Source organism: Athene noctua, chromosome 16, assembly GCF_965140245.1.
Source record: "Athene noctua chromosome 16, bAthNoc1.hap1.1, whole genome shotgun sequence".
NCBI lineage: Eukaryota > Metazoa > Chordata > Aves > Strigiformes > Strigidae > Athene > Athene noctua.
In genome coordinates, this window is record NC_134052.1 from 16470870 (window position 1) to 16738321 (window position 267452).

The window sequence follows — 267452 nt, forward strand, 5'->3', positions numbered from 1 at the left end:
CTGGGGCCACCAGAGTGACCAGGGGGTAGCTGGAAGGTGGCAGCGATGTCCCCCGAGGGCCGTGGGAGCGAGGCGGTGCTGGGCACGTCGTGGGGCCTCACCGAGCTTCCTCCTTCGCTGCCGCCGGTGGCACCTTCTCCTTTCTCAGCGCCGAGGTCTCCCCCGGACAAGGGAAGTGCCTTTGCGGGGGGTTTCCCCTGTACTCGCTACTTTTTGCAGCAAATTTTCCTGCGGGTGTTTCTTGGGGAGCTGGAGAAAGCTGAGCATTTGCATTCGCCCCGGCCGGTGGCTGGCGGAGGCAGCTCCACCCTGGCAGGGCAGCGGGTGGGAGCGGTGACCCGTGGCAGCGGGGGGGGGGCCACGGCCACACCGAGGGACTGGGGGGGACTGTGAGCATCAGTGGTGCCGGGTGGGGACCCCCGAGCTGTGGGGGAGCCCCTCTGTGACGAGGGTCCCGCTCTGCAGAAGATGCCGAGCGGCTCTGCCCCGCCACAGCACCCAAGGCCTGCACCCCCGTCCGGGAAGGGCCTGTCCAGGGACGGGCTGTGAGGCTGCTCCATGGCAGCTGCTCTCGCCTGCCCGGGATTCGCCTCCTGTGACTTTTCTCTGCACTGGGAGATCCCTTTTCCTCCCCAGCACAGCACCATTCACCTTGCTGGGGACCCCGGCACCCCGCGGCTGCCACCCCCTCGGCTCTGCGCCGTGCCGGGCGGGAGCGGGGCAGGAGTGGGGCTTTCACCTCTGTTGCAACGGCTTCACTTCCCCTCCCCCGGCTGCAGGATGGGTTGCGTGAAGTCGAAGGAAGCTGACGTCCAAGAGAAGATGATAAAAACTGACCCTGACCCCGGCCCCAGCCTCCAGCAAGGCCACTACGTGAAGGACCCCACGGCCACCAACAGGAAGGTGAGTGGGAGCCGCCGAGCGAGTTGGGGACACGGGGCTGAGCCGTCACGGGGGGTTCAGCCCCTCCCCATCGCAGGGCAGTGCCCCTGCCCCAGGGCTTGGCCACGGGACGGGAGCACAGAGTCTGGCCAGGGCAGGCGCAGAGCAAAACTGATGGGAATCAAGGAATTATGGAAAAAGAGAGAGAAAAGTCAAGGTGTTTGGAAGGGGCAGAGATGCCGGTGCTGGGCGAGTTGGCGAGTCGGGTGCTGCCTCTCAGGTGCCATCCTGCCCTGCTGTGCTGCTGGGGGCCGGGGCCATGGTGGGGCCGAGACCCCCGTAGGATCTCTGCTACCAGCAGCTTCACACTCTGGTTTGTGTCCTGTTTTCCAGAACAATAATGTCCCCGACATGGCCGTGTCTCTGCCCGAGGATGGTAGGTACAGGGGGGGTGCACCAGGTGGGAGCATGAGGGGGGCGCGTGGCCGGGTCCTCTCCGCCCTGGGTCAAATGCTGCCGGTCCCGGGGGCTCTGGGCATCCTCGAGGGCCAGACGTGGCCGTGGCACCATGGAGATGGAGGCGCTGCCTGGTGTCCTGGCTGCACATGGCGGGGGGGCCGGCACCCCATCCCAGCACGGGAAAGGGGTGCCCAGGGAGCCCCTCGCTGCAGGCTCGGCGGACAGCGTGGTGCTGGCGCTCTACGACTACGAGGCGATGCACTCTGGGGACCTGAGCTTCCAGAAAGGGGAGCGGCTGAAGGTGCTGGAGGAGTAAGTGCTGTGGGCGTCCCCCCACCCTGGGGTCTCCTGAGGGCTTGCTGGTTTGGTTTTTCTCTGGAATTTTCCCCCAGAGGAGCTGGTGGCACCACGGGCCGACCCGGTGCCATTTCTATCACAGGGCAGGGGAGTGGTGGCGAGCGCGGTCGCTGGCGACAGGGCACGAAGGCTTCATCCCCAGCAACTACGTGGCCCGAGCGGACTCGCTGGAGACGGAGGAGTGAGTCCGTCCCTCGGTGGCACACCCCCACCGTGGCTGTCCCCTCTCCTGCCCCGCAGACCCCCACCAGCCCCGGCAGCGTTTTGATTCATTTCTTTCTGCCGCAGCTGGTTTTTCAAGGGCATCAGCCGGAAGGACGCGGAGCGGCAGCTCCTCGGCCCCGGGAACGTGATCGGGTCCTTCATGATACGGGACAGCGAGACCACGCAAGGTCTGGAGGGGTGCCCGGGGGGTGGGCAGCAGCTGCCCTCGCTCACTGGCCGGGGGACTCGGGAGACGCGCCCCCAGCCCGGGGGCTCCGCGGGGCAGGGACTGGGGGTCCCGTGCAAGAGCCCATGTTGGGACGGGGGGGGGACTTGTGCCCCTTCGAGGCTGCTTTTGGTGCTGCGGTCGCAGGCGTCGCTGGGCTCGTGCCTGAGGCCGAGGGGGTGGTGGCAGCACGGGGGGGACAGGGCTGCAGTGGTGGCCGTTAGCGTGGGGTGGCCTGGAGTGACCGGGACGGGGCCCCTGCGTGGGGGCTGGCAGCTCACCCCTCCCCGAACAGGCTGCTACTCGCTGTCGGTGCGGGACGGGGAGGACCTGCAGAGCGGCACGGTGAAGCATTACAAGATCCGGACACTGGATAGCGGCGGCTTCTACATCTCCCCACGCAGCACCTTCGAGACGCTGCAGGAGCTGGTCCAGCACTACAGGGGTGAGCCCCGGGGTGCCCGGCCCCCCCATCCCAGCCGGGCCTTTGTCCCCGAGCCAAGCGGCCGCCGGGTAGCCAGGGACGTGCAGAGGCCGAAGGGCTCCTGCCCGTCACCGCTGGGCTCCCGCTGTGACTCCGGCTGTGACACGCTGCGACTCCCGGACCCGGCACAGTGCCTGGCTCGCTGTGACACGGGTGTCCCCAAATACCCGCGGGGGCCGGGACTCCCCCGCCCCGGACAGGCCGGTGTGGTGGCTGCAGTGACGCTGGGCAGGGCAGAGCGATGCTGGCGGGACCGGGCTGCGATGGCCGGTGTTCCACGTGTTTGCGGTGGGGCACGTGTGGCCGGGATGTGCCCCGTGGCCACAGAGGCTGCTGTGGGCTCCGGTTTGAAGCACGAAGGGCCGGTGGGACAGCCCGGCTGATGGCTCCGGCCGGTCCCCGCAGGGCAGAGCGACGGGCTGTGCCAGAAGCTCAGCCACCCCTGCTGCGTGCCCAAACCCCAGAAACCCTGGGAGAAAGATGCCTGGGAGATCCCTCGGGAATCGCTGAGGCTGGAGAGGAAACTGGGAGCCGGGCAGTTCGGAGAAGTGTGGATGGGTGAGAGCGACAGGGAGGCAGCTGGGAGGAGGGTGAAGGGGATGGTGGAGGAGGAAGGGTGAGGGGTGGGAGAGGAGGTGGAGGGATGGCGGGGTGGGAGAGGCAGGGAGGGAGCGACCTGCGGGAGGGGAGCCCCGAGAAGGGGAGGTGGCCCCAGCCTTAACGCAGGGACTGCTCGGGGCTGGGCGCCTGGGGACAGCCCCGGGCTGCAGGACTGGGTGCTCTGGCTCCACAATCCAGTGCTCCCAGTGCCTGGGCACTGGGCGGCCTGGGAACGGTCAGTTGTGCCGCCCTGCAGCTACCTACAACAAGCACACCAAGGTGGCGGTGAAGACGATGAAGCCGGGCAGCATGTCGGTGGGCGCCTTCCTGGAGGAGGCCAACCTGATGAAGACGCTGCAGCACGACAAGCTGGTGAAGCTGCACGCGGTCGTCACCAAGGAGGAGCCCATCTTCATCATCACCGAGTTCATGGAGAAAGGTGCTGCCCCGCGTCCCTGCGCGGCCGCCGTGGGCCAGGCCGAGCGGCGGTACCCGGGTTCTCCTGCACCCCCGGGCTCGGCCGCCAGCTCTGCACCGGCTCCTGGGACACTGGGAGCGGGGCACTCTGGGGAAGGGTGCTGGGCGGGGGGGACGCAGTGACAGCCCTGGAAGAGGGACGGGGATGGGGGCAGACAAGGAGAGCACCCCGCAAGGCAGGAGGGAGCTGGCAGTGGGGTCTGTCCCTCTGCCCTATCCCCGGGAGCGGGGTGCGGGGGTGCAGGGTTTCCTGACCGAGCCCCCGCGTCGTGCTCGGCTCCCCGGGACCCTGTGCCACCTCCGGCCGAGCCGCCAGCCCCGGCCCCCTCCCTGTCCGCAGGGAGCCTGCTGGATTTCCTGAAGAGCGACGAGGGGAACAAGCAGCCGCTCCCGAAGCTGATCGACTTCTCCGCCCAGGTGAGGAGGGAGCTGACCTTCCCCAGCCCCCCCGCTCCCCCCGAGGAGGGCAAGTGAGGGAATCGAGTTGCCCAAGAGTTTTCCTGGGAGCTGGGCAGTGCCAACCCAGAGCCTGGTCAGAGCAGGCAGACGCGGGGCGCTGGGGACAGAGGGAAGGAGCCGGGAGGTTTCCCTGCGGCGCTGCCCTCGTGCCATCCCCATCCCGCTGCCCGCGCCAGGGCGGGGGTGCGAAAGGAGAGATGGTGGCTTCCTCCCCGGTGGCGCCTTACCTGCAGCACCCAGCCGGCCAGCCCGGAGCTGCACGGGACCCCGGGGGGTTTGGGCCAGGCTGCTCCTCCCGGGGAGCTGGGAAATCTGTGGTTTTTTCCGTGGTTTCTGCGCCGTGGCTGCAGCCCGCGGTGCTGCTGTGCTGTGTGGAAGTCACAGGGGTGAGGGTCGGAGCTTGGTGTCCTGCTCGTGTTTGCACGGTCCCTTCTCCAGGAGGTGCCGGTGCTGGTCGGTTGGCCCCTCTGGGCCCAGAGCCCCCAAAGCTCTCGGTTTCTATCCGTTGCTGAGGTGATTGTTCCCTGCCGACAACACGCTCTGCACGATGGAGGCACATCAGCGAAAGCCCCACAAAACCCCACGGGGCCACCCACCCACCCGTGCCACCCCCCACCAGCTCCGGGGCAGCTCTCACCCCCCCTCGGGCCGTGCCCCCAGCAGGACCCACCCGTGGCCGTGGCAGCGTTCATCTTTGTGGGTTTCTCAGGAAATCCACGGCGCAGTTTGGATGCGTTCAGGGTGCCCGGGAGATTGAGCCGGGCGCGGGTTCTAGAAGGGAGCGTGTTCCGTTACCCCACAGCGATGCCTGCGGGAGTTTGCGGTTCATTAAAACCATCTACCTGCCACAGGGCTGGCACGGGCTGGGGGAGGGCAGCTGCGGAGGCAGGAGGATGCGCTGAAAATCATTTGAGGGATGTTTCAGGAGCAGGTTTTTGAGTGCAGCGAGCGTGCTCTTGTACATCCAGCTTCGTGCGTGCGACCACTGGTGCAACCACTGTCTTGTCCCTGCTGCTTCTGCAGCGTCCCCAGACCCTGGCCGAATTCAGGGACCCTTTAAGCCAAGCTTGGAACCCCGATTAAATAACTCGTAGAGGTACCTGAGCAACAGGAAAGCCAGGATGGGAGCCCAGACCCCAGGGGCTTAGGCCAGGCCGCCGGTTCCTGGAGCCGGCCGCGCCAGGGACCGCTGCTGGGCCGGGGGGTCCCGCAGCCGCCTGCTCCCAGCCAGCTCGGCTCCGCCGCTCGGAGGGACGGCTGGCCGCAGCGCCCGAAGCAAAGGCTGAGGCGCTTCCCTGGGCAGGCAGCAGGCAGGCAGCTAGAGAGCCTGGCACCCGGGCTTGTGCTGGGGCTGAGTCACCACGAGCAAAACTGTGTCTGTGGTCATGGAAATAACCCTTCCGCTCTCGCAGTGCTTATTTACTTCTGTATTCTGTGCAGGGAGCTCTGCCAGCAACCACAGCGTACCCCGGCCTGGCTGGTGGGGGGGTGACGGGGATGGGGAGAGCGTCCCCCCAGCTGCTCCAACCCCTTCCCCTCCCGGGAGTGGGCAGCGTCAAACACGGGATAATTTGGCACAAATCTGGGGGCTGGTCGTGCCCACACCAGGTCATTTCTGCATCGTTACAGCCACTTAGTGCAGAGCTGGGGGGGATCGTGACAGCCAGCTCATCACAAACTATTCTTGGAGACCCCAGGCACCTCCCCCTGCTCCTCGGGAGACCCTCCCCGTGCTTTTCTGTCCCCACCAAGGACGCTGCGATGCTGGCTGACCCACACTGCAGCTATTAAAGTCTCTTTGTCGTTCCCTCGGGACAGAGAGGCAATAGTTTACTCCCTGCTTCTCTCAAGCCGTTGTTGTCGTGTGTGGAGACTGGTCTCCCGCCTCCTCTGCACGGAGGGCGAGTTAGTGCCCTTCACATCTGTTGGCTTTGGGGGAAGCGGTGACACCTTGCCCTGCGGACACCCACAGACACTCGCTCGTGAGCACATCGGCTCCTCCTCACCCGTTCTCACACGTTGGGCTTAAATGGGTCGTGTTGGGCTGGTCACCCAAATGCTGACTCTTCTGCCAGGGTTTCCCTGCACGGAGGGTGGTTCCCACGAGGACAGTCAGTCCCGTCTCCTGCTGTGGCTCAGCCTCTGTTCACCCCTTTCCAAGCACCGGCCAGAAGCAGAAAACCTCTTTCCGTTCCTGGTAACAGTCCCACTGGGGAGGTCGTGTTGTTTCAAAGAGCCTCTTTGCATTTTTCTCTTTCCCCTTTTTTTACAGATTGCAGAAGGAATGGCTTTTATTGAGAAGAGGAACTACATCCACAGAGACCTGAGAGCTGCCAATATTCTGGTGTCGGCAATACTGGTGTGCAAGATCGCAGACTTTGGACTGGCCAGAGTGATTGAAGACAACGAGTACACGGCCCGGGAAGGTGCGGGAGCTGCTGGGGGTCACTGGCCACTTTCTGAGGTGGTGGAGGGCTGTGGGATTCCCTTAGAGCCACTTATCACCGTGTAACCTCGGTGGGAAGGACCCTGGGAGGGATGTGATGTGTAAATGGGCAGAGGAGGGAAGCTCCTCTCATTTGCATCGCCTTGCAAGTTCCTCTTCTGTTTGTTTGCCTCTTGTTCCCCATATTTCACCACCAGTTTCTCAGCATTTGCGATAGAGCTCGTGTTTCCCGTTGGATCTCTTTGTCCAGGTGCCAAGTTTCCCATTAAATGGACTGCACCAGAAGCCATCAACTACGGATCTTTCACTATAAAATCAGACGTCTGGTCCTTTGGGATCCTCCTGACTGAGATCGTTACCTACGGGCGCATCCCATACCCAGGTAAGGAGGTGAAATCCCTCCTCTGCTCTGGTTCCAAAAGATTCTGGGCCCCACCCATGGGATCAGTTTCTCCACAAAGTGGGATCGCTGAAAACAGAGGGAGGGGTGAGAAATATGAATCTCACACCGGGAGCAGAGCTCAAGGGCGGTAGCACGAGGTGTCTGTGAGCCGTGGAGAGGAGCCCAGAGCACCAGACGGTCTCCGAGCAGACAGCATTACTCATTTAGCTTCGTCTGTTCCTCGGACCAGAGCTCACCTAGGATGGGCCATGAGGGAGATTTTCTCCCTGGGAGTCCTCGGTGGACACCAGCAGTTTTCACCGACGTGAAATCCATGCCAATGTGACATGGGCTCCCCCTTCTCAGCTTCCACAAAGCAGAGCTGGGACATCTCACAGGGGAGCCCACAGAATAGGTCCAGGTAGTGACGACTTGGGATGCCTGCTGCTTTGGGGAGAAGGGCAGCCTCTCTGTATACTGCCTCGGGGCTGAGCCTGCAAGGAGGTCCTGAGCTCCTCCAGCTCTGCGGGAAACCAACAGCAGTCAGGGTCTCTAAAAGATCAGGTGTCTCTAAAATAGAAGATCATGTTTTTAATGTGAGAGGATGACTGACTCGCCCCAGGCGTGCTGTGGCCCTGGGGGGGGTATCGGACATCACAGGTTCCTGGCTCACGGGTTTGTGACACAGCACTGACCTGTGGTTTTCTGCTTCCTGCAGATTAAGCGTGTGTGGAAGCAGCACATCGCTTCAGGGCTGATAGCTGGGCCAGGTGTTTTGGGGAAGGCTCAAGCAATCTGTAAATTGTCATAATTAGGAACTGCCCTGTATTTTATACTAACTGTTGCTTTGGTACCTTTTTTCAATGGGAAATTTTTCTGCACAAGTAAATGGTGCCACGGACCAACCATGAAGGATCTGGCGTGGCATAAATGGTTGTTCGGGAGGACCAGTTCTGCCATCACGCTTAGTTTTATTGGAAGGAATGGCTCATTAAAGACTCAGCAGGTGGAGAAGAGTAGCCTTTATTTTTTTAAAATTTATACAAACCGATTCTAATTCCCATTTGATCTGCTCCAGTGGTGTACAGAACAGCATGCTGTGACCAACTCAGTATCTCGGCTGTCCGCATGTTTCCCTAACCAGGGGTAGCATTTCCCCCTTCCCATCCCCTTTAGCCCAGCCTTTTCTTCCTAGTGACGTTGCCCAAAGGGTGGGCTGTTTTGGGTTTGGGTGTTTTTTTGCCTTTTAAAAGAAACCAGCGATAAATCACGAAACGTTCCCCTGTCCTGTTTCTGCAGGGATGTCGAGCGTGGAGGTGATCAGGGCGCTGGAGCGCGGGTACCGGATGCCCCGCACCGAGAACTGCCCCGAGGAGCTCTATGACATTATGCTGAGATGCTGGAAGACCAAACCGGAGGATCGTCCCACCTTCGAGTACATGCAGGGCATTTTGGAGGATTTCTTTACCGCAACAGAGAGGCAGTACCAGCAGCAGCCGTAGCGCAGGGAGCGTGGTGAGGAGAGCGGAACCCGCGCTCTGCCCGCCGTGCCAGCGCCGCGAGCACACGCGCCCTGCTCCGCCCGTCCCGCTGAGCTCTGCCCGCGCACGCCTCCCCGCCAGCCTGGCCCGGGAACCAGAGCCTGCCTGGGCTGGAAGCGGGGCAGGAGGGAGCCACGCTCAGGCCAGACCCCCGGGGCTGCCGGAGGGAGGGAGAAGAGGCGCGGGGCCGTACCTGGTGCCGTTCACACGTGCCCGAGCACCCGCGAGGCGGCTGCTCCCGGAGCGCTGCTGGACGGTGGCTGCCCATGCAGGGAGGCGTGGGGCCGGGCCTCTTTCAGCTACAAAGAAACCCCAGATTATTATATTTTTTAAATCCTTCTAAGATCTTATCATGCCGTTTTGCAGAAGCAGCTTTAGCTGCGCCGGCCTTGGCCAGACGGCCACAGCCCTGGTCCCTGCGTGTCGGGCAATCCCAGTGGATCCCCGCCTGGGCAGGCTGCCATGCAGCTCGTCCTCACCGCAGGATTCTGGTGTCTGAATATCAAGTGTTGCAGGAACACGAGTCTCTCCTCACCCTCCTGGGTTTCCTTCTGAAGTATTTTTCATGGTGCCCCCCCCCCCCCCCCGGAGGGGGTGAGTTTCTGGGAGGCTGTGCCGGCAGGGCGGGCAGGGTACGGACAGACGGAGATGGTGCTTCAGGAGGCAGCCCCTGCACCGATCGCCCCCTCAGCTTGCCCAAGGAGGAGCCCCTCGAGCCCACGGCAGGCCTAAGCCCGGCCCAAGGAGCCCTTTTCCTCCGGGGCAAGGCCCCGCGGCTCCGCTCGCCATGACAGAACCTCTCCGGGCCAGGCCCGGGACTGGCAACAAGCCCAGCGGCCCTCACACACTCATTCATGTTGTTGTTTATTTTTGGTATTTAATGAGGGGTTATTTGGGGAAAAGGAACAAGTAGTACATTTTTTTTTTAGACTGCCCCGTACCTCTTACAGGGGGAACTTCTGGGCCCGCGACTGTTTTCCTCGTACAAGGAGGCAAACACACCGTTGCTTCTATGCTTTTATATCAGCTTTGGAAGCTGCTTTCTGTAATCAATAAAGTATTTATAAACCTCTCGTCTCTTGGCTTTTCCCCACGTTCCCCTGCCCCGGGCCGAGCCGTTCCGGGCCGCCGAGCCCCGCCGCCTCCTGGCCCGCACCTGACATGGCGCCCGCGGCGTCGTGCCCGCCCTCTGCGCGAAGGCCGCTGCCCTTAGCAAAGATGGCGGCAGGGCCGCCCCCTCCCTGGCCGGCCCCGCAGCGCCGGGGACCCGCTGGGGAGCGGAGCGGCGGCCGCCGGCCCGGCAGCAGGGCTGGGCTGGGCTGGGCGCGGCCCCGGCGCCGCCTGCACCGGCATCGCGGAGCTCCGCCGCCCGGCCCGGTGCCGGCGCGCCGAGGCCGCGGTCGCCATGGCGATGAGCCCCGCAGCCAACCGGGCGCCGCTTCCGCTGACGTCCGTCCCGACACGTGGATCCAAGATGGCGGCGTCGGCGGCGATGGTGAGTGCGGCGGCCCCGGCGGCCGGCGGGGCCCGGCCCGGCGTCTCCCCCCGCCTCCTCCTCGGCCTCGGCCGGGCCCGGCCGGCGCGGGCAGGCGGCGCGGCCCGGGGGGGCGGCCCCGGCGCGGGGCGCGGGGCGGGGGCTCCGGGTCGGGCCTGCACCGCGCTGGGAGGGACGCGGCGCCCGGGCCGCAGCCCCGCCGGCCTCCGCGCCTCCCCTCGCTCCGTCCCCGCGGGCTGCGCCGGCCCCTGCCCGGGGAAGGCTCCCCGGTTCCTACCGGCGCCTCGTAGCCGTCCTGCGTCTCCCCAGGGGCGCCCCCGGGGCCCGGGCGGTGGCGGGCCGTGTCACCGGAGGAGGGCAGGGCAGCGCCGGGGCCGCCGCTCGGTGCCCGCGGGCCCAGGGGTGCGGGACGGGTCCCTGCCCTCCCGCCAGCCCCGCGCTCCCTCGGTGGAAAAACCGGCTCCGTTTCCAGGGCTCACGGCGTTGTCTGGGCGGGAGGGACGCGGGGCCGGGCCGGGGGGCTCTGCCGGGGGGCACGGCCGCGGCCTGAGCGGAGACTTGGGGCGCTCTCGGTTGTAGGGAGCACCGGCCGGCCGTTCCTCCCCGGGCCGCTCTCTCGCGGGGGAGCGTTGGCCTGACCCGGGCGCTTGCACCGGGGGAAGGGGCTGCCGCCTCGCGTGCGGTTTTGGCGAGGCTTGGGCAGCCGTTCCCTGCCGCTGCCCCTGCCCGCGGCTCGGCCGCTCGGTGCTCCGAGCGAGTTTACTCCCTGAAGCCTCGGCCAGCGGAGGATGTTTCTGGTGGGACTTTGCTAAGGCAGGCGGGCACCGGTGCCGCCTCACGGCAGAGGAAACGAGCTGCCTGAGGTCTAGTAGTAGAAAAATGGATTTTCCTCCTTGCTTTCAAAGAAGGGTATTTCCTTGATAATGTGTTGCAAGAATAGGTGCATGAATAAATGATGTGTGCTGAATCAAAGGTCGCTGTTGGCCAGGGTAGGGGATGTGAGGTGACTCATGAGGCGTAAAGATTGTTACGGACTGGAAGGGCGATTGGAAGAGCAGAGGATTTAATTTATTTTACTTTGAGCATCTTCATACTCTGCTGGCCTTCCCCCAGGCAGGGAGGAGGGAGTGTCTGAGCTGGCTTTGCGAGCTGAAGATGGTCCTACTGGGAATTTCCTTGTAGCCTTCTCTTTTCTGAAGGGCAGAGGAGACTGCTAGCAGCTCTCCCGGTGTCAAAGGAGCTCTCTGAAATCAATGTGAATGCAGCACTTGTCTCCCTTTGAAAGGCTTTCAGCGACTCCTCTGAGTGCAGGGGTGAGCTGGGCAGAGATGCAATAAAGATGAGCTTGTCCAAACAGTCGACAAGAATATCTAAGGAGGCAGCCCCTGAAAAAGGGGGGTGAGTGTCAGGCTGGCACCTCGGAGGGGGGACAGAGCAGGTACCCTTAGCACTGTGTACGTCCTGTTACTGTGCCCGAGGGTACAATAAGTGTTACATGTGGCAGCGAGCTTCAGCTTGCTCTGTTACACGTGGATTGTATTTTTTCCTGCCACAAAGTAGTGGGTTGTGTCTTTCTTCCCTTTCTGTCACCATATGAAAGAGTTCTGGAAAGCGGAACAGGGTATTGGAGCTTTGTGATCCAGCTGGACAAATGGCTCTGCATAGGTTGTGTTTCCCCTGTTTTCCTTCGAAACTGTCATTGAAAGTTAAAAGCTCTTGATTATGGCTGTTTGTCCATCTTGCTCTTCTCTGCAGAAAAGAAACGGGACAATGTCCATCATCTCATTCATCTGATACCATCGCTGCCTCTTCCTCCTTCCACTGCCTCCCTTTGAGCAAATACTGTGTTGTGGTCTTAAGTTCTTTATGTGGATTATGAAACTGTAAGACCTGAATCAGCCCCCGTGTGGTACCAGCCCCGTTAAAATGCTTGAACTTGCTGCTGCTCGAAGGTTTCTTCAAGTTGCCAGTCCGTAGAAAACATTTGCAGGGATGGCTTGGATGCGAACAGCCCAGCCACAGGCCCGCTGGGTTTCCGTTAGAGCATGCTGGCAGAGTGCCACAGGGAAAAACTGCTTGTTGGCTCCGGTTTCCCCCTTCCCATAAATAAATGTCGGGGTTCAGGCCCTGGCAGTGGCAGCTTCAGGGGCCACAAGCTGCAGGGAGACACACGTGTGTGTGTGGTCGGGGCATAAATCCACGTAGTGGGGTCTCCTCACGCGGGGTCAGGCTGGGATTCAGCCGGACAATTCCTCTGCTTCGGCAGCGTGTTTTGTAAACCCGTTGTGAATTCGCAGAAAACGGCAATATTGTTGAAGCCTTTCTAAATGAGATAAATCAGAGAAACTGTGTCCTGGAATTGTTTGCTAATACCAAATCTAGTGATAATTATCCAGAAGTACCTCCTCCGGGAGGGTTTCTGTGTGTCCCGTTACAGGAAATACCGTTAGAATGGCTGCAAGGAAGGTTTGAGTTAATTTATTCTTACAGCTAAGTGCTTCATTCTAAAGTTAATTACAGGAATAGATTTTCAAGATCTTTCAAGAGAGCTCCCGCAGACCTCGGGGTAGTTGCCGTTGCCCGTCGGGGACGGGTGTGCTGCTGGGGAGAGCGGTGGGTGCCGCTGCTCGGGGGGTGGTTCATGTGGCTGTGCTGCCTGCGCCCTGCCTGCGCCCTGCCTGCGCCCTGCCTGCGCCCTGCCTGCGCCCTGCCTGCGCCCTGCCTGCGCCCTGCCTGCGCCCTGCCTGCGCCCTGCCTGCGCCCTGCCTGCGGTTCCCGGTGTGATGCTCTGCCTCATGCCATGATTTCCCCAGGCTGCTTTTTGCCGGTGCGAGAGGGAGATCTGAGTGTGACTTCTGGCAGGGTCCTGTGTGCGGAAGGAATGTAGTGACGTTTTGAAACAGATTTTATCTTTGCTGAGAGAGCGAGGTTTGCTTTCCTTCAGCAGGCTCTCCGCCTGTGATAGAGCCCTCCAGTGTGAGCGATGCTTCTCACCCGGCGCGGTGATTTGGGGGACAGGGGCTGATTGTGCTCCTGCAGTTAGTTCTCTCATTTAGGTCGTATTCTCCTAAGAAAGGGTCTCTTGTAAGTGTGTCTGCATGTAGTAAAATAATAAAGCTTAGTCAATCCAAATTATTCTTGTCTGCGTGCAGCTGGGTTTTTCTTGATCTGGAGTTGTGCATATTTGTTGTGCTACTTGTTGCTTCATTGTACGATTTTCTGGCACCTCAGATGCGAGACTGTCATCTGAGAGATTTCTGCGTGCCTGCGATTTGAAATGTAAACACTTGGTAAAGGCCCCAAAGGCGGGCGCTCCTGTCTGCTGGGCGTCCGGGGGTTTGTGACTCCACTAAAGCAGAGCCCCGTCAGGTGGTTTGACCTTGTGCTGGAGATAGCGTAGCTTGTGGGCATGTCCCAGAGGAGCCGATGGCCTGGCCAGGCCCGTGAGTTGTGCAGGGGCCTTCGTTGGGACAAGGTGAGGCGCGTCTGTCAGTACGGGAGCAAAGATCCTGATGAGAAAGGCTCCAGGCTTCAGCCTGCACGTGAGCTGCAGGAACCTGCGCTGGGCATTTCCTTCAGATTTGGCTTCCAAAGCTCCCCCACCTGTTGCGTAGCAGCGTTCCCATTTCTTGCTACCAAATGTTTTTTCCTGGCAAGACTTTCCACAGTCCCCCTCTTGTCTCTTCTGTTGCCTGGTGCTGCCTGAGTCATCGTCATCTATATGCAAAGAGCCTGATTTCTGTCAAAGGTGTCATCAAGAATTTCATCTCCTACATGCCTGTGTGTCTCCTGAGCGCCTTCCAAAGTTCTGTCCTTATCTTGTCATCTTGCACGCTCTTCAGGGCGAGGGTTTACCCGGCGCGGTTTGGGTTTTTGTTAAGTAACGTTGTGTGTCTGTGCGTGTCTGGCACCTCAGTGACGATCGCAGCCAGATAATTGCTCCAGGTCGCTGGCTGCTGGAGAGCGCGATGGAGGGCAAGAGTGTTTCCTTCAGTGCTTCACCTGCCCGGGAGACCTTTTCCTGCTCGGTCACAGAGTCACAGAGCGCTCTTACGAGATCAGAGCAGGCAACATTTAGCACAGAAGACAAGCCCCATATTGTTTCAGGGTAGAGCAGTATTGAAGTCCAAGTGATTTTTAGGAGGGTGCTTTCCAGAGGAGGCTTTCTGCCCCCTCTAACTGCATCGAGCTGTGCTTAGAATGGATCTCAAGATCTCCCTCGTAAGCGAAACAGATATATCTGATAATTTAGTATTAACGTGTTTTATGTAGCTGCCTAGAATTTGCATCTTAAATACATTTTAGATTTTAACACCCCCCCCAATATTCATGACTTTTTTCCATCCTGCTTGGTGCCAGTAGTACTGGATGCTCTATTGATCCTTGCTGGTGCCTGGGCCAAACGTACCTTAGTGGCCCCAGAATAAGGCAAAAGGAAGGTGAGGAAGAGGAAGGGCTTGTGGGGGCAATAAACACAGATCATCTGCCCCCGGCCCTGATCTGATGGTTGCTGGGAGGGCAGTGCTGAACCCCAGGCCCTGCTGAGCCGGAGCAGGCCCCAGGCTGGGGGTGGCTCGTTCCAGTCCCAGCCCAGCTCACTTGTCGGGCTCTTTCCTCTGCCTTCCCCTTCGGTATTTGGCTCCTGCCCCTGCACGTAGCGGGACAGTCGGGAGCTGACGGAGCCCGGCTCTGCCTGCCCTGCGAGGACACGCGGGGGAAGGCAGCAGTTGGGGTTGTTATGGCTGCAGCATTAGCTCAAGAGTTGTCCCAGACCAGACTCTGCTTTTTTTGTGTGTGGTTTTCCAGTGGTGCTGCACACGCGGGGAGTTTAGGAGAACGGGCTGAAGCTCGTAACACAGTGAGATTATTCTGGAATTGATGCTCTAATCCAGCCAAGCCGCTGGTGTTTAATTCTCTCTAAAGCTTGGTTTTCCCACACCTTCCTGCTTGTGCTGGGCTGGGTTACCCGCGGAAGGACCAGAGCCCGTTCAGGGCTTGGCTGCTGGTGTACGGGGTCTGGTTCGTGTCGGAGCCCCCGTGGAAGTGACTGACCTTCCAGCCTGACCCGTCTCCCCACTCCCTGAAAAAAGGACATCGATTTTTTTGCCGTGTTACTGAGCTGTGCGGTGGCCCGGAGGGGTGAGGAGGGAAGATTGAATAGGCGGGAGCAGGGATGTGCCACCCCTTGGGATGAGGCGAGCGCCTGGTTTGGTGTCACTTGCCCTGCACAGCTCCTCCCCCGCCGGCAGTGGCCCCCGAGCGTCCCTCTTCTCTGGTATCCACGGCGTTTTTAACACTGGGGTGTTGGATGGCTGGGAGTAGAGAAGTCAGATGGCAGCCTGCTAGACGAAGCACGTTACGGATCAGAAGTGCAATTTTTTCTGGTTGGGCAAAGCCAATGTTTTCTTCATTGCGGGTGAAGAGACAGAGACTCACAGAGTGTAAAGTGACTTGATGAGAGTCACAAAACAAAGTCAAAAATGGCTTTTTGGAATTTAATTTGTGTTGAATTGCCTGACTGTGCGGCCTTTCTAACGTCTGGGGTGAACACTTTCAGTCGTGTGGCCCCTCGCTAATGCTGTTCCCGTGTTTCTGTTGTATTTTAATGTTTCTTCTCCTTTTTGCAGGAAAGGCTAAGATATATGCTGGTCTTGCTGTTGTTGCTGCACAGTACAGACTCTTTCTATGTACCTGGTGTGGCTCCTATCAACTTCCACCACAATGATCCTGTAGAAATAAAGGTAGGATGGGCTTGGATGGAGCTGTTGGTCTGCTTGGGGTTTTGTGTGGTTTGTTTTTTCCCTTCTTGGTATCACAGCAGCAAAGTGGGACTAGAGAGTCAAATGTGGGGTTCCTGTTACTAAAATTTGGGGGGCAGATATCTTTTTCACAATATTCCTGTAGGGTGTTGGGGATAAGCAGCCCTCAAGTGGTCACTGTCATCATCTTACCCTGCCGTTCCCAACATGATTCTCTTTCTTGCTTCTTAAATCTTCGACCAAGTTCCTTCAGCGGTTGCACCAACGTCCTCGAGATGTTGGTCTGTTTGGGCAAAGGGCTCTCTTTCTCACTGTAGCTTTGAAGTGAATTTAATCAGAGATTTTTCTCCAGCGTTATGCTGACTCTCATGGTGGGCCTTTCGGTGGTAGGTGAGTGGCAGAATAAAGAAATGGTTTGAATCTGATCTTTCCCATTTTCTCACCAGTTTGCTCCCGTTGTGTCTTCAAGTCAAGTGAAATCCGTGATAAACCCCTTGGAGTCAGTTTGGTGCAGACATTTGTCCTTGAGCGTTGCAGATCTTACAACGCAGGCTTGCTGAGAGCTGTTCCTGTGCAGCATTGCTGGTAGTGAGTGATGGAACTGCTTCACCCCTACAGGGGGAAGCTGGACTTTGTTTCCGGACATCAGCAGTTTATGGCCCATTTCATTTATTTTTCTAAAGCTGTGGCCTCTGTCTCAGCAAAATCCAGCACCCTTGAGGATGCTGAGGCTGGCTGCTCCCACATGAAGCACAACACAGTCCTCTCGTTGGCCACAGGCTGCCAGACACAGGCTATTTTTAAGCAAATGAGACTTGCCTGTGGCTACAGTAAGCTTCCCAGAAGAAGGGGGTATTGGAACGGCTGTTCTCAGAGGGCTTTCGAGAGCCCACTGCTCCCTCAAGTGATAAGGCAAGTCAGCGTGTTTGCCAGTGCTCTTCCAATAAACGACCCTGGCTGATTACAAAACACTTCTGGCTTTCGGAGCAGCTGTGGCCTTGGCTGTCGCGGTACGTCGCTGCGCTTCCCTTGTGCCTGTGATTCGTGGGAGCTCCACAAGTGTTTGGGTTTTGTCACCGTCCCTTGTGGTCCCGATCAGAGGGCTCTGGCTTTCCTTACAGAGATGAAAATTGCTGAACTCTTCGTATCACTAGAGACCAGAGCTCTAGGTCCAGTGTGACGTGAATTTGGTTTTGAGGAAGTAACTGCAGTCTTCTCTGAAATGTGGTTCTTGAACCTCTTTTGAGCTCTTTGTTGTTTTTTAGGGCTCCACTGAGTCATAAATTGTGAAACCAATCCACTGTGCTGCTTTCTTCAAGTGTTTCTCAGTTTGTGAACGAATTGCTACTAAATGGTAGTGTAGAGGAGCTGGAGCTCTTCCAGGAACATATGTGTCTCTTTTTTTGTTTGTTGTTTTTTTTGGTTTTGTTTTTTTAATTCAACAATTTCCAAAAGTGAGCGTTATGGGAGGTGCCCCTGAAGTAAGCTTCAGCTCCTGGCTGATGTTGAGAGGATAGGAAACTGTCTGAGTTCTTTCCTGGGGATAATCCTTCCCTTGTTCCTCCAGGCTGTGAAGCTGACCAGCTCACGAACCCAGCTACCATACGAGTACTACTCGCTGCCCTTCTGCCAGCCCACCAAGATAACGTACAAGGCTGAGAATCTCGGTACGTATCCGCTGAGCAGCGTTCCCCAGCGGCACGGGGGCGCTGCTCGGGACCTGCCCGAGGGTACGTTTACAGGAGTTAAAAGCAATTGCAAGTGTCTCTAGTAAAGTGGTTGTGAGCGCTTGCTTCCTCCAATTTATATGCTGTTTGCAAACCAGGATGCCCAGATACTGGAAGGAGGAAGCCCCTTACCCGAAGGAGGGCATGTACACTGCTTCCTAAGTAGCCCTCGATACTTCCAGCAAAAGAGCTGAACTGCCCTTCAGTCTCATCCTGGCGTCTGTGGTCCCAGAGGAGACTGGCTGTGGCCCTGCCAGCTGCCCAGCGTGCTGCCAACCCGGGATCAGTGCCGAGAAGCCCAGCAGCCTTCAACCCCGCCCTTCTTTTCCTGTTTTCTAGGTGAGGTTCTTCGGGGGGACCGAATTGTAAATACACCTTTCCAGGTTTCCATGAACATGGAGAAGAAATGTGAAGTTCTGTGCAACTTGCCCAACAAGCCCGTCACTCTGACAGTGGAGCAGAGCAAACTGATCGCCGAGCGCATCCGGGAAGATTACTATGTCCACCTGTGAGTCAGCTGGAGCGTGGGTTCGTGTCAGCGGGGATTCGGTGTTGTGGGCATATTTGATGTGAAATCTGTGTTTTCAGCATTGCTGATAACCTCCCTGTGGCAACACGGCTGGAGTTTTATTCCAATCGTGAGGAAGAGGAGAAGAAGAAGGAGAAGGACGTGCAGTTCGAGCATGGATACAGGCTTGGGTTTATGGACGGTAACAAGGTAGAGAATCTGGGTGCTGTCCGAGGGGTGCCCAGAGATCGGGGTGTCTGTCAGGGGGAGTTAGGAGTCCACCAGGGAATATCAGAATTGGGAATATCAGAATTGGGAGTGCAACCAGAAGGTTTTTTTAGAGTGGAAATAGGAGAGAGCGTTCTTGTTGGAAGAAGGGGGTGGGTGCTGAGCTGCTGGTGCGATCGTCAGGAGTTCTGGCTGCGTCCAGCGAGTCAGACTCAGGCAGCGGTGTCCCCTCGGGGCAAAGGCAGCGTGCCCCAAAGGCTGGCTGATCTCTGATGCTCTTGGAGCATCTCGCGTTTGGGGGGAAAAAAAAAAAAAGTCAAGTGTTTATTGGAGGCAAAGCTGCTTTAGTTTGCCAGTGGAAACTTTGTGTATTCCTGCAGACACGGCCCGTGGCTGCGTGCCCCAGGACGGGCTCTTTGCCTTGGCAGGCCTGTGTTTGCCAGGCTCGGGTGTTCTGCTGCTCGCTGCAGCCAGAGCTCCGGGGGGTGAGGGAACCCGCGGCGCCAGCTCGGCCTCGCGGCACCTTGTTCTGTAGTAGGTGATGTAAGAGCAAGGCACGAGCGTAGGGCGCTGTGGGGCCCCCGGAGTCGGGGTCACACACGTCTGCCTGGTAGGAAAAGCAGGTGGGAAACTCGGGGTTGCGGCTGCTGAGATCCTTCCAACCTCAGTCTGGTGATTCCGCTGACGTCACGGTGGAGATGTGAGATATAATGATGATTTTCAAGGCCAGAAATAGACAGAAGCATTATCCCTGATGCCTGGAGTGGTTGAGGTGTTGTTGCCTTTTCAACATCTCTGTGCTCTCCTCTTGTTCTCGTAGCCCTGGACAGTGTTAGCCTGGTCTTGCTCTGTAGCACGATGCGTCTGGGAACAGTTGGAGTCTTCAGTTCTCCGCACCGAAGCTGCTTTCTGCAGTTGTTGCTTCTGAACTTTGCCTGTTCCTCCCCTGGGGCACTAACGTTTTATTTAATGTCGATCTGTTTTAGTTCTACCTGCACAACCACCTCTCCTTCATCCTTTACTACCACAGAGAGGATGTGGAAGAGAACCAGGAGCCCACCTACAGGGTTGTGCGCTTTGAAGTGATTCCCCAGAGTATTAAACTAGAAGGTGAGAGACTCTTCGGGAGGGGAGCGAAAGAGAAGAACCTCTTGTAGGCCCAAGAGTCGAGTGCCACTGACGGATCAGGGGGGCAGTTGTTGCTTCTGGTACAGTCTCGGGACACAGAAATGAGAGAGGGTCTAAATTATAAGAACAATAAACCCCTCTGTTATTAAAGAATTACCAACAGCAGAGAGAGATCTTTGAAATGTGATCCGTGGGAAATGAATTCATATAAAAACATCTGAGTTTGAGGTTTGGGAGTTGGATTTTTTTGGCGCTGTGTCATCTAGCATGAAGTATGGGTGGCACCTGGGGCTCAGATCTTCCCCGCTGGGACACTGCTGGCTCGTCCAGGGACCCACAGGGTGTTTGAAACTGGTCTAGGGGGACTGAATTTTGAAAATTATGGTTAGGGGGAAAACACTTCTACCTCAGTGAGCCCAGTGTGAAACAGGTGTCTTGAAGGGCCGCTGCTCAGCGCGTGGGTCATCCCGCGCAGCGCTCCCCTGGCGGCAGCAGGCTCTGCTGGAGAGCTCTGGTTTCTCAGCGTATCGTGGGGAACAGAGGATTCACTCACAGCTTAGGACCTCGGCTTCAGCCTCTGACTTTTACCCTTCCGGATAAGGAAAACCCTATGCGTAGCTTTGCTTAAAGCTTGTTAATGGTGCTCCACTTCTGATCAGAATAACAGTTTTGCAAACTGCAGAGCTGGGTCAGAAAGGAAGGAGTGCTTCCCCTGGGGTACTGGGAGTAGGTGCAGGCCGGTGCCTCGCGGGTACGTGGGGCCGGGGTGATGGGTGGGAGAGGGGGTGCCAGGGAAGGGCTGACCAAGCCTGTGCCGTGTTTTCCCTTACAGATTTGAAGGCTGATGAGAAGAGTATGTGCACCCTGCCTGAAGCCACGGGCTCTGCCCCGCAGGAAATCGATCCTTCAAAAGAGAACCAGCTGCTCTTCACCTACTCTGTGCACTGGGAGGTGAGGGAGCGGCGGGAGGCTGGTGGGCAGCGCTGCCCCCCTGGCTGGCGGCTGGTGCTCCACCTGTCTGTCACAGCGGTGGTGTGGAAGCCACTGGGAATGTGCTGGTGTGAAAGGAACTTTCCTGTTCTTTCAGGAAAGTGACATTAAATGGGCTTCGCGCTGGGACACCTACCTGACCATGAGCGACGTGCAGATTCATTGGTTTTCGATCATTAACTCGGTTGTGGTCGTCTTTTTCCTTTCAGGTGAGTGAGATGTGTGGGGTGGGGAAGGGCTTTGCCATTCATCTGCGGGGAACTTCCTTTGTGCCTCGGCTGGAGGCGGCTCGAGGAGGGCGAGGCCATGTCTGAACCCGATCGGAAGGGGCAGGAGACAAACACCGGCCCATAAAACCCTCGTGGGTCACCAGTCACCTGCTGCTCTCTGAGTGGGGTATCTGGGGGGGTAGCATGTGGTTAATGCACATCTTGAATGTCCATATTTAAGGAAAAACAACCACAGGAAAGCCAGAGTGCCCCGTTCCTGCTGGAATTCTGCCTCCCCCACTGCCTGGGGGTTTGTTTCTGTCTTTGCTGGGCGCTGGGGAGGTGCCTGATGACACAAGGCCCCCGCTCCGAGCCAGAGCTGGGTGCTGGTGGGAGCTGTGTGGCCGCGGAGCACCAGGGCAGCAGCCTCTGAGTTCAACCACGTTTGTGCTTGTCTGCAGGTATCCTCAGCATGATCATCATCCGGACCCTCCGGAAGGACATTGCCAACTACAACAAGGAGGATGACATCGTATGTGTGTGCTGTGGCGCTGGGGGCAGCGAGGGAGGGAAGCACCGACGAGGAGGGATTTGTTGGAAGACGTGGATTGTCTCTTTCCTCGCCCCTGTTTTGTTTTGAGCCCCAAAGATTGGGGGGGGGGCAGTTCTGTCGTGCTGTCACGACACCTTTGCCTCTGTACCGCGGCAGGTTGCCGGTTCAGATGTCCAGCCCCAAGTAAGGACTGCAGGCAGCTCCATAAATGTGGGCCCTGGCACTGGCAGTGCAGGTCTGGGCTGGTTTAAGCCCAAGAGGGAAGAAGTTTAACCAGAGTGATAAAATCCTGTAGAAGAGCTGGATGTGGGGAAATGAACCTCCGGGGCTGGCTGTGGTAGGGTGTTCGTTCCCACCATTAGACTGTGTCCAAATGCCTCCTTTTCCTGTTGTTGCTGCAGGAAGATACTATGGAGGAATCTGGTTGGAAACTTGTGCATGGAGACGTCTTCCGGCCGCCGCAGTATCCTATGATCCTCAGCTCTCTCCTGGGTTCTGGAATTCAGCTCTTCTGTATGATCCTGATTGTGATCTGTGAGTGGCACCTGTCACGGGGGGCGGCTGTGACGCACAAGGCCGCTTCCTCCGCGGGGCTGGGCGAGGGGCCGGGGCTGTGCTCGGCCCGCCGGGGTTTCTAGGTCGCGTTTCCCAGCTGAAGGCATCGTTTTGTGGTTTTATTTCCTGTCACCCACATACGAGCTCTGGACTCGTACCGCGGGCTGAGGGACCTGGGCACGTGTGCGCTTTGCCTTCTGAGCGGGGCTGAGCCTAAAGCCTGGCCTGTAGCTTGAGCTCAGGGCTGGGCCTTCCTCCGGCCAGCGCCGGGGGCTGAGGGTGCCTGAGGCTGGGGAGGAGACGCGGGCTGTGCCGGGGGCGGCCGGGGGCTGTGTCTGGGCCCCTGCTCCCGCGGCCGGTGAGCCCACGGGCCTCAGGGCTGCCGCTCTCTCCTCCCCTCCCTCCGCAGTCGTGGCGATGCTGGGGATGCTGTCGCCTTCCAGCCGGGGCGCGCTGATGACCACCGCCTGCTTTCTCTTCATGTTCATGGGGTAGGTGCCTCCCGCTGCCCTCCCCTCCCCTCCCCGACAACAGAAGCTGATTTTCTTTGTCTTGCCCTGTTTCTGTCCAGGGTTTTTGGTGGATTCTTTGCTGGCCGCTTATACCGGACTCTGAAAGGGCATCGATGGAAGAAGGGAGCCTTTTGTGTGAGTTCTGTGCCCTTACCCAGCCGTGCTGGTGGCTGTGGACAAGCTTCACGTGGGTTTGTGGGTAGCAGGACGCAGCCTGGCTGTGCTGTGGGCGTTTGGGGGGGGATTGAACCCTCACAGCTCCACGCAAGAGGGCAAACACCACAGCACGTACTACAGCACAGCCAGAGCCTTGTCCGGGACCCTCCCCGCAGCCCCCCCGCTCTGCTGGGGCTGCAGCAAAAGGGACGTTTTCTCCACGTGGGCCTTGTCCCGTGTGACTCGTGGAAGAGAAACGTCTGGCTGATGAGCCACGTCTTTCCTCCTAACCCGTGTTGCTCTTGCAGACAGCTACCCTGTACCCGGGCGTCGTCTTTGGGATCTGCTTCGTCCTGAACTGTTTCATCTGGGGGAAGCACTCCTCCGGAGCGGTGGGTACCTTCACCTTGGTGTCTGCCAGGTGGGAGCGGGGTGAGGGGCTGCCGGGGACTTGCTTCCTTCCACGGGGTCCCTCTGCCCGGGGGTGCCCGTGGGCTGGCCGCCGCGTTGTGCCGGGCGGGGACCGCGCTCTCGGGGCAGACGTGCTGCCCGCCTGACCCCGGCCCCTGGCCGTGTGATTCCAGGTGCCTTTCCCCACCATGGTGGCCTTGCTCTGCATGTGGTTCGGGATCTCCTTGCCCTTGGTCTACCTGGGTTACTACTTCGGGTTTCGCAAGCAGCCGTATGACAATCCCGTACGGACAAACCAGATTCCCAGGCAGATCCCGGAGCAGAGGTGGTATATGAATAAATTTGTTGGGTGAGTTGATGAGTGTCTGGGGAATACGGTGAGTCCAGCCCCCTCCCCTCGCTCTCCCTGGGCCGCTGAGCATCCCCTGCTGGTCTCCGGACGCAGACAGCAGATGCGTTTCCTTGAGTAACGCGATACCGGGGACAGTAGTGACGATTTTATAAGCACCAGCCACACCAGATCAGAAGGGGCACGTGCTCAGCAGCGGCTGGGCCGTTGACTGTGTGACGTTTATTCTGGTTAATCGGGAGCTGTAGAGCTGCTGGGAGCGCTCTGTGTGGTTGCAGGGGACTTGTAATGGCCAGACACTTAGATTGTGCTGCTTATCGTCTCTCTTTCTCGCTCTGCAGGATTCTCATGGCTGGTATCCTGCCTTTTGGAGCTATGTTCATCGAACTGTTCTTCATTTTCAGTGTAAGTATTTAACCCGCTTCGCTCCCAAACAGGATTCCTCTCGTGCTAAAGCTTCTGAAGGGGAGGGGGTCCCGCTGGAGCAGGCTCCTCTTGCTGTCCTGGCTGCAGGGGCTGGCAGGTGCCCTCCGGGCCAGTCGGGGCTGTCTCCAGAGCCTGTGGCTCTCGTCAGGCCGTCCCCTTGCTGAGGGCACCTGGAGGTGTCTCGGGGACACTCCCTGGCAATTTGGGGGGTAAAGGTGAAAACCTGCTGTAAGGTGATGTCAGGGAGGGGTCCTGCTCTCCAGGCGTTCCCTGAGCCATCCCAGCTGCCGCCCGTTTATCACCTTCTATGGATGGGGAGGAATTTCCTGGGGGGGTGAACAAGTTACCTCTGAGCTGTCTTGGGGCACCTTTTAGCAACCTGATTCCTCTGGAGTTGTGAAATGCATCAGATCTGTGGTTTCATCTACATGAGGCTGAGGGGCTCCTCGATTTCCCTCAGATCAGCTGCTAGAACTTACTCTCACCTTCGCCGATCGATCACAGTAGGACGGACACAAATTTCTGCTGCGTCTTTGTTTCAGGCGATCTGGGAGAACCAGTTCTATTACCTTTTCGGTTTTCTGTTCCTGGTGTTTATAATCCTGGTGGTATCCTGCTCCCAAATCAGCATCGTCATGGTGTACTTCCAGCTTTGTGCTGAGGTGAGATTCCTGCATTGTAGTTTCGGTAGCTCAGGGGCTTTGCTCCTGGAGAACCCCAGGCTGGGTTAGTGCTGCTGCTCAGCAGAGATCTCGGGTGGCCCGGCCTCCCCAGCGCGGTTGCTCCTGACACCTCCTGACTTCAAAAAGAATTGAAGCTCCTTGATTCTGCGCTGGGCCGGGAACTGTGGGTTCACACCAGCAATTCTGCTGGGAGCAGGGTATTTGGAGCTGACATCTCTTCCCAGAGAAACCCTTTGATTCCATCCCCACACAAAACAAAACGGGGGGTCAGAGGTGAGCTGTGTTCTCCGGCAGCAGGTGCTGTGGTACTGACCTGCCTTTGCTTCACCGTCAGCTCCTCATCCTCTGCGTCTGGAAACATTCCTGTGACAGAGCAGTTCCCCAGCCCCAAGCTGTGGTTTTCCTTTAAAGGGAAATGGCTGGTGCTGTCCCTGTCCCAGAAGGGTCACGGCATCCCGGAGACAGCGGCACAGGAGGAAGCAGCCTGTGGGGTAACAGGGTTTTTTTCCCCGGCAGGATTACCGCTGGTGGTGGAGGACCTTCTTGGTGTCCGGAGGATCCGCCTTCTACGTGCTCATCTACGCCATCTTCTACTTTGTGAACAAGGTATTGTTGCTCCTCCAGTGTGGAAGTGCCGCCTCTCTAGAGGAGGTCGTTGTGTTTGGGATGGGAAGCGGCGGCGCCGCCTGCTCCGAGCATGTTCCTGTCCGGCCCCGGGCAGCTCCTCAGCTCCCCCGAGGGCAGGACAAGCCCTGGAGCGGGGCCCTGTGCCCTCACACCCCCCCCGAGGGCAGGACAGGCCCTGGAGCGGGGCCCTGTGCCCTCACCCCCCCCCCCCCCGAGGGCATCGTGCGTCACCGAGGGGGTTTCCTGGCCCAGGCTCGGGCCGCCCGGGAGCTCACTCCTGTTACCCCCGTACTTCATTCTGCTCGTTTCTCCTCTTCTGTTTCAGCTGGATATTGTCGAGTTCATTCCCTCCTTACTGTACTTTGGCTACACCGCCCTGATGGTCTTGTCCTTCTGGCTCCTCACTGGCACCATTGGCTTCTATGCAGCCTACATGTTTGTCCGGAAGATCTACGCCGCCGTGAAAATAGACTGAAGGTGCAGCCACCCAGCAGCGAGTTGACGCCTCGGAGCGTGTGTCCACCCGGGAGCCGAGGGCACGGCTTCTCCCAACTCTTGAGGAAACAAAATCCAGTGGGAGAGTGACAAGAGAAATAAATAACTGCTCATTTTGGAATGTAACTTTGGCACAGTGTACATGGATTCTGGGCTACTTCTGGGGGGAAAAGGGGTCTGTAGATACCTTACATTTTAACTTTATTATCCTGTTCCATATTTGAGGGAGTTTTTTAGCAGAGAAATATCCCTCTGTATAAGTAAACCCCCTTTTTGCTAATTCATCCTCTTTTTTTTTTTTATGTTGATGACAAATGGATTTGAGACAGCAGTGGAAACACTGGTGAAAACGTTTTCTTCCAGCCCCTGGGGTGCTCTAGGATTCAGGGAGACTCTTCAGACAAACACCAGACGGTTTCTTTCCTGCCTTCACGTCTGCACGGAAGAGGGAGCTTGACTATGGCGAGATAAGGGAGCCCCGAGGCCCCCCAGCGCCCGCCCGGCCCGCTCCGCCCCTGCCTGGGTTACCGTTGGGCGGAGGTGCCGCTCCCAGCCTGGGAAGTGCCATTTCACCCGCGAGCGCCTGAGAACTGTGACCCCGGCCCCGCTTCTCCTCCCCCCCGGGGACTGGGGGGGCGACTCCGCGCGGGCGGCGGCAGGACGCGACGGGCTGGTGGAAGCCACGTGCTGGTGCTCCAAGGCCGGACTGGAGGGACGTGTGAGGTAACGGCGAAGGTTCGTCCTGTCGACAGCTCCGCTCCAGCCGCGTGAGGAAACGGGGCCGGTGTCCTCCCGGGAGCGTCCCGCCCCGCGCAGGGAGGGCGGCGCCACCCTAGTGCCAAGCGAGCTGATGCAGTATTGGGCCCGGGGACAGGGGTGGCCCCGAGGAGCTCGCCCGTTGCCGGGAGCGGGCTGCCTGGCTCCCTGCCCGCTGCTCTCCGCCCGCTGCTCTCCGCCGCCGCCTCCTCCTCTTGGATTCTCTACCTCCAGGGAACAGAAGAAGCGTGTGCCCCTTGAGCTGTATTTTGTTCTCCACAAAACAGTCCAAGTCCTCCACGATAGCTGACGTGGGTTCTTCTGCAGCAGGATCCTCTTTTTCTGTGGCTTGATGCTTTGAATCAGTCCGTGGGAAGCTCTTTTAAAAAGAGGTTAAATTTTTTTTTTTTTTTTTTTTTTTGGTCACTTAGGTGATAATTTACCAGTAAAAAGGTTCCACGCTACAGTGAAGGCTCCCTCCATCCCCAGACTAGCCAGATTCAGTCAGGGCTACAGGGGAGAGGTGTTTGTTTTGTTGGTTTTTTTAGTGAGATCTATGAAAATTTTGCTTTTCCTTCTCACTGTAGGAAGCGGTATGGTCAGCCACAGGTGACACCGTTCCAATCCAGAACTGTCCAAAGCCCTCCCTGTTACCAGCACTGACATGCACCCTTGGAGGGTTTGGGGCTTTTTTTTAACCCCAATTGTCATAAGTTTCCACCAGGTCCACACAAGGACCCGTGTCTTGCTGCCGCCGTGCCCCTGCGGGGAGCTGGTGGCCCGGCCCCCTGGCACTGACCCTTCCGGCCTTGCCCGGCAGCTCCGGCCGCCCCTCGTGCCAAAGCCTGGTCAGGCAGGAACCAAGGACGGGAAAAGGGAGCAGGGGACGCACGCGCCAGCTGGGCCGTGGAGTCCTGTGTCAGTTCTGATTTGAGATCCCTCTCTGAGATTTTGGTTGATTTTTCTTCTTTTATTTTCTGCCCCTGCCCCAGTGGAGAGGCTCAGCCAGCATTGATCTCTCTCCCCTCCCTAAAGTGTTTTCTCTGTAATTTTTAATTAATGTATGTATTCTCTGTGTCCTGTTGTAAATAAATCTGCCATTGTCCTGTTGTCCTGCTCTCCTGGCTTCTCCTAAGCCACCTCTTGGGATTTTTTTCAGAATGTTCGACCCGCGTGGTCTTTGATGTGTGGCTGTGGTCAGACGCCGAGCTTGGCCTCCACTGCGGTTTCCTTTGTAACATTTTCCTCCTGGCACGCTGGACCGAGCAGTCCCTTTCCCCCTGCGTGGCACGTCCCGTGCGCTGCCGTACGCTGGAATTAAACCGCCGCCGGCCGAGGCGCTTGGTCTGTCCCCGTTCTGCTCCCGTGGGGTGAGGACGCTTCAGCAGCTCGTCTCGTGTGTGGGATAGGTTGTGTGGCTGGCTGGAGCAGCAGGACTGTTGACGGTGGATGGGCTGCGAGGGCCGGGCGAGCACGTGGTGCTTTAGAGCAAGAGGTGAGAGTAAATGAAGGGAGCGGAGCTGCCCTTGCCTTTGAGGAGCAGTTTGGAGGCCGTTGGTGCTGTGAAAGCTGGACCTTCCTCGCTGCGTCCCCGGTGTTTCTGCTGGGGGGTTCGTGGCAGGAGAGCAGCGAGTGGGGGTTGATGCGGAGGGAGGGAGGGAGGGGGGATGGCGAATTTCCCTCTCCCGGGGAGTTTTGCCCAGCAGAGCGGTGGGGGTGCACAGCCGCGGCTGGTGAGGGGTGACAGGGCTGCCAGTGTTGGGGGCTGCTGAGTGTCTGTGACCCTGAGCAGCTGCCGAGCCCAGAGCAGGTAAATAATTAAGTCAGAAATCATGGGAAGAGTCCCTTCTCCCTTAAAAGAGGCAAAGGCAGGCACAAGCCGTGCTGCCCTCGAGGCTCTGAGGCGGTTCCTCTGCCCCCGGAGAGCGCAGCTGAGGAAAGGGCACGTTTCGCTGGGGACGAAAACTAGAAAAGTATCTGAGTGCTGAAAAGGGTTCTCAGCTTTTAAACTCCTTCCAAAAAGAAATTCCCGGGAGGGCAGGACGCTCTTCACCCTTTTTTGTCTCTGTCTCGCTTCTGGGACCGGTCATAGCTGAAGCTTTGAGGTTTGGGGCCAGTTCTGGTGCCTCTGGGCCGGGCACAGGCTGGAAGGGCCGAGCGGGTTGTTCTCGGCTGAAACCTCCCACACGGGCCGGTAATTCCGGTGGAACCAAGTGACCAGAACTTTCTGTCCAACAGACATTGTTCTCCTTGGCCAGAGAGTGGTATCAGCTGTCGCTCCAGCCCCAGCAGGCTGCTGTGTCTTTTTTTTTTTTTTTTTAAATTTTTTTCTGTCGGGTCTAATTCTTTGCTAGAAAGAAACTTAAAAGCCTGCGTGGGTTCGTGTAGGGAACTGGGTCCTTGACTTGCCTTATGCTTCTGTTTTTGCTTAAAAACAAACAACCTAAAAACCCCATTTCCCTGCAAGATGACACCAGGGACAGATAATTCAAATGCTTTTAATAAACAACTTCATTATAAAAAAAATGCTTTCAATTTCAGCTTGATTTTGCAAGACAATGAAAGAGTTAATTTTAGTGATGAACTGTACATTTCCTAATGGCACTTAATATCTTCACAGTTTAGAAACCTTGTTTACCACCCCCAAAATACCCCATTAAAAGAGGGTTATTCACTGCGTGTAAAAGTGCTAGAAAGATTGTTTTTAGAAAAACAGTCGAGCGTTGACAATGGGAAGCTTCTGGCTTCGGCCGCAGGAAGGGAGGTCAGGCCCCGGCGCGGCCCAGACCCAGCACAAAGGGAGAGGCTGGGGATTGCCCCCCCGGCGCCTCTCCCCCGCCGGCCCCGGGGCTGCGGAGCCCAGACCCTGCCCCTGTGACCGGCGGGGCTTTGCTGGCCCCGGTGCAGCCCCTGGGAGCTCTGCCCGGGCCGGGGTCGCGGCGCGGGGGCTGCAGAGGCCGCCCAGTAGCTTTTCCTCCAGCAGCAGTTTTGAAGCTCTGGCAACCCCCCTCGAGGGGGCCAGCTCCGCTCCCTCCTCAGTAGCCGCGTTTAAGGAAAATACCGGCACTGGCGTTCCACAACCACCTTTCAAAAAGGAGCTTCTGGGTATTGGGGATCACTAGGGGGCTGAAGCGAGAAGCGAGGTTCAGGACAGAAGTTCTGGGCTCTGCCCACGCGCAGGCTCGGGCTCTGCTGGCGAGTTCCACCAGAAGCTTCTGTGTTACCGGCAAGTGCCAGACACTGGCCCGCGGGCGATCGGGGCGCTGGGCGGGCGCGGGACTGGCTCCCCCGCCGAGGCCGAGCAGCTCCGCGCGGTCGCTGTGCGTGAAACGCCGGGAAGGCAGGAGCAGAGCGCTGCTGGAACGGGGGCGGTTGGTCTTTAACAAGACACTGTAACGCTGAGGATTTTTCCCCTAACTGAAAACAGAGAGCTGACCTATTCAATAGTAATTTAAAAAAAAAACAACGGGTTCCACGTTCCCTGCTCTTCACCTTTTGCGATGCCTTTGACCCTCCCTGTCGCTGTGATCTCCCGCCGCAGCGCAGCCGCCTCCACATCCCGCGTCCTCACGGGCGCTGCGCTGCCGGCACCGCAGCGAGGAAAACGCTTCCGTCCCCCCCACGCGCTCACCTGGGCACGTAAGGAATAAAATGTGCTTCTGGCAGGCAGGCGAGGCGAGTCCCTGGGATGGGTCTGTCAGAAGCAGAAGGTGCTCTCCCTTCGGGGCAGCGCTCTCTGATCACCACCTGGTTTTGCTCGGCCCGTTCCGGCGCTCCGTGGCGTAACGTGGGGCGACTGCTCCGGGCGCTGAGGAAGCGCTTGGAGGAAAAGCGCTCGGAAGGGCTGAAACGCGTGGGGGGATTCTGCAGGACCCTGGTTATGCAGCAGGATGAAACGAGGACGTCAGGGGTGGGGGGACAGCGCGGGGGGAGCCCCATGGGGTGTGCAGTGACCGGGAGGAGCCCACGGAGACGCGCTGGGGGGGACGGGACGTGGCGGCCCTGGAAGGGAGGTGGGGCGGGGCGGCAGCGCCTTTCCCTGAGCAGCTTTCAGCTGGGGAGGATTGTGCTGCTGCGGGGCCGGTCTGGGGAAACAGGCACAGAAAGGGTGAGCGGGGCCGGGGTGACCCCAGTCCTGGCCCAGCACAACCCAACGGCCTGCTCTGAGCGGGCAGGACCATCATCAGAGCTTCAGAGGCGACTCCCGCCTCTGCGAACTGGGCCAAATACAAGAAATAAGTTATGAATGAGAAGCAAATTTTGGTTGAAGATGGAAACCCGTAAAGTTTTAATGAAGTGGTTCTGTTCGAGCCGTTCATCCGCCTCACTCTGGTGGCAGAATATCTGCAAGGCTTGGGCAGGCAATTAACTAAAAATAGGCACCCGAGGGAGAATTCAGTGAGCCTGAGTAACCAGGATTAGAGAGGATAAGCAAGAAGGTAGGGTGATGGGGAGAGCATCTTTGAAGATTTCTTTGTAAAAAATTTAATTGTAGGCAGCAGAAAATGCCTCTGCAGGGCTATTCTTTCCCGATAGCAAAGGTGATGCAATGGTAGAGAAAGGAAATGGGGATTTTTCAGTGAACTGCAGGAAATCTTCCAAGCAGCTGCTATTCACCTGTCAGCAAGGAAGGAATTAAAGAACAAAGAGCTGAGCTCCCAACAAAAGTACTGAAATCCTCAATCTACCAGAGGGGAAAAAAAGGGATTCCCATTGAAGTGACAACATTTTTCAGGGCTGAGGCTAAAGAGCAGGCACTATTGTGAGAGGGCTGAAGAGGGTCTGTCAGAGCGCTGCCCGTGGGTGCTCCGTCAACGAGAGCCAGTGGGAGCAAACGCAAGTGAACGTGTTGTGCCTTCATACAAAAGGATTCTGAGGGAGCCGTAATCCCACGGGGAGAAAGATCTCCAGATTTTCACACAGCTCCAGAATTGTGAGCCTGGGAAGGACTGACTAGGTGAGTTAACCCTCTGCTGCCACGAAATGGCTCATCTTGTGTATTTTCTAACAAGCCAGCTGGAATCATTCTGGTTCCCAGTGGGCCGTTACGTCCTCGCCCTGCGGAGGGGCCGGGTGTGAGTGGTAAGGGCAGGCACGCCCGTCCCGCCCTTTCACAGACCTGAGCTCCGCATTGTGTGTCTTAGTTCTCCGCACTGTTCCTACTGAACACCCCCCACGCTTTAAAATATTCCTTAACCAAACCCTCCTGACCAGTCACTGGCTGTAGTTGCCCCTCTCAGGCCCAGCCCGACGCCACCGTGCCGACACAGCTGTGCCTGGAGTGAGACACCCCAGCGGGGCGGCTCACAGGACAAAACCCTTCATTTGGGCCTTCCAAGGCCCTCCGTGGGGCTAGCGTGAGGCTTCTCCTGGCTCAAGGTTTGTTCCAGGTGACTTCCACCGGTTCCGACGGGCTCACCCTCTGAGCTCTCCCGCTTCCGTGCAGCTGGCGCTGTGTCTCAGACCTCCGCGGGGTGCAGCCCAGCCGAATCCCTCGCCTGTGTTCACCCAGCCTCTGCGAAACTACTGCTTCAGAAATTCCTCCCCTCCATCGGTATTTTGTGCCTCCCAGGGCGGCTGCACGTGTCTCCGTGTCCCGGCTGACTCGCAGCACTCTCCTGTACCTGGGTGACGGCCAAAGCTGCCCCGTGGGTGACGTCACGCTCGGACACCGGTGCTGTGGGTCCGTCTCACATCCACCATCCTCCCTCGCAGGCTCCGTTCCCGACCTTAAGAACGAACTCAGGAGAGAAAGTAGCACATTGACTTGAAAATCCCTAACCTTGACTTAAAAAAAAAAAACCAACAAAAAACCAAACCAAACCCTTTCTGGGACGAAACTTTGTTTTTCCATCACCTAACTAGTGTCGTGGCTGCCGCTCCCTCACCCCACGGTCCTGCCCACACGCCGGAAGGTTTGCCAGGCCCTGCTGCAGCAATCTCCTCGCCGGGTGGCGAGTTCAAGGCTGTTTTACCTGCAGGCGCGTCGGCAGGAGCTCGTCTCAGCTGACTTCCACCAAGTCTCGTAACAGCCCGGTACTCCCCAACAAACTCAGACTCCCCAGGGGTGCAGCTTAGACGCTCAAAGTCTTTTTTTCTTATGAACAGCTGACAGTTGTTCACTAGCTTCAGGAAACAATTTGTTTTGTGAACGCCACACTTTGTATTTCGCACGGAAGTAGCCTCGTTAGTTTTAGATCGGCTGACAGAAGACCTGCAGGTTATAAACTGTTGTGGATCGGGAGGTTTGAGCCCATTCTGCAGCGCAAACACCCGGCCTGGGCTCAGCGTGCGCCTCGGGACAGCTCCCGGGGCTGGGTCAGACTCTCCTCTCACCGACACGGGTTATTGCGATTCTGCTTGTTGGAAGAGCTGCGGAAAGCAAATCACACGTGCAAATCATAGCAAAATGAATTCCGTTTATTCTTTGACAGACTACTGGTAGGAAAAAGATGCCTGGCTCTAAGTTTAGCTACTGCTGCTAAAGGAATTCCAGTGATGACATCTGTTCAGAGTACAATGCAGGCAAAAAGCAGGAAAGCTGAATGTTCTGAAACGGGAGGAGGTGTGTGATGGCACTGCACAAACCTGATAATCCTCACATGCAGTAAGAGATCAGCTCCGACCATTTATTTCTCAAAAAAAAAAAAAAAAAAAAAATCCTCTCAACTGAAGACAGGGATAAGGCTTGCATAAAATTGATAACAGTGTGAAACTTTTAATTTGCAAAGAGAAAAGCAATAGAAGACAGGCCTGAGGTATTCAATGACGGTAAACAGAAGACTAGCTGAAATGCCCTATTTACCTTTTCTATGTTAGAGAACAAGAAGGCACTCGTTGAACTTCGAAAGGCAACATCTTACAGTGGAGAAAAGGAAGTACTGCATTTAACTCGGGGAGATCATTGCCACAGGATATTGCTGAGGTAAATAAATCTTATATTACATTTTGATACAAAAGTATTATTTGCAGCATTGCTGGCTAACCTAAAACAACTGATCTATGTTTTGGAGAATCAATGGATCACTAAACAGTCATTCTGGGAAGAATTACTAAGCTAAATTAAAAATAAAATTCTCGAGTAAAACGGAAAGGGGGACAAGCCTATGAACAAAGGAGGCAGGGCCGCCGCCGCGCGCCGGGACCACGGCTCAGCAGAGCAGCCTGCGCTGACGGCAGTGGATGCACTGTGGGGAGAGGAGGGAGGACAGCATCTGGCTTCGCTGACGGAGCTGAGATAACAGAGTAGAGGTAGATTTTGCATTTCCTAGATTTACGGAGAACAATATTGACAGATTTCCTGGTTGACACCGGCCCGCTCCACGCTGAGCTATGAGGCCCTGGGTGTCTGCATTCACCGAGGCGCACCAACGCCAGCGAGACCGCCCGCCGCCCGTTACCATCTGCGGGGCAAGTGCCCGGGACCAGGGAGCAGGAGAGGACCCAGGCGCTAAAGGACATCAGGAGCTGGCGGCCACCCCCAGCGTGACCCTTCTGCCCTCAGCGGGGAGACAGGCCGTGGAAGAACTGAAGAGGTGGGGCAGGAGGCCCTTGCTGGACCAGGGCTGGAACTCCAGGAGGCAAGGCTCGAGAACAAAAAGGCCAGTGGAACCAAATCCTCAGTGGAAGGGGGACTGCAGGCCCAAACCCTCAGCGTCCGTTAGAACTTTAGTGTTGGGGAAAATGCTTCCGATACACCGACAGTGTACATGAAGCCGGGGCCAATTTTTCTGCCCAATCCCTGGATGGCATCACCCCAGGACTAAGGTAAATATCTCTCTCTCTTGAGACTGCTGCATGGATAAGCCAAAAGGGCACTGATCTCACCGGACTGTTGTGGTAAAAACCCCTCGAACCTCGTACTCTGCTCCTCATCTCAAGGGAACCTCCGGAGCGGGCCCCGCAGCCTGTCTCCAGCCTGGCCTTTCCTCATGCTTTGGTTTCCAGACGAGGTGCGCGACCTGTTTGCCTGGGGGGGGATGTTTAAAACAAACGGGGCTCCATCCGTCCATCCATCCATTCACCACAAAACAAGCCAAGCCCGGAGAGCTGCCCCGTGCCCCCGCCGCGTGGAGAGCCAGAGAGAAGACGCGGGAAGCTGCTGCCGACAGTGGCAGAGGCTGAAGTGGTCCAAGCAGTGTATTTCCCCATGGGGGAAGAACATGACAAGTGAAGAGAAATCAGTGCAACCTGACTTCGTTGTGTAAACAGTGTTCTAGCTACACCAGACATAAACCCAGTGTATTCTGGTGCCTCCTACTTTCATCATGGCGGAAACAGATTTGCGTTGTGTAAACAATGTTCACTGTAATGAGTTTAACCTAACAGCTCCGCAAAGAAGACTGAGGTGACATCTCTGAATTCGTTATGTAAACGGTCTCGTGGCTTAACACTGATGTGGAGTAAGCTGCGTTCCGTGGAGGAAGCTGTTAGGTGCTGGGATGAGAGGTAGCGGGGAAGGGCAGCCTCCCCCCTGTTGGCTTCATACAGAGCGGATATCCTGACTTCTCCTCCTTCTCCGTGTGGAGGTGTTGGCTGTTCTGCCAGAATTGCAGTGTGATAACATGAAATGGAAGCTGGACTCTTCAAAAGTTTAGCCCAAGATGAAAGAGTCTCAACTCCTTCTCAGGGACAGTCCCTTCCCCAAGAGGAACATAGCTCCAGGATCTCAGGGAAGGTCAGTGCTAAGCGCGGCTCCTGATTCACAGATTAAAAATTAGATAAAATATATCCAGTCTATTAGCTGAAATCTTTTTGCTGTACAGGACTGGGACTTGCACAGGGGTATCTGCTGTTCCAGTCTACAAGTGCTCCCTCCAGAGATCAGAAACCTCCTGTCTGAAACAGCTTTGCAAAGCTTTCGCACCCCAAAGGGAAGGAAGAGTTGTGCGTTTTTAAGGCTCTCCACAAAAGGGTGACTGAAAGATCTGCTCTCCAGTGCTATTTTCAGCTTATTGGAATGCCTGGTGGAAACGTGGCAGTGTGGTTGTGCTCAAGCTGGAGGTGAAGACAGGGGGCAATGAATGAAGGGGCCCAAAGTTCAGCGAGGCCCCAGCTCCAGGAGATTCTTGAGGTTGATGTTGCAAAGTGGTAAGCAGTGGCTGCGTCTCCCCCTGCGAGTAGCCCATGACCAATCCCCCCGATGATACGGGTGGATTGCAAGGAGGAAGGTTTAGGGGGAGGAAGCCAAGAAGATGAGAAAAGTCCATGTTAGCAGCACAGAGAGCCTCTGAAAGGTTAGCAGGGCTCTTGGGAAGCAAAGGCTCATCCAGGGGGGGTGGCTGGGGCGAAGAGGACTGAGGCTCACCAGACGAGAGAGACAGGCTGCCAGGGAAGTCTGACAGAAAGCTGTCCACCTCTACTTTGGGTAGTTTCTCAGGCAAATATGAGGTAGATCCAAGCTGATACTTTGGAGGAGGTTGTGGTGGGGAGGAGATGGGAGAAGAAGACTCCAGAGGATAGCTCATTCCCATGGGAAGAGAATTAGGAACTAAAGAGTGGGGCATCCCTGAGCTTGGCATGGTTTGGAGATGTGTGCTGTACATGCCCACCGGCAACACGCCAGGGAAGCTCTTACCACCTATCATGTCTCTGGATGCCATACACAGGACGGGACTCAGCTCTTCTTTCACTGCCACAGACGAGCTGCAGCTTAGGAGACCCAGCATGTCAACCGGCTCCGTCTTAATCTTCAGCAGTTCCTGGGAGTGGCTTTTCTTCATGTGCCTGGTCAGATGATCTTTCCGCCCAAACCTCTGCGCGCAGTACTGGCACAAGAAGTCCTTCCGCCCCGTGTGCACCACCAAGTGCCTCCGCACGTCCTTGCGGGTGTAGAAGCGCCTGTCGCAGTGGTCACACGGGTGTTTCTTCTCCTTCGCTCCACCAGAAGCCCGTCGAGAATGAGCTTTGAGGTGCTCCAGCAGCACTTGGGTGCTCTCAAAGGTCTGCAGACACACCTTGCAGCTGAGATCCCCGCTGGCGGCCGCGTGCATGGCCAGGTGACGCCTGAAGCCCAGTTTCGTGTTGTAGTTCTTGCCGCACTCCGGACAGTGCAGGGCCTCCTTGTTGGGGTCGTGGGTCTGGAGGTGGTTGCGAAGGTGATCCTTGCGGTGGAACATCTTCTCGCAGTACATACACTGGTGAGGCTTCTGAGCAGAGTGCGTGGCCATGTGCCTTTTGGGAGAAAAGCAGGAACGTTATAGACCAGCGGCCAAACGTAGAACACACGCTACTTTTTCAATATTTTCCTTGTGTTCTACGTTTCATGCCACAAAACCCCCAGACGGGATCTCACCGCCACGGGAGTGCTGCCCTGACACCGACCCCAGGTACGGAGCCCGGCTCAGCAGTGCCCGTCCTCCCCAGCACCCACCACCTCCACACAGGAATACTTGAGTCAGCTGCTCAGCTCCTGTCCTCTCTGCTGAGGCTGTCAGAGGGGAAATGACAAAGAAAACCTTGGCAGTTTCTGACAAAAACCGCTCATCTGCTGGCGAGACGGCGTCACTTCATCGGGAGGCAGCAGGCTGGGGCAGTGTCTGCTGACAGCCACCGTGGACTGATTTCACCCCGGTGTCTTACACTCTCTGGCACTGTGGTTCATCTAGTTTCAAGTTCCTACCGATCAGTTTAATTATTCTACGCTGCATTTCAGTGCATAAACGGGAACTCTACTTATTCATGCTTAGAACAACAGCTGCCACAGAAATATTCCTGTGATTAAAGTTAGAGCTTATGAAATGCGAATGCTGTTCTTGGTTTTCATTTTGTTTTTTAATCTGTGAACTTCACTTTCTGCTTCGATTTCCTCCTCAGTGAAACACAAAACAGCTAGAGCTCAGGATAAAGTATTATCTGAGGCTGTCTGGAGATAAAGCATTATCTGAGGTTCTCTGGAAGGTGCTTAGAGAGATGCCAAGTATGGTAACGTCTGGGACTCGACTGCTTTTCAAGGTAACAGGGGCATTTCCCCTCCTCCACCTTCTCAGAAATTCAAGCAAAAAAAACATGAGGGAGGGGTTTTCCCCCTCTTCTGGCAGCGGCACTCAGCAGTTACCTACCTATAGAGCTTGTACTTAGAAGCAAAGGCTTTGCCACAGTGCAGCTGAGGGCAGTTGTAGGGTTTCTGCTCAGTGTGAGAAAGCGTGTGAGTTCTCAGCTTGTCCACATTAGTGAAGGAAGTCTCCGATATTTCACATTGGCATTTTCCCTGACTTTCAGTCTCTTCACCTCTCGGTCTGGGGACTAATTTCCAGCCTGTCTCTTCCTCCTCCTGCTTTGCATCTTGAATCCAGTTGGGAACACTGGGAAAAAATGCCGTCATGGCAGGTCTAGTAGAACATGGCCATGTCAAGCAGAACTCGAGCCTGCAGGCGTCTTGCCGTGATGTTGTCCTGGTGCCGTTTTCTGTTGGAACCCTCTGTGAGCAAACTGCTTTAGCAGCAACTCATCTTCACCTGCAAGCACACAAGGGTTGGGGTTACGATGCTGCATCTTTCACCCGTGCACACGAACACGTGTGAGCGTTCAGCAAGGGTTATAAACGCGTGAAGATGCGTGTTCACGGACATGGGCAACTCCCAGCTCCAGAATGTTTTGTTCTTTTCTCCCTTAACCCCTGTTACCTGAACAAAATCATGTTAAACTTTTTCTGAATTACATTTTTGTAACTATTAAGAGCCAGCGTTACCTGTTACATGCATTTTTTCCCGAAATATTGCAGGTAGGAGTCTCTTTGTAGCTCTAAATACCTCACCTTTCCCCGTGGGTTTTGTGGATCTCTCCTCATCCCCTTTTTTCACGTTCTTCACAGTCTATTCTCACTTGCTCTTGATCTTTGCTCACACGAAATTCCCTTCTAGAGCTTCTCAGCAAAACTAAGGTGCTCTTCTATTTTTTCATCCACTCTGCCACCAACCTGGTGCACAAGCAAGGCCATCTCCCAGCAAACCAGTCTGAGTTACCACACATGGGTCAACGGGGCTGGGGAGGAAAACCTGCCCTTATCGGCAGCGTTGCACCTTTTTCAGGAAGGCAACAGACGCTGCTTCTCTTCAGGGTGTGATTAGTCACAGCATTTTCACTTTTCTACTGTGGGGCAGATTCTGCTTCTCTGGATTATTAAGTTTTCTACAGTAATGAGCAATTTTTATCTTTTTTTTTTTCTCCTTTTACACTCTCATCCATTGGTAAATGGAAGTTCAGACTATTTTCTGTTCAACAAAACATACCTCCTGTACGCTCTGCTGGCTTTCACGCTGATGAAAATCTCCATTAATCTCTCTTAGCAGGCTGTTCTTGAGTTGTGTTTGTCCTGGTGGTAAAATACTGCATTTTTACATGGTTCTACCACCACCTAAACTGGTAAATGGTTAGCTGAACTAAACACCTCAGAAAAGATCTCTTGCACTGAATTTAGCTGCCTGAGAAACTCTTCTTAAAATAGCATCAAACCCTCAAGCTCTTTCTCACTCCATGATTGCTTCAGAGGGAGGAACTTCCTGCCTGCACATCAACACGAGTGCCAGTTGTGGGCAGGATGTGCAACTACGAGGGAACTAACCCACCCCCATTAAGAAAGTGCACCCCTGAACGTTATGAATAGCTGAAATAACAAGAACTGTAACTACAGCATCACTCACAATCCCAGGAATGGTTCCCTCAGGATGGAAAACACCAGGAAGTGGGATGACTCCGAGAAAATGTGTCAACGTGAGGTTTGGAAACGTCCATCAAGAACAGAATTCAGTTTTGTGCAGGCTGAATCTACTCGGCCAGAGCAGAACAATAAAGGACTAGAACTGCTGAGGTGCCACTTTGGCACAAACCAGCGTGACCTGACGGCTGCTCCCACCCCTCGGGGTGCAGGAGCCCAGCTCAGAGCACTCTGCAGGTGTCTGAGACCCTGAATATTTCACCTCTGCACCAGAGGTGTGACAGAAAAGATAAATGTTCTCTACCTCCTGCCTCAGAGCTGGGCACACGTTCCAGGAGCCTCTGCTGCTTGCGCTGGGTAGTTGCTGCTTTCCCTATGAACCAGCTCAGCCATCTGTACCAGTTTCAGAACTACCTGAAAGAAGACACAGTTTGAATTTGCTCTCTTTAATTGTAAGGCACATAACTACCACCTTCAGAGCAGGAACCCAAACACAAATGAGTTGAGATACGGTAATCTCTGTGATTGTAAAATTTCATCAGCTTTCCTTTAAAACTGTAAGGGTCTAGCAAGAAAAAGGGCTCGATCTGGTCTGTTTCTAAGTCTAAATGCACATCCTAGGACACTGACAGCCGTGGAATAAGAAAGAAAAACCAAGATGAGGGTCTTGCATAGTATCAGTGAAACCCAGAAGCCACAGAAGGTTAACAGCATAATTCGTGCTTGGCTAGAAAACCCTCTGCACAACCTAGATATTTACATTTTTTCAAAAACTCGATTAGTTTTCTTAGTCACATTTCTACAAAGAACATTTCCAATGTGCTCCCTGTTCACTCTAAGTCTGTAGCCACCAGAGAGAAAGAGTCACTGCTGTGTCGAAACGCTCCACCTACACCTGTTCGGAGAACATCCTGTACCTCACAGTGCTTGTACCTGCACTGGGAAACCTGGTTATCTTAGAAAGTTCTGTACTAGTCCTGGAAAAAAATATGTCTAGCCTATGCAGCTCTAGAAATCTCAGATAAGTCGGTTACAGAAAACTCCCCTCACCGGATGAATCTTCCTCTGCCGCAGTTCTGCAGAGGTTAAGAAGCTGGTGAGGGGAACAAAGAGCTGGCAAAAAATACAATCCACCTGTGAGCTGCATTCCCACTGGCTGCCAATTTATATGAAATATTTCATTACTCCAGTCATCAGGTTTGTGCAAATTCAAGCTAGAAGAGCTCATACTGTACACTATCTAAGAGATTCTGGCCACAGAAAACAATGAAGTATGTCTGAGGTGGTACATGGTACAAAAAAAGCTCTCAGGCTTCACAAAAAGTCCCTGGGATAGAGTCTGAAACCTGCTTTGACAGTCTGTCCCACTGTTTAATGCTTCTCAAGGTGTGGTTCAAAGTATCACTAGAGCATTTCTGCAGTTTCTGCCCCTCCAAGTCACTCCTGTGACACGGAGCACTGTTCCTCAACTGTGTGGGAAAACCTTGTGACCCAGGCTGGAAACCAGATCAGGGAGCTGCCCAGGTTAAAAATAATCCGGAAAAAAGAAAAAAGGAGCCTGGATGAGTTCTCTGACTGGCCCAAGAGCAGAGCTGTGCTGATCTGGTGGCAGCGGGGCCGCCGCAGCAGCGGGCGGCAGGGACACGGGCCCTGGCAGGCTGCCCAGCCAGCCCCGGGATTGTGGAGCTGCCGTTTCTCTTTTCTAAAGGGCCTCTCTCGTGTCTGATCTGTATCTGCCTGTCCTTGGCTTCCACCTGCTCAGTCCCCCGTGCCTTTGCTGAGGAGCTGCTCCAGCACTGTCACTTCTCTTCCCGCAGGGACAGAGAAGTTGGCCCCGGGACTCCAGCGTCCCCTCGGTCCTCACCTCCCGCCTCCGCCCCGGCCCGGCTGTTTTACAGCTGCACAGTGCGTGGCTGGAGGGACTTACCCAGCTGAAGAGTAACTTCTTTTTAAATTTTTCCTCCCCCACCCAGATCAGTCCCCCACTCAGGTCTGCTAAGCTATTTTAAGTTGTCAAAGCTTAAACTCGCTCAAGCGGAAGGTGCCAACGACATGGCAGAAAGCAGAAGCCTGAACCCAGGGCGGGCGCTCGGCCCCGGGCCGGTGTCGTTTCTCCAACCCTCTGCAGCGACCCCGGCCGCGGCGTCAGGCCCGGCACCGGCCCGGCGGGGCCACGCGTGCCTTCAGTGACCTTCCTACACGACAACCAGTGACCAGAGCACCTCAAACCGCCGCAGCCACGTCCTCGGAGCAGGTCTTTCAAAGCCCCGCACAGCATAACAAAACCGCAGCCCACGTTACAGTGCTCTAACCAAGCCCAGCTCTGGCCGCGGGCTGCAAGGCTCTGCTTCTGGACCTCTGATCCCTTTACAACTTTTCTACATCCTCTGCCGTTTTCCAATATCGGCTTCTTAATTACAAAGCAGGAAAAGCGGATACCAAACCTAGATGCACAGCACCGGCCTTGCCAATGCCACACCTGGATGTAAACATCACCTGCCTACACATCCTGCATTGACCCTTTTTTTCCTACAGTTGCAAACACCAACTCGTGTGTCATTCCCTGCTTTCCCCTATCAAAATCATTCTTTTCTTGCAGCGAGTGACTTTGGCTGTTTCTAGATATGTCGGTTTTTACATCCAAACAGGCTCATTTTTCTAGTTGAGCTGTTCAAGCCTCAGTATCAATTTCCTCCCACCTGATCACTTACAGAATTTTGAAAAACTCTGCATAAAGTTTGCATTTACTTTTAAAGCCCAGGAAAAAGCTGCCGCCCCTTTCCCATAGGATGTAACCAGCCACACCATCCCCGCAGGATGATTTTCCCACCTGACCGAGCTCCTTTCACCCTCTACCTCCCTGACATGACAACAGACTTGGAATTTGAAAGCCCAAACCCCCTCCCTGCACCACCGGGAAAGCTCCAAACGCCAACATGGCTCCGGGATGATTTATTTACGCTACAAAAACCCGCTCTTTTCACTCGCTCAACCCCGAAGGGGCTGCAGAGCCCCCAGGACAGAGCGCGGCCGTGTTGGTTGCAACCAGCGGGGCTACCGGGGGAAAGGGGGGGGGGGGGGGTGCCTCGAGTCCGGGGCAACTCGGGGCCCCCCCGACAGCTTCTCCGGTTGCACCAGGAGGGAAACGGACCCAGGGACGGTTCCGTGGGGCAGCCGGGCCGGTGCCAGGGGGAGCACACGTGCCGCCCCCCCTCCCCGTTACCATGGCGCAGCCCTGAGGGGAGGGAGGGGGAGAGGCGGGCCCGGCCTACGCCCCCCCCCCTCCTGCTGCGGCTTCTCCTCCTCCTCCTCCTCACACGCCCCCCCTCTCCCCTGAGGGGACCCCGCCGCCGAGGGGAGGGGGCCGCCGTGACGCCGCCCCTCGCCCCCCTTCCCCCCCCGCACTCACCCCGTTCCCCCGGGCCCCGCCAGGCGCGGCTCCGGCCCAGGCCCCGGCGGCCCCATTGTGCGGGGCATTGTGGGAGTGACGTCGCCCTCCCGCTTCCGCCTCGATGGTGGCCGCTTCCCGCTAGAGCGGCCGTTCCGCCGGGCCCCGGGGCATGCCGGGACGGGGCCGCCTCTCGTTGGCCTCCGCCGAGCCGCCATGGCGGCGCCGCCGGTCCTCGTCCTCCTCCTCTTCGTCCTCCTCTCCCTCCTGCTGCTGGGGGGCGGCGCGGCGCCCGCCTGGGACGCGGCCGGTTACCTGCTCTACTGTCCCTGCATGGGTGAGGCCCTCCCGCCGCCGAGCCCCCGGCGGAGCCGCCGGCGGAGGCCCCGGCTGAGGCCCCGCTCTCGCCCCCTCTCGCAGGCCGGTTCGGGAACCAGGCCGAGCACTTCCTGGGAGCCCTGGCCTTCGCCCGCGCCCTCAACCGGACCCTGGCCGTGCCGCCGTGGATCGAGTACCGCCACCACCGCCCGCCCTACACCAACGTGAGCCCGGGGAGGGGAAGCGGGGAGGGGGCGGCGGGCGCGGCTGGGGCCTCTCCCCGGGGGAGGCGGAGGGGTGAGGTGCGGGCGCCGGGGCCGCGAGTGAGGCGGTTCCTGTCGTCCCCAGCTGCACGTTCCCTACACGGAGCACTTCAGGCTGGAGCCGCTCCTGCGGTACCACCGCGTGATCGCCTTGGAGGACTTCATGGAGGAGCTGGCGCCCGTCCACTGGCCTCCTGGCAAGCGAGTGGCTTACTGCTTCGAAGCGGCGGCTCAGAGAAGCGCTGACAAAAGCACTTGTCCCATGAAGGTGAGTTCCCGCCGCATCCCCGGGGGCGCGGTTTAGTTGTGCTGCTGTTCCAGAGGGAATGCCCGGCTCATTCAGGCCGCCATTGATTGGCAAATTCAGGAGTTACGGCCCCAAGTCAGCCTGTGGGGCCTTTCCTTTCGCCTTACTGGTGTGGCTGGCTGCGCCTTCATGCTTTTCTTTGTCAGCAAACGTTTGGGGTTCAGGAGGATTTTCTGCGTAAGTAGGTTTTGCCACTCCAGACTCGGCTGTGACTGTAAGGAGAGCAGACTTGTAACAACCAGGCTTACAGGGCTCAGCCCGTTTCACACCTGGGGTGCAGTTGTCTGCCTGGCTTCAAAGCAACCTCGTAAATACAAGTTTGAGACCTGTGGTGTTCTTGTTCTTTTAACACAGGCTTTGCATTAGCTCTCAGTTAACTTTGATGTGTTTCACTCTTTCTTTAATGTGCTTTGCTTTCTTCAATGTGGAGCTGAATGTGACAGACGGGCTGTTGCGTTCAGTCTGCTTTCCTCCTGTAACAAAAGCTCTTCGGCTTTGCACCCCGGGATCTTGCTAGGTCTGTCTTTCAGGCTATGCCTGTTCACTGAATGAATGTTCCTCTTTCCTTTGCAGGATGGAAATCCATTTGGTCCCTTCTGGGATCAGTTCCAAGTGAATTTTGATAAGTCTGAGCTCTTCAAGGGAATCTCCTTCAGTTCTGCCTACAAGGACCATTGGGTCCAAAGGTAGCGAGAAGATGGAAAAGTGCTGGCAAGCCACTATGGAATAACTCACCAAACCAGTTGTGCTGGTCACTGTCTAAAGCTTTTGCTTTTGGGGGGGAGAGACTGAAGTGACTAGTTAACCATATAACTAAAAATCTTAATGTTTTTTCCATTAAATATTCACTGAGCATGCTCTTCTGTGGGCAGTATTAGGTGTGAGCTCCCTTAGGCTGATTGATTTCTGAGCCAGTAACATTTAATTACAGTATTTATTGATTACATGTGTAATTATTCTTCAAAATAACCTTGGTTCTCAGTTGCTGATCATGAACTGTATTTTGCTGGTTACCTCGTGTTTTCAGAGCCCCTTTAGTTGTATCAGTAAGTTTGACAGAATTGCTCTAGTCTGGGGTGAGAATGTAAGTTATTATTGCTTGGTAGCTCATCGTTATGTGTATGAGATTCTTACCTTTTGTCTGTCAGATAACGCTGATTCATTTGTTACCAGGGCTGAGGTAAAATGCAGTACCTGAGTTTTGCTTCAATGTTCTGTCACATGGCAAAAGGTTTAGGATTCGTGTTGGGCAAATTTGGAGCGATAGATACTGAGTATTTCTGGGTGTTCATAGTTTCCGTTCTAAGCTTCACAAAACTCATGCTCAGTAGTTCTTGCAAGATGATGCCTGCCCGGTTACGTCATGTTTTGGTCTGCTGTTTTTTTTCCCATAGATTTCCACCCTCTGAGCACCCTGTGCTCGCCTTACCTGGAGCTCCAGCCCAGTTCCCAGTCTTAGAGGAGCACCGACCCCTCCATAAGTACATCGTGTGGTCTGATGAGATGGTGAAGAAAGGAGAAGCCTACATTCATTCTCTGCTGGTCAGGCCCTACGTAGGAATTCATCTGAGGATCGGCTCAGACTGGGTATGGCTCTGTGTGGGGCTGGCTGCTGTAGCCCCTGTGGTGGCCGTTGGCTGGTGGCTGATGCCCCGTGCAAGGAGCTGCCCGAGAGGAGCCGTGCTGGGGCGAGAGCCCGACCCCGGCGGCGCTCGGCACCTCGCGGGGTTAGCACTGCCGCTGGGATTCCCCTTTCAAACAGGGTGTGACGGGGGGGATGTGGTGGTGTTTCCTCCCAGTGTTGACATTCAAATGCGATATTTCCTCTTGTTTTTCTTCCAACAGAAAAACGCCTGCAATATGTTGAAGGACGGGACGGCCGGGCCACACTTCATGGCTTCCCCTCAGTGCGTGGGCTACGACCGAAGCGCTGCGGTCCCTCTCACCATGGAGATGTGCCTGCCAGACCTCAGAGAGATCAAACGCGCTCTCAAGCTCTGGGTGAAAAAGACAGAAGCTAAATCTGTTTATATCGCTACCGATTCTGAGCCCTACACGACGGAAATACAGCAGTTCTTCCAGGGAAAGGTAAGGCTTTCAGAAACCCGTGCTGGCAGGAGTGCTTTAATAAAAACCTTCCTTGGATTCTGGCCCCTTGCTGCCACGGACGGCAGCCAGGCAGTTGTGTAATACCTTATTCACAGACACATTGGCATCTCAAAGTTGTTATTGCTAGGAGCAAAATTTATGATACTGTAGAACTCTTCCTTTCCTAGAAGTTGAAGAGCGTTATCCTTCATGGTAGTAAATTTCTCCTTGAAGAAGACTTCAGTGAAATAAACCTGAGGGATTTTCAAAACTGTTTTGACATTTATCTATTCGTTAATGAGTTCTAGGGCGACTTAAGACAGAATCTGCTCTTTGTTGTATATTCCCATTTCTAATATTAAGCCAAGGCATTTGGATTGTAATAAGATTCATTTGCTTCCCTCCTTTCCTGCAGATCAAGGTTGTCAGCTTGCAGCCAGAAGTGCCTCAGATCGATCTCTATGTTCTCGGCCAGTCCGATCACTTTATCGGGAACTGTGTCTCCTCGTTTACTGCCTTTGTGAAAAGAGAGCGGGACGTGCATGGAAAACCCTCTTCGTTTTTTGGCATGGACCACCCACCGAGATTGCGGGATGAATTCTGACCAAAGTTCTCAGGGCTCTGAGCTCGGTACCTGCCGGGGGACGGCTTGGGGCTGACGGCGTTCCCCTGCGTGCAGAGCGCGCTGCCGGGCTGCCGCAGCCCTCTCACTCCTCACAGTCGTTTCTAGACTGTTCTATCTGACTTCTCCTGTATTTCCAGCGTGAGGTCAGACAGAAAAGAAACTCTAAATCATGTAGTTTATAGGAAACTATAAACTATGTATAGTTTTTAAGATGTAGTTGATAGAGTTCTCCGTTCTCACTATTTGGGGTTCACCAGCAATCGTGATGAAGCAGCTGCTCAGATTTCCTCTTGTCCGTATTTTTTTTTCCCCGTTAAGTTTAAATTTTACATGGAGATGTGGTGAAGCTTCTTGCCCAAAATTGACCATAAGTTCTTTTTCAGTGCAGAGTATTGTCAGGAATGTCACAGTCCCTGGAAAGGGAGTGCAAGGTAAAACTCAGCTCCGGGTTTTATCGAGAACCGCTGCTGCCTTACTAGAGCCACGTCACCTCAGTGCCTCGGTTTCCATTCCCCCCCGAAAGATTTCATACCTGCTTTGGTGTCCTGCAGCATCTGGGTCTCTTCAGCGGCGCTCAGGAAGCGCAGCAGGGGCATGTTTTAGTGCAGCAGCTGCTTCTTCAGCCTCTTCGAACTGGGGAGAAGCTGTTTGCAGGGACACAGGCGGGAGATCGTCTGTAGCCAGTCGAGAGTTGGAGATGTAGGGCTTGTAGCTTTGTAGCTGTTGCTGTCAGGTGGAGGTCTGTGGTAGAAATGAAACTGGTTTTGAGCTAAGACTTTTAAAGTAGCTGTAGTGGGGTTGGTGTACGTCTCACCTAGCTCTGTGGTAATGGTTTCTGTCTTTTGTACGTTGCAAAATGATCCCTCTGACAGCAGAACCCTTGTCAGGGGGCGGCAGTTCCCAGGGGAAGATAATTCTGGGAATTGCTTCCTGATGGTGAAACAGCCCCCAAACCCTTCATTTGGCCCAGTACCGTTTAGTGCTGGGAACACTGATAATCCCGATGGGGTGAGACGCAGCTTGACCAATGCCTTTTGGTGCTCCTGTGACTGATTTGTCCAAAGACCAGGTACAGAATTTACTGTTTTTTAAAAATGAGGCTGAGGTGGGTCTGTGGGACCAGGGCTGGCTGCCTGTGGCGCTCTCGGAGCGTTTACAGGGGTTTAGCTCTAAATGTCTTGATTTTTGGTGGTGGGTTTTCTCCTTGGAAATGTTCCTGAGCTTTCAAGGAGTTTGAAGGCGCAAGGGAGTGAGCCAAAGAGGGCTAAAATCGGAAGGTACCGCAAGTGTCAGGGCGGCAAAGGCTCCTCTCTTGTTTCCTCGGTGCTGGCTTCCAGAGATTACAGGAGTTGGTGGTTTCTGGGCGCCTGCCCGCGCTTTGCCCAGCTTAGGCATCCTGGCTCATGCCCTCAGGGCTGCCTCGTTATGGGGAGGACAGCGTATTAAGATTTTTTTTTTTCCTAAAAAAAGATATTTTTTTGTAATAATAAAAACCTGATTTTGTATTCACTGGCATTGCACCGCCCTTCCTTCCTCCGCGCTGCGCGGGGAGCGGGTGAGGCCGAGCAGCCCCGCAGCGCCCCCCACGCTCCTGCTGCGGCGAGAAACGGGGCTCTGGGGAGAGCGAGGTTCCCCCGGGCCGGGCCGGGCCGGCGGGCGGCGGCCCCTTTGTCCCGGCTCCATCCGGGCCCCGCCGGGGTGGGGGGGGGGGGGCGGCGCCGGTCGCTACGGAAATGGCGGCGTGGGGGCGGGCGCGCGCGTTGCCAAGGAAGTGCGTCACGGCGGGGGCGGGGCCGCGCCGCCGCTTCCGGTGCCGCGGGAGGAGGCGGCCGCGCGGCTCCATGGTGACGGCGCAGGTGAGTCCGGCCCGGCCCCGCCACCCGCGCCTGTGCGGCCCGGGGCTCGCCCCGAGGGGCCGCCGCGGCCCGGGGCGCTCACCCCAGGCCGGGTTCGCCGGTACCCGCCGCCCCGCCGGTGTGTGACGGCCCCGGGCCCCCGCTGCCCGTGTGGCAGCCCACGCGTGGGCCGCGGCCTCGCCCGCCGCGTGTCGGGGGCTGCCGGGGGCGAGGCCGCGGGCGGGGGGCCCCGTTTGGGTGGGTGTCGCCGTGCGGGCGGGTCTCGATCCCCCCCCCGCACCCCACCCCGTCTCTGCACCCCCCACGGACGCGGCCCGTTGTCCCTCGAGCCCCTTTGCTGCTGGGCCCCGTGTCGCAGCTGCGAGGGCGGTGGGTGTCGCGTGGGTCAATCCCGGGGTCCCCGGCTGGAGCGGGGCTGCCGTTCCCCGCCGCCTCCCCGCGGGACGCCGCGCTGAAGCAGGGGGAGGTGGCCACGGGCAGTCGGTGAAATCGGGGCGCGCGGCTGAGGGGGGCTCGGGGGTGTCCTGATGGGCCGGGAGGTGAGAACACCGAGAGGGACGGCTGGCCGAGGGACGAGCGAGACGCAGGAGGTTAAGCCAAGACGTTCGGAAGCCACAAATATTTGGAAGATTTGAACTGCGAGAAAGCGACGGCGTTGGCTTTAAGCGGTACCTGGGGCTGGGCGGGGGGAAGGGTTTGGGCGGTGTACCAAGAAAACCTGCCCGAGATCTTTAAACTCAGGCCAGGGAGCGGAGAGGCCTCAGGCCTTCAGCTGGCCAGCGGGTAGGTGCGAGGTGGCCGGGGGAGCGCGGTCAGGCCCCAACGCCCGGGCGTTTCTGAGGAGCGGCGCTCACTTCAGCGTATACCGAGGTTGTGGCCTCGCTTGTTTTTTCAGTTACAACCTTGTGTTGCCCAAAATAAACACAAATGCTCAGATTTCTGCCCGCCCTCCCCTCTTGGTTCATCTGGAGCCCACTTTCAAGTGTGTTTGTCTCAACCTTGGCCTTGATCCTTAGGGGCCTGGCCCAGTCGCTTTAGGCTGAACTAATTGCATGAACGAGCCCCCCCGAGCAGTGGCCAGTGGCCTTCCCAGCTCTTGTGGCCATCCCTGCCCTGCTCCGGGCAGCTCAGCCGTTGCTGTGAGGTTTCTAGGGAATGACAATGCTGGCAACTCATTGGTTTTATGTTTCAGTTACGCACTGGGGTAAGTCTGAGAAGAAACGTCATTTTTGATGCTTTCAGTAAACTTCACAGCAGTAGCTAAAATAATCGGAGATGATTCGTGATAGTTTGTTATGAAATAGCCCAAATCAGGGGTAACAGAAGTTATTTGTGACTGTAAAAAGAGACTTGTAAGTGAAACGGGGAAAGGTGTGAAAAGATTATCAAGCTCACGTTGATGAGATATACCCAGAGGAACAGCAAATATGCAATACAGTTTCTGTTCAGCGTGTGCCTCTGCCAAAGCTGCCGCAGGGGACACGCTGGGTATTTCACTTCTGACTTCCCGGTGAGCGTGTGGATGGCGATGTATACTCTTGTAAAAAAAAAAATAAAAAATAAATCTATGTGAAGATTAACTTAATTCTGATCATTTACTGTTAGTCACAGTTGCTTACAAAAGTGGTACTACTCATCAAAGCAGTATTTTAGATATTAATTATATAAAGTCAAGGCTTTGCTTTTCAGACTTCATACCTCATTTAAGTATTTGCCAATGTCAACATTCATGGTTACTGCAGATAAATGAAGCAGCAGTTGTTACCTGAGCTTGTCCAAAAAAAAAAGTTGGCTTTTGTGAACTTGAACTACAGGAATAGCTGTGGTGGATACGGAAGGAGAACCGTGTGTTTGTATAGCTAACTACTCATGATGAGCAGAGCAAGAGCTGCTTCTTGTGATTCTGCAAGCCTTGTCCCCGTTTCACATATCCTTCCTCTGTTGGTATTTGGAATGCATGTTCTGTGGGTCAGACAGTAAGGTTGTCTTTACCTCCTAATTGACGACTCCAAATAAACGTTTTTATTCAGCAGTGATCCAGAATTCCTGTAGCAGTTTGAATTCACAGTGCAGGCTGTAAGTGCTGCTTCTGGGTGATTGTCCAGTTTGGTCAATTCAAGGCACGTTCCCCATCTTCCTCCTGGTAGCCCCCACGTGCTTTCGCAGGAATAGTGAGGAGCAAGGAGTTTCCCTTCACAAAACCAAGGAAATTCCAAAGGCCGTATTGAGGTTTCCGTACAATTCTTAATTATTTTTACTTGTTATTCTTTGTGGTGCGGATTGACAGTCAGGATTTTGGCCTAGAAATGTTGTGCTTCCTTTCTCAGCCCTCTAGCTCTGCTCCTGAGGTTCTCTGTCCCCTTATTTGAGAAGCTCTCCCGAGACATCCAATTACTGAATAAAAAACAATTAGATAAAATCCGTGGGTTGCTGCAGATCCAGCTGGTAGTGGAACAGCCAGAATGTCCTGAGGAGGCCAGACTGAACGTGTGCCAGCACTACCTGGGGCTCCCAGCCTGCATTAGTTTTACATTTAGTTCCAGTTGGCAGAAGGATCTCAGAGCTTTTCCTGAAAGATACTTTGGGGAAAAAAAAGCTTGTTAGAGATCACACAACACCCCAGAAGCTGTGCCATTTTGATCTTCCATGGAAGGCTGTCGCTTTAGCAGCAGCACAGTCTTTTTGTTTTGAATGGCAGCTCATTGTGCTAACGGGGATGCAACAGAGAGTTGCCCCCTCTCTACCCAGTCATGAAGGACTCGGGTCTGTGGACTGGGTTTATGAGTTTAGACTGATGCTGAGTCTTGTAAACCTGGTTCAGTTGGAGCACCAGAGCAGGAGCATGGGGTGTGTTTCAGCAGGTTAGTGTGCTTGGGCAGAGCCGGCTTTTATGGGAACTCCTGATAAAAGTATATTGCCAAAAGAAAAAAATAATAGCATAGATCTGTGTGACAGGTGTGCTTGAAATATCTAAAACAAGTACAAGTGCCTGCAGTAAAAGCAGAAGCGCGAGTTCCAGCTGAGGAGGATGCTCCTGTCCGCTGGCAGGATCCTTTCGCAGAGGGCAGTTGTGTTACAGACAGAGGAGGGTCGGCTCGAAGGACTGAGTGCTTTATGATATTTTGATAAGGAGTGATATGGAAGGAGCTTAAACTCACCCTCAGAAGCCTGAGAAGGGCAAATCCTGGCACACCCTGATGTCCTGTGGCTGCTTGAGCATCAGGCGAGGCGTAAGGTGGATTACTGCACCTCTGTCACTCTCCTTGCCCTCCCTGCCCAAGGCGCCTGGGGAGTGCTGCTCTCTGGTTTAGGTGTGCTGGTGATACTTGGGCAGAAAGTACAAATGCAGCGGTCAGCGTGGAGTGGGCAGTTTGGAAGTGGAACAGAAAGACGTTTTGACATAGGTTTTAAACCTTCAGTGGCAGGACGGTCCTGATGACACATCACACGTGAGGGGATTCTAGTATGAATGTCTCAAAAATATGAGAAGTTTTCATCAGTGCATAGGAGGTGTAAGAAGAGTCAACTCTGAAAATACGGTACTGAGAATTTACAATCTCTCTTGAATTTCGGTAGGTGGGTGAAGCTCTTATTCCAATCACCTAAGAGATTCCTTTTCAAAAGCCTGAGCAATACGGAGAGAACAAGCCCGTGCTGGATTTTCCAAGTGTGAGATTTAAAACAAAAAGCCTGACTGCAAAGGGAATCAATGGCAAAGTGTTATACGCTTTTCATAGTTTAAAAAGCATTATCGCTATTTTTAAGGGTCAGGAAAAGGATCTCTGCCAACTGTGATTTGATGAGGATGTTTTGCAGCAGAGCTTGTGGAGATGATACCATTTGATGGACGGGTTTGGTTAGATAACACCGTCTCAGTTCAGGCCTTTTTAAAGTTTTCATGTTGTACGTTATTTCTGTTCTTCAAAATCCCTCGCAACTTAATGCTAAGTGCTGCTCGAATAGATGAGCCGAATCTTTGGCTTTGTGCAAAATTGTCACCTGCAGAAAACTTCCTTCAGATATTGCTCCTTTGTTTCTGTTCTAGGTTTCTAGCACGGGATCATCCACCGATCGCATCGCGCCAGCCACAGGCCCGCTGCCATGTCTAAGTTAAAGAGCTCTGAGTCGGTGAGGGTGGTGGTGCGGTGCCGGCCGATGAACAGCAAAGAGAAGACGGCTTCGTATGAAAAAGTTGTTAACGTGGATGTCAAGTTAGGGCAGGTCTCGGTGAAGAATCCGCGGGGAACATCTCATGAACTGCCTAAAACTTTCACCTTCGATGCTGTGTATGACTGGAATTCCAAGCAGGTTGAACTCTACGATGAGACCTTCAGGCCTCTCGTGGACTCTGTCCTGCAAGGATTTAACGGGACAATCTTTGCGTATGGGCAGACTGGGACAGGGAAAACGTACACGATGGAAGGGGTGCGTGGCGATCCTGAAAAACGAGGGGTCATCCCCAACTCCTTCGATCACATCTTCACCCACATCTCTAGATCTCAGAATCAGCAATACCTAGTTAGAGCTTCTTATCTGGAAATATACCAGGAAGAAATCAGAGACTTGTTATCAAAGGATCAGTCCAAGCGGCTGGAGTTAAAGGAGAGACCAGACACTGGTGTCTATGTCAAGGATTTGTCCTCCTTTGTCACGAAAAGCGTCAAAGAGATAGAGCACGTCATGAACGTGGGAAACCAAAATCGCTCCGTTGGTGCCACCAACATGAACGAACACAGCTCTCGGTCTCATGCCATTTTTGTGATCACTATCGAATGCAGCGAGTTAGGACTCGACGGAGAGAATCACATCCGTGTTGGGAAACTCAACCTGGTGGACCTTGCGGGCAGCGAGCGGCAAGCCAAGACTGGAGCGCAGGGGGAAAGGTTAAAGGAGGCCACTAAAATCAATCTCTCTCTTTCGGCTTTGGGCAACGTTATCTCTGCCCTCGTAGACGGCAAAAGCACACATATTCCGTACCGGGACTCGAAGCTGACCAGGTTACTTCAAGACTCATTAGGTGGCAATGCCAAAACTGTGATGGTGGCCAACATAGGCCCCGCCTCTTACAACGTAGAGGAGACTCTGACAACGCTGCGATACGCCAATCGTGCCAAAAACATCAAGAACAAGCCGCGAGTGAATGAGGATCCTAAGGATGCTCTGCTACGAGAATTCCAGGAAGAGATCGCTCGGCTCAAGGCCCAGCTGGAAAAACGGTCTATTGGCAAAAGAAAGAGGAGGGAAAGGAGGAGAGATGGTGGGGAAGAGGAGGAGGATACTGAAGAGGGTGAGGATGAAGGAGATGACAAAGATGACTATTGGAGGGAGCAACAAGAAAAGCTGGAGATTGAGAAGAAAGCTATAGTTGAGGATCACAGCTTGGTAGCAGAAGAAAAGATGAGACTGCTGAAAGAGAAAGAGAAGAAAATGGAGGACCTGAGGCGAGAGAAGGAAGCAACGGAAATGCTGAGTGCTAAAATCAAGGTAGAATTCTTCCTTGTCGTGCTTTTTGAAAGCAACTTATTCAGGCTGTGGGGAGAAAAGAGGGTTTCCCAGTTTGGAAGGTTATATCACAGGAAGTTTCCAGGATAGTGATTTGTGTTTAGATTGGAAGATTTTTGAAATAAACTATTTCTAGACAAAAGTTGAAATCTCCAGCATTAATTACATATTTCAATATTCATGAGCTGTTGCATTGTTCTTATGTGCTGATCTTGTAGGATCTTAAGCAATCAGCACAATAAAATGTGATGATACATCTTCTCACAAGCTGTGGCACAAAGAAGCGCTTCATTCTGTCACAGATCATTAACAAGTTTTGTACGGGAGAGCACACGTCTCGGTTCTTCAGCTTTGCCACACGTTACAGCAATGCGTAATTCTAAACATTATTCCCCCAGCTTTATAGGAATTTTAAGAAATAGTAGTTCTTGTAGCAGCTGACTTGAAAGAGAAGGTTAAATAAGGGAGCTGCCCCGAAGAAGCTGTATCCATGTGACAGAAAAGTTACACTCTGTTCTCACTGAGAGAAACTTGACCTTGGTTTTCCCTTTCAGGCGATGGAAAGCAAGCTTCTGGTGGGAGGGAAAAATATTGTGGATCACACAAATGAACAGCAGAAGATCCTGGAGCAGAAACGACAGGAAATTGCAGAACAGGTACGAGGAAGAACATTTGCTATTTTCCATAAAAAGCCTAGCTGCACAACTTTTGTAAAACATTGTGTCAGGAGAAACTGTAAGAAGATTTGCCCAGGGTTAAACCTAAAATTGGTTTAATGGCAACCATTAATCTCAAAAGACGGGGGAAGAGCTTGTGTGCTATTTGTCATTGTAGGAAATACATAAAGAAGATTTATAATAATTTTCACATTAAAGATTTATGTCCTATCTTGACTGGAGCTGTCTGTAAGTGAAGAAAGAATTGGAAAACCTCAGAGAGTGACAGTTCAGCCATTAGCTCAAGGGAGGGATGTTTACTGTGTGATAGAAGTTTATTTTCCATTGTGTATCTTGGTGATTCTGGAAGTGTGATGACTAGTATGAACGGATAAAAAAAAATAAATAAACATGACATTTGATTCCTTTTGAGCACTTATTCATGCTATCTGGTTTTAGTAGCAAAATAAGGACAGGGAAGAGTTAATGCTTCTGGTATTTCTGAGGCAAGAGATAGGAAGAACTAGAAGGTAAAGCAAAAGCCCTGGAACCCAGGGAAGTAAAAACATCCTGAGTGTTGGTTTCACGTACGTCAGCCTGGAGGTGACAGTGTAATTGTGGTCTTTAATGTTGTACATCACCTTCTTCAGAAACGTCGGGAGCGGGAGATCCAGCAACAGATGGAAAGTCGGGATGAGGAGACACTAGAGCTGAAGGAGACCTACAGCTCTCTTCAGCAAGAGGTGGACATAAAGACCAAAAAGCTCAAAAAGGTAAAACGAAAATGATTCCATGTCTAGGAATAAAATCGACTTGTGTATGGAAGCGCAGGGAACATTGGCAAGTTATGACTTTGGCTCTTGTGGTCTGCTCCAGTTATTTTCCAAGCTGCAAGCTGTGAAGGCAGAGATCCATGATCTCCAGGAAGAGCACATCAAGGAGCGCCAGGAACTGGAGCAGACCCAGAATGAGCTTACCAGGGAGCTCAAGCTAAAGTGAGTCCCCTCAGCTCGCTGCCTGCTGTTAATGTAACAGAGATGGTTTCTTTGGGTGGGGAGCGGAGGGACTGCATTGCACGTGCTTGTGGAACGAGATTTAAACGTGAAAAAACTCAAATGTTCCTCCTTTTCCAGGGCTGTATTAAGTCAGTGGGAGAGGAGCAGTGGAGAAAGTCATCTGCTACTTACATTTCTTGTGTATTTCTCATTTTTGCGGTTGCATGTAGGCACCTGATTATTGAAAATTTTATTCCTTTGGAAGAAAAGAATAAGATCATGAACAGATCATTCTTTGATGAAGAGGAAGACCAGTGGAAGCTGCATCCCATAACCCGTCTGGAGTGAGTGTACTTCTCATCTTTTCTTGAGATGGAATTGTAAGTCACGGAAAACCCTCTGGCTGTCAGGAACAAGGAACCCCAAAAGAGGGATTGAATTGGGCATTTCGACTGGCCTTCTGGAGTTTGTAGCTTTTTGCTGCACAATAATCATAACAAAAAAAAAGTTATTTCTCTTAGTAGGTTGAATAAAATCAGAATACGCAGTTAGGAGAGTTCTTGGAAGATAAGGATTTTTCTTCTTGATGAGCCCAATAATTATAGGTAAATGGTATGTAATATAATTAAAATAGTAGTAAATTCCTATCATTTATTTTTTGGTTTAGATAGTAAAGCCCTCAAAATAATAATAATTATTGTTGTTGTTATTATTATTATTTGAGCTGTGGCCAGATCTGCCTCTCTGCATATTAGGTTCTCCACAGCAGATTTAGGAAGCTGGCTGCAGCTGAGTGCAGCTGCGGTCTGTGTAGTGAAAACACGTAGAAATCCTCCCCTTTGAGCAGGGAGCAGGTGGGGTAAGTGTCCTCCCTTGTCTCTGACTGTGGAAAGCTCTTCCTGCAAACGCAGCCTCGGTGGTTTCTGCTCTCTTGAAACATATTTCTGCGTGGAATTTGCAGATGTTTTCGCTCATGAACTCTGAGAGGAGTCTTTGGGTTTGGTTTATAATAGAGTGAGTATCTATTTGTCTCTAGTAACCAGCAGATGATGAAGAGACCGGTCTCTGCTGTGGGATACAAAAGGCCGCTGAGCCAACACGCCAGGACGTCCATGATGATTCGTCCAGAGGCCCGGTACAGGGTAAGCCCAGAGGCGGTTGGTTACAGCCCTCAGGTGTTCCCCTCCTGATCCGGGCAACGCAGCGTTCAGAGCATTGATAGTTCTTCTGCGGGATGTTCATTTTTACAGTGTCCTCCGTACGTTTATAACGTAATTCAGAATAAGCTTCTGGAGGGAAAAGAAACAATTTGTATGAAAACATGCAGACGTTGATTCTGCTTTTGCTGTCTCAGGCAGAGAACATCGTGTTACTGGAGCTTGACATGCCCAGCCGGACGACGAGAGACTACGAAGGTCCAGCCATTGCTCCCAAAGTTCAGGCGGCTCTAGAAGCAGCTCTGCAGGATGAGGATGAGATACAGGTGGACGCTTCAACCTTCGAGAGCACTTCAAATAAAAAATCAAAACCCAGGTGAGTTGGACTTTTAGGCAGCAGAGTAGCCGACAGCAGAGGTGCGAGTAGAGCCGCTGTCTGCCGGCACTTCTTGTCAGTGAAGTTAAGGTGAGCTTGGCTGTAAAGCAGAGAAAGGAACACAGGACAGAAGAAAAAGCTGAGACTAGTTAGAGAGTAAAGCCAGTAAAAAAAAAGAGCTTTTGGAAGATTAATTTTGATGAGTAACAGGCAACATTGTTGGGGCTTTTTGTTTATTTTTTCATTTTTACTTCTTCAGGCCCAAAACTGGAAGGAAATCAGGGGGACCCTCTTCAGCAGGCACCCATAGTTCTCAGCTCTACCCACAGTCCCGAGGGCTGGTTCCAAAGTAAAACCAGCAGATCCTCTCCAGGGCGCCAACAGCCTTTGCCTTCTGAGAGCAGAGACAAGTAGAAACCTGCAGAGAGCTCCCGGCCAGCCTCCAGCCCCTCTCCCCTGGAGATGGCCTCTTTGCTCTTTAACTGACTTGTGCCAGTCCAGGTGCACTGAGCCACGGGAAGATAACGTGCTTGCAATTCAGCATTTGGCCTCTGTGGGAAACAGATTTTAGTTAGGAAATCAGAAATGCATGAGGTACGTTAAAGTGTATTAGAAGCAATGGGAAGCATGGGGATCACCTCACAGCACCGCCGCCTCTCCTTCTGCACTCGCCCTTCTGCTGCACTGAGCTTTTTCTGCTGTTGGGCAATAAGAAGACAGAGTTGAAAGTCATCTCAACGGAACCACCGCTCCAGAGCTCCATAGTGAGGACCAAATGAGGGTAAAAAGCAGAGGATCTGTTCAAACTTGACTAGGTGCATAGTTTTTCCTCGTCCTGCTTGAGACACTGGCGGCATCATTTGGGGTCAGGCAGCTGGCGTGACCGGGCAGGACGGCAGCACGGCCTCACCGCCCGGGAGCTGGGCTCCCCTTGGAGCGGGAGGACAGAAAAGGGGCCTCGAAAGCAACTCTGCGCTCCCGAGAAAGGAGGCGGTGTAGGAACTGAAGTCCCTTCCTTGTTTACAGGCCTAAGTAAGAGCTCCTCTAACCTGACCTCCTACAGACCTCACCCCCACCACCGGGAACCACCTTCTCAAAGATCCGACCCACGCCCCCGCGCCAGCTCCGCAGCTTGCTGCCTCCCTCCTGCCTCCGCCTTCGCCCCTGGCCTTTGGCAGCAGTGGCCGTCAGAAGCCCTTTGCTGCGGGGTGCTGGACGGCCGTTTCCTCCCGTCTCCCGCTGCTCCCGGGAGACGCAGGCTCCTGGCAGGCTGCCGGGCTGGCTCCGCTCCCGCCGTCAGCGCCGGGGCTGCCGGGGGCGCGCGCTTCCGTCCCTTCCCGTGGTGTCCGAGGAGGTTCAGCGTTCCGTACCTACGCTGGCGGCTTTCCCAGCCCCCGCAGAGCCCGCTGGGAGTGGAAGCACATGGAACCGAGCCTGGGTAACGGAACTGGTTGGTAATTCCAGGGGTTTTACTTTGAAAACAAGGGAGGAAGAACTCCTGCTTTTTGACGGTCTCTTTGCAAAGCTGCCCTAGGACTGAGGCTCCGGTAACGCCGCGGGCTCCCGTGGCAGGGCAGGGGGAGGTGGAACTGCCACGCTAAGGACAGAGTAAGGTGTCCCTGTCTAGTGTCTCACAGCCCATTCATAAGTTTTAGTTCACTGTATATCGAGACGTGGGATGTTACTTTTTCTGGTTGCCGTTGGCTGTCATCCTGTGAATGTTTTTACCTATTTCCTCTCCCTCACTGACGACTTCCTCCAGCCTGACATGTGTGAGTGTCTGAGGACTTACCTGGTTTTAGAAATGCTCTGAGGTGTGGACTCTGCCCTGTGAAGTGTCCGCTGAGTGACCTCGCCCAGGCCCCAGAGCTCCGTCCTCTCCAGCCCCCACGCGCAGAAGGAGCCCAAGGCCGTGCAGCTCACCCCGGCATCCTGCGGGCACGGTGCCCCGGTGAGCCGCCTCCCCCCTGGGCCCGCTGAAACCCCAGCTCGGCTGCTTGGATCCGTGGAGTGCTCCTCTGGACCACAAGAGTAATATATATATACGCATACATGCATATATACATATATATGTATTAGTTTTGGTGGAGGAAAGAGGAGTTCGCTTGTAATTGAGAGAGCGGGCATCTGACAACTTCCTTCCAACCTGAACATGGAAACTTGGCATCATCTTCCTTTTTACAAAGCACTGTTTGTGCACAGGGAGCCTTTTAATTGGCTCTTGTTGCATATTCTAACGTCACCCTCTCTTCCCTCTCCTTCCTCTTTCTCTCTAGCACATAATCTTCTGTATTTGGACATTTTAAAAGATGATTGTGTGGTGTAAGTGCTCAGAGAACTGAAATGAAACAAGGGGAGGGGGTCTAAAATCTGAAATAGCAACAAGATACGTAACCACGTCTGTGTACATACCTACGTTACCCGTATGTTTTCTGTGAATAAGGCATACACAGACCCCTCTGTGTCTGCACATACGCACACTCTTCCCTGGTCGCTGCTGTTCCGTAGGGAATTCTCTGTTAAACTCGTGTGCTGGAAACTTCCCCCTGTGGCAGGACTGGTACAGTGGAAATGGCCACACAAACCCCGACTGTTCTCGTCTTAGTGTTGATAAGCTAGCTGGTTAATATGTCAGAAAGGCTCTGCTTTTAATTCTGTAGAAATTCATTAGCAAGGTGAAAGAAATTCAGTAGGGTGGAAAAAGAATAAAACTGCGTATTTAGTCCTTGTATTTAAATTGGAGCTGTGGTTGGAGATTTGGTTAGTGTGTTCAGGAGCAATCGCGGATTGTTACTGTTGGAGTCTCACTCCGATGGACTTACCCTCGCCCAGATACTCAGTGGCACTGATATTAAGATAAAATACATTGTCTTAAGCTGTACAAAACGTACTGAGCTCTGGGTTGAAATTTTTAAGGAACATTCCTGCCGAGTTTGCCCCTCTCTGGTGTTATCTGAACCATCTGGGCTTCCTGCAGGTGAATGGCCAAAGGAAATCCAGCCGGCTCCTGAAGAGGCCCTCGGGCAGCGTGCGCCCTCGTAGTTTCTTCGTGGCAATGTTTAACATCCTTCTCATCTCTGCTCTGCTCTGTATAATGGCATCTTTTTTTACAAAAACTGACGTGGAGCAGAAGTCGGCCCTCGGTTCTGGGAGCAAGCACTGCCTGACACCACGGGGGCAGAGGAATTAAAGCACTTTCTGAAAATCCTTAACATAGGTCTGGCGCCTTTTTAAAAATATTTGCATGCTGCTTGAATCTTCTAAACCCCATCCCCCCTCTGTCACAGCATCTCGGGCCACGCTGATGCGTTATAGAGATCAGACTCGTGTCGAGTGTCCTTGTAGGTGGTGTAAGCCTGCCTTCCCTGAACAGGGTGCTTGCCAGGTGCCGGCGAGACACCTGCAAACTGGGATCTGTCCTGCTAACTGGGATCTGGTTAACACACGCCAGGCTGTCATCACTCCCGTGCCGCTCCCGTGCATCTGTTTCTGCTGCATTAAAACACAAATTGGAAAAGTTAACCTGCCAAAGCCATCATCGGATGCGGAGAAGGAAATGAAATGAGAACGCTGGTCCTGTGCGCTGCACCATGCAGGGGGGGGTTTAAGCTCTCTGGGGTCCAGGCACTTCCTACCCCCTTCAGGCCCCTCTTTGGTTTTGAGGCGAAGTGCCCAGGCGCTCCCCGCGGGCACCGCGGCCGCGGGAGAACTCGCAGCTCCCCTGGAGATTCACCCATCTCCGCCTTCTCCTAGGTGGTCTGTAGACAAAGAACCTGTCAATAGTTCTGTCCATAGTTTTACAGCTTATATTTATTTGTATCATTTCTTTTGTCTAGGAATGTAAAGTGATCCTAAAATACAACGTCTAATAAAGTCAATGAGATTTATTGCATCTATCAAAACGAGCCTGGTTTTCATTCCTGATTTCTAAGTAACGGCAGCGTTTAGCAACTTCATGTTTGACGGCACCTTTTCTTTTTCTTCAAGAAAAAAAAAAAAAAAAGGCCTCTGGGTGAACTAAATTATTATTAAGCGGTAAAATGTAACCAGGAGCAGCAGCGCCGCCTGGCACATGGCACCTCAGGGACCTGCCCGGGGCCCCCGGCCGGGCCTGCACCCCTCGGTGCTTCTCGCTAGAGGGAAGCAACGAGAGCTGCGTCGGTAACGGAGGCGCGGAAGGACCCCGCCGGCAAGCGGGGGCGACTGAAGTAATTCCCACCACCGACCTCGCTCCTGAAACGCGAGTAGCCGGAGCCCTCAGCCGGGGAGCAGCGAGAAGCCGCGACGGGGGCCGACATCTTCACGCCTCAGCCGCGAACCCCCCGCCTCGGCTTTCCGGAGCCCGCTCGGCCAAGCCTGAGGCCGCCCAGGCCCGGGCGGTGCCGCCGCTCCCGCCGCGGCCCGGGGGAAGCAGCCCGGCGGCCATGAGGCGCGGGCGGGGCCGGCGGGCGCTCCCGGCATGCCGCGCGGCGCGGGCGGGGCGCGCCGGGAGCTGTAGTCCGCCGGCGGGGGCGGGGCCACGGCGGGGCCGGCGGCGGGAACTACAACTCCCGGCAGGCTTTGCGGTTTGTTTTCCTTCAAACCCGGCTCCGCCCCTTCGGTCGCGGCGCGCGGGGGCCCGTCGTGTCCCGCCGCGGCCACCGTCGCTGAGCCCCGCCCCCTCCCCCCCTGCTCCCGGCCCTTTGACCCCGTTGTTATGTCGGGCCCGAGCCGCCGCCGCCGCTGCCGCCGCCTCCTCCTCCTCTTCCTCCTCCTCCTCCTCCTCCCGTAACGCCCGGAGCCGCCCCCGCTTCGTGCCCCGCCCGCCCCGCCCCGCGCGCCCGCCGCCCGCCCGCCCGCGCGCGCCCGCCCCGCCCCCGCCGCCCGCCCGCCCGTCCTCGCGCCTAACGGTCCGCGCCCGCCGCGCCGCCGCCCCGCGCGGGAGGAGGATGAAGGAGATGAAGCAGCGGAGGAAGAAGGAGCGCACGTGGGCCGAGGCCGCCCGCCTGGTGAGGCGGGAGGAGGGGGGGGGGGCACCGCCCCGCCGCGACGGGCCTGGGGCGGGCCCCGGGGAGGAGGCGCGGGGGCTCCGCCGGGCCCCGAGGGGCCTCCCCCGCCCGGGGGCTCCGTTCGCCCCCGGCTCCGGCCCCTCCTCGAGTAACGGGGTCGGCGGCGCCGCCTGCGGCGGGGTTGGGGGGGGGGTGCGGGGGGGGGGCGCTGCGCCCCGGTGGGGCGAAGCCGCGGGGGTCGGGTCTGGCGGGGCGGGGGGTGGTGCCGGCGGCGCTTCCCGCGGCCGGGCGCCTCCGGGCTGCCGCGGCCGGTGTCTCCTCCCCGGTTGTTTTCCTTCCCGAGCCGGGTGGGCAGGAGAACCCCCAGCGCGGGGCGGGGGGGGGGGGACACGCCCGGGGCGCAGCGGGGGCGGCCCCCGGCCCGCCGAGGGGGCTCCGGGACGAGCTGCCCGTCGCCCGGGGGTCCCCGCGGCCACCGGCTCCTCCCGCCAGGCCGCGGCGCGGGGCCCGGGACGGTGCCGTCCCGCAGCGGGTCGGGATTTGCTGTCCCGGTTGCTGCCCGCAGCCGGCACGGGCGGGGCTGGGGCCGCTCTCGCGGGGGGGGGGCCGGCTCGTTCTCTTCCGTTTCAGATGACTTCAGGCTCGGAGGGAGGAACCGGAGCCTGGGGAGAGAGGCCTGGCCTGAACTCTGGGCAGTAGCTGCAGTCAAAAGTTTCTGGTTGAAATCCCCGAGGCTGCGGGTTTCTCCCGTGCCCGGCAGCGCCCAGCCCGCGGGCGGTGTGAGCGGCGGTGCTGAGCCCCGGGGCCGGCGCCGCTGCGGGCGGACGGGACGGCCTCACGTGGGGTTTTAGGAGACGTAGCTACGGGTATGGCTTTAGGTTTTTTGTCTTGGAGAATTTGCTTGTTGAAGGCTTAAAACTCCCAAACCCGGGTCTGCTCCGATGGCGTTTGCGTAGGCCCGGGGGGACGCCGCTGTTGTTTGACCCCCGCGATGGGAGAAGGGTGATTTCCCTCCGTGAAGCGTTGAAGCCGTTTCTGTCTCGATGCCCATTTACAAACTAGGCAATACGAAAAGAAACATGAACTCCAGCCCCTTTGAGGCAGTGAGCGTGAACAAGTCAGAAGCTTTGGTTAAGGGGGGCATCTGGAGGGGTTTAGGGTTGTTGCTCGGCTCAGCGTGTGGCGGCCACCGCTGCTGCGCTGCCTGGAAGGAGCTCGGTCTCCTTGGCCCCTGCCCAGGGGCTGCTCGCTCCCGGTGACGCGGTGACACCGGTACAGGAGTGCCACTGCGTGGAGCACGGGATGATCCGACAGCCCTGGGCGCATCCCTGGGCTTGCCTCCCCGTAGCCCTGTTGCCCTCGACTCGCGAGGAGACGGTTGTACTCGCTGCGTAGAGCATGGACGTCTGTAGGGACGGATTTTTCAGGGCTTGAGGGTGTTTTGTTTCCTTGTTTTTCCTTTGGTGTGTGTGTTTATGTAGTTTTTGCCTGGCCAGGTTATGCATTGGAGCACATAAACATTCAGGAGGAACAGTGGGGGTGAGTCCAGCTGAGACTCGTGTCTGGTATTGAGGATGTTCAGGAAAGGTCTTGGTGCTCCTTCTGAGTAAGATTTCTTTGGCTATCAGAGTGTTTTCTTACTGCTTGCCAGGAGGAAACCTAATCAGACAAGCATCTATCATCCAGCAACTTGCATAATCTTTTGTGTGTAAATTATAATACTTTAGACCCGCATGACTGCGCTTCACCAACTGGAGAAGGGCATAAACCAGCCGCTGTGGGACCTCGCTGCAGGGGCCGGGTGGGCCGGCGCTTCCTCCTGCGTTTCTCTTTGAGGTGCCAGGGACGCTTCCCTGACCTCGGGGCAGAGGCAGTGCTAGGTGACCTTCACAAAGTCACCTCGTTCAAATGGCCTGAGCTCTAACAGGTGGGAAAAAAAAAAAAAAAAAATCGGTATTTATAGGCTGCCCGCAGCAGCACCTGAGACAGTGACTCTGAAGCAGTCTCTTGATCCACCTCCTCACCCTCACGTGATGGGAAGGGGGGTATCTTTGCACAGTTCCTCTCGCCTGTCTTTTGGCCAGAACCTCGGGCACAGCGGGTGCAGGAGATGTCTAAGCCTCGACAGCATCTTAGAGCCATTGATGAACCAGAAATAGAACCATCTCCTACTAGATTATCCACTTAGAGACCTGCAGTTGCGTAGCTGCGCTTCCAGCTTGCAGGACCGATTGTAAATCCACTAAAAATAGATCTTTATTTAACACTAGTCTTACACATGCACCCTGTCAAAATGCTTTTAATTTTCCTTTTTGATGCACACTATTGTATTTTGTATTCCTCTCTGAGAATCAGACGCAAAGGTGCTTTTCAGCGGTGCTGCTCCTACAGAGCTGATACTATACATGTTCCATAAAATAAGCCGTTAAAGGTTCGTTTGAACACCCAGAGCCACAGGACTATTCAACAAGTGCTGTCAGAGATAGATGTCTAGTAAATTAATTGGGGGAGTGATGTAAACCTCCATAATTGGGGGCATAGGGATCCTTCGCTAATCAGTATTATAAATAGTGGAGGGGAAGACTTTTTTTCTTTTTCAGTTGAGCTCCTGATGGAAGGTTGGGGCGCTGGCAGGGTCAGGGTGGAGAGGGGTGCGGTGCCGGTGCTGGAGACGGGGCTCTGGTGGCTGAGGCTGCAGGATCTTCTCTCCCCCAGTTCTTCCATTAAGCAGTCTGTACACTTAATATAGCTGCTGATTGGAAATTGTTCCCCTGAGCGTAGATTCTTTTATCTTTATGTAAATGATTGTTCATGCTCAGTTTTAGGCTGTGTATTTTGCTTGCTTTGTCTGTCACTTGAGAGAGGTTTTATAAGCTGTGAAGAATTTACTTATTTTTCAGAACAGGCATGTTCCATTTTGTGGCTCTCGCGCTCAGCTCGGGAGCGATGTGTTTCCCCTTGTCAGCTCTCTGCTCCCTCTGAGTGACGGGGGGTGACAGTGCACGAGGAAGGCACGGAAACGTCGTAACCTGGGGAGGGTTTTTGATTAGCAGAGAAAAAAGTGTGATGGAGCTGTATTGACTCAGAATTAAAATTGTTTACTCTCTCTGAATATGGCTTATCACTTTCTTTGATCCTTTCTTTAAACTCTTTGTGTTTTTCTTTGTGTTTTGTCTCAGGTTACGTAGTTCTCAAATTTCCGTCCCCTACCAGGTTAGCACCACCGATGCTTCTGATCTTCAGGCATCTGAAAAAGAGATGGATATGATTTCAGAAATTCTTTTTATCACAAAATACAGTTGAAGTGCAGAACTACCGTGTGATGGGTTGGGTTTTCCCTTTACTTGCCGAGGTTGGAGATGGTACAGAGATGCAAATGGTGCCCTGCGCAACATTTTTAATTTTTAAAATGTCCTGTTCACGCGACTCCGAAAGGCAGAGGGTGGGTTTGCGCCGTGCCACGGTGCTGCAGCGGCTCAGTTCTGGATGCGGCTGACGGCAGCGGGGCGTTTGGGTTCCTCCACGGCCTTTGCACACAAGTCAGTCTGAAAGGCGGCCGCGGGCCGGCAAATGAGATCAGGGTCGCGGGTTGTTGTGGCCGTGACGTTAGGGGAATTCAGACCACAGTTATGATCAAAAAGTTCCCAAGTGAATACCTGTCGCTGCTCTTCTTGGAGGTTTTCAGGCCACGTCCTGCGCCTGCCCCGCAGTCTCTCGCCCGACGGGGCCCAGAGGCCCGTTGGGCTCCTTGGAGCAGCGCTGGTGCTGCCGCGGAGGGGCTGCCGGGTGCTCCCCGCCCCAAAGAAACATCGTGGTTAACATCTACTGCAGCTTAGTTTTGTTCGTTGTTTCCTGTTTGTGTGGGTAATCTTATCCACAGAAATGTCCAGTCCTCTTTTGGAATCCTTGAGTTCTTGCTTCTAGACATTTTGGAGCAGTAAGTTCCACAGGCTTAAAAAAAAATGGTAATAACCTCTTTAGTTCTTCGCATGTAAGTGGCAATTCTCCATACAATATATGAAAGGATGAGTTGTTATTTATTGTATTGCCTCCTTAATATCTGCTTTTACTCATTTTCTTTCAAAGGCAAACAGCCCAACTCTTTTTAGTGTCTCTAGCCATCATTTTTTTCCACATCCTTTGCTGTTATTGTTGTCCTTTTCTGAATTCTGTCCTTCTCTGACAAGAATTCTGACTCTTGCCCGTGGTACCCTTCTTGAGATGGAGCGAAGATGAAATGAATGCAGTAATCCAAGGCAGGTACGCTATTGAATTATATAGTTGTACAGTAATACCTTTATTGGCAGAAAAATGCTGGATGCTTTATTGAGAGGCAGGAAGGTGTATGGCAGGGAGAACGCTTTACGCCATCGAAGGTCACTCACCTCTGTACAGTTTTGAAGGTTGTTTGTGGCAGCAGCTTGGTCTAATGTATATTAGAGTCTGTGGTAAAGCTTCCACTGGTTTCATGCTGTGGGGTCAAGGCCAAATTCTGCTGCTTTTTCTCTCCTTCATCTTTGTATTTCAGTTAATTAGGGACCAGATTAAGGTAAGCCTTTTGTGGTGCTTACCATGATCTAATCTTGAGGTAGCCTGAAATTTTTAGCATGTATCTTTATCAGATGAATAAAATTTTAAGAGGCACATTGTTGGATCTGAACCGCAGCTTATGGAGTAGTTCTGTGAATGCACAAGCAAATTCTGTAATGACACGTGGTCTTTCTGTCTTTTCAGGTGCTGGAAAATTACTCTGATGCTCCTATGACCCCAAAACAGATTCTGCAGGTCATAGAGGCTGAAGGACTAAAGGAAATGAGGTTAGTATTGATGATCTTGTCTAAAACCTAGTGTGGAGCATGGGGGAGGCTGCGTGTGAAGGCTTGTGTTCCTTTGTGCGGTTCTGCCTCATCTCCAGCCCACTTACCTTCTTCCTTTTTTCTCTTCCAAGCATGGTAATTTCAGGTGACAGTATAGACATTTATATACAGGTTGTAGGGTTTTTTTCTTTGACAATAACTGGAAGCCGTTCTTGGATTTTTTAATAACATTCAGAGTCCCCTTCATCCATCTAGTGTAAAATAAATGCCTATTGCAGGTCAGACTCCTGCGTGTGTTGTACTTACCACTTACTTGTATGGTTCTCTCGTAAGTAGCTCCCAGTAGTCTCTGCTATTGTGACTCTAGTTTGAGAACAGTTTTAAGTTTTGTCCCCTCTGATGCTTCATTTCTAGAGCAGACGTGATGTTTTAGGATACTCAGAAAAGCCCTCTTTATATTACTGTACTGGCTTCTGCTCAGATTTTCGAGCACCGCGCTAGCGCAGCTCACACCCTTGTGGTTCTTGACGTTGTACGGGGGAGACTTCCCCCTCAGCGGGGGTTTCATATGGGAAAGAACCTGATAGGAGCCTCGGAAATGACAGGAGTGGGAGTCTGTTCTCCTTGGTTAAGTTCCTGTGAACTTCCATCTGTTTCTGTGACAGTAGTAGAAGAGAAATACAGAGTGTCTGTCAGATCAAAGCAAGCAGGTAACCGTGATAGTCCAGATGCCTCAGTGCTGCGTGGCAAAAAAAGGAAGTTGGGCTACCAGAGGCAGAAAAATCAGTGTCTTTCGGCTGCTGCCCTTTGACTGACTTCTGGGGAACCCAGATGCGTGGACTGTTTCTCATCTTGCTTCCCCCCACCTCGATTCTGGGCTGTTTTCCACGGTGCTGTTGGCGTTTCCTGAACCTGTACCTTACCCAGCTACAGAGGTAAACTGATTTCTTCCAGGACCAAACAACTTGAGATTTTAGCTTCTTTCTGCTCTTTATTTGTGCCTGAAATCAGGAAGCAGCTGGGATGGTTTGAATAGTGAAGATTGGTGATGTGTACAGAGGTGTCTCGCGTAGGAGTTGCCATAGTTTGGAGAGGGACGATGCCGGCGTGTGTGGCTGCATCGATGTCGGGGCTGTTAGAACCCACCTGCCACTGGCGGGCCTGGCCCAGGGGACCTTCTCTGGTCCAGCTATGGGTGGTGGTTTCACAGCTCTGAGCGGAATTCAGCGGGCTTTTAATGAGGCCCTGCGTACAGCTTCGTTCTAATCAATACTCTGCACCTTTCTTGCATCAGGCCTATTACGTAAGCAGGTAGCTGAAGATCTGCGTGTCCTCTGCTAAAGGGAATAGCAGGTCTCTTCTCACACACACAAATTATCTTGGTGCTCTCCCAGTTTTGACGAGTGACCTGTTACGGTGCGTAACTGAAGCCCAGGCTTTGGAGAGTGTGTCAAGGTAAATCCCACAGCGCTGAATTGTTCCTTTAAAGGTCGGTGGTTTTCCCTTGGGATATCTGCTTTTTCCTTCCCCGGTCGTTAATTCTCAGCTTTAAGAAAGGACTGTTTTCCTCGGAGCGTAATTGTTCGCAGAATAAAGGCAGTGATCCTGCTGAGCTAAATATGCTGCTTGTATAGAAGCCCTTCCTGAAACTCCATTTCCTGAAGGAAATAGCTCGGTGGCTCGGGAGGTTTTTCCCTTTGAGCCGATCCTGAGCCGGCGCTCCCTGGGCTGGGGGTCACGCTGTCTGCTGGGAGGGCCCTGTTCCTTACTGGTCCCACTGGTGCTCGAGCCAGGACACTTGGGCCCAGCACCATGGCTGAGTTCTAGCTCCTAGGAGAGTTAATTGTTTGCTTTTTTTCTCAGTTTGGGGAAAACTCTTTATTTTGCCGTTCTAAGGAAGCGTGCTCCGTGGCTGGGTAGCGGGCTTGAGGCATCTGTTGAACACAGAAGGGAAAACACTGTCTAACAGGACAGAAGGCTGGAAATTTTTTTCATAGTATCTAAAAGTGATACAGGGTAATTTTGTCAGTTGCCAGGGCTTGTGAAGAAATGTCCAAAAAAACAAACGCATTCAGGGTGGAAACAGAAATTATTCTATGTTTTCGATTTGAGCATGACTTTCTCTGAAATATTTTGTCTCGGTCCAGTTTTCAGTTTCACTTTTAGTAGTAAGGAAGTCGATACTGCTTTAATGTCTCTTCCAGGTAACTTTCTGCCTGTACGTGTGTGACTTATTGGAAAACATGAAATTACGTGGCACAGAAGTTCCGTCGGTGTGAGCGTGGGACGGTTGCGTTAACCAGGGAGTTACGTAGGACTTGACAAATCAGTGCATCAGACCTCCTGTGTGTAACTCTGCTAGTGCGGGTCTGTCTGCGGCGTGTCAGGGGAGACATTCCAGAAAAGCCTGTGTACAATTTATGCTGGTTTTGTTTACATCTTTCTACTGCTGAGTAAGTCTGGGGTTTTTCTGTAAAATCAGTCCAACTCTCAAAGTTCCAAGCAGAGAAAGGGAGGAAGCTGGTACTAAAAGTTAGGAACGTCTAAAAATGGCTGAGAATAACTTTAAAATTGGTGTAACTTTTCCTGGCTCCTGCCGATTGCTTTGCTGTGGTGTGTTGTGCACGTCAAAAAGCACAAGGGTAATGCTGTTGTGGCTGAAGTGCCCACCCCGTAAAGTTAATGAGCATCATCTCTGCCCTCGCTCGGCTAAATAATGCCCACTTAAACACATGCTGATAAGGCCATTTCTTAACACTTGCTGTTTTCTTCCTTTCTCTGTTTCAGTGGCACTTCTCCCCTCGCCTGCCTCAACGCCATGCTCCATTCCAACTCACGGGGAGGCGACGGACTCTTTTACAAACTGCCCGGACGCATCAGCCTCTTCACACTCAAGGTAAGTAAGTGCCCAGTTCCTGCTCTCAGCCGGGGGCCGAGGCGCGAGTTCTGCTTCTTACCCACAGCTGAGTGTTAAACTGTCACCGAGCGTCGCGCCAGCTGGATGGGCTGCATGTGAGAGAGCGTCTGGAATTCATCAGTTCGTTAGAGCTTGTCCCTTTCAGCTATATTCAGCCATACATGACAAGTTCCTTTTTAAAAAACCTTATTATTTCTTGAATTGCACAAGCAAGATAAGTCCCCTCGCTCCAGTACTTGGTGTCTGACCCAGGTGGCTGCTTATCGAAGCAGTCCTGTGTGCACCTCCTCTGCCAGGCACGAGGGAACACAGCCACCCAGTAGATTAAACTGGTCCCAGAGCTTGTAGCTACAAGTAAAATCTTGATAGGAAAACGTATATTCATTCTTGCGGTGGTTTGTTTTGCATTCCGCTGCGTTCTGTGTATTTTTAGTGTCACCATTTTTCTCAGATCTTGAGCTCTCTGGAATGTGTTTTATTGTCCCACGTTGAAAATGTTTCTGGTTTCAGGCTTTTCTTTTGCGTTGTTTTGTACTGTTGGTTTCCTGATAAATACCTGTTGTCTATCAAGCTGATATCTCAGCTGTTTCATTGGTATCTTTTTTTTTTTCCTGCTGTCAGAAAATTTTATTGAATTGACATATTTTGCTGAAAACAGATGAAATGGCTTTGATTATACAAGTGGTAAATCATCTCCTAAGCTTACTGTCTTAGTCTGATGCTGCCTGTTCTTTCACAGAAAGAATGAGATATTTTTCTTTATTAGAAATTGCTTGCTTGCAGAAAAAATGTGAGAAATTGCTAACCTTACCTGCTTTGGATGTGTTCGAGTTGTCTAGGAGGCGTCTGTGAGGTGTGCTAATAGTGTACATGACTTCTCTTCCGCTGCGAGCCCAAATACACTTGAAAATAACTTTCTGCATCAAGGATTAAAATAGGGAAGATAAAATTTTAAAAACTTATATCCGCTAAACCGTCAGTTCCCGTTGGTTTGAGGCGTAGTGGCTGGGGGGGAGGCCTGTGGCCATCGGCTTCTGTTTGCCCCTTTAGAAGGACGCCCTGCAGTGGTCTCGGACTCTCTCAGTGCCAGAAGGGGAGGAGCTGGAGGATACAGCAGACGCGGAAAGCTGCGAGTCCAATGAAGCCAGCACTGTGAGTGGTGATAACGATGGTAAGTGTCTGATGACGTTCAGCTCGAACTATAGGATCTACTTCCGTGTCTGACCGAGCGCCCGTCTCTTTCAGTGTCTCTTGATGAAACCTCCTCTAATGCCTCGTGTTCCACGGAATCTCAGAGCAAGGGACCTGCTGCTGCCAGGGAGAGCTACAGAGCCGCCTCCCAGGTAGGAGAAAGTGGGACTAACGGAGCCTCTCGGGGAGCTGTGGTTCCTGTGCTGTAGTTGGGTGGGTGGGACTGGGACTGGGTGTGCCCGGGTGCCTCCGAGGGGTTGTGGGGGGTTTGCAGCGTGGGGAGGGCTCATGTACAGGAGGGTAATTCTGAATTCTCTGCTATTCGTAAAGGTAACGGCACCTGAAGGGCCACTTAGGAGCAAGGTGGCTCTTGAAACTGAGGAACATGCTGCCTAGAAGATGATTTTACCCCTCTGTGACGTTTTTGTTCTTTTTGCTTTGTTTTTGGTCTCTTCCTGGACTGCAGACAACCAAACAAAAGAAGAAGACTGGTGTAATGCTGCCACGTGTTGTCTTAACACCACTGAAAGTAAATGGGGCACACATGGAGTCTGCCTCCGGTGAGCGCCGCTTGCGTTGGGGTGGGTTCTGAATGACTGCACGAGCTTTTAATCAGGAGTCCCTGGTTATCTACAAGCTCAAGGATTCCTTTAATGGTTTCTGAGAGCACATGTGCCTGCAGAGATGTGTGTGTGTTTAACTCCATCAGTTGGTAGCTGAGCAATACCCTGTAACGGGGGATCTGTTGTTAGCCGGTGATTCTTGTATGTTAAACCACTCTCCAAGTTGGGCTTCAGCTGTTCTCTGCCCGTTTTTTATGAAATTTTTACCTTTAGGCTTCACAGGAAGGCACGCTGACGGGGAGAGCAGCAGCACATCCAGCAGCAGCAGCAGCTCCCTGGCCCTGTGCAAAGCCACCTTGCGCAGTAGAACAGAAATAAACAGGGATCCTCCGCAGCTTCTGAGGGGGATCCGAAAGCCCGCAGCTGGTAGGTGCTTCTGCTGGGTTGGAGGGATAGTTGGCTGTGAAAGCAGTGCTGAGGCCTGTGTGTGTCTGAGGAAGGACGCCAGGGTTCTCTTCCTTTGGAAGGGCCTGTGACCATCCTGAGCCTCGCGAGCCAGACTTCCTCCCCGGACATTAGCGAGATAATTGTTTAAAAGTGTGCCTGGTCAGGAATTGTACCTGAATATGGCACAAGTGTGACCTTGTGTCAAAATTCCAGATGCACATTTATTAATTAGTGTGTTTGAGACCCTGTCTTCATACTTGAATGCTGCAGTCTCCTCTCACAGATCTTGCTTCTTTCGCTGTTGTAGTTTGAGATTACCCGTTCGAGATCGACGCAGTTTGAGATTCTTGCCCCTAATGAAATACTTGCACACAACAGTGTTTATTTTATTTGCCTGTCCTTAAACAACAGGGCAGATGAAACGAAACAGGGGTGAGGATATTGACTTTGAGACGCCCGGTTCCATTCTTGTCAACACAAACCTGCGAGCTCTGATCAACTCCAGAACCTTTAACGCGCTCCCCTCGCACTTCCAGCAGCAGCTCCTTTACCTCCTTCCAGAAGTCGACAGACAGGTACGAGGGCGCAGCCCTCGGGTGTCCCCGCTCGCTGCCTTGCCCCGGGGGTGCAGGGCGGCCGGAGCAGACACGTTTTCTGTTGGTCCCTCAGGTTGGGGCTGACGGGCTGATGCGTCTCAGCGGCAGCGCCCTCAATAACGAGTTCTTCACCCACGCTGCGCAGAGCTGGAGGGAGCGACTGGCTGACGGTGAGGAGGTTTGCTTTGCTAGGTGGCTGGAGAACAGCTACTCATTTTATGGGATTTTTTTGCTTTTTTTACAGTTAACCAGGCATTTCAACCAACTTTGCAGTATATCTGGTTATGCTGGCCCCAACCTTTTTTTTTTTTCTTCTTTTAAATCAAAGATGTGTTTTCCTTTGGTGACCTTCAGAACAAAGTGGTGGAGGTGTAAAGCAGTGCCAGACTTGACTTTCCTTAAATGGCAGCCTGTGTCTGGTAAAACATGATTTATTTTTTTTCAGACTTGCTTGAGGCTGTGTGACCGTTACTCTAAAAGAGTTGCAGGCAGCATGTGCATCCGTAGCAGGGTGATAACAGAAAATGTGTCCTTTGTATACACAGCTACTGTACCGTTAAACACAAAAGCTTGTATTTGCAGAATCAGTGTTGTTTGGAACTGAATTTCAGTCTCTTGCTTCCACGTAGGTGAATTCACCCATGAGATGCAAGTTCGAATCCGGCAGGAGATGGAAAAGGAGAAGAGAGTGGAGCAATGGAAAGAGAAGTTCTTTGAGGACTACTATGGACAAAAGTGAGAAATTTTACCTCATCTGTCCCGGTTTATCTGTCTTTATGCAGGTGGCAGAGCGTGTTTCTGCTTGCAGATGCCTGAGATGCAGCGGAAACTCCTTGACAAATACAGGTGGTGGGGTGAATCGTTCGGGCTCTTGCTCCAGGGAAATCCTTAGTGGAACTGGCCGGGCCACAGCAGAGTTTTTGTAGCCTATTTTGTTTCCAAGACAAGTTAATATTACTTGTTTTCCATCACAAATCTTTCCATTTTCTTATTTTTCTCATTCCCTGTGACGATAATGTGGGATAGCAGGTGGGGAGGTTACCTCACTGCAGACTGACTTCATGAGGTTTTGATGAGTCTCTGCTTTGGCCGTTGCTGTGTGCAGTGATACAGAGCACAGCTATAAGGAAAAGAGGAAAAGTTTAAATTAGGATGGGCTTTAGCTTTTAGCTAGTTTTTATGTTTGCCTCATAGGTTGGGCTTGACCCAAGAGGAATCCCAGGAGCAGAATTTGGTGCAAGAAGATGCCGAGAACAGGACGGGGCTGTCTGTGAAGGGAGAGGCGAGGCTGGCGCGCGGCCCCGCGGCGCGGCAGAGGGACGGGCACTTCAAAAAACGCTCCCGGGCCGACCTGCGCTGCAGGGCCAGGAGGAGCCTCTACAAACTGCGCGAGCCCGAGCAAACCGAGGCGGCCAGAGAGGCTGCCTCTGTGGGGCCAGACTCCTCTCTTCATAAAGAGACAAAGCCCGAGATAGACCTGAAGAAGGATGACCTGACCAGCCCTGCGGCTGCGGTACTGAAGGCAGAGAGTTCAGAACTGCACCTCTCTCCAGAGACTTCCAAGTTACACAGTAAATCGGAAGATCTGCCGCTGGCAGCTGCAAACAGAATTCCCAGTTTGCCCCAGGAGAACTCTGCTCGGGAGGCCAAGGACCAGAAGAGGAAATGCTTTGAGGAGGCTGCCTCTGCGTCCTTCCCCGAAAAGAAGCCCCGGCTTGAAGATCGTCAGTCCTTTCGTAACACAATTGAAAGTGTTCACCCAGAAAAGCCACAGCCTACTAAAGAGGAGCCAAAAGTCCCACCCATCCGGGTAGGAAAGAGAATTATAGCTGCTTGGTATCTCACGGCTGTTGTGCTCAGCAGTATCAAAACATTTTAATAATGTCCAGTGTTGTCATCTTAAGAGAAGAGGCGGAAGGGTTTCAGTGGTAGAGCTGGCTAAATGCCCCTGACTGCCACACTGTACTTATTTAGGCAGGCGAAGCATGGAAAATCATCCCAAGGTCTTTGCACAAGAGTGCGGGGTAACCTTGACTTTGTTAGTTTGCGTTTCTGTGGATACAGAAATGGCTTTTCCTGAAACTAACTGACTTGTTGCAAAAGTGACCTTCAAATTGTGTTCTTTATCCTGCGTAGTTTCTCGGTTCCTTTCCTTTTGGGCAGAATCTCAGCATTCCTTCTGACTTTTCCCGTTTTGACTAGAGGTATCCAGCTTGTTAGTGTCAGGGTAGTCGTCCTGATGTGAAGGAGACTGGTTTGGTTTCAGAAATCACTTATTTGCTTCTGGTAAAAGTGTTGATAGGAACTGAACTTCGCATATCGCCAGGCAGGGGCATCAGCAGAGGTTATGGGGAACATGTCACTGCTCTGCCAAAATTGGGTTTTAAGTTGGAATTTTAAAATTTTTGTTGAATCCTTGTGATGGATCAGATGCTAGTAAAATGCATTTCACTGTCTGAAAATGGTCAAGTGTTAGAACTAACGGCTTTTCCCTTTCTTTCAGATTCAACTTTCACGTATTAAACCACCCTGGGTGGTTAAAGGTCAGCCCGCTTACCAGATATGCCCCAGGATCATCCCCAGCACGGAGCCCTCCGGCCGGGGCAGGGCTGGGGCCAGGACTCTCGCAGACATTAAAGCCCGCGCTCTGCAAGCCCGAGCCCAGCGAGAAGCCGCTGCAGCCGCCATCGGGGGCGGGGGTGGCCCAGGCGGGGGGAGAGGCCCCGACGAAGGAGGTGGTGGGGGAGAACCCGGCGGCCGCTCCGAGCGCAGGAGATCAAAGAGAACTCGTGGAAAGCGTTCGTCAGATCTACAGCGAGCACAACTACTGTCGCCTGCCCATCTGAGCGCGGCGGAGGCGAACCCCAGGGGGGCTGCTCCGGGGGATGCCACCAATTCCTTCCTCTCCTCAAGACAAGATCCCTTTTTCTCGAAGAGCGAGGGAGGCGGCGACCGGGAGCGGGCTGCGGGCAGCAGCTCAGGGGGGGCTCGGCCCGGCGGCCGCTCCCCCAGGAGGCAGCTGTGTGACGCTTTGACTGGGCCGTCCCTAGGCAGTGCAACCCCGGAGAGGCAGGAGGAAAGCCCCGAGCAGCTCCTCTGTCACCCAAGGACCGAAACCCGGCCTTGTGCTGCGTCACAGGAGAGGCAGAGCCCGAAGCTGAAGCGCGCGGTTCCTCCGGTGAACGGTCTGTCGTGTTCTCGGGGGCAGGGAGCTGCGCTCAGCCCGGCGGGAGACGGGCCCGTGTCAGAGCCCAGAGCTGGCCGTGCTCCCGCCCTGCAGCTGGATTGTCATTCTGACCTGAAGGAAAACTCCTCGAGTTGTCCTGCTCTGCTGCCAGAACTGCCATCGGGTGGTGAGGAGTGCCACGAGCCAGACACGGTATCTAGGTTTAGATTTAACGGCTCCGAAATGTTGGTGGAGAAACGTGTCGCTGCGAGCGATCGCCCCGAAGGGGGGACTGCGGGGGGGGGCGCAGCCCCTGCGCCGGGCGACTTCGCGCGTCTGCAGGCGGAGAGAGGGAGTGGTGGCAGAGTGAGCAGTGAGGAACGGGGCGCGGAGCCTCTGGGGAAACCCTCCTCACACGCTGACTTCAGCTCTCAGAACAGGGTGGGTACCCCTGAAAAACCGCGGCTGCGGGAGCGGTGCCCCAGAGCAGAAGCAGAAAGCGCCCGTGCGCCGCTGGGGGAGGCTCAGGAGTTCACGGCGAAGGGAGACGACGAAATCCGGAGCACGCACAGTGAAACAACAGACACTGCTTCAGACCTGGAAGCTGACAAGAATGGGGGGATGGATGGATGCTGTGGAAGCGTCACCTGCAGGGAGGCGGCTGGGAAAGGCTCCCCCTGTCCCAGCAGCACTGAGAGATGCGATGGGATTAGATCCAAAGCAGCCGGGGAACGGGATGGTCCGGCCTGTGCCGTGGATTTCCCTGCGGGCGCAGCGATGAGCCCCCCGCCTCCGCCTCAGAGGTGGGGACCGGCTGCAGCCCTGCCCCAGACAGCCGAGCGGCCCGCGGGTTCTGCTCGGCCCGTAGCCTCTGGAGAAACCCCCAACCCTTTGGTGATGCAGCTGCTGAAGGGGAACCTTCCGCTGGAAGAAGTTCTCCCGGTACCTCACGCCAACATCAAGCTGGAAATCGTGCAGGCGCCGTCAGAAAGCCTCTCCCTGCAAGTGGAGAGAGGTAGCGGTTGCTGTTTTGGCAAAGAATCTTCTCCAGCTGTAGCGATGAAGACGAGCGCCCAAAGCAGGAGCGATGACTTCCCCTCGGTGAGATCTTCCGTGGACCCCCAGGAAAGGGAGCGTGGGTCCGGGGGGGCGTTGCCGAGCACAGAGGATGCGGAGGATCGATCTATTCCAGAAAAACATTCCAAAGGTGGCTCGACTTTAAGCTGCCAAGACCAACTGGCCAATGTGGCAAGTGCCTCTCAGAAGCCTGAAGATACGGGCCCTCGGGAAAGAACATTTTCTTCCTGTAGCTTTGAGGAGCAAAAGGAGTTGTCCACGGTCCATCGGGTGCCTCAGCACAACCCCTCGACAAGCGTCATCACAAGCAAAAGTCCAGAGAAGTTGAATGTCTCTGTGGAGCCTCAGTTTTTATCTCCAGCTGTAACTTCTCTTGGTCTGAACCAGACAGAAGGTGCATCGGTCAATAAAAATTACGTTGGCGTCCAAGGCAAAAAACTCTTTGGCTCTGGTTTTCCTTGCAACCCCGCTGTGAGACCGCATCACGCCAGGGCTTTGGATCAAGTTCCAGCGGCGGGAGCCTCGTCCCCCAGCAAACAGGTTCCCCTGAGCAAGGGCTGTGCAGCGGGAGGAGGAGCGGCCCCGCGCGAGGGCTGGGCCCCGAAGCAGCACCCCGGCGCCCCGGGAGAGGGGAGGAACGAGAACGCCCTGGCGGGGGACAGCCCGGGCAAGAGCAACGCGGAGAACCAGAAGGACGCGGCCCAAAGCCCCGCGGAGCGTTTGCGCAGAGTCCCGCTGGTCATGGACTTGCCGTTTTTTAAGTTTTCAAGGGAACCGGGCAAAGGACACAATCACCCTCTGGAGCCTTCTTCCATACCCTCTCAGCTCAATATCAAGCAAGCATTTTATGGGAAGCTTTCTAAGCTGCAGCTTAATTCCACCAGCTTTAATTATTCATCCAACACTCCAGCTTTTCCCAGAAGTCTGGCTGGAAGCATGATGCAGCTCACCCACAAAGCGAACTTTGCTGCAAACCGTAACACGTCCCTCTCGGTGCAGATGTTTGCCGACAGCGGCCGCGTTGACGAGATCTCCTTCAAGTGCTCGTGCAGCCTCAAAGCCATGATCATGTGTAAAGGCTGCGGGGCCTTCTGTCACGATGACTGTATAGGACCCTCTAAGCTTTGTGTATTGTGCCTTGTGGTGAGATAATAAATTATGGCCATGGGACAAACTGTATATTCAGTGTGTGTATTTTGATAACGACTGATCCTAAAGACCTGTACACAAAATACTATTCTGTTTATAGTAGAAACGCTATTTCACTTTGTTTTGGTGAGGAAAGTTGACTTGCCTTCCCACTGAAAGCGACAGTGCAGGACCCTTTCTCGCCCGCGGTCACGCTCCCGTCTCGATGGGCTGCGCCCCCCCCGGCGACCCTCCTGCTGCCCTGGGAATCCGGATCCTGCCCCGGGGCCGGCGCCTGAGCCCGCGGCCCTTCGCTGTGGACCCTCGCTGGAGGAAACGCGCACCCGAGGACCTGGACGGGGCGTTTCTGTGCTGGGGCTGCGCTGGGTGAGGCCCCACAGTCTTCCACTCTCCCCTCCTGCCGCCTCCCGCCCTGCTTCGCGTGGGGAGCGCCGGGACCCGCCGCGCAGGGACGCTGCCGCACGGGGCGGGGGGCCCAGCAGAGCCTGGCGCCCCGGAACCCCCCCGGGGGGCGGCTCAGAGCCGAGCGCAGCTGCCCCCGCGGAGCCCGACGGAGGACGCAAGAAAAAGAGGGGGGGAAAAAAAAAAAGATAAGCAGCAGGTGCCAAGCGCCGGCCTTCCGCTGGCGCGCGGGAAGACGTGCGGCCCCGGGACCTGCCCGGCTGGACTCTGGGACCAGCTGACGCCGCGGCCCCTCCCGGCCGCCTTCCACGGACGCGGGAGAGCTCGGAGGCTCCCAGCGGGTCCTGGCTGCGGGCAGGGCCCTCCCCGGCACAGCGGCAGCGTCTGACCCTTGCAGGCGTCCAGCTGTGCATCTGTGTGACCATCAGCTAACATTTACAGCAGTGTTTTTATCTTTTTTTTTTAATATTTTCATTCTTGGATGTATAAAGTGAATTATTTGACTCCTGTAAGTATCCTCTATGCATCTGTTTGATCATGTATTTATATGTTGTACACAGTACTGGCCAACTCTGTAAATGGATGGAATGTACATAGAACATAAAAGGTTCTTTCTTTTTTTGGTTCTTTTTTCCCTTGGATTTTCAGGCTCTACAGCAGTATTGCATTAAAGTGGTGTTAGTTATTAATCTGCATCTGTAGTCAGAGCCACTGTATTCTGTCCTACCTAACGTGAGGCTCGACGTGCAACGGTGTCCGGGTTCTGGCAGCTCCCTCTGCCCGTGGACTCTGCCTGGGGCCGTGCCGAGGCCACTGGACTCCCCGCTCGCTCCCGAGCTGCCGCCGGGGCTGGAGTGGAGCTGCCGGAGGGGGAACGTCCTCGTGCGTCCGGAGAGAGAAAACGTGACTCTCTTCCTCTTTGGAGCAATTGCTGATCCAGAAGGAATTGCTTCAGTGAGGGGAGAAGTCAGCCCCTTCTGTTTAAGCAGGCAGCAGCAAGAATTGTAGGGGGTTTATTTTTATTTTTTCTTCTTGTCCCTTTTCTAGCTCTGTCCTACCTCCCTTGACCATGCACTTTGGTGTTTTTAAACCGTGCAAGTCCCAATTTGAGATGCCTGAGGGACGCAACAAGCGTAGTCTCTGAACTGGTTTGTCCTTAATGCATCCGACAGCCTCACGTTGTGGGACGGGGAGGGACCAACGCGCCTCAGCGCGCGGACCCCGGCACGGACGGACGGACGGACTGCGGGGCTGGTGCTGGCGGAGCGGAGGTGGGAAACCTGCTTACCAAAGATGGGGAGCGGAGCTGGGGCCTGGCTCTGCCTCCTCCGGGGCCACGGGAGTGTACGGTGGAAGTGGTCTGGTGTGCAGAGCCCTCGGGGGGGGCCTGCCCGTGTATGTCCCTTGTGGTATTGGAAAAATAAACACTGTAAAACCTGCATCTGTGGTTCCAATCCTCTTTTTCTGAAATCGCCCTCTGTGCTCGGGCAATATTGCTTTTCCTTTCCTCTCTTATAACCGAGTGCTCAGAGCTCTGCTCAGGTGATGAAGGGGGGGGCTGCGTTGCTGTCTCGCCTTCATTAAATCGGTTTTTATACCCTCGCAGGTAACCGAAGAGGGGGCACCTGCTGCAGACACGGGGTGCGGCTCTTGGGAAACGTACCCCGAGGGCTCTGAAAGCAGCAGCGCGGCCGCGGGAGCCCCCCGCAGCGTCAGGGGCGATGCCTGCGGGCAGCAGCCCCGGGGCGGCTCTTGCCGGTGCTGTTACGCGGCTTTTATGTGACTCAACCCTTGGGTAAAAGGGTCGGAAAATGTTTTCTAAAGGGCATAACGCCGTGATTCCAGTTACGCTGTTTATTGGGGCTACCTGTAAACCTCGTTGATGCGTCCTTTCTCTTTCCTAGGTAGTAAGAAAAGAAGAATGTGAATTATGTTACGTGTCTGGGTTCTGGGCTCGGCGATCTCACCGACGGGGCTGTGGGAGCGTTTGGATCCGTACGGTGGTTGAATCTCTGACTCCCTCGCGGTCCGCAGGGCTCCGGTGTGGCGGAGCCGCCGCCACGGGGCCCCGTTCTCCCCGTTCCTCCGGGTCACTGGCGCTGGGGACTGGTGGGTGTGAGCCGGTTTCTTCGGTCTCGCTTTAAAAATCGCGGTGAGAAGGGGGACAGAGCCGAGCGTTGCTGCGCTTGAGCGCAAAGGCAGCTCTGTCCCGGGTGTGGGAGAAGGTTTATGGTTGAGTCTGCATCGCTCCTGCTGGGGGTCGGGATTTCCCTGCACGTGACCATCGGTCCTGGCTGGGACCTGTCAGGGACCTGCTGACCTCAGGCGACCCGCGCGCCGCCGGCACGAGGCACGGCTCTGCTGCACCAGCTTTTGTGGGGTTTGGTAGTTTGTTGATGTTCTCCTGACTCTGGCAGGTTTTTTCTGCCAGCACAGGTGCAGTGAAAGATGCCCAGATAATGTAAATACGCTAAAAATAAGTAACACAGAGGATGAATTGAGTTGTTAATTAAGTAACTTCAAAAGCGCCAAATAACGGATACCACGTTTTCTATTTTAGTGGTGTGGTGGAAAGTTTCCTATTGTATCGGTGTGGTGGTGGATGATGTTGGAGTTAGTTACCTCTAGAGTAGGGGAGCTTGGAGGTTTCAAGAGTAAAACCCCATTAACATCAGAATTTCACACCGAGCAACTACAACGGGGTTGTTTTCTCTGTGATATTTATCTGGTAAATAACAGATTTTCTCTCTCGCAGCCTGTCTGCTGGTCGGGTCGGGCTCTGCGGCGCCCGGGCCAGGGCCAGAGGGATGGTCCAAGCCAGCCAAGAGCCCCGCGCCCGTGTTGCTGCCGAACCGCGGCGGGTGCTGCCCGCGCTGCGGGGGGGTCGCACGCGGGGGGTGTTCACACGCGGGTGTGACCGATCCCGCGGCACGCGGCCGTCTCCTTCCCCCGCCTCAAATCCGGGAGCAAAACTGACCCAGCGGCTTGATGTTATTAAACCCGCGGGCGCGGGGGAGGCGCTCCGCCTGCGTGTGCCACAGGACCCGCGTGTCACCTCCGGGCGCCGCACGTGGGCTCCTGGCTACGGGTCGGGTCGGGATGTGCCGCCCCGGGAGACCCTTTACAGGCGCAAACGTTCAGGGGGGTCCTTTCGGCCACCGCTCAGGGACGTGGGGAGGGGCGTCCCCCACCCCGCTGCCGCCAGACCGAAGGCAACGGCTTCCACCACAGCTGCAAACCCAGCTGACCTGTCCTGCCGAGGGTCAGCCAGGCACTGAGGCAAATCAGGAGATTTTCATCTACACAGTGCTTTGAGATAAACATTTTATGGATGCAAAGATTTATTATACTTAGTGAATAAAGCTGATAACGAAAAATCAGTATTTTTCCATGAGGGAGAGGGAGAACTTTCCACAAACTTCAATGAAAACTCCATTATTCTTTTTTTCTTTTTTTTTTTTTTTTTCACAAAAAACAGACACTTCACAAAATTAATTTTGTCAAAATATAAGTTAAGCATAAAATTTGTGACCAGCCCCACTCGTGAGTGCTAACGCTGCTCTCTATGGTACCCGCAGCTGTCTGTTAAGGAATGGAAAGCACAGCTTAGGTCAACAGTTTTGAAAGACTTTTTTTTTTTTTTTTTTCTTTGAACACCTCAATTTGGATCCCGCTTTGGTGAGCAGTGGCGCTGAGCTCTGGCAGCGCGTGGGCCGGGGAGCAGACGCGGGCTGGCGGCGGGCGAGGGGCAGCGCCCGGGGCCAGCAGCACCCAGCGGTGCTCGACAGTGGAGGAGAAAGCCCTTCTTGTTATACAGTGTTTATTAAGTAGATTCAGTCTTATATATGATATACAGATTCGAAAGGAAAAAAAAAAAAAAAAAAGGATTCCACATACTTATGAAATCAGTGCATTTAGCAAGTAATACCATGGAGATAACAGCTTGATTAACAGCTCATTGGTCTTTGTTAAGTGAGGGGAACAGGGAGTTGGCCTGTGCTAATCATTCCACAAACAGAACAGAATTAAGTTGCATCACATATATAATAGACACACATTCTAAGAATTAAAATATTAAGCCACATTTACTGGAAAAATCCACAGTATATAACACAAATAACTCTTATCAAGCTCGTTGAGGAGGAAGTGCTCATCTGCTTAAGAGCCACATTAAGTTGCATAGGTGCCTATCTGCAAAAATATCATTTCAAAATGAATCAATTGATTAAGCAATAAAGTGTCACCTTAAAAGCTGGATTAAGTGCCATATGCTTTCTCTCTGATCCCCGGGAAAGCGCCGGCTTCCCAAAGAGCCAACTCCTGCCTCGATTCGGAGCCCCCCGCCTCCCGGGGGACCACGCTCCCACCCTCCCCACAAGCCGCTTGCACCAGGCCGGTTCACCACGGCCCCGTCAGGCTGATGGGTGCCTCCCCGCTCGCTTCCTTGCAAACCCCCTTGGCCCGAGCGCTCCCCTGCGCTGGTCGAGCCCTACACTGAGCTGGGCAGCATCCCCCCCCCGGCCTGGGAGGGCAGGAGGAGGAGGATGGTGAACCGGCAGCACGGGGCGGCTCTGCCTGTTGGAGTTCTGGTGCCCCAGTTAAGTGACCTCCGGATCAGCTTCGGGTCAAACTGCGGCCGATCCGTACATCGGCTACTGGAAAAAAAAAAGAGAAAAAAAAAAAAGAAAAAAAAATACAATAGCTTGTGCAAACCCCAAAATTGCTTAAAGGGCGTTTCAATTTTGTGGGGGTCTTCCTTAGGGCAGGTGCGTGTGTCAGTGGGTGAGTGAAGCTGTGGCTTGGTTAAGCAGACGAACTGGGTGAGGTGCATCTTCCTCTTCAACAGCAGGTCTTGCAGAACAGACAGGGGCCGGGAGATCTGTACATGTAAACAGTACACTTTCACTGAGTCCAAAATTAGGAGCAAAAATACAAAGGTTCACATTGGTCTTAGGTAGATACAGGCGAAGAACTGAGCTGTACAGCTCCGAAACAACCAAACAAAAGTTTCTAAAGCACCACTAAATTATATAAAAATCAGACCATGGACGGATTGTAGTTGGTATTCTGGTGAAATACTATGCTACCTTGTAAAAAGTTTTACAAAAAATTACAAATCAAAAGTATATTAACCCTCTGAGTTCAAAGCAGCATTTTTTTTTTTTTTTTTTTTTTTTCATGAACTGGTACTAAATCCGACGGCCACTCGTGGGAGGGAAGTGGCCCTTTGGATCGGGGAGGTACAAGTTACGTCTGCTCGCGATCCCGGGAACGCTCTCCCATGTAGAAACACCGTCATGGGAACCGCACATCCAGGGCAGGATGGTTGTGTTTAAAATTAAATTAAATTAAATTAAAAAACAAAAATCTATTTTCTCGACCAGTGATTAGCTTTTCTTAAACAAAACCAAGAACATCCAGACCATCTGCTAACCCAGCATTCTCCTTCCACCTCTCAGAAATATCTGCAAAGCCGGTGTATTCTGCTCCTGCTCGTGCCTTCTCGTTGAGAACCCGGACTAGCGATTCCTGACCCCGTCCTGCCTAGGGAGAGCGCAGGGATGTGGCTGTGAAACAGTCCCGGAGCACAGAAGAGCCGCAACTGAGCACGGATCAGCTGAAGAGCACTGAGATGTCTGCGGAGCTCGCTCCAAAGAAACGATAAAGCTGTGGCTCAGCAAAAAAAAAAAAAAAAAAAAGAAAAGAAAAAAAAAAAGAAAAAAAAAAAGATCCCTGACAGAAATTCATAGTCAATCCCATTTGCTTCATAACTTGTCACAGATGTGGCTGTCACCGGGGCTTTGGGAATCTGAGTCTGTACCATTCGGCTGCAAGTTATGAACATCAGGCCAGGGGAGACTGTTGGGAACCTTCCTGTGCCACCATGAGCCTCATCTGTCTTCTACAGCAGTTTAACAAAGTGTAAGAGCTACTAAACTTCAATACATGCTAAGACAAGTTCAAAGGTGATCTGGTAACAACAGCTAAAACTTGTATAAATAAAACTCTAAACGAACTGTAGCTGATGGCGATCTGTCCGTAAGCCCCTGGGTCACCTCTTTTTCAGTAAACTGGATGGCAAAGTTATGGCTAAAACGTTCTCGATGGCCTCTGACGGGAGGGAGGCACCGACTCGGGTGGGATGTCGCAGAGAGAGAATTCCGGGACAGCGATTGTCTCTGCCTCTCCTTCCTTAACGTTAAGACTTTCACAAATGGCTGCGGTTACATATTTTGCCAAAGGTTTGTTACTTCATGGTATTCACACAAAAATAAATATTTACATAAATTCCAAGTATGGGAGGATGCGGTGGACAAACCAAGCAGGCTTGTGAAGTGCTGGGGAAAGCGTGAGTCTGAACCCTGGCCTGGGGGGGCTGGTGTCCCGGGCTGGGCCCCCCCCCCCCCCCTCCCCAACACTCTCCTGCCTGCCGCGGGCAGGGGGGGTCGGGGCGCTGGGCCCAGGCGCCGCGACGCTCCCGGGTCCAGCATCGGCTCGGGTCTAACAGCCACCACCTCATCTCTGCACGGACACCCCGCCGGCGCCCGCCGGCCAGGGGCTGGGTCCCTTTTCTCCAGACGCTACGGAAGGTTTCGGGGTTGGGGAAAACAGTCAATGCAACGGTTCATCCCGTGTGCTGCCGGGCCAGGCAAGCCTGTCCTCCGGAGCCGGTGGCTTTCGCTGTGCTAAGAGCAGGGTGGAGGTTTTGCTTCTCTTCCAGTGTGTGTGTGTTGGGTACGGTCGGGTGTAAACGCGACGGAGACGAACCGCCCGGGTCCGCTCCCGGGGGGGGGGACGGACCGGCCGCTGCCTCCTCTGACAGCTCCAGCCCCCGCCCGCGGCGTCAGCCCCCACCGAGCCTCCGTCCGCCTGCTCAGAGCGGCCCAAAAAGAAGAAACCAGCTGGTTCCAAAGAGAGAAAGCATCTACCTTGGAAAGGAGCGTAGCGGGGTGACCCCCGCGGCGCTGGCGTGGGGGCGCGGGGCCCCGTTGCATTGCTGGGGGCAGCTCGGCAGCGCCCGAGCGCAGTCCCTGGGTTTAGCAGCACTGGTAGTAGGTATTGCACTGAGCAAAACGAAGTGCATTATTGGGGGGGGGTGGGGGGTGGTCACGGGGCAGAATGGTCATCGGACTACGGTTTTTCCACACTTTGGGAATTGTGGGCTTGTTCCAGGACTGCGCGGAGGCTCCTGGGCCCTGGAGGGGGACTCTGCCAGTTGTGCTGCTGAGTGGGGCCCGTCTCCATCTTCCGCCGAGCAGCCAGCGCCGGGCCCTGCCGGCAGCCCCGGCCTGGGGGTTTGGTTTTACTACGGCCCTGCGGCTCCTCAGCGGTTTCTCCTCCTGGTGCCACCCCCGGGCTGGGTTCAGACGCTCTGGAGCCAGCGGCAGCGGGACCCTGGCGGACCCGCTGGATCTGCCGGGTGGGCTCCAGCCCCCGCGGCCGCCGCACTCGCCGGCCCCAGCACCGGCTCAGCCAGTCCTGGAAGAAGCCCACAATGGAGTGTGAGGTAGAGTACGGATGGTGACCGCAAGACAGTGTTTCTCTGGTATTTCCTTCCTTCCTTCTCTTATCTGCAATGACTGAAATGAGTGCGAGATGTCCTTCTAGCCGGAGGTCTGCCGAGCTTGCTGAGTCTCTGCGGGAGGTTTAGACCCCACTGCTGCTACAGGGCCGCTTAGCACGAAGGTCTAAGCAGGACACGTGCTTGCTCCGCTGGTCGGCTGCCACCTACGCTCACGGAGGCTGAGCAGCCTCCAAGTCTAGGGCTGGATGGCAAACTTGCTCCCTGCGGGACAAGGGCTCCCCAGAGAAACAGGCAGAGCTGCCTGGCAATTAGTAGTGTAGTGATATGGAATGTGTTATTTCACAGGAATAAATTCCTTCTGATCAGACAGACAAAAAACTGGCAATCTGTACAAACTCAAAAGAATCCATTTTCAGAAAAATAAATTACTAAGGGGAGAGGAGGGTCCATTTCTCAATAAATATGTGATTCAGCTCACCTAAGACTTGGAAATTATCTGGGGACAGGAATCTAACATTTGGGTCCACAAAGGTTATTCTAAATACATCTGCAGCCCCAAACCTCCCCAGGCTCCCTTCTGCCCTTCAAAGTCCCACATCCTTCCAAGCCGCAGGTTTGGCTTCTGGTCGGCCGGACGCACGGGTGTTGGTACGGTTCAAAAACGTGTCCTTGTGCCTGAAGTCCCAGGTGCTTGGAGTGTAAAAGAAAAACAGGTCTTTTGGATTCCACCTTCTAAAACTACATGTACCCGCCGCTTCACAGGAGGACGATGGTGGTCCTGAGCAGGACACCGCTGGGAGCCTCTTTCTAGCAGGTATAAATTGTCTTCTCGACAGAGGAGCGATGCAGACACAGGGAGTCAGTTCTGCTGTAAAATGAGGTTTTCCAGTTCGTCTGCGGATCGAAGCAGAAACGCCGCCGACTCTCGGTAGCCGGCGATGAGCTGCCGCACTGCGCTGATCTCCGTGGGGCTGAGCTGGGCAGCCTGCATTCCCCTGCTGGTGCTGTTGGAGGGGGCCGTGCTGGAGGCCCCACCTTTCATGCTGAGATCGGTCGGACCTGCCGAGGGAAAGCGAGAGGGAAGCTCAGGCAGAGGGGCCTTGCCCAGGGCCGTCCTGCTCCTGCCACGGCGAAATCCCCAGCGGGAGCCAGCAGGAAGGTCCCTGCAAAGAGCGGTGCCCCTGAACACGGAAAAAGCCAGCGCAGGCAAGTCGCTGCCTCTGCAACAGCCACACGGAAAGAGATTTGAGGGTCAACGTGACAAAAACCCCGTCCCGGAGCCTGGCCCAGCCGCTCTGCGAAGGGAGAGTCTGGGGCTGCGCTCTGCCAGGAGCTAAACCAGCGCCCGAGGGAACCGGCCCCACCACAAACATCTCCCAGGGTCTGCCTTTCCCTCTGCACAGGGTGCGTGTCCCCGGTTCAGGGCTGGGGAACCCCCCGGGCCCGTGGCCAGCCCTGCCCTGCCGGTTCGTGCTCGGCTGCGGATCAACGCCGGAGGGGGGCAAACGCTCTCCCTAGGCTGCACATTTCTGTGGCTCAGTCCATAAATGAAATGAAATCCTGCAAAATTTATGATCTGCCCGGCAGGCAGGGATAATTTTCTCTCCTAAGGCTGTCTCTGCTCCACCTCTACCGCACGCAAGCGGCTTCTGGCCACCTGCGTGTGTCCCCTCTGCAGAACAGGGCACGCCCCTGCCCCAGCTCCCAACCCCCCCGTGTCGCTACAGATCTTAAACCTGCAAAAAGTCAGGAAATTATCGAGGCCCAGGAAACTGCCAGCCACTGCTCCGCGTCCACAACCAGGCATGTGCAGCCCGTTCGGGTGAAAAACTGCAGGAGGAAAGCTGGTACGGAGCTTGGAGCGACGCGGGGGCGAAGCTGGACTGAGCTTTGCGCTGGACTAAGAGAAGCCAGACAAGGTGTGAGAAGCACACACGCAGGTAGAAATGGGCAGGAAAGCTGTGCGCTGAGATGTGGCAGCAGCAAAGAGGAGGCAGGCGAGGCTGCAGCCTGGGGGTAAGGAGAAAGAGAAGACACTGAACTCATTAATCCCCTGCGGCTGCTGGAGCCGTGGGTGAGGCTGGGGAAAGGCTTCAGGGGGGCCGAGCTCTGCCGGGTGGCCCGAGGTGGCCGCGGGACACGCAGGAAGGTGGAACCAGGGCGGGAGAGTCGAGCAGGACCCGACGGGGAGCGAGGAGGCCCAGGAGTGGGAGGGAGGAGGAGGAGGAGGAGGAGGAGGAGGAGGAGGAGGAGGAGGAGGAGGAGGCAGCTCTCCTGCGAAAGCAATTTCACTGGGCAGAAAAGGCAGCAGTAAACGGAGCCCGTTTCCCGGCTCAGCAAGGGAAACCCCCTTGGGTGGGGGATGGAGGAGACGCTTGCAGGCAGCAAAGTGCCGCCGGTTCCTGCTCACGGGGAGGGGGAGGCCCAGCGCCTCGCAGCGCCACGGCTGCACGCTCCTGCCTCGGGTGGAGCGGGCAAGAGCTTGGGCAAAGGGGAAGAAATAAATGTGAAGTAGAGGTTTAAAAATCCATCAGAAAGAAGCAAGGTGCTGCCGTGTGCCCGACCGCTGCTCCGGAGGGGAACCACGGCCACCTCGGGGGCTGCCGGGATTAGGGCTCGGCAGCTGGAGGCTGGGGCGGGATCTTTATTCAGGGTTAAGAAGCATTAGGAAGGGATGATAAGAGTTAATCCCAGACAGGCATCTCTCAGGGCTCCGGAAATCACATCCTTCCAAATCCTCACTCCCCTCGGGGTGGGCAGGGGCAGGGCAGGAGCCCAGGGAGCGCTGGGGCAAGTGAAGGCAACCTGGAGATTGCCGAAGGACTGGCTGAGGACCAGCGTGGGCTCCAGCCTCTCCTGCCACCACTGCGGGAGGGCAAAGCTGGGGGGCTGCTGCCCCTTTGCCCCATCCCCAGCTCCCTCGCCTGGGTGCCAGGGAGTCACCAGGTACCCCAGGGCCTCCCCCCGTGCCCAGCTTGGCCCCAGCTACTCCGCTCCGGCCACTCCAGCCCTGCCTGTTGTCCCCTTCCACCTTCCCGCTCTGCAGCCTCAGCCCTGTTCTCTCAGCTGCCTCTCCCCCGCGGCCCCCAGCCCCTCTCTGCCCTCCCGAGCTGCGGCAGGAGCCGGCTGTGCCCTGGGTGCTGCCGCGGAGCCCCCAAACTTCTCCAGCCCCGACCCCGTCCCTGTCTCCGAGCGGCCGGCGCAGGCTGGGAAGGGAACAGCTCATACCAGCACTGAGATCAGGGCAGCGATAGGCGCCCGCTCCTGTTAATAATTAATAGCTTGTACAGATTCTCTTTTTTTTTAAGTGACACTCCTTCCCTCCACCAGTGCCACCTAGACCGTCCTTCCAAGTTCAGTTCAACAATTAACCGCCCGCTGACGAGGGGAGCTCAGCAGCCGGGCAGAGCCCTCCGCTGGCAGCAGGGAAGCCCACGACGCGCTGCACGGGCACGGTGATGGCTGCGTGGGCTCCCCCCCCGTGGCCCCGGTGCAGCGTGTGGCCACTTACCGTTACTGTGGTTGCCCGTCTGGAGCGAGGCGGGTGGCTGCAGGCTGCCCCCCAGGGACCCGTAGCCACGGTAGCTGTAGTTCAGGCTTCCATTGATGTAGACCGGGTCTTGGGAGTAAGATGAAGCTGGCAGTGAGTAGGAGGAGTGGGTGATGGCTGTGGAGTCTCTGGAGTGCTGCTTGTCTAGAGCGATCGGCTCGTCCTGCACGGGGGAAACACGGACTTACTCCAGCGAGGAGCCCAGCCGTGCTCCGCCTGGTGTCCCGCGGCTGCAGCGTGTCCAGCCCGAACCAGCGTCCCCATCCCCGCCGGCCTGCGTCTCAGAACACACCACGGGGACCCGTCCTGCAGCCCTCTGACTTGTAGGAAGACTTTTAAAAACGCTTCGCCAAACTGCTCAGAACCGTCTCTCCTTCTCCCCGCCCGCCGCAGGACGCCCCGGCCCTCGCCCGCCCTCACCCGCCGTACCTGGGAGGTCTGGTAGATCTCCAGCCGCATCCTCTTGGCCGCTTTCCGCGTTTCGCTCTCGCAGGCGGCGGCCAGGATGTTCTCTGCCATGGCCGAGGTCAGGTGCGGCGGCGTGGGCCTGGTCTGCAGGGACAGAAGCAGAGAAGAGGCTCTCAGGGGGGTCCCCGGGAGCGGTGGCGGGCGGCGGGGCGGCGGGGCGGCCGCTCACCATCTCCATCCCGTTCTTCTTCATGCGGCGGCAGGACTTGAGGTAGGTGCGGATGCGCTTGCGCGCCCGCTCCTGGAACTCGGGGAACTGCCGGCTGCAGGACTCGATGATGGCCTGGATCTTCTCCTTGGGCTGCTTGGAGATGGGAACCATCCGGTCCAGGTTCTCATCCACGAAAAGGCGCACGAACATCTGCAAAGGAGAAGAGAGACGGTGGGACGCCGAGACGGGAGGTGGGTGGGCTCAGCCTCCCTCGGAGCCCTCCTTACATTGAAGGCTTTTAGCCTCTCCGGGTCCATCCCCTCCGAGTCATTTATCTTATCGTTGTCCTCGTGGTCGTCGTGGTCATCATCATCCTCGTCGGCCGTGGGGGCCCTGCCCACGGTCAGGTCCTCGGGGCAGCCGCTCACCTCTGTCTTGATGGAGTCGTAGCTGCCGGAGCTGTACGGAGGGGACTGAGAGGAGACGGGGGTTACCACGAGCAGCCCTGACCTGCCCACCCCTGCCCAGGGCGCGAGGAAAGAGCCTTTCCCCTCAGCTCCCTGCTCCTGGCCCCCATCCCGATGCCCCCCTGCAACCCGGGGAGGTGAACCCGCCGCCAGGCTCCCCCGAGCTCCTGCCTGCTCGGGGCAAGGGGGAGATGTGGTGGCCTCATGGAGCCTGTGATGGCCACAAGTGCAGGCAACGTGGCTCCGGCCCAGCGGCTCTCCCAGACCACCCCCCCCTCTGCCCGCCGCTGGCTCGGCCCTTGGGCCAGCCTCTGCCGAGCAGCCGCGGCCCCGAGGCCGGAGCAGTGGCGGCGGGCGAGCGCGGTGCTCACCCGTCTGTCCCTCCCTGCCAGGGAAACGCTCCCGGCGCTGCTGCCCCTGCCCCGAGATTTCCTGGCGCAGGGACAGGAGCCGCATCCCGGCCCGGCCTCGGCTGCCTCACACGGGGTTGTCCCCGCTGTGCCGTGTCCCATGCCCGGTCCCGGCAGCCCCGGCAGCCCGGGCCGTACCTCGGCCGTGGTCTTCACGGCGTACTTGACCCTGCTGCGCAGCCCGTCGGCGCTGCAGCTGTCCGACTGGTAGGAAGGGGTGACGTGGGCAGGCGCCAGCTTGTCGCAGAGGTTGATGGGCTGGTCGTCGGCGGAGGCCGTGAAGTCCATGGGGGCCGCGGTGCCATTGCCGTTCATCTCGGGGAAGGCGCTGTCGCCCTGCGTGCTGCTGGAGGTGGAGGGGTTCAGGGTGGAGGAGCCATTCCCGCTGCAGCTCTCTGACGAGGAGTCATCTGCAAGGGAGAAGGACGGACGGTCACCCCCGAGGTGCCCGCCGCCGCGCCAGCTGCCCCAGCCCGCCTGCGGGGCTGCTCCGGGCTCACCGGGCGGGCGAGGTGCCATCGGTGCCGTCGGTGCCGCCGGGAGCCAGGGGGGCACAGCCGCGCTGCGGGCCCTGGGACGCGGCCGCTGGCGGTACAGCCGCGGGCGCCCACCGTGGCAGGGCCATTGTCACACGGCTCCGCTCTGGACGCCGCTGTGCCCCGCACCCCGGCCACCCATCCCTCTGGGAGGGGACGGTCCCCGATGCCTCCGCCCTGGGCCGCAGTGCCTGGGCTTGAATAAGAACTTTGGAATTTGGTCCTTTTCGGTCTCTGTTTGCATTGCAGGGAGGAGAAAGGGGCACTGCCTCTCCCCGCCGGGTCCCTCGCCTCCCGGCGCGGTCCTCCCGGCCCAGTTTGGGGCTGGGTGCGGTGGGAGGGGACGAGCCGAGTGCTGGGGCGTGGGGACGGCACATGAGGACGGGCGTGCTTGGGCGGGAACACCCCGAGCCCGTGCCGCCGGGAGGCCGCGGTAGGAGCAGTGTCTGCAGGGGCCGCAGGGATGTCCCTCCCGTCCCGCTCAAAGCCCAGGTGACCTCCGACACCCGACATGGACACTCCTGCTGCCCCGTTTCCACGTCTCCATGGCAGCTGCGTGGCCACCTCTTTCCCACAGAGCCCGTGGCTCAGGCTTGGTCTTGGTTATACTCGCACCCCCAGGTCTGGCCCTGTCCCCCCACCCGGCTCCCACCACGCCGCCCTCCCAAGAACCGCCCGGCCGCAGCGGAGCCCGGCCCTGCCCGTGCCCAGCCCTGCCTGCCCCTGGCCAAAGCGCCCGGCCTCCAGGGCCAGGCACGACGTTTTCGAACTGCTCAGCCCGTTTCCCCTTCCCTCCCCCTCGCTGCAGTAAATCCTTTATTTCATTAGGTGCCTCCGCGAGAGGGAAAGGGCGAAGCACGTGGGGAGCCGCTTCCTGCGCGAGCGTGCGCCGGGCGGCGAACAAAGAAGCTGCCGGCAGCGAGGAGCAGATGGCGGGGCCCGCGCCCGGCCCGCGCCACGCAGGACAATGGGCTCGGGCTGGGGGGCGGCCCCGGCCCCGCGCCGGCGGCTCCTGGGTGCCAGGGCCAAAGGTGCGCGGGCGCGGGGTGGTGGGACGGTGCCAGGCTGCTGCCACCCACCCTCCTCCTCCTCCTCCTGCCACTGGCACCCGCGGGAAACTTTAACGAGAGGCTCAGCGAGCGCTCCCGTGACCCCGCAGCAGCCCGGGACTTTGTATCCCTTAAAATAAACAGATTTGAGGACACTTGGGCATCCAGAGCGACCCCGGGGCCGGCCGGGGCTGCCGCCGCGTGTCCCCAGCCACCCCACCGCAGGCGCCAGCGCTGGCTGCCGGGCCTCACGAGGCTGCTCCTGGCCCCGCAAGCCCCTAAATTACAAGGTCCCCACCCGAGCTCCCCGCTCAGCAGAGCTCCCTCCCCCTCCTTTCCCTTGCGCTGATCCACTTATTCGTCTGAGCGATGGCCAGAGCTGACCTAATCCCCGGGGTGGTGTTTATGTGCCGGGTGCTCCAGGCCGGTGGCCGGCGTCACCCTCCAGCACGGGGCTGGCTCCAGGCAGAAGCCCTTGGGCCGGAGGAGCGCTGGGGAGAGCGGGGCTCCGGGGGGGCTCAGCAGGCAGCACTACCCTGGGGGACCCTCCGAGCTGCCCCCAGGCCTGGCTCTGCTCTCCTGTCCCCGCGCCGCAGCCTGGATGCAGCTCTGCCGTGATGCCGAGGGGCTCTGCCCCTCCTGCCCCCCACACCCCGTCCCAGGGAACCGGGGGCTGCCGCTCTCGGGTCCCCCACGGGTTTTGCTCTCCAGGACCGCTCCTCGGGGCCCGGCTCGGCAGGTGGCTGGGGCATGGCGGAGGCCGCGGGATGGCGGCGGTCCCTCCCTCCCCCTGCTCTGCTCTCTGCGCCAGGCGAGACGGGGCTCCCAGAGGGAGGCTCCAGCCTCATCCAGAGATGCCTCTCAGAAGGATTAAGGAGAATTATTCCCGTGCGCGGAGGCACGAGCCGCACGCCAGGCCCCACCGCCAGCCCAGGCCCAGCCGCAGTGACAGCAGCGTGCCACAGGGCCAGCGGGCACCCGGGCCGCAGGCCAACGGCAGGGACCTTCCTGCTGGCAACCTGGGGCGGCAAGTGGCCCCCGGCATGGCAGCCTGCAGAGACCTGGGGCTGGGGACCCTGCATGCCACGAAACCCCCACCAGGCAAAGGGCAGCACGAGAGGCATCTCCTGGGAGAAGGCTGTGCAGGTGCCCTGAGCATCCCAGCCTGCCCCGGACACCCCCAATGTGCCCCAAACATCCCCAACCTGCACTGGGCACCTCCCAACCTGCTCTGAGCATCGCCAACCTCCCCTGAGCACCCCCACGCCACCCTGGGCACCCCGCTCTGCCCTCGCCCATCTACCTCCAGCCTCCCTGCGGTCCCCAGCTCCGTCCCCAGCTCGGTCCCCAGGCCCTGCAGTTCCCACCCCCATCGGCAGTGCCAGTCCCACACCGGCTGCTCACACCGGGCAGGATCCTGGGGGTGAGGTCTGAACTCCCCCCCACAACTGCTCAGTGTCTTGGGTTTTCTTTTGTGTTGCACAAAATGCACTGAGCAGCTGCAAATTAGGTTTCTACCCGGCTCTGCTGCAATGACAAACCTTGGGTTTGCTACAGCCAAAACCTACTGAAAACAAAGCAGAAGGTGCCCCCAGGAACCTGTCCAGGTGGCATAAGAAAATGAAATGGGAATCGAACGTTAAGGGACCAGCATCTACTAAAAGAACAATTTCGTTTACACCGAGGATGAATGTAAGTAAATAACGAGGTCTGTAAACCCACTAGCTACAGATAATTTTCTTATTTTTACAGGTTATGCTCTCCCAGAAGCTCTGCATATAAAGCGGTGGATTAATCTCAGTCTTGTGAGTAGAGAAACAGCCACAAATTCAGGTCGCCGAGGTCCTTGGGTCTGAAAGGGAACGGCCTCAGCCAGCTTAAAAACGCAGTTGGGCTCGGGAGGGAGCACCGCAAGGTCCTGGTGGGCGTGGAAGGGACGTGCTGGGGACAGGGACAGGGATGGTGCCACCCCTCCGGCAGCTTCCCCGGGGCATCTCCAGCCCTGAGCCACGGCTGGGGCACCCCGCAGCCAAGCGGGACCTGGGCGAGAGGGAGCAGGAGCCCTCCCGTGGGTGCCGGGACTGGGTTTAGGCTCCTGCTGTGCTGACGGTGGGGCCATGTTGGCTGCGCTCTCAGAGAATCACGTTTTGGTAAAACCCCCCAAACTTGTGAGCTCGGAGAGGTTTCCTGCGGGCTCCCAGAACACGTGTAAGGAGCAGGGCTCCGGCAGCAGCAGGCGAGCAAGGCCAGGCTGCGCAGCCATGAATATATTCATTATCAACCAGCACGAGCCTGGTGAGCTCCCTGCTCGCGGCTGGAGCTTGGCTGCACGAGGAGCCCCTCTAATGAGGATAATTGGGAGCCCCCCTGCTCCACCCCCGCGCCCTAATTGAAGCAGATGGAACTGTAAAAACAATGTCACTTCTAACTGGTTTGATCTTTCGGTTGGAAAACGGAATATTTCATTCTCCGGTTTAATCCCCTGGAGTCAGGGCTCCCCGGGCTGGGGGTGGAGGAACCCCCAGCGCTGCGCGGGGGACGCCGAGCTCAGCGGGGGCTGCCCGGCCCCGAGGCCCCCGGAGCGCTGCCCTCCTCGGCCCCGCGGCGGGGGCCAGGCTGCGGCCGGGCGACCCATGAGCCTGGCGAGGAGGCCACGGGGAAACGGCCTCGTGCCTCTGCCGCGGCCTCGGCACCTCCCCGGCGGTGCCCAGCCCGGAGAGCGAGAGGCAAAATGGCTTCTTGGGCCGTGGGGCTGGGGGAGGAGGCGATCAGTCACTTATTAAATGAATTAATCAGGGCTCAGCGTTTTCATTTTGAAGAGGCTGCTGGATTATCCTTGATTTCTGTGGCGCTGGATTTGCGGAGATCAGGAGGGGAAGGGGCGATTTCCAACACCTGCTCCCTGGGAGCTTTTACGGCGGGGAAGTGGTTGGGTTTAACATCTCTGTCGGCGAAGGCCACCGCACCGCTCTCCAAAGGCAGAGTTAAAGATGAATGGGGCAAATTGTTCCTCCTCCTGTCACATCTCCAGAGCGGAGACAAAACCTCTTTTGACTCAGAAAACAATGAGCTTATGTAAGAGCCAGCGGCCCACGGAAACCTCGCCGCGGCCCCGCACCGCGCAGCAGGCCGGGGGGTGCCCAGCCCTGCCCTCGCCCCGCCGCAGCGCGACCCGCGGCCGGCACTGGCACGGCCCTCTCCCGGGCACCGCAGCCACCACCGCGGCCCACCAGTGGCCCTCGGTCCCCGGTGGCCCGCCACGGAGCCAGCTCTGCCTGCGCGGGCTGCCCACGGCCGGCGGGGCGATGCCAGAGGCTGCTGCTGCCGCCCGGGACTCCCCATCGCTGCCGGGAGGGCCCGGCCCAGGAGCGGCTGCCAGGAGGGCGCGGAGCATCCCACCGCACCCGGTGGAACAGCGGCCAGCAAGATGAAAAGTGCCATAAATTATTCACTCACAAAAGAGACAAGAAGGGGGAAGCAGGGGAGGAGGAAAGCCTGCGAGGAAGGGATACTTAACACAAATTAGAGACTGAGTGGGAGCGGGGGCCCCGCGGGGGGCCAGGGCTGGGCGGCAGCGACGCCTTCATTAGACTCAAGTGACCGGTGCCCCGGGGGTCCTGCACCCACGGGTCCTGCACCCATGACCAGGTGGTGAGCGGCAAGAGAGGCGTCCGCCCCGCACCGCTCGCAGGGCCGGAGCACGAAGCCCGTGTTCTCCAGGTCCTGCCCGGCTGATTGCCTCCGAGACGCCTGAGAAAGAGAAAAGAAAATGTCGCTGGGGCCAGGGAGCGGTGGGGCTGGCCAGTGTCCAGTTAAGGAGCTCTATTTCCTGCCTTCCTTCGTTAACGAAGCCGTTACGACCCGGACAAAGTGTCCACCCTCTGCGCTCCCTCCCCAGGTCCCTGCCTTCGACCAGAGCCCTTGACGAGCCAGACATCTGGCCCGGACGGACACAATGCGCGTCCGCGGGCGAGCTCGGCCGGACAAGGCAGCGCTGTGCGGCAGCTCCCCCTCCCTCGCCATGAAAGGTGCCCCCCGGTGCCGTCTCCCCCCGGCTCCGCTGCCCAGCCCGAGGGAGCTGCTCCCTCCGGCACCGGGACCTCCCCACCACGGACATTTTCCCAGGCGCCGAGGCTCGGAAAGCAGCCTTGCCACCAACACGCTCTCTCGCTCAGTTTTCCCTTCTCCTCCTGACCCCCGTCCCTCCCCGTGCTGCCTCTCCGGCCACCTCGCGGCTCCAGGGAGGCTTGAGCCCGGAGCCAGCCCTGGCCCACGGCGGGGAAGGAGGAGGTGGCACAGCCCAAGGCTCTCCTTGTGCCACAGCCACCCGGATCCTGCTGCAGGGAGGGGACACGCCACAGCCCCGCGCCGCCCGGCACTGCCTCTCCCCACGCCAAACAAACGGGTTTGGTGGCTTCAGGCAGGATTTGTGCCGAGCTGGTGCTGAGCTGGTGCCTCCAGCACAGACCTGCCCACCCCCAGCCCCTCGGGCAGGACAGAGCAGGGGCCGTCCCCACACCAGTGGGCTCTGCACCCCTCCCAGGAGTTCACCCCGCAGTCCCCGCTCACCCTTCAGCTGGGGGGCTCAAGGTGGGGAGGAAGGTGGGGGCACGGGCAGCCCCACCCACCCCAAAACTCTGCTCCCTGCACCAGCGGGATGAACCCACCGACTCGGCAGCACCCACACCAGCCCCAGGGGAGCCCCGAGCCGAGGTCAGGGCGAAGCCACCGCAGTGTCCCTGTAGCCGTGCAGGACAGCACTTCAAAGGACACCGAAAGGCGGGTGTTTACGGGGGTTTATGGGTGTTTACGGGGGTTTACGGGGGTTTAGGGGGTTTATCACCGACGAGGAGCAGACAGGCTCCTGGAAGAGGTGACAGGAACGGAGCCACCAGCCCCGACTGCTCAGGCAGGGCAGGGACACGCTTGCTGACTTTTGCCGCAGGGACAGCCCAGTGTGGGGACACCCAGGGACACAGGAGGTAGATGCCTAAGGAAAGGAAGATGAGGCCACAGCGAGCTGCTGCAAAGCCTGGATGCTGGTCCCAGTCTTGCTCTGAGCTACGACTTCTGGGAAGGGGAAATCCAACACTGGTGCAAAAAGTCCTGAAAACAGGATTTTGCAGCCTGGGAAAAACTGGGGGCTCAGGGCTCACAGACCACCTTGGGCGGCCACATCCGCTGGGCCTTCCCTGGGGCTGGCAAGGAGGAAGCCCTGGAGGGGAACAGGGACCCTGCTCGGGGCAGCGAGGACGGTGCCATCGTCCCCCGCGAGGGCACCAACCATCGGGGAGGTGCTGATGTGGAACGGGGTGTCACGGCTGCCCTGGTGGGGGGTCCCGCGGGCAGGACGGGGCCTCGCTGGGCAGGATCGGGTCTGGCTTCTGGTCTGCGCTTGCCGGGAGGGCTCCTCCTCCCCAGCCAGCGCTCTGCGAGGTGGGGACATCGGGGAACCCAGGGACACTGGCACGTCGTGGGCATCTCAGCCAATAACGGCGGCGTGACCCGGAGCTGCGGGACGCCTGTGCCGCACCAGGAGAGAGACGCTGTGCTGGGGACGGCGCGGAGCCAGGGCAGGGTGTCCCCAGGACCAACGTCCCCCATCTGGTCCCGGAATAACTGCCTGCACGGCCTCGAGGTCCCTCCCTGGAGCCCTCCCAAGCGATGTCCCCAACACCCAGGAGCTGTCCCAGCCAGCTGCCCCCAGGGATGCCCCCAGGAGCATGTGCCTTCCCAGCTAAGCAGGTTAAGAAAGTCCTTTCGCCAAGGTCTGGATTAGCCACTGCTGCTCCAGGCAGAACGGGCTCAGCGGGGACACTGCCAGTCAAGTGAGGACGGCACACAGGGACCGCAGCAGGAAGGGGACCTGTCCCAGCACGGTGCCACGAAGCAACCCCCAGGCCCCCCACGCCGGGAAAGCAGATCTTACGCCCAGGAGCTCTCCCTGCTCTTCAGGAAGCCCAGGCAGGATGGGCTGAGGAGCAGCAACCCCCACCCGTGGGCTGCTCCGGGGCGATGGAGCGGGAGGTCTGGCCAGGGACGAGGCAAGATGTGTCCTATTAGCGGGCAGGACGGAGGCGTCTTCTCCAGCAGTGGAAGCGTTTTGTCACGTCACATACATGGGGGTTCAGGGGTCTGCCTCCTGCTTTCTCTCCTTGCCAGCAGGCCACAGCACCCCCGCTGCACCCTCACCACGCCAAAACAGGAGGTTCTGTAACGCTGCGCTCGCCTGGGGGTGCAGGCGGGCTCTGGAGATGGACAGACTCCAGCTCAGATTGCTGCAGCAACACAAGGCCAGGTGCCAGGACCTGCGCTCGGCTGGGAGCGGGCACAGGACACCTTCAGGGACAGTGGCGGGCGCAGGGGACAGCGAGACGACGCAGCATTCAGGGTCACTCTGCTCCGAGCGCGCTGGCTCCCGCAGACGCGTCCCTCCAGGATGTCCTGCACAATAGCTCCGCTTCAGCAGCAAAGAGTTTGTGTTGATCTTGCTGTCGCTTTGGGTAGCCGACGGCTTCCTGCGGGCACGTACGCTGTGAGCAACATCCGACGGGGAAGGGATGTTGCAGGGAGCTTCAGGTTTTCCGTGCCGGGGCCCGCAGGATGAGTAACAAAGGGAAATGGAAGGAGCGTGCTCCGAGCTGGCCGGCGCGTCCCGCCTGCGCCGCCAACCCAGCGGGAGCCCCGACACCCTCCCGACGGTGCCGCCTCTGTCCCTCACCCCACAAAGTCCTCCGGTCCCGTCTGTTGTCCCTGCCGCCCCAAGGGCTGGCGCTGGTTGCAGCCTGGCTATACTGGGCCAAGGCTTCCGGGCATGGAGACAAAGGAAGGTGTTGCCTTTCGTTCCAGCTGCTTTTTAGCTCTCCGAAAATCCAGCAGATACCTGCGTATCAAAGCGTGGGACGGTGGCTCCCCCACTCTCCGGGTTTCATACCACTCTGCTCCCACGCCACAGGAGAGGAGCTGCTTCTCCCACGCCCCCGACAGACCTGGAGTTGGTGCTTCAGGACTTTAAACAAGACTTTTTAAACAAGACTTTTTTTTAACAAGCGTGTCAGACGATACTGCTCTCCTACTAGGCAACTCTTCATTAAAACTTTATACTTTAGGAAGCCTTTCACAGGAGACACACTCCAAGCATCCCACCCGTCGGACGGTGGCAGGCAGGAGCGATTTAGTAACTCCACAGGATTTCCAGAGGGAGGAGAGTACCGAGTCCTCAACAAGCTCCTGACCGAAGGAGGCGGCGTGTGACCAGACCCCTCTGCAGCGCCAGGACGCTCGGAGCTGAGCCCAGCCTGGCCGCAGGGGAGGCGCGGGGCTGCATCTCCCACAGCTATGGAGAAGGCTGGGGCTCTGCGGGGCTCTGCGGGGCTCTGCGGGGCACGGTCGATGTGGATAACTAGCCTGTTTTGGCTTGGAGTACTTGGAGCAGAGCCCTTGGGCTGCCCCTGCGCAGGGCACCTCGGCCCGCGGGGCTCCGAGGAGCGCGCAGTTCACACGGGCTGGTTACTCACAGTTAGATGATTTCCTTAGGAAAGTCTTGCTTGTGCATAGCCTTAGCAAGCCAGCGTGAACCCAGTAAAACATGTTTGCTTCCAAAAAAAAAGAGCTTTCAAGGGTCAAGAGAAGAGGGAACCGAAGGGCGCTCGACACTTTGATTCACGTGCATTCCCTTCCCCGCACCAGTGATCTGCCTTTCCTCCCGCAACGTGCTCCCCGCCTGCTCCAAGCTCCGCTCCTCCAACTGCCCGCGGCCCTCCTGGGTCACCCAGGTCCCTCCATCGTCCTTTTCCCTCGTGCTTCAGTCCTGGGTGGGAGCCTTGGTTTGGCAGAGGGACTGACACCAGCCCTTCCACCCTGGTGGCACTAGCCTCTATTTCAGAGCTCCAACACAGGGCACGGACACTCGCGGCAGTGACAAAACCTCTCTTCAGTCCCATGAACTGCCCCCTGAACCACGAGAGCCTGATGGAAATCCCAGTCCCTGGCTGCTTCTCGATGGGTCTCGTTAGTAACCTGATTGCCCCTCGACTCCATCGCTTCTGACCTGCCCAAGCCTACCTGGTGTAGCCTTCTGCTGACCCCGGGGACAGCCTGCGACATTTCCCTCACAAAGGGAAGCGGCTATTTGTGCTTTGCTGCTCAGCACCAAACCTCACAAAGAAATTAAAGGAGCCGAGAAGGGCCCCAAAGAGGACACCTGCTTCTGAAGAAAAATCGGACTCATTTCCTAAGAGGGCAGAGAGAGAGGGAGAGGATTTAGCTTTAGTGAGAACATCTTGATTTGCCTAAATACGTGAGTCCCTTATTAAATGACTGTCCCGTTGAATGATAGTGTTCAGCAAACGGATCAAAACCGTGTCACTCTGGATGGTAAATGAGACTTGGGAATTCAGTGGTGAGGCCACAAGCCTGAAATGTCCCGACAGGAGAGGGACAACGTTCCAGGGGTACGGAGAGACCCGGCCAGGCCACAGGTAGAGGCAGCACTCGCTCAGGGCCGAGGCTGCAGCTGGGCCTCTGACGGGAGCAGCTCTGTCACCCCGAAACCCCCCTCCCCTCCTGCCGGCGGCACAGCCCTGCTGCCGGCCCCGAGGAGCAGGGGTGTCGCTGCCCGTCCCGCCGGCCGGGGACGCGGGGCAGCGCCGGCGGGTTTCACACCCTCCCCGAGGCTGCCCGACTGCGGGGCTGGTGCTAGTTAGTTAAAACCAGCAAGTTCTCAAACCGGCAGATCTGCAATAGAAACTCAAGTGCCACAACGCGCTGGACTGAAGAGAGCAGCGTCCCTGCTGTCCCTGCCCTGGCCACACAAGCAGCTCAAAGCCACCCCAGGGAGACCTGCCAGCACAAAAGCCCTTTCTTTCCCCCGGGGTGGTTTTCCAGTCCCCTTTCTTAAAGCAGCACCGACCCAGGGCAGGTCCTCCCGCAGCTCCTGCGCTCCCTCCCCGCGCTCGCAGCAGCGGCCGGGCTGAGGACAACGAGGGATTCAACCCCTTGAGCAAAAGCCAGTAACAGTCCAACCACCAAAACCTTCCAAGCATCACGGAGATGAACTCTGACCTGGACTCATACTTCTACCATTTATTTACTCGCTCTTTTATTTTAAACTACCATGTTTCACAGAAGTAACACACCACCTCTCTTCACCAAACACTTCCTCCCACCCAGCCCCTGCGTGCTGCCTTCCAAGCACCTGCCCTGAGCGAGGGGACACTCACGTCCACCCCGCGCTCCCGCCACTGTTGGCTACTGCGGATATCACACATTTCTGCCCGGGGGATCCGAGACGCCATCTCAGGTGCAGCTTTCCAAGCACAGAAAGCTGCGACCTGTATCACAAAGCCTTGGCACCCCTCCTGCGGCGGGGCAGCCCGCGGTTCAGGGCTCTCCTTGTCACACCCGGGGAACTACAACCTGGTGCCTTAGGGGAGGGTTTGGTCCCCTCTTTCTGGAGGAGCTGGGAGCCAGGTCCCCACACAAGGACCATCTGCTCCGAGCTGGAGAGGGCCCTGGCTGAGCAGAGACCCAGAGGCTAAACGGGAAGGCCTGGGAGACGGCGCTGCTTCAGAGCCTGTGCTGACATGAAATCCATCCTCCAGGTGGGACACCTGATCAGAAGGGACTGGTTAATGTTTAATAAGGCACAAAAACATCCTGTGGCAGAGGCGCAGAGCGGTTCCCGCCCGCTGGGGCACTCACCGTCCTCGTGGCCGTGCAGGTTCTGCGGGCTGCGCATGCTCTCGTCCTGGCTGGGGCTCAGGCTGGAGTTCAGGTGCTGGTCAGCTGAGATCCATGTGGAGTCGTTCATATCAAAGTCCTCGCTGCTCACCGACGTCTCATCCTGGAGGCAAGCAGGAAAGGGTTAACTCGCTGAGCTATTTTCCTCCCTCCTTTCACTGGCTTTTACATCTCCTCACCGCACTCCTTCCTAAAACCCATCAGTGGGCAGCTCCTGCCCCCGGGAAGGTTCGTGGCCCCTCGGCGCTGGCCGAGGCCAGGCGGGCGGCCCTTCCCCGGGCGCTGCTTCCTGCCTGAAGACGTGCCTGAGCAATGGCACTGTCTCTAATTGAGGACAATTAGAAAGAGCTCGCATCCTGTAGGAGCGGATGGCTGAGCCCTGGAGTTTTACCCTTTAATCTCCATCCACCCAGCATGTTTCTGGTGAGGCAGCGGCGTGCGGGAGCTGAGGACGGGTGAGACTCCATCGAAACGGCTCCGTGAAACGCCTCAGACTTTTTTTAGATCAAATCATCTGCTGCCCCGGGAATCACCAGAGGTCTGGGAGCGGCCGGTGGGGCCGATCTGGAGAGCGGCACCAATTCCCAGAGACCTGCTCTGCCCGATGCTGCAGGAGGCTCCTGGAGCCCCGAGGGACAGCTCCTGAGCCCTCGCCAAGGGATATTGCTGGATTTTCCCTCCTACCCTGATCCAGAATGACCACACACACCTTGGGCAGGGGCGAGGTCCCCGGCGAGGGAAGGACACCCCAGCCCAGGGAGCCCGGCCAGCCGCCTGCTCCCCGGCAGCATAGATGACATTCCTCTCTCCCACTCCTGCAGCTGAAAGGACATTTTCTCTCTCCCTCTCTCTCCCTTCTCGCTAACCTTTGCAGTACTTCGAGACACAGCCCTTGGATCGCTTCCAGCGCCGGAAAGGTCAGCCACAGGATTTCAAAACCATCATCATAAAGGCAGCACTGAGATCCTGAATGAGAGGAGGGGCTGCGGGACCTCCCCGGGCTGAACTCCCCGAACACACAGCTCAGGAGGAAGCAGATACGTGTTCCCGTATGAGCACGGTCCTGCTGGTGATCCCTTTATCTGCCTTCCTCTCCCCACTCCCCTCCCAAAGCGAGGGGCCGAGTCCGCATCCAGAGCCCTGGGGTGCAGGGGAACACCGAAAATGTTTCCAGAACCGCTTTCAACCGCGCTTGCCTTTGATTGAAACATTTCAAAGGCTTGTAAACTCCGCTCTTTTTTTTTTTTCCCTCCCCCTGGTCCTGAGATAAAATACAATCCCCGCTCCCTTTCCGTGTAAGAAGCAATTGGCAAGCGCCCCTCCAACCTACGCCTGCGCTTCATAAAAACTGCCCTGTCTGGCCGCCGCTGGCTGACAGTTTTTATTGTGAACAAACAAATGTCTTTCAAGACAGGTTTGTGCTTTTCCTCCCCGCTCCTCGTCCCTGTAGACACATCTGCTGGCGCGGGGCTCTGCCCGCCCCCAGCCCGCTCCCTCCATGTGCCTCCCGGGGAGTTTCCTGGAATTTACAGCTTGTGAAACCCCGCTCGCACCAAGGGACGGACGGACGGGGCTCAGCAGCCCCATGCACGCCTGCCAAGGGAGCGGGGACCCCCCGACCCCCTGCCCTGCCAGCCAGGTGCCCCCTGCAGCCCCCCTGTGCCCAGGTCGAGCAGAGCAGGAGAGGTGGGAGGCAGGGGGGAGGCAGGGGGGAGGCAGGGGGGAGGCACAGCGTCCCCCGGCTCGGCACAGCACCGCTGCCGCGCCAGCCGCAAAGCAATCCTGCCTCTCCAGAAACTCCATCTTGTACGTACAGGAACAGAACGGCAAAGGTCTCCCTGTTGCAAACTATAAATAGTCTCTTTATTGTAAGCATTTGCAGGGAGGCAGCCACCCTAATATCTGGCCTTCTTCACCGGGCTTACTCAAGATTACTGTCAGAGCTTAAGACACAAACGCAAATGCCAAGGTCCTTGCTGCCCACAGCCTCTCACCTGTGCGGCGAGGAGGAGGAGGAGGAGGAGGAGCCCTGGGAGCAACCCAGGATATTTTCGGAAAGCGCCTGGCGCAGGCACGGCGCCCGCGGGGCCCGGCTGAGGAGGGCGCCCGGCCCCGACGCCCCAAGCGCAGCCCGGGAGGCACCGTGTGCTCCGGGCACTCCCGCGGCGAGAAGCGGGGACGGGAAGGATGCCCCAGTGCACGTGCTACGTAAAGCGCTTTACCAATGTGTGCAATGCTCGCGAGGTGCAAAAACATTCGCCTGTTATTAGAAATACTCCAGGTATCAAACCAGAAACCGATACGCTATAAACGACTCAAGTCAAACAAAACGTCGCGCGTTCACCAGTCCAGCCCCAGCAGGAAGAGCAGGACCTTGCCAGGCAGCCCCGGCCCCGCCGTCACCCGCTGCTTTCCAGCCTGAGTTTTCTGCCTTCCAGCACTAACACCCTTGGCCAAAACACCAAGGGGACCAACTTCCCAGCGGCACACGGCTCCCACAGCACAGCCCACCCCATGGGAACGCGCAGCCGATGGCGCAGGCAGCGTCGGGGGAACCTTCCCCAGCAGCAGGAACGGCTGATGCCGGCGGCGGGAGCTGCTGAGAGCTCTGCCCCCGGCGCGGTGCCCGGGAGCTCCTCGCACCTTTGTGCCCCTTCCCTAAAGCGACAGAAAGGCCCCAGCCTCGAGGGTGGCTCTGGCACCCTCCGCCGAGTCCCTCGCTGGGACACCAAGGCCACCAGCAAGCTCCCTCCTCCTCGGGAAACCCCTGCGAGGCCGAGGGCTGAGCGTTGTGACCTCCCTGTGCTGTCCATCGGTGCCAGTGGCAACTGCTGGTGCTGACCCCTCACGCCAGGGACAATCCCAGGGCCGAGAGGCCCCGGCAGCAGCGCCCGGAGCACCGGCTGCCCAGCCACGGCCTGGGAGCGGCCCCGTTTCAGTCGGCTGGAGCTGAGGGGCAGCAGCACAGCACAAACCCCGGCGCCAAAACGTGGGACACCACAGCAGGGTCGAAGTTTCTGGCTGGGTGGGCAGCTCTGAATTCTTCCTGGATGCCGATAACCTGGCTGAAGGCTGAGCCTCCAGGCGGGCTCAGCGTCCAGCCAAACAAGGAAGCGTTTCTCAACAGCGGCAACAGCTACGACTCGGAGCAATACGGTAAATCTAATCTACCCTTCCACCCTCTTTTGGCTTGCAAGTCAGGCAGCTCATTCTTTTTCCTCTCTGGGTTCTCAGGAGAATTCTCTCTGCTAATTTCTTCTTTCCTGTAAACAAACTTCAAATGAAACTTTCATTAGAAAACAGAATGCAATCCATTACCAGCGCCTGTCTCAGGACCGGCCGCCTTTTCCCCAGTTCCACGCCACCCGTGGCACCGATGGCAGTGACAGTGGCTGCCCCAAGCAGCCAGCCCAGAGCTGAGCCCCAGCCCCGCTGCTGCCGCCCTCCTCCTTCCTGCCCTTCCCGGCTCTCCGGAGAGATCTCCTCACCCCGCAGTAAAGTCCCATCGCTTTGTTTCCAACGTTCAAGGGATTGAGCGATCAAGGGTCAGGCGACGTGCGTGCAGCTCCTCTTCTGCAAGGGGAAGTTGGATCCTGCTGGTGCATTCACAAGCCACACCCAAACATCGGAGCTGGGCTCCTGGCACCGCGCGGGGTTTGGAAAACAACATCCTTGCTCCTCTCCTTATCTACAGTCCGACATTCACAGCTGCTCGGCAGACACTCGCAGCCAATGTTTTCTAGGCGGCAAAGGCAGACACTCACACGTGCAGGACACACTCGGCATTTCTGTCCCACTTTCCATTCACCGATCTTCGAGCACGGCGCGTGCACGCATCTGCTGAGCCTCTCAACTTCCCTCGAGTTTGAAAAGTATTCTTCCTCTTCTAGAGCTGGAAAGCCTGGGCACTGACAGCCGCCGCGGCTGGCCCAAGAACACAGCGAGTCGCTGGCAGATCCAGGAACACAACCGAGACCTCCGGGCTGTGGGGCTTGAACTGCTGGAGAGCGTTTCTGCCCCGGCGGCTCTGCGTCCTGGAGAACAACCTCCCCTAGCGCTGCGGGCCGGAGCGGGGCAGGGGGCAGCTACTCTTATAACCGTTATCTCGTAAATATATGCAAGGCTATCAGTAACCTGCTTATTTTACAGCCAGGCTCGGTTTCTCGGGGACTGCCTGGCAAGTCTCTCTCCAGTCATTTACATGCTGTGCCTCACGCTTAATATTCCAGGCTCCCAGTCTCAGGACGGTTTATTTTCTCTCTTTGAGTCCTTTCATTTTAAAACGTGTCCTTTCACGCCACAGCCTGCTGTCCCGATGGGATTTCCTTCCGCGGAGCAGGAACCGAGGCTGTGTGCCGTGCAACCTCCCCAGCGCACAGCCCCGCTCAGCTTCAGCACGGCTTCAGAAGCAGCCGTGTTTTTAGAGTCAACAAAAGGCAACGCGTGACTGCCAGCCCCCGGAGCCGCTCCAGCGCCGTGCCAGCCCCCACCTGCCCGCCACGGCAGCCCCCAGACCCCCAGACCCGGCGGAGGCGCAGCACCTCCGGGGGACACGCTCTCCGAAAGGCAACATCGGCTCCGACTCAGCCACTGTTTAAACCCGGCCCTCTGAGCATGCCAAGAAGGTATTGAACCAGATTTGACCCTAACTTAACCAGTTCAGCGCAGAGAAAGGTTTCCTAACGGCGGATGAAACACCCCGGGTCAAAGATTGATAGTGCAGGCACCAGCACGGTGGTGGCCACCGCTGGAGCCCCGCAGCCTGGACGCAGAGGGGTGTAGGCTGGCGGCGGTGGCAGCGAGCTGTGACTGCGCTGCCTACTCGTGTGTGCAATTCACACACCAAACAGAACATCCCCAGCGCTCTTTGTCAGGCCACTTACGGCCTTATTTACTGCAATTTCTGCCCATTTCTACGGGACGCGGCAAAACCGAGTATTTGCTAGTTCCCCAAAACCGGGCGAGAGAGTCCATTTAACAGGCAAAGGGCAAATGGAAGAGGAAAGGAAGCTCGTTGCCTCCTCCCCCCTCTACCTCCCCTGAGAGCTCCTCTTCGGGGGACCCCCCCGGGTCGGTCCCAGGGCCCCGAAGCCGAGGGGGGCTGCGCGGGGGGTGGCCCCGCAGCCCCGTGTTCCTGCTGTTGGGCGGGAAGGTGCTGAACGTGGGGGACACACGCACCCCCCTCGTGTCCCCCACCCCACCCCGGCGCCCTGCAGCCGCCTCCCCAGCACCTGAACTTGCTCCCCCAGCCGGGCAGAGATTTGCTTTTCCAGGCGAGGCAGGGACGGTGCCTCGACACCCCCAAACCGCGCGGTGCGGGCGGACACTTTGCCACCGGGAAGCGGGTGTCGCGGGGGGGAGGCGGGGAGAAGGGGGATGTCGGGGGGGACCCCGACTCTGGAGGTGGGAGCCGAGCGGAGCAGCCCGCAGCCGGGGGGTCCCCCCCAGCCCCGGTGGGACGCGGTTCCCACGCCGTGTGTCCCCGCAGCAGCGAGGGACCGGGAACCGGGCGAGCGTTCCCCGTCCCGCCCCCCGGTAAATAAATACACCCGCGATGGAGCCCGTGCGTGGAGCCGGGGCTGGCGCACGGGGCTCAGCGTGGATTGACACGTAAGTAGGGCTTTACCTCCAGGGAGGCGGCTATTTCCAGCGCGATCCCCGCCCGGGGCCGGGGCCGGGGCCGCGGCGATGGCGGCGGGGCCGGTGCCCGGGAATTGATGGGGCCGGAGCGCTCCCGCCGCCGCCGCCTCCTCCCACTTTCTTCTGCGCTTTTGTGCTCTTCCGGGGAAGGGGGAGCCGCGCCGGGCGGGGGGGGAAGGACGCGCCAACCTGCCCCCCCGCCCCAACACCCCCCCCAGGCACTGGCCAACCGGGCGGGCACCCCGCAACTTCCCGGGGAAACGGGGCGGCGCGGCCGCTCCCCCCGGAGTTGGGGCAGGGCTCCGCCCCGCCCCCCCTTCCCCGCAGCACCGCGACCGCGTGGAGCCCCCACGCCCCGCGCATCCCCCCGAAACACCCCCCACACCCCCCCCCGGGGCTGGAGCCCCCCCCGCGGGTTGGGGGGGGGGGGGGGGCACCTACCTGGAGCGGGGCCTGGGGCCTCCCGGCCTGCGCCAGCCCGGCGGCGCGGCGGGGAGCGGGGCGGAGGGCCGGAGGGCCGGAGGGCCGGCGGGGGGGGCCCGGGCTGGCGGCGCTCCGGAGAGGCTGACAACCAGCTGCTGCCCGGGGAGAGGGGCCGGCGCTGCGGAGCGCGTCACTCCCGGCTCCCGGGGGGGGGAGGCGGAGGGGGGCGAGCGGGGCCCGGCCGCGGGCGGAGGGGGCGGGGGAAGGGGGAGCGGGGCCGCCGGGGAAAGGGGGGGGGGGGGGGGCGGGAGCACCGGGCGGGGGGCGCGGGGAGCCGCGCCTGGAAGAGCACATTGTGGAGGGGCCGGGGAGGGCCCTTCCTCCGGGAGGAAGAGACAATGTCCAGGGCCGGGAGCCTGCTGGAGAGCCGCGGGAATGCACGGCCGGCGGCTCGGCTCGGCGCGGCCCGGGGGCTGCACCCCCCCGCGCATCCTCCGCTCCGCACGGCCCGGGGGGGCGCGACCCATCCGGGCACCCCCGGCCGGGCACGGCCCGGGGGGGCTCCAGCCCATCCGGGGATCCCCCGCCTGGGCACGGCTCGGCACAGCACGGGGAAGGGGGGGGGGCTGCACCCTGCCCGGGGACCCCCCGGCTGGGCCCGGCCTGGGGACCCCCCCCGGCCCGCCCGGGGACCCCCACCTCCGCCCCGGGAGCTCCGTGTCCGCAGCAGCGAGCCCCGGGGGCGCGGTGGGCGCCGCGCAGCCCCCGTCGCCGCGCCGGGGGGGTGCCGCGGTGCCCAGGCCCGGCGCTGCCTCCTCCGCCGAATCCTTTTGTTTCAGCCGCTTCTCCCCGTCGCGCCCGGGGAGCGGGAGCGGACCCCGCGCTGCCGGCACCGGCACCGGCACCGGCAGCGCTCGACGCCGCAGCCTCCGCCCGAGCCTCGGAGCCCGGGCAGTGTCACGCCGGGGGCTCCTCGGCGCGGGGGGCTGCCCCCCGAGCTCGGCCGTGCCCCTGCGCAGCCCCGCGCCGGGCACCGTGCCCCAGGTCGCGGGGGGGGGCGACGGGGCCACCGCGCCCTGTCCCCGCGTCCCCGGGTCGGTGACCTCCCGCCCGGGCTGGGGATCGCCAGGCACCGGCACCAGCATCTCGGCATCCCCCTCCCCGGCCCAGCTCTCGCCGTTTAACGGTGATGAAGGAAATTTTCACAAAATCAACCGAGTGGAACGGATTCGGCGGCGGAGCCTGCGGTAGGCCGGTGCCAGAGCCGAGGATGGGAAGTGCCACATTGGTGTTTATGGCTTGTTAGTGCGGATGTCCAATTATGATGTTTTCTGCTCCAGCCTTAACCGCTTCCCTGCCGGGGGGAGCGCGGGAGGAGGGGCGGCGCGGGAAGATCCGGGGCTGGAGGTGGAAAGGGGCATCGCTCGGCCCCACCTTCCCACCTCCTCCGGGCCCATCTCCGGAGCCGGAGGCTGAGGGGCGAGAGCGGAGCCCGGGGGCCTCCTCTGCTCCCACAGGAAGCGGCCGGCCGGGAGGGCAGCGGGCTGCGAGCCCCCCGCCGCCGGGCCTGCTCTGCACTCACTTCCAGCCCAATGGCTGCTGCTCCTCCCTGAAGCTAAAATAAAATCCTGACCATTTAAGGTGAACAGGAGACTTGCTGTGGACCTCGGTGGAGCGGGCTCTTAACCCCTTCCCACGGCCGGGCTTTGTTTGCTCCCTGCGCTCCCTTCGGCTTCGAGCTCCACCGGCTTAAAGCCACCGAGGAGACGCATCCCCTGGCGCGAGGCGGGGACCCGAGCCCGCCGGGTGCCGGTCTGAAGCCCAGTCCCTGTTCTGTGCCGCCTCACCATGTGGACGCTCTTATTTTATACTAAGTGCCTTTGTGTGGGTTAGGTTAATCCACTTTGGAAATGGATTAACCTAAATTTCACATCAGCAAACTTAAGGGTTGCACAGCCGCGTCCACACAGGGCGCGCGGGAGGAACGGCAGCGCAGCCATCGCTGCTGGGCCGGAGCTTCTCCCCGAGCAGGGGAGGGCCCTGACCCCAGGGGGGTCACCGCTGTTACAAGTGGGGTCACGAGCCCAACAGAAATGCAATTGTTTGTGCCAGCGCTCGGGGTCACGGGGCTGGCAGAAGTGGGGCTCATCGGCGGGAGAGGGGCTGCCTCCAGAAAGAGCCGGGGGAGCTCTGGGGAGGGGCACACCAAGCTCCCTCCTAGGGGGAGTGTTTCGGATTTAAATTATCTAGGGGGAAATAACTGGAAATTAGAGAACTGGTAATAATAATTTATCAAGTTGTCAGGAACGGGGGTAAGTGCCTTAGGAGATTACATGTTAAAAACCCCACACCATAATAAACCAGTACTACTGTTATTATTATTATATATATATATAATACCCATCAAATATATTATTTATAAGCTGCGTCCTTCCCTCTCTCCTCGCAACGTGTTCATTACTTCTGGTCCCTGCAAAGCCCTTCACGGGGACACGGATCTGCCCGTGCAGCAAACCTGGGCTCCCGGTGAGGCTGCGCTGGCCGGACGGGTCCCGCCGGGTGCCGCCGGCCCCCAGACGAGCCGTGCCCGGGCTGTAACGGCCCCGCGGGGCGCAGCCCGCCCGCCCGCCTGCCAGGCACTGACGCGTCCAAGGGCATCGCTAACGACGCCCTGACCTCATCTGTCGTAATTTCCTAAGGCAAGGCTCCGCAAGAATACCAGAGCTGCTGTCAAACCCAGGAATAAACTACATTTAAGGCACCGTAGGAGCTTAATTGAATAGTTGTGTTGTGAAGGAGTGTGGGCACGGTGATCTAGTGGTGAGAGCAGGGGACTGCAGGATCCGGCCATCATGCCGGAGGAGCCACTGACTCATGGGCGACCTTGTGCGAGTCACTTGATGTTCTTGTGCCTCTGAAAAGTAGGTTAAATAACAAATGGGACCTCCTGCGTTGGGTCCTCCGTGACCATCAAACCCTGCTGGGTAATGAGCATTAAAATGCGAATCTCTCGGGGGCAAGGCCAGGAAGGGAAGGGGGGCGGGAGGGGCGGCGCTGCGCAGGAGCTGCCGAAGGAGGGCCCCAGCACATGGCACGGGGGGATACGCCGCTTTCATCAACAACGGATTTCAACTTATCTGCCACCCAGAGCAGAGTCAGGGAAAAAAGGAGAGTGAAGATTTGGGAAACTTTATTATAGACCAGATTTGTTGTGGGCTGAGGGCTCTATTCCCACTGCATCTCGGTCGCTCCTTCTGTAAAAGCAGCAGTTGTGAGAATCTGGCACACGCATGAATAAAAGGGATTTTTTTTTTTTTCCCCAGGAGCCAAGACCAAGAGATGGAAAGGAAACGAAGCTCTCGGGGTACACCAGTCACTGCCAAGTAAAGGAGCAGGAAAGGAGGCGTTTCTGCGGCGGGAATTTGCCTCCCTCCGGAGTACAGGGAATGGGCGTTGGGGTCAGTCACGCTCAAACACCCCCTAACCCCGCTGCCCCAAGCCTGAGCCCGCGGCACCGGCGGGAACGTCCGCGTTGTGTTACACGCCGAGGGCGACCCTCACAGCTTCCCTCTCGGCCACCCGACTCACAATGGGGTCACCTTAAGCAGAACCACCACTAAGCCCATTTTGGGGCATTCTCAAGCCATGCCGCGTGTTTCAGAATCCATCTTGGTCAGTAAAACGGACTCCTCGGAGGTACACCCCCCCTGGGCGCCCACCAGGCTCAGGACGGGGGTCTGAGGAGTCTGTGCAAGCAGGCAAGGGGCGAGCCTGCCCGCACGGGTTTAACAGCAGCGGAAACAAAAGCAAGTACGCGATTCAAGGTTAAAAAGCTGAACCACACAGCTTCATCTTCTATAATAACGGAAATCATTAATAATAGTTCGCGCTCTCAAAGTAGTTGCCATCCAAGCTCCTGAAGAGCTTTATTAGTGAGTGAGACCTCAGAAGTCTCTCCAAGGTATTATCCCCTTTTTAAAGGGAGAAGGCAATTAAGAAACGGCCATTTGTGTGACTTGATCAAAGTCAACACACAGCGTGTCAGCACTCGAGCTTGGGAGACGATGTGGAGAACCTCACTGTGCGACGCTTGCCACGGTCCAGGATAAACTTAACGGGATCCATGACACTATTCCACGGGTGTTAAACGTGTTCGTCAACCTGCGGTACAGGCCTTTACATCTCCCCCGGGAATGTTTCCTGGGGCCGCTTTACAGGACCTGGACCCAAGCTTTGTTTCCAGTCTGAGCAGGCCTCTGATGCCGGTCCCTGCACAGGGAATGGGCAGCATCTCTCCTCACCGACTACAGGAGGTACTTGGAAGAAACGGTGAAGTAAGGAAGGATAATGTGGCTTCTGGCCCCACTCAGTTCCCAGAAACAGGCTAAAGCAGCTCGGCTTTGGGAGGCTGCTCGGACCGCGGCGCTGGAGAGCACACACGGGGGGTAGGTGTGTGCCGTGGAGGGCCCAGCTCCCCGAGAGGGAGACAAACCTCTAAACATCCCCCAGCCACTCTCCAGGACCTTGGTGGAGCTGCACAACATCACGGGGAAGGGAAGAGGGAGTGGGGAAGGGACCAGCTTCCCTCCACCGCTGCACAGCTGCCGGGGAGGAAAACGGAGCAGGCGCCTGCGGTGGGTAAATGCACCCGAGCAGTTCAGGACGGATTGTGCCCAGCATCACTGGAATCGGGCAATGCCACTTCCTTTAAACAAACGCCTCCTTTTGTACAGAAAATAACGTGATTTTCACCCAGGCTGCGAAGAGTCGGGGCCTTGGCATCACACCTCATTTGAAGACGAAAGCTGCAGTGGTGGGATTTATCCCAGGCAGCCCAAGTCGGGGTCTCAAGTTGTGTGTTTGCGCTGAGCGTGGCGTGGGACAGCTCACCTGTAACGCAGCTACGGCGGGAGAAATACTGAAAGGTCCACGCAACGGGAAATAAAAGTCCTTAAGTTTTTGCTAGCTGGGAACGTCAGAGTTAATGCCAATAACAAAAATGCGTTGACCTTCGCTGAAAGCAAACCATTCACACGAGCCTGAAACCAAGCTAAATGGTTTGATCATCTGACCTCCCGCATCTCGCATCTCGTGAGCCATTAAGGCCAAGGATGAGTTTTGCTAAAACTATCTTTGCCAGTAAGGAAGGCTGTTCCGCTGGCCGGACCTGCCTCCCCGGCTCTGGCCTGGCCGAAGTCTCTCTCATTTAGGACAGGATTTCAGTTCACCAGGCAGAGCTCGCTCCCGCCAGCAGAAGCTGCAGCTCCACCGGAGCCACGAGCCAGCCCCAGCGCCCAGATCAGATCCGCACGGCAACAGCCACGGTCCCGGCGCCTCGCTCCGTCAGCCACAACTCCCCTTTCCTCTGTGTTTGAGGGTGCATTTAGGAAACCTCTCTAGTGCTCTAAAAAATTAACGTCAGGCAACAAAGATCTTCCCAAGCCAAGGAAAGGCCTCTTGAATGAGAGTTATCTCATCAAGTTGATTTAGAGCTATTTATTCCTGGAGATCTTTAACACCCTCTTTAATGGACTGGGAAGTACCTTATCATCCTCATGTGATGCAAACGCATCATCCCACTTCCTTCCAAATACTGACTGCGTGCTTCTGCCCTCTCTGCACGTCTGTGAACACACAGAGTGTTTCTTTGGGATCCCTTCCCTAAGCACTCCAGCAGATAAATCCAGGCCCCGGATCTCACACAGCAGCTGCCAGCTCTGCCAGATTTGGTTCTCGTCTCGGAACTACGTGAAATGAGAAGTCTGCAATTCTCACGAGCGAACTCTCAAGACTGAAAACGAAAATCTAGCGTGCCCTCTTCTGCAGCTGCTTGCTCCCCTCCCTGGCTCCCCTGTGCCAGATCTGCACCCCCAGGACCCGCCTGGAGATGGATCTGAAGCAGAAGGAAGCAAGGGAGCTGCCAGGGGAAGATGCATCTTAGCTGTTCTGGTAATAGCGGGGCCTTCTGAGACACTGAAGTGAGCAAACACAATTATGTGCGGACCGGGGAGAAGTCAGAGTGGAAGGAGGAGAACTTAATGCTGCAAACCAGCCTCTGGTCACGAGGCTCCGGGAGCTCCCAAATCCTGCAGAGGAGGCTCGATCCTCACCGGCATTAGAGGAACCCTGTGCACCCGTGGGCTTTGAACCCCTGCGTCCCCCCTCCAGGATCGCCCCGTTTGGGTTAAAGCAGTGCTCGCAATCGCGTTTTGAAAACCACTTCACATCCACGCGCTGTCACACGTTCCAGGTTTACAGGAAAATTACTGGAGGGATGGAGTGTGTGATGGTGCAGGACAAGGCTCCGTCCCTCTCAAACACAAGTCAGCGTAGCAAAGCCATAGCAACAAGAAAAGCACTCGTGTTATTTCCCATCCAAGAGCAGCTCCTGCCATTCACTGATTGCATGACCTTCTGTCAGCAGTCATTTGAAGCAACCTTTGAAAATGTTTCTGTATCATTTGAACCTGGTTACTCGGCCCTGGACCGTGTCTGCCAAGGTAGCAGCAACATCTCCAGAACAAGAGAACGAGCCTGGCATGTCAGTGCTGGGATTTGTGCTTTTAAAATCTTCATATTTCACCAGCCACCAGCGGAAATCATGCCCAACAGTGTGGCATGAAAAATAAATCCAAGGCTGAGTTTGAATAAGACAGAAAAGATTGTCTGGAAAATGACTGCAATGAACTCAAAATAAGCAATCATTTTAAAATGTTAATATTTAGCATCTGAAAATGAGGTGGAAGGATCATTACAGATAAATATCGAGTATCTTCTTTTCATTCCTTTCTTCTGCTAGATTGGGAAGGTCAGAAGTTCAGAGATGCTTTAATGCCTCAGTAGATACCCTGAAACGTGGCTAATGTGGCGCTCTGGGGAAAGGGTGAGGGGCCTGATTTTTCTCAGACATGTGAGAATTGGCATAAAAGGGGAGTGAAGGAAGACTCACGCCCCTGAAGCTCCTGCATGTTCTAGCACACCCAATTTAAGCAACATGGGTCACAGTTGTTTTCCGTCATGCCAGAATAAATGTACTGACTCCAAGAAACATATTGAAATACATGCTGCAGGAACTCTTCATTTGGTGAGCAACCATGTAAAGAGCTCCTCTCCTGACTGTGTTTTGTCCCTAAGCGGAGATAAAATGCTTTCTCTAAGGTTCTCCTGGTTGTGCTTCCTTCTGGAGACACTGCTGCCCTCATACCGACGTGCTCAGCAGCACTAATACATTACAGTTACATGCACATTTTTTTTCCTGAATAATGAAGTTAAAAGGCCACTTTGGCATAAATTCATTCATTGTTACCCCAAGTGTGGCAAGTTCCTCCTGGTGCTGCTGCACACAACTAATTGCTTTGGCAAAAGCCAAGTCAAACACAAGCCCGTTGCTTAATTTATCTCTGTTACCCCCAGCAAGGGTTAGGGAGGGCGGGGCAACAAGGGGGCTCGGCAGCAAAGCTGAGCTAGAGAGGAACCAATATTGTTTTGAAAACGGTGTCACGTAAAACCCACGCGGTTCCTGTTTGCAAACTTTACAAACAGGTTGTATTTTCTTCCTGTTTTGCATTTGTAGCAAAGTCAGAATGATTTCTATCATCTTTAGAGGACTTTTGCAGTTTATACACACCTGGGACCCCAAGAGCTGCAAGTCCCTAAGGCCAAAGCTCCCTGCCTGGGCGGAGGGAGAGCAGCAGCCCCTCAGCCCACGCTCCACAACCACTGCCAGGACCCTCCAGGGAAAAGGGCGGTACTGTCCTGGTTCCAGTGCAGAGTAGGAAGAAGGAAAAAAATAGCAGGGGAAAGCTTGGTGGAGGGAACTAAAGCTTGGTGTTGATACTATTACAGACGTTTTCTTCAGAGACTCCGGCGTCAGCAGCCCCCACTCGCGTCCCCGGGGGAACCGGGCACCCCACACCTCGGGCCGGCCGGCGCCCGCGTCCGCCGGAGTCTCTCCCCCGGGTCCATCCTCTCCAGGTCTGGTGGAAAGCTTTAACGCTTCAGAAGTCTGAGCAGTAAGACTGATCTTTTGTTACTCTGCTCTCAGGAATCAGTTTCGGTAACACGCTGAACGGCAAATTTTACTTCTTCCAAATATTTTTTTCCCTTGGCTGCTACAGCTTGAAAAGCTTAGAAAGCTGCACTGCAACATACTGATGAGAGCTCAGGAAAAGAAAAACTTTAGAGGCAGGGAATAACATCAAGCCGTTTGATTTATGATCTAAACCAACAACTGCTGGTTGCCTCAGCTGGTCCCTTTTTTGTTCCCACATGACACACGCCTCTATTCCGATCCCAGCGAGCTTCAAGCGGACTCGTGTCAGCAGCACGTTGTATCTACCCTGCCAGTGATAGTTCCTGGGTGAACTCTAAACCAGAATTCTGGGTATAAACTTCTCAAATCCCAAAGTGACCAACCAAAGTTCTCAAAACAAGCATCCCTACACGTGCAGCTTCAAAACTCAAGATTTAAGTACTAAAGCCCGCCAGATTTGGGGGTGGTTTTTATTATGGAAATAAAATCAAACTGCAAGTCCAGTTTTCTACGTGTAGAAACAGGGTACAGGAGTTTAATGAAGCTTCGTAACACATTCTCTCAAACAGAGCTCTGGAGCCAAGAGGAATTGGGGGGAAATGCAGAAATGGTAACTAGACAAACCTCTCGGACCGTCCTGGTGCATACAGCGACCTTAACTCCAAAGAACCCCCCAGATGCTGAGGAGCACGGTTGGCCTTCACGGCCCGCTGAGCCCGTGACCCTGGTGAGGAGCAGGAGGGTCGTCAGCGGCACGGACGGGGCAGGGTGGCAACCTCAGCGGGGCCTTGCACCGAGCCCCAGCAAACACTTTGCACAAGCCAGAGGCCGTTGGAATATGTTTTGACGCTCTTTATCCAAAAGTGGTCCTGAAGCAGCCATCAGATGCCACAAAGCGGCGTGTCCATCCACTCCATATGCCCAGCCCAGCCCAGCCCAGTTCAGCCCAGCTCAGTTCAGCCCAGCCCAGCCCAGTTCAGCCCAGCCCAGCTGTCCTCCAGAGACATCCATAGTTCGACCACTCGACCTGGCACATCACGGCCCTTCAGGTTTCAAAAGCTGTAACGTAACCTACTGCACACAAAACCTTAAACCCACTCCAGTGTCGGACATATGCAAGGGAACAAAGCTCCAGAGCACAGAGGTGCTTGCTGTCAGGTGCCATTTTGTCTGCCAGCAGGAAGGTTTCACTGCCGAAGCGGTGGAGCTCGGTATCTCTGCAGCTCCTGACAGCAAAGCCACAGCTGGCGCTTTACACCCTGGCACTGGGTGCTCTCGCCAACGTCCCCTTAGGGTGCCACTAGATAAAAGCACCTGTTGGGCACAACCGCGCGGCTCAAGCTATCAGCAATGTTTTCCACCACCATACAATGCAAACTCGTTCACTTCTTGCAACTGGCAGTAACGTATGAGACCAGATTCAGGTTTCAGTGTGCTGGAAAAAAAATCCAGCACTGGCTTCCAGTGCAGATTGTGGGGAGCAAGTAAAACATACTTTTCTTTTTATAGACTGTTTCCATGGTGCACAGAGGTTCCCATAGCTAATTCTGCAGCTGCAGAACTTCAGAAAACTGCACAGCCTGGGTATAATCCTGTGGCAGCCTGCCCCATCCATTCCCAAATCAAAATCCAGTGGCTTAACACTCTCATCAGCCAACTGAGCCTTCTCCCACGCCGACACCAGAGCAGAGCGGCTGCGGTTGGACTTCCCCAAGCTGCCGACCAGTCTGAGAGCACTGGAGCAACCGGAGCGAGGCCTGGGTTTCAGAGACTGTCTGCTAAAGCTCCCAGGCAATTAGGAAGAGGTAAAGAAATAAATTCCTATTTGCCATATTTATTTTTAAGACCATTTCTTAGAGGACCTGTGCAGCTAAAGAACAAGCAGACCGGTCTAAGCAATAACTGCGTCGCTCCATCTCCGCTGACACGACTCTCAGCAGCCCCGTTCGCTTTCTCTGAGCCAGCAGGTCAGAGCCACGCTGCCCGCCCGCCCGCCAGGCACCAGCACTCCCGGACTCGGTCAGAGCCCGGGCCTGCCCTGCCTGGGCAAACCGGTCACTCCCAAAAGCATCCTCCAGAAATCCAGGTGCCAAGCACAGCACAAACCCGCCCTGCGCCCGAAGCGCGACTCACCTGCTCCTGTGAGTTCATCACCCGCAGCTTCATCTGCTTCAGGTAAGTAGAGGTGAGGGGCATGTTGTAGTCAATGATCCCAGAAACCAAAGAGGAAGGTGGTTCGCTCTCTGGAGAACAGAGGGAAAACTTTATTGAGATACAGGGATGTGGAAGCACAAACCTGTGATGTGTCCTCATAATCATTAAACATATGTATTTAGAAGCACTTCCAATCCCCAGCGAGAGCTGGTGCCCGCTGAGCTAAGGTTCCTAGAAGAACACGACCCCACCAAGAACATAATTACAGAACAGATGTTGTTTAGCAAAAAAAAAAAAAAAAAAAGCATGGCTGTCACCTGCCGAAAAGACTACACATAATACATAATTTTTCAGTCTACCAAACTAGAACGTAGCAGAGGGAGAAACCGAGTCTTGCCGATGCCTCAGAAGCACTTCCACGCCGATGGGATTTATGCAGAGGTTGATGAACAAGAATATATTTGCAGCTCGCTTTAGCACTGCAAAGTCTTGCCAATTTTGCTGGGATTCCCTCAGGTAGGAGTTAACATTAAGGCAACTTATTAAGTATCTCTATCTGGTGATGAAGATTATTTTTAACACCCTCATTAAAACACAAACTTAATTGTAAAGATCTTTAATTTAAATTGTTCCTGTTGATTCCTCTGGCTGCATCACACTGAGCTCTAGAGATCACTCTACATTCAGACCGCTCCTGCAGATCGTTTTGTCTAGCCAGACCAGAAGAGTCCCCAGAAAGCAAATTCTCAATGATTTTTTCTGAATTCTCAAAGATTTGTCAGCTCTGCCATCATCAGCGTGGAGCCTGCGAGCTCTCCACGCAGGAGACAAAGGCCTCTAGAATTCCCTGTTCTAACACTGAACTTACAGGCTCGTGCAACGGGTTTGTTCGAGAGGAAAGTTGCCCTTTCCCACAGGGACGGCTGCTGCCTCAAAGGAAGATTTCTTTGCCCTCAGTACAGGCAGATGCAAGTGTGGAGAATTAATCCAGCCTTCCAGCTCACTCTGGAGGGACCTGTGGTGTCTACTGGAAAGGGAGCTTAAGCAACACTGGACAGGGCAGAGGGATTTCCAGGAGCTGAAGGTGAACGGATGGGGGCAGGTTTCCATCCCTGTCTCTGAATCTCCCTGGCTGGCTTGCATTTTCTGGGGTCAGTGGTTTCACAGGCACCTCTGACACAGCCCCTTGAAAAAGAGCCTTCACAAAATGTTTTACAGCACCTTAGAAAACCCATCAACCCAAACATAATGGCCCTGCTTTTCAGAAACGCTGAATATCAAAAAAATCCCAGGGAAACTCAGCAGACCTGCAGGCGCTTCACACCTCTGGAAACACCGCATCTATCGTGTCTGATTACGAAATGACCCGACCCAAAAACTGTAACTGACTTCAGCATCACACAGGTCTTTGCAGGTCTCCTGTATCAAGACACCAACAGGAGATACGAAGCTTCTTCTCCAGGCCCACCTGATCCCGCCCCGGGCAGGTGAAGCATCCCGTGCGGATGCGGGGCAGGCGGGCAGAGCTCCTCAGGCCATCAGTGCTCAGCAGCTCGCTCGCACAGGGGCGTGCAAAGATTTTAGGAACCTTGTAAACTAATCCCTCCCTTCTCTCACAGCCGCATGTCGGTGGACTCTGTCGTGCTTCGACCTACAGATTCATTACGAGCACTTCCACGTCTCTATAGAACAGGCACTCCGAATAACCCATCATTCTACTGTTCAGGGAGGTCACTTTGTGATGAAAAGATGCGAAAATCCCAGTGCAAGGGGAGCTTCTCGCAGTGGTCAAAGGGGAAATGGCTCCCAGGAACAAAATCTGCCACCTACCCAGGCTGGTGGGGGTCATCAGTATTTAAGTAGAGTTCAGGAAAACATTTGCTAACAAAAGAGCTGCTCTCTCCCTGAAGCCCAGGCATGGGGAGGCGAGTCCTTCGGGCCTCTGAGGATGAGGTGTTGCTCTCCCGCCAGCCCCCACGCTGCAGCAATGAACGAGGCTCAGCAGAAGCAGCATCCTCGCATGGGCAGGACGAGGGAGGTGGAGGGTCTCCAGTGCTTAGATTCTGCCTGAAACTATCCTGATGTAAATCTGGAATAATCCCATTAGCAGCCACAAATTTACTGTGAATTTGTGCAACTGCAAGAGATAAGAGCTTGAGCCTAGGAAACCAAAACCTTTTTTTTCTTTTTTAAGCTAACTGGAAAAGAAAGAAAACCTTTGTTTTAAAAGGCCTGGGGGACTCCATGGGAACAATCCTCATATCCTACGTCACAAGAGGGGGCTACTGGAATCCTTCAGCTCATTTTTCAGAAACTTATCTATATTACATGCCCCATGTGTTGGGCGTAGAGACGGAACAGGCAGAATGGTTTAAAGTAAAACGGTTTCGAGCCTAATTCCACACTTGTATAACTCCACTGGAATTAGTCCTAATTTAATAACAGTGTAAAGAGATCACAGCGAAGTCCACTGATGTTCAGAGTTTCCCATGAGCGAGACAATTTGCTTTTATGAATTCTGTGGGTGCCCTGCAGGGTTTGATGTCAGATATGTTTAATTAGGGGTTTTTGTGATCACAAATGAAATGTGTTGAGATTTGCCTGATGGACAAGCGGAGGGGGAAGAGACGGGAACGACTCGAATTTTTTCATGGTACTGAGTTAAACTTTACCTATGTATGCCTGTATGTGTGTACACCTAGGTGATTCTTCTATGACCCCGATGTTTTTTCAAGTGATTTGCTCCTGATAAATTTCTGAATATGTATTAGTGAAATCAGACACTCCTCCCCAGTAAAAGTGACCTTATCTAATCTACTCTATGCATTTTCACAGGTACTAAGTCACTATTTAGGTCCTGTTCAGAGCAGAAAGCACATCTCTCCTTCCATTCCTGGCGGGTAAGAAGCAGGACTTTTTACCTGTGGGAACCTTTGTTTTCCTGTTTGAATTCAGAGAACTGCAAAGGGCGAAAGCTTTATGAAAGTAACTGATATTAATTTATAAACTTGTTCAGGAGATGCAGGGAGGGTGGGTGGGCAGGGGGGGAGTCCCTGAAGGAACAATGACCCTTTTCATCAGCTGCCTCCCGAAAGGGGATGCCGAGGGGCGGACAGCTCGGTTAGGACAGCTCCCTTAGAGCCAGGCCTTCAGCAGAGTCCTGGTTTGGGTCAAGCCTACAGGCGACATCCTTGTGGGCCTGACTCATCCCGTCGCCCTTCCCGTCCTCGAGCCGCTCTCCAGCCCTGCCTGGGAGTGCCACTGGTGATGGATGCGGCGCAATCACTGTAAAGGTCACGTTCGCTCCCAGCGAGGCCAAAGGCCAAAACTTCTCTTGACCTAATTGGCAAGAGGGATCGGGCCCTCAGCCGGCGGAGCGGGAAGTGCTGCGGTAATGGAGCTTAGGCTAATAAATGTCACAGGGGATTATTTGGGAGAGTTTCTAAAAAATGTAACGAGTACAAAGCATTTCAGTCACTGGCTTTGGATAGCTGGCACACATAATCCACTTAAACGGAACCTCGGGGCTGTCCGTAGCTCTGCTCCTAGCAGTAAACAGTCAGAAATCGGTATTTAATACTAGAAATTTTGTATTGTTGGGTCCTTTGTTCATTTAATTCTACTCCTCTGCTTGATAAGCGCTGCCAAACGAGCCTGTTTGCCTTAATAGTTTTGAAAGAGTCTAACCCTCTGCAATTTGCTCGGGTTTTTTTTTAAATAAGTCATTTTGTCGGATGAAACCTCCCAGAGTCAGTCTGATGCTTTGCACTTGATCGTGAAAACAAGTTTGTAATTCAGAAGAAAACCCACACAAACGTCAACTTTAACCATTCCCTCTGGAAGAAAACCTGGTCCCATCTTACACACCGCTTATATCTTTTAGGCCTAGGAGCTGCAGATTGGTTCTGTTTACAAAAGAACCCCAATGAGCTAATCACCACAATGGCCACACTAATTGCTTGTATACACAGGCATAACGGAACTCTGATTACTAAAACCCTTTGTTATCAAAAATAGGATCATGATGTGCATATCTATTAAGGACTGTACATTACTTCTTCATCAGAAATTTCAGTTATCCAGACCTATTCAGTGTCCTTCATTACAAAATTAATAGTTTAAAGGAAAAACTTTAGATCCTGTTTTCTCAGAAATTGAAGTTTCCATCCACAGATGATTGCAGGTGGATTGCAGATAGATCTGCAATATTTTTGACCCCAGGTTTGTGAGGGTGCACGGGGGAAGCTCGGAAAGCAAGCTAGACTGCTTCTGCTCTCTAAGCTGAAATCAGGGACAGGCAAACCAGATTTCTGCGATTCTTTCATCTTGGCTATAAAAGTGCATGAAAAATAACACAGGTTAGGAAAACCATTAGGTTAAGAAGTAGCTCATCGACGGGGCAGTATCCTGACAGCTATCAGTGCTGCCGCGCTGGGACGAAACGCTGCGTCAGCTCTGCTGGCAGCATTCATCTGCCTTTACCTTTGGGCTCCAGTCCGTTGGAGTTGAAATGCATCCTCTTCTGGCACTCGGTGCAGCTCATCAGGAACCTGGTCACGGCTTCTCTCGGGAGAAAAGCATAGGTCTCTGCAATCTGGGGAGACAACGAGAGGCTGTATGTCCTGGGGAGGGGGGCTGGCTAAGGGAGAGGCGGGCGGAGGGCGCGGGAGGCCACCGCCATGCCCCAGCTCGCGGCTCGGCCCAGCACCAACACCAAGGGCTCGCAGCGCCGCCGCCTTCCCCACAGCCAGGCCCCGGGATCCCCCGCTCCCTCCCTCTGGAGCAAGTGTTGGCGGAGGAACATTTTGGGAGTGTAACTGGTGTGTCAGGGAGGCACCGAGGCGCGACCCAACAGACCTCTGGCCTCCTCTCCTTCCCAGAAACTCCCTTCTGTTCCCCCTTGGAGCCTGGGAAGAGCGACACTACGAACGTGGAAGAATCAGATGAGAAAGTCAACTCTCGTCAGCTCTGTTTGCATTGTTAATTACCATCACACCAGTAACCTGAAGAATCCATTAATCTCTTGTAAGGGCAGGTCACTTTTTCCCACAATGACAATCAATAATAGTTAATAATACTTCGCACTTCTGTGACATATTTTATCCAGGGAATTGAAAACATTTTTACAAACAGTAATGAATTAAGTCTCCCGAACCTTTGTGGGATATTTGTGTTTTACAGCTGAGGAAAAGCTAAGGATGAATACTCAAAACTCGAATGCTTGAAGTTAAACACTATCTTCAGAACTAAGCACCCACAGAAGGTGCCTGGCTATCACAGAGTCCTACTACTCCAATTAATCCCTGCCAGCAGCGATTTACAGTATTTCTCAAGATCAAGACTAGGTTACTTAGAGGAGGAATGAGGCAATTTTAATGCAGGTTTCTTTAAGGCCATAAGAGACCATCAGACCAGGGAGTCTGACCTTCTGTGTAGCCCAAGTCAGGGAACTTCACTCAGGTTCTCCTGCAGCCCAGTAGCCCGTGGTTTGCCTAAAACATCTTCCAGGAAGACATCTGGTCTTAATTGGAGGCATTAAGAGGTGGAGAGCCCACCTCTTACTTCGGGGTTGGTTCCTACGGTTAATCACCCATCCTGTTTGGTCTAAGCGACTTGTCCTAGCACGGCGGTTCCCAAACCAGGGGCCGTGACCCCAGCAGGGGTCACAGCACTTACAAGTGGGGTCATAAAGCAGACAGAAATTCGATTGTTTGTGCCAGTCCTCGGGGCTGCGAGCCCGGCAGAAGTGGGGCTCGGAACGGGAAGCAGGGCTGCAACCAGACACCTCGCCAGCGAGGGCTGGCGACAGGGGCCGAGCCGGGAGGGCAGCAGGGACGTCCCAGTCCCGCTCCTCTGGCCAGCGGGCATCACCCTCCCACCTTATTTTGTTGACAAAAATTAAAAATACCTAAATTCCAAGCATTTTCTACTCGACAGGAAGGGGTGATGCCTAAGCCTGGAATATAAGACCGCTCCGGCAGCAGCGCGATGGGGCAGAGGGCAGAGGGTTTGCTCGCTCATGGCTGAAGCAGCCCCGTGACCCGACGTTGCGGCGGGAGGGAAAGACTTTGGTCTCCACTGAGCGGCAGCAGAGCCCGAGGTTTTACACAGGCTGATGCCAGATGGGTGGAAAGTTCAGGCAGGGACCTTGTCCCAGCCGCTCAAATGGAGGATGCAGCGCCTGGTCCTCGTGGGATTCGCCTTCCACAGCCCCACCGCGCTCTGCTGTGCCTGAGCAGAGGCCCGGCCCAGCCCCTGCCTCCGGGCGGTGTTTACCAGGGCGCAGGCACTAGGGACTCCCACAGAAACCCCGAAATTAGGGCCCTGCAAATTGCTGCTGGCAAACGCGGTTTTGTGGCGCAGGCAGGGCGCTGCCCTTCGCGCTGCCCGCGGGGCTGAGCCCCAGCTTCCCTGCTGCTTCTGCTCCAGCAAGCCCACAGTCTCTGCTGCAAACGTTCAGCTAATTTTAGTGATACAGTTGTTACTTCTCAGCTGATTTGATGCTCTGCAGAGCAGACAGCTTCCCTGATGAGTTATCTCCCATCCAAACTCCCTTTCTGATTGCCTCCCTCCGGAGGTCATGGACAAGGGCAAACTCTCCAGTGCCTCTAATCAGAAACGGTGGGGAGAGGGAGAGGGACATCAGGGGACACCAAAGCCTCCCGAGCTGCGCCCCCAGCAGCGTCCCTTCGTGCCCCCAGCCGCGGCGCGGGGTACACGAGGCAGCGTTTCACCTTCCAGACCTGGCTGCAAAGGCGCTGCGGGGAGACAGGGCAGGAGCGAGGGCAGCCAGCCCAGGCAGCAGCGTCCTGCCAGGTCAGGAGGGGATAGAGGCTGCTGATGTGATGATCTCAGCTCAAGAGGGAGACGGCGGGGTGGAGCGTGAAGCTCTGACTGCTGCGAGCAGGCCTGGGAAAACAGACGGATCCAGCCTGCTCCCCCGGGGCTGCGCAGGGCACAGATTAGTCCTCCAGAGAGCTGAATTGAAGGAATTAGGGGAGAGCCAGAGTGGTCTGCTGGGGAAATGAGCGTAAAGTCTTTGAATTGTGGTCGTGCTGGTGGGGCTGCCCCCTCCCTGGACTAGGAAGAGGTCACCTGCCCCCGGCCGGGGAGGGTCAGTGTGTGCCCCGGCCCCGGGCGGTGCCGCGGGGGCTGGCGTGGAGCGCGGGGGGCACGGAGCGATGCCCCCAGCTCTGCGTCCAGCGCCCTGCACAGCCCCGGGGGGCTCCCCCCATGGGGCTGCAGGGCCCCGCCGGCCGCGCCAGCGCAGGCAGCGTGCATGGACCCAAGGACGTACGCAGGCAGGACAGGCAGGACAGGCAGGACAGGCTCCACCCCTGAGCCGGCTCTGGCAGCACAGCCAGCCCTGCATAATCTCAGGCATCATCGCAGAGACCAGGGCAGCCTGCACAGACCTCCCCGGGATGATGTATGCACCAGAGACACGAGCTGCCAGCTTCTGTCTCTAAGCGACCTGGTCCTTGAGGTTGTGGGATTCAAGGGAGTAGCTCGGTTTTGGACAGTAAATTCAGCTCTTCTTGTAAAAGGAGAGCCCAAACGTTTGCATCGAAGGGCTGTGCAGAGTCAGGAGAAACAGCAAGCTCCCTGGAGAAGCACACTTCAAGCTAAATTATTCCTGACCTAACTAGAGTGGTTTCAGGATGGCTAGAGCTGGTTCTCAGCATCCGTGGTGCACCTGACGAGGCTCAGCTCAGTGCCTGCCTCCATTTTGTAAGGCAGGAAGCCCGGCCACGGGCTGCTGAGAGCATCCCCCCAGCCGGGCTCTGGCCGGGCCCCAGTCCCCTTTCTGCCTGCTCCTGCCCTTCGAGGCCCGCGTGAGACATTTTCCTCTGGCCGAGGGAGACGGGGAGGCAGATGGCAGAGAGCAGGGTGTGCAGGGGCCTGGGCAAACATCCCCTCGCCCATCAGTAATACCGTGCATTTCTCTTTTTTCCTTTTTTCTCCCCCCAGACGTGTAGAGTTGCCTTTGTGTGATTCACTGGGTCTCTCGGAGCAGCCGTACCGCTGTGCTGCCGCTGCAGCCCTGTTTCCCATCTCCCGAGCACAGCTGCTCTGCTTTGAAACGGCTCCTTTCTCACGCCTCCCCGCACAGGCAAACAGGACTCTCCTTCGCCTCTGCCTCCCGCCAGCGGCTCTGCTTCTACCTACCCCTTGTGCCCGTCCCCGCGGGGCGCCCGCTCCCAGGCCCCTCTGCCCCTTCGCTCCCGTCCCCTCGCTGCCCAGGGCACGCGGAGGGGGGCTCTCACCGCTCGGTAGGTTTTCTTCTGCCCGGCATGTTTGGGTGCTTTGCCCGGCTCCGACGAGCTCTCCACATGCATCGAGTATATGATGTCAAAGAAATCTTCCACCACAGCCACACGTTTCAGAGAGATGCCCTCGGGCTCCGACAGTCCATCTGCCCCCTACAACAGTGCAGGCAAGTTGAGTTAGTGTCAGGGATGGGTGACAGGGGTGATGAGATGGGCCCGGGGCTAGTGCGGTTGGAGGGGGCAGAGTAGCCCGGGGCTGCCTTGGGCGCGGGGGGATGTGGGGGATAAATTAAACAGTGCTCCAGGGAGGATCCTGCTGTAGCCAGGGCAGTGGCGGCTGCTGCTGTGGTGCTGCTAAAGCTGCCAGTGAAATCGGGCCAGGAACAAAAACAAGGGAAGAGTCCAGAGTGGAGTCACAACCAATCAAGAAATTAAATTTTCATAATTTGAGATGATTTTGCTCAGCGGGGAACGGGAAGGGGAAGCTCTTTGGACCTGCACATGGTACTAAACCGTCCTGGGGAGCCCTCCGATGTGGGGCACCCGCGCTGGCCGCAGTCCCCGCGGACACGGATCAGCTGGCAGGACAAGGTTTCACTGCGATGCCAGGATACAGCCCCTAAAGGAAGGAGACAGAATCGCCCTCCTTCCCTGCACTGACCTTTCCAAGGCACCCTCCCTCTCCCGCATACGCAGAGCAGCTGAGCGCTGGCAGCAGCAGCGCAGCTCTTTGTGTGCTCGGGTGTGCTGGAGAGCAGGAGGCAGTAATTCTGCCACACGGCAGTGGTGACAGACTGGTGGGAGTGGGAAGTGTGGGGAGCGGGGCTCCTCCGAGCCGACTGGCACCAACGGTGTCAGCTCACACTGGCAGGGTGTGCCGCGGGAAGGGGAGGCAGCCTCGGTACCGGCAGCTGCTAACGGCGCTCCGGCACAAAGCACCAGAGCGGGGATGGCTAGCGCGAGGCAGCCGGTGGCTACTGTAATGGCTGTGGGTACCGAAAAAGGGCCAGGCTCTGGGAGGTCGCTGAGCTTGCTCCTTGAAAAAATGCCATTGTTGCACAGACAGATGCATCTATACAAAAAAAATATATTTTATATATCCATATAGATAGAGCCCACGTCCCTCTGAGGTCTGCTTTCCAACGAGGTACGCATGGACACCGTCCAGCTGGTGCACGCCCGGCTGCTGAGCAGCAACCTGCCCATCTCAAGGACCTGCAAACTCTCTTTTTCATGTGCATTCGCCCATCTGTGAGGGCGGCAGAGGCTGGCAGAGGTCTGCAGGCAAAGGGAACACCCAATCCCCTAACCTTCTCGTCGTTGTTGTTACCGGTGGTTGGGCTCTGGGTATCTTATATGGTCTATAGATTGAATAAACGCTGTTCTTAAACCACCAGTCAAGGGACTCTCAAAAATCAATCATTTAGAGGGACCGCCTTCTGCTAACGACTGCCCAGCGTCTCGGGGAAGCAGCCTTCCCCTGTAACGTGCTGCCTATTAAAGTTGGCTCCTCAGCCCAGTTTCGGAACGGAGAATTGTCTGTGCTGGGCACGGGCTGCAGTGGGCCGGGTCGGTGTGTCCACCCGGGACACGGGCACGAGGATTTCCCAACACAAACCACCCTCCCCGGGGAGCCCCGAGCCGTACAGAAAGGTGGCTGTAACAAAGAGAATATTGAGAGCGAACACAAGGGGCAGGGTGGCAGTGCTGCCGTGGTGGGGGTCGGGAAACTTCGCCCGGGGGAGTGTCTTTGAGGAATATAGATCTAATTTCTTCTGTCACCGTTCGGAGAGTTTGACTTTAATCGAGGGCATGGGTATTCCCCTGCCAAGGAGGAGCGGGCATTAGGAGGCTTCCTACTGACCAATAATCCTCCGAGCAGGGTTGAAACGAGGATAATTACAGAAACAGGACAAAGGAAAATGCATCGGGAGAAACGCACAGTCAGATGCAACAAGCAGAGCCCTCAAAATCAAGGTTGCAATCAACCCCCGACGCAAATCACCATTTCCAGAGCCATCCCAAGCAGCTAACACCCTCCTCCCTGTGCGGCCAGCGGCCCCCTATTCCCCCCTCGGTTTCAGAACGACTGCAGTTAAGGTAACCTCGGGGTCTGGGCATCACTACAGCCTCTCTGCTCATCCAGCGCCGCCTTCCTCTCCGCCCCGGCTGCCTGCCAGATGCCGGAGCTGCCTCCTGACATCCCGTTCCCTGCAGCGACCCTCCCCGGGCTCCTCGCGTCTCTCCATCCCCTCGCCAGCCTTGTGACTCCTCTCCCCGTGATGATTATTTAGCTCTCAGAGGCAGGTGAGATGCAGTATCAAAGCCACTGGATGTAAGAAGCTGTATCAAGTCGGTGCTTCTAGAATTCCAGAGGTTTATCTCTGGTCATATCACCAAAGGTTGACCTCGGATTTCGGAGGACACATGCACTCGAGTCCACCTCTCGGAGGGGCCCACGCCCCTCTGGCTCCTCCTTGCACACCCGGTGTTGCTCACGAGTATTCAAGGCATGAGTCAGAGCCCATAATATCTCAGAACGGCTTAAAAACCCTTCGGTTTAAACGGCAATAAAAATCACTTGGGAAGAAGGATGGGAATAAAGGATGCTTTTACCTCTTCCCGCTGTTGGGGCTTTATCAGAAGTCACCTGCCCTCGAAAGGAGCAGATCTCAGCAGCAAAGCTCAGCCTTGACAGAAGCGCCTGGAAGCAGGGCGGCATCTCGGGTGCCGAGGAGAGGAAGTCCCTTTGCCACCTCCCAGGAATCCTCCTTTTCCCTACATTCGCCCAGCACCAGCTTCTCTCCCGCCGTTCCCAGCCTCTCCTCCCTTTCCGTCCCCGCAGGTCTCCCCGCTTCTCTCCTCTCCTCTCCCCTCTCTCCTCTCGCCCCCAGGCCTCCCCGCGGGTCTCCCTCCTCCCCAGTGCCCTTTGTCTTCCCCAGCCCCTCGGCCCGCCGCCCTCCGCCGGCTCCAGCCCGGCGCCTCCGTCCCTCCCGCGCCTCCTCCGCGGCCCCTGCCCCGGCTCGACGACCTTGGCCGCCCGCGGCTCCCGCACTTCCCTCTCACCCCACCACCGCCCGCTCTCGGCCCGCCGGCCTCTATTTATAGCCCCGCGCCGGGGACCGGCGGCTTTGGGCCGGGGCGGCCTCACGGCCCCGCCACCAGCGGCCGGCGAAGAGCAACGGGGAGGCGACCGCCATTTCAAGGCGGGGAGGATGTCCCGGGCAGCGCTGCCACACGCCTGGGGACCGGCCATGGCGCTGCCAAGCGCTCGCCCTGCCCCGGCATCTTTGTTCTCGGCAGCCGCCCTCGCCCTGCCCGGCCCGGGCCCGGCCCGCCGCCTGCCCCCGCTGCCCGCCCTCCGCGCGGGGCCGGCCCGGCGGGGACATCTGCCGCTGCGGCGGGGGGGCGGCGGGGGGGCGGCCCGGCCCGGGCTGAGGCCCGGCGGCAGGTAGCGGGGTAACCATGGCAACCGGCGGGGCCGCGCGCTGCCGGCGGTAAATCCGCTCCCCCGGGCCGGGCCGGCCGGGGCCGCCGCCGCCTCCTCACGCCCAACCGGCACCGAGCGGCCCCGGGCAGGGCCCCCCCCCCCCCCCCCCCCCCCCGGCCCCCGCGCTGCGGGCAGGGCCCCGGCACACCCGGCCCTTGCCCGCGGGCACCGGGCTCCGGCCGCCCGCCGAGCCCCGGGGCGGGCCCCGGCCGCCCTGCCCGCCGCGCCCCCCCCCGGCAGCGCGGCCGGGGCCCCCCCGCAGCCCCCGGCGCTGCCCCCACCACGGCCGCGGCCTCCCCTCAGCTCCGGCTCCCCCGGCCGGGGCTCCACAGGCCCCGCCGCCCTTCCCCGGCTGCGCGGCCCGTGGGGAAAACCGCCCCGGCGGGAGGGCCCGGCAGCGGGACCGCGGCCCTCACCCCCCAACCGGGCGGTGGCTTTTTTTTTCCTCAGCGCGGGGGCAGCAGGTCGGAGGCCGGCAGCTGCCACCCGATCCCCTCGGCGCTGCCCCGCCGTGACCTCCACCCCGAGCCCCGGGGAGCTGCCGCGGCCCCGGGCGAAACCAGACTCCCAGGCCGGGGCAGCTCGGCGGAGAGGCCACGGGACGAGCAGCGGGTGCCGCGCACCGGGCTCCCCGCTCCCCCCCCGCCGCTCCCCACCGCGGACTCTCCGTTTGGGGGGATTTCGGCCCATCTGCCAGGCAGGGAGCCAGCTCGCCCCCCCCCCGGTGCTCCCAGCCCCTCTTACACCCACTGGGGTGGGCACTGCTGGGGGACCCGCTGCCGGCCCCGCCTGGGCTCAGCGGCCCGGGGGGTCCTGGCCCAGCGCCGGCACCGGCGGGCAGGGGCGAGCTCTGCCCCTGCGGCGGGGCTGGCAGCGGCCCGGGGCGCGGGGAGCTGCCCCCGCTGCGCCGCTCCACGGGGAAGGATCCCTCTGCGGAGGGGGGGGCGCTGGGGGCGTCGGGCAGGGGGTGCTGGAGCAGGAGCGGGATGGGAGGGAGCGCCGACTGCTTCCCCATCTGCTGCCTTCGGCGGCTGATAACACGCTGCCCCGGCCTTGGCGCGAGGGGCTGATACCACCCGAACTCAGCTTCCTGTGAGTCAAAGGCGCTTCCTGCCGCAGAGCCCGGCCTGGTAATGGCTGCGCTCTGCTCTCTGTCCAGGAGCAGACCCTCTGCCCGGAGCAGACCCTCTGCCCGGGATCAGACCCTCTGTCCGGGATCAGACCCTCTGCCCGGGAGCAGACCCTCTGCCCGGAGCAGACCCTCTGTCCGGGATCAGACCCTCTGTCTGGGATCAGACCCTCTGCCCGGGATCAGACCCTCTGCCCGGGAGCAGACCCTCTGCCCGGGATCAGACCCTCTGCCCGGGAGCAGACCCTCTGCCCGGAGCAGACCCTCTGTCCGGGATCAGACCCTCTGTCCGGGATCAGACCCTCTGTCTGGGAGCAGACCCTCTGCCCGGGATCAGACCCTCTGCCCGGGAGCAGACCCTCTGCCCGTGCCGCTCCTCGCGCTGCCCACACGTATCTCCCAACCACAGCATCTCCCCTACCCCCAGCGCAGGGTCTCTGGGCATCTTAAACTCGAACTTCCCGCCCCATCTGGAAGGGCTGCTAGGACCCTCATCCCCGGGACACCCAAAAGGGAGGTGGGGGCTGGCTGCATCGAGCTGCCCCTCAACACAGAGGCAGCATCGTTCTGCTCGCCGCCAGCAGCGGGGCACGGCCACCGTCCCCCAGCTGCACCAGGATCGCGGTTCCCCAGCCCCACGGCGCGACCGGGAGTTCCCCAGCCCCGCTGGGGTTCCCCAGCCCCGATGTCTCGGCGGCAATCAGCCATCCCTCGCCCTGACCGTAAACCCTTGACGGGTCCCTCTGCTGCACGCGCAAAGCTGCCGCCACGTACCTGTTCTGAGATTAGCAAACTTGGGTTTGTGTTCGATCTGAGCTGCTCTTTTCTCTTTAAAGTGCCTTTCTAACTTCCTACACGTTGTGTTTTGTTCTAAGGAAATTTTTGTTCTCCTGAAAGAAATTACCAGCTGTAACGGGGAGCGAACGTGCACAGGAGAAAGCAGTTGGACAGAAACTGCGACATGCAGCAAAGCATGAAATCCTGCAGTGCCATCAGAGACGTCCCCATCAGGTGCTTCAGAGGTGGTACCTCGAGTCCATCTCCCCGGGCAGCCCACCGCCTCCCGCTGCCTCCGGGGGTACCTCCCCGGCACCGGGGTACCACGGGCAGACGGAGCGGCGGGCGCCGAGCACAGCCCACCTCTGCAATTACTCCTTCTGCACAGGCTTCAGCACCGAAACAGACGTTTTATTTCAATATGGACTCTTACAACTTTTGATCAAGAAACTGTTCTTGGTACTTCTCATCTCTAGGAAGTCAGCCCTTGATTGGCTTCTATATTTAGACTTCTCCAGGGCTTTAGGAAGTTCACTCCTCATGGTATTTAGGTGTAGGATGAAAGCAGCTTTTGCGGGGGATATGTTAAACCACAGCAGGCTCCCTCTGCTAATGCTGCGAGGAGAAAGAGGAGCTAGATTCCTCGAACTTCCCTCTTCCTCTTGTCCCTCATGCCACGGGCACAGTGTGTGCCTTAGAAGCAGGCACTGGGGAAATGCTAGGCTGAGAACAATATCAGCTGGATCACTCGTAATAAAAAGAACCCATCAGAAGAATATGGGAAAAGCCTTCACTTACAGGTTTTGCTCTTTTTTCTCCTGGAAATATTTTGCTGGGAAATTTTTTCTGATCATTTCTGGTTGAAAAATGAGGGAGAAGCGCTTGCTAAAACGTTGATGATGTTTCTCTGCACTAAGCATTTCTGTGTCGCTTTGCACGAACCACCCAGCACACCCGAAGCCCCATCCTGCACTCACAGCTACAGCCCTACTTACTGCAGTAAAACCAGCCCCGGCTCTGCGGCTGAGCTGAGCGTGGCTCCCGCCCGGGAGCGCATTTCTCCGGGGGAAACCCAGCCACAAAGGACGAGCCGTTTGCCCAAAGCTCCGCGCTGACCCGGGCCAGGAGCCGGCGGACCGGCGGGCCTGAGGCCCCGGCCACCAGCCTGCGCCGGGTGCATTTCGCATTGTTTCTCTACCCAGAACTGTACACAATACTTTTCTTTTTTTTTTGCAAAGTAAATACTTCCTTGTAAGGGGGAGCCGGGCGCGTGATTTTTAGACGGCAAACAAAGCTGAGGTGTGCGTCTTTCATCGGGGGACGGGAGCCTCTTACGCGCGAGCTGCTCTTTCAGCAGCCGCAGCTGAGCCATGGAGATGGGTCCAGGCCTTTGCTCTGACCTTGGCTTATTTCTCTGCCGGCTCCCAGGCCTGGGAATGAAAACACGGCGGCCTGGGAGGGGCGAGCCTGGCAACGGCAGCCCTGCCTCCGGCTGCCGAGAGGGCCAGGTGGGCTGCGGGCTCGGCTGCGGGCGCCGCGCCGGGGGGTGCCAGGGAGGGGGGGGGTGGCTGCACCCCCGGGGAGCCGGGCTGCCCCCCATCCCCGGCCTGCCGCCCATCCCCGGCCTGCCCCCCGTCCCCGGCCTGACCCCCATCCCCGGCCTGCCCCCCATCCCGGGGCTGCCCGGAGGTGGGAGGAGAGGCCCGGCGGGCAGCCAGCCTTGCTCAGATGCCAGCTCAGAGGCTTGAGGACATTTCGCACCACGCAGGAGAGCGGAGCGGGGAAGCCGGAGGCGCAGCCGGAGCCGGCACGCAGAGGTAAGCCCAGCTTACGCCCCAACTACCGCGAGCCTGCGCCCGCCCGCCCGGGGCCAGCGGGGAGCCAGCACGGCCCTGCCTGCGCCGTGCCGCTGCGGGCAGGGCTACGGCGGGCGAGCGGGTCTGTGCCAAAGGTAACAAACACCGGGCGCCGCGGAGCAGCCCGAGGTGCTGCCGGAGCACCGATTCTCTTGGGTTTGGTGAGAAGGGCTGCAGAGCACCCGCCTGGCCTGCCCGGGAAATCGCTCCCCGGGGCCACGCTCTTCCCAGCCACCGACCGGGCACCACCGCGCTGCCGGGCCCTGCGGCGTGGCTCAGCAACGGGGAAGATACCACGGACATTCTTATTTGGGGATGACTATAACGTCGCGGTATATCTTACTATTCTGAAACAGGCAGAGTTAAAATGTGAGCTTGGCATTTTTTTTAATAAATCTGCAAGGACGGGTAGGAATTTCTTAATGTCATTTGGATCTTAAGTGATTTGGGGAGCCATGCTACCAGGGTGGAAAAAAGGGGGGAAAATGGTAAACTGCATTTATATTTAGAAAAGCGTCTATGTTCCACAGCATCCTGAAAGCAATCTAAAACTAGAAGTCTAAAAAATATTGAAAATATCTAGCTGTAACACAAACTCAGAACACGTTTAGAGCTGGCTCTGCCTTGAAGTAACTTATCGCTGTGAGCAATCTCCACAGCACCGGGGCACTAATCTAAGAGAGATCACCACTAAAGCAAAATCTTCCAAGTTGGAGGGGGACAAGGCGCTGTAACAAGTGACGAGGTTACCTGTCACAGCAAGGTGACCCCTCTCTCCCTGGGCACAGTCCCAGCAGCGTTAGGGCAGCCGGGTGGCATCATCACAGGGAGGACGCGGTGATGTCAAAATGAAACCCAAGGAGGAGGAGGCACAGAGCAGCAGCAGCAGCAGTTCAGCTCATCAGTGGCAAGCAAAATTATGTAAAATAAGTTACAAACGATGCGACGGTGCTTCAAGGTCAGGGCGGGCTGAGGCTGAGCCCAGGCTGCACGGCGTCCCGGCGCCAGCTCCCCCGCCCTGGCCGCTGAGGGCACGCGGGCCGCGGTCGGAGGCTCCCACGGGATGAGCAGGACGGGCCTTTAGGAACACGCCGACAGCTCAGGAGCCGCCCGGGGGGGCTCAGGCGTCCGCACGCCCTCCCCTCGCAACGCCCAGCCTCCCGCCAGGTAAGGGCACTGCAGGACTCCAGCCGTGCTGTGCCCGGCGGCTTCAGCCCAGCCTGACCGCGACGCCGGCGCCTGGAAACGCCGATTTCCCGCTTCACCCCCCAGGACCAGCCCGGCGCTGCCCCCCGAGCGCACGCGGGGTTCAGCACTCTGCGCCTCGAACGCGGGCCGTGCCGAACCGTGCCGGTCACGCCGGACTCCATCGGCCCCTCTCCCAACACAGGAGCCCAGCAACACACACGGCAGCTGCCCGCGGTGGGAGCAGGCGCTCGTGACTGTTCTGGGCTGCGCGCGCGGTGCTGCAAGGGTGGGGGGTGCTAAACAGGGACCGGGGGGCACAGGGGAGAGGTGATGATGGAAATCTCTTGGGTCTCTCCCTGCGTTCAGGTAAACCCTCTCTGTCTTCTGGCTTGTTTCCACACTAGGGGTGGACCCCAACTCTTCCAGAAGCTGAGCTCTGACTGGTAAATAACGCCCGGGAAGGATTCCCCGTTAACCTGCGACCACCAAGTGGATTTCTCTGAGCTCCTGACTGAGGCTACACGTAAGGGGAGCAGAAGTCAAGCATGTTGTTTAACGCTCCGTCACGGTGATCCATCCACAGAGACGCCTCTCCCGGGTCCGACACGGGCCAGCAACGTCCCGTCACATCTGGTCTAACTGCCACATCTCCGCGGGCGGGACACACGGAGCTGCCTCACATCTGGGTCCCCCCGGTTTTCTGTGAGTCTGTGTCTCTGAACAGGGATGCTACTGGGAGCAGGAGAAAGGGAGGGCAAACCAAATGGGGCAGGGAAGCCAGACAATTAATAAAACCTGCCCTCTGTGTGAGGAATAAATTGGCAGCTGACAGGTTATAATCTGTGCAAGCAGGATCTTCGCAGGAGAGGTGAAGGCTCCATTGGGGGCCAATTGGATGGTTAATTAGGAGGACAAAGCAGAGGATTCGTGAAAATGTTTATGAAACAGTGCTTGGCAAGGGAGCCTCTGAGAAACGCTCACCAGAGAGGAGTTGCTTTTGGTTAGGAGGAGGAAACACGAGGGTGAAACAGCAGAACCGAGCACCGAGAGAGAAAATAACGATGCAGATGTCCGTAAAAGGGACGGGGATTCCCAAGTGCGGTGCAGAGGAGTTCGGGGAAGGACCCTATGACATCTAATTTTTCTAGAAATGCATGGGCTGTGTCCTCCCTCTTCCTCCTCCCTCTCCTGGTCCCCACCCCTGTGACCAAAAAAGCCGGGGCAGTGCAGAGCAGCCTCTCGAGGTGGCTGGCAGGCAGCCGCCGCAGCCAGCCAATCCGCGCGGCGTTCCCCGTGCAGAGAAGGGCACGAGGAAAGCAATTAAACCGAAGCTTTGATTAGGACTCACAGATGACTGCTTGTGTTAGAAATGCCTGAGCTTCTTTAAGCGTCTTGGCGGTGGCTGGAGCCGGCCTGATCCCCCATCCCCTCCTCGGCGCGCTGCTGCTGCTGCAGCGGGAGCGTGACTGATGCTCTCTGTCCCACACACGGCTCCGAGAGCTCAGAGGTAGGAACCAGTTGCTAAGAGACAGGACTGTACTTTCCAGCCCACATCCAGACCTTTGTCACCAGCTCAAGGGCTTTCTGCTGGATCAAAACGCCCGGCGCAGGTGAGCGGGAACGGGCAGGGCTCCCCCGGCCCGGCGCAGCCGCCGGGCCCCGACGCCCAGGCTGGCGATGGGGACGACAAACCCGAAAGCGTCCCCAAGGGACCAGCTGCCCTGGGCCGGCTGCTCGTCCCAGTGCCGTGAGACGGCAAACTGGGGCGCCCTGTCGGTAACTGGGCGCCAGCGCCGACGGTCTTGTGGCAACCCAAGCCAGGAGGTTTTGGGTGTCTCGGCGGCGTGGATGAGTGGATGACTCGGGGTTTGCTTTGAGATCCTTCAGACGCAGGCCAAGCCAGGAGCCCCAAACTTTATCCTCCTTTTTTCCAGAGGGTGCATGATGAGTCTGAATTTATTTTTAGCCCAAAGACTCCCCGTGACATGGACCCATCACCGTATCTGGCAAGCGGAAAGCCCAAACTGAGCCACAGAGACGGAGTTACCCCGACTTGCCCAGGACACCCCCCTCCCTCTCGGCGAGGAACGGCTCCACCTGAGCCCCGGCACCGCCCCTGCCCGTGTGTCGGGGGGAAACGGGTCCGAGGCAGAGCGAGGACAGAGAGGAGCCAGTCTCAGCCCCTCGGTTTCCCGACCGGGGTTCCGTGAAGGACCCTGCACCTCGGGGGTGAGACACAACCGGCCCCCGCTCAGCTTCCAGCGGCCGCTGCCTTAATCACAGACATGCAGGAAAGAAACTGTTACACCAAAGCTCTGCTCTCCCCCTCTGCTCCCATACACACGCACATAGTCTGCAGCCATCTCTCCGCCAGTAAACTGCTACTCTTTGGCACCAGCCATAAAAGCAGAAGTCAGCACCATTCCAACAACGACAATGATTTTGGCCAACAGGCACCTGCCCTCGCTACAATCAGCTAATTAAACCAGACGCTGAAACTCAGTGGTGGCTTTGGCCCACCGTGATGCAATTCTTCAGAGGTAGGCACAGCTGATGTGGGATCAGGGGAAGGTAATTGCTAATTCCCGCTAAAGAAAGGGATATGAATCTGCACTCCTCTGTCACGGCAATGCAGACAAGGTCTTGTGAAGCCAGAGCACCCGCCCGGGCCGGGTGAACGGACACCCCATCGATGCTCCTCCACGCCTCTGGGCTTTCCCTGCCATTTGTTTCTCCACAGCGTTAAGTTCACAGACTGCTCACGTCAGGCCCAAGGTAACAGCAAAACCAAGACTGAAATGATATTAGCAGGAGATTGTTGCTGAGGACGGTCTGGACAAAGAGACTCTTGAGAAAGTTCTCGCTGGACGGAGCGTGGCCACCTCTCCGGGGCCCCGCTGTCCTCCTCGGTCAGCGGCCGAGCGCCCCGGCCTGCCCGTGGTCAGAGCAAGTCGGAGCCATCGCCCCGAGAGCTCCTCGGTGACTCGGGGCCCCGAGGGCTTGGACCCCTCTTCCTTTGCCAAGGTGGGACGTACCCCGAAGAGCCGGAACGGCACCTCATCAGACCTGTGTTTCCTTCCATTTTAGCTTCGTTTAACACGGCCCTGCAGCGCTGTGCTTTGTTTCTTTGCTTCCTTACCTTCTTCAGAGCGACACCCACCAAGAACCACAAATCTGAAAGCGATCGTGGGGTGAGGGAGATAACTTCTGGGTGAAAGTTATCCGAAAACTGCTGTTCCTCTCGGATCAGCGATGCCGTTGATGCTTCTGGAATCACACAGGATGCACATGTAGATGGCAGCGAGATTATTCTTCCAGGCACTGTTCAGTCAGACACGCACCAGGGGGCTGGGGCCGGGGGGAGCCGTGGGGTGCGGGCCCTTTGCTGATGCGGGCCCAGGTCTCACAAGCACCGGTGGCCAAAGCCAGTCCCCGAGGCTTGAGGCTGTCTGGGGACGGCGGCATCCCCCGCTGGAGCTGCGCCGCGTGTGCCACACCGCAGCACGAACAACCACGCTGGGGCTGCCTCATGATCAGCCTGGGAGTCTTGGCAGAAGAAAAGCAGGGACTGAATTAGATGCTGCTTTCCCCCCTTATCCCTAGAAGCGGCTTCAGCAGGCTGTCCCGGAGGGGTGGGAGTGGGCAGGAGCTGGAAACGGGCTCTGCTGCCAAATCCTCTGCTCCTGGCTCGGCGAGGAACTCCATCCTGTCAGCCTGCGTAAGTGCAGGTCCTCAGAGCTCTTTAAATTCACCTTGCAAAGGTACTGGAGGCTTTTGCTGCTGCCTGGCGAGCTTGTGCCAGCTCCCAGGCCCAGAGGACTGGGTATCGCTGCCGTGACTCTCGCCACGAGCGGAAGTAAAATCTGCGACTGACGTTGTGCAAACTTGGAGCTGAGTCTGGAAGGGATGTTGACGTGGGAGATTTTCTCTGGGCTGGGTTGGATGGGACCTGAGTGCACATTTAAATGTAAACCTGCCATCGGCTCAGCTCCTTGGAGAAGCCAGCGCTGCCCCGCCTGCCCGGGGTTGGCTGTTTCACAGCAGGTGAAGGCTCTAAGTAAGGCTTGTGCTATACAAGTAATAGACGATTTCTCAGATAATACCCTCAGGCCCATTTGCCTTGTCTAAGGCTCTTCTGAATGGTCTTGATTTATTATTTTTTTTTTATCACTTGAAGCCCACAGAAAGTCTAAGTGGTTATTCACATAGTGAAAACCTTCTGTTGACTAACGTTCTTAGAGGTTATAGATGTGCAGCTTTTTGGGGCACTGAATATGGCCATTGAAGGGTACTTGTACCAGGAAAAATGTGCCCTCTATTAGCAGTTGGAGCAGCATCTTTCCGACATGCCCGGCTCTCAGCTCCGGCGTTCTGCCTCTGTGCTGTGCTGTCCCAAGGCCTGGCACCGCGGCTCTGCCATCACAGCGCTCCCCGTCCCTGCAGCTAAACCCTGGTGAGGGGTAGGCTGGGCGGTGAGATCTACCCGCTGCCCCATGTGATGCTCTTCCTGCTGGCGGTGAAAGGCCTCCATCCATTTTGCGTTTTGGTCTCATCGATTCCCTTCAGAGCTCTGCCCTGCTACAGCACCTTTCCTCGCGTGGGCTTCGCCAGGCACTGCTGTGAAATAATTTCCAACATCCAGCTCCGGGGGAGCCAGCAGAGGTGAACTGGTGAACTGTGACCCACCCGCACGGGTGTCCTCAGCCTTTCAGTAACGCCCACAAGAACCCCAGAACCTCGCGTCGGCTCCGCGGGGGACAGGGGCTGAGCAGGAAAGCAAACTCCGAGGTGGGCAGCGTGGCAGAGCCCACCCGGGCCGCGGGGCTCTGCGCGGTGCCCAGAGGGCTGGGCTGGCGCCCGGCGGCCCCGGCCTCCTCCCGCAGAGCCCCGGCCAGGAGCCCCAGCTCTGGCGCCATGGGCTGCCAGCGCGGGTCTGTCCCAGGAGCCCGGGCACCGCCCCGGAGCCGCCACGCGCTCCCGCCGCGCACGGCGACGTACAGCTCTGGCGTAGGGAGCGTGCCCACCCCCTCCCGCAGCTAACGCCCCAACCGAAGTCCGAGGCTACCCCCGGCCCCCCCGCACACGCGGCTGCCACAGCCGGAGGCAGCTGCATCGCCGGCCGCCACCGAGCGCTGCCCGTTCCCTGCGCCCCGTCTCCACGTTTGTACGAGAACGACTGTCTAAATGACGCTAAATGCTTCGGACAAGAGGGACACGAGACCATAATGAACCGCATCTTAGCACCTTGTCACGAACAAATCCTCCCACGATTCTGAGCAAAGCCGGGGAGAGGGGACCGTGTTGCGCATCCAGCACCGGGGCTCGGGCCGGTCTGCGCAGAACGAGGTGTTTTACCCCTGAGTGTGCGTTGCCACGGGAAGGGCAGATCTGGGCACTCTGGGCTGTTTCCATTGTCTGCGCTGCAGTAGCACACAAAGATACCCTCCTCCTCCTCCTCAGTACAGCCTAAACGCGTTTTTTCCCAACTCCCTGCCCTAAAGGATGCGGCATCCAGCCCGTAGGTGAAGGGGGCTGTCAGACAAGTGTCCTCCGCTGCTAAACCTCACGTGTTTATCTGCGTCGGGTTTTTTTAATTGTATGTGTTAAACGTCCAGCATCCTCGGGACGTTCATCTGGGAAAAAGAAATCTGAACAGTCTCCGTGCCAGACATCCGTCCGCACTGCTGTTCCTATTCCCAGTGCATTCTTTGAGAAGACCACCATCTGCTCTGACCACCACCTAAGGCAGATGCCCCCTTCTCAGCGCACAGTCCCAGCTCTCAAGCCACCCAAATCTGATTAGGCCTGTTCTGATGAGAGGCCTGGAGGAGGGCAAGGGAAAGTTGCTCGGGAGAGAAAATAATAACCACATGTTAATTATGTTTTCGCTACAGATGCACAGAAAATACACAAACCAGCTCAGGATGCGCAAGTCGAAAGGAACAGCTCTACCGGGTTGCTGCTGGGGGGGTTATTATTCTGGGGGTTTGGGTTTTTTGTTTTTTTTTTTTTTTCCCCAGAGGAGGAGTGGCCCCAGCCCTGTCAGGGGAAGGAGAGATCATATCCCCACTGCTGCCCTCTACGCGCTCTCCACCACCTCTCCTCTAGCTTTCGCTCCCGGTCCCTCGGATTTCCCGTAGCGACCCGCAGATCCAGCAGAGAGCGGCGCGCAGCCCCCCGCCTCCCCCCGCCGCGCCCGGGCCGGGGGGGTTTGCCCGTCTCTCCAGCCGTGGGACGTCCCGAGCTCGCTGCCTCCCCGGCAGCTGCGCTGCGGAGGGACGAGCGGGCAGGACGAGCCCTGTCGGGTTGCCGGGGAGCACAGGCAGGAGAAAGCAGCCGAAACGCCGCTCCAGCAGCGTTTGGGAAAAGCAGCCGAACGGGCGTTAAACCCGAATACACGCTTCACCGTCGGGCAAAAGGCTCGTGTCGGCTTTGTGAATTATTTGACTGCACGCGTGAGAGAAATGAAATACACCCACGAACCCAGCCCAAACCACCGGGGGACGAGGGGAGCGCTGAATTATCGGGAGCTGCAGAAAATCCCCGTCGAGTTATCTCTAAATTCGAGAGCAGCTCCAGGCAAACCCAAAAGGCAGCAACCGCATCCCTCTGAAACGGGGCACGGACGGGATTCCCGGCAGAGAGGGGCACGGGGGGGCTGGGCAGGGCCGGGACAGAGGGGCCAGGAGGTGACAACCCCCGCAGCCCCCGCGCCGGCGGCGTTCGGGGAGCGCGATGACGGGTCTTCCCCACACCAGGGGCTCTGTAAAGCCCCCCCCCAGCCCCGGGCGCTGGGAAATAAGCACTAGTGCCCCTTGGAAAATTCATCCATCCCCCGAGGACGTGGCCTGCGTTTTTGTTTGTGGGTTTAGGGGGGCCGGGGTGTTATCTCCTATCCGTAGCCTGTGGGGACTCTGCCACGGGAGATGCGGGGGCCTAGACACGCTCCGGGCTGAAACTTCATCTGTGCAGAAGCCCTTTGGGAATACGCGGGCTTGCGCCGGCCTCGCCGAGCCGCTGACCCTGGGGACTCCCTCCCGGACAAAGGGGAGGGGGCGTCTAGCGAGCAGCAGGGTCGAGGGAGTCTGGCTCGGCCTCTCTGGGGTACCATGACTCTGCAGCATTTGGAAGATGTGGGATAGAGTCGCCGGAGAGGACCCGGGGGGAGCGCTGCGTCTGCGGCCGGGGGGACTGCTCCTAATCCGCCCTCGGCAGGGGCTCTTGGGGGTCGGAGGGGGAGCGGGAGAGGAGGGCTGCGAAGAGGTCTCAAAAAAAAAAAAAAAAAAAAAAAATCGCAAAGAATTTTTTTTTGGGGCATGGCATGGGGGAGGGGGGCCACAAGGGGAGAAAGAAAGGCGCCTCTGAGCACCACGAAGGGAAAGGGAGAAATAATGACCCTTCCCCCTCCCCCCAATAATAAGGCAGACCAGATGGGAGGTAAATAGTGCGTTTAGAAGCATTTGCCACAGATGGGCTGCCCTCAATGGAAGCATCCTCCAGCCACATCAATGCTGGAGTCTGTGTGTGCACAGAAAACACTGCACCCTTTAGAGCAGCGGCAGCAGCAGCAGCAGCAGCGGGGAGAGGAGGGGAGGGACGGGGCGGGGGGGGGGGGGGGGCGAGGGAAAAAAAAAAAAAATAAAAAAAAAAAAAATCCCTCCCGGAGCCCTTCTGTGCCCACCGGCCCGGAGCGGACCCCGGCGGGGCAACGGGCCGGCCCCCCCCCCCCCCTCCCCCCCCCCCGTCCCCCCGGGGCAGCGGGGCCGGGGCAGCGCCCGGCGCAGCGCTGCGCGCAGGGCCGCGAAAGTTGCGCGTTTCCCTGCGCGCCGGGGAGCGGGGCGCGCTCGGGACGGGAACAATGGGGCGGCGGGGCAGCCCCGGGCGGGGGGGCGGCGGGCAGGGAGGGGGCAGGGAGGAGGGAGGCGGCCGGTGCGCCCCGCGCCGCCGGCCCGGCGGGGCGCCGAACAATGAGGCTCCGGCGGGGGAGTTTCCCGGGACGGCGGCCCGCGGGGAGCGGGGGGGGGAGCTGCCCTAATCCGGGCTCTGCCGCTGCCCGCACCCCCCCTTCCCCGGGGCACCGGCTGCGGCGGCCGCGCCGGGGCGGGCAGCACGGCGGGACGCCGGGGCCGGGCTCCGCTCCGCTCGGTGCGGCGGGCAGGGCGCGGCGGAGGGGAGGGGGCAGGGGCGGGGGGGGGCGGGGGGTGCCGGCGCCCCCTCCCCGCCGCTCTCTGCCCTTGACTGCAGCCCTGTCCCCGGCCGTGGGGCGGATGGGAAATGCCGGGCGAACGTGATCGGACGGGGCGGGGGGGGGGGGCGGGGGGGGGCCCGCACCGGGCGGCGGCGCGGCCCGCCCCCCCCCCCCCCCCCACGCCACCCCCCTCGGGGGCAGGTGCACGGCGGCGGCGGGGGGCACCGCGGCTCCCACAGCCCTCCCCCCCCGGGGACGCACCGGATGGGACGGGGGCGAGGGGAGGGGGGCCGGGGGGGGGCGGCGGAAGGTGCGAGGCTCCGGGCGGGCGCCTCTCCCCATCCGCATCCCGGGCGGGCCGGGGCGGCGGGTGCCCCGGGAAGCGGCGGGGGCTGCGGGAGCGGCCGGGCCCCGCGTCGCGCCCCGCATGGGGCATGCGCGCTCCCGGCGGCCGGCGGCGCGGCGGGGCTGGGCCGCCCGGTGCTGACGGGACAGGGCCGGCGCGGCGGTGGCGGGGGACAGCGGGGCCCCGGGGGGGTGCCCGCCCCCGCCCCGGGCAACGGTTCCCGACCCCCCCACCGCCCCCCCCACACCTCCCACCGCCCCCCCACCCCCCCCCACCCCCCCCCGGGGAGGACAGACAGACACGGACAGGCAGGCAAGACAGACAGACACAGAGCCCCCGGGGCACGGAGCGCACTAACCGTTCCCGTTTTCACCGGCACATAAACCACCACTTGACCCATCTTCGTCGCCTCCCTGGTGCCGTTTCCCAGGCGGAAGCCCTTGGACCGGACCCAGAACTGGAACTTGCCTTTCTCCCCCCCGCCGGAGCCGCCGCCGGAGCCGGATCCCCCCTGCAGCACCTCGGCGATGCGCTGGTACTTGCTCCGGGTCACCGTCTTGGTTTTGGCCGAATCCCCGTAGGTACGGAGGCACCAGTCCCGGAACTGCCGCCCCAGCTCGCTGTCCCCGGGGCGGCTCCCCCGCAGCAGCAACGGCGGCTTCGGCATCGCCCGGTCGGCGGCGGCGGCGGCGGCGAAGAAGAAGAAGGAGGAGGAGGAGGAGGAGGAGGCACCCGGCCCCGGCGCCCTGTCCCGGAGGGGGCGGCCCGGGACGGGCCGTCGAGGCGGGATGGAACGGGGAGGGAGGGGTGAGGGGTAGGGAAAGGGGAAAGGGGAAAGAGGGGAGGGGGTGGGGGGGGGTGTTTGTGTGTGTGGCCGCGGCAGGAGGAGGATGAGGGTTGAAGGGTTGGGGTGAGGGGGGGGGGGGGGAGAGGGAGGAAGGGGGAGAGTGGGGGGGCTCGGACAGCGAACCGGGCGGAGGGAGGCACCGGCGGTGGCGGCGGCAGCAGCAGCCGCTCCTGTCACAGGATCACAGGCGGCTCCGGCTCGGCCCCCCCCCCCCCCCCCCCCCTCCCTCTCTCTTCTTCTCCTCTCTCCCTCCCTCCGCCCGCCCGTCCCTGCCTCCTCCGCCCTCCCCCGGCCGCCTCCTCCTCCTCTCAGCGGGATCCCACCTGTTAGAGCCGCCGCTACCGCCGGGCCCCCCCCCCCCGCGCCCCCCAACATCTCCCCCCCCCTCCCCGCAGCGCAGCCGGTGGGATGCGCTTGGCCACCCTCCCCCCCCCCCCCAACTCCACCCCCTCCCCGCTCCCCGGCCCGAACGGGCCGGGGAGCGGGGAGGGGGTGAAGTGGGGGGGGGGGGTGTGGGGGGGGGGGGGGGCCGAGACGTTTTGGGGGCGTTTTGGGGGGCGCGGGTCCAGGTGCCGGTCCCAGACAAAGGGCCGGCGGGGCGCACGTGTGCGGCGGGACGGGCCCGGGGGGGGGTGTGTGTGTGGGGGGGGGGGAGATTGGAGAAGAACGTAGGAGGGGGGGGGGGGGGGGGGCGGGCACCTGCCGATCCGCCGCAGAACCGGGGAGGAGCCGCGGGGGGGGGGGGGGAATCCGGTTGTCCCGCCGGATCGGTCTGAAAAGCAACGGGACGGAGCGGGGAGGGGGGGGTGGGATCGCTCCCTTTTATTTATTTTTTTTTTTTTATCCCCCCCCCCCCTCCTCCTCCTCCTCCGCATCTCCATTCCGCCTCCTCCATCGTTGTCCCGCCGGACCGGGAGAACCGCACCCGGCCCCGGGGCAACCGCGATCGTGGCAGCCCCGGAGCGGGAGACAAAGGCCGGACCCCGGCCCCCCCCGCAGCCCCCCCCTCCGCCTCTCCGCGCCGGTTCCCCGGGCAGAGCATCCTCCCGGTGGTGGTGGTGGGGGGGGTTTGGGGGGGCCACGGTCCCGCTTCTCCATCCCCGCGGGGTCTCTGGGCGGGGTGGGCGGTCACCGGGGGAGGCGGCAGCTGTGGCTCGGTGTGTGTGTGTGTCCCCGCAGCCACACGCGTGTGCGCCCCCCGGGCCGTCCCTGGGTGCCACACGTGCCCCGGCGGTGCCACACGTGTGCCCTCGGCCCGTCCGTCAAGGCCACGCGTGTGGTCGCTGTCTGCCCGTGCCACACGCGTGCTCCTGCCCCGTCCGGCGGCGCCGTGTGTGTGCTCCGTGCCCGCCCGGCAGGGCCACGCGTGTGTTTCTGCTCTGTCCGTCAATGCCACGCGTGTGTTCCCTGTCCACCAGTGCCGCGTGTGCTCCCAGTCTGTCCATCGATGCCACACACGTGCTCTTGGTCTGTCCTCTGGTGCCACATGGGTGCTCCTGATCTGTCCGTCTGTGCCACACGTGTGCTCTGTGCCCACTGAGCAGTGCCACGCGTGTGCTCCTTGTGTGTCCACTGATGTCACACGTGCGCCCTGTCTGTTCACCAGAGCCACACGTGCTCCATGACCACCCAGCAGTGCCACACGCGTGTTTGTGCCCACCCAGCAGTGCCACACCTCTGTCTGTGCCCACCCAGCAGTCACACGTGTGTCTGTGCCCACCCTGCAGTGCCACGCGTGTGTCTGTGCCCATCCTGCAGTGCCACATGTGTCTGTGCCCACCCAGCAGTGCCACACGTGTGTTTGTACCCACCCAGCAGTGCCACACGTGTGTCTGTGTCCACCCTGCAGTGCCACACACATGTTTGTGCCCACCCAGCAGTGCCACACCTCTGTCTGTGCCCACCCAGCAGTGCCACGCGTGTGTCTGTGCACATCCTGCAGTGCCACACATGTCTGTGTCCACCCTGCAGTGCCACGCGTGTGTCTGTGCCCACCCAGCAGTGCCACACGTGTGTTTGTACCCACCCAGCAGTGCCACACGTGTGTCTGTGTCCACCCTGCAGTGCCACACACATGTTTGTGCCCACCCAGCAGTGCCACACCTCTGTCTGTGCCCACCCAGCAGTGCCACGCGTGTGTCTGTGCCCATCCTGCAGTGCCACACATGTCTGTGTCCACCCTGCAGTGCCACGCGTGTGTCTGTGCCCACCCAGCAGTGCCACACGTGTCTGTGCCCACCCAGCAGTGCCACGCGTGTGTCTGTGCCCACCCAGCAGTGCCACGCGTGTGTCTGTGCCCAGCCAGCAGTGCCACACGTGTCTGTGCCCACCCTGCAGTGCCACACGCGTGTCTGTGCCCAGCCAGCAGTGCCACGCGTGTGTCTGTGCCCAGCCAGCAGTGCCACACGTGTCTGTGCCCACCCAGCAGTGCCACACGTGTGCTCCGCTCCGGCCGTGGCGCGCGCCGAGGGCTGCCTGCGCTGCCACCCGCGGCAGGGCCGGTGTGAGGACGTCGGAGCAGGAGCCGGGAGCCTGTGGGAACCTGGAAGAGGAATTTGATGCGTCAGGGAGTTGTCGGAGGCCGGTGCTGAGGTGCCGGCGCGGTGGCGGCCGAGCCAGCCGGCGCTGAGCCGCCCGCCGGCGGGGAGGTGAGGGCACCTCGCTGCCCCTCGCCCCTGCAGCCGCCCTGTGCCCCTGGCCAGCTCCCCGGGGTGGGCGCTGGGTGCTGCCGGGGCTGAGCCGGGGTCAGCTGTGCTGGGGGGGGCGGTGAGGACAGGGCATGGCAGAGACGCCGGAGCCTTGGAATTAATTCCTGCCCTATGCCACTGAAAGTCCTGTTGACCTGTGCTACCCCGCCGCGCCTCTGGACACCTCTCCGAAAAATTCCCAGTGCCACCATCCAGTTTGCACTGGGCCCAGCGTGGTGCTGGTGGAGAGGGACCTGTGGAGGGCACGAGGTCTTCCCTGGGTCGGGTTTTCTGCCCAAAGGCTCGTCCTACAGGATGCCTACAGGAGCTGGCTGGCGCGCTGCAGTATTTTTGCTGACCACTAAAGAGAAGATGGACATCCATCCTTCCGAGCCTCCGTCAGCCACGGCAGCGCGGCCTGCTCGGGGACCGCTGCCAGGGCGGCCGGGGATGGAAATGGCAGAGAAGAGACGGAGCCTCGGCACGGGGGGGCTCAGCTCCGAGCCCGCCGCAGCCCGTGGGCATCCCACCCGCACGGCACCAAGCAGCCACCGGCTGAGCCGCGCGTCCTGGGGCGGCCGGGGGGGGGTCCTGGGAGAACTCCGTGGGGAGGAGGAGGTGTGGTGGCCGCTGGCGGTCCAGGCTCCGCGCCGGAGTCCCGCTGCTCTGCAGGAGATGCTGAGCGAGGAGGAGGGTAAAAGGCCACTCGGTTCTGGCTCTAAGCCGGGGGCGGTGCTGCCGCCTTCACCTCCCGGCTGAGGGATCGCCGAGTTCCCACCTTGCAGCCAAGGGGAGAGGGAACGTCCTCTGGCACCACCGTAGCCATGGACAGAAGTCTCCAACCTCAGCCCACCCGTTGGAACCTGCGGTAGGAGGTTGTGTGTCCACTGAACACAGATATTTTCACACGGACGGCACCCGTTTCCGTTTTATCGCTGCCGAATCACGAGCGTTGGCTCCGTCAGCCCACAGCGGAGTGAGAAGCGTTCTGTTTTCCGTACCCATTAACAGACACCCCTCCTTGGCATGAACGACACTCTGCTGAGTAAGACACCGGTGGAAGGGCCCGAGTCTGTCCCGGGGAGGAAAAGGAACCGGTGGGGGGGCTCAGGGAGGAGTGAGGGGCCACATGTGGTGGTCGGGCGCTCCCAGTCTCCCCACTTTGCAGGGCAGGCACGTCCCTGGCCAGGGCTGAGCCAGTCGTGTGTGGAGGGCACGGCTGGCGGGAGGGGGGGACTTCAGCGCTCTTGTCCCTCCAGCGACCGTCCTGTGTAGAAAATTGCTGGAAGCTGCAGTATTTCAGTGAGTGGCCTTGGCCGGGCGCAGAGCGCTCGCTGGGCGCCGGGGCTTTGCGTCCCCGTCCTCTGGCTGCGGGGAGCCGTGTCCCGCCGGCCGGCCCTGGGACGGGGTCTCTCGCCTGTCTCCCACCTGGTTTGGTTTGTCGGTAGTTGGTTAAATGTCTCGTCTGCTCTTTGACGTGAGTACGGAACCTGCCTGGCGTCTCTCGGGGGGTTTGGGGGCCCGCCTGGAAGGCGACACAGGGGGCCGCTCTGCAGAGCACGGGCAGGAGTTTCCCCAGTTTGGGAGGGGGAGGCCCCCCAAACCGAGACCCGCCAGCCTCCGAGCAAGGACGTGGGGAGAGCGCTCCCGCAGAGCGGGTCAGGCACTGGGTCCAACCCAGCAGGGATTCAGCAAGGGTTTAACTCGCAGGCTCATGACACGGCAGATTCCCACGCGCGACGGTGAGGCCGCTCTTCTCCTTAAAGACGGGGAAAAAAAGCGGAGGTGTTTGGTGGCACCTGGACCTTAAAGTGTCAGGTTGGGGTGACAGAGGTACTGGGTGTTCAGCACGGGGTGTCTGCTCCAGGCTTCTTCACAGACAAGCACGTGGTAACTCCAGTTTCACTGCTATTTATAAATAAAAGTTGCTCGTAGTAACTTCCAACAAATACAAACCAGACATTAGTTCTCTTTGTCGCATTTTTTCAGGCAGGGGTACTCCCGACCCTGGACTATTGTAACGGCTCGTGATTATTCTGTCACGTACATAAAGCCAAGGAATTAGCGATCATAATATCTAAAAAATGCGTAATTAGGAATACGGGGTGGCTCAGCTGGGGCGGGAGCTGAAGAGGGAAGGCGGCGGCGCCTCTGATGCGCGGTGAGTGTCCGGGGAAGGTGCGTGGTGTGTGCGTAGAGGTCCCTCCTCAAGGTACAAGAGAAAGGGATGATCGACAGAAGTCTGAGTCATCCACACTGCTAAAACCAGATAATTTTGACCCGGCTGATAGCTAAGCGGTGGAATTTATCACCGCGGAGAGTGTTTGTGTATGCAGAAGGGCCGGGTGCCTGCTGAGAGGAGAAACACCTGGGAAGGTACAAGACTTGAGAAGGAGAAGGGCGAGATAAGCACTCGGGCTTTAGGGGTAAGTCTGAAACTGGTGGTCAGGAGTGAGGAAGATGCTTCCCCTAAGGATATCTCCTTCCCCGTTTTTTCGCCTGGAAAGGTCTGGTGCTTGCCAGGGCGGGGGCAGCCCAGCGCTCGGGGGGGACCGGCTCGGCGCTCCCTGGGCCTCCCGCAGCCGCCGGGCGCAGCAGGACAGCGGTCGGTCCTCGCCACGGGCGCGGCGAGCTCTCAGCCCCGGCCCCGGGCCTGGGCTCCGGGCTCCCGCTGCCGGGGGATCAGGGCGGTGGGCGAGCTGGGGGGCAGCGGTGGCCTCCGCCAGCCGGGCGGGACCCTGCCGGGGACTCTCTGACCCACCCCGAGAGCGGCTGCCTGCGGATGGGGGGTGGCACCGGTGGGCACTCCCCAGCCCTCACCCCCGACCCCCCCCAGTTACATTTACAGCTCCGTGGGAAAGCGATAAGGGGAAAGCCCCGTCTCCTCGGAGCTGCTCTAAATACCGTTTATCAGCCGGACGCGAGGCAGCCCAGCACCACCCGCAGCCTCGCGCGGGGGAGGCAGCAGCACGTTGCCCCCAGGTCCCAGCTGGAGAAGGCCCCGTGCCAGCGGGTGCCCTGCACCCTCCCCGCTCCGCTGGGTTTGCTGCTCGGCATCTGGAGTCACACTCGAGTCGGAGCCAGACGGGAACCGTTTGCCAAACACCCCTGGGTGCTGCTGGTGGGATGAGAGCGGCCGGCAGCGGGGTGGGCACGGGGCAACTGGACCCACAGCGGACGTAGCCGGTACCGAGCGGCACGGAGTGAGCTCCGGAATTAACAGCCGTCAGGTCTGTGGGCAGCAGGGACCTTCCTCGGGGAAGGGCAGAAGACGTCGAGGTACTTACAGGATCACCGCGGGCGAGCGTTTGGCCTTTTGTCTGAGGCGTTCACCTACCCAAGGCTGGACGAGAGAGCTGTGACCCCCCGACCGGAGAGCTGTGACCCCCCAACGGCACCCCCGTGACCCACTGACAAGAGAGGTGTGACCCCCCAACAGGATGCTGACAAGAAAAAGGGGAACGATCCCCAGTTGTCTCAGGAGAGTCATTTCGAGAGAGGTACCGAGATGTATAAGGGCTCGGAGACGCTCCGGGCTGCTCGCTGGTTCTGGTTCGCCCTGTTGAGAGAACGAAGCCTGAAAGTAGCGCTGAGAGTTTGCTGGGGTGGTCGGGGGAAAGGGGAGCGTCTCCCAGGGATGACTCGGCTCATTGATCTCAGCAAAATGAACGCGGAGAGAAGACCTGTTTGTGGGCAGTCCGGAGAGAGACACCCCGGGGGGGGGGACGCGGACTAAACCCCAGCACCGCCTTGGCACAAGAACACGCAGGAATAAACAGGCTGTGTCAGCCCGTGCTTAAAACGGGGAGATGCTGGAGCCACTGGTCTCTCCAGGAGCGATCGCAGGGGAGAACTGGGGAGGACCCGGCGGCTGCGAGAGCGGAGCCGCCTCAGCTGTGGGTGACGGGCGCTGGGCACCGGCTGCGGCCCCTTCGGGGTCTCTGTCCCCGCAGTCAGGAAGCGGTTTTAATTCTCCCGTAGTTTTGGCTAACTCTGAACCTAAACAATGAGATTCTTCCACGTAGAATTATTCTTGACTTTAATCAAAACCTAATTTAGATCCAGGTCAGATAATAAGTCAAACAGCTAAGGGCAGTCAGCAAAGAGCCTGGGCTGCTCCCGGAGCCGGTGGCATTGCTGCCGTGTCACAGCACAAAACACTGCCGTGGCCTCCGCGCGGGAAGGGCCTGGGGCCGGCGGCGCCGAGGGGCCGGAGCCACAGGGCGAGCGGGGGTTTGTGGATGTAACAGACATTTTTCCCACCTTCTTCTTCTGTCTCCAGCGTGGCCTCGGAGGGCCGGGAACCAAACCACGTGGACGCTCCGTTGATGTGCTCGGGGGAAAAAACCGCAGAAGGGGCGCAGCAGCCTGAGCGCTGCGGTGGGGCCCGAAATACCCACCAGCTGCCGGGGCTGTGTGGGAGCCCGGGCCAGGAACAGCCGGGGAGCTGCAGATCAGGGCTGAGCTCCATTTCCAGAGCTGCGTGGGGAAGTCTGATGGCACCTGCCCACATCCTCTGCGACTGCACATGATGCCACATCTCCCTCAGTTTCAAGATCAGCAAATTTACCCTTCTCTGCTTTTTTCCTTCAGGAGAGAGAAGGAAAAAAACCAACTGGGAGACCACAGATTTCCAGGGTAGGCTGTGCTAACGCGGTGCAAGCTGTCACCAGGCGAGCCTGGAGGAGACGGGGTGCCCTCTGCAAGCTGGAGTCCTCATTGTCTGCGTGGCAGAGGACAAGCAGGGAAGTAATATGAACCAAAATTAGTTTTGCAGTTTGGGAAGTGAAACTGTGTTCCTGTGACCTCTCACACCTGTGCTTATGTGCAGGGCAGTGGGTTGTCCTGCTCTGCCAGCGAGAGGAGAGGGTTATCTCCTTTCCTCCAGGTAACCCCCCCTCTGCGGGGGCTCTCCTTCCCCGGCCCAGCGGCCTCCTTTGGAACCCTCGCCCTGGGTGCTCTCCGGCAGCATCTGCAGCTGCAAACAGCTGGACGGGGCTTTCCCATGAGCCCGTTTACATTGCTGTGAGGGCAGGGGGTGCTCCGGGCTCTGTGGAACCCCCGCTGCCTCTGCGGGACCTCTGGGCACGGCTGGCAGGAGGGGAGAGTCCTGGGCAGGGTGGGCAGCTCCCGGCCTCTCGGGGTGAAGGGAGCTGCGAGGTGGGGTCTGGCCTTTAGCTCAAAACATTTAAATGCCAGTGCTGGAAGGCACGGCTGGCCGGCGGGGAAGGGAGGAGGCAGCAGAGACCTCACGCCTGGGGAGGGCTGCCTGCTCGTCCGGGCCCCCGGGGAGAACCTGGGCTTAAATTTTCAGTGTGGTGGTGGGCACGAGGGCCCTCGTGAGGGTATTTCTGGGTGGGATTTAATGGACTCAGGCTGAACCCTGGAAACCCATGTGCAGCAGGGTAACGAAACGCCGACTGTTCTTCAGCTGCATCCCACCTCTGAATACTTTAAGTGCTTGGACGCAGCTGTTGGCTGCCCCGGAGGCCAGGCCGGGTGCTCGCCCGTCCCCAGCCCTGCCCGGCCGGGTGCCCAGGGTGCTCCGTTGCTGTGTGGGTGCTGGCTGCAGAGCGCGTGCTGCTCGGGGCTGCCTCTGAACAGGTGCCCCGGTGCCGTTGGTCCCCAAAGACTCGTTACCGGCCGAGCTGGGGAGCCTGGCCCGCAGCATCGCCCCGGGAGGCGCCGAGCACCAGCAGGGCTCCTCACCCGTAACGGGGCGAGAGGCAGAGCCCGGCCGCCAGCCTGCGGGATGCTGCTGCTTTCCCTCAACTTTCTGTGTCAGGCAGTGGCCGAGGGAGCCCTGGGGCTGTTTCTGTTGATTTTATCTGGGAGGTGCGTGGTTGGGCGTTTGCCTGATTTCCTAGAATTTTCTAGGGGATGTTGAGGGCTGGTCTGGTCCCAGAATAAAGCGGGTTCTGTGTCGCCGTGGGGCTGAACGGGTTAATTTTTGTGCTTCTCTCCCCAGCTCGCTGCGGACTCTGGCTGGGACAGAACATCTGTCTGTTGCTATGGCTGCGGTACACTTGAAGGGGATGACTGGATAATTATTGCAAACATCCATCCTGCCCGATGCGCTCCCGGACCCTCCGTGCCCAAACGCGGGGGAGCGGCCGCCGTTGGGAGCCCAACTTGTCACGGGGACCCTACCTCGGGATGGCGCGTTGGCAGCACCTTTTCATTTGCATAATTAATGAGGCCGCGGCTGCAGGGCTCCTGGGAAATCCGACGCAGAGCAGCAGCGATGAAATGGCACAGAGGGCTCCAGCCCTCGCCGTGGCTCCTTAGAGCTCTGCTCGCTGATAACGCCCCGCTTTGGAGCTACCGGGGAGTTGTTCTATTAATTTACCACCCACTTCTCTCTGAACAGATTGCTCCGGGCCCGATCCTGCCATCTCTCCTGCCAGGCGCAGGCCCCGGGCCTGCCCGCGGCCGCGCAGGATGCGGCGATGGGGCACCCGCCCCCCCCCCCCGGGCCGCCCGCAGAGCTCGGGGGGCCTGGGGAGCTGCAACCCCCCCGGGTGGTGCCGTGGACCCGCGGCTTCCCCGGCTCCTCGCCGCTGGGGAGGCTGCGTGGCCGCTGCCTGGGTCCTGCTCCGCCGCCGCCCGCAGCCCGGTGACCCGCTGGGTCAGACCCGGCGCGTCGCTCGCCCCTGCGCCATCCTGCGCCGCCACCGGCCCCCGGGGACGGGCACCGCGGAGGGGAAGGGGGGGTGGTTGCTCCTCGCCGGTGGATCCCGCTGACAGGCACCGCCTGGTGATCCAGCCGGGACCCCCGGCCTCGCCTGGCGGCCGCGTGTGCCCCCCCAGCAGCGCCCGTCCCAGAGGCCGGGGGGTGCCCGAACCCCGTAACTCCCCGGCAGCTCCTTCCCCTGCCCCCAGGAGTCAGGCCGCCTTTAGCCTGTGCCGCGACACCCACGTCCCCTTTGTTCCTGGTGTGGCTGCTGTTCCTTTGCCTACTGGTGTTTAACCCTGCCCTGGCTCTAACCCTGGGGGTGTTCAAAAATCCAGACCCCGTGTCCTGTGGATTGTCCCTGTTTCAGCAAGTTCCCACTTCTGAATTAATAGAGCAAAAAATAATGCAGAAATCCCCCTTCTGACCAGACACTGCTGCGCTCTGCCTAACTATGAACGTCAATGCATCCATTGTACATTTTTTTTCTGTTTATCAACACGTGGTGGGGTAGGAAGCCCAAGTGGAGCTGGGACCACGATGGGCTCAGACCTCCGCAGCCGCCGGCCGACAAACAGCATCGCAGCCGGGACCCTCCGCCGGGACCGTCTTCGCCCCACAGAAGCCCAGGTAGGCTGCGCGGGACCGGGCTGCCCCTCGCTTTTCCCGTTATCTACAACTGGCCACAAATAATGAGATTTTCCTGCGGCGCTTTGCATCTGCCCGGCAGCCCCCCACGAGCACCGGTTGGTCCCCAGGGGCTGACACCTTGCTGGGGCCGGTGGCAGGTGGGGCCAGGGCAGGGCAGTGGGACTGTCACAGGCAGTGCTGCTGCTTTAAACCCGGGACGATGGTGGCAGGAGAACCCTGGGCTACTCCCAGGTCCTGTTTGATCCTTATCATCCCTACATTTTTGTGTATGATTCAATAAACTCCTTTGCTTGCACAACTGTTATTCTCATCAGCATGACTCAGGTGCAAATGATCTGCTCACATTAGCAAGTGATAGAGTTGAGCCCCGTGGCTACAAAACCTTCAAGAGATCCTAATTTTGATTCAGTTGGCCTGGAGAGCAGAGCCGACCAGAGGGAATGGGCCGAATGGGGGCGGCAGGGCGGGTGGGCCCAGCAAAGGGGGCTCCCAGGCACGGCAGAAGGTCCGTTAGGGTTTGGGGGGCTCCCAGAGCCCCTCTTCCCGCAGGAGCTCATCACATCCAGCCCCTGAGGGAGTGCTGGGATCTCTGTCCCGGGTCGGGCCCTGGCGGGGGAGCCAGGGCGCGCAGGGTGCTGGGGGGATGCGTGGCTGCCCCCGGGGCTGGGTGCAGGGTGCAAGGGCACCCCTGGGGGCCCGGCTCTGCCCCGAGGTGCCTCACGTCTGGGCGCTGCTGGAGGTGACTTTGAAAACACGACGGGGCACCCACCGGGAGCTGCAGGGCTCCGGGAGCGTGTCCAGGCAGGATTGCTGTGGCCGGCAGAAGCTCGATGCCGCTTTCTGCTCGCAGGAGGGTCCCGATCCGGGGTCCCAGGGCTGTGGGGAAGCTTCTCCTCCAGCCGCAGGGCTGGGGGGGCTTTAGGGGACAAGCTGCCTGCGGGTTCAGGCCCTGTGGGGGATGCTGGGGAAGGGGCAGCAGGACGTGCAGTGTCCCTGGCAGGGCGCGGGGCGTTATCTCCTGCCAGCGGTGGGTCCGGTGTCCCCAGCCCAGCCCTCGGAGGAAGGAGGGCTCTCGGGGACAGCTTTGGTCCCCGTGCTGCCCAAGGCTGCAGGCAGGGAGGAGGGCAAGCGAGTCGCTGCAGAGCCGCGGCTGAGCTGCAGAGCCGTGCCCGGCAGCGGGGGAGCGGGGCAGCGGCTGCGGGGGGAGGAGGGGGGGCAGAGCTCCCCCAAGGCCACTCCTGGCCGGCAGCTCGAGATGGGGACAGGCGTGGGGATGGAGGTTTGCCATCTCCCCTACCTCCTGGGCTTGGCCCCATTTCCAGCGTGTCTTGGCACCATATGGCGCTTTGCTTTATTTGTTCTGCGGCGACTTGGGAAGGAGGGCAGCGCTTCATTGTCTGGCAGAGGAGGTGGGACGCAGGCACAGGAACATGCCCGTGTCCCCGGGGATCACCGCCGGAGCCAGGCGCTCCGCGCCGCGCCGAGCTGCGGGTCGGTGTCCTCGCCCCTCCGCCCCGGAGGGGCTCCCGGAGATTCACCCACCCGCGAGCCCCGGAGCCGAACCGGCGCCGCGTGTGCAGGAGCATCCCGGTGCGGAGCGTGACCGACCCGCCCCGGGACGCTGCCTGGTGGGAGGAAAACGTGGCAGCGCTGCTCCTGACTCATCAGAGCCCAGGCAGCGATTCTGCGACAGCGATGCCGGGCTTGCCCAGCACCAAAAAGTGACAGCGCGCTCCACCCACCCGGGCTTGCGGGGAGCAGGAGCCGTCTCCGCACGCCCGCTGGCTGGAGGAGCCGCTGTCCCACGCACGTCTCCCCGTCCTGCTCCGTGACACCCCGAACCTCAGCCCCCAGCCCCCCCCCGCGCTCCCGTCCCTCCCCTCCGCTGCGGGGCCCAGCGCGGCCCCATCCCGCTCCAGCCGGGGAGGGAGGATGAAAAGCCGCCTCAGAGCCGCGGAGGCCCAGCCCCGCCAGATTTGCATATTTTTTTCCTGGCCCCTAAGCCAGGCGTTTCTCGGGGGAAGCGAATGCGTCGGCTTCTGTCCCCAAGGGTGCTGCGTGCTGGGGCAGCACCGCCGCGCGTGGAGGGGCCGCGGGCCCGGCCCCCCCCGGCCCGGCCCTGCCTGCACCCGCGAAAAGCTGCTTTCTGGGGGGGTCAGAATCGACGGGCTTCAATGCTGCTGACCTGGGAGCAGATCCTGCCCCTCTTCGCTCGCAGGAGGAGCCCTGCAGGCGGCCGGGCCGCAGCCGCCTGCACATTTTTATTTTTTTCCACTAGAATTTCCAGCCTGTCCCTCCTATAATTTAGTCGCATGAAAAGGCGCCGCGCGGGGAGGGGGGAGAGGATGGGGAAACTTGCAAAGTCAGCCCTGGAGAGGGAATCCGGGTCGGGAAGCGTTACAAAGGGAGCGGGGGGGGGGTGGCCCCGGTGGCTCCCAGGCGCGGTTGCCTTGTGCCGGCCCCCCAGGAGCTCGCCCAGCGCAACGCGCGGCTCTTGCTCTCCCCGCGGCCCCCTCGCTCCGCTCTTTGGCGCTGCGGGCCCCGGCGGGGGCAGCCCCGGCGCCGTTGCCATGGCCGCAGCACCGGGGGACAATCCCCGCCCCGGAGCATCCCGCTCCCGCCCGCCCCGGGCTCCCCCGGCCCCGGGAACCGTCCGGGAACCGCCCGGGAGCGGCTCCGGCTCCTCCGCGGCAAAAGCCGCAGCGTGGATTTTACACGCAGGGATCAGACGGGGCTGTGCTCGCCGCTGCCAGCGCCCGCGGGAGGAGGAGGAGGAGGAGGAGGAGGAGGAGAGCGGGGCAGCTCCGGGCTGGGCGGCAGCCAGCGGCCCCGGGGGGGCCGGGAGGGGCGGCGGGCAGGTAGGGCGGGCAGCGCCGCGGCCCCGGAGCTACGGGCGGGAGGTGCCCGGCGGGGGTTGGGGGGGCTGGAGGCGGGGGGGGGGGCCGGTGCCGCCGCCCCTCCCCGGGGAGCGGGGGAGGGAGGGGGGGGCCCGGCGGAGCGGAGCGCAGCTGATCCCCGGGCTCAGCCCGCAGCTGATCCGCCACCCACCGCCCGCGCCCCCCCCGGCTGCCGCAGCGTGGGCAGCCGCGGTCCCGCGTGTCCCCGCCGGCACCGCACGGCCCGGTGGCCCCGGGGATGGGGGGGGGACCCGGGCCAGCAGCTCCCCGCCGCGGGGGGGGGCGGAGATTGAGGGCAGCAGGACGGGGCCCGGTGCCCCGCGCAGGGCGGGGCTGCCGGGGGGAAGCGCCCGGTCCCCGCCCGCTGCCGGAGCCGGGGGGGGCAGCGGAGGGGTGGGGGGGAAGAGGTGGTGGGGGCACTGCCCGCTGTCTGGGGACAAGCCCGGGCTGCGGGGACGGTGCAAATCCCGAGCCGTGACACGGGGGCGGGGGGGGCAGCCCCACGGTCCTGCCCCACGGGGGTTTGGCCCTTGCCCGTGGGAGCCGCCCGTGCCGCATCCCACGGCTGCGGGGCCGGGGTGGCCGCAGGGCCATCGCTCGCCCTGGGCCGCAGCGGTCGTGGCCTCAGCGGTGCCCCCGGGCCGGGGCCCGTCGCTCCCGCTGCGGCCGAGCCACGCGCCCCGAGTTGGCGTCTCCGAGGGACGAGGCCGCCATCGCCGCGCTCCTCTGCTCTCCCAGCGGAAGGACATCCCCCCCGGCAGCACCTCACAGAAACGCTCGGTGGGGTCAGCGCCTCCGCCGGCGCCGGGCAGGGGGTCGGGGACCCACGCCGGGGTGTCGGGTGGGATGGTGGGTGCAGCCCCCCCGGCGTGGCGGGCGGCCCGGCGCGCGAGCTGGCCGTCCCTTGGGCCTCATCAGCGCCCTGTTGACAAATCCTTTCACTGACGAGCGAGCGGAGCGGGACGGAGCCCGGCCTGAGGCTTCCCAGCACCCGCCCCGCGACCGCTGTGTCCTCGCTGGGGCGCGCTGGGGTTCCAGTCACTGGGATCCCACAAGGTACCACCTGCCCGAGCCGGGGGTGGGCTGGTGAGCACCCCTCAGGTGCCCCCACAACCCCAGCACCCCCATTCCCACCCTGCAGGGCTCACCCACCCAGCTGGGGAAGGCACCGCGGACACCCCCACCCTCCTCTTCTCCCCAGGGCTGAAAATCCCGTCGGTCCCCGCACCCGGAGCGCAGCCGCGCGGCCCAGCAGCGTCCCGGCGCTCTGGCATCGCTCCCGCAGCCCAGCGGGCCACGGGGCTGCACCCACCGAGCAGGTGGCACCGCAGGGTGCTGGTGGCAGGGGACGACCTGCTGCCCCCCAGCCCGGCTGGCAGCGGGGAGCTGAACCCCAGCCCTTCAGGGGGGGCCCGGGGACGGTTGGTTGCAGAAGAGCAGCTACAAGGGCAGATTCTGCTCCAGGCAGCGCTGGGGGAGCGGCGCCGGGATGAGCAGCAATAACAGCTCCACCAGCCCTTTGTGTCGCTCCGTGTTTAGGCGACGCTGTCACAGGGCAGTGGATCCTCCGTTTGGGGGGGTTTGTGCCCCCAGCTCACGGGAGTCCTTCGGGGAGGAGGGTGATAGATAAAAGCTAAGCCAGCTGCAGGAGGGAGAAGCGTTAACGGGGGAGCCGGTGGTGGGAGGGATTGGGGACGCCTGGGCTGGGACAGGAGGCTGAAAGGCAGCTGAAAACGGGGGCACGTCCTGGCGGGGAGCAGCCTCGGAGGGGCCGGGGCCGGTGGCCGAGCAGGAGGCGCCGTGGGCTGGGCGGCTGCGGTGAGTGAGCTGCGGTTACAGCACCATTATTCCAGCCACCCGTTTCTAACACCCTCGGCGAGGCGGGAGCGCGATGTGCTCCAAGAAAACGCGATCGCCGGGTCCTGCCCCTTGGCCCGCTGCTCGCTGCCTCGCGCAGATGGAGCTGGCAGGAGCTTCGCTGCCTGGAGGGCGAGCGAGATGGCGGCGGGGGAGGCAGGACTCGTCCTTGCGGGCGAGGGGGAGAGCAGAGGCAGCCCCTGGGCTGGCTGCAGCGTCCGCCCTCCCTGCCGCGGCCCTGCCCCAGCTTTTTCCTCCTTCCCTGAGGTGGAAGGAGCGATGGGCTCGTCACCTGCCAGGGATGGAGGCGGAACCTGGAGCTGCTCTTGCCGGGGGTGCTGCACCCACACCCACCTTCCCCCGACGCTCCGGGGCTGGCGTGAGCTCCGGGCTTGGCCTGGCTTCCCCCCCCGCCCCGATCCCCCTGCTCCCGGCTGTAAGGTTGGTTTCTAGGCAGAGCCTTAAAACCGACACGCACACAAGTACTAAAAAAAGCATAATTTTATTCAATAACTGCATTGTGTGCTCAGAATTCACTTGTATGTAAGACGGATCAAGTAGAAAAGCTGGGGAGAAGGCGGCTGCTCCCCCTCACTTTACCCTGCTCCGGCAGCGCTCGGCACCTGCAGCCCGGGGGGGCCCTGTGGGCCTCGTGTCCCCCCACACAGCGGGACCTCGGCCAGGCTCTGCCCGACCCCGGGGGTCCCCCGCTCTGCACCAAGGGTGGCTGCAAAGGGTCTGGGGTCCCGTGGGCCCCCCGGCCGCCCCCTTGTCCCCCACCCCAGCTCCCTCCCTGCGGCCTGGCCCTGAGGGGCTGCTCACAGCGGGGGCCGGGCACCCGCCGTGTCCCACATAGACAGTGCCTCAGTAACTTCTATGTGTGTACACACACACACACACACACACACACATATATATATATACACACACACACACAGCCAGTTCCTCAGTAGTGGAAGCTAAAAATACCAGCCTGCCTGGCTGGGTAACCAGATGCCGCGAGGTGGCCCCCAGCGACGCCGTGTTTCTCCCTATTATTTTTATTAATCTGCGCTTAGCAAAGCCAACCCAGCGGGGGAAGCGCCCTGGCACATCGGGGGGCGCGTGGGGTGGGACGGGGCCGCTCAGCACCGTCCCCGGGGGACGGCGGGGAATGGGCACGGTCGGTTTTCAGTTTTATTGCATTTTGAATAAATCTGGAAACGGAGGCGGGGTGGGGGTGCTGCTGTGACATGGCTCCTGCCCCCCCCCCCGGCCTGGGGCAGCAGGTGCTGGTTGAGCGGGGGCAGCTCCGAGGGGGCTCAGGGCAGGATGGCTCAGCCCTGAGGGGTCTGGGGGTGCCACTCGGCTCGGGGGGGGGCCCAGGGTGGCTTCAGGGCTCTTGGCTGGGAAAGTGCTGGTGGGGACTGCGGGTGAGATGATGCTGGTGGGGAGGGGCGGGAGGAGGGGGGGTCCTGCCTGCCGGGAGCGGGGCGGGGAGGGATGGGGCAGGGGAGGGAGGGATGCTCGGGGGTGGCAGATGGAGGGAGAGAAGCGGAATGGGGGATGGAGAGATCTGGGGGGATGGAGAGAGGGATCCGAGAGGATGAAGGGAGGGAGAGAGGGAGAGATCCGTGGGATGGAGGGATGCAGGGAGGGACCTGAAAGGATGGAGGGAGGGCTCCGGGGGGAGGGAAGGATGCAGGGACGGGTCTGGGGGGGATGGAGAGATCTGGGGGAGGGAGGGAGGGATCCCTGGGGAGGGAGGGAGGGATCCCGGGGGGATGCAGGGAGGGATCCTGGGGGAGGGTGGGCGGGAGGCGGCGATGGCTGCGGGGCGCGATGCCGGGGGTTCGGGGGATGCGCGGCCGGGCGCTGCGCGGTGCTCGGGCTCCCCCTGGTGCTCCGCGGGCGCGGCGCGGCGGGGGCGGGGCGGGGGGGCAGCGCCGGCTCCCCGCGGTGCCGGGACCCCGCCAAGGGAAGGGCCCTTGACCTTGTTTGCGGGTCCCAAATTTTCACGTAGAAACACGAACGGTGCCGCGGTCCGTCCCACCCGCTGAAACAAAACCGAGGGGAGGATTCGGGCTCGGGTGGCGGTGGGGACACGCCCGGTCCTTCCCGGGGCTGGTGCTGCCCCGGGGCTCAGCGCCGCTGTCCTGGGGGGGGGGTGCTGTGGTGCGGGGGCTCCTCGCCTGGTGGTCTGCAGCCGCCGGTGGCCAGAGACCGAGATACTCGCCAGGGCTGGGGCGGTGTCAGCAGCACAAGGGTTAACGCCGCTTTCCCTCTCTCCATGGCGAGCTCGGTGCCCGGTCCGGGAGAACCTCCTTGCGGCTGCGGCAGATGCCCCCGGGACAGGGCAGCCCAGTAACATGGAGCTGGGCGCTGCGGGGAGCGCTGGGACGGGGCAGCGGAGCCGCCTGGGTGGGGGCTGCTGGGGGGCTCCCCCCGCCACGCTCCCCCGCCACGCTCCGGGCCGTCGTGGCGGCCTGGCCCGGGCTGTCGGGCACAGGGCGGGTTTGTCACGGCGGGCCCGGTGCTGGTGACGAAGCTGTGTCTGCCCGGGAGCAGCTGGGCTGGCGCCCACATCGCCCTGAGCGCCCAGCCCCGGCCCCGCCGCCGGCCCTGGGGGAGCCCAGCGATCCCCCCCGCTCTGCCGTGGCTCAGATGGGCTGGCGGGCTCCCACCGTCCTTCTCGGGCCAGTCCTGGCGCCAGCGCCCGGGAATTGTTTGCTGCCTGCGCTGTTGTGCCACAGGCCGTTTCTGGTGGCCACCTCCCGGTGCTGCGGGAGAAGATGGGTTCCTTATGCCTGAGCATTCATTCGCGCTGCTGAGCGACAGCCTGCGGTCTGGCTGAGCAACCCCAATTGTTCCCAGTGTGCCTGGACAAAGAAGTGCCTAGAGAGATGGCAAGGCTGCGGAGGACATGCTAGGAATATTTCCATTGCCTTGGACGCCACTGGTTTGTTTTTTTCTCCCCGCTCCTGCAAGAATGGGAGGCAGCGGCTCAGCTTCACGGGCAGGGGGGGATGCGGCCCGGCCTGGCCCGAGCAGGGTGGGTGCAGCCTGTCCCAGACCAGGCTGAGGGCTCATTCCCGGGGAGCGTGTCCTCAGCCGACTGAGGGTCTCCCCCCACCCAGCATGGGGAGCCCAGGCAGCCCCATGGCCCCCCTGTGGGTCCCTGTCCCCAGGGACTCACGTGGCACCGCAGGGCGGTGGCACCATCCTGGGGCCTCCTGTGTGCTCAGGACTGCTGTCCTCAGGCAGACAAAGCCAGCTGGGGAGTTTGCAGCTGGGGTTTTTGCTGGGTGCGGCATCACCCCAAAACCTGGAGGAACTGGGGAGGGGATCGGCACAGGGTGAGGAGGGGCAGGACTGGCTCCATCAGCCACGCTGCTCCGTGCGGGGTTAACGCCATCATGGAGGCAATGCCTTTTCCTTTCCTCCTTTTTTGCTTCCTTTCCTTTCCCCCTTTTTTGCTTCCTTTCCCCATTTTTTCCTTTTCCCCCACTGCAAGCTGCAGGCTTTGCTCGGCGCTGGGCTGAGCTCCAGGCTGCTGTGAGGGCTGTTGCCTGCTGGTTCTTCTCCCCAGCTCCTCTCACCTGCTGTGGCTCATTTCCAGCTGTTGACCAACCCCGAGATTTTTTTGCCCTATTTTGCAAGCAGGAAAGCTGGGGCAGGGACGAAGACCGAGCTTTCAGAGCCCTGGGCATGGAGCGGCTCTCCGCGCGGCCTGTGAACGCGGTGGGGGGGTTCCCGCGGGGGCTCTGCCGCTTCCCACGCGACCTGCTCAAGGTCGGGCAGAGCCGGCAGCGAGTCCCGGTTCCTTCCTTCCCCGCGGCCCGCGGGCTCGCAGGCGGGAGCGGGAGCGGAAGCGGAGCCTGTGTCTGCTCTGCTACCTCTGAGCAGGGGGAGGGCGGCCGGAGCCGCAGAGGCTTTTGTTCTCGGGGCTCGGGGGGCTCCCGCACACGTGAAGGGAGCGGCATCGTCCGGTGGGGAGAAGATGCCGCCTCCTCCACAAACACCGTGGCTCCCTCGGTCATCGCCATCCGCCAGGGCTGAGGGTCAGAGCAGCGCTGAGCCGGGCCGTGACAGACCCCGGCTGCCCCGGCGCGGCCTTGCGGGAGGTGCAGGGGTGACGGGGGGGTGCCCGGGAGCGCGGGACCGTCGCAGCCTGGCTGCTGGGGACCATGCCGCCATCTCCCCCGGGCTCGGGAGGGACTGCCCGCCACCCCGGGGCACAGTGACGGGGTCCCCGCTGCGGCAGGCGGGGCTGCACGAGCGTCTGAGCGTGCAGGGGGTGACCGTGCTGCGGCTTCAGTGCGGCTGAGCCACCCCTGCCCGCGCGTCCCCCACGGCCACCCCCACAGCAGGGCCCTGGGTGGGAACGGGGCGGGGGGGCCGCGGCACGGAAATGGGCCGAGAAAGCCCTCGGGGAGGCCAACGGCTGCCGGAGTACAGTTAGCTTCACCCCAAGCTGGCAAGAGGCCCCTGTTTCCCCTGCGCCCGCTGTCCCGCCGAGATTAGCTCTCGGCTGGCTGGGCTTGACGGGCAGCCGGAAGAGGCCGAGCAGCGCGGGGCCGCCCGGAAACCGGGGCAAACTGGGGCAAACTGGGGCAAACTGGGGCAAACCGGGCACGGCAGCAGCCCCTTCCCTCCCAGTGGCAGCTCAGTCCCTGCTCGACCCTCCCCGCGGCCGTGCCGGGCTGCGCTCGCCGAGTCCCCGCGCGGGGGCCCGGGTGTTCGCCGCCACCCCGTGTGCTGGCGGCCAGGCGGGGGCCCACGCTGTGCCCCAACGGTGGGGCTGTCGTGCTGCGCTTCCCGGCGCCCTGCTCACCCCGATTCGGGGCTGCCGGCTCGGCTCACGCCCGGCCAAGTGCCTGGGATGAAGGGGCTCTCCCGGGGTGCTGGGGAGCGCTGGTGGCGGCACGGAGGTCACGGCACCGCGGAGCAGCGCAGAGGTGACCCCCACGCTTGGGGTCAGCGGGCCCAGAGCGGCCGAATCCCAACCGGGCAGGGGGAGGAGCGCGGGGGGGTGGCGGATTCCTGACCCACAGCTGGGCCTGGCATCTGCACCGGCACCGCCGCCGATCCACCTCCCGCCGTCACTGGATGGGGTTGAGCGGTGCCGCCCGGGCACCGGGAGGGCGAGGAGGGATGATGGGAACAGGCAGCAGAAAACGTGAAGAAAAAAAAAAAATTCCTTTTGTCTTGAGACAGCAGCCCTTCGGACCTTCTCCTCCTCCCTGAAATAGTTTTTCCTGCCACCTAAAAGGAGATGGAATATTTTGCAGGGCATTATTTCAGAGGACTTTTATTATTAAAAAAAATTTTGTACCATAATCATGGGACACAGCTTGAAATGCTGGTGAATGGTCTGATATGTGGGAAAATAAACATGCAAATACCGTCCCCAGGTTTGCCAGCAGGATCCCCCCGTTTCCCAAACGCTCGGCTCAGGCTGTTCCCGTCACTGGTCCCAGTGGCCCACGCGGGGCCGCGGGGAAACGCCGCTGCTCCGGGGGGGCTCCGCGGCGCCTTTCTCGCAGGAACCGTCTTTCTGCGCCCGGGTTTGACCGAAGCAGACGCTGGCGCAGGGACCCGCGGTGCTGCCGGGTGCCCCAGGACAGCGAGTGCCCCCAAGTGTGGGCTGGGAACGGAGAAAATCTCACCGGTACCTTCCCCGGTGCCTGCGCTGTGACCGAGTGTGTCGGGGAAGCCCCGGGGTGGTTTTACCCCTGTGCACGGGGGCAGATGTTTAAGGTTGACGATCCTCTGCCCCCGAGACACTTTTCCATCGTGCAGCACGACGGGGAAGTTTGTAACTGACCCATTTCTTAACAGGAGAGAAGCGAGAGGCTGGGGAGCGATTCACCGGGTTAGATGCTCTCCTCACCCCCCCCTTGTCCTCTCTGCTTCGTTCCTCCAAGTTTGAAAATGACTCTTTGCTGCTGTTTCTCTTTTTCTCACAAAATCGAGTTCTGATACAAATGGAGCAGGATGGCAATGGGTTTATTTCTTTGTTATTTTAATACAAGTATCCACATACTTCTGACCAAAATTTCTCATAATAGTATACAAAAAAAAAGATGAGTGGACTTGTAGCTGCTCCCTAACGTTTGCCAAGGTTTTGGGTTGTGAAGGATTGATGGGTCCTGGGCCGTGACACCGCTCGCTGCGCAGCCTTCGCTTATCAGGGTGTCAGAGCAGATCTGCAGCCCACGAGGAGAGAGGAAACACCCCGGGCAGATGTCGGTTCAGGCCCCCGCGCTTTCAGCTGAAGCTTTCCAGACTGGTTTTGACCCGTTCCATTTCATGCAGAAAACTGTAGAACTGGGGCAAAGTTAACTCTGCAGAAAAAAAATAAAAGGAGGCATCAAGTTTTGGATGTCAGGTTACGCTTCCAAGACGGGGGGAACCGTTCTGGTGCTACGTTCTGGCCGGGGGCAGCTGGCTGGGCCCTGGGGGGTCCGTGTCAGGATCCTCCCAGCAGCAACTGGCGCCTGGGGATCGGTTCCTTCCTTCACCTGCCATGTCACCAGCCGAGGGTGCGGACCCGGAGAGGTCCCTGCCAGCACAAAGCTCCCCCACCTCCACCAACACCCGGGAATTTCGCCTACTCGAACGCTCGCTGCTTCTCCAGAACTCACCTATATACACGTTTTCCATTTGGCTCCCTTTTTTAATCACCAGCTTCAGCTTGGGGAAAGAAAAAGCAGAGGCATTTTAATTCAGAGCTGTGTTCTGAGCCCCACGGAAAGGCCACGCGCAGGGGTCCGCTGGGAGCGCTGGCGGAGCTCTGGGGGAGCGCAGCAGTCCGTACAGCCTCCACATTCCCCCTCCCTCCCCACGACAGCGTGACCTTCGCTAGCTTGAGCCTTTTGAAGAGCTTTTCCGAGCGGGCCACACTTCTGTGACCCACAATGTGTCGAGAAGAGAAGCCGACAGCAGCGTGTCCGCTGGCGGCCGTGCCGGGAGGCCGCGGCAGACGCGCGGCTGCAGAGCTCGTCCCTGCCAGGCCCAGCTCCCCCCCAGCCCCTGGCGCTTCCCACGCGCCTGGTCGCAGCCTCTTCCTCAACCACGCACCAACCTCAACCCTCTGATGCAGGAGATTTACCTGTAAGAAGATACTCCCCACTTTTTCCAGTTCACTGCTCCCAGCAGTCACTGTGAGTCGGAAAGGAGAGAAGGCAGATAATTCGTTAGCCAAACTGTGACATAAGAAGTTATTTAGCTGAGGGCTGCTGCTGGATTTCCAAACCCGTTATGTTTTAGCTCTATTACCTCCAAACTTCCACTCCATATCTACCAGCTGGTTAATCATCAGCGTCTGACCAACAGCCAGGCGCGTCAGGGTGGGGGAATTCACCTTCCACTGCAAGAGCAACAAACACACGAGCGATCAGTTCTCCCTGTTACCTGCGATTTCAACGCCCGTCAGAAACGAGGCAGACTGGTGACAGAAGCCCAAAGCAGAGGCGTGCAAAGGGGCAAACCCATGCGGTCGGGAGGGCCTTCAAAGATGTTTGGGTCCTGCTAGGATTTCCATCTGCTTGTCACTTCTGTAAATGAAACTCACCGTTTTTGTTTTAACCCCGGTTCAGTGTAACAATATCTGTGCAAAAAGCCATGTGTTCGTGTAACTGCATGACCTCGGGGCTCACAGCATGCAAAGCAGGAAAACGATCAAGTGAAAGCCACCCAGAACACGGGAATCCCAAAAGCCATGAGGCAGAGGCCACAGCAAACCAGAAGTATCATTAGATACTCGGTTATCCGAGGACCTTCAGTTCAAAATTCTGAGCTGGTTTTGAAGAAAATACCCAGAGTGCTGACACGTCTCAGTAGCGCAGCAGGGATTTACAAGTTCCCGCTCAAAGACTGTCATTTTGTTAGCTTAGAAACAAGCAAAAAGATATTAATACCTGTTCTGCAAAATAACTGGCTTTCTCTTCACTGAGGCCTGTGGGAGAAACTGAGATTACTATATGTGATAAATATTCATTATCTTTTATTTAGTGAAAGTCAGGTGACCTACCTAGAGCAATAAAATCTGCTCTGACTTGCTCGGAAGACAAATTCCTCTTCAGGGCACCTGAATAAACAACGCAAGGAAGAAAAAAATCACTTTTTACTGAGTCAAGCCAGTCTTTACCGAGTCAAATAAATGCAGGGATGGAGACTCTGCGATAGGAAGCCTCTGTTCCTGGGCTGTGTTTTGAAACAAACCACAGCTCCTCGAGATAGGAAACGCAGCCGTGCCTGCCGGTACCTCTGCGGATGCCCAGCGCTTTAAAAGTCCGGGCGCTGGGAGTGCCGGGAGAGCGGGCGAGATTTCAGTGCGGGTATCCATGGGAACAGCAGCAGCGGTTGTGTTTTGAAGTTGCTGCTTTCTCTCCTATAGAAGCTTGGCTTGTTAAAGGAGAACTGTTAAGGCTGGCAGGCTACTAATTTGACCTACCTGCTGTGTTTTGGATTATGGGTGTGAACGTGTGCGTATAACACTTTCCCCTGCTGCGCCTGCCTCCTTTGTTCTGGGGCACAGGCAGCACATGGAAGTTTACAAGGATTCTGTTCTCTGAACCAAGAGCAGGAATCTCATAAATTCAGAGATTGCCAGTCCCACGTGGCTCCCTGTCTGTGGCGCGCACAGGCCAAGCTCTCTGCCGGGATCTGTGCGGGTGCTGCCTGTGGCACCCCGGAGCTGAGAAAAGGTACAGCAGGACTGGAGCCAGCACACGCAAACAGGGACACCGAGACTGAGCGCACCTGGGCCAGAGTCAGGAAGGGAGAAAACCCCGATTCCACGTTAAATACTCCCAAGAGATTCCACATTAAATACCCCCAAGACAGTTGTAGGAAAAGAAATTATTCAGCGCTGCTCCTGGATAGAAGAAATGGCTCGAAGCAGCAGAACGAGTTTAGGCCGAATGCAGGGAACAGTTGTGCACGGCTTCACTGCTGTGAAGGGAGCCGTGGGGAACCCAGGACTGGAGGGCAATAGCAAGGGGCTGTTAATAACGAGAACGATCAACGGGATGAACGTGCAGTGGAGGTGTTTGATGCATTAACATGTCAAACAGCTGCCACAGCAGCAGAGTAATCTCATAAAGTGCTGGAATCTGGGGTATTCAGGGGGAATCCCCCTGCCCCTCTTCCCCACTCTTTATGAATGACAAACCACTGGACACGTGTTTCCCCAAAACAAGACTGAAGGACAGATGTCTCCTTTACGTGGCCTAGAGCTGCCCCAGCTCCCAGCCCACCCTAGAGGTGCGCACACACTGTCTTATCGGTCTCCGACAGCACTTGTCCTTGCCGGGATTACAGTACCGGGTCACTCGGATGCAGCTCCTACACAGACTCAGTGCCAACACAAGGCTGGCAAAATGGATTTACAGGTACAAGTTAAACCAAGCACTGTCCCAGGGCTGTGCTTGCACTTAATCCACGGCGAGTTTAGTTAAGCCTGTGAGACGTGTGTGCAGGCAGGGTATAAAGAATACAAGGCCCAAGTCGGCAAACAGGGATATTTCAACAGGAGAATTTTTTGATTCTTAAGTGTTAATCCACGTATTGTTGCACTCAGCGTGCAAAGCGAGTGCACCACAGTTCTGAAGACACACTTTAGCCACATGCAGGAATGGACCCAACTGTTGGGCCTCAGGGCAGCACATGCAGATGTATCACTTACCATTAGGCACCAGAAGAATACTTTTGACAATGTTTTTCAGGGGGCCCAAGCTGATTTTATTCATGGTGGCGAAGTCTGAGAGCTGAGTCATAAACCTCTCTACCTGCTCAAGAGAAAGAGCAGGGACACAATCGTACCTCTGCACGTTTCTCACCGGAGAGCTGCATTCACACCCTCCTCCTGGGCGCCTGCGCAGGCCGTACCTCCTTGGGCTCCGTTAGAAAGCGGAAGAGCACTTCGGTCAGCGCCGAGAATTGCTGTGAAGGAACAGGAACAGTGTTACGGCGTCGGGCATCAGCACGCTTCATTTCCCAGCACCTCGGCCCCCCCCCCTCCCCGACTTGGTGGCGACGCCGCGCCCTGACGCAGCTCCACCTGCGTCCAGAGTTTGCTGGGAAGGTATCCCCGTCCTCGGCATCACCAGGTGCCTCGGGATGGGAGAGCCTCCGGGAAGCTTTTCAGAGACTCTCAAAGGGTTTGTGCAGCTGGTAGCTGGCACTGCAGAGGGCTTGTGTGACTCGTGGCTCCTTGGAAGCTGCTCCTCTACCCTGCGTAATCCAAAAACCGCGGGTGGGAAAAGATGCGAACGTCTACTCTAATGTTTCACAAATCCCGTGGGGTAACCAGACTAACCGAGGAAAGGAAAGGAACTGGCTAAAGGTCTCGTTGCTGCCTTCAGAGGGTGCAGCTGGCAGGGCTGGAGGTGCCCGTAGGGCAGAGCACCCCCCGCTCCCTCTGCCCGCACCAGCGCTGGCACGGGCGCAGGCCGTCACCTTCTGCAGGAGCTCGTCCTGTCCCGGTGTAACGGGGACGGCACCGGGCAGGTCCCCACGGTTCTGGGAAGCTGCGCTAAAAGCGCCTCAGCTCTGCCCTAACTTCAGCCCAAGCTGAACCAGGTTGTGCGACACGGCTGGACACGGGGTGTCGGCGACCGGGACAGAGGGTGGGGGCAGCGCCCACGGCCCGGACGCTGTGCAGCCCACCGGGAAAAACCAGTGTTCGACAGGGCCCTGCAGCCCCCCGGCACGACGGGCGCCCCTTGCGAGGGACCCCGCGCCCTGGGAAACGCGAAACGGCTCGCCCGGCCCCGGACACCACAAACCATGTGGGTTCGTTCAAAACGTGAATCACTCCGGGGGGGGCTGAGACCCAGCGGGGACCCCGGCACTGGGGCCGGGAGGCCTGACTGGGCCCGGGCGCCCCGTGGGGCCGGTCCCGGGGCCGCTGTGAGGGTGTGGGGTCTGCTGGGGCCGCTCCGGAGCCCCGGGGCCTGCCGAGCCCCCCGGGCCCGGTACCGGCGCCGCTCCGGAGCCTGCGGGGCCCCACCGGGCCCGGTACCGGCGTGCTCCGGAGCAGCGGGGCCGGCGGGCCCGGCACCCCGGGCGGCGGCGGGCCCTGTGCGGCTGCGGCTGCCTGGGGCCGGCGGCGCCGCGGGCTCCCGGGCCGGGGCTGCCCCGCGGCCGCGCCCCGCCCTCCCCCGGCCCACCTGGGCGCTGAGCTGGTTGAGGTTGTTCATGTCGCCGCTCACCGCCTCCGGCACCGGGTCGCGGGTGAAGTTGAGCAGCCCCATGGCGGCCGCCGCGGCTCCGCCCGCCCCGCCCGGCCCCGGCGCGGCGCCCGCCTCAGCCTGAGCATTGGCGGCCGCACTTTCCGCAGCGCCGCCGTCCCGCAGCCCCCGGGCCCGCAGCGGCGGCGGGGGGCGGCCGAGGGCACCCGGTGGGGCTCCCGCCGCCCTCCGGCCCCCGCCGCAGCCCCGGGCGGCCGCTGGCTGGTGGCCGCTGGCTGGTGGCCGGCGGGGCCGGGGGCCGGCAGGCTGGGTGGCCGGCAGGCCGGTGTGCCCGGTCGCCCAGCCCGGGGCGCGGTGCCACAGGCCCCGTGGCCGCCGCAGGCAGGCGGGGGAGCGGGGCCAGGTTCACCTCCCAGCACAGATAGTTTGGATGCGGAGGTTTGGGCCAGCCTCCTGCTTTCCCACCGAAACCCGGGGGGTAGAAGCCCCAGATCCGAGCTGCAGCGCGGGTGTGTCTGCGGTTGTGCCAACAGTGTTTACTCTTCACTCCTCCGAGATCCCGAGACGGGATCCACGCGTTTAACGCCACGCGTTGACCCCTTCCATGGCGCCGGCTCGCTGGCGGAGCCTGAAGCGCGGGCGGCCGCGGGAGAGCAGCGGGTCCCTCGCTGAGCCCAGCCTTGAACTCCGCCCGGGGCAGAGCTCTGGCTGGCAGCTCAGCAGGGTCAGTTGGTTTGCTCTACAAAAACACCAAGTAAACCGTTTAAAAACCGTAGTTCACAGGAAAAAACTTTTTTTCTTTTCCCCCCGAAAATCCCACTTGGGACCCGACTCGGGTGTGATTTTGCCCCTTGAGCTGCTGCCCCCAGCGCTGCCCGCGGCTGAGCCTGGCCCAGGCGCAGGGTGCCGGCGATGGGTGGCCCAGGGCCGAGCAGCCCACGGGCAGAAAGCGGCTGGGTGTCGGAGGGGTCAGGGTTTTGCGGGAGGTTCGACCCGATTCTCGCCATAACCCCGGAGCGGGAGGTCTCGATTCCGAGACCTGTAGGGAGGCAGGTGAGCGGGCACATCCCCTGCTCGCCCCGTTACACCGGCTTGTTTCTGTCTGTGCCTGGGACGGAGGCCTTGGCCCAGGAAATACTAACAGGGGATGTATTCCAGAGGACGAAGGGGCTGATCCCATCCCTGAAGACTCCCTTGCCTTATCGGTGTGAACGTGTGTGATCCCTTTTATCCGGGAAGGTGTTCGCTGGCTGCCTGGGTGGACAGCCCAGCACATCAAAACCTTTGTGGAAGGTAAAACTGTGGCAGCCCACAAGGGTTGTGTTCTATTATTGACACTTTCAGTTGCAAATGAGAGCGTAGGAAATTTTATAGTGCCTTTCATTGTGAAGGTATCCCAGTAGTGGTTTATAAACAAGGAGTTAAGCACCAAAGTACCACTAATGATGAGGAGTTAAAAGGTATTTACTGGTGGTCTGGCTGGAAATAGCATTCATGCTTCCTTTTCTCCTTCCTCTACCTCCTAGCCCAGCTGGGAGATTTTCTCTTCCACATACACAGCTTGGAACCGTACCTCGATTAAATGGGATTGTTGAGGTAAAAAAGTTGCATGTGGAGGTGCCTGCGGGATTTGATCCTAAATATTTAGGACGCTTTAAAACAAGGCGCAGATCCTTCACGTTGGAACAACTTGTCAGGCTCTGTGGTGAACCGGCCGCATCGGCCTGTTTAAAACCACAGGATATGCTTCTGTCTAAAAAATAGTTAATCTGAACTAAAACTCATTCGGGGAGATGTATGGATTGGGTAGCACGGGGTGCCAGTGTGTGTGAACACAACATTCCTCTGGCTTTAAAATGCTGCGTACAGCCTTATGTAAATTTTCCTAAGTGTCAGTTAATAATCGCAGTTAATTACAGCACATTTTCATAACCACCAAAGTTCATTCATCTGTATTGTGTGGCTGAAAAACTGAAACAAGGAAAGAGGCAATTTTCCGTCTGCTTTGTACGCCGGGATTAGCCATTCAGGAGCAGCCTGTGACTGATCTTTACTTCCCCGTGTCTTTCTAGGGTGATGCTTTAGGAACTAATTAAGGATGGTCCGGGTGCACGCGTGTGTGCTTGTGCGAGCATGCAGGAGCTACGGCGGGAGGGAGAAGCCAACGTGGTTAAATGATTTCTCAGGCAGCAAACCAAATTCTTGGGGAAAGTTGAGTGACAAGATCCAAGCAGAAGAGTCTGAGTTGAGATACGTGCTCACAACATCCTGCTCAGACAATCCCCAGGAAATGGGGCAGTCCCACCTCCTGGGACGCTGGTCGGGCTGCAGCGTGGCACCCTGGTGCCACCAACCCCGTATGGCCTTGGCCCTGCCAGCGCTCATTGTTGAAAGAGATTTGTTTCAATAAAAGAGAAGGTTTCAGGGTGAGGTCTGGATTAGTTACAGGGGTGCCGGGCGGCGGGTGGGCCCCAGGCAGAGCCCCCAGGGCTGCCCCTGCCCCATGGGTGCCTCTGGAGGCCATTCTCATGCAGAACAGGCCTGATGGACTCATCAGAGCTGAGGACAGCAGTTCAGTTACAGGTAGCAAAAGGCAATGGGGGAGGGAACGCACAGAGGCGAATCGGGTCTAAAAGTGCTGCACTCCAAAGTGAACCAGAGGATGAGTGGGCCCTGCCTCAGATGTGTTTTGCAGCTTCGTTCCACCTGTCAGACTTGAAAAACTTCCTCAGCACTTGGAGAGTGTTACCTGGGGAAGGGTCCTTACATATTCTCGAGAGATCAAATCCTGGGGTGTCACCGTCCTGTTTTCTGACGCCACTTTCTATCCAAAGTTCTCCAAGCCCTGTGCAGCCTCAGAGCACCTTTCCCGAAGCGGGGCAGCGCTGCCTGCACTTGCTGGCCTGAGAAAGGCCCAGAAAAGGTAAAAGTGTGTGAAGGAGCCGAGGGTAAACCTCAGAGGCCTTTCACCCTGGCTGGTGCGGAGCCCACCCGCTTTCTGTGTGCTCTGCAGTGCCCGAGGCCTGGGGAAAACATCTCCCTACAGGGGCTGAGGGTGCTGCAGCTCCTCCCGCTTGCTGGGCTGGTGGAGGTTGCCCAGAGGAAACTTTGGAGGGGTTAGTGCTGCTCCCAGGGGAGCCTGATACAGATGAGATCTTTGTGACCAGGATTTCAGTTTCTCCTGCAGTTTGATGCCCCTTCCTCTGCCCCATCACGCTCTGCACTGTTTGCTCCCAGGCAAACGTTGCTACAGGAGTAAATTATTGCAAATGTTGCGTGCAAAGGTTGCGGCGGAGCTGGGAGCACCACGGCCGGGCTCTGGTACGCTCCTGCCTCGCGGCCGCAGGCAAAACCCTTCCCCTGCCGGCTCCCTGGTGGGCAGAGAGGAGAATCCCTCACCCCGAGAGAAGGAAAAGCTCTGGACCCGGAGCAGAGGGGGGTCTGCTGGCAGCCGCCCCCGGGGAGCAGCGTTTCTCCCGATAAAAGTACAGGAGGGTGGTTTGGGGAGGCCTCGTCACTTCAGATTAGGCTGTAGCAGGCGTATCCTGTTTTCTAGGAAAAAGAGGATTTCGTGGCCAGCTTTGTTAGAGAGGCATTGAAGATTTTTCTTTGTGTGCCTGTGCGTTTGAAGTTTACAGGCGGGTAGCTGCAGACTTTCTAGATGTTCTGGGTGCACAGATGACACTTATTTTTAACCTTATTTTTATTAGAGGTTTGTATCATGTGGTCCTGCCCAGCCCACAGGAAGGGCTAGAAACTTCATGTAGGAGGGATAACACTTCCTATCTCGGTGTAAACAGCAATTCCCCCCAGATGGGAGAAGCCAGCCCAGCCGTAGGGGAGCCTGGAGGCTCTATTCCCACATGTGGCGGCAGGATGAGGCCTTCCCACGGCAGGAACAGACCTTGCTTGCAGTAGCCAGAGCCCTGACACCACGCTGCGGGGTGACACAGCTCTGCCCTGGGTTCGGGAGAGCTTCTCTGGGGACCAGTGGCCGGTCACTGGGAGCTGTGATGGAGCGGCACTGGTGGAACTGGTGGAACTAGTGGAGAGGCTGGTGGTCAGCACGGGGCTGGGGCGAGGGCTCCAGCCACGGAGCTGCCGGTGGAAGAGGAGGACACATCCCGCAGGACGTGCTCCGGTGGGGTCCTGCAGTGAAAATGGTTGTTACTGGGGGCGGGGGAAGCGCCGCTGTGCCGCGGGCCGTGTGTCCACCGACACGGGAAACCCCGAAGCCTGAACTCGGCAGGAACGTCTCTGCCGGCTTCAGCGAAAGGAAAAGTTCCTCCTGCTCCCTGCCCCAGGGTCGCTGGAGGAGCTTGCAGCTGTCTGGGGTGATTTAATGGGGCTGGCGCTTCTCCCCGCCTGCTAGAAGACTAAACAAGCACTTAGCCATAACTGGGGGCTGGGAATGTGGGACCCACAGATCCAGAGGTGACAAGGTTGCGCTGCTGGCGGCTGGAGGTAGTGACACGTGTTTGCTCCGTCGCTTTATTTGTCCAGGATCTCCAGGCGTGCTGCTTCTGTAACACGGAGCCGGTCCTGAGTCACACACTTGGGTGCAAAACAAGAGACGGCGGGTGATCAGAGCCAGAGCAGAGCTCCGGGCAGGGAACGGCGTTGGTTTGCCTGGCCAGGGTGGCAGAGGAGAGGTTTAGGAAGAAATTTAAAGTGGGGCAGTGGGGTGGACGGAGGGGAGCTGGGCCTGGTGCCACAACCTGGGGACACTGCGGAGAAGGCAAGGGCTGAGCAGCCTACGGTGGAGGGTTCGGGGTTGGGGGTGCTGAGTTGTGCGCGGAGGGGCTGGCACCCTCCCTGGGAAGCGTCGCAGGGGGAGATGAGGATGAGGAGTCACTTCTGATGGGAGTGGGTGCGGCCCGTCCCGACCGTTGTGGTGGTGGCAGAGAGCGGCTCTTCCAGCTGCTGGGCTGCTGGCGCCGTGGGTTTGAAACGCTGGCGGGGCGAGGCCAGTGGCTGGGAACCGGCTCCTGCTGAAATGCCCCTTTGCAGGGGCCCCGGGCAGCCCGGCTGCGCCCCGGCCGAGCCCCAGCGGCGCGGGGGGGGACGTGTCCATGGCACGGCCTGCGCCAGGGGGTGGAGAGGGACCCCCCACCTCTCCCCAGCCACTGCTCCCGGCTCAGGTCAGCCCTGGCCACGGTTCCCAGCGCCTCGTGGCTGCTCCGGTGATGGGGTGGGGGAGCTTTGTCCCCACGGGCACGTCCCAGTCCCCCAGCCCGTCCCAGTCCCACCAACCCTCCGTGCTGGGGAGCCTCGGGGCTGCCGGGGTGCGGGGCCGGGCAGAGGCTGCCGGCTGCAGGCGGGAAGGGCAGAGCCCAGCGCGGGGTCCCAGAAATGTCTGGCAGGAGCCTAAATATAAAATCCTCTTTAGAGGTACCTTTTTCCTCCGTGAGATGACACACAGACTCTCTTGACTGTTAAGAAATAAACTCGCAGCATCTCTCTGGTTGTGTGTGGTGGAGTTAGGGAAAAGGATTGGGGTTTGGCTCATAATCTGCCCAGAGCTGCTTTGTTTGGTACCAGGCCTTTCTCAGAAGGACTGTGCACAGGCCTGCGCTCCCGAATTAAATGATAACTGAGGGGAAGAGAGAGAAAGAGGGCGTTTCAGCCAGGCGGGAGATTGATGGCAGGTCAGCGGGGCCAACAGAGGCAGGAAGGTTTTCGTAGAAAGGGAGAGGAGCCCAGGGATGCGTGGAGCAAGGGCTAATTCCACCCTAACAGCACCCTAGAAACTCTCCAGGCACAACCCGGAGAAGCATCTCGCTTTCCCAAATCTGGAAAACCAAACGGGAGTAACATCTCTTTGCTTGATTTTAATCGGCCGAGTTTCAAATTAGCTTTAGATTTATGCAGTGTGTGTTTATTTGAACCGTAATCTCCGGTGTTCCCCAAGGTTTATCCAGACCAGATTTCTGGGATTTTTTTGCACGGGCAGCCACATTTATCACGCGCTGCGTTTCGTGGGGACAGAGGGGTGGTCTGGGGGAACCTGCTGTACAGGCCTGGGGCTGGTCCAGGCGCTTCCCGCAGGGTTCGGATGCTTTGGCTGACTCATTCGTTTTCCCTCGTGGCCTTGAAAACTTATTTCTATCTCACCGAGACAATCATATTCCTTCTTCTTACTGTTCCACAGTTTTCTGCTGGATCTAGAAGTAATAGCGAGCGAGCAGAGATTATACCCCACGTGGACTCTGGATGCTTTGTCTTGGGCAGGAGAGGCACAGAGTGTTTTCCTCGTCCCCAGCACAGCCCCGGCGAGTGTCTCCGTACGGGAAAGGGAAAGAACAAACAAACAAAAACTGACTGTAAAACTTGGGGGGGCTTTGTCTGCCCACGCCGTGCTGCGCGGGGCACGGTGCCGCTGGAAAGCTGCTGGGCAGGGGGGTGTCTCGGTGGGGCGAGGGCTCTGCCCCATCCCGGGGTGCCCCTTCTCCCCCGGGGGGGGCTCCTCTGCCGCCGGGGCTGAGCTCCGGGGGGGGGCTCCGAGGGCCGAGCCCCGCAGGGATGCTGAACCCCGGGGGGATGCCGGGCACTGGGGGCGACGCCGGGACGCCGGTGGGTACCCGGGGGTGGGGACCGCCGGGAGGGTGAGGGACAACGCGGGGGGGGGATTGTGGAGCCCCGGGAGGGGGATGCTGAGCCCCGGGGAGGGGATGCGGGGCACCGGGGGGGGCGATGCGGGGTCCTGGGCGATGCAGAGCGGTGGGGGGGGGGTTCTGGGGCGCCGGGGCTGCGGGGGCTGCCCGGGGTGGGGGGTGCGGGGCACTGGAGGAATGCGGAGCTGGGGGGGGTACCGGGGCGCCGGGAGCGGCGGATGGGGGGGATGCGGAGCCGCGGGGGGTGCGGGCCCCAGGGCAGCGCAGAGCCCCGGGGGATGCGGGCCCGGGGGGGGGTCGGGCGGGTGCGGACCCCGCGGTCCCCTCCCCTCCCCCGCCGTGGGGCGGCGGGGGCGGCGGCGGCGGCGGAGGAGGAGGGGCTGCCCAGCACGGGCAGGGTTAAAGCGCCATGTAACCGGAGCGCGGGGCTGTCGGGGGCCGGCCGGGGCGCGGGCGGTGGCGAGCGGCGGCGCGTCCCCGTTGGACGGCGCGTCCCGCCGCGGCGCAGGTGAGCGCGGGGCCGGGACCGGGCACCGGGCGGGGGGGGGGGGCCGGGAGGGCGGGGGGGGTCGGGGCCGGGCCCGGGGCGGCGGTGCATCCTCGTGGGCGGCTTTGTTGTGCGCGGTGGCGGCGGCGGGGGACAATGGGGCGGGCGGGGACGCGGCACCGGGAGCGCCCCGGCCGGTCCCCGCGGCCGGTTCCCGGGGACTCGCGTTGCTCCGCCCCGGGGGCTCGGGGAAGGGGGCGCCGGGCCCCGCCGCCACTTGTTGCCGGCGCTCGGCCCCCGGGAGGGTTTCGGGGGGGGGCTCGGTGCTCCCCCGGCCCCGGGCCGGGCTCCCGCCCGGTCCCGCCCGTCCCTCCGGCTCCCGTCGGAACTTGCGGAGTTTCCCGCGGAGGCGCCGCGGCCGCGGCCCCCGGGGGCGCGTCCCGGGGCTGTCACGGCGGGGCCGGGATGGGTGTTGGGGACCCCCCCAGCGCCCCGCCGGTGCCAGGACGGGCCGGTGCCGCGGGGCAGAAGCCGAGCCTGGGGCCGCGGCGGGAGCACTACCAACCCCGGGAGCCCCGGGGCTGCCGTCGGTGAAGCAGCAAGTGATGGCTTCGGGGCGGGGAGGGTCCGTGGCGGGTTTGGGGTTACCCTGCTCGTGGCTCGGCGGGCCCCGGGCAGCACCGCCCCCCCCAAAGGCAGGGGGGCACGGGGAGGGCTTCCGGGCGCCCGGGATGCGGCGGCAGCGCTGCCGGGGCCGAACACCTTTGTTTTCGGTTCTCGGGGCAGGGATCTGTCAGCGCATCTTGAGGGTTTTTTTCTTTTTTTTTTTCTCTGTTCGCAGGAAAGCAGCTCCCGGCCGGCGCCTCGGGCGCGAAGGCTCCCCGGGGCTGGGGGGGGGCGGCCGGAGCCGGGGCGCGCTCAGCTGCCGGGCACCGGCCCCGACGGCAGGTACCGCCCCGGGGGCAGCGGGGGGGCCCGGGGGCAGCTCTGCCGGCGTCCTTCTCCTCCCCAGCCCGGGGAGAAGCTGCGGGGGGGTGGGAGGGGGGGGCGGGTTGTAGGGGGAGAGCATCGGAGACAGAGAATTGAACTCCGGGGTGGCCGCAGCGGGGGGCACAAGGACCGGGAGACCGGGGGAGGGGGCAGCGGGTGGGCACCTGGGGCGAGCGCTGGTCCCAGGGCGAGCAGTGATGCTGCACCCACCCCCCGGCGGGAGGGGCCGGGGGAGGGAGCGAGGAGGCTCAGAACCTCGCAGCAGGACTTGGCCGTTGTGCCTCTGCCTCCAGGTGACTAATTTTGAGTGAAACGAGGGGCAAGGAGCCGGGGTGCCCCAGCCCCCCGTCCTGGGGAGGGCTGGGGGCTTGAGCCCTGCTGTACGGGCCCGGGGGGGAGAAGGGGACAGCGAGGTGTCGCGGTCATCTCTTCACATCCTCTCGCGCAGGGGGAAGATGAAGCAGTGACCGCTGCGGAGCCAGGACCCGCCGCCGCTGAGCGAGACCCACCTGCGCGACGGCGGAGCCCCCGCAGCCCCCAGCCCTGCCCGCAGGCAGCACCGGGCCGGGCCCCCGCTCCTGCCCGCCGGGCCCGTCCCTGGGCGGGGGGCTCGGAGGGCCGGCGGGGCTCCCCTCGGCGGGACGCGGCCGGGATGAGCATGGTAAAGAGCCTAGAGCGGCTGGAGCAGCGGCTGGCTGTGATGGTGGCTGCCCAGGAGACTTCTCGGGCCTGGTCTTCACGGGGAGAGGAGGGGCCGGTTTGTTTTTTGTTTCTTTTCTTTCAACCGGGCTTTGCTGAAAGGCAGCGGGCGCCGTGCTGGAGCCTGGGGGTGGCCGCCGAGGGCTGCTGCGGGGGAGCGGAGCGGGGCAGGGGGGGCAGGAGAGGAAACGGGGGGAAAATGGAGGGAAGTGCCGGAGCGCGGGAGCGCGGCGAGAGCCGGAGAGGGGCCAGGCACAGGAAACGGGCAGGGGAGGGGAGAGCCTGCCCTTCTTAATGAGCAGATCTGCCAACACGGGCTCCCTTTCTTACTGAACTGCCAACCCAGCAACTCTTTTTCTTCCCAGGATTAGAGGGAAATGTTCGGTTTGGGGCGAGTTAAAGGCCATTTCTGTGCGCGATGGCCCAGAGCCCTCCGCAGGAGCCAGCCTGGAGGGAGCGAGCCCCGGCCATTGGGGTCCTTTATTTCTTTTTGTTATTCAAACAGGGCTTGGGTGATGGCTGCCATCCCAGCCATCACGGAAAAGCTTCCCTCCAGCCTTTTGATATGCATGTGCCCCTGTCTGGAGGCAAAGTCCGGCTGTCTCCCCTGCCATCTCTCCACCTACTGGGAACACGCACCTGATAAGGCCCGGCCTGTTTTCTCAAGAAGGAAAACTGCAGCCGGGCCGAGCCAGGCTGGGGGAGCAGCCCTGGCCCGGGGGGCAGCGGGGTCCGCAGCCACGGCCCTGCCCGACGCCCCGCAGGTGAGCGCAGCCGCTCGGCCCGCTCGGGGCCGGCCGGCGAGCGCGGCCGGGCAGGGACCGGGAAGTCTCTCTAAGCAGTTAACGCCGTGACACGGTCTTTAACCAGTTTGGCAAACCTTAAAGAAACTGGTATTGCAAAACTAGGGCGGGATCCGGAGTCGGCGGGTTCATTGTCTCGGTGGGGTATCGCTGCGGGGCACGTCCTGGTCACCAGGCAGTGCCGGGGCTGCCGCTAGTGCCAGTCTCTTGGGGAGCTTTGAGCAGCGGAGCTGGAATTCTGCATTATTTTCTTTTTCGTGGGTTCTTGTGCGAAGCGCACGGCTGCAGTGCATGCCTGTATGTTTGCCGTGCGTTAAGCAATGCAAACACTGCGGTGCTGTTTTTCTCCTCCTCCCGTGAGACAGAACATGTGAGGGGAGTGCTCTGGTTCTTATTATTTTCGTAATGCCCTGTGTGCACATGTTGGTGTGCATTTCTGCGAGGGGAGGCGAGGACAAAGAGCCGAGCCTTCCTCCCAGGCAGGACGCGGGGAGGCTTGTGAGGACGGTGGCTCCTGCGGGAGACCCTCGGGCGCCGGCGGGCAGGACGGTCCCAGGCGTGCGGCTCCCCTGGGTGCCAGAGGCAGGAGGACGCATGGCGATGGCAGCCCCGCGTCTTGGGGGAAGCGAGACTTTAACCAGCTTTGCAGTTTGGGCGGGTGGGATGTGCCCCGTCCCGCTGGCGTGTCGGGCTGGTGCCGGGCTGTCCTTGGGTGATCTCGGGTGGTGCTGGCGGGGAAGCGCAGGGAGCGAGCGGTGCCTGTGCTCCTGCGTATGCGCCGCTTGCACCCCGTGGGGCAAACCAAACAGACCGTGCTTACACCAGTGCCTGCGGCCGGCCCCCTGCGCCAGCGGAGCTGGGCCATGCGGGTCCCCGGCTCTGCCAGGGAGCAGTTCCACCCAAAGCGATCTCTTTTTTTTTTTTTTTCCCGCTTTATAATTGGAACAAAGATGGTGTCGGAGCACGTGGCAAAGCTCAGCCTGGCACATCGGGTGCTCAGTCCTGGCTCTGTGTCCTTGGGAGGGGGGGGCAGGACCTGGCTGTTGTGTTCCCCTCCCCTGGGTCCCCTCCCCGGCTCAGGGCTGGCCAGGACTCGCTCGCCCCATTGCCTGCCGTGGGCTGGCCGAGCCATTCTGAGGTGCAAGTTTGAACCTCCTGGGCTTGGGCTGAGGCTCCCGGACAAGCTCCTGACAAAGGACCAAAGGCAAAGGTCCTCCTGGGGGGGGTGGGAGGTGGCCGTGCCTGCTCCTGCCCTCCCTGGGTCTCAACAGCCTCATGCTGCCCCACCTCCCCGTCCCCAGCCTCTCCTCTGGGTCACCCGCATGCCCAGAGAGCAGCGGGTCCCCTCACACCTGGCTGGGTGGGTTCCCAAGTGAGAGTCACTGTTTTTTTGGGGTGAGATTTTCTGTTTTCTGTGGCAGCGTCGCTGCTGGAGGTGACTGCTGCTGTTCTGCAGCATCGCAGCTGGGGAAGGGGGAACAGGCTCTGGAGGAGCTGGACTTGGCTGTGCTGTGCCGGGATGTCTGTGGGCGTCCGTGGGGCTGGTGGGTGTCTGTGGGGCCGGGGGGCGTCCGTGGAGCTGGCATGTGGGACTGGCTGCCCGGGCCGGGGGCAGCCCAGCGAGTCTGGGCAGCTCCCAGGAATTGTTGGCCGGGTCTGGGAGCAGATGTGCTGCAGCACTGGGATTTCTGCACACAGCCGTAGGGGTTTCCGCAGCTTTAGACCCCCTCCGGTGCCATTCCTCTGCTCCTCGCTCCTGTTGTGTCTGCGGGGGGAGGCAGGATGGCACCCGGGGGCTCTGTCTGCAGAGGTGGGTGCTGGGCACCTGCGTTCCTTCGTGTTTGGAGGCTACCAGGGTTTTAACGCAGCCCTCGGCATCCGAAACATCAAACCCCGACTGGTCTTTGTTTGCCAGAGTTGCTGACAGATGATCTCAAAGCAGAAATCTCAATTGTTAGGGAAGCAGTTGGAGGCAATGTGGGGCGAGAGCAGCGGGGCTGGAGCCCGGGGTCTCTTTGGGGCTGGGGGGCGCGGGTTGCTTTTGCTTCCTGACAGGTCCTTGGGTGAGTAAAGCTCTGCTTGCTCCTCAGCTGGTGGAGCCGAGTGACGTGTTCCTGAAATGACTCTGCTGGCGAAGGGGCAAGTTGCAGCACAGATCCATAGCCCAGCAATGAGGCAGCTTCGTTAGCGTAGTCCCGGGCACCTCTGGGAGAGCCCCGGGGGGTTCCACTTCCAAAAACAGGATCCAGGGAGGGCACCCGAGGAAGGGCAGAGGCAAGGTGTCCCCTCCTCTTCTGGGGGGACGCTCCCCGGGCTTTATCTGCACAGCAGCAGCTGCCGGGGTGGGGGGCCGTGTCCCCGTCCCCCAGGGCAGGGGGTGGTGCTGCTTTGCTCTGGGGTGGGGGAGCCAAGGCTGGGGTGGGGGAGCAGGAGTTTTCTGTCTTTGAGGGAGTTTACTCACTGCAGGCACCAGGACTTTGCCCCCCATGGCGAGCTGTCGGCCGTGTCCTGCTGCTGCTGTAACAGCCCACCCAGTGCAGGCTGTACTGGGTGTACTGGGTGCGTTGGGCAGCCAGAGCACAGCCCGAGGGGGTGGGATGGCCCCTGGTGTCTGCAGGGTGGCTGTGAAGGGCAGGTCCCCTCTGGACAGGGTCCCGAGCGGTGGCTGGGACCACCAGCCTGGGCTGGGCAGCACCGAGCCCCGGAGCGTTCCGTGGGGCTGGAGAAAAGCCCCTGGTGCTTCCCCGAGGACACGATGGCTGGAGCTGGTGGATCCTCGGGGCCACCACGTTTGTGGGGAGGTTTTGTCCAGGTGCCCGTTAGCTCCCGGTACCATTCGAGATGCGTCTCTGGTCAGAGCCCTCTGCTAAGGGCGAGAAGTTGGGGCTGGCTTGAAGAGCTTACGCTGCCCGCTTTGCCTTCCTGGGGCTTTCTGCACGGCTCAGTCTCTTTTCCACTCTGGCTTCTACAGGCGACCATGAAAAAGGAGAAGAGCCACGGCCGGGATGAGGCAGACTGCAGGGCAGAGCTGATCCTCATCAACGGGGACTGCGCCGATCCCGCCAGCGACGCCCCCACCCTGGCTCTGGAGGCCAGTGGGAAGCCCAGTGCTCCAGGTGGGGCTCGTGCCCGGGATGCGCCGGGAATCGCGGGGCGGGGGGGCTGCAGCATCGCGGCCGTGCCCGGGCTCCCTCCGACTCCGCTTCCCGGGGCACGTCCAGGCCACGGCGACAGAGGCGGTTGTGGAAAAGGGGGTGGTGGCTCTGCCCCTTGGTGGTTGAACCCCCTGGGAGAGCCCCCACTGGCCCGAGGGGGTGCAGCACAGCTCCTGGGGTCGTGGGCCACAAATCCCACCTCTCGGGTTCACGAGGTCCTGCTTTAACTCCTGCTGAACAGCCCTGAACAGCGGGAGTAGGGATTCCCTACACCGCTGAGCTTTCAGGACCAAAAGGACATAAGAAGGTCCCAGCACTTGCTGTTGGGGTCCCTCCCAGTTTTGGGGGCGGGTGGGAGATCTGGGACTGGTGATGTTGGCAGCCTCGGGGGACACCCCCTTGTCTTCCTGCTCCCGGCCACGGTTCTCCCAAGATGAGATTTTGGTCCCTTCAAACCTCCCCTCGCCGCTGGGGCGGCCGGTGGAGCCTGAGCTTGTCCCTGCGCAGACACCGGGGGCCTGGGGCTGCCGGCCCTGAAGAGCAGCAAGCGGGTGGGCGAGGGAGAAATCTCCAAGGAGGAGCTGGACTGGGCGATCGCCGAGGCGCAGGAGGTGGGTGCTGCCCGCGGGCGTTGAGGGCTGTCTGCAGATGCAATGTTCATCCGCAAGCGTCGTGTTTGTTTTCATTTTTAAATTCCTGGTTTACGTGACGTCGGGAGGGCGTGTGCGTGGTGCAGCGATGCCCGCTGCGGGTGGCAGCTCTACTCCGATATTTTCTTTAAGAACTCTTGGCCGTACTGATGGACCCCGAGGCGCCTCGTGTCTCCCCATCTCAGGCTGGCCCACTCTTAGCTGCTTTGGGGCTGGATCCCCATATTCTCCCCCCCCTTTTGTTGATTAGGTTGACAAACCCTCAGGGTCTGGAAGCGCTTTTTGAACTTGTGGCTGTATTGTTTTGACTTTGAAATAAAACCCTGAGGTTGGAGATCTGCCTGTGATGGGGCAGCTTCCAAAAGAAAGAGCCATAAATCCAACTGGGGCGAAAAATTCTGCTTCCCCCACCTCTCTTGGGTTCGGGGACTCTTCACTTGCAGAATCTCATTTCGTTTTGAAACTGCTATGCCGGGTGCAGGAAACCTGCCTGGGTTAGACCCTGTGAACTGCGGCTGCTGAAACCGCAGGGGAAGGGCTGCCCTGGGTCCCCCGCGGGGCCGGGCTGTGGGGGAGCACGCCCCCACCTGCGTGACAGCACCCACCTGTGTGTCCGTGGGGTGCTGTGCCCGCGCTGGCCGCTCCGCCAGGGCCCGTGGCTCTCCCGGTGGCCAGTTCTCCCGGCTGCTGCAGGCAGGAGGGTGCAGGAGGGAACAGTCGAGGGTGCTGGAAACAAAAAGTTGATGTGATCAGCTGGTGGTGGGTCCCTGCCCCCTGAGCAGGGTGCTGGGGGCGCAGCAGTGGGTGCTCAGCGTGGCTCTGCAGCCCAGCAGAGATGCCAGGAGGGGCACGGTCACGCCGAGGGGCTCAGGCCGAGGTGCCTCCCGCAGCCGGGCCGCGCTCCGCTTGCTTCCCCCGGGAGCGCGGGTGCCCCCGTCCCCACCTCCGTGCAGCAGCACCTCTCTGTTTGGTTGCAGGTGCGGCCCCGGGGCAGCGCCGGGTGGGAGAGCAGCCTCAGACAGAAGCCCCCCGTCCGCCTCATCTTCCAGGCAGGGCAGACCCGGCACGAGATGAAGGTGAAGGAAACCAACAGTGTGGAGACTCTGCGGGACCTGCCAACTCCCCTGCGGGTGAGGGTCTGTGTGGGGCTTCCCTGGGGCTTCCCCGCGGCTCCAGAGACCTGCCGTGCCCTGGCCGAGTGGCTTCGGACGTGGCTCTGTGCCTCAGTTTCCCCTGTGAGGTGGGGGATTGTGCGCTGTTGCTTGCCCCTGCTATGAAGTGGGTGCTTTGAACACCCTGAGCTGAGCTGGGGAGAGAAGGGAAGAGAGGAACCGGTGCACCCTTTTCTGTGTGGTTTGCAAGTAAAATCTGTGCAGTTCTCTCTCAGATGCCCCAGTGTCTCTGCGCTGCTCCCTGGCTCCCCCTCTCCAACCCCCCGAGGGGCTGGGGGTGCCGTGGGACAGGTCTCTGCTCCCCCTGGCCCCTCTCCCCACCCTCCTGCCGCGCTCACGCTCCTCTCCCTCCCGGCGCAGAGCTCCAGACGGCGCCTGGCCACCTCTGTCCCCATAACCACCATCGACCTGACGGAGGAGGACTCGCGGGACTCGCTGCAGAGCAGCAGCACGCTCTCGGGCAGCAGCTCCCAGGAGGGGCAGAACGGCTCCGCCGACCTGGGGCCCGAGGAGCCTGAGAGCAGGGATGCGGGGACGGCGCTGGAGTACCAGGTACAGGGGGGCCAAACTCTGCCCCTGCACCGAGATCCTGCACCCGGGGCGGGGATGAACCTCCCTGGCTTGTCCCAGTCCCTCTGGAGACCTCGCTGCTGCTTCTCCCTCCTCCTCCTCCTCCCTGCCTGCCCTTCCCTGCATGTCTGGGTGCGACAGGGTGTCCGTCGGGCAGCGGGGTGGGTGCAGGGACCAGCCCTGCCCGCGCTGCGTGTGGGGCTGCAGAGCCCCCCCGAGCCCCCGCGCCGCGTGCGTGGCACACGCCGGGCTGGCAGCCGGGCCCTGCCCCGCCGAGACAGGCAGTTGCATGTGCAGAAAATGTTTCTGTTGGGGGATGCTGGAGAGAAATGGAGCTGCAGAGAGTGATTCAGTTGCCTGCGGGCGTCAGGGCAGGGCCCGAGACTTGCAGGAGCTGGGCAATTGCATCTTGCTGCATAATTAGGTGCCTAATTGTGGAACAAAGCTGGGAAGGAAGGATCTGCAGGAGGAGGGGACTGCTCCTGCGTGGAGCCTCTCTGGGCACAGCGCTGTGCCGACATGGCCCCGTCAGGCTGCTGCCCTTGCCATGGTCATGCCAAAATTCCCAGCTCTTCTTTCTCCCTCTTTCTGCTCTGCCCTGTTTCTTGCTCTCCCCCGTGGGCACAAGCAGGAGGTGGGTGCCCTCTCCCTGGGGTGCAGGCAGAGGAGCTGAGCTGTGAACCCCGTGAAGGGGCTTCCTCGTGCCACGGAGCAGCCTCATCTGTTTGGGGAGCAGCCTCGGTGCAAAGTCCTCCCTGCAGCAGGCAGGACACGTGGCATCCCCCACCCTGCTTCCCGCGTCCCTCGGCCTGGGCCGTGGCTCGGCAGCAGCACGCGGTGACCCGGCCTCTCCCGCACAGACGTGGCTGTGGTGGGCGAGGGGGGCAGGAGATCTGCGCCCCCGGTGCTGCTGCCCGCCCGCCTGCCTTGCCCGTTGCTGTCGCCGGGGCCGCTGCGAGCCCTTCTGCCTGGCTGAGCTGCCGGATTGTGTGTGCGGGCAGGAAAGGGCGTCGCGGTGTTTGCAGAGACCCCGGGAGCGCGGGCAGGAGCGGGCAGGCACGGGGCGCTGGTGCCGGGAGGGCTGTGCAGGACGCAGCACGCGCTGCGCCGTGTGCCAGCGCCGGGCCTGGCGTGGGGCTGGCAGAGCTCAGACCCTCCCCGAGCTGGGGGCCGGGAGCTGCGCTGCTGGTTTGTGCAGGGAGGGGGGGGTCTGAGTTTTGCATTTGCGTTTGCTCCAGCAAGTGACACACGTGGCAGAGCAGCTCTGGGGGGGCACCCCGGGGCCGTTCCCCCGTGCAGGTAAAATGGGGGGGTTGGTCTGTGCATTTTGGCTGATCTGCGTTGTCCTCTTGCTTTCAGGATGGGAAGGACTTTGGAATCGGGGAGCTCGTCTGGGGAAAAATCAAAGGTTTCTCCTGGTGGCCTGCGATCGTCGTCTCCTACAGAGCCACAGCCAAACGCCAGGCCGTCTCGGGCATGCGGTGGGTGCAGTGGTTCGGAGACGGGAAGTTCTCTGAGGTAAGGCCCCTGCCTGCCCCTGCCTGCCCCTGCCTGTGCCTGCCTTTGCCCAGGCTGAACCCCCCCCCGCACACTGCTGCCGTCTGTCCATCCCTGGGGCTGCCCCCGGGGTGTGCGTGTGCCCGGCCGCAGCCCCCCGGCGCAGGGACCCTGGTTCTGGCCTGCTCTGCTGCGTGCAGCTACTGATGGGCCACCGTAGGGCCACCATAGGCTAGTGACAGGAGCCAGCAACGGGGATGTCTGCCCGGCCCCTTCACAAGGTTTTGCCCAAGCCCTGGTCTCCAGGGCTGTGCCCATGGCTCCCTGCCTGGTCAGGGGTCCCCTCCCAGAGCCCCGTCACCCCTCGGCCGCCCCACGCCTGCCCTGGGCTGCAGGCAGGAGGGAGGGAAGCGCCGTGCCAGTTGCCCATGCGGGCTGTGCCGTGCCGGCAGAGCTGCGGTGCCAGCAGAGGGTGCAAAACTCCCGTCCTAGTCGCGAGTGCAGCAGAGCTGACGCTGGGATTCCTCGCGCGGCTGCACAGGCCAGACAAAGCCCCGGCAGCGCCGCACGGCTGCGGCGCGGGAGCCGTGCTGGGAGCTGCTGTGCCGGGGCGCTCGGTGCCGCGGGGTCTCGGTGCCCACCCTGCCCTGCCCACCGGTGCTAAGCTTCTGTCCCTCTGTGCCAGGTTTCTGCAGACAAGCTGGTGGGACTGATGGCCTTTAGGCAGCATTTCAATTCTTCCACGTTCAATAAGCTGGTCTCCTACCGACGAGCCATATACCATGCCCTGGAGGTAACGGGGGCAGAGCTGGGGCTGGATGGCCGAGGGGCTGGGCTGGGGGGGCAGCGGGACGCAGGGAGGGACGGGCTGAGCCAAGGAAACACTTGGCTGGGGCAGGAGGAGATGCCCCAGCCAGGCGTCTGCTCAGCCCTGGCACCTGCAGAGCTCAGGCAGCGTGTGAGGGGGTGCTCGGGGCTCTGCCCCTGCACATTGCTCTGCTCTGCATCGGGGGGTGGCTCTGGGTAACCCCATGAATCACCTTGAGAGCCATCAGTGAGGGAGCTCCTGCCACAGCCCGGAATTAATCATTTTCCCCCATCTGCTGGGGTGGTGTGGACAGATGTCTGTAGGAAGCTCCTCCTTTCTCTGCTGGGACTATTTCCAAGTGCAGCCATGGGGCCAAACTCTGCTTATCCCGGGGAATTCAGGAGTAACTGCTGCTGCTCCAGAAACCCTGGGACCAGGCTCCGACGTGTGGGGTCTTGCTGTGTCCTTCTGCCAGGAGGTGTCCCTGGGCTGGAGTCCCTGGCTGGAGTCCCTGGGCTGGTGCCGGCTGCCCTTTCAGTTGGGGCTGGCACTGAGCACCCCGTGAGTCTGATCCCCATCCAGGGGATGCGTCACGCTCCGGGTTACGGTGCTGCAAACCCACAGGCACCTCTGCTGCCTTTTCTTTGCTTTTCCCGTGGTTTGCCGGGGAGCTGGGGCCGGGCTGTTCCTGCTCCCAGCTCGGCTGGGGCTGGTGGAGCACAGATGGGCTCGCTGCGGGGAGGGCAGGCGCAGAGCACGGCCGAGGGCGCTCCCAGTGCCGGAATCCGGCAGCTGCCGCTGTGCCAGGGACGCCGAGCGCTGCGCAGTGTGTGTGGGGTGGGGAGGGGGCCTGGGCCCGCGGCCGGGGCAGGCCCATGGGCTGTGCACGCTGCAGCCCGGCTGCTCCCTGGCCGGGGATCAGCCCCCATCACCCTGGCCCGTGCCCCTGGCCCACGCTGGCCCTCCTCTCTCGGCAGGTTGCCCGCAGCCGGTCGGGGAAGACGTTTAACGCCACTCCCGGGGAGTCCCTGGAGGAGCAGCTGAAGCCCATGATCGACTGGGCGCTCACCGGCTTCAAACCTCTGGGCATGAAGGGGCTGCGGCCGCCCAAAGCCTCAGGTGAGGCAGTGGCCTGAGCTGGGCCCGGGGCTGAGCCTGCTCGCCCTCTGCCCTGGCCACGCTGGCCTGGCCCCGAGGTGGCCCTGGGGCTCCTCACCGGGGTCCCTCCCGCAGCAGCATTGCAAAAAGCCAGAGTAAAGGCCCCTCAGAGCCATGGCTGCTGGAAGCGGGTGACCTGGAGCCTCAAGCCATGCGTGTGGGGAGCACGGACGGTCGTGGGGGGCTCTGCTCTTGGCTGGGGTGGGCCCTGGCCCCTGGTGCTCTGGGGAGCTCCCAGGGCTGGAGGCTCGTGCCCAGGGAGCTGCCTTTCCCTTACAGAGAGCGGGACGCTGAGGAGCGGGACAGAGGAGGTGCTGTCCCTCGAGAAGTTTCCCCCCACCAAGAGGCTGAAGACCAACCCCTGCAACAACAGCAAGGAGCAGCGAGTGGAGGAGGACCAGACCCGGGGTAATGGGCGGCGAGAGCTGGGGAGTGGCCTGGCCCGGGCTGTGCATCCTGAAAACCACCAGGAAACCTTCCTGGGAAAGGGCTCAGCTCTTCCCCGGGAGCCACGAGCTTTGGTTTCCAAAGGTGGAAGCTTTTGTGGTCGCGTGTTCCTCACTTGTGCCTTGCAAGACGCCAGCAAACCCCACTGCAAGATGTGGTGCCGCAAGCTGGGGCCATTCAGTGCTCAGCTTGGAAATGATCCCTGTGTTGCTGCTTTGAGCTCTAGTTCTAACATCTCTAGCAGTGAAGGGACGTGTGTTCTACGCTAAAATTTCTAATTTGCCCATGGCCTGCCTTCTCTGCGCGAGGCACAGCAGAGCTGTAGCAGTTTTAATGCAAGAAATAAGGCATCTGTAATAAGAGTGTGTTTAAAGTTTGTTGCATAAGGAATGATAAATCTCTCTTTTTCGTTTTATACAGCGCAAATGGTTTCCGAAGTTACGCACAACAGCGGGAGTCTCGAAGGTAACCGTCTGCCCCGTCTCTTGGGAAGGGGCACGGGGCGAGGCGGGTGCTTGCCGGCAGCACGCGGGAAGGATCGTGGGTCCCTTTCTACCCACCGCGTGTAGCGGGGGCAGGTGCTGTGGCTGCAGGTTGCTGGGCCTCCCTCTGTGTTGAGGGCAGCAGAGTGCCCGGGGGTCCCTGCCCGCGGTGAGCGGGGCTCTCTCTGCCCCACAGACAGCTGTTTGTCCTGCGGGAGGAGAAACCCGGCCACCTTCCACCCGCTGTTCGAGGGGGGGCTCTGCCAGACGTGCAGGGTAAGTGCTGCTGAGCGGGGCCGGGGGCCGGAGGGACAGGAGGGGTGGCTGTGCCAGACCCTGGCCGTGCCCTGTCCCCCGGCCTCTTCTCTGCCCTGGAAGCACCGGGGATGTGCATCAGCGTGCACCCGGGGTGGAGCCAAGCCGCGTTCTCTCTTCGCCCTCTGAGCACGGCTCCTGATCCTCTGTCCTTCTCCCGGTGTCCTTCCGCTAGGATAGATTCCTGGAGTTCTTCTACATGTACGACGAAGACGGGTACCAGTCCTACTGCACCGTCTGCTGCGAAGGCAAGGAGCTGCTGCTCTGCAGCAACGCCAGCTGCTGCAGGTGGGTCCTGTCTGCTCCTCCGTCCGAGCCCCCCACATCGCTCCTGGGGGGCCGCAGGGAAGCGGGGTCGTGCATGGGCCTGGGCCAGGGTGCTGTGCTGGTCCCCACGTCCTGGCCCAGGGACGAGTTGGGCTTCACCTCAGTAAGCTCTGGGGAGGATGGCAGGAGCCTCACCCACGCCTGGGTCACCAGCTTGTGTTAGCAGCCCTAAAAACTGGGCTTCTGCCTGGAAAAACATCCTGCAAAACACAAAGTGGGGGCTCCCGTGCGCAGCCGGGGAGACTCCAGGAGATGCTGGGCTGGCCCAGAGAGGTTTCTGGAGGTGACAGGCATGAGCTGTTGTGGTTTGGGCAGGTGCTTCTGCGTGGAGTGTCTGGAAGTGCTGGTGGGGCGAGGGACATCGGCCAAGGCCAAAGAGCAGGAGCCCTGGAACTGCTACATGTGCCAGCCCCAGAGGAGCTACGGGGTGCTGCAGCGCCGGCAGGACTGGAACACCCGCCTGCAGGACTTCTTCACCAGCGACAAGGGGCAGGAATACGTAAGGGCTGCGGGCAGGAGAGCCCAGCGCCGGGCTGCGGGCAGAGCTGCCGAGGGCAGGGCCAGCCGCCCAGAGCTGCTCAGCCCTCTGCCTTGGTGTCACTCCCCCCCCCGTCCCCAGGGGTGCTGGGCTCTTGGCCCCGCAGATAGAACATGGAATCGTTCAGGTTGGGAAAGACCTTTAAGATCGAGTCCAGCCATTAACCCAGCACGGCCCGGTCACGTTAAACCATGTCCCTAATGCCACATCTACATGTCTTAAACCCATCCAGGGACGGGGGCTCACAGTGCTCCTCTGGCGGTGGGGGGTGATGCCGGTAGGGCCAAGGTGTGGCCTTGTAGAGCATCGCAGCGCTGCCCAGAGCCGGGCCCTCATCCCTGCCCTTTCGTTGCAGGCTGCGCCCAAAATCTACCCAGCGGTCCCGCCGGCGAAGAGGAGACCTATTCGGGTGCTCTCCCTATTCGATGGCATCACCACAGGTGAGGGGCTGGGAGAGCACCCTCCTGGGGTCAGTGGCTTCACGGCCTCAAGCCTGGCTCTGAAAGCTTGGTGGGGAGAAGGGGATGAGGGGCAGGGGCTCCCCTTCCTGCTGGACAGGGCTGTGGAGGAGGGAGGGCATGGGATGGGAATTGTGCTCACAGAGGTTCCTGCTGCACCGAGGGCTGTCTCGGGTGGCTGGTTCCTCCCAGTGAAGTGGGAGCTGTGGGAGTGCTGGTGGCCTGGCCTCGGGTGAAGCGCCTGAGGGCACCTCGGCTCTGGAGTTCGGCTTTCTGGGAGCAAACCTGCCTGGAGGAGCGGGTCAGGTTTGCTCATCCAGAAGTTCTGTGTGACTGCACCCACCTAGGACATGCAAGAGTGGCCACATCGAGCTTCTGTGCTGACGAAGGAGACTGGGAGCCTAAAGAGAGCAGCGCGGCCTCAGCCCTCTGTCCCTTGGCAGGGTACCTGGTGCTGAAGGACTTGGGCATCCAAGTGGAGAAGTACATCGCTTCCGAGATCTGCGAAGACCCCCTTGCCGTGGGCACCATGCGGCACGAGGGCAACATCACCTACGTGCACGACGTCCGGAACATAACCAAGAGAAACGTGAGCGCCACTTCTGCGGGGTGCCGTGGCCGTGCGGGTCCCACCTGGGACGGGCTCGGCCCCTGCCCTGCTCTGGAGACCCCCCCTCCCTCGCCTGGCATCTCCTAACCGGGTCTGTCTTTGCTCTAGATCGAGGAATGGGGTCCCTTTGACCTGGTGATCGGTGGCAGCCCCTGTAACGACCTCTCCCTCATCAATCCGGCCAGGAAGGGTCTGTATGGTAAAGCCGTTGCCTCTGCAGGGCCGCGTGCCCCCGGGGCGCTCCTGGGGTGCGGAGCCACCCTAAGCGAAGTGGTTCAGCCCCCGTCTGCTCCCCTCAGAGCTGCAAATTGTGGGGTGGCACCTGCAAAGCACAGGTGTCCCCATGCCAGCTGCAGTGGGGAGAGCAGCCAGGCCCCCCCGACCCGTCCCCCCGTGTGCCGGGGCTGGTCCCAACCTGCCACTCCGGCTTTTTCTCCCTCGCAGAAGGAACCGGGAGGATGTTCTTTGAATTCTACCACCTGCTCAACTACGCCCGTCCCAAGGCGGGAGAGGAGCGTCCCTTCTTCTGGATGTTTGAGAACGTGGTGGCCATGAGGGTCAACGACAAGAGGGACATTTCTCGGTTTCTGGAGGTGGGGATTGCTGCCAGCGTCGGGGGGGCCTCGGGGCGGGAGGCGCTTGCTGGGCCATGCAGGGGGTGCTGAGGGTCTGGCTGGGGTTTCCTACGGCCCCGACGCTGGGAAACCCCCAGCCTGGTGCTCACGCCAGGAATCGAGTTGTTAGTCTTGGCTCTGGACGCCCTCTGGCTTGGAGCAGGTTCACCCTGAGCACTGGTTCTCTGGGGCAGGATTTTGCCAGCCTTGCAGAAAGCATCTGTTCTGAGCAATGCCTGTTATTTCTAGGGAGAGGGAGGTCAGGGACTGGAAAGAATTTTTAACTCTGTGTTAGTCAAGACGGGCTGTGGGCCAGCAGGGACTCCCGTGGGCCAAAGTCCCATCAGAGGCTGATGGTCCTGATCCTGGCCCAGAAAAATCAGCGCTGAAGCATACTGTGCTATTAGCTGCTGGCCGTGGCTATGGTGTGGGAGCCCACGTAGCCAACCGGACCGTGCTCTGGTGTGGAACAAGGGTCTGTCTGGGCTACGTCCTCGGGAGGATTTGCTGAAGGCGTCCAGTCCCTGCAGGGCAGCGGAGACGGGCTGTCCTTGCAGGAGGCTGAGCCCACACCTCCTCTAACTTTTATTTTTCCCCCTCTCGTGCCCTGCAGTGTAACCCAGTTATGATCGACGCTATCAAGATATCAGCTGCCCACCGAGCACGCTACTTCTGGGGCAACCTTCCCGGGATGAACAGGTAAATCCTTTCCCGTTTTGAATCTCTCGCTGTAGTTTTGTTTTGTTTCGTGGTGCTTGTGTTGTTCTTTCCTCCTTGGCCCTAAGCCCAGCTCCTGGGAGCTGAAGAGCTGCAGCTCCCGTTGGGTGCGTTTTCCCGGCGGGGGTGTGCACAATGATAATGCACTTGCTAATGAGCAGCAGTGAGACTGTGGGAAAAGTGAAAGTGTAGCAGCATCCCCTGCCCTGGACCTGAAGCCCGTGGAGGGACGAACAGCATGGCTTGTGCCAGGTGCTGCGTGGTGTCTCTGGCTTGGGGACATGCTGGCCTTTAAGACCCCAAGTGCTGTGGGGGTGCTGTGTGGCAGCCCCGGGCCCCCGTTTGCTGGAGATGAACCCGAGCAGCCCGGTGCAGCGGAGCGGGGAAGCTCACGCTACCGGTGGGTGGCTGCTGCTGCCACGGCAGAGCACGACTGTGCTCCTCCAAAGTTGTGTTTGTGCCTCATAGCAGCCCCAATTCATGGCAAAACACAACAGAAGGACCTTGAGTAGTAGAGCGACATCCAGTTACTAGCAGTCCTGCACACCAAACACTCCGAGCAGCAAAAACTGGAGTTTTTGCACAGTGAATGCCTCGACCAGTAAACACAGACTAGGCTTAAATATTTTCTCTTGTTTATATTTAAATTACCGGTATTTGTTGGAGTTAAAACTAATTAAAGCTGAGCTAGGGGCATGTAGGTATTTGACAGTGAAAGAGCAGTTGCCCAGCCTTGGTCGCGTCAGAGGTGCCGTTTGAAATGGCACTTGAACTTGCTGCTGCCCTGGGCAGAGCAGGAGCGGCCGCCTCGCCTCTGCCTGCTCTGAGGCCTGCGGGCGGAAAGCCATGGGTGCTCGCTTGCTGGGAAAGGAAACTGGGGAGCTGGTGGGGAGCACCGAGCCCAGGCTGCGGGGAGCTTCTGCTGAACGAGACTAAAACCCAGGCTGGGGCTCGAGGGGGCCCCGGGCTGGCTGCGGGGGTGGGACGGGGGATGCTGCGTCCTGGCCACGGCCGGTGGGCGCCGGGGCAGCCCCCCAGCCTCACCCACCCCCTGCCTCTGCTTCGCAGGATCTTCGGGTTCCCCCTCCACTACACGGACGTCTCCAACGTGGGCCGTGGGGCTCGCCAGAAGCTGCTGGGGAGGTCGTGGAGCATCCCCGTCATCCAGCACCTCTTCTCCCCGCTCAAGGATTACTTTGCCTGTGAATAGCAAGCCGAGCGTCCCTCGTCTCTCTGGTAAAGATGCACAGCTCCGCGGCCGTGGCGGGAGAGGGACGGGCACGGCCGCCGGACTCTGCCACGGCACCATCCCTCCCCAGCCTCGAGCTGCGGGAGGCAGCCTGGCCCTGCAGGCAGAGCTGAGGAAATGTCTTTAACCAAAGAACCTGGCAGGGTAACTTCTCTTTCAAGGGACTAACGGCAGTGATACGTAGAAAATGATGGACAAAAGAGCTTTAATTACTCAGCGCAGGGTGCTCTATGCATAACTGATGAGACGGGAAGTCTCCTCCGGAGCGTGAAATACTCCGTTTCAGCCTAGAGCTGGAAAGTCACAACTTGCTGAGCAGTAAGTGTGGAGGCAGCTGCCGGGATGCTGCAGGCAAACTTGAACTATAGCGAATTACTGCTTTTCCTAAACAAACAAAACCTCTCTTGAAGCAACTGCCAAAAATTCCCAAACTGTAGCAGCAGGTGTAAGGGACCCTGGTCAGGTTACATACACTGAACATGCAGGATACAGAAACCAAATCTTTTTTTATTTTTAAGACTTTTTTTGATAAACTTTAATTTTGTTGTTTAACGTCTGTTGCTGCTTTAAGGCATTACATAAGAATGTGGAGATTCCTAGACCTGAATGTAGCTGAAACTGAACTGTGAGGTGATAGAATTACTTTTCTAGCTAGAACTAAAGAAATATTGTTTTATATGTTTGGCTGTAGTTTACAAATATTCACTACTTCCTTTTTTAAAGCATCTAAAAGTTTTCCTTACATTTTAAAATCCTGCTGAGTGGTTTGAATGCTGACACAGTTATCAGAGCAGGGAGGATTTGGGCTCCAGTGTCCATAAAGGAAAATGTTCTCTGAGCATTCATTCCCAGATGAATGTGGTGCACCAGCAGGAAGGATAGTGTAGTGGTCAATGTCGTCTTCAAAATGCAGCCCCCAGATGTCACATCCGATGTCACGAACCCGAGCAGTATTGGCAGTGTGTCAGCTGTGGGGCAGGGACGATCCCCCCGCGCCCGGCGGCGCTGGGGTGGGGGACGCGGGGCAGGGGCAGGTCCTGGGGGTCTGTGGGCAGGGGCTGACCCTCCTTCCCTGGTGCCCGTCTCCCCCGGCACGGCTCTGCGGAGCTGGGACGCTGCTGGTACTTGTTATGTGCCCAGCCCCAGCCCAACAGCGCCCTGGGGGGGCTCCTGGGGCTGCACCCCCAAACCAGGAGCTCCTGCGGCCACCACCATGCTCGCTTTTAATTGCCCTCCTGCTCCTGAACTTTGCCGGAGTGATTATCTCGCTCTTCATAATGTCCTGGGTGCGCGGCAGAGCCCGTCCCTCTCTGCCAGGTTTTCGTAGCCGCGGGGCTGCTGTCCCGGACGGCGTCTCCCAGGGACTCCTGACTCCAATGCACATTTCAATGCACTGAAACAACTCATGACGTCCCCACCTTGGTCCCTCTGTCCTCCCCTACAGCCTGTCTCCTGGGCCTGGCAGAGTCCTGGGGTGCCTTCTCAAAATCAGGCACGTGCAGACCGTGGTTTGGTGTCGGGCCAACCCTTCACCCGCTGCCCGGGGTGTTGTACAGCACCGGTGGGCAACGAGAGCTTCTCTCCCAGCTCCTTCTACCTCTCTGACACGCGGGGACCCCCTTGCACCCCTGCCACGGCAGGTGGAGGACCGCAGCCTCCCCTGAGGAGGGAGCCTCCCATTTCCCACTCTTGTGTGCAGCTTTCCTCCCCGCGCCCCTCCCTAGGCTCCAAGGACCGACTTCCCCCGGTCTCCAGCCCAAGGCTGCGCTCAGGAACGGGCAGCGGGGGAAGCCCAGGTAGTTTAAAGGCATTTTTTTCCCTTGGTCCTGCCCGGAGGTGACTCTAAATTCTTTCCAGAGGAGTTTGTTCTCAGTGACATAGTTCAGAAAACGCTGGAGAAGGCCAAGCGCTCTCCTCCGCGTCACCCCTGGCATGTGGGACACGCTGGGGGACACGTCGCACCCTCTCGCCACCCGTCACCAGCCCCGTGGGTGCTGGAGGTGTTGGGGAGCTCAGCGCCCTCCGGCCGTGCTGCCCCTGCCCCTGCCAGCCCCGAGCCCGGACCGTGTCACAACACCAATTCCTCTGCCCAGCCCCGGAGCCCGACGCGGGGCCGGGGGGGGACGGTCGTCCTCTGCCCTGGGGTCCCTCCTGGGTTTTATTTTTCCAAACTGGGCTGAGCCGTAACCTCCCCCCGCCCCGTGGCATCTCTGATTTCATACTCCAGATCTCACATCCCTTCCTATCTGATCAAAAGGAAAATATAGACGGGGAAAAAAAAAGGACTTGTGGAAAGTAAACAAAGATAAAAGAGGAATGAGAATTGTCTTGGCATTAAGCTTATTTGACATGGATTGTAGTAGACAAGTCTTCCTTGAAATATTTTTCCCTGTAAGAGCTGCCTTTTTATTACGTGTTTATAAAAATGTTGTAAGGAGAGGTAGATTTCGGAAATGCCTTTTTAATACTTTTTAAAGGTTTCTAACTCTCCCTGGTGCTATTTTTTTTTTTTTTTTTTTTTTTTTAGGTTAAGGATTTTTGATGTTGGAAGTCTTGCGGGTTTTTATACAGTCTTTTGAAAATAAAAAGTTTTTGAACACATTTCATATGCTTTTTTTTTATCAGGAGAGCGAAAACACACAAAACTGCCTCGTCCACGCAGCCTGACTATTTTGGCGGGGGGGGGGGAAGAAAGTGGGATCCGTGTCAACAGTTTGCCATTTATCGCCGTCTAATTAAAACCAGTATTTCTGTATGGCTGGACAGTCCGTGCTGGGCGGATTCGGGGGGCGGAGGAGCGGCCCGGGGAGCGGGGGGCAGCCCCCAGGGGCCGGGCCCGCGGCGGCCTGAGGCGGCGCCGCCATGGCGGGTCCTCGCGCCGGGGCCGCCAGCGGGCACGCGGGATCCCGCGGGCGTGGGCGGGGCTTAGCGCCCCTTCCAATCGCGGGCGAGGTGGGGCGGGGCCTCGCCGTAGCAACGCGGCGGGTTTTCCCGCCCCCTAGCAACCGCCTCCCCGCCCCCGCGCGCTGTGCCCAGTCCCGGGCCGGGGAGCGGCGCTCGCGGCCGCCGCCGTGACGTGCGCGTGACGCAAGCGCGTAGCGTGCGGGTGACGTGACCCCGGGCAGGCGGGCGGGGCCGGTTTGAACGCGGAGGAGACGGGGCGAGAGCGGGGCAGGTAACGGGCCGCGCCGCGGCGGTGAGGCGGCGGCGGGGCGGCGGGCGCCGGGCGGGGCGGCGGGCCGCGGCCCGCGGAGCGGCCGGGCCGGGCGGGGCGAGGCGGGCGGGCTGGCGCCCGGCGGGCCGTGAGGAGACCGGCGTGAGGCCTGCAGGGCCCGGCCGCGCCTCTCCGCGGGCGCGGGGCCCCGGCGGGAGGCGGCGGAGCGGAGCGGAGCGCCCGCTGTGGTGGGGAGGGGGTGGAAGGTTCGGCGGCGGCGGCGGGGGAGGGGGGCCGGCCCTGCCCGGCGGCAGCTGCACCGGGGCTCCGCGGCCGGGCGGCGAGCGCGGCGGCTCCGCTTTGTGCCGGCGGGGCTGGGCGGGGACCGGCCGCTTGGTGTTTCTCTCTGGAGAGATACCGTGGTCGACCAGGAAGTATTTCTGCCCTGCTCGGTTGGCGTGGAGGAGAGGGATGAATGACTTGCCGCAGCCGTGATTCCTTTCATCTGAGTTTCCGTGTGAGTGCCTTGGTAGCAATTTTTCTTCAAAAAACCCGAAGCCGTGGCCTTTACGGTTACGATGAAGTAGGGTCCTCCCAGCTGTTGGCAGCAGACAGCTTCACCGCGTCTCCTGCGCATCGTGTTATGCTCGGCTGTTGTGTGGTGAGTTCAGGCTCAGAAGGAACCGCCTCCGCTGCAGCCTGGCGAGCCGTGAAAACGTGCAGCATTAACGTTTGTGGTACTTGGGCCTCTGGTTCTGTCTTTCAGAAAATGGCAGTTAATGTGTATTCTACTTCAGTGACCAGCGATAACTTGAGCCGACATGACATGCTCGCGTGGATCAATGAGTCTCTGCAGCTGACGCTGACCAAGATCGAACAGCTCTGCTCAGGTGAGGGGGGTCCGGCCTTGGTGTGCACCCCGGTTCTGTAGAGGTACAGCTGCTCCGTCCGAACCGTCTGCGCTGGCCCTCTGTGCCCACTGTTGGCTCAGTTCCTGGTATGAGCAGATTCACAGCCGCTGTTATAATCTGACTGTGGTTAGAGTTTTATTGAAATGGTGGTTAATAATGTAAGTACAATGAAAGGGCATATTCTTCTGACTCACTGCAGGATAGGTGCAGTAAGAAGGAATGAGTGTTAATGTGAAAAAAAGGCTCTTAGGAGAGGGTGTTTTCCAATGAGGAATTAAGCATTAATCTTGATGCATAGAGTAAGTCTTACGAGTGTAGCAACCAGCATAAATAAATATGATTTTTTTTTATGGGAGAGGACTGCTTGGAGATTGGGGAGGCTGGGCAGAAGGAGCTGCTTGGGGAAGGCGAGCTGGTGACTCGGGTTCACCTTCAGGGCTTTCCGAGTCCGCGTGGTAGAGGCGCACGTCGGGCCGGGTCACCCCAGCTGACTCCGGCTTGAGCCGACTTTAGCAGAGCTGAGTCTCAGATGGAGTCGTGGACAGAAAAGGAGAAGTGATTGTGGTACCGAAATGGAGTCAAGTGTCATCATGGGGAGGCGCGTGTGTGTGGGAGGAGGCTTGTAGCAACGACTGAAAGATAATAGTCTGTGTATGGAGTAAGAGCTGAAAAAACCTCAAGTAAGTAAAAGATGGTGATTTGGATAACTGCAACAGGCAGGTGAAAGGGACTTGGCGAAAAGTGGAAGTGCAGCTCGTGCAGTGAGTTTGAGATAAGGTGTAGCTCACAGAATGAGAGGTGTGGAAATTGGAGGTGGAATAAAAGGAGGAATAAATTTAAAATAAATTTAAATTATGAAAGAAATGTTGACAAAGATTACAGAGGAGTAGGGGGCTTAGAGCAGACATCTGACAGGTATTTGCAGTGGCTTTTGTGGAGTGAGATGATGGAGGAAAAACTGTAAGGATGAACTAAAGATCTACGACCCCAGAAGTAAGGGAGATGATACGCACTGTCTGCTTTCAGAGAGGTTAAAAAAACTTGTGTGCAGCGTTGATTTATACCGCTGAGAAGTTTTGCTTAGGGTTGCTGTGAGTCTTGAACGCTGCAAGAGCTCTGTCTCGAGGAGCGAGGGTAATTAGTGCTGGCTCTGCAGACTTGCAGCTCACCTGTTTTCAGGAAAAGGCTGGGAGCTGTTGATGTGGTATGTGCTGAGTAACGTCCCTTTCCTGTGTCTGCAGAAACGCTTCGTGCCTCTGCAGGTATGGAGGTGGCTTCGCTGTCGTGTGAAGACGGGAGTTTCCAGGCTTGCTGTGCCACCCTTGGCAAGGGCAGTAGCGACAGCAGCACTTTGAGGTTGCATAAATGCACAAAAAACAACCTTTGGCTTATGCTCTGGCCTCTGTTTTTTTAATCCCGATTATTGCTCAGACTATCAATAGTTAGCAAAACCCTGATTTCTGGCAAGTCAATCTGGTTTTGAGTTGAGCCTTGGAGTTCCTCAGCAAGTGAACTGAAAGACAGTGGGGATCAAGCAGCAAGATTTTTTAATTTTTTTTTTAAATTTGCTCTGGTGGATGAGCAGCAGTCTTCTAGTAGCCGGTGAAAGTGGGAGCCCCAAAAGACCTGCAGAATACCTTGGTAGAAAGTGAGCACTGCAGCACTTTGCTGCCTGTGGTCGAGATGAAAGGGTAGGTTAGTGTGACACCGTGATGTGGTACTTCTTGGCCTTTGGGAGCTCGCAAAGGCTTGTCGTGGTGCTGTTTGTTTTGCTCTCTGGGTGCCCTGCGTTGATATTGGTAGGGGGGACGGTGCTCAGAACACTGCGGCTGTATTTTCGGTGGCACACAGTTGCAGATCATCGCTGCGGAGTGAGGATGAAATAGTTTAAAAGTGTCTCTTTTCGTTGAGGGTGTATATTCTCCAAAAGCTAGGTTTTTTGGAGGTGATTGTCTGCTCTTTGTGGCTGAACTGAATCTTTCTTTTGCTCTTATTACAGTAAGAGCTGAACTGAAGGACATGAAGGATTTAAAATTAATAGAAACACTGTCTTATTTCAGTTCTTTGATTAAGGCTTGATTTAAATATAATCCAGCTTAATTGGGCCTCTTACCTTTGAGGGCACCTTGAGCTGTGTATAGGTTCTGTTCATAGTAAGTAAATGTGTCATTATTTTAATAATGATTAAATACGATGTTTAGAATAATTATTTTTCTAGTTAGTTCTGTTAATGTTAAGAGATTACATGCCTGCTAGACACAGGTAACATCTCAGATCTGTACTGATATCTGTGAAGAACAGAAAGTTAAATTACTCACTGGAATTTTTTTTCTTTTAAAATTACGGGGACGGGATTGCTCTTTTCGTAAGAGTTCAAGTCATGAGACCAGAAGTTTGGTTCTGCAGCTCGCTTAAGCTTATTTACAGCCATGCTGCACCAAAAAATGGGAGACTGAAGGTTCCTGTTTTCCTGCTCTTGTTGCCTTTAAGGGACTGTGTAGCTGAGGAGTGAGTCAGGTCCGTTTGCTGATCTGACTGAAGAGTAACTTCCACAGGCTGCCGAGCTGCCTCAATTCACCCTGGGTGCTGTATTTTTCTTTTGGCAGGTGCTGCTTACTGTCAGTTTATGGACATGCTCTTCCCAGGTTCTGTAGCACTCAAGAAAGTGAAGTTTCAAGCAAAATTGGAACATGAGTACATTCAAAACTTCAAGGTTCTACAAGCAGGTTTTAAACGAATGGGCGTCGACAAAGTAAGCTGGGTTGTAACTGATTCTCTGTGCTCCTACTCTCAAAGTCGATGGAACATACTTTCAAATTGAGAGCTGAATAAATCTAGGAATAGGGTCTGCTTTCGGTTTGTAAATCTGAGAAGTTTTGGTTTTGGTTTGCGCTGGGGTCCTCGCTGGATTTAGGACACTGTCTGCTTTACTCCAGCTAAGGTTAGGTTTTCTTTTCTTGCACTTTGTGATTAATTTTTCCATTTTAATTCTGTGAAACCTATGTAGCACAGGCTAACTTTGAAATTTCTGTGAGAGAAGGTTTACTTGACCTTCCTATTTGAACCACCTTCGTACCAGGAATGTTCCCATAATCTACTGGTATGAGGATTTTATGTTCCTCTTTACGAGCAGGTAGAATCGTTTAGGTTGGGGAAGACCTTTAAGATCGAGTCCAACAATTCACCCAGCGCTGCCAAGTCACGTTAAACCGTGTCCCTAAGTGCCACATCTACATGTCTTTTAGATACGTCCAGGTACTAGAATGGGTAATTTTAAGCTAGTGAAAAGGAGATCTGTGAAAAAACCTTTTCAGATCGAACGTTGGTTATGCTTATGGAAGGTTTATCCGTGTCGTTACTGACAGCACGTTTGGGGCGGTGCACAACACTTCTGTGTTTAAGGTTGTTCCTGCCTTTAAGAAGGTTCTGTGTTGGCCAGCAGCGTCGGCACGCCCCTGGGGGAGGTAACCTGGGGGGGTCGGGAACCAGAGGGCCAGTCGGGCTCCCAAATGCCCAACGATCACGTGAGAGCTCCTGGCCCTGCCAGGGCGCGGGCTCTCGGCTCACCGCACAAGACTTCGCAGTTTGCTGCATCTTTTCAGTAATCTTCAGTTATACTCCTCGTTCCGGAGCCACTGTAATTGTACTCGACTAAAAAGGAGCTGCTCGGGGCTCGTGGCAGTTGTGTGTGTTACTCTGTGCAACCGGCCAGCAGTTCCGACGGGTGGCAGCTGGCCCTGGGGGAGCCAGCTCTGGATTTACCGGGGGAAGATTTGTGTTGGAGCTTGGTGTGGCAGAAACTCTGCCGCAGAGTTATTTAAGATCATTTGGACCCTCACAGTGAATGTGTGACTTGTTTTAAATTCCGATGATTAGCAGAAATCCTACTATTTGACATAGTTATGTTCAAGGAGAGTTTTCTCTAGACTGGATGAAGAATTACATTTGCATATCTTCCAAATGCACTGATTTAAAAACTTTATATCAAAAGAGAGAGGGAGGTTCTTTACCCTTAATATGAGTTTGACTTTTTTTTTTTTTCCCCCCCTCCAGATAATTCCCGTGGACAAACTAGTGAAAGGAAAATTTCAGGACAACTTTGAATTTGTTCAGTGGTTCAAAAAATTTTTTGATGCAAACTATGATGGGAAGGAGTATGATCCTGTTGCTGCTCGACAAGGCCAAGAGACAGTAGCACCAAACCTTGTTGCTCCAGTTGTGAACAAACCCAAGAAATCTCTCAGTTCTAGCAGTGCAGGTAGAGACAATAGTTAAAAGATTATCTAGTTCATTAAAAACTCTGGGGAAAATAAGACTGAGTTGCTATTTAAAATTAGTGTATGAAATTATAGTATCTTGCATCTTGTTTCAGAGGTGCTAGGCTTCAAACACAGAGTCGTCCTGTAGCACCCGGTTATCTGGGGGCTACAGAAAGAACAGTCTTCTCTCAAAAGAGAAAATGGGAAGGATTGATGCCGACACGTGCCAGAAAAAAAGGACGTGTCATATGGAGTCAAGAAAAAGGAAGGAACTTTGACATGCCTGAGCATATTTGGAAGGGGGATAGTACCTTTATAGGAGGGAGAAAGATGTTCTGCGAGGAACTAACACGGAGTTAATCTTGCAGCTCCGCAGAGGCCCATGGTTACACAGAGGACTGCAGCAACTCCAAAAGCTGGTTCTGGAATGGTCAAAAAGACTGCGGGGGACGAGGAGTCCGCAGGATTGATTGAGCAGGTGTGTCACCGAAACGGCCCCGTGTGCCGACCTGTGCTTTGTAGGTTTGTGTGCAGAATTGGGGTTGGGTTTTTTTTTCAGTAGTAGCATGAAATGACTGGGTCAGGCAGATGGAAGAAAACGATCTGAATCTAGTAAACTCATTTAAAGCCCTTTAATGGGAAGCCTTCATAGAATGGTCTTGCTGTCCTGGCAGGAGCGAAGCCCCTCCTGCAGCACACGAGTACCCGGCGCTGCAGCCTCGGGTGTGCCTGTCACACATAGCATTGTTTTTAAGTATTCCCACAGCTGCGTGGCAGCTCTCGCAGCATTCCAGCCGAGCTGTGAGCAGCTGCTGCTCCCCCGAAATGCTGCATGGGACACAAGTAAAGCTGCCGTCGGCGTGAGAGCTGTCTTGGAAGAATGTGTGAGTGAGGAAGGCTGCAGGCGGGCAGTGTGTTACCGACTTCATGTCGTAAGCCTTTAGAATTTCCAGGTGGTGTTGCATGTGTTGGACTGGGTGTTTGTTGTGGCAATAACATTACAATCTGAGAAACAGACCTTTTCCTCCTCTCGCAGTCCCCCTTCCCCCCATCTTGGTTCCTTCTGAAGTGCTTTGCATACCGAGAACTTTGGGCACCCTGCCTTTTGAATGGATGCTGCTGAATTCTCTCTTTGGTGGATAAATTATTGTTGATGCCCTTTGGCAGATCAACGTATTGAAACTTACTGTTGAAGATCTGGAGAAGGAGAGAGACTTCTACTTTGGCAAATTGAGGAACATTGAATTGATCTGCCAGGAGAATGAAGGGGAGAATGATCCAGTGTTGCAGAGGATTGTGGAAATTCTTTATGCCACAGATGTAAGTGATCTGGTATAAATTGTGTTGCATAGTTCCTCCCTCTCCTTGTAATTGGAAGCTGGTTTGATTTCCAGGGCTCCCTCTATTTCTTCCTTTTTTTTTTTTTTTTTTCTTTAGGTTTATAGTCTAGCTTTTTCCTGTAATAAAGGAACAGATAACATAATTATAGTCAGGCAGCAAACAAGGTTAGCCTTTTATGAAGAGTATGTAACAAATAGATCAAACATGAGGAAAATAACTCTTCTGGTAATATATCTTGACACTGTAAATGGTGACTTAAGGGTATCTATCCTAAGTAAGGCTTAAAAAAAAAAAAAAAGGCGTACAGAGTAGCCAGGAACTGGTTTGACATCAGATGTTCATTAAAGCACTTGTTTTATTCCCCTTCAGGAAGGCTTTGTGATACCTGACGAAGGAGCACCGCAGGAGGAACAAGAAGAGTATTAACAGACCACATACTGTACCAGCAGAGCAGCAACATCAGAATTCTTTGCCCCAGATCATGTGCTTAACTGTAAAATACTCCACTTTATTCTTAGAGGACTCACTGGTTTCTTTTCATAAGCAAAAAAAGTACCTCTTCTTAAAGTGCACTTTGCGGAAGTTTCACTTTTACAGTGGGTTTGAGTTAGGAGCTCTTTCTCACTTTGTAGCAGAGCAGTATTCACATCGCGGTGGTATATTTAGGGAGCAAGAGGCTGAATATTTGGAACTTGTTGCAGAATGGTTTGCTGGTAAAACACTGGTTTGTGGGAAGACTCTTCGTATCTAAGGTGGTGTGTAGTAGAGAAATTAAAGACTCTGACTCACAGAAAGATTGAGTTAATGTGAAGTTGCAGCACAGAAATTATAATAAAATGCCTTAAGAGTATTTAAAATATGCTTCCATATGCCAAATTGAAGTAATGTGACAGGAGATTTTATGTGCTTCGTAGTGGGGTAGACGTTTGTTTAACTCCATTCACTGCTGTCTGAGAGGCCTTGCGTGGCAATCTCGCTGTCAGCAAGTGCTCAAAAGGGGCTATTAAAACAAAACTCCATTCCTGTGTAAAGCTGCTTACTAAGTGATTAGTTCTCGATGAAATAGGCCTTAACGTTGCCTGTCACAAGATTAGAGGGAGTATGAACAGCTGAGACACATAAATTACCTTGAAGAGTGCTAAAGCCTTTTCTGTGGCATTGTGGCTAATGACTTTGCCAAAATGTACTGTGTTTTCTGTAAGAAAAACAAACAAACAAAAAAAAAAGCAAAGAGCATCCAGTCTTACTGCCGAAAATGTTCTTCAGGAGTAATTTTCCTTCCTGGCTCTTGTTTCTATTTGTCCCATTTCTTTTTCTTTTTGTTGGTATACTTTTTGGTCTCTCACTGGTTCTTTTCCCTTTCCCATGCCAAGGAATGCTGGTCAAATCCAATAGTTGTAACAGGACTTGCACTGTGCAACTATCTTAGAATGAAAGTGAATTGAGCACGTGAGGAGGATGATTTTTTTCTTTCCCCCCCCCCCTTTTCAAACCAGGGCATATCGAATAATAATAATTGCCAGTTCAGTAGTCTTCTGGGGTAAAAACTAAAAGATGCTGGCTAACAGAGCTAATGTTATTGCAGAAAATACAGTACTGAGACTAACTTAAATATTAATATTTAAAGTACTTTCCTTAACTGTCCTTTTTTGCTCTCATGCCCCTCATTACTGTTGTGTTTGGCAAGATCCTGCAAGACTTCTGATCCCCCTTCACTACTGAGATTGATCAGTCCTGTTGTGCTTGTATTCATTTGTTTCTGGTGGTAGCTTGTCCTAAAATGTGTGTAGGAGAGCATTTTATGGTAATTGTTGTGTAGTGCATGAATCTTTGTGAAAATCAGAGAAAAACCCAAATTCAGTGAATGCCAAAAATGCAAGTATCTAACCATTGTTTAAAACTGCAGTGGTGCTATTTCTCTTGTGGCCTTTTAGACTTTTGTTGCCCTAAAACTCCATTTTATTGAGAAACCATATTTGACTTGGATTTTTCTTGACAGGGTTTTTCTATTTTAAGCAGTTTCTAAATAAAGTTCTGTATTTCAAGAGTGTCCTGTCTACTGGAGTCTCTCATGCTTTCAGACCCGATTAGGCAAAGCTAAAGCTGCTGGTAGTGTTCGTGGTGAAGCTTGCAGGACCTGGAGTCTCAGCTTCCCTTCTCCTAGTCATAGTTACTGCGAACTTGGGCAGCAGTGATGGTGAAACTTTTGTTTGGAGTGTGCTGGGGGAAGCCGTTGCTTGAGTGTGGGGGTTTTTTAAAATCGTTTTTTTTCCCCTCCCACAAATGGGTGAAAGGGGAGTGTATTGTTGGCTTCCTCCCTCTGAGGGTGTGAGATGGGGCTGTGTGTCAGGAGTGCTCTCACGTGACTTCTAAGTGTGTTGAAAGCGTTTAAAAACTGCTAAACCCCTGGTTACTAGTTACTAACAAAGGAGATGTGAACTGCCTCTTGTCACCAGGCTCTCTGAGCAGACTGACTGAGCTTAGCTGATCTGTTTGGTTTGAAGTGCGTTTCGCGGACGGGCTGAAACGTTACTGAGCTGCCGCAGGCGTGGGCACAGAGCAGCATCTTCAGAGCCGAGCTAGTGTGAGGGATCTGACCTTGGAATTGGAAGTGTCCCCTGCAGGGCTTCTCTCCCGAGCTGGAGAACAAACACCCCCTGCCCCGCGGGCTCTGGGGGTGCCTCGTTCTCCAGAACAGGCACCGCTGGGGCTGCCGAGCCATGGGGGGCTGCAGGGGGGCAGCCGTAGAACGGAGGTGTTGATGCACATAAAATCTTCTTTACCATTACTTGCTTGGAGGTCGGAAGCATATTTTTTTCGACTCTAAATATTCCATTATTCCAGCAACTCAAAGCAGAAGGTGGCAACAGTATGTGGCTGAATTTGAAGGGGACTTGGGTGTCTGCTCTTTGCAGCCCCCCCCCGCGCGCTGGGACCTGGTTGCTTCAGGGCTCCTTGGAGCAGGATTGTGGGGGGGGTCTGCAGCGCCCAGGCGGTGGGGTGGGCTGCGCTGGGTTTGGTCTCTGTTAGCCCAGGCAGTAAGCGGCCTTTTATGTGAAGAGGATGAGTCAGAGAGACTGCTAGTGGCCTGGCGGGACTGTTGGATCTGTGGACGTGCATTGTAAAACTACATTGAGACTGCAGTGCTGTCAGTCTGACGCTGCTAACGTTTCCGATTGCTTGCACCACTCCTTTGCTACCAAGACGAGTTACAAATAGAGTGGGGACAAACTTATGTAGTCACCTTATGACTACGTTACACAGATCTTGGTGTAATGTGGTTTTTTTTTTTTTTTTTTAATGTCCTTTTTGGGGAGAAAACAACAATCAGCCCAACTCAAACCCATAGACTTAACGTAGCTCCTCTGTTACACTGGTACAGTATATGCTGTGGAATATGAAATGCTCACCTGCGGAACAATTCCGAGAGCACCAGACCTTTCCTAGTATCTTAGTTCTGTCAGATATTTGAGAAACGACCAGAATGGAAGAAGCAAAAGCTCACATCTCCTTTCTGTACCAACATGTCTTACTTGCAGGTAGACTTGTGGATGGTTTTTTTAACTTTTATTGTTGAATTTTTTAAAAATTCCTGGTTTGCATTGACAATTCTTACTGTAACTGTTAAAAGCCTTCAAATAAAGGCCGAGAACTGACTTGCTGTTGTATCCTATTGCTGTTCAATGTGGCTGCTTGAGCGCTCGGTAATCTCGTAGTCTGGTCGAATGTCTGTTCACAGGAACAGGTCTGTCCTGCAGGAGCGGGTGTTTTTCTCTCTTAAAACATCCTTCCAAGGATCAGGCTGGAATCTGCTGCTCACAAGAGAAAGGTATTTTTTGCAAATCAGTGTGGAAACCGAGTGAGGTCTGTAGAGCAGCTCTGCAGACCCTGCAGAGGGGTCTATGAGGGGGCTCACGTGTGGGCTGTTACTGCAGGGGCTGAGAACAACCCAGGGCACTGGCAGAGGAAAAGGAACGTGCCCCTGTCGGCAGGACAGCTAAAAAATGTACTGATCTTTTAATGCAGAGAGAGGAAGGAGAGACGGAGTCATTGCAGATCCACTTGAGGTTATTCGGAGTATGAAATTGCACGCGGTCGGGACGAGTGGGCAGTGCTGTAGCTGATGATGCTTAGAACACAGGCAGCAAAAGTGCAACCGCGGTTTTGCTGGAAGACTCCGGTAAGTAACATCTCCTGGGGTGAGGTTTTGTGTCTGTGACTGTCAGTTCCTCCCAGAAACGGTGTTTGGAGAGTTAACGGGCCTGGAATCAGAGGAAGGAAGGGGGTTAAACAGATGGGGCTGGAGAACGTGAAAGGTGTGGAAGTAGAAATTAGAGAAGGTTGTGGTTAGAAAGGAACAAGGTAAATGCAGAGGGATAATATAATGAGTGGTACAGATAATACTTGAAAGGAATCGGATGTGTGAGAAACGCTTAAGGAAGGAAAAGTGCAATACTCTGGCTAAAGGGAATAATGGGCGCACAAACAGCGGACAGGGAAATAGGTGGTTCGGGAGCGGTCCTGCAGAGAAGGAGCTAGTTTTGACACAAAGTCCAACCAAAGAAATGGAAAACAACGGGGGTTTCTTTGTTGACTAATACCTGTTAAACTGAAGGATCAGGCTATGGAAGAAAATGGTATTTTTGAGGATATGTGTGCTTACACTGTCACAAAGACAGACAATCTGTTATCTCCCAAGAAAACGATTTCTTTTTAATAGCAAATGAACAAAGTTAAATTTACCTCTTGAAATTTTCTAAGACCAAAAGGAAAGCTCCCAGAAGGCAATCCCAGCTTTGAAGAGGCAATGCCAGCTGGCTGGCTTTTTGAACTGTGGCCTTTAAATAACACATATATTTAACAGATTGATACCTAATGCTATGTATAAGTATTTATTACAACAATATATAAATATTTAATATGACGATAAAATATAATAATACTAAAACTATATATAAATATGTAGAGTGTGTGCATATATATTAAAAAAAAAATCTTTGGCTGACCTGTCAGAACTGTAGGAGACATGAACTGGTGTTGGTTTTAAGTCTGAGAGACGTTTTGCAGACATTTTCCTCTTGAAAATAATTTCATAAAATGGTTGTCTGTCAATCTTGTCCTGGTGCTCTGACTCTGACTTTGTCCCCAGGGGGTGCGCAAGGATGAATGGACATTCAGGAGGCATTAAATCTCGTGGGACGGCGTGGAGATAAATCTCGACGTACTCAAAGATCCGCAGATTGGTGTTGATGAAGTGAGGAGCGGATGAGGTTAAAACGAGGGGGCAGCGGAGGTGGGTCCGTTTTCAAAACATGCCTACAAACCCATATTTAATCTTGGCTTTTCTCTCAGAGGAGGGCTTCCTGGAAGAGGGAGGAGGGAAGGGGTGGGGGCGTTTGACAGCAGCGCTCGGGGTGAAGCTCCACAGCAGCCCCACGTCCAGGCAGAGAGAGGTGAGGAGGCGGCGCGGCCCCCCCGGGAGCTGCCCCCTGCGACTGGGGGGTGCGCAGGGACCTGGGGACAGGTGAAACGTGTTGCTGCAGGGTGAGTAGCACCACGAGAAGTGACAACCATCTTCCTCTGACGCCGTGCTGGAAGAGGGGGCGCAAAGAACTGCTGGTGGGAGCTGGTTTCCTTCTTTCTCAGATAAGGCTGCTCTTTCTGAACCTCCCCCGAAATCCCAGTCACAGTGGATCCTGATTAAATACTTGGATGGATGTGAAGAGCTTAAGAGCTCTCAGTTTCCTCGTATGTAATAAAGGAATGAGAGATCTTCGCTCTTACTGCTGTATTATTGTTAGCTCAGGTCATGTGGGCTGGGAGGTTCAGCGCGTGGGTGATTAGTGTGTGCAGGGCTTGGTACTGCTATGGCTACCCTGATAGTATTATCTGAGCTGGCTAATCTTAAACCAGCTCGCCTGCGAGCTGCAGTCACGGCGTTGTCATGGCCAGTGTGGTCCTAAGGGTGCTTCCATTCATTTCACATCTCAGGGTAGACACGAGCTGCTCTTGTTTAATGATCTCTTTGTCCTCAAAACCAGCACAAGGTAAATGAGCAGCCATGATGCAGGTGACTAGAAAAAAACAACTCAAAAAACCCCCAAAATGAAACACCAACCAAAACCCCCAAATCCCTGCGTCCTCCGGCTCTGTTAAAACATAATTTGGACGGGCTTGATGAAATGGCTGCACTAGGCCACTCGTTGCTCACAAGATTATTTGAAACTTCTGATCCCTGCTTTGGGTATTTTACCTTGCTTTGGGTTTTTATGGTTATAAGTTCACAAAAAACGTACCGAGATGAGTGGATGGGGTAAGCCCTGCCAGCCAAACCTCCAGGAGGGGGGGATGCACTTGGGGCCCTCGGAGCTGGGGAGAAAAGTTTTCTTCTGTGCTAGAAGTTTCCTGCAGTGCTCTTTGATCCGAAGTACGTGTGTGCAGTTACCTTTGAGGCTGCTCCGAGCAGAAAACATCCGTGTTTACATAATCCTTCTGCAGGGAGGGTTTGTTTTCCGTGCTGGATGGGCTGTTTGGAGGCTTTGCTCGTTTGTCCCTGTTGCTCTCGGGGCCGCTGAGCCCCCTCCAGCCCGATCATCTCCTGTTGGCTGCACCACAGCTGTGAATTGGAACCTGCACAGCTAAGGATGGGTTGAAATTCGTCACAAAGCCTTATCAAAATTGAGGTTTACCTTGCATTATCCTGAATTTCTCTCAGCTAGCTCTGCTCTGACGGGCTAGTCTCTCCAAAGCGTGCTTGCCCGAGCAGGTGTTGGCTCGGTGACCTCGGGAGGTAAAGCTTTTCAAACAGAGGCTGTTCCTTCCAGCTCTAGCCAGTGTGTCAGAAACAGTAACCCTGTCAGAGTCCTCCAGCGCCTTTGCTGTACTGCAACTCCCGCCTTTCTGCAGGAAGGAATGACAAGATTCTGGATGCCATAAAAAGTCCGGGCAGTCCATTCTTGAATCGGGCTGGTTTTCAGCCTAGGAGACTTTCAGACAGAGGTCAAAGATGCCTTTTGGAGAAGTGGAAGATACTATTTCTGATCACTTACAGTAAACAACAAACTGGCTGGGAAACATCTCTTGAAATATTTGCTGAAAAGAGTTTCTTCACCTCCTAATTTATGAGACGCTTTTTATGAAAAATGTGCCTTCACCTCCTCCTTCAAACATTCAATATTTAAAGGTAATAACATTCATGCTAGCGATGCCTAACAGTAAGGCAAGATAACAGCTGCAACCTGTGGTTCCCTTCTGATCGATTTAGGGAAGTTTTGATTAGTGAGTGGTGTTCACAACACCGTTTTCAGAGTTAGATAGTTCGGTCTGTGGGCAGAACCGCTGCAGCTGCCCGTGCAAAGCAGAAGGCAGCAGATCTAAATGGCCAATTTAAAGATAGCTGCCCACCGTACCTGTCTGGGTGCGTAATGGCTCTGAGCTCGCACCATTTAGGCTTCCCATAACTGCATTCGCTGATTTGGAACCTGTAGGAAAGTGCTGCAGGGTTCTTTTTGGGTTCACCTTTGATACGATGCTATTACAGCATGTCATCTTTATGATCTTTTTGTCTCGGTTATGAATTATCTGGTTGAGTTTAGGTCTCAATTTGCAATACTTGTTTTCACAGGTGTGAATGAGTTCTGCATGGCAATGAAGGAAATTATAGATAATGCTAACAATGAAGACATTGATGACATTGACTGTGATGCTTCATAGCCTAGGTAATGACACTGTCCTCTGCCATGAAGGATGAGGGCTAAGGAATAGTAGTTGCAAAAGTAATTTCCTGATATATTAAAAAAAAAAAAAAAGAATGAACATCATTTGTTATTGGTGGTAGGGAAGTGTTTATTTTCATAGCTATCTTCCATAATTCGTGCTCTGTCAACACCACAGAACCTCAGATAATTAATTCTACTCTCCCTTTGATACTGTGCAAATGAAGTCGCTGTCTTGCAGGAGGAGTACCTGGACTATGTGCTGCCCAGAGGCAGAAGCGAGGATGCCACGCTGAAAGCAAATCACACCCGCTCCCCGGAATGCCCAAGGAAGCCATCTGACTGTAAGGTATTTTTGAGGTGCAATCCTGTGTTAAGAGCTGCTTGTATTTGTCTTCCACGTAAATGGTTCTCTTGTGCTGCTGTGAGAAACGTCTGTGACTTAAGTGTTCATTTTTTCATCAAATAGAAAACATGAGCACCCTCCCTGATGAAATTGGCTTAATAAGCCAGTCCCTTATTTAAGAACAGTGTCTAGTATAAAGTAATAGATTTGGTGATAAATGACTCCTTTAAATGGGTTCTCTTTTGGGTTTAATCAGTCTGGTCTGTCTATTGTATGTAAAACCATGAATTGAGTAGATTGTGCCTGTTACAGAGGCAAACCAGGACATAAGATATGACAGCTATTCTCTGTCACGGGTTTTAGATTTACAAAGGTAAAATGGCCTATTTAGGAAGATTAAAAGAACTGAGGTTAATCTAACCTAGAGAGAAGGCTACACTGAGGTTAGAGGAGGAGACTTACGTCTTTGTATGCACAAGAGGCTGTTGCAAAAAAAAAAGTCTGGCCATGTCCACGGTGAAACAAACTCACGGAATTAAATTCCGTATAAGACAAATAATTTTCTTCCTTTCTACTAGTAAAGGCAGGGCAGTAGTAGAGCGTGACTTTAAGGGGAGTGCAGCACCCTGACAAACGTTTAGCTGGACGTAAGGGTCCTGACTCCACTGCAGGCGGGCGTTGGATTGGATCCCCCCTGCTCGGAGGGCCCTTCTATGATATTTCCGTTGTTGATTCTATGATTCAAAACCCAAGTGGTTCGGATTCTTCAGGGATTGTGGAGGCCTTCAGTAAGGTGAAATATGAACTTCTTGTGCATGCTTGCCTCTTCATCAGCACACAACATCCCCTCTCCTACTTCACTCCCATCATTTTCTTTTGCGTTGCAACTCTCCTCCCGAGAGCGCCCACGGGGCGAAACCCTTGCAGGTGACTCAGAGTTAGCAGCTGTGGGTGCTGAGAAAGGAGAGGAAGAAGCAGGGTGGTCGAAGCGTGCGTGAATTTATGGTTGAAGATGTCTGCAGGAAATGCTTTCCTTTGTATCGGCATTGATGTCCTGAAGACACTTTAGGAAGTGTAAGAGGGAAAACAAACAATTTTTCACATAAGGGAATATTTTTCATTAATTTCCCAGGAGGGTCTGTTTTAAACAAAGCATCTAGTCTCAGCTTAAGTTACTGCCTGCTAAGTCAACTGTTCTAGGCCAAGCCCAAGGTAACAAATCGAGGTTGAATTCTGGAGAGGAGCAGTTAGACCCTTGATTCCTGTTTCTCTCCATTTTGTCACTAGTGAGCTTTAAGCTCATACTGTTTGTAGGATTTTTCTTGAACTCTTTGTTTTTCTCTAAAGGTTATTGTGGAATAAAAAACGTTTGACTTGCAGCTCTTTTGGGATGGAGCTCATCCAAGAGCAGAGGCACGAGGAAGCCTGTTTATCGCTGAGAGTGACAGTGACGTTTAGAGGGGCAGATGGTGACACCCTTTTGCCTGAATTCTGAAAACAGCCTGTTTCTTCTCTGCAGCTTGGCTAGGTTAAGCGAGGACTACATCAAAAGACGTGGGTCTGAGCAATGCCAGCTTGCTAGGATCTGCTGGTGAAACTATTGGCAGATATTTACATAAATTACTACCTGTTCTGGGGCTGTGCACAATGACATTTCCTTGCAAGTCAAAAGAACTTTCCCTTTGTCAGCTGGCTGGTGATTTTTGTCTTTGAGGATGTTACCAGCACATCTAGTGCTGCGTGTGCCTGTGGGTCGCTGTCAGAAGGGCCATGGGTGCCTTTGGTTAAAAGCGGGCGAAGCCACGGTGCCATCAGCGTGTCATTACCCTGGGTCATGGGATCTCTCTCTGCAGCCCTGGCACCAAATTCTTTGATATCAGTGACAACAAATGCGACGAGATCTTTTGCCCCGTCGAACGGGACAGCTGTGACACGGCCTTAGATTACTGGTGGGATGCTTCCCTGCAACAGGACTTCGGATCAGAGGTTTGTGCCTCCCTTCTGTGAAAGGGGTCCCTGAGGGGGGAGAAGAACCGAGGACCGTGCTCGTGGGCTCCGGTTGCATTCCCTGGGGTGTGAAACGAAGCTCCTGTTTCTGGGCTCTGCTCCTGACACTTGGGGACGATTCTGCTCGGGGCTGGGGGTGGGAGCTTTTGCTTTCGGCTGGTGGGGCCTGAGCTCCGCACTGACCGTGTAGCAGTGTCGGGGTGGCTGCTGTGTGCCATGTGGTCACGGTGGCAAATTCCAGGTAATCGCTGATTTGTTACTTGTGGATTAATTCAGGTTCCCACTCGTTGCTCATTCATGTTTTGCAAGCAGTAAGGCCTTTTTATGGGTTGGTTAGTTACTTACTTCTGACTGCTAAATGGTCTGGAGACGATGAAACATCACTTCTGCCGTTTTAGATGTATTTTTCAACCGTTTGTCACTCTGTTCCACGTCCTCAAGCAATGCATTTGTCTCCTGCCGGGAGACCTGAGACATCTCTCTGGGAATTCTGTACTTTACAGAGACCTCAGAGCCTTTTCGTGTAAGGTAGCGCAGCAAACTGTTGTTGTGGCTCTGTATCTCAAACGGGCAGCGAATCTTATGTATAAAATTGTTCTTGGATGTTTTCATTGCTCACAAGCTACGGGCATAATATAAATATTAATAACAGCGGATCAGTGGCGCTCCTACTTCCCTCCTTGCTTGTCCCTTCCTGTACCAGAATGGGAATTGTACTTTGCTGCTGGTGCTCCTGCACCTCCTGGGTCACCAGGAGATGGAGACTGCAGGCTGTGAGCAGCTCCGCTGGCTGCCCCCCCCAGGGCCACCTCCGCAAGGAGCGGACTGGTGACATGGCACCGGTGCTCCTGCTGCCCCAGTGCCCGATGCAGCTTCACACAACCTCTGCTTCCCGCCTTGCGGAGGGGAGTCCCTCGGGGGGGATGGTACTGCTCTTGTGGCAGTTAGGACACTCTCGTGGCCTTTACGCAGCGCCAATGCCGTGTGCTTACTCTGCTGGTTACCCCCATCCGCTGTGAAATCTGCACAGAAATGCCCCAATCTGCTCTGTTCTCCTTTGGTTTCTCTTGTGTTTCTCTTTTCTTCACCTTCTCTGGCCAGTCCCTTCCACTCCCTCCTGTTTGCTGCTTCCCCTCAGACTGACACATTACCATCTGTGTTCCACCAGACTCCTTAGGAGGAGGGAAGAGTGGACTGGACTGAAGTGGCCCCCATCCCCTCTGCCCCTGAAAGCAAGGTGTTTGCAGTAAAACACGTCGAGGTTCAAACCACGGTGTCATTAAGTGAAATCTTCTCTCTTTTGCAGGCACTCCTTGGGAACTGGTGTCGCCAGATCAAGTTCATTCCTGAGCTCAAGCTTGTTGCCTCCTGCTCAGCGGCTGAGAGCCATGATGCTTATTTCACTTCTGTGAGAAGAACCGGGCAGACTCTGGCGCGGCGGCTCTGCCTCTGCGGCAGCGCAGCCGCTGCTGCTGTTGGAACCTTCTCTTCCTCCCAGGTACAACGTGCTGGTCCCAGACTTTCAGGTGCTGGGAAGCATAAGTTGGGGAGAAAATGTCGAAGGGGCTCGCTTTATTTATTTTTTCTAAACCTGTAAATAAATGAAGCTTTTGACAGTAGTTTTAGCCTGTGCGAGGGCAGCTCGGGCAGAGCCGAGCGGGCGGTGACCGGGTGGGTCTGTCGGCGGCGGTGCCCGTGGGGTTGGGGCTGGGGTCAGGAACCCGAGCGAAGGGGACTGGCTCGGGGCTTTGCGGGCCGGGGGGAGCCTGGGGTCTCCCTCCAGCATTGCCCTTGGCAGGGCCGCAGCGGGGGCTCGGCTGGGGCAGGGGGCTCAGGGAGCCTGGGGAGGCATCGATGCTTACGGGGAGAGGGGCCGAGGTGCGGGGGGGCGCTGGGTGTCCTCCTGCTCAGTCACCTCCCTCAACTTCCCGGTTCACCCTTCAGTCTGATTTCTCTGCCTTTTCTTGTAAATATTACTCAACTTTTCCGCCATTTGAGTTTCCCTTTTCCTTTTTACCCCCCATCTCTTTTATTTGTTCACACTCCTTGATTGTGTCTCTCCTTTATATGCATCTCATTTCTCTTTCATTCCTGTTTCTCACTTTTTCCCCTCTCGTGGCTCTGCATTCTCCCATCCCCCTTCCCTGCTTTCATAATGCATTTAGTCTGGCAGCAATCCACCATCTCCTGAAAGCTAATGGGGTACAACAGAAAGCCCCAGAGTTGCTATTTAGCACGCTGGCAATTGTCCAGACATGTTTCTGTGTCTGGTCTGCTATAAAGTTGGGAGACATCGGACAATTTTTTTAACCTACCGCTGTATTGTTTGTGCTGTTTTCTCCAGCCTCAGTAATCATGCTTTCCTCTGGTTTACCTCTTTGGGCTCTGCTCTGCTCTTTGGCAGCGTAGGCTGAATAATGTCTGCCTGGGAATTGCGGGTCTCTGCAACTGCGGTTTCGCTTGTCCAAACAATTCTGCAATAACAAAAGATGCGAATGTGAAATCACCGCTTCCAAGAGCCTGAAATCCCGGTTGCTGGCACCTGGATTCCTCAACTTCTCTGGGTTTGATGCTGGTGGGTGGGAGAATGTTGAGTCTTCTGCAGCTGTTGTAATTTATCGATCTGTAAGTTTTGTCTTACCTAAAAAAAAAAATAAATAAAAATCTTTGTCGTGGGTCTGGACAGATGAAGTTAAAGGAAATGGTGTGATGTGGAGGCCCTTCCCCACGTGGGCTTGTTGCCTTTCTCCCCGGGAAAGTCCTTTCTCCGTGCTTCTGACAGACTTGTGGTTTTTTTAAACCCGCGGCTTCTGGTGGTCCCGCTCGGTGTACGGGAGCGAGCTTTAATGGTGGTGTCACGGTCTGACACGGTTTAAAACCCGTTTGTTTGAATATGCTGAACGAATTGAATGATTTTTCGGCTTCTGGCTGCAGCAGAAGAGGATTACCGCCAGGTGGTACTGTTGGGCTTTCGTTTGGGCTGTAAACAGCCCGGGGTTTTGTGTACGGTTTTCAGAGAAGGATTTATATGGTGGGATTAACCTGTGTCATCTCTGCGGAATTTTGTTTTGTTTTGTTATTTGCACATAAGCTTTGTATATGAAGGAATTTCAGCCCGTGAGTGGCTTGCAAATTCTCGACCGCTCCCGGAATATTCAGAATTTGGCGCTGGAGGTGCGCTGGTGGGTGTTTAAATTGTTTCTTTGGGGGCCTGTTGCTGCTGTTAATCTATACACCTGCATCCTTGCAAACCGTGGTGTTTTGTTTTTTTTTAGCAACTGAGCAAACCTGGGATCGTGCTGCAGGGCCAGAACTGCTCCTCAGAGCCATCCCTCACGTGCGCCTCATGGCAAGGGGATGGAGAAGGCCAGTCTGAAAGAGGTTCCTATTAGAAATGCCTCTTCTGTTTGCAAAGCAATTTTCTCTAGTGCAAGGAGATAATAATTCCCGGGCATCTCAGTACATGACTTAGGTTTGAGCTTCTTGTTTGTGCCCCTTCTCAAAGCCAAAATTTGATCTCGGTTTTTAATCAGTTGGCCCTGTGCTCGCAGCATTCGCCTCCTTTTCTTGTCAATGTTCTAGTTTTTAGCAGTAACTGTGTTTCTTCCTTTAGAGTACGGGGTGCTATGGATCTGGAAAGTGCCTCTTCGGTGTCCTGCTCAGGGGGGTGCCCAGGACAGAGGAACCAGTCACCCCCAGAGCAGACCAGGACCCCCCTGGCCCTCCTTCCCGGCAGAGCCCGCTGCCCGGGGCTGGTCATTCCTTTTCCTTGACAGCCCTTGCTGTAAGTGGCTGCTCAAGAGGCTGGCAGGCCTCTGCAAGCACCATCACTTACACTGACAGGCTGTTATTTTTGTATTAGGACTCTCTGATTTTAGGTTGTAAATCACTGACTGTATTCCTTGCCAGAGCCCAGTCCTGGCTGTGGTGCTACCCGAGGGATTGTTTGACGAGCGGTTGCACCTGACTTCTGCTTCCCGGGAGGAGCCCGTGCTGGATCCCCCTCCGGAGCTGCTCTTCCCACACCTTGTTTCTCTGCCTGGATCATGATACCATGGCCCTTTCTCTTTCCTTCTCCTTGCAGTCTTTAACAGCCTCCAAACTCCTAGTGCCAGCCCACTGCAGAGAGAGATTTTCTCTTCCTCTCTCATCCCTCAGAAAGGAGCGAAGGCACCAGCTGTGTGCTGGGTTTCTCTGGTTTTCCTTCTGGGAACAGCGTTAGGAATTTGCGTAGCGCTTGCAGGTAGCATTGGCTCTGTGGGAAATGGAGGCCAGCAATGGCCCCTGCTCTTCTCTAATCCTTTCTTACCTGGATATGGATCTAGTCAACTGAGCTTCACTGTCTGGGTGGGGGCTTTCTTCTGAGTCTATTTAGGTCAGGAATTTGTCTGTGAGCACTGCAGAGGTTCAAAGCTGCCCTACTTTTTTTTGCCTTGCCCTCTTTTTATCCAATCTCTCCTCTTCAATATTCTCAGATTTCCTACAACCTTCCCTTTTGTGCCCTCTTGCCTTACCCTGGAATCCCTCTCCTTCATGTAGGTGCTTTCAGACGGACGCACAGACCTGTCCGACGCAGCCTTTGCTGAGAATCTGCAACGTGTTTCAGACGACCTGCTGTCATTTTCAGGCACAGCTGTATATTTTCTCTGCTCATAGGCCATCAGCGATTGCTTTAGAGAAAGGCATCCTCTGTTTTTGATGGTTCCCCAGAGATGAATTTATTGGCAAGACACCATAAAAGTTCGTTCTTTCTCCATTCTGCAGCTGAAATCGTACATGCTTATAGCGGCTGTTATTTCTGACGCTTGCTGTTTTATTAGTAATATTGAGATTTGTGTCTTCATCAGCCAGTTGATGCTGGTCAGCATTAATGGCAGTACTGTTCTAGTAGTAGGGCAGAATTGTCATAAATTTGGTAGAAATTTCTGCAAAGGCTGCTATGTAAAACCTGTGTTCTGTCAGGGTTCTCCTGTAAACCTTAAAAATAATTAAGTAACATTCATGCAATTAGAATTTTTCTGCCTCCTGGTTCCCTGTCTTTTTGGCCTCACGATGTTTGTTGCATGTTAATGTGATTTTTACGGTGTTGTGCTTGATGGATCGCTCTTGTCTGCGAGCCCTTCCTGGCAGGAATATATTGAATTGTCCTGTTGTTGATGCCTGTTACAGTACAGTGAGCAACTTCATATGCGCCACCTTCCCGGTGGAGGGGGGGCGTGGGTGAGAGGAGAGAAATCCTTCTTAATGTACCTGCGAGGAGATAATGATTTAGACTCTGATGGCGGGGTGTTTCGGTGTCTGCGAGGTTTAATGGCACTCTCACTACTAACACAGCACTGCAGATGTCCTTAAGGCATTGTTTCCTTTCTCCTTTAAAATTGTTACAGAGCTCCGATTCCAACAAGCTATATTTACCCGTCTCCTAACCCAGTTATTGTGCCGTTACGTTTGTCTGGTAGCGATCGTGTCCTCTCTCCATCAAGAGCTAGTCACGAGCGTGTTCTCCGCTCTCATTTATGAATTTGTATAATGAATAGTTCTGGAGTCGTACGTTTTGAGGAGCTGGTGTGAACTGAGGATGTCTCTCCTCTTGGGGCAGCTCGCGTGAGCCCCAGCCAGGCACCTCCTGTGGCGGTGGGTGAAGCTCTGCAGGATGCGTGTGTCAGCCAGCGGGGGGACGTGCCCTGACCTCTGTAGCCACACCGGCCTGTAGCTGCACCAGCCCGTTCCGAGCAGCGCAGGCACCCGAGGCCTGGGGGGCACAGGGAGCTGCTCCCTCCCTGGACTGGGGCGTTACCACTCTCCTGATGGATGCTTTGTTTGGCCCACACAGGCACTCAAATTATACATTGTCCAGCTCATCGAATCACACTTAGGCTTATTTATTTAATTTTAAAAAGAATTTCTGTTGTTTCTCATCAGTACTAATTAACGCGTGGCTTTGTTACGTTATGCTTTATCGCTGTTCTCAGTCCTGTCTGTCCTCAGCCTGCCTGGGCAGGGACCGTGGTGGATATTTGTAGAGGTAGCATGGTTTCGGAGAAGTGCCCACTAGAAACTAGTTGAGGAGTGGTGCAGAAGTTATCCAGATAAAAGCAGTATGCATAGTAATAGTACTCCAGTAAAAAACCAAGTAGAATTAAATGGACTGTGTTTGTAAGAAATATCTTGGCTTCTAGCAGACTGAAACATGAGCTAAATCTACTCACTTGCACATCATAACATAAACAGCTCGATGTGGAACAAATCTTCTGCCACATCAGTGGAACAAATTTAGTGAAACTCTGCTCATGACTACGGGGTGCTCTGATTTACATGTTGGTGCTCAGAATCTCTTCCAGCTTCCAGACAGCACCGCTGGCACCCGGGCGGGGTTGGCGTGTGCTCTGCAAATCCATCACGCTCTTTACCTTGGGTTTCCCAGAGCAACCGATTTTGAGAAAAGTAGGGTGGGATTTAATCTTCTTGGCACTCTGAATATTGTTTGAATGTGGAGCCGTTGTAAGTTGAGTCAGGGGAAGGTGCTGTAGCCGTCCTGCCGGGCACGTCTCTGACCAGGGGATTTGACTTTTCCAAGTGCTTCGAGTGGTGGAGGCTGTTCTGCTCTTAGTGCTGTTGGAGCCAGTGAATGGTATTAAATGCAGCATGATGAAAGAAAGATAGTAGAAAGCATCAATGGAGGCTTTCATGGTGGACTGTGACTCATTCCCAGTGGTCAGACACTTACTGAGAATCAAGAGGAATCCACGAGAAGGAAACAGAGTGTTTGTGCGAGCTGCAGGTGAGGCTGATGAGAGGAAAACATGCTGGGTGGGCTCATACAGGCAGTCTTCAGCCATGCCTCCGGGTGCTACGGAGCCTGTTTTTACACTTGGCATCTGCTTCACTCGTCATGAAACAGCCCAAAGGAGGGGAGAAAGCTCAAGCAAAAGGGCATTAGTGAGTGTGGTCTGTGCTTTAGGTCAGAGCTGGGGCAAAGTCAGGCTTGATCCAAACTGCGTAAGCACTGCTGCTGCTTCTCTGAGCATCCTGCTCCCAAACAACAGGTTCTTTTAGAGATGAGGAAGCATCACCTTCTAGCGGTCTTCCTTCTCTCTCTGCCTTGTCTTGCTCAGCAGCATAGCTTCCCAGTTCTGGCTGGTTTATAGCTCAGTAAAGTTGCTGTGGAATTTGCCTTGACAAGACATTCTCTTACGCTTCATCTTGAAAAGAAATAACGCCCCTCAAAAAGCACTGTCGCTGACTTCAAATGTGTAGACTGTACTTCGGCTGAAAGCAGGACTGGGCTGGGCTGCGGGGTACGGCCTGAGGTGTGGGAGCTTTGGGCACGTGATCCATGTGATCTGCTGCTGACATTTGCTGGCAACCCCAACCAGCAGAAGGTGAAAATGTCAAGATATGTGTCAATTCTCTCAAGACCCAGAGAGCTGCTGCTAAAACTCAAGTTTTAGCAAAAACAAAATGAGCAAAACTGGCAGAAAGATCTAAGGGGTGAAGCAGCAGCTGCACAAGGGGCTGGAAGTGTTGGTGCTGCTCCGCAGCCTCCCCACGGGTCAGCGAGGCGGGGAGCAGGCAGGGTGTGGGGCGCCCTGCCCTCCCCTCGGCGTGATCTCACGGCAGGAATGCGAATACGACACCAACACAGCTGTCCTGGTCACCAGTTCCGAGGATTTATGCTCCATGAGTGGATCAGGAAGGAGGGATGCGGGGCCGGTCCCGCACGGAGCCCCGCGAAGGCGAGCGTGACGCCCAGGTCACTCCGCGGGTGCTGCCCTGGGCTGGGCCCGGAGCTGCAGCGTCCTCAGGGGAAGCGCAGCGGAACTGCCCACCTGGGCCAGATGCAGAAATATGGTCCGGCAGGTCCTGACTTACATCAGCAAATCTCTAAACAAGGCAGTGCTCAGCTGACCCGTGCTGTGTCTAAGAGTCATAGGCTTTGGTCTAATATTCGCTGTGAACTGCTGAACCCCACAAGCTGTTTGTTATTGCCGGGTATCCCTGGAGGGGTGAAAGTCTCCCTTTTTCTTTTTTTGGCAGGTAACTTTCTTGCAGTTTCTTAAAGTCACAGTGACAGTTTCTACAGAAATAATTTAGGTAGTGGAGAAGATGTAAAGGTTAAAGTGACAAGAACCTCCATAAATTGTTGAGCTTGTCCTTAGTGAGAATCTTCATGAATTAATTTTATCTGTTCAGCAGATTGGGAATGGTTGGATTTCATCCCTGGTCCCATCAGAGCTGCTGAGCTCTTGGAGGGTCATTTGAAGAACATATCTCACATTTTGTATATAAAACGTCTCAGGCTTATCGTTACTTCAGCAGCAAGTGCAGTGTCAGGCTGTGGAAGCTGCCGGGGAGCAGCCCCATGGAACCCCCCCCTTAGTGCCAGCTGCCTTTGCCGAGGGGCAGCCTGGCTCTGGGGCAGGATAGTCTCAGCAGAGCAGATATTTACCTCCCAGTGTTTTATTAGCTGCTGTAACTGGTTTTATAATTAAGTTGTGATTTGTTTATACTCTGCATATTCTTATTTGAAAGCGTGGGAGGATGCCTGGCTCCTACCCAAAGGGTTTCATTCTTGGAAATCCTTTTAGTCTTTGGCCAGTTGTGGGAGGTCAGGAGCAGGGTTTGGTTCCAGCTGAAGTGCCAGCAGGTCTCCAGAGCTTGTTCCACGGACAGGCTGAAACAATGTGCAGGAACAGACCCTGGCTCTGACGGGTCCCTGACAGCCCTCACAGTACGTTTCTACTTATATAGAGATTTTAGAAAGAAAAGAAGCACATAAATATTTATCTGTTTACTTTTAATTGCCTTATCCTCAAAGTGTTAGTTATTTTGGCCTCTAGCTTTTGCTCTTCTAAGATGTTGTAAGATCTGTTGCTCTTGAGCAAACAAATCTGGGTTCAATCGTGTTTTAGGCAGAGATGCTTAAATTTTAGAGTAAGCAAAAATTACTTTATGTAAAAAATATATATAAAAACTTACTTATAGCAAATAAAAAAGTAATTTAAGCCTGGCCAAAACACAATTAAAAATGGTGGGAAAATGCTGCTGCAGTTCTTGTCACCTCACATCATTTTGATCAGGAATATTTACAGCCAATCTTCATGTCTCCAGTAATTGCAACGATTAGTGAATATACCCTGAACAAGCTCTCAAGCCCCCAGGTGCAGGTGGGTGGGTGTCCTGCAGCTCCTGTCACCAGCACCCTCAGGCAGGAGCCGCTGCAGCCTTGCCCCGTCGAGGCTGGGCGCTGTGCCCGGGTGTGCCGGCCTCCCCGAACCCTCCGAGAGCAGAGATTGTTCCTTGGAACAGATTATTTAAAAACGATGAAAACCAAGCTCACTGAGAACTGGCTGAGCGGGTTGCTCAGAGCTGACAAACTGCGCAGACGTGTTGCTGCCTCTTTTCTGAGAGTGAAATCTGTTGGGGGCAGGTTCAGGATTGCTGGAAAGAGCAGGGATGCTCGAGAAAGAAAAGGGCTCTGAGCTTTGTTATTTTTATCAACGGCTAAAACGCCTCCTTTGCAGTGCTCTGTCTGGCCCTGGGGTGCTCCGGGTCCGTCCCTGTGGCCCTGCAGGCCTTGAGGGGGTTGTCTGCCGCAGCTCTGTCCCCTGGCCCTGGCCCTGGCGCAGGATGTGGCCCCAGGCTCTGGGGGGTGAGACCCGCAGGTGGGACTCGCTGCGGAGGGGGGAGACCCGGCCACAGGCATTCACACGGCAGCAGCTGCCGTGGAGCGCAGCTACACCGCTTGTACAGGCTCGTGATCCTTCTGCTGAACACCGGGTCCCTAAAACGCTGAGAGTTTGTTATTTTTATGGCCTGAAATTCTGAGCAGCAGCCTCTCAGCCGCTTCGGGAAGGGGGAAACGGAGCGTTCCGTGGCGCTCTGCGAACGCCTGGGGGGCGGTGAGGCCGGGGCTGCCCGGAGACACCCCAGACCCCTCCAGGGGGCACAGCCGCCCCGGGGCAGAACGTCTCTGTTCAAGGGGATCCTGGGCTCTGGGCACCTGCTGGAGCTGGCAGCGAGGAGGAGGAGGAGGAAGGGCTGCAGGACGGGTTCATGGCACGCTGCCTGCAGCTGGAGGAGCGCACCTTCGCTTCGTGCCGTTGACCGAGCGTGTTTATTTGCCCTTTTTCCCAGGGAGGAGGAAGGATTTGGTGGTGCAGGAAGCTCTGCAGGCAGCTCGGCGCGGGGCGTCTGCCTGGAGGGACGGGTGCCTGGGGAGTCGGTGATGAGGCTGCCTCTGCCTCGTAGCGTGGAGAACGTGCGTTAATTCATCAGCTTTATGATCTACTTCTAGGGCATTTTTCTGATCTTTTGTATTCCTAAGCTTTTTTGCTGTGGGGCTATTTGGTATCCGCGTCTCATCACTCAACTTCCCAGAACTAAGCACATTTTTCTCATCATTAGAGGTAAGAGTAAAGCAACCGGGCAAGGTCCTTATTATTTTTTAATGCTAGCTGTATTTATTATGAATGTTTTGTACAAAATGATCATTACTTCACGATTTGGGGAATTGAGAGCCATAACAGCACATGATGAAACACTTGCACAGAGGAGCTTTGCGCGTTGGCTCCCCCGCAGGGCTCTGTGGGCTGGCTGCCGTGGGACAGGGCTGGTTCTCTGGGGGAAGGACTCTGGCTTCACCCCGCGCGAGCGAGGGTTCCCTGCACGCGCCACAGCGTGTTGAGTAAAACCAGAGTTGTGTTACCTAAAAGCATGCTTCAAATACCACCTCAGAATTGCCTTGCAAACTGTGCCAGGCCCTGAAATCACTGATGTTGGGTGGATTATTCTAGAGAAAAAGTAAAAAGAGAAGTTACAGGATCTTGAATATTTATAGGGCTTTCCACTAACTTACTTGAATTGGGTGTGTCTGTCCTTCTGTCCAAATTATTAGTGAGAAAGGGGGCAAAGGGAGAATTCTCTTTGTTGTACTGACAGGAGTGTCACTGGCAGGTTATTAAGGTTGAAGATGATGAAGGTTTCGTCTCTCATCAGCTGTTTTTGAGCTGCAATCCACTTGAATTCAGACCACAAATGCCTCCCCCTGCCCCTCATAAAGCAAGCGAACTCTTTGTTTCCTCGGGCACCCCTGTCTGCACCCAGATGTCCGACTTCCACCGGGTGCGGCTTCAGCTGACTGAAAACACCGAGCCTGCGCTGGGCTCCTGAGTGTCACCTCCCCAAAGAGGAGAAGTGGGGCGGTGACACAGCTTAGATGCTCTTCCACAGTTACAGGTCAGCCTCCAGAGCGTTAGTCCTGACAGAAGGGCTCTGCTTTACACCTTGTGAAGACTCAACAGATCCCCTTTTTGAGTCTGAAATGGACAAATTCACGCTCCCCAGAATTAAAGGTGGATTCCATAGGGATCAGAGGGTGAGTGGCAAATAGAATAAAGGCTTCTGCCTGATTCCTCGTCGTCTGACAGCTCTGGAGGCCCAGCTGCAGGCTGAGGTGTGGGCAGCGTGGCAGAGCTGGTGGCTGCAGGAGGAACTGGGCTGAGAAGGGAAAGGTGTTGAGTTCCTCCACTGCAGCCTGCCTACAGGGTCAGCCCACTAATCCGGGCTGAAGCAAAATAAAAACAAACAAAACCCCCCATTTTATTAAAATAATACGTCTGTTGTTTGGCAAGAAAAGATGCAGCCTTGGACACTTGCCTTGCAAAACCCAGCCTCGTTTCTCGCCATCCTCTCTGCATTTTGCTTCCTGCCAGGGCTGTGTAGGAACAATTCCTTCTGCTATTCTGCATCTTTAACTGTGTGGGTTTTGGGTTTGTTCTGTGTTAGTGTTTTAAAAGCAAATAAAGGGCCCTGCAGGACCCACTTTGCTGGATGCCCTGAGACTAAATACCTTTGCTCGTGTTTCTTGTCTCGTTTCAGAGTTTGTACATCATGAATGTTGCAATTCTTCCAGTCAAGGCCAAGCGTGTCCTTGGAGTTGGGCTCGAGGTTTTTTTTTTTGTCTGTTCTTCTCAGCATCTTCGTACTTGGTGAGTTTTGGCTGTGGAGGCTCTAGTGGCATTTGCATTTCAGCAGCGTAAGAAAAGTATAACGAAGGCTTCAGCAAGGGCAAGAGGAGGGAGATATGACATTTTTCATGAAGAAATTTTGCAGAAATCGAACACTATAGCTACATCCCTTCTTGTTAAAATAATGCGGGGAGCCCCAAACAGTGGTAGGTGATGAAGAGCCAAGAAGGTTTCCCAAGGCTACTGGGTGCTGTTATCGCCCTGCGGGTTCGTGCCGATCTCGCGGCAGCTCCGCGGGCCGAGGGGCAGCGAGAGCTCAGCGGAGCCCCGTGCCCTGCTCTGCTCAGGGGCAGCCACGGTGCCCGGGGCTGCGCGGGACTGGGTGCTGCTCGCGGCAGACCGAGAGCTTTGGGGTGTCGCAGCCCCTGGAGAAGTCCGTGTCCTCCCCCGCGGGGGGTTTGGAAGCAGGCTCCTCCGCGGGGCTGTGCGGGAGCGGGCGCCGGGGAGGGCGGCGCTGGGGCAGCTCTGGGGGGAGGCGGGTCTCAGTCCTGCCCCTGCCCGCAGAGAGCAGCTCTGGGAGCCGAGAGGTGTGTGGCAGATACTCCGTGTGGCTTTGTCTCTGCGGGGGGAAGCGGCCCCGGCCCCGCGCGCTGCTCCTGCCTCAGCAGGTGCTGGGGCTGCGGGTGGTGCGAGTCTGGAAGGTGTCAAAATGAGCCTGAGGCGAGTGCTGCTGGTCTTCCCCACGCGGAAAAATCTGTGTGGGCCAGAGCCCTGTGCTAAGGCCTGTCAACAGCTCTTATTTTCTATCTACCACCTTGTTCTGGATTTATTTACAGCAGAATTGCTATTTGGTCAAGTGCCTGGAGAAAGGTTTCCTCCATGTCTCTGCGTATCACAGTGTCACCCGCTGAGAATATTTTGATTTTAAATTCTTCTTGGCAGTTCACCTCTGCCTCTGTGCCCAGGCAGTGACTTGCACAGGTGCCAGCTTGCCATGATACCGCCCTGCTGCTTGCTTCTCCACTGCCTTTCATCAGGTGTGAACCATTTTATACTTTAGACTAACTTACAGCCATGTATTTTGCTAAGAGGCTTCGGCTCCACTCCTCCAGAGGGAGAAAATGCTCTTATTTGGGTAAATGCAGAGTTCCCACCACGCTGCCTCCAGCGCAGGGGGACCTGGGGAGGGCTGGCCCTGGGGTGACCACCCCGTCAGCTGTGGTCTCCCTGCGTCCAGACCTTGCCACGGCTCTCGGCAAGGAGCCCTTGGGACCAGCCTTCGGTCACAGGAGAGGAGTAGGGTTCATCTGCTTGCCAAGACTGCCCTCTCCTGCGGCAGCAGCCTGGAGGCAGCACTTAAAAACATTAAATTGGGTTCAAATCATTTCCTGATGATCAGCTCTCTTATTTATCTCAATTGCTTTTGTCTGATAATGGTTTGGTTTGTTTTCATAATAGTTTCATTTTGTCTGCAGCAATATTGATGCAATTGTGGAAGCCACATTAAGAAACAACATCCTGCCTGAGTTAAAAAACAAGGTACAGCTCATTTCTGAGTATGCTCCCTAGAGCCATGAGGAAGAGAAAAGGAATTTTTCTCACTCGGCTCCTCCAGGTGTAGACACGGAGCATGTGCTCTGTGAGACCCCCGTCTGCACGCCCGCCCGGCTGAAACGGGGCAGAACCTGGGTTTTTCTGCCTGGCCTGGGCTGCGCAGATGGGTCCCTGCTGGGAGCAGGAGCTGTAGTTTTCTTACACCTCCAGCCCTCCCGAGAGCGCACGTTCCCCTCCCGTGCCCCTCTCTAGAGGAGGTCTCTGCTCAGCCCTGCACTGCTAATGAACAACAGCATCTCGGAAACAACGGGTGGCAGCACGGGTGACGTTCTGCCACCTCTAAAAGGAAAAACAATCCAGGCCTAGGATTTCCCTGGCTTAAGCTTAAATCTCTGGATTTTAATGGAAAAGCATTCTCGTGTGTTTCAGACACCTGAAATACTTTCAAGCTGCTTCTGCATTGTACACGGGAGGTTTCTGCACCCTATAAATTGTAAGTGATGCTCCTTTTCAGTTCCTTTGTGCAGCTGATGGTGCTGGTGGGGAGATGCCCTGCTGTGTTCCCGTTCTGTCCGGGTGTTCCTTAGGGGCTGGGACGCTGTGGGCACCCCCAATGCCACATCCCTCTGCCAGCTGCACACCCCCCCCGCCTGCACCCACCTCAGCACCAGCGTGCCCTGGGAGCGCCTGGAACTGTCCAGAAAGGCGGCTCTGAACGTGTGGAAAGGGAAAAACCTGTGGAAAAGAGAAAGAAGGGCGGGGACGGACAAAGTGCTTTATCTCTGTGTGTGTATATATATATATAAAAAAAAGTTCAGTGTCTTCTGATGTAGCTGTTTCCAGGTCTGTGAAGAGGTAACTGCAGCTGTCCTGAGGTCTTGCAGGAAGCCTGGGCATGTAAAGGTTAGTTCGCATCCTAAACTGTCTCCCTATTTTCCCTTGAATCAGCTTTTGACTGATATTTCTGATTTGTTTTTTGTCTGTAAATTGCTGAATATTGATGTCCCTGTTACCTAAATATACATTCATATATCAATAAGAAAACGTCTGTAGAGGTGGCCTGTATTTCAAGGTGTATGCAGTTTTTTAAAGTTTATTGGAGCAGCTGTGTTGACTGGGAGCTGTGCCTGCTTTTTTAAACTAGACTGAGGGTTTTTTTTTTAAAAAAAAAACCCACAAATATCTCTTATATATCCAGCAGACTTGTTTTGACACCTAATTAAGTTAATTTAGGTGGTTTAATATAGTTCAGCAGCAGCTCAAAATCATGGTCTTCCATCTGATCTGATATATTGATTCTACTGGTGTTTCGTCCATAAATCTTTTCCTGTTTCTGTGCAGCTGTAATTGCATTTGAGAAAGGGAAAATCATATGTGCTCAAGCCACCCAAAGTGCATAATTACTCCACTGAAATACCTCTGGGGTAAGCATGAGCCGAGTCTTGTTTGGGAGACTGAAGTTTCACAACGGTTTTCTAGATAGTTTCTGCAAGAAGCTGCGTGGGAGCCGCTCCCGGCGCCGTGTGAAGAGCCCGGGGGCGGCGGGGGGGGACACACAGCAATGCCAGGGGCCGCCCAAACAGCTTTGGGCTGGCTCCTGCCAACGAGGCAACAACGATGTGCAAAAGCCTTTCTAGCAGAAATGCTCTTCCTGCTAGCCTGCAAGGGGGAGGCTTTCAGCAGAGTTCCTCTGGCTGTCCTGTGAGGTCATCTTTTGTTTTTCAGATCAACCTTCTTGGAGACCCCTTGGGAGCTTTTGTTCCGGAAATCAGCTGTGAGTCCACAGGGATGTCTCTTCCCTGACTTCTCATTAGTCAAAATCCAAATTATACGAGCCAAGAGGAGTTGTGGTGGTTTTGTTTGTTTGCTTTTCCCTTTTGGAGCCGTTCAAGTGTCTGTTCTTTGCTGGAGCTATTGCATATTCTACACGTGTTTAATTCTTAAAAGGCAAGCTGGGATCTTGCGTATACACAACCCTCGGTTTGGCTCTGCCCGCACTGTTTATGTGCTAAAGCAGCGTGTGCATATATATTGTATGAAGATGTGGTTGTCTGGGGGGCTGAACAGTAAAATTCAAAAGCCCTGATGTTCCTGCATACACCTGACTGACTCGGGTTTGTTTATCTCCAGATGCATGCACCAAATCCATCTGTTCCTTCACATTGTAATAAGATAATTTTGCTAAGAATTGAGTAAAGCAGCGTGTTGTCACTGGAGTAATAATCCTGTATTGTAAATGCACAGAAACTTCTGCAAATGCAGAAGAAACATGTTAAATATCTGCACTGAACCTTTCTGCTACTTCCCTTTGTGCCCCGTCCTGGTTCTAGTCAAACCTTAGTGGGGAGACTGGACAGGCCGAGGGTGTGGATCTTTTTTTATTCATCATATGTCAAAGTCAGAAAAATCCCAGCACCCGGGCTCCCGGGACCGCACACAGAGAGGTTTGCTGCCCCTGCCCAGGTAACCCTCGGTGCGCGGGGCGAGTCCCCTCTCCCCGTCCCGGCAGCACCTTGGGCCGCGGTGGCTTTTCTCCACAGCGTGTTTTTGGAAGTGGCCTGTCCAGCAGAGGCTGCGCAGGACCAGACACCCCTGAGGAGGCAGGTCCTGTCCCCAGCGGTGCCTGTCCCGCCGCGCTGGCTGCCCGAGCAGCCTGGCCTTGTCCTCGGAGCGTGTCCCGAGCGCTGGGGCCAGGACGCGGCTCACAGGACACCCCCCTCCCCGCCATCGCCCCCTCCCCGCTGCCTCCGCTCCTGCCTCTGCCCCGCCCGTGAGTTCTGCCCCTTGTGCAGGGGCGCAGGAGCGCACAGGATCCTGCCCCTGCACTCCTGGAAACTGCTGGGGAGGCTGTCAGTCGGGTGCTGGGGCTCGGGGCTGGGGGGGCAGGACCCGCTGGGCGCTCCCCGCGCGGGCTGGCGCAGCACCAGCGGCCTCAGGAGTGTTTTCGTGCATTTACCGGCGCCTGGAAAGGCTTCTTAAATTGTATGGAGTTAATACAACGGAAAATGGATTTTTCCTGCCCACCTAAGCAAGCCTTTAGTGATTAATGCTCTAAAGTAAAAACAGCAGCAACAAATTCAGTTTTATAATGTGCTGTGGATTCCAGGTCTATGAAAAATGCGTGCTTTGTAAAAGACATTTTTCCTCCTCCTAGTACTCTCTCGAAAAATATCTTATCTCCGTAAAATCCCCTTGTCTCCGTAGCTGCATTTTGATGCTAATGAGATTCATAGCTTCCGAACTCTTTGTCTCTCTTCTTGCACTGGTACAAGGCTAAATTCTATTGCAGAGTATGTATGGTCTAATAGAGAAGAACTTGGAAGAAGAGAGGATTCACTCTTTGGTTGTGAAATTACTTGAGCTTTTTTTATCTGTTGTTCTCCTAGGGATGTATTGTGTGCCATAGCCACCACGAGAAAAAGGAAATCCTGAGGTACAGGATGAGTTGCTTGCTGTTGTCCCTCTGATGCTGAACAGTAAAGAGAAAGACTATCGTGTGCTGAAGATACTTTCCTTCATGTAATTCTTTATTCTAAAACTTTAATTGCTTTTATTTAATGGTTGGAAAAAACTCCTGCGTGTGCTTTTGAGTTACAGCTGAGGAAGTATGGAGCATCCAAACAAACAGTCGTCTTGTTAAAAAAATGTTCTGCTGAGAGCGCTGCTCTCCAAACCAGGGTCATTTTGTGCTTCAGGGGAAAGTTTGGGCCATGGGCTGTTGCTCCTCTTTCCTTCGGTTGCTCTACATAAAGGGCTGTACTTCGCCAGCACCTTCCTCATCATCCTTTGCCCCATGACAGGGATTTGTTTTTCTCCAGGAGGGCACGAGCGGCTGCACTTACACGCGGACCGGGAGAAGCGGGGTGTGCGGAGGCAGCAGAAGGGTTTCCTGCCCCCCTCCCCGCAGCAGGGCTGCACAGGTACCCCCTGAACCTTTCCCTGGCGCGAGATCAAGCCCAGCAAACGCGTGTCAGAAGGTGACGGGAGGCGGCCGGGGAGCCTGCCTGGGCACCGGTGGCTCTGCAGGGCTAGTGGTGGCCCCCACGCCTCTCTTCCTTTTCTGTGCACAGGAAATAGCTGGGAAACCTCCCTCCCATCTTTCAAATAGTAGGTGAGGTGGGATTTCTACAGAGGTCCTGCCGAGAGGCGGGCTGCACGTTCCGGGAAGCAGGAGCTGGGCGGAGGGGGCCGGCAGGGTGGGCAGCGGCTGTGGGGAGTGGGCAGGGGAGGCAGCCAGGGACCCGACGGGCCCCCCCAAACCTGCGCTGGCTTCTGGGGCAACGGCCACCCTCGTCAGAGCCTGCAAGAGGCCGTTCGCTCGCCGCTTCCCCTGGGCAGGGCACGAGGAGGAGGGGCTCCCCCCCGGGCTCTGGCTTCGTGGCTCGCTGGGTGGGAAGGTGAGGTGCCACCTCGGCCCGGCCGCTCCCTGCCCCGCTCTGGGGTGGCTCTTGGGCTCGTGCTCAGCACTGGTCTGAACTGGCCTGCTTGGCCCAGCTTCCGGTTTACCCCTCGTCCACTGGGCTGGCTGTAAACCGAAGGGTTTTCTTTGAGCGGGAGGTGTCAGAGGCTGGTCCTGCCTGCAGCAGCCACGCTGCCGCTCAGCGGCAGGGCACAGTCAGGATCCCCTTCCTGCTCGGGCCTCGCCAGCAATTGCAGATACGGATTATGAGACCTGGATGCTGCACTGCTGCTGATGTGCGTTCACTCACCTAAATCACGTTGGCAGTGTTTGAGCTTTGTCTGGGTAATTGATTCAAATGTAAATTGAATGAATAAATCCTTTACAGCTAAAATATTCCCCTTTTTATCTTGATTCCTTTTTGTTGAATGGCGTGGAAAATAGGTAGTTATAATCTCATAAATAGATATTTGACTACCTTTGTAGGAGAGCAGGTAAAATGAGGTTTGTATGGTCTGTTTTGAAAGGCTTTACTGTTTTGTTTATTGAATTACTGACCTGTTCATAGCTTGGCTTCTGTACTTCTGGTCAGTAATCTGCTTGTGGAAATGTTTGTGCCACTCTTCAGTGGCAAGGCCAGGCGGTTATTTATTTCTTTAAGTGCACATTAGTCGAGGGCAAATTATCAGAGGAATTTATTTTTTCTTTTTAATACCCGTGGAGTGGATATCGTGGTGAATGTGTACCATGCTGGCATCAAAAGTTCCTTTGGCTTAGGAATCTGCTCAGAGGGACTCAAACTGGCATCAGGACAAGCTTTTTTGAACATTTTGTGAACGTTTTAAGCTATTTTTTCCTTCAGGCTGCCCACACGTTTCATTAGAGACAGGGCTCACATGCCAGCTACAAGCCAACAAAAGGATGTCGTTTGAGCTTCCCTCCCAGCCTGGTTGTGTTTAATCAGCAGAGCTGCAGATGGTGATTCTTGGAGCCGCTGTCTCTTCGGCACGGTCCGGCGGGCCCCTCGCTCCCTCAGCCCCGGCAGTGCGGGGACGGTGTTTCTACTCCCGGAGCAAACATCCGCCAGCGCACAGAACCAGGTGCTTGGCATTCCTCGGGCTATAAATATTTGGGCATTTTTCATGTCTTGGGGCAGGAATCCCAGCGCTGCGCATGCCGGGCACTCGCTGCCTTGTCAGGATTTTGCTCTGCCCTTGTCAGCTTTTCCCTTTGCTCTGGCATTAAAATAATTAAAATACCCTGAACGGCTCATCTCTGTCCGGTCGGGGCTGTCGCTCTTGCTGACAGCTATTGTGGTCAGGTCCTTCGGAGTGAGGTGCTGGCACTGCAGCACGGGTGAGAACCCCCCCTCTGCCCCCTCGCGTTTTGCTCTCAGAGTCTGGGAGCCGGGGTTGGAGCCCACTGGAGTGTAACATCCTTGAAATGTGTTACGGTCACCGCAGTGCTTCCCTGTGTCCTCGGTGTCTGTGTGAATGTCCAGACCTCTTTTGAATCTAATTAACTTCTTGGCTTCGGAGATGTCCTTTGGCAGAATATCCCACATTTTTGTCGCCAATGTCAAAACACATTTCCTCCTGCCAGTTCTCCAAAAGCCCCAAATCCCTGCTTTAGCTGCTTATGCCACAGTCCTGTTTGCTGGAGGTCTTGTGCTTGCGTGGTTTCTTTTTCTTTCCTTGATTTCTGCTCCTGCTTGTCTCACCAGAGTGCCAGGGGCCGGTTGTTCTGGGGCCGCTGGTGCAGCGGTGCCAGGCGCGTGCCCCAGTGCGATGCAGTGCTGGGAGGTGCTGCCCGTGCCGCTTCTAAAACCAGTGAGGTCCATCTTCCACGGGTCTCCTGGAGGTGCCTGTGCGCCTTCCACCACCCGCTGTTCCCTTGGCCCCTTGCTGGAGGGAAAGGGACTGAATTGCTTCTGCATTTGTGTAACAAGAGGCTTGTTTGTGCCCTGTGTCGTTGCTGCCAGCCGCTGAGCATCAATATTTATGGATTTTGTTATACAGCTTCTTTGATGTGTAGTGTTGTTTATAGGGGGGAAAAAAATTGCAAATAAAATGGTTCATGCCCAAACTTGCCACTATCCAGAATCTGAATTTCTCTCTCCCTATCTCTGTGCCGGGCTGTTATGAATAGGAGATTTTTGTGACTGGCTTCAGAGCCCGACTTTGGCTATTTAGAAAACATCCATTCAATAAATCATATGGGGAGCAGCTGCCGCTCTCTGCTGAGCCAAGGCACATCAGATAAAATATTGCTCATTTATTTGGTTTGGTAGAAATAAAGTTGCTGTAGTGGAACATCATTACAGGCTGTTCTTAATTCACCTCAGGGCTATTCCTAATAGCAGCACACAATTCTCCTGTGACAGTCTGAGTGAATGAGATGGGTGTTTTGATGTCAAGCTGAATGTAAGAAAGGTTTTAGGAATCAAAGCTTTGAAAGAGAAATAACTACTGTTTGTGCTCTGATACTGGAAGAGGTCCCTGTTTTATTATTAACACTATAGCTATTGAAAGTCCTGACACTTGTTCCTTGGGGTTTTGAAGCAATTCAAGCTGTGAAATACGGTTTCAGCTCAGCCTTTTACAAGTCACTGCGTGTTGGTAAAGCCGAAGGTGGCCTTGATAGCTGGCGGAGGCACCCAGGGCCGGCATTAGGTTGATAATATTGGTTTGATTTTTCAGCTGTGTGGCAACAAGGAGACCTGCTTCTGCCCAGCTCTTGGCTTACAGCAGACAGCTGCTTCGGTCCAGGCAGAATGGTTTATGAAAAGCTGTCCAAAGCATTAGAGTTTAGGCTCGCTGCTTTGCACAGATGTCAGCAGCATAATATTCAGCAGTGGGGCCGTGGCATCTGTAGGCATGTCGCCTGCTGATCTGAAAAGATGCTCGAGGCTGTGGCTTTAAAAAATTTTTAAAAAGGGTGAAGGGGTAGGAAGCGTGTTGTGGTGTAGGACTGAGTGCACCTTTCCTTTGACAAGGAGCAGGCATCTCATCAGGACCCTGCTTTTCTCCTTAGAAAATTAAGTCTCAAAATGTCTTACCTCCTCCTCGCATCACGGCTCAGTGAAAACAAATGGGAGAGTTGTGTGGATCTGGAGCTGCTGCCATATCCCAGGCAGGACAGCCGAGCGCCGTGATTTTGTTTTCCGTGTGATGTCGTTAAATGTCCGGTCACCTGCGCGAGGCAGGAGGCGTTTCAGCCTTTCTGGGTGTGCAGAAGGGAGCCGTGGGTCCTGCTCCGCCGCAGCAGCGTTTCTTTGCCCTTGCTTGACCTAATTATTCTCTCTAAACCAGAGGTAACTGGCGGGAAGTGTGTAGTTGCTGCAGCTTCCAGAGAAGCGGCTCGTGTCGCTGAGAGCGGCAGAGCCAACAGTGCAACAGCAGCACCTGGATTCCTCCGTGCTGAATTGCGTTTTGGTCGACAAAACAGCTGCTCGTCGCTGCGGCTGTGGCGCCGGCACTGCCCCGGTGCTGGGGGGTGCAGCGAAGGCAGCGCCTGGCCCCCGGCACCCCCGTGTTCCCTCGCAGGCGCGGGGGTGTCGGTGCGGGTGACACGATGCGCGTGGTTCCTGGGCAGAAAGGAACAACGGGAGAAAATGATTTACAGGTTCCCGCTCTTATCAGCGTCCGGGTCTGAGGAGCGCGGCCGTGCTTCCCGTGAGCGATGTCGCTGGTGCCCGCGGTCGTGTTAAACACGGCCCCTCTCCTGACAGCCCCGACAGCCCCTGCCCGGCCGTAACTTCTGCTGAAGGAGAAGGAGGAATTGTTTGCTGAAATAGCAAAGACCAGGGAGCAGAGCTCTCCTGCTAGCTGCTGGAGATGACCTTGGTTCTATGTGCGAGAGCTGCGAAGTATCATAATTCAATGAGAATATTTATTCTGAGCTGCGTGGCACAAGCTCAGAGAACCTCAACACCTCATTTTCATCCGAGTAATTTTATGCGGCAAATAGAAAAGTCAATTTTTTCTATTCAGACTCTCTGCTCCAAGTAAACCTCCAGAGTGCTCATCTCCTGTACATAAAAGTTTCTCAAAATACTAGTGATAAAGCTGTTTAGTTCAGCTGTATTTCCATGCTATCGGTGACTTTGTTAAACAGCAGTTCCCTGCAGACGCTGTAGCTTTGATGCTACTTGGTGTATGGCACATTAGAAATCCTTAACTTGGTTTCTAAAGTCTCACTAAAAACCCTACTGGGACTTTGATGTTGAGAAGATTCCACTCAAAGTACCCAAACTCTCTGAAGCTTGCCCGGCCTTATCTCGGAGGCAGACCAGCGAGCGGTTGCCTCAGGCAATAAAATATCAGTGGCAGCAAAAATGTGGAATGATTATTTATGGTCTGAGCATCTGCAGTCAGGAGAGGCTGCTGGAAATTACCAGAGCCCGGTGATGCCTTGAAGAACCCGGTTCTTCATTTCAGAGACAATGTTAAGGGCTGCGGGGTGACCCAGGCGGGGCCCCTCGGCGCGGAGCTCCGTGATCTCACCCGAAAATTCCGGTCTCTTGCTAAATGACAGGATGCCGAAAGCAATCGCGGATCCTTATTTGGGTTTCAATGAGATGGCAGCGAGTTTTTAACCGTGACAGCCGGTTTTGCTCCGGCGGGGCGCTCGCTGCCGGGGCGGGTGTGGGTGGGAGTTGCCGTCGCTCTGGAGCTCCGTGGTGGATGTTGTTAATGGACCCATCTGGGCTGTTCCAACATTAACTAAGTCTTGGTTTTACTGTGCGAGCGAGTGAAATTGGCCTCGAACCAAATCTTTTTTCTTAAATTCGCTCTCTGGTGTGAAACCCTGGGGCCTGGTGTCACTCCTCTCTGCTGTATTTGCTTTCTAGGCTGATACTGCGTTCTGCGCAGCGTCAGATACGCATCAAATTGTTTTTCAGAGTTAAAGGGGAATTAAACGACCTCTCACATTTTTGTCTATATTGCATTTCTGTGCCCAGGAATCAATTCCACCCCGCTGTGAATCGCTTCGGAAGAGCGTTATCCCGTGTGTGTCTTGGAAGCGATCTCCTGCAGAACATCCCCCACCGTGAACGCCGGGCGCTTCAGCCCCCTTACAGCCTGCGCCCCCCCGCTCCTGGTGCGTGGCTCGCAGGGCTGGGGGGTGTTTGGGGGGGTCCCCGTCCCCGGGGGGGGGTGTTTGGGGGGGGTCCCCGTCCCCGGGGGGGGGGTGTTTGGGGGGGGTCCCCGTCCCCGGGGGGGGGGTCCCCGTCCCCGGGGGGGGGGTGTTTGGGGGGTCCCCGTCCCCGGGGGGGGGTGTTTGGGGGGGTCCCGTCCCCGGGGGGGGGTGTTTGGGGGGGTCCCTGTCCCCGGAGCCGCCCGCAGGGGGCGGTACAAGCCCGGCCGCGCCCCGGGCCCGAGCGGAGCCGCCCGCGGAGCCCGGTTCGAGCCCCGCCTGCTCCGGCCGCGCTCCGCCGGGCCGTGTCCCCGTCCCCGCCGTGTCCCCGGGAGTTCTCCCTGGCGCTCGGTGCTCGCTGCGGGGCGCGGGTCCGTGCCACAGCGGGGGCAGCTCCCTCGGTGCGGGGAACGCGGCTGCTTCTCGCTCCCCCTCACTTGTTTCTCCCTCCGGGAGCTGAGGTCTTCGCCCGATTTTTTTGTATCAGAATTCTCTGCAGTCTGGGAGCGGGGGAGCCGAGGGAAGATGCGGGGGTCCGTAACGTCCCCCCGGAGCGTAGGAGCCAGGCGGTCCCAGCGCTGCCCGCCCCGGCGGGTGTGGGTTGGGGGACTGAGCCCCGCGGACCTCTCCAGCCTGCGCCGGGTTTTCTCTCCTCTAATCCTCCTTGTCTCCTTTCAGACTCTCACAGGTGCTTCAAGGCTTCTGCCCTGAGCCAGGATCCGCGGACGGACGGACACTGGCCTCACCGTGGAAGGGAACTAGCATATGGGGCCGTTAGACCTCAGTCCTGCTCGTCAGAGTAATTAACTCATTAGCAAGGTTTGTTTAACATGAGCTCACGCTCTTGTTTCAGCTGCAATTTCTTTAGAGCAGTTGGTATCTTCCTAGAAATAAGCATTTATTTACATAATGCTGACTCCAAACCCCTGACTACTTGTAGGGGCTGTAATTTATCCCCTGAGGAATGTCTGGACAAAGCCCGGCACTAACTCTGCCACCTGTGCTGGTGATGTGTCCAAAGGGACCATGTCACGTCTCTATTAAAAGCTGAGAATAAGACAGAAAGCCTAAAATCTTTACTTACGGAAGATGTATGTGTGTAATATAAGGCTGCTGCTAATTCTTCCCAGGGATTAATAGAGACAATTTTCACTCGATACTGCCTTTCTTTTTGTAAAGCAAAGCTTCCCCGAACCCGAGGCGAGGCAGAAACATGGCGCTGAGTCTGTGCTGCTCTCCTTCAGTCAAACAGAAATAGCTGTCTTTATTTAAAAAGTCTCTGTTGGCACCACGATGCTGACACTTTCTGAGACAACGCAGTGGACAGAAATCCATTTTCCGGGCTGGAAGGAAGGCAAAAAACAAATTGGCAGAATGAAGAGTGTGGAGGAATTGAGGCGTTTACAGCGCTCGCAGCGCAGGTGATTGGACGTGATGGGAAGAAGGCAGGAAGGGGACTCATTCGGTTAAAGCACCGGGCTAGATTGGCTTCAAGGTGCGTGTTGCATCGCTGAGAAATCCCCGCTGCCACGTCTCTGGTCCTGGCGTGGGGCACCGGGCCCCGTGGCCTTTCCCTGGGGGCTCCGGGCGGCCCCGCGGGGAGGTTACGGCCTCTCGGTGGCCCTGGAACGTGGGTGACGTGGGGCGAGGGGCCCAGCCCGGCTCCTGTGGGGCCGGGTGAGAAAAGCTGCTCTGGGGAACATGCCAGGCCTGAAGGAGTCCAGGTGCAGGATTTCCACCCAGGAAGGTGCTCGGGGCAGCGCTTTGACTTCAGTGTGGTTTCTGCGGGCTGATGACAGGCACCGATGAGACCTTGCAGAGCTCGGGGCCGCCAAGGCCTGCCCGCAGCGGCTGGGGGGCTTTGCTGAGCCGTTCCTGCTCACCCCTGCGAGCCCCGTGGCCGCTGCTGCTCCAGCCCTGCCTCGTGCAGCTCCGGCCTCGTGCTGCAGCCCCGGCCCGATGACATTGTCTGCAAGAAGTGCCTCCGTTTCTGCGCTGCAACTTGTCACGGCGCATCTGGCAAATGAAGTTTTCCCCTTTTTTTGTGGCTGATAGCATTTCACTCGCTTTACTTCAGTTCACATCTCGGAAGCAGAAAGTTTCCTGTCTATAAAATTCCTGGAGACATCGATTTGTTGTTATCTCGGGGCACCGATCTGACTCGGCCTCGCTGTTTGTGCTCGGCACTGCGGGTGCCTCCAGAAATCGATGCTGCCGCTCTCGTTCCTTTTGACAGGCGGCTCCTTAGAGCTGCTGCTGGGAGTCTTGTGTTATTCTCTGATTTTCCTGCCTGTGCTCTCCTCGTGGCCCTTCCCTGAGATTATGTTTCTGTTTCTCGAGTTCCCCATGCAGGAAACTGCATGGGTGAGCGATCAGACACAAGGGAATCTGGAAAGGATTCGTCTGACGTCTGCCCACGCACAACATGCCACAAGTCCCCGGTACGTGCGCGAAGCGGGAGTCCTGGGTCAGCGCGAGCCTGGGATCAATTTGGCGCAGCTCACTGTTGTTATAACGAGTGATTGGTGTTAATTAAGCTGCTCTGCCCTTGTGGGCTGCTGACAATGGAAACTGCTAAACCAACTGTAAATCTGACTGTGGGGATTGTGGGTTTCTGACAATCCTCGGCTAAAGTCCAGTCCCAAAACTTGAGGAGGGTTTGATTCCTTCAGTTCTTACTAAAACCCTCCAGCTTCTTTCCAGGAGATTTTAGCTCGTGCTTTGACAAATCCTGTTGCTAGAAATTAGCTTTTGAGTTTGGCTCTGGGAGGATTCATCCATCCCAAACCAAGCAAGAACACGGGTGCCTGTACAAAGGCAGATGCTTCGCTAATGCAGCGTTTCTGGTCAGCATAATCCAGCGTGTTACCCTGCACTGGGAGCTCAGGGAGAGGTTCCCTCCTTCTGCTTCCCTGAGCCATTCCATAAACGGGAGCGGCAGAAGATCCCCCCGGAGCAAGGCAGGGTGAGTACAGCACCAAGGGACGTTCTCCAGTCTCTGGGCTGAACTGCCACTGACCAAGGCGCTGGCCGAGGGGACGGACCTACCACAGTCCAACCCTTCCCATCGTCGTATCCCCCAGTGAAGTGCCAGGAGGGAAAACCGGTTCATGACGCTGAACTTTAGCTCTTGGGAAACCAGGCTGGAAGTTACAGCTCAGGTGTAATCGGTCTTGAAACCTCATTTCATTTTTTCCCTTCCCTTTCCCAGTTTTTGTTCTAGCAGCCTCATTTAGTTTGAGGTTTGCTGTGTCATGTTCCTACCTGTGCTTTCTCCTTTCTCCTGCGCTGGCTGCTCTTTGTTGACACCAGGGAAGTGACTTTCCGTCGCCATTTGAGCTGAGCAGTTTCATTAACGTTCACAGCATCCATTTGGAAGCAGTCACTCACTCCCAGGAAGCGTCCCTGCAGGAGAACAGCCTGAATATTTGTACGAGGCAGCTCCATCACAGGCTGTAATTCGTGCTACCAGGTTTAGGTTTTTCACCTTGAGAGATGGGGATTCAGTTTATGTGTATTCTTAATAAGGAGTTACTATTTGCCCATTAAAGAAGTTTTATAGGCTAAAGTTACTCTTCTTTTTCTTTTTTTTTTTCTTTTTTTTTTTTTTTTTATTTGCCCCATAAAAATGAAGAAATTTTGTGTTCCTGTAGCCTGAAAACCCCTGGAATGTCTCAAAACCACCATTTGCCATAAAAAAGGGGGAAAATTCTGATTTTTTTTTTTTCTTTTGGTCTCTAATGTTGCTCAACATTTTAGTTTGAGATGTACATCATTCTCCTAAGTTTTCCCTAGGCTTCTATGACTCTGAGTATTAGAGAAAAAAATATCACTGAATTTAATAATATGTAATAAATTATAATATTTATTTAGCATTACTCTTCTGAACTTCCCGTTGCTGTTTAACTCCCCAGCTTGCTGAGCTGCAAGCTTGGGGAATGCCAGAGGCTGCTCCAGAGCTTCTTTCCTCTGCGGGCGTTAGTCTTTCCCTAAGCCCTTCCACTTTCTGGCATTTGTGTTGTGATAATCTCTTCCAGCATTTCTTGCAATGCTTCATTTTAATATATATTCCCATGTCACTGCAGAACTGAATTCAGCCTCCTGGTAAGTGATATCTAAATCACTGCTGCAAGGAGAGAATGAAATATCGGTGCATGAGAGGAGGCAAAGGATATGGCTGAATAAGAAAAACTTGCACAGCAAGAAGAAATACCTACAGCGGCGTGTGAAATGTGCTGCTTCCCGGCCAGCTTCTGCTCGCTCTGCTGGCACGGGGGGTGTGTGTCAGGCGGGAACGCGGGTGTCTGCCTCTTGCCATTTAACTGCGAGATTCTGTGATCCGAGCGTGCCCTCGGGCTGGGCCTGTGCTCCCACGCGGGTGCTTGTTGCACGCGCAGTGGCACGTCTGAAACCATTTGGAAATCGACTTCTGCCCGCGCTCAGCAGCGGACTCGTGCCCGCAGCGATGCTCCTGCAGCGTGTCCGGGGCCGGAGCGGAGTCCCTGAACGTGTCACTGGGACGTTTCCGAAGACCACTCGGCCTTGAGCGTTGGATGAGGCTCTTTGAAAAGGAACCAAAAAGGAGAACCATGGGTGGGTGGTCCGGGCAGTAAAAGCCCATGAGGGCAGGCAGCAGAGTCAGCAGTAGAAGCAATAAGTGTAAATCGCCCTGAGGCAGCTGGGGAGGGAGGAAATGGGGAAGCGGGATGGGAGCTGGCGGTCGATGTCGGCACCGCGCGGGCTCGGCTGCGGGAGGGACCCCGGGGGTGACCCTGTGCTCTGCGCCCCGGGGGGCTGCGGGCGGCTGCTCCCTGTCTTCTCCCCGCTGACCAGGCGCTGCAGCCGCGATCCCGGTGGGCAGCTGGGCTGCATCCTCTGTGGGAGATGGTCTCTGACCCGCTCCAGCCCTCTCGGGGGGGCTGCCCCCGTTCCCAGGCGCTGGGACTGCTCCACCCTCCGTGCACCGGGCGCGCTCTGGGCTGAGTCTGTGTTAAACCAAACGGGGCTCATACAGCGGTTCCCGACGGGGTTGCTTCGTTGAGTCCGAGCTCTTGGAAGTTGGTGCTGAAGGACCTTCCTGCTCGGTGGGAGCCCTTTGCTGTTACTGCAGGAAAACACCCCGTGTGGTATCGAAGAGCATCCTAAGAGTATTTTTGCTGCCGTCTGTACTCCCCTGGGAAAGCCGGCCCCGATGCCGCGGTGGTAACGGCTTTCTCCTAACTTCAACCTGAACATATTGGCTTGTGTTTGTTCCTGTGCCAACATTGTCCCTGGGCCCGAGCAGCTCTCCTCTCCTCTCCCTCTCCTGTGTTTGTGGAAACCGATTGTATCTCTGCTCGTCTTTGTTCCCCGAGGCCGAGCGCGCCGGCCGCTCTCCGGTTTCCCCATCAGCTCACAGCCCCTTGCTGCCCAGTTTCCATCTGAGTCTGTCCCAGTTGAACATGGGTGACCAGACCTGAACAAAGTCCCCAGATAAGATCTTCCCAGGGCCCTGCACAATGGAAACTTCCGCGAAGCCAGGCCAAGGTATCTGCTGAGGGGTAAGATTTTCATCCCTACGGGATGAGATTTTCCTTTGAAATACATGCTTCTGCTGCCCTGGGCTCGTTCAGCTAGCTTAAGCCTTGCTTATTCAAAATGATATTTATCGTTGGCTTTATACATTTCAATACAGCTTCGTTTTTTACAGTCAATTCATGATGCTCTTTACAGATACAACTGCAATCAATTTGAAGCTTGGTTTTAACAGAGCTCACATTTATGAGGTTTCTACAACCTCTCCACGTTGCTTTTTGTCAAGAAAATCTGTTTCCAGCGCTGCATTTGAAACAGAAATGAGCATTGTAACTCCCACAACTCCACAGGTATTGGGAAAAGTAAATTGTTTCCTACTGTAAGTCCCCTTGAATCTGTGCCCGTGTGCTCCGTGTGCTGCCTTCCCGTGCAGGCAGCCCCATCAGCCTCCTGTCAGATTTAGGTGCTTCAGTAATTCTCATGATTTCCTAAAAAGTTTGTTTCCTCAAAGCATGGGGATCCCCACCGGGGCACCATTACAGGGCATCCTTAGGACAGACTGGGGGGGAAAGCGGCATCTGAGTGATCCAGGCCACAGAGGGGAACGGCAACGGGGCGAGTCAGCGGTGACGTTACCCCGTAAATCAAGGGAGGTGGCAGGTGGGTGTTGCTTGCCGAGAGCGGGAGTGCGGGGGGATGCCTCCCCGGGCCGGAGCTTGCGAGGAAAAGGTGTGTCTGCTTGGCTGCGGTTTTTATATAAGGGCAACCTCTTACATCTCAGTTGCAGGAAAAAAAGGGAGGACGACGCAGAGTCCCAACAACTTCCAGAAGAGCCCGAGCGGACCCAGGAGCCTTCCCGGGGGGCTGCAGGTGATGCAGGTAGCACCCCCGCCTGCGCCCGCCGGGCCAGGCTGCGCGGCGGCAGGGGGAGGACGCGCACGGGGTGCCTCGTGCTTGGCTGCTTTAGTCTGAGATCGAGCTGGGCACCAAGCTCCTCCTCATCTGCCTAGGCCTGTCAATTCGCTATTAACATAAATATTATTATTTATAACTTTGTAGTTGGCTTACTTCTATTGCTTGAGCTTTAGCTTATTGCTTTTGAAAGTTGGAAAGAACAAGAATAATCCTCAGGGGCTCCCTTTGGCAAAGACCCTTACCAGAGCACGTGTAACTTTGCACCTGAAGGATACAGAAATAACGACTGCTTAAACGTCAGTTCAGGGGCAAAGCAGCCTGGTTTACTTTTGTGTGAACATGTAGGATATTTTGGGCAAGTCACAAAGGACCAGGAAGGGGCTTTTATTGACCCACACTTGAAGTCTGTCCATGTGTGTGGACGTGAACGAGTCCTCCTGCCCCAGGCTCGAGCAAAGCCTGACTTGAGCTCGGTGAAGGGCAGAGGGGGGATTTCTCACTTGGCCTCTTCCCTCATAAAGACACCGGGGTCCCTTGTTGGAGCCTTTCCCCACTTCTCGCTCTGATGTCTCCCTCGCCAGCAGGGGAGTCTCCTGGAGATGACGATGCTGAAGCTGTTTGGAATCGCCCTTTTCTGCGGCCTCCTCTCGCCCTCCCAGGGAGTCTTGTCCGGTCTGTCCTGCGCCGTCAGCGCGGGGGCGATGCAGAACGGTAACCAGGAGCCACGAGCCCTGTTTGTTCTGAAAGTGAAGTGGGACCGTGACTGGAGCGAAACCTCCTGAGCGTCTTCATCTTTATTTTATAGTTGCTCAGGGCTGTGGACTTCACTTAGAGCTTCTGACGGCCATGGTGGGGTTTGCAGGACAGGGAACTATCCCTGCTCCAGAACCGGGGCACATTTCAGCACCAAACAGCCCTACAGAATTTCAGGGCTAGATCTGGATTATTTCCTCTTTCTGTCTTAGTTTCCATTTCCATACTGGAGCAGCTGATATTTGGCAAACAACTGCTGTGAAGTTTAGCAGCCGTGTTGACGTTTGCAGTGCTCCAGCAAAAGAGAGAGACTTATTTCAGATTGTTCCTATTATTAAAAAAAAACCAAACAAAACCCCTTTACAAATGGGAAACGAGTTGGGAGTTGAAGCAGAACTGCTGAGTGGGGTCACTGTCGTTCCTGGTAGTGCACAACCCGACTGGGGTCTGTAGGTGGGAGGTCTGGGCTGCTCTCTGCTGCTGTCCCTCCAGGTTCATTCACTGAGGGCAGCTTTGCCTTAGTGCTCGCTGTAAAACCTCCTCGTTCCCTGAGCATCTGACTGCACCGGGACCGCTGATGACTCGCTAAGGGGTTTGGGGAGCCCTGGGGCGTTGCGGGAGACCTTTGCCAGGACAGATGTGACCGAGAGGAGGGAGGTGGTTGCTGCAGGTGCCGGCCCTCACGCAGAGCTGTTTTCCAGTTCTCTCGGATGCCATCCTGCAGAACGGGCTTCTCCAGCAGCACCTGCAGGGCCTCGTGCTCCCCAACATCCTGGGTGAGGGGGGTCTGCTGAACTCTCCCACCAGCATCACCGGGTAAGTGGAGCGCGAGGCCTTTTCCGGGAGCGCCCCTTCGCCGTCGATTCCAGCCAAAGCTGAGCTGCAGTTGGCACCATTGGCCCGAGTAGTTACTCTTGTTGTATTTTGATACTGAAATTCTGACTCGATAGGAGTTTTCTGTGTGGGAGCAGGTGGGTGGTGAAGCGCGCTGCAGGTTGCGGGTGCAGATGCAGAACAACAGCCCCGGTGCTGCTGTTGATACCGAGATGCTGGGCAGCACTGAGAGGGGAGGAAGGGGCCACAGAGAGAGAAATCCGACTGCTCTCCAAAGTTGGCTTCCACCCCAATCTGATGCTAGGTTGCCTTATTTTGGGTTTCAGCTGCCTCTCCCCCTGGAGCTGGTGTCTCCTGTTAATACTCGAGCCTCCAGCTGGAGGTGGCCGTGGTGACGTGGGTGCTGTAGGTTCCTGGGTCGGTACAGCTGCTCAGCTGTTGGAAGATGCTTTTAATCTGTGCCAGCTCCTGCTGTTGTTTGCAGCCTACACCTTGTCAAGGTTTGGCTCCCCAAGCTGTCAGTGGTGCTGCTGCCAGGAATCGGGGTCCAGCTGACCATCGCCGCGAAGCTGGAGCTCAGCGGCAACTGGTGAGTGCGGTGTTTCGCGGTGGCTGTTCAGGGAAACCCCCACCCGCGGGCTGCCTGGTGTGCAGCGTTTTGCATTTTTTACAGTCTTCTAGGTATTTCTTACCTATAATAAAGTCGCAGAGCAGAGCAGGCACCAGAAGATGCCTTGTGGCGTTTGTAATGAATTGCAGGAGATGGAGGCGCAGTTTGTTGCTTCTGGCTTTGCTGAGTTTCTCTGGTTAGAGGCTGAGAGATAAAATCTGTTCAACCCATTTACGTTTTTTCAGCCTGGTTGGCCTTCTTTCAGAACTAATTGATATCTTGGTGGATGTGAACATTACCGCAAACATTAAATGCACAAATTTTGAGTCGGGCACAGTCCAGGTCGTCATTGAAGACTGCCTGTGCATTCTTGGTGCCATAAAGATCAAGCTCCTTTCTGGGTAAGTGCCTGTGGATTTATGTTTTCTGTTGCCTGTAATCCCCTTCTCTTTATCCAGTGATCTGGACAGTCTGCCAGGACACAGACGGTGCTAAGCTGATACAGAGCCAGGCCTCAGGGAAGTAATTTCTTTCCCATTGCCAAAGCCAGTTGCTTCAGTGGAACTGTCAAAAAACGTGGTTGTTGGAGGATGAGGGTGAATTTGCCCTGTTTGCCCGTGGAAGTGTTCAGATCTGAAGGATGAGGTTTGGTACCTCTTCCAGTGCACTTTCTTCAGGCTTAGCTAGTGAGCTGATGTCCAAAGGGTGGGAAGGGACAGGGCAGGGAGTGTTCTGGGAAAACAGGGCCGCTGCTTGTCCGTTCTCCTCTGCCTTTGGCTGCTGGCACAGGGAGGTGCTGGGCACGTGGCCGCTCGCTCTGGCCGCTGGGGCTGGGGGTAATTCCATGCGAATGTCCCATCTCTTGCTCAGTCTTGTTAAATTCTTGGCAGACAGAATGTGCTGACTTCGTGTATTGACGGATGCAACAGTAAATTGATCATGGGAAATATTTTCTTTTATTGCTTTTGAATGACTCACTTTTCGGGTTCATTGAATTTCTCCTAATTAATTTTTGCATTATGCATGATATTTCAATCAGTGCGGCAGCTGGTTTAAAAGAGGCTGTGTAAGTGAACAGGGGAACACGGCTCAGCCGCTCTGCGGGTCGTGTTTTAGGTTTCAGCAGGATTTAAGTGCTGGTGTGCAGGAGGTGAGCTCCCTGTGGGGTAAGGCCGAGAGAGGGTGCACGCGACTGACTTCATGGCAGTTCCTCAGATGTGTCTGTAGGCAGAACTTGGGCATAAATAATGAGATGCGTTATGAATTCCTGCTGTCTGTGGCTCGCTGAGTGTGCTCCTGCATGTTCTACCTCAATAGTCCAGATATATATTGATTATCAAAAGTAAATGGCTCTGTGCTGCCTGTGTGCTTCGTGCACCCCGGAGTGATCCGTTCAGCACCAGTGTGGAAATGTCACGCGGCAGATTTCTCTTGTTACTCCACATGTTAATTGTTTGTTTCCCATCACTAACATGGAGATATTTCATAACAACTCCGCCGTCCCTTAACTACAGCACTGATTCAAATACCAGAGGGGGGCACTGAAACTCGGGTTGTGCTGCGAGGGGCTCGCTCCGTTCTGCAGCCATGTCTGTGCTCCCCGAGTGCCGAAGCCTTCGCCTCCCAGAAACGGGCCCAGTTCTCCCCTCGGTGAGGGGGGCGGCTCCTTGCCCTCCCCACCTTCTGCACAGCCCCTGCTCCTGCCAGTATTTACTGCAGCGCGTCCCTGAAGGGCGGGCTGAGAAATCGCAGGGTGTGAAATGAAGGCTGGTGATCCTTTGGTCTGGAGTTGTGTTTGTAGTGATTGGAATTATTTTTTTTTTCTCCTTTCCAGCTTACTGTCCCTATCAGTAAATGAGATAGTGCTTAACCAGCTGACAGCAACTCTGCCCGGTCTGGTAAGCCTGCAGATTGCCCTCCTTTCATAGCCGCCACACACAAACACCAGAACAGCGTGTTACAAGGTCGGAGCAGGCTGCAGCATCTCTGGCTGTTGCTGCTGTGTGCTGCCTGGCAGGGATGCCCGTGGCCAGCCCGGCTGCTGCGGCACCTTCCTGCCTGCAGAGGATGCCCCAAATATTCCCCAGATCAAAGCAATCCCCTTTGGGGCGGCCCCGTGGCTCCAGGGCTGCTCCTCTGCCCCCGAGCCCCTGGCAGCCCCCCAGCACCTTTCCCCCGGGCGCTGAGATTAGAAGCAGCGGGGCTGCGGGGGGTGGCTGGGGGATGCTGAGCCCTCGCGTTTCTGCTTTGTTTGCAGCTGTGTCCCGTGGTCGATATCGTCGTCAACCTTGTGAACATCCAGCTGCTGGGCACTCTGAACGGTGCGTTCCTGGGGGGTGAGGGTCGCAGGCCCCTCCCCACGCCGGGTCCGTAAGTGCCATGGGGAGGAGCCGCAGGGACCTTCAACTCCCACCCCGGGGCTCCCGACACCGGTTTTATCTATCACCCCTAGATTTAGCTTTTTAGCTTTGATGCTCTTTACGGGCCGTATTCAAACAGCAGATCCCACAGAGCTGAGTTTGGGGACGTTTTGCCTGTTTTGGGGCCAGCGGGCACCCTGCAGAGGGGCCTGGTCGTGGGTGTGAGGTCTGGCTGGTGGCCTGCGAGGTCAGGGGGCGACTGCGTGTCGCTGCGTGTTTCCTGACGTCGTAACGATCTTTTTTTCCTCCGTGAAGCGGTGATCCCGGTCGGCACGGCGGGGACGATTCACTACCAGCTGGCCAGCCTCCCGTTTACCTCCGGCTTGTTCCTCGGGTTGGATTTAGACGTAAGTTAACGTTGGGCAACAAGACCCTATCAGCTCCTTTTATCTGTTAAATACGGAGGGAATTGCTCCGAGTCCTCTGCTTTCCCTAAGCTGCTGGCTGGAGGAGGCTGTTCGGCTGGCGCAGACCCCACTCTCTCCCTCTCGGGGGTCTGGGCTTCCCCTGGGGCTTTGCCAGGTCGGTTTAGCGTCCGTGTCTCCCCTCGCAGGGAGCGGTGAAGCAGGTGGGCGGCAGCATCATCCCCCACGACTCGTCCCCCTCTGCGCTGCCTCCGCTGCTCGACCGGCTCCTGGTCCTGGGGCTGCGCCAGAGCTTTCTCAACGCCGTCCTGTCCCTCCTGATCCAGATACCGCCGCAGACCTTCCCCTGCACGTCGGAAGCTGTGAGTGCAGCAGCAGCAGCATTTCGTGCCGGGGGAGGTGGCAGGGGAATGTCTCAGCCCGGCCCTTGCCCGGTGCAGGGTGCGGGCAGGGTCTGGCACACGCGGCGTGTGCAGCTGCCCCGGGCCTGGGTGCTTGTGCTCACTTGCAGGTGCTCCAGGCCCCAGCACTGCTCCTTACTGCTCTCTTCAGAAAGCTGTAGTAGCTTGTGCAATGATCAGCACTTCTTGTTTCTGTAGGGCCACCCCCAGGTCTGTAATCTGTTACAAGGAGTCTGCAAAATGTCACTGAGAAAAGCCACTTATGTGCAATGTGGTTCTCTGGGTGTGTGCATCTTCCCTACCTCCAACCTGTGCTTCCACTGGGAAACACCGGGGCTCTGCATGCTGACAGAGGTTGAAAGCCTCGGGGTTACATCCCATCCGCCGCTGGTTGCTCTCACCTTGCCTGACGGGGCAGCTGGGAGCAGTGGAGAAGGCAGAGGGCTTGGGGTGCTGCCTGGGGCCTCACGGGGGACAGCGGGTGGATGAGGGCTCGGGGACTGGCCCCAGGAGCACCAACAAGCTGGCTGGGAACAGGGACACCAGTGGGAGAGGGGTGGGGGCGGCAGGACGGGTGGCTGAAGTCCTCTGGAGTGCTCACGGGGGCTGCTCATGCTTTTGTTCCAACAGTTCTCCGGTGCCAGCCACCTGCAAGAGGCCATCACGACCCTCATCCCTGCCGGGGTGAGTCACCTCTGCTGGCACCAGGGTTTGTGTAGAGGCCCGAGGCCGTCCAAGTGACGTGCCTGGACGTGCCACCGTGCTGCTGCCGGAGGTCTCCAGTCCTCTGCCCCCTCCTCTCGGCTGTGCTGAGCTCACACCAGGAGCCCAGCTCGAGGCCGAGCCCGGGAGGGGCCGAGGGTTTGTGCCCAGCCCCCGGCACGGTGCTGGCTCTGCTTTGTGCCCTCGGCTGTAGCCAACCTTCTCCTGCTCCCTAAGCAGGGGAATATCTTCTCTCGCAGCTCGAGAGAAAGAGCTGAGCAGTGTCTGGCATCTCCCCTTTCCTGGGCATCCTCTTACCCCCAGTACCCACCTTTGCTTCCTCAGCCCCTCGCTGCCTGCAGCAGGGAGTGCTGGCCCCTGCTGCCCGACCTGTTTGCTCTGTAAATTCGCTGGGTCCAAGGTCTGTGTGAGCTCGGGGGAGGTCCTGCGGGGTTACGGGGCTGTGAGCCCACCGCAGGGCTGCCGGTGCCCTGCCGGGCCAGCGTGAGGGGTGCAGGTACCCACACCCCTGCGTCCCCCGTTCCCGCAGTGCTCCGCCTGCCCCGGGACCAGTCCTCTGAGCATCAAGCTGGCGTTGTCTGGGAACCCGCTCATCCTCCTGGAAGAAAACAAAGCCACCGTCGAGCTTTCGGTCGTGATTCAGGTGTTCGTTAAGAGTTTAGATGGCTCCACCCTCAACCTGCTGCTGCTGAAGGCCGTAAGTGTGGCTGTGAGGAGCTCAGAGGGGCTGGCAGCCGGGCTGGGGGGTCTCTGCAGGCTGACCCTCTCCCTGTCTGCTCGCAGGACCTCGCCCTGAACGCCCGCGTGTCCATTGCCGGAGGCCGACTGGTGCTGGGCTTGTCCCTGGGCAGGTAGGCTGGGCACCGGGCAGGCTGGGCACCGGGCAGGCTGAGCGCGGGGTGTTGGACCCAGCCCGCTCCCGAGCCAGCCCTGGCCGCTGGGAGCTCCGGCTTTCCTGGAGCTCGGGGCACAGGCTCAGTTTTCTGGGCAGCAGCGGCCGGGGGGGAGCAGGGCAGCAGGAAGGGCTGTAGCTGTGTCCCTCGGTGACCCGGAGCTGCCTGAGCTCTGGCGGAGGGGCCAGGAGTGCTGAACAAACGCGGCGTTACAGGCCGGTGCTGTTCTCTGCATTGAGACGTTCGCTCCGGAGCCACCAACAAAATGTTTGTCAGAGTCTGTAAAAGAGATGATTCATTTCCTGAATCTGGGAATGTCTCATGCCCCGCCGATGGCATGAGGTGGACAAAGTATCGCTGAGTCTCAGGAAACATTACAGCAGCGGGAAAGTTTTAGGAGGCTGGAAGAAAAGTGTCTGTCAGTTTTATAACAAGGAGAAATGATGTAACCTGAATAATTGTAAGAGTGTCAGCTTGACTTTGATCCTGGGCAGTAGTTTGAAATGTCTGATATCGGACATGAGTGATAAAGGAGTAAAGGAAAGTGCCGTCATTAATGCCAGTCAAGGTATGATTAAAGATTGGAAAGCATTCCTTATAGTGTGAGGTTTGAGGATTTCAACCCATTTAGCTTGTCAAAGAGCTAGATTTAGAAGCAAAATTGGCCTAGCATGTATGCAGCGATACAGAGAGGAGAAATGCATCAAAGGGCTTTTACTTCAATAGACAAAGACATAACAAGATCCAGGAGAAGCAGAGAGGAGAAATTCAAAGTGGAAATAAAGCATACACTTTAGCTGTGGAGGCAGTTTCTGACTGCAGTGATAGATGAGGAGCTGTAGCAAATTCTCCGGAGTTCACGATCTTTACGTCCGGACTGGATGGTTTTTCTAGAAGCTTTGTGACACCTTTCCTAGGATGAGTAAGTACCTGGGCACAGGAGAGGGAAGGGAAGCCAGGAGCTGGTGTGTGCCCCCTTGCAGTACTGTTTCATTTACAAGCAAATAAAAATTAGGTGAAGCTTCTGTTTTCCCGTTGTCTGTCCTCCGGCGGGCGCAGCGGTGGCAGCTCTTTGTGTCTCGCTGCCGCGGGCCCTCCGCGGACGCGCCGGCGGCTCCTGGCAGGGACCCTGGGCTGAGCTCGGGTGTCTGACGGGCTGTTTGCTTCCCTTCCCGGCAGCACTTCCCTCTCCTTGGAGTCCTCCGACGTTGGCATCAGTAACGTGAGTCTCGTGCCGCTCTGGGCTTCGCTGGGCGGGGAGGGCCGAGCCCGGGGGACGCGCGGGCGCGGGGGGTGTGACCGCCCTGGCTGCGCTGGGTGCCGATGGCGCGGGTGCCAGCTGCTCCGCTTTGTAGGCTGTAGCGATTCTTCCTTTGCTGCTTCTCTTTTTCCTTCTGCCTTTTCCAGTAACGAAGTGTAAAGCCCAGAGCGTTTGTTCACCCCCTGCTTGGGCAAAGCTTACATGGAGCTCTGACGGGAGTTTTACCTGGTAGAGGGTTTCCCAAAGGAAGCACCAAATACAAATCGAGGAAGAGAAGTGGATTTGCATTAAAGAAAAGAGGGGCTATTTGTTCTTTTGCTGTCGGTGGGGAAGCGGTTTCCAGCCCCGAGCTCTGGCTGCCTCCCGCCGCAGCGCTGGGCTGCGCTGGCTGCTGCCGGGTTCCTGCCAGCGCCGCTCACGTGCTTGTTCCTTCTCTGGTTCAGATCTCGGACTTGAAGCCCCACTGCAGCAGTCTGCTGGCTGAAACGTTATTGCCCCTTCTCAACGGTAAGGCGAGCGGGATGGCCCTAACCCTGGGAGGGCTTGGAGGAGGGCGGAGGGATGTGTGTGCGTGACTGAAGGCAGTCGGGAGGGTCGGAGCAGCTGAAGGTCTGCAGTCCCCACTGTGAGGCTGTAGCTAAAATCCCAACTTTATTCTCACACCATCCACCCCAGCTTCAGTCCTAAGGGCCCTGGCAACAGCTGGTGGCAGAGAACGTGAGGAAAACCAAACCACATCGTCCGTGCTCTGCTCCCTTCACCCTCCCGGGAGCAACTGTCGTGGGGCGGAGCTGGGCTCACCCCTCCGGGGGGGGTAAGGACCTGTCTGTCCCCTGCAGGTGCTCTGGGCATCGGGATCCCTCTGCCAAACGTGCTGGGCATTCCCTTGATAAAGGTGGATATTCGGATATTAGTGGTAAGTGTTCGCTGAGGCTGTTTCCTGCTGCAGGGCACCGGTGCCGGTCGCTGGGGCAGTTTCTAGCAGGTGGCTCCTGCAGCAGGGCCCTGCCGGTGGCGGTTGAGTGTGCCAGAGCTGTAGGTTTTAAGCCAGAAAGGGTTGTTCTGTCTGACCTTCAGGGCAGAAAATGCTGCCCGAGTCCTTCAAGCCCACGAGCGTTCTCGAACCAGGTGGGCGGTGAGCAACGTTCAGCCCCGCTGGGGCAGGTTCAGGTCCCCCCCGGTGCCTTTCCTTCCCGGAGAGCTCCGTGTGAGCAGCGCTGGTGCAGGTCCAGGGGGTCTGACAAGCCCTTCCGAGTGGCACCATTCAAAGTGTCTCAAATTGCCCCAAATTCCAGCCCTGTGCATCCTGCAGAGGTCCCAGAGGAGCTGGGATATTCTCTGACACTTCCCCACGGGCACTGTGCCCTCCTCAGTACAAATTTGGCGTGAGGATTTTTGCCAGAGGGCTTTCTGTTCTCTGGGTGTTGCTTGGTGAGCCAGCATCCCCTGAAGTTGGGAAGTAACATGGATGTGTCGCTCCTTGTGCTTCTTCAGGGCCTGCTGGTGATTCTTGTGTGAGCTGGGGAGTACAAGGCACGGAGGGCTCCTTCTGGGCAGAGAGGGAGGAGGAAAGACCAGCGAGGATGGAACATTGAGACTGGCATGATCTATTTTTCTTTTCTGAACTTGGTTCAAGATTCTTGATAACGTTGAAGACACTGTAAGGTTAATTGGCTCGTTTGAGTACGAAGATACTTGCGTAAGCCACAACCCGATAGGCAGCTCCGTGTAAAAATATTTATTTAGAGAAATTAGCACGATTTTGGGGTCACAGTCACAGCAGTTGCACGTGATGCTGTAGTGGGATTGTTAACTTTGTTCTGAGGGAAAATTGTTCTTGATATAATGAAAATATTGCATGCGGCTTCCCAAGTAAATGCCACCATCCGCGTTCAGGAGGGTGTGAAGTGCTGAGCGGGAGCTCAGGGCGTGTTTGTCATGTAACTCTTTTAATAAACATTCCGACTTTTTTGGTGCTTGGAATGAGGTTCTGGTTTCTGATGCTTCTCTGGGAGAGTATCTGTCCTGCCTCCTTTTTTGCTGGAGGGAATTAATTTTGCTGGCACCTACAGAGTCACCTGTGATCTGTCACTGTCCGGGGAATCTGTTTGACTTGAGAAAGTGTAACTGGGGCACTCGCTGTCCCACAGAGCCGGGCGGGGGCTGCACGGGCCTGGGATCACAGAAAGGCAGAAACATTGTCTTGTACATCTGGAAGCGGCTTTTCCTCCCGGGGCCTGGCCTCCATCTCGCCGTTTATCGCGTGGGGCTGAGCGGGAAGGAGCCAAGGAACCTTTTCAAAAGGAAAGGGCAGCATCTCCTTGGTGTAACTCATTACTTCTGCAAGTCGTAAATCTGGTGCTCTGAAATGCTGGTGAGCTCAGGAGTAAATCCAGAGCAGGAAACTGCAAGTCAGAATTCATAAGAACTGGGACAATCCTGCCCACAGTGGAAAAATCACTGAACAGTTGTTTTCCAGTGTCCTGGCACCCCACCACGCTGCAAAAACCTTTTAATGGGGGAGCAGTGGGAGCGGGGTGTGGTGGGCCTGGGGCTCCGGCCTCCCCAGCCCTTGCTCCAGGAACATCCCGGGAAAGCTTTGTCCCTCGGCTGCTCCGCGGGGGCTGGCCAAGGTACTTGTCCCGTTTCTGCAGCGTTTGGTCCATCGTGTCCTGCTCCCCGTGCCCCCGGGAAGGGAAGCGGCGCCCGGCGGCGTCTCCTGTGGGACCCCAGGAAATAGGGACTTTGTTTATGCCAAGGTCGCTAATACAGACGCTTTTTTCAGCATTTCTTTTTCTGGGTGATCCCAAAGCGACTGCTGGGGACAGCACCGGCCATCTCCTGCAGAGGCAGCTGTGCTGGGGGCTCAGTAAATCGGGGGCCGGGGGGAGCAGCAGAAGTCCCCAGTTCTCCGGCGTGAGCTCAGCCCCGAGCCCGCGGCTGGGCCCAGGTGGGACGTGTGGGGCCGGGGGTCGGGGTGTGCAGCTCCTGTGACCCCACCTGCAGAGGCAGAGCTGAGCGCTAGAGCCAGAATATCCGCTGGCAAATAAAGACACCTTTTTACCACTGTAGCTTATTCCTTTTGGGAAACTGGTTTAAGATATATTAGTCAAAGAATAATGGTTGCAGCTCTACCAGGAAACTTTTATTAGGAGCAGTTCCCGCTATTGCCAACTTCGAGCATTAAAATCATTAGTCAGGTCCCCAAGCCGGGCATATAAACCTTCAGGGTTTTTTATTCCTTATAATAAATCAGCTTGACTTGTTTTGTTTGCTTTCCTATTTCTGAGTCTCTGAAATACGAGGTTTTGAAGTGCTTTTCAGCAGCTCCAGAGGCTAGAAGCGATGTGTATAGCCGTTGCAAGTGAAAGCAGATGTGTGCGTAATTAATATGATTTCACGGGCACCACCACGGCAGAGCTGAGGCGGGAGCCGCGCGCCAGGGCCGAGGAGGCTCCTCGGGGCATCGGCTCGGCGACGCGCTCGCCCTGGCGGGGGGCGGCTGCCAGCAGCCCCCAGCGGTGGAGGAGCTCGGGCGGCCGTAGGAGCTCGTTACCATCCCACCCTGCCGTGGGTTTTTCCCCCTCCCTCAGCCTCTGGTCAGGGGGAGGGAGCAGGAGGGTCCCGGCACTGACCAGCGCAGCCGCTGGCGCCCGGCGGGGGCACGTGCCGGCGTGTGGCCCCGTCTCTACGTGTGCCATCACCTTTCATTCAGGATTTTCTCTGTGATGAGCTTTGTCAGAAGTACAGTTTGGAAAACATAACTGCTTCAAGTCTAAAATTAGAAACCATTGTGCAGACTGATTTTTTATTTATTTTTTTTTTTCCCTCCTCTTTCTGACCCAGGGAAAACCACCAGCTGGAATGTTCCCATAGTAACACAAGAAGTGGAGGAAAAGCAGATGAAAGATCTCTTGTTGGTAGGGGCCATGTCGTTCTGCAGCTGAGGCACGGGGCTGCTTTGCATCCTTACAAATCAGTGGAATGTTTGTGCTCCCTTAATTAAATGTAAGGTCTGGACATCTGTACTGGTACCAGTACTTAGCAAGACAAAATTCATCTGTCTTTAAGTGCAAATTGTTGAGGGGAAAAAAATCGATAGTCCTACCAGAAAATGCAGTATGAAAGGGAAATGTTTAATTAAAGCATGGAACATTGTTACAATCCATCCTCTCTGTGCAACAAAAATACCAAGAGCGGGACGGGAAAGGAAAGGTGCTAGTGCAATGCCCGTACTGTCCTAAATACCCAAAAGTCTTGGCCTTTTAGTAAGGGAAGAAATAAGATTTTCAACGTTTCAAGCAGTGACAGGACACAAAGCACAGTTTCAGAGCCAACAGAACGATCGTGCTGCTGCTCTCCTCCGGACACCAGACTTCAGGCCACGGTGCTCTGCTCCCCTGCCACCGCCTGTAGCTCGAGGTTGCAGGGGACCAAGACGTAGTCCTAAGTGTGGGGAAGAACGAGGCCTGAAGGTAACTGTGGGGCTCTCCACAGGCCTGTGGCCCCTCCAACACGGCTACTGCTCGTGTCAGTGGGGCTGGAGAGGAGCTGCGCCTGGCGCAGGCAGGGAACCTGCGGGTTAATGGCGCTGGAGGAGCAGGTTCCCATTGATTTTGGAGCCAGGGGGTGGGTGCTGCTCCTGGGTTCCCTTTAAATCAACCATAGTGGGGGGCAACTTAAATGTCATCTTTCTTACCTTGTGAATCACGATGTTGACATCCGTGTAGGTGAAGCCGGAGATGTGGGGCAGGAACACGCCCTCGCTCAGGACCGCTGGGGAGAGAAAGAGGGAGCGTTGCCGGCCGGGTGCTGCCTTCGCCCTTGTCGCATGTCCTGGGCGGCAGCACCTCATCGACACTCACCGTTCATCTGGGCCGGGACCGCCTCGCGGACTGGGGGCAAAAATAACTCCTCCAGCAAGTCAGCCTGCCGAAGGGAATCCACGGTCAGCTCGTGATGCGGCTCCAAGGCGGGAGCGCAGGGGCAGGGACCAGCGAGAGCGGGGTCCTGGCACTCACTGCGCCTTCCCGATCCCCCACGGGCCCACCTCTCCCTTCTGCAGGGGGCAGCGAGCACCCAAGGTAAATGTGTCCCCGCTGACAGCCGCAGCCCGGGGTGGTTTAGGGCAGCCGCGGCTGTCGGGTGCAGCTGCGGTGACCCAGGCGCGGGCCGTTGCGTTCAGCAGCCGCAGCAGCGCGGTGCGGGGAGGGGACGTGGCTGCGCTCGGTCGCTGGGGGGGGGGCGGCTGCGGGCACCTACCGGCACGGGGCCCACGTCGGAGGCAGCCAGGCTGAGCTCAACGTCCCTGCAAGACAAAGAGCAGCAGCACAGGGGCCGCTTGTAGTAAGCGGTGGCTTTCGCGTCCCCCCAAACGCCCCGGCTGAGTCCAGGGCCAAGCCAGCAGCGAACTTGGTCCTTGGGCACATCTGAGCAGGCGCCTGGAGCCGCAATTCTCTGCCCGGGCACAGCAGCAAGGGCTTGAGGACGCTTTTTCCCCGGGGTACAGACTGAACAGCTTTCGTAGGGGACGGGGCTGGGGTGTGGGATGCTGCGGGGCTGGGGCCGGGCCCCCCGGAGCCCCCCAGCCGCAGGCTGTGTGTGTGCAGACGGGGCGTCCAGCCCGTGTTTCCCGGCAGCGGCGCCGGGGCTGGGGCAGGGACAGGCGGAGGTGACGGTGTTGGCCTGTGCCTGTCGCCTGTGCTGGGCGCGGGGGGTGACGGCTGCAAGTTCCACTTTTCTCTCCAGCCACGTTACTGGAGTCTCGCTGTTCCCCTCGGGCAGAGCTGCCTCTGCAGTGCCCAAACTAAGAAATTCCCCGGACGGTTTTGCCTCTCTTTCCCTGCCCCCTGGGGTGGGGTGGCTGGGTCATTACTCTGTCACGGCTGCAGAGATCATCATCCTCGTGCTGGCGACGCTGAGGACGAGGCCTGCAGACATGTCCTGCACGGGGAGAAGAGGGCGGGAGCCGAGTGAGAGAACAGTCCTGGCTCAGTTTTGATGAGCGGGATGTGATGAACCCATCCACGTGCTGCCACCTGCTCCTGGCGCCCGGCTCGGGACCACGAGGTAAATCAGCAGTTGGGCTCACAGGGCACACTCTGGGCACACTCACACTGTCAGGGCACACTCACAGGGCACACTCACCATGTTCACGCTCAGGAAGCTCTGGAAAGCCGGCGCTCCGGTCCCGATGTGGACGGTGAGGAAGAGCTTCAGGGCTGCTTTGCCTTCCTCCAGCACCACCCGGGGGGAGCTCCTGAACACGGCCTGCAGCACCACCGGCTGCTCCTCCGGGAAGAGGGAGCCCATCTGCCGAGGGAGGGGGGTTATTTCTGCACCCGGCAGTGGCACCCTGTGCCCCCGGGGTGGTGGGCAGGCGGCCGGGGAGTGCTGCCCGAGCTGGGGCTGCGCCTCTTGGAGCAACGGCAACGAACCTGAGTGATCTTCTGTGCCAGGGTGGCGGTGGTCAGCGGGCTCTGAAAGATAAAGCAGGGCTTGTGACCTGCCTGGGCTGCCGTGCCGGGGCTCGTGCCCAGCACAGCTGTGGTGAGCACTGGGCTGGGACCTTCCTGCACCCTGCCAGGAGCACCATCGGGTTACTCCTCATGGCACGTTCTCCCGCATCATTAGACCAGCAATGGTTTTGGGAGCACGGGGGTGAGGGGCTGTGGCTGCCAGGGTGCTCAGACACACACTCTCGTTTCTTCGTGGGGCACATGGCTCCTCCAAGCCATTCATGGGGCAGGACTGTCCCACCAAACACGTATTTTTTACTCCTTCCTTGCTCACTTGCCCTACTCACCGGGATGGTCATGTTGAAGTCTCCAGCTATTTCCAGGGCGAAGAAGAGGCTGGTGTAGAAGTGCTCAGAGAAAGCCAAGGTGAGGTGGGAAGGGCTGGAGCTCACCGGCTCGGGCATGCTGAAGGGCACAGGGCTGATGGGCAGGGGGATTGCCATCCCCGCTACCTGGAAGGTCGTCTGCAGGGACACGGGCAAGGAGTTGGAGGGGTCTTGGGGAACGTAGCACAGGGAGGAAGCGGCTCTCCCAAAGCCTGGAGCTGGGCTGTGGGGGCTGGGAAGCGAGGACTTACTTGCAAGGAGATGGTGATTCCCTGCTCGGAGATCATGGGTGCAGCCAGGGGCACGTACTGGACCTGGCAGCTTGCCGTGACGGGGAAGGGAGCTGCAAACCCAGCAGAGGGACGCTCAGAAAGAGGAGGGGACCAGTGACAGCAGGTTGGGGCTGGGAAGCATCTGGGTTTCCCGAGTAAAGAGGTGGGGAGAGGGAGCGGGTCCCTGGGGGGGCGACAGCGGCAGAGTTGCTGCTTCAGGGTGGGAGCTCGTCCCATCCCATGACCGGCCCCAAAACGAGCCCTGAAGCCCTCAGTCCCTAACGAGGCTGGAAGCCAAACACTCACCTGTCAGAGACATCAGCCGTTCATTGGGTGAAAGCAGCAGTTTGGAGACCTCCAGGCAGATCTGTGGAATGAAGAACAAAGAGCTGGTAGATGGACAGGAGGGTCTGCTGGCACCCGGCGTCCCCCGAGCCCCTGGGTGTCCCTGTTGTCCATCTGCTCAGCAGCGTCCGGTGACCACGGGGCTGCTGCTCCTCGCCCCACGTGCGCGGCTGTGGGGGCACCTGGCAAAGCACCAGCTTGACTTTAAGTGCTCTAATTCTTACAGAACCATCCAACTTCTCCTGTCTCACACCGTTACAAACATTATCTTACCTTATCGACGTTAATCTCCTTGTCTGTTTCTGAACTAGAAGACTTGCTGGATGGAAACAACAGAACAGAAGTTAGGGGAGACCCAGCTCAGCCAAGGGCAGGTGAGCATCTTTTATCTCACCCCAAAGGCATCCAGAGACAGTATTACCTCTATTTTCTATCATCTATTAAGCTGTGATTACAATTCAGAATCCTAAAACACTGAAGAATTGCCGTTGGACTTCCTGCTACCCTACTTTAAAAGATGCACTCCCTTATGAGAGAATTAAACTCTCTTAAAATGGGGGAAACCTGCAAGCAGAACAAAGTTCCTCCCATAAAGATAAATTTTTGGTAAGCTTTGAGGGCAGCGAGCAGACCTTAGTCATATCCCCTTCCTGCCTGGAAACGCTTGTGCCTCTGTTTCTTCTTTTCCCCCGTTACCCAGATCCCATAACAAGGAAAACCGCGGGGTCGACCTTTCCCTCTCCTCCGTGCTCTGCACCTCCTCCACGGTGGGTTTGCAGGCAGAGGTCACCAGCTCCAGGTTCCCCTCGGGGTTCATTTCCACGTGGAAGTCGGCCAGGATGGAAAGTCTCATCACCTTGGTGGTGGAGCTGTGCCGGGGCGGGAGGCGGCGGCTGGAGCCAGGGGGCTGCCCCCGGCCCCGCATGCGGCCCCATCGCTCCGGCCGGGAGCTTGGGCAGCTTCCAGCCCCCCATCCCTGGCACTCACGGGGCGGGGGTGACGCCGAGGTCCACATCGATGCTCAGGCGCAGCCCGGCGTCAGGGACGAGCGACAGAGACAGCGCGGCCACTGTCACGGACGTAACTCGGTTCCTGCCGGAGCAGAGGGAAGGTGTTGGGGACAGACGGACAGACTGACGTGCAGTTCCTGGCTGCTCTCACAACGGGCAAACCCCACACCCCGTGGGATCTGCAGAGGTAAATCAGAGCCTGAGGGTGGAACGGGGTGGCACCGGGGTGCTGCCCTTAGACCCCAGAGGAGGAGCCAGGAGCTCGTTTCTGAACTGCTTTGGCAAACAGCCACGTTGGTCGCCAGCAGGATTTTTGTCCTTGCTGACAAAACGCCTTTTGTGATGCTATTCGAAGCCCTCCTGCTAAACACCAGCTGAACCAGTGGCACGGTGGCAAAGCCTGGGCAAGGCAGAGCCACGAACTCACCTGCTGGACTTCTGGGAGCTGAGAATCAGGTCTGGGGCTGTCGGGGCCACGAGGTCCTGCCTGAGAACTGCCTCCGCATGCGCCTTGGAAACTTCAGCAACTGTGGAATAGGGTGGGTGTTGTTTTACGAGACCCTCTGGGGGCTTGTGGTCTGACGCACAGAGATGGACAGACTGAAATCCGTCCAGGTGGCACTTCCACCCCTGCCGAACCCCCCAGTTACTGGCTCTGGAAAGGGGGCGATGACAGTGAGCTCATTAATGGCATAAGTTTCTGGTGACGGTTTGAAACAGAAAGATGCTGCTGACAGTGAGGGAGGGTCCGGACTTACGGTAGCTCAGGCCTGAGGGGGTGAGGATGCCGCCGCAGTCGGGTGACCTGGCGGGGTGAGCGGGGACCAGGAGGCTCAGGAGGATGCTCAGGGTGCGGAGCTTCGCCGTGCTGGCACCTGGAAGAGGAGGAGGGAACCAGCAGCAGCCCGGTCAGAGCAGCGTGACCCTGGCCAGGCCACTGAGGCCACACTGGGTAGCCACGGACCCGCTCCTGGGTTGGGTTTGTGGTCCTGAGCTTGTTGCGGGTGGCACCTGGGGATTTAAAAGCACTAACAGAAGGCTCAGCCTTGAAAACCCCCCTGCAAGTCTGTGAGGCAGAGCGGTGCTTGCAGCCGTATCCTGCCTGCTGAGGAGCATATAATGGCCTAAATGGTATAAAACTAACAAATAAAGAGGAGCTAAAATTAACTGAGGAATGAATGGAAGTTATGGAGGAAGCTAAAATCAAAAAAAAACAGGTGAAAGTTTGATCTACCCCTCTGAAAAACAGTTGAGAACTTTTTATAGCATTTGTAATGCTCTTACAATATTAAGAAAACAAGTAATTCAGAAAGTTCAGCCTGCAGGAAACGCACATATTTATACCAGCCTTTGCAGAAAAGGGAACTTCTGATGAGAACTGACCCTTACAGAGACACCCCCAAGTAAGCACAAGCCGCGCCTGCGCCGAGCTCTCCGGCGTGCAGAGGCGTCTTTACCTTTCCTGGCCAATCTTCCCATTCTTCTAACGCCGGCCGTGTCTTGCCGTGGCCGCACGAAGGGTCGAGCTGGCTTTAAATATCCTCCCAGCGCAGGTGCTGGGGCAGAACCTGGCAAAGGGGCTGCACGCCAGGACAGCGGGCGGCCCTTTGCTTCATTTGCCATTTTTATTGTTTCCCCGTGTGCATGATTGCGGTGGCCGTTGACCTGGTGAGGTGAAATATTGACCAGCAGGTGCTGGGGCAGCTTGCCTTCCCTCTGGAGCTACTGAGGAGCACAAAGAAAGGTCTCTGGGTGCAGGGTGCCAGGAAATCAAACATTTAGAAAGTGAACGTTGGCCTCGTTGCTCTGCAGCCGCGCTTTCTGCCCAACACCCGGGCACAGGCAGCACCGTGGCCGCCCCGGCAAGAAGCCGCTGTGGTTTGTGTCTCTCTCCCGGCCGGGCAGCTCGGACCAGAAGGGCTGAGACCTCCGCGTATTGCGCTGATGGGGGTCTTGCCAATTCGTCAAAGATGCTGCCATCAGGCCTGGGTAAGTCTGTTGAGGGCAACAGGTGTTTCTGTTGGGTTCAGTGAGTTTTAGACCAGACAGAAGATCTGGTTTTTTTCAAGGTATCTCCTCTAACCTCCAGAATGGCCCATGTGCAATAATTCCTTCCTCTCTAACCCATTCCCAACCAAAAGCCACTGGCAATATTTATTACAACCGGTAGAAAAAATGGTGGGTGATGTCCACCCTCTCTGATAAGGTCTCTACAAGCAGTGAGAGTGTTCATGAAAGGGAGTCAGAGTCCCTCTCCCTCCTGTGCTTGGGGCCCATCGTGTTCTCCTGGCTTCCTTTTAGTCTGGAGGACAGAGCATGATCTACCTGCAAATGCCACATAAGTGCACCCTCCATGGCCTCACCCAGCTCCCCTTCGCGCTCCGCGCTCTGACTCGCCCCTCCCCTCCCCATATTTGTGAGCTTTGAGGCATGACCCGTCTTCCAGAGAGGGTTGAATTGCCCATTTTGGTCTGAAACCCTTGGCAGCGGGGTGAGGTGTTCGGTGCTTGTTGAAACACCTGCTGCCCGGGGAGGCAACCATTGTCCTTTGTGCGCGGGTGAAGTGAGTTATTGGGCGGGCGCTGGCTCCAGGTGCATCTCGACACGCTCAAAGCCTTTGGCTCTCGCCAGCCCAGTTCCTTCTCAGCATGGCACAGAAATGCCAAGAGAACAGAGTTGCAGCCATGTCGTGCATTCCCACTGAAGGCATCCAGACAGCCGTGCAGAGAAAATATGAGGATCTATGTCTTGCAGGCTACTGAGGGAGGTCAGGATTTACACTCTACGCGGATGTACGCAGCCTATTTAGAGGCAAGAAATGTGTTCAGAAAAGTAAATCCATTGAGAAAGTTATAACCTGCGGATGAGTCCCTGGGGCCATGGGGGAGGCGTTTTGTGGTACCTGATTTGGGTAGAGACGTGGACACAACCTAGAGAAGTCTCTGAGAAATAAGTCTTTGCTGTGCTTTAGAGCAGCGGTTGGAAATCTGCCCTGCTGTACCTTGTTTCAGCGTGGGTAATACCAGCAGCTCTTCCCGAAGCAGCACTGGAGATTTATCTGTGGAGCGTTGTTATCATTTACAGCAGTGCAAGGGTCTGGGGATAAGCTGCCAGGACGAGATGGCACCGTGGTGCTCAGAGGTGGATTTTCTCCTCCTGAAGAGCTGTTCTGAACTTGACGATCCCTGTGGAGGCTTAATTAGATGTCAACTTACAGCATAATGACTGATCAAGTTACTAGCACAAAAGTGTCTTTCTGGCATGATGCGTTCCTTATCGGGAATTATCTATAAATCTTCCACTCCTGCTGGATAAGATGTAAATCTCCCTGTCTGGGCTCAGCAGAGCCACGAGTGCATCACTGGGAGGGAGGTAATGACAGATTAAACCTCATGACACATTTTATACAGAAACGAAGAAATAAATTACTCGGACCTGGCAGAGCCGGGTCCTGCTGGCTGGGGTACCCGGGGGGGTGGGTGAGCCCACCGTGGTGGCCACTAGCCCCGGCTCAGGCAGGGCGGGTGCGGGGGCAGCCCGAGGAGAGCTCCGTGCAGCCTGTCCGAGGTCTGGCGGGACGTGTGGCTCTCCCGCGGCGGGATGGGGACAGGGTTGGGGCTAAGAAGCCTGTTCTCTGGGCAGGGGATGGTTCTTCCCAGCCTCACTCCAACCCTGCTGAAATCAGTAAGAATATTACCGAGATTACCACATTTTTCACGGGGTTATCCACCCGCTGATCGCACGTCCTCCCCCAGCATTTGCACAAGTTCCATGAACCTTTGAGGAGGAAAAGTCCCTCGTCCCGGGAGTCGCAGTTACACGGTGCAGAATTTATCACACATCTTAGGTTTCTCCTCGCCCCCATGTCTGTCTGTACCATGTAATTAAGCAGATCAGGATTATCTTTCAGCCTTGACATGGAAGTCTCTGTTGGCTCTTCCTGGGCATTGAGCAAGAGCGCTGGCTTTGCTGGGAGCACTTGCCTGGTGCCCGAGGCCTGAGGGCTTACCCAGACTTTCAAATTTATTACTGCAATTATTTGTATTGGCGGATGTCAGAAACACTCAGAGATTAGTTTACACCACGGTAATTACCCAGCCCTTTACTTCTTTTGGTTTTCCCCTGTCTCGGGCAGGGTTTATATACAGGGTGTTTCTTGTCTCTCTGCAGAAGATCAGCACAAAGCTTGGACAAGCCCTGGGGACGCTCTGGGTGAGGGGACGGCGGGGCCCTTCCCTGCAGGATTCCCCGTCGTGCACCAGCTCACGGCATTTCCCTCCAGTGCGAGCAAGAAGCGGGCGGCCAGCCGGAGCAGAGGTGGAGCCGTGTCCTCAGCCCCTGGGAAGGCTCATCACGCCTCGTGCCACGGCCAACAGCCGTGAGCTCTCCTGCCGCTCCTACGGCCAAGGCTCGGGGTGGCCGTGAGACCCACCCAGCCCCCTCTGCCCCAGGCAGCTCCAGCCCTTTCTCCACGGCAGGTTTTAGGCATCACGAGCAGCTCTGGTGCTTGTGCAAGAGGGAGGTTTAGTGCCCCGCTTGGGTACCAACCCCGGGGTGGGTGATGCAGGACACAGGCACATCCTGATGGGACTGCTCTGGGGCGTTCACTGAGTTTTGGGGGTGATTCCTGTATTGAGGCTGGGTTTGGGCTCGTGTAGCTCTGCCAGGCTTGCCCGGAGCCCTGCTCGCTTTCCTCTAGCGTGAGCGCAGCGTTGAGCCCCTGATGCGCGCTTTGGGAGCCATCTCCAGGTCCCTGTCTCTCTCTGTCCGTTGAAGCTCTCACACTTCTGGGAGCCTCCGCCACCTCCGGAGCTCCGTGGGCAGCCGGACCGGCTCAGATGTCTGGGGTTTGGTGCGTTTTACTCCTCGGTGGCTGGCTGGCGTGGCCGGGGGGAGCCGCTGGCCCAGGCGCTGTCATCAGGATCGATGTCGGAACAATTGGCCGCGGTAAGCGGGCGCTCACGTTAGCGTCGGGGCATGGGCACGAGTCCATGCAGACAAACGGGCAGCGCTGTGCCTCAGCCCCCCCGGGCACAGCCCCAGCCTGCACCCTGTGTGTCGCCGGCCGGGTGGGCTCCGGGCGCTGCCCCTGACCTGCAGCGGGAGCCGCTTCCCCCAGGTCTACGTCCCCGTGGGGCCGCTGAAGCGGGACCCCGCGGCCGTGACGCCCTGACACGGGCACGCGGGTTGTCTCCCCCCCGCGGTATGTTCAGGTGGGAACCTGAAAATGCCCCCGTGTCTCATGTCTGAAATCAGTGTGTGTGCAGCACGCGCCCGCTGCGCTCCAGCCGTTACCCGGGGACGGCAGAATTGCTGTAATCGAGTTTACAGCACACGGAGCCTCCTGCTGCTGCCCGGGGGCCTTGGAACGGGAATATGTTAACAGCGGTGTTTTATAGGGTACAGTGGGGAGTCCCCCCACCCTCCGGCACAGGCTCCTCGCTGGAGATTTTGTGCTGAACTCCTCATCTTGCGCAAATCTTCCAGCCGTCTCCACTGCTCTGAATGAGAGTGATGTTCTGCAGAAAATGGCAGAGGAAGCTGCGAAAAAAAAAAGCCAAACGCCAAACCCATCGGAGGCATCTCGGGGTGAGTGATGATCAGCAGCGTTACACCACGAGCCTGAACCTGGGAACGAGGAAATAAAAGCAGAAGGTTGGGAAGTGTCAGCCTGGAGGCAGAAACGAATCACTCCCCGCTAACAAGTGTGATATTAAAGCCGGTGATTTTCTGCATGGTCGTGTCTACAAATACATGGAGAAACTATAACTTAAAGGCAACAAAGCGCGTCGGCTCCTGCCTCGGCGCGGCTGGGGCTGCTGCAGCGGCGCTGCGGCGCGGGGCGGGGTTTGCTCTCCCAGCCAGCGGTGCCCGGCTTCTGTCCGTGATATCCTGAGGGACCCCAGAATTTTGGGGGGATCAGACCTGGCCCTTCATCCCGCAGATCCGAGCTGGCTGAAAGCATGGGGACGTTCTGAATGCCAACACGTTTTTTCCAAGTTTTTTTCAAAATTAAACTTGTTAGGAAGAAACGTGTTTCTCAATGTAAAAGTGGTTTTCGATGGAAAGTTTAAACCAGAAGCGGAAGGATAAAGAAAGCTGGTGGTGGCAGTGTCAGCGATAGGTGACTTTGCTGTAAGCAGCCTGGCCTGGCTGCTCTGCTCCTCTTTCCCAATCATTTTCCTCCGTTTTTCTCCACAGGCTGAAGGTGAAAGATCTCCGTCCCCCGGTGATCTCGCTGAGGCTCCCGCTGGGCTCGGGGCTCCTCGTGGCCAAATGACCATCATGGGGAGAAGGTGAGCGGGGCCGATGCCCGCAGGGAGAGAGGCTGGGCCGCTCCCAGGGCTTGGCCCCACGTGAGCGAGCTTTGCTCTGAGCAGCTTTACAGGGAGAATCGTGGACCTGGCTCTGGCCGCAAACCTGACGGCTGGCAGCCGGCTGCGGCGGGACGGCGCGGGCAGCCCCAGCTTCAGCCCCGGGACCTGCCACGTCGCTCTCATCGGCGTTAAAACCGACCTCCCCAGCAGGTGAGGCCCGAAGCGCAACACGCTGATAGCAATAATTTTCCAATATTAATAATTCCTAAGAGGCAGGTAACTGCATGGTCGAACTTTTCGGTCTCCAGGTGTGGGTTTCTACAGAACGCAAACACTTTTCACTGTTCATTTTTTCCACTAAGGAAACCAAAATGGTTTATGCTCCAATTCAGGCCAGCTCTGTCTGTGTTATTCCACGCAATGTTCATCTTCAGCACGAGTCCTCAGTTAAGTGCTGTACTCCTGGGTGTATCAGAGCTTCTTTTAGGCATGGAGGCTTTTAGCTTTGTTTAAAGCCAGAAGATGGCATTCTTGAGAAAAGGTTTGTAAAGACAGAAAACATCTTTTATTAGACATTTTGGTCGAATCCACACCAGATAGGTTTCTTTAGTGCTTGACTTTCTTACCCCTTGATCTGTTGATAGTCAGTAATTATTGCCCTGTGCATAACGGCTGTGTGGGCTGACGTGCTGTCTCTGCCCAGCACGCTGCCCAAAGTCATGAGCAAATTTCTGGACAAGACCCTTCAGAAAGTGCTGCCAGGTCTGGTAAGTCCGGTCCTCCTCCCATCCCTGTTTCCTGGAGATCACCTCCTCCTCCTCCTCCTCCTCCTCCTCTCACTGGGCTGTAACAGATTTCACATTTTTGCCACACAAAGGAGCTCGCAGGCTGGTAAAAGGGGGCGTTTCGAGCAGTTACTGGGTTCATGCAGTCACCGTCTGCAGCAAAGGTGCTGTCGCTGCCTAAAGCCTCCTCGTCCCAGCCCGGCGGGGAGGGATGGGATGCTCGGACAGAGCTGAGCTCCATGCTGAGCACCTTGTTCCTAAAGGCTTGTCAAAG

The 267452-nt window shown here is 57.1% G+C and overlaps 12 protein-coding genes across 23 annotated transcripts; 8 read left to right on the plus strand and 4 right to left on the minus strand.

Moving 5' to 3' along the window:
• The first annotated feature begins 780 nt into the window (after nucleotides 1-780).
• HCK (HCK proto-oncogene, Src family tyrosine kinase) lies at nucleotides 781-8478 on the plus strand. Its single transcript, XM_074919872.1, has 12 exons — nucleotides 781-903; nucleotides 1276-1318; nucleotides 1554-1653; nucleotides 1781-1879; nucleotides 1987-2090; nucleotides 2424-2573; nucleotides 3018-3170; nucleotides 3469-3651; nucleotides 4030-4106; nucleotides 6421-6574; nucleotides 6845-6976; nucleotides 8276-8478. The coding sequence occupies exons 1-12, from the start codon at nucleotides 781-783 to the stop codon at nucleotides 8476-8478; spliced, it is 1521 nt and encodes a 506-aa protein (XP_074775973.1).
• Nucleotides 8479-9922: 1444 nt separating this feature from the next.
• On the plus strand, nucleotides 9923-27194 carry TM9SF4 (transmembrane 9 superfamily member 4). 2 transcript variants are annotated; one of them, XM_074920276.1, is made up of 19 exons: nucleotides 9923-10012; nucleotides 11678-11680; nucleotides 15640-15753; nucleotides 17339-17438; nucleotides 17838-18006; nucleotides 18087-18216; nucleotides 19221-19344; nucleotides 20195-20313; nucleotides 20450-20561; nucleotides 21023-21093; nucleotides 21516-21648; nucleotides 22079-22160; nucleotides 22241-22316; nucleotides 22646-22729; nucleotides 22922-23097; nucleotides 23439-23502; nucleotides 24066-24185; nucleotides 24723-24812; nucleotides 25159-27194. In XM_074920276.1, exons 1-19 carry the CDS (start codon nucleotides 9923-9925, stop codon nucleotides 25306-25308), a joined length of 2007 nt encoding a protein of 668 aa, XP_074776377.1. In that variant the 3' UTR covers nucleotides 25309-27194. The 2 variants fall into 2 exon arrangements, with proteins under 2 accessions (XP_074776377.1, XP_074776376.1); XM_074920275.1 differs by lacking the exon at nucleotides 11678-11680.
• A 5225-nt stretch (nucleotides 27195-32419) lies between these two features.
• Nucleotides 32420-42239, minus strand: PLAGL2 (PLAG1 like zinc finger 2). Of its 4 annotated transcripts, none has more exons than XM_074920480.1 (4): nucleotides 42149-42239; nucleotides 39044-39153; nucleotides 37145-37540; nucleotides 32420-36257 (listed from the first exon to the last, which is right to left on the minus strand). In XM_074920480.1, exons 3-4 carry the CDS (start codon nucleotides 37405-37407, stop codon nucleotides 35036-35038), a joined length of 1485 nt encoding a protein of 494 aa, XP_074776581.1. In that variant the 5' UTR covers nucleotides 37408-37540; nucleotides 39044-39153; nucleotides 42149-42239; the 3' UTR covers nucleotides 32420-35035. The 4 variants fall into 4 exon arrangements, with proteins under 4 accessions (XP_074776581.1, XP_074776582.1, XP_074776583.1 ...); XM_074920481.1 differs by having other exon boundaries at nucleotides 39044-39149; nucleotides 42149-42210; XM_074920482.1 differs by lacking the exon at nucleotides 39044-39153 and having other exon boundaries at nucleotides 42149-42224.
• Nucleotides 42240-42267: 28 nt separating this feature from the next.
• POFUT1 (protein O-fucosyltransferase 1) lies at nucleotides 42268-47231 on the plus strand. Its single transcript, XM_074920474.1, has 7 exons — nucleotides 42268-42464; nucleotides 42548-42669; nucleotides 42794-42976; nucleotides 43589-43701; nucleotides 44410-44602; nucleotides 44861-45103; nucleotides 45519-47231. Exons 1-7 carry the CDS (start codon nucleotides 42344-42346, stop codon nucleotides 45705-45707), a joined length of 1164 nt encoding a protein of 387 aa, XP_074776575.1. The 5' UTR covers nucleotides 42268-42343; the 3' UTR covers nucleotides 45708-47231.
• Nucleotides 47232-47511: 280 nt separating this feature from the next.
• On the plus strand, nucleotides 47512-60659 carry KIF3B (kinesin family member 3B). The gene is made up of 9 exons (XM_074920084.1): nucleotides 47512-47584; nucleotides 51630-53068; nucleotides 53641-53742; nucleotides 54393-54515; nucleotides 54619-54737; nucleotides 54968-55081; nucleotides 55774-55879; nucleotides 56092-56270; nucleotides 56530-60659. The coding sequence occupies exons 2-9, from the start codon at nucleotides 51686-51688 to the stop codon at nucleotides 56621-56623; spliced, it is 2220 nt and encodes a 739-aa protein (XP_074776185.1). The 5' UTR covers nucleotides 47512-47584; nucleotides 51630-51685; the 3' UTR covers nucleotides 56624-60659.
• Nucleotides 60660-61140: 481 nt separating this feature from the next.
• Nucleotides 61141-79017, plus strand: ASXL1 (ASXL transcriptional regulator 1). Of its 4 annotated transcripts, none has more exons than XM_074920625.1 (13): nucleotides 61169-61258; nucleotides 65446-65518; nucleotides 65993-66075; nucleotides 68863-68971; nucleotides 70043-70163; nucleotides 70238-70335; nucleotides 70650-70743; nucleotides 71020-71172; nucleotides 71605-71768; nucleotides 71863-71959; nucleotides 72419-72524; nucleotides 72984-73599; nucleotides 74293-79017. In XM_074920625.1, the coding sequence occupies exons 3-13, from the start codon at nucleotides 66020-66022 to the stop codon at nucleotides 77182-77184; spliced, it is 4506 nt and encodes a 1501-aa protein (XP_074776726.1). In that variant the 5' UTR covers nucleotides 61169-61258; nucleotides 65446-65518; nucleotides 65993-66019; the 3' UTR covers nucleotides 77185-79017. The 4 variants fall into 4 exon arrangements, with proteins under 4 accessions (XP_074776724.1, XP_074776726.1, XP_074776725.1 ...); XM_074920624.1 differs by lacking the exon at nucleotides 61169-61258 and adding an exon at nucleotides 61516-65223 and having other exon boundaries at nucleotides 65345-65518; XM_074920623.1 differs by lacking the exon at nucleotides 65446-65518 and having other exon boundaries at nucleotides 61141-61258.
• Nucleotides 79018-84632: 5615 nt separating this feature from the next.
• NOL4L (nucleolar protein 4 like) lies at nucleotides 84633-143785 on the minus strand. Of its 3 annotated transcripts, XM_074919965.1 has the most exons (11): nucleotides 143332-143785; nucleotides 125997-126152; nucleotides 122212-122323; nucleotides 117709-117818; nucleotides 101442-101583; nucleotides 90293-90564; nucleotides 89565-89750; nucleotides 89296-89487; nucleotides 89088-89210; nucleotides 88620-88821; nucleotides 84633-86167 (listed from the first exon to the last, which is right to left on the minus strand). In XM_074919965.1, exons 1-11 carry the CDS (start codon nucleotides 143638-143640, stop codon nucleotides 85968-85970), a joined length of 2004 nt encoding a protein of 667 aa, XP_074776066.1. In that variant the 5' UTR covers nucleotides 143641-143785; the 3' UTR covers nucleotides 84633-85967. The 3 variants fall into 3 exon arrangements, with proteins under 3 accessions (XP_074776066.1, XP_074776068.1, XP_074776067.1); XM_074919967.1 differs by lacking the exons at nucleotides 117709-117818; nucleotides 122212-122323; nucleotides 125997-126152; nucleotides 143332-143785 and adding an exon at nucleotides 107107-107269 and having other exon boundaries at nucleotides 84663-86167; XM_074919966.1 differs by lacking the exons at nucleotides 117709-117818; nucleotides 122212-122323; nucleotides 125997-126152; nucleotides 143332-143785 and adding an exon at nucleotides 107562-107740 and having other exon boundaries at nucleotides 84665-86167.
• Nucleotides 143786-164554: 20769 nt separating this feature from the next.
• COMMD7 (COMM domain containing 7) lies at nucleotides 164555-169895 on the minus strand. Of its 2 annotated transcripts, none has more exons than XM_074920095.1 (9): nucleotides 169742-169895; nucleotides 168459-168512; nucleotides 168256-168358; nucleotides 166600-166656; nucleotides 166487-166524; nucleotides 165846-165936; nucleotides 165679-165728; nucleotides 165212-165260; nucleotides 164555-164911 (listed from the first exon to the last, which is right to left on the minus strand). In XM_074920095.1, exons 1-9 carry the CDS (start codon nucleotides 169823-169825, stop codon nucleotides 164835-164837), a joined length of 603 nt encoding a protein of 200 aa, XP_074776196.1. In that variant the 5' UTR covers nucleotides 169826-169895; the 3' UTR covers nucleotides 164555-164834. The 2 variants fall into 2 exon arrangements, with proteins under 2 accessions (XP_074776196.1, XP_074776197.1); XM_074920096.1 differs by having other exon boundaries at nucleotides 168256-168361.
• An 8610-nt stretch (nucleotides 169896-178505) lies between these two features.
• On the plus strand, nucleotides 178506-194212 carry DNMT3B (DNA methyltransferase 3 beta). The gene is given in 19 exon segments (XM_074920066.1): nucleotides 178506-178610; nucleotides 182327-182471; nucleotides 183018-183121; nucleotides 184138-184290; nucleotides 184693-184884; nucleotides 186262-186420; nucleotides 187085-187192; nucleotides 188185-188326; nucleotides 188645-188773; nucleotides 189233-189277; nucleotides 189491-189570; nucleotides 189785-189897; nucleotides 190252-190435; nucleotides 190830-190914; nucleotides 191376-191521; nucleotides 191651-191978; nucleotides 191981-192135; nucleotides 192770-192855; nucleotides 193942-194212. Coding segments are annotated over 19 exon segments (2601 nt in total). The 3' UTR covers nucleotides 194084-194212.
• A 2991-nt stretch (nucleotides 194213-197203) lies between these two features.
• MAPRE1 (microtubule associated protein RP/EB family member 1) lies at nucleotides 197204-205837 on the plus strand. Of its 2 annotated transcripts, XM_074920236.1 has the most exons (8): nucleotides 197278-197297; nucleotides 197741-197937; nucleotides 198043-198166; nucleotides 200794-200939; nucleotides 202241-202445; nucleotides 202815-202924; nucleotides 203614-203766; nucleotides 204157-205837. In XM_074920236.1, the coding sequence occupies exons 2-8, from the start codon at nucleotides 197752-197754 to the stop codon at nucleotides 204211-204213; spliced, it is 981 nt and encodes a 326-aa protein (XP_074776337.1). In that variant the 5' UTR covers nucleotides 197278-197297; nucleotides 197741-197751; the 3' UTR covers nucleotides 204214-205837. The 2 variants fall into 2 exon arrangements, with proteins under 2 accessions (XP_074776338.1, XP_074776337.1); XM_074920237.1 differs by lacking the exon at nucleotides 197741-197937 and having other exon boundaries at nucleotides 197204-197297.
• Nucleotides 205838-243929: 38092 nt separating this feature from the next.
• On the plus strand, nucleotides 243930-253456 carry LOC141967024 (BPI fold-containing family B member 4-like). Its single transcript, XM_074920347.1, has 15 exons — nucleotides 243930-244056; nucleotides 244800-244914; nucleotides 245417-245521; nucleotides 245788-245943; nucleotides 247377-247440; nucleotides 247800-247863; nucleotides 248218-248309; nucleotides 248516-248689; nucleotides 249359-249412; nucleotides 249981-250148; nucleotides 250235-250302; nucleotides 251524-251566; nucleotides 252049-252112; nucleotides 252445-252521; nucleotides 253100-253456. Exons 1-15 carry the CDS (start codon nucleotides 243945-243947, stop codon nucleotides 253121-253123), a joined length of 1380 nt encoding a protein of 459 aa, XP_074776448.1. The 5' UTR covers nucleotides 243930-243944; the 3' UTR covers nucleotides 253124-253456.
• A 2526-nt stretch (nucleotides 253457-255982) lies between these two features.
• Nucleotides 255983-261555, minus strand: LOC141967166 (protein TENP-like). Its single transcript, XM_074920616.1, has 16 exons — nucleotides 261534-261555; nucleotides 260835-260951; nucleotides 260504-260603; nucleotides 260054-260158; nucleotides 259798-259959; nucleotides 259340-259385; nucleotides 259028-259088; nucleotides 258701-258792; nucleotides 258411-258587; nucleotides 258043-258084; nucleotides 257753-257917; nucleotides 257481-257548; nucleotides 256868-256913; nucleotides 256471-256534; nucleotides 256305-256381; nucleotides 255983-256051 (listed from the first exon to the last, which is right to left on the minus strand). Exons 1-16 carry the CDS (start codon nucleotides 261553-261555, stop codon nucleotides 255983-255985), a joined length of 1413 nt encoding a protein of 470 aa, XP_074776717.1.
• Nucleotides 261556-267452: the final 5897 nt, after the last annotated feature.

Bases quoted from the DNA above. Each gene is read 5' to 3' on its own strand.
- HCK (XM_074919872.1), top strand. From the start codon at position 781: ATGGGTTGCGTGAAGTCGAAGGAAGCTGACGTCCAAGAGAAGATGATA. The intron at 1,880-1,986 runs GTGAGTCCGTCC...TTTCTGCCGCAG, and splicing joins GACTCGCTGGAGACGGAGGA to CTGGTTTTTCAAGGGCATCA. The intron at 4,107-6,420 runs GTGAGGAGGGAG...CTTTTTTTACAG, and splicing joins TGATCGACTTCTCCGCCCAG to ATTGCAGAAGGAATGGCTTT.
- TM9SF4 (XM_074920276.1), top strand. From the start codon at position 9,923: ATGGCGATGAGCCCCGCAGCCAACCGGGCGCCGCTTCCGCTGACGTCC. The intron at 21,649-22,078 runs GTGAGTGGCACC...CTCCCTCCGCAG, and splicing joins TATGATCCTGATTGTGATCT to TCGTGGCGATGCTGGGGATG. The intron at 22,317-22,645 runs GTGAGTTCTGTG...TTGCTCTTGCAG, and splicing joins GGAAGAAGGGAGCCTTTTGT to ACAGCTACCCTGTACCCGGG.
- PLAGL2 (XM_074920480.1), bottom strand. From the start codon at position 37,407: ATGACGGCATTTTTTCCCAGTGTTCCCAACTGGATTCAAGATGCAAAG. The intron at 36,258-37,144 runs GTAGGTAACTGC...TTCTCCCAAAAG, and splicing joins TCTAAGTACAAGCTCTATAG to GCACATGGCCACGCACTCTG.
- POFUT1 (XM_074920474.1), top strand. From the start codon at position 42,344: ATGGCGGCGCCGCCGGTCCTCGTCCTCCTCCTCTTCGTCCTCCTCTCC. The intron at 42,670-42,793 runs GTGAGCCCGGGG...TGTCGTCCCCAG, and splicing joins ACCGCCCGCCCTACACCAAC to CTGCACGTTCCCTACACGGA. The intron at 44,603-44,860 runs GTATGGCTCTGT...TTCTTCCAACAG, and splicing joins TGAGGATCGGCTCAGACTGG to AAAAACGCCTGCAATATGTT.
- KIF3B (XM_074920084.1), top strand. From the start codon at position 51,686: ATGTCTAAGTTAAAGAGCTCTGAGTCGGTGAGGGTGGTGGTGCGGTGC. The intron at 53,743-54,392 runs GTACGAGGAAGA...CACCTTCTTCAG, and splicing joins GACAGGAAATTGCAGAACAG to AAACGTCGGGAGCGGGAGAT. The intron at 55,880-56,091 runs GTAAGCCCAGAG...TTGCTGTCTCAG, and splicing joins GTCCAGAGGCCCGGTACAGG to GCAGAGAACATCGTGTTACT.
- ASXL1 (XM_074920623.1), top strand. From the start codon at position 61,199: ATGAAGGAGATGAAGCAGCGGAGGAAGAAGGAGCGCACGTGGGCCGAG. The intron at 70,164-70,237 runs GTAAGTGTCTGA...CGTCTCTTTCAG, and splicing joins TGTGAGTGGTGATAACGATG to TGTCTCTTGATGAAACCTCC. The intron at 71,960-72,418 runs GTGAGGAGGTTT...GCTTCCACGTAG, and splicing joins GAGGGAGCGACTGGCTGACG to GTGAATTCACCCATGAGATG.
- NOL4L (XM_074919965.1), bottom strand. From the start codon at position 143,640: ATGCCGAAGCCGCCGTTGCTGCTGCGGGGGAGCCGCCCCGGGGACAGC. The intron at 117,819-122,211 runs GTAAAGGCAGAT...TCTGTTCTCCAG, and splicing joins CAACGGACTGGAGCCCAAAG to AGAGCGAACCACCTTCCTCT. The intron at 101,584-117,708 runs GTGAGTCGCGCT...GCTTGCCTCCAG, and splicing joins TGATGAACTCACAGGAGCAG to GATGAGACGTCGGTGAGCAG.
- COMMD7 (XM_074920096.1), bottom strand. From the start codon at position 169,825: ATGGGGCTGCTCAACTTCACCCGCGACCCGGTGCCGGAGGCGGTGAGC. The intron at 168,362-168,458 runs GTACGGCCTGCG...CTTTCTCTTGAG, and splicing joins TTCTAACGGAGCCCAAGGAG to CAGGTAGAGAGGTTTATGAC. The intron at 166,657-168,255 runs GTAAGTGATACA...TTGTTTATTCAG, and splicing joins TATTCTTCTGGTGCCTAATG to GTGCCCTGAAGAGGAATTTG.
- MAPRE1 (XM_074920236.1), top strand. From the start codon at position 197,752: ATGACTTGCCGCAGCCGTGATTCCTTTCATCTGAGTTTCCGTGTGAGT. The intron at 197,938-198,042 runs GTGAGTTCAGGC...TCTGTCTTTCAG, and splicing joins TTATGCTCGGCTGTTGTGTG to AAAATGGCAGTTAATGTGTA. The intron at 198,167-200,793 runs GTGAGGGGGGTC...TTCTTTTGGCAG, and splicing joins GATCGAACAGCTCTGCTCAG to GTGCTGCTTACTGTCAGTTT.
- LOC141967024 (XM_074920347.1), top strand. From the start codon at position 243,945: ATGACGATGCTGAAGCTGTTTGGAATCGCCCTTTTCTGCGGCCTCCTC. The intron at 244,057-244,799 runs GTAACCAGGAGC...GCTGTTTTCCAG, and splicing joins CGCGGGGGCGATGCAGAACG to TTCTCTCGGATGCCATCCTG. The intron at 250,303-251,523 runs GTAGGCTGGGCA...CCTTCCCGGCAG, and splicing joins CTGGGCTTGTCCCTGGGCAG to CACTTCCCTCTCCTTGGAGT.
- LOC141967166 (XM_074920616.1), bottom strand. From the start codon at position 261,555: ATGGGAAGATTGGCCAGGAAAG. The intron at 259,960-260,053 runs GTGAGTGCCAGG...CCCTGGCTCCAG, and splicing joins CTCGGCGTCACCCCCGCCCC to CCGCCGCCTCCCGCCCCGGC. The intron at 259,386-259,797 runs GTCGACCCCGCG...GTTTCCATCCAG, and splicing joins AGCACGGAGGAGAGGGAAAG to CAAGTCTTCTAGTTCAGAAA.